The 266,578-nt window shown below is 55.3% G+C and overlaps 1 protein-coding gene and 1 long non-coding RNA gene across 5 annotated transcripts in view; one reads left to right on the top strand and one right to left on the bottom strand.

Moving 5' to 3' along the window:
• tgfb3 (transforming growth factor, beta 3) overlaps positions 1–36,419 on the bottom strand; it is a 288,773-nt gene extending 252,354 nt beyond the window's left edge. The window contains exons 1-2 of one of the 4 annotated variants that reach the window (XM_072494469.1): positions 36,177–36,419; positions 34,359–35,295 (exon numbers count right to left, since the gene is read on the bottom strand). In XM_072494469.1, the coding sequence (XP_072350570.1) occupies positions 34,359–34,704 (346 nt within the window). In that variant the 5' untranslated portion in view covers positions 34,705–35,295; positions 36,177–36,419. Of the gene's footprint in view, positions 1–34,358 lie in introns of all 4 variants that reach the window. The other 3 variants (XM_072494466.1, XM_072494459.1, XR_011939149.1) reach the window with 3 other exon arrangements.
• A 63,236-nt stretch (positions 36,420–99,655) lies between these two features.
• LOC140407938 (uncharacterized) lies at positions 99,656–226,316 on the top strand. Its single transcript, XR_011939905.1, has 4 exons — positions 99,656–99,729; positions 109,604–109,702; positions 201,503–201,567; positions 226,283–226,316. It is a non-coding gene; the product is annotated as an uncharacterized lncRNA (long non-coding RNA).
• Positions 226,317–266,578: the final 40,262 nt, after the last annotated feature.

Here is a 266,578-nt window from a genome sequence, read left to right on the forward strand (position 1 = left end):
CTGATCGAGGGGTTCAGGGTGGTTTATATATAGCATAACATACCCGGGAGTGAGTTACAGACTGGAATCTGATCGAGGGGTTTAGGGTGGTTTATATATAGAATAACAGATACCCGGGAGTGAGTTACAGACTGGAATCCAATCGAGGGGCTCGGGGTGGTTTATGTATAGAATAACATACCCGGGAGTGAGGGACAGACTGGAATCTAATCGAGGGGTTCGGGGTGGTTTATATATAGAATAACAGATACCCGGGAGTGAGTTACAGACTGGAATCTAATCGAGGGGTTCGGGTGGTTTATATATAGAATAACAGATACCCGGGAGTGAGTTACAGACTGAAATCTGATCGAGGTGTTTAGGGTGGTTTAAATATAGGATAACAGATACCCGGGAGTGAGGTACAGACTGGAATCTAATCGAGGGGTTCAGGGTGGTTTATATATAGAATAACAGATACCCGAGAGTGAGTTACAGACTGGAATCTAATCGAGGGGCTCGAGGTGGTTTTTCTATAGAATAACAGATACCCGTGTAAGGTTTTCGGGCAATTCGGCCCTTTTTGGAACTGCCCAAGAATAAAAACTCAGAGACTGTAAACTGACTTTTCAGCCAAGAGAACGGAACCAGTTTTCCCAGCAGGCTTGGTCCACTGAGCTGAGTAGGGACATATGTACATAAGTATTTACAAACCCCCCAGGCTTGGTCCACTGAGCTGAGTAGGGACATAAGTACATAAGTATTTACAAACCCCCCCTAGGAGCTACAAGGAAGAAGGAGCCAGACAACGAGATAACATCAAAACACAGACAAAGGGGCACGGGAATACACAGGAGGCTCGCCTGCAAGCAGGACAATGGGATGGTCATAGCCCCATGCAAATGTAAATGACCTGGCCTCCACCAGAGCAGAATTCAATTAACACCCCATCAACATAGCGAGGTGAAAATAGCAGCCATCTCCGGAGCAGCTGGAAGACACTGAAATTCTTCACAAGAGAGCTTAACCTCGTTATCCTAGAAAACAGACTGTCTGGGTTCAGTATATTGCGCTGGAAAAGCCCCTAGAAGATAAGCGGTAGAAAAAACCAAGTTGGAGGCGGACCTGGGGGAGGTACTCCAATCTTGACAGAAGCTACCGGCAGAAACTCACTGGAAGGAGGGGGCGGAGTCGGCGCCAAATTCAAATCGCGCAGGTCTGCCTAGCTGGAAGGAGCGGACCTGCGAGGAATACCCGGAAACATACAGCTCTGACCGGCTCAAAGGGGGCGGGACCAGCGGGAACTTTAAACCTTACCTTTTTCAATGCAAAAGGGGCTGGCCGAACACAGGACAAAGCCAGGTAAAACAATATAAAAGGGGCTGTGTTTTCGATTGGGGGTCTCTTCGTTCTTGGCTCGACCTCTGCACCCCTGACTTGACCTCTGCAGCCTGTGACCGTAAGTACCCTGCAGCAGCTTGCGAAACTCCCTTGACTTTAATAGTGGTTGAGGCTTTGGGGAAGGGAACTTGTTTTGTGTCTTGTGCTATTGCTAAAACTGTGTAATCATAAGAATTTTCGTTGTGTCCGTTATAGTGCTTTTTGAATAGACTTAGTTTGTGTTTAGAGTTTAAGATTTTATTATATTTTCTTCTGTTGATGATTTTGACCTGGGTTTTGCAATAAACCTTGATTTGCTGATAATTGGAGTTGTTTAAATTCTTCAATCTTTCACCAGCGATCTCTGACCAAGTCATTGTTAAAATATTCCTCACCTTAATTCCGGGTTCAAGAATCAAGGGTCATCTTGAGCGATTCACTCAGGACAGACTGCTGGTTAGGGAATAAACAGCAGTGTCCTATTCTCTCTCTTGGGAAAGCTACTCTAGCGAAGTAGGAACCGGGTGGGTGTTGCACCACCGGCAAGAGAGAGAATCACCTGGGTATTGGTAGGGGTCTGTAGATCTGTGATATAAGCCTCAGGCTGCCGGTTAGGGATAAACGGCAGGCTCGATTCAGTGCTCTCTTCAGAGGAAGTGTCCCAGTGCGGCATCCCCTGGCCTCTGAAGTTTCAGTGTCAGCTGGAGAGAGACACACACAGATATTCAAACCCCAGATATCGGCCCAGTAGTGGAGTAGCAGAGATGGCACCCTCTACACCCGGGAGTGAGTTACAGACTGGAATCCAATCGAGGGGTTCGGAGGGGGTTTATATATAGAATAACTGATACCCGGGAGTGAGTTACAGACTGGAATCTAATCGAGGGGTTTGGAGTGGTTTACATATAGAATAACTGATACCTGGGAGTGAGTTACAGACTGGAATCTAATCGAGGGATTTGGAGTCGTTTATATGTAGAATAACTGATACCCGGGAGTGAGTTACATACTGGAATCTAATCGAGGGGTTTGGAGTGGTTTATATATAGAATAACAGATACCCGGGAGTGAGTTACAGATTGGAATCTAATCGAGGGGTTGATGGTGGTTTATATACAGAATAACAGATACCCGGGAGTGAGTTACAGACTGGAATCTAATCGAGGGGTTCGGAGTGGTTTATATATAGAATAACTGATACCCGGGAGTGAGTTACAGACTGGAATCTAATCGAGGGGTTCGGAGTGGTTTACATAAAGAATAACTGATAACCGGGAGTGAGTTACAGACTGGAATCTAATCGATAATATTTCAGGTATTGCAATATCAACAGATTAGTATTTCAGGCGTTGCAATGTCAATACGAGTATGTCAGGTATTGCAATGTCAACAGATTAGTATTTCAGGTATTGCAATGTCAATAGACGAGTATTTTGCGTATTGCACTGTCAATAGACGAATATTTCAGGGTTTGTAATGTCAACCGATTAGTATTTCAGGGATTGCAATGTCAATAGACGAGTATTTCAGGTATTGCAATGTCAATAGACGAGTATTTCAGGGATTGCAATGTCAATAGACGAGTATTTTGGGTATTGCAATGTCAATAGCCGGGTATTTCAGGGATTGCAATGTCAATAGACGAGTATTTTGGGTATTGCACGGTCAGTAGACGAGTATTTCAGGTATTGCAATGTCAATCGACTAGTTTTTCTGGTATTGCGATGCCAATAGACTAGTTTTTCAGGTATTGCGATGTCAAGAGACTAGTTTTTCTGGTATTGCGATGTTAATAGACTCGTTTTTCAGGTATTGCGATGTCAATCGACTAGTATTTCAGGCATTGCAATGTCAATAGACACATTTTTCAGGTATTGCAATGTCAAGAGACTAGTTTTTCTGGTATTGCAATGTCAACAGATTAGTATTTCAGGTATTGCAATGTCAACAGATTAGTATTTCAGGTATTGCAATGTCAACAGATTAATATTTCAGGTATTGCAATATCAACAGATTAGTATTTCAGGTATTGCAATGTCAACAGATTAGTATTTCAGGTATTGCAATGTCAACAGGTTAATATTTCAGGTATTGCAATATCAACAGATTAGTATTTCAGGTATTGCAATGTCAATACGAGTACTTCAGGTATTGCAATATCAACAGATTAGTATTTCAGGTATTGCAATGTCAATACGAGTATTTTAGGTATTGCAATATCAACAGGTTAGTTTTTCAGGTATTGCAATATCAACAGATTAGTATTTCAGGTATTGCGATGTTAATAGACTCGTTTTTCAGGTATTGCGATGTCAATAGACACATTTTTCAGGTATTGCAATGTCAATAGACTAGATTTTCAGGTATTGCAATGTCAACAGATTAGTGTTTCAGGTATTGCAATGTCAACAGATTAGTATTTCAGGTATTGCAATGTCAACAGATTAATATTTCAGGTATTGCAATATCAACAGATTAGTATTTCAGGTATTGCAATGTCAACAGATTAGTATTTCAGGTATTGCAATGTCAACAGGTTAATATTTCAGGTATTGCAATATCAACAGATTAGTATTTCAGGTATTGCAATGTCAATACGAGTACTTCAGGTATTGCAATATCAACAGATTAGTATTTCAGGTATTGCAATGTCAATACGAGTATTTTAGGTATTGCAATATCAACAGGTTAGTTTTTCAGGTATTGCAATATCAACAGATTAGTATTTCAGGTATTGCAATGTCAACAGATTAGTTTTTCAGGTATTGCAATGTCAACAGATTAGTATTTCAGGTATTGCAATGTCAATACAAGTATTTCAGGTATTGCAATGTCAATAGATTAGTTTTTCAGGTATTGCAATGTCAATAGACGAGTATTTCAGGTATTGCAATGTCAATAGACTAGTTTTTGAGGTATTGCAATGTCAATAGATGAGTATTTCAGGCATTGCAATGTCAATAGGTTAGTTATTCTGGTATTGCGATGTCAATAGATTAGTTTTTGAGGTACTGCAATGTCAATAGACTAGTATTTCAGGTACTGCAATGTCAATAGACTCGTTTTTCAGGTATTGCGATGTCAACAGATTAGTTTTTCAGGTATTGCAATGTCAATAGACTAGTTTTTCAGGTACTGCAATGTCAATAGACTAGTTTTTCAGGTACTGCGATGTCAACAGATTAGTTTTTCAGGTATTGCAATGTCAATAGACTCGTTTTTCAGGTATTGCGATGTCAACAGATTAGTTTTTCAGGTATTGCAATGTCAATAGACTAGTTTTTCAGGTATTGCAATGTCAATAGACTCGTTTTTCAGGTATTGCAATGTCAATAGATTAGTATTTCAGGTATTGCGATGTCAACAGATTAGTATTTCAGGTATTGCGATGTCAACAGATTAGTATTTCAGGTATTGCAATGACAATAGACTCGTTTTTCAGGTATTGCGATGTCAACAGATTAGTATTTCAGGTATTGCAATGACAATAGACTCGTTTTTCAGGTATTGCGATGTCAACAGATTAGTATTTCAGGTATTGCAATGACAATAGACTCGTTTTTCAGGTATTGCGATGTCAACAGATTAGTTTTTCAGGTATTGCAATGTCAATAGACTAGTTTTTCAGGTATTGCAATGTCAATAGACTCGTTTTTCAGGTATTGCAATGTCAATAGATTAGTATTTCAGGTATTGCGATGTCAACAGATTAGTATTTCAGGTATTGCGATGTCAACAGATTAGTATTTCAGGTATTGCAATGACAATAGACTCGTTTTTCAGGTATTGCGATGTCAACAGATTAGTATTTCAGGTATTGCAATGACAATAGACTCGTTTTTCAGGTATTGCGATGTCAACAGATTAGTATTTCAGGTATTGCAATGACAATAGACTCGTTTTTCAGGTATTGCGATGTCAACAGATTAGTTTTTGAGGTATTGCAATGTCAATAGACGAGTATTTCAGGCATTGCAATGTCAATAGTCTAGTTTTTCAGGTATTGCAGTGTCAACAGATTAGTATTTCAGGTATTGCAATGTCAATAGACGAGTATTTCAGGCATTGCAATGTCAATAGACTAGTTTTTCAGGTATTGCAGTGTCAATAGACTAGTTTTTCAGGTACTGCGATGTCAATAGACCAGTATTTCAGGTACTGCAATGTCAATAGACTAGTTTTTCAGTTATTGCAGTGTCAACAGATTTGTATTTCAGGTATTGCAATGTCAATAGACTAGTTTTACAAGTATTGCAGTGTCAACAGATTTGTATTTCAGGTATTCCAATGTCAATAGACTAGTTTTACAAGTATTGCAGTGTCAACAGATTAGTATTTCAGGTATTGCAAACTCAACAGATTAGTATTTCAGGTATGGCAATGTCAACAGATTAGTATTTCAGGTATTGCAATGTCAATACATGTATTTCAGGTATTGCAATGTCAACAGGTTTATATTTCAGGTATTGCAATGTCAACAGGTTAGTATTTCAGGTATTGCAATTTCAATAGATTAGTAGTTTGGGTATTGCAATGTCAATAGACTAGTTTTTCAGGTATTGCAATGTCAATAGACTAGTTTTTCAGGTATTGCAATGTCAGCAGGTTATAATTTCAGGGATTGCAATGTCAACAGATTAGTATTTCAGGTATTGCAATGTCAACAGATTAACATTTCAGGTATTGCAATATCAACAGATTAGTATTTCAGGTATTGCAATGTCAACAGATTAGTTTTTGAGGTATTGCAATGTCAATAGACGAGTATTTCAGGCATTGCAATGTCAATAGATTAGTAATTCAGGTATTGCAAAGTCAACAGATTAGTTTTTCAGGTATTGCAATGTCAACAGATTAGTTTTTGAGATATTGCAATGTCAATAGACGAGTATTTCAGGCATTGCAATGTCAATAGACTAGTTTTACAAGTATTGCAGTGTCAACAGATTAGTATTTCAGGTATTGCAAAGTCAACAGATTAGTATTTCAGGTATTGCAATGTCAATACAAGTATTTCAGGTATTGCAATGTCAATAGACGAGTATTTCAGGCATTGCAATGTCAATAGACGAGTATTTCAGGTATTGCAATGTCAATAGACTAGTTTTAACAAGTATTGCAGTGTCAACAGATTAGTATTTCAGGTATTGCAAAGTCAACAGATTAGTATTTCAGGTATTGCAATGTCAATACAAGTATTTCAGGTATTGCAATGTCAATAGACGAGTATTTCAGGTATTGCAATGTCAACAGATTAGTATTTCAGGTATTGCAAAATCAACAGATTAGTATTTCAGGTATTGCAATGTCAATCCAAGTATTTCAGGTATTGCAATGTCAACAGGTTATAATTTCAGGGATTGCAATGTCAACAGATTAGTATTTCAGCTCTTGCAATGTCAACAGATTAATATTTCAGGTATTGCAATATCAACAGATTAGTATTTCAGGTATTGCAATGTTAAAAGAGTATTTCAGGTATTGCAATGTCAACAGGTTAGTTTTTCAGGTATTGCAATGTCAATAGATGAGTATTTCAGGTATTGCAATGTCAACAGATTAGTTTTTGAGGTATTGCAATGTCAATAGACGAGTATTTCAGGCATTGCAATGTCAATAGGTTAGTTATTCCGGTATTGCGATGTCAATAGACTAGTATTTCAGGTACTGCAATGTCAATAGACTCGTTTTTCAGGTATTGCGATGTCAACAGATTAGGATTTCAGGTGTTGCAATGTCAATAGACTAGTTTTTCAGGTACTGCGATGTCAATAGACCAGTATTTCAGGTATTCCAATGTCAATAGACTAGTTTTACAAGTATTGCAGTGTCAACAGATTAGTATTTCAGGTATTGCAAACTCAACAGATTAGTATTTCAGGTATTGCAATGTCAATACATGTATTTCAGGTATTGCAATGTCAACAGGTTAGTATTTCAGGTATTGCAATGTCAACAGGTTAGTATTTCAGGTATTGCAATGTCAATAGACTAGTTTTTCAGGTACTGCAATGTCAATAGACTAGTTTTTCAGGTACTGCAATGTCAATAGACTAGTTTTTCAGGTACTGCAATGTCAATAGACTCGTTTTTCAGGTATTGCGATGTCAACAGATTAGTTTTTCAGGTATTGCAATGTCAATAGACTAGTTTTTCAGGTATTGCAATGTCAACAGATTAGTTTTTCAGGTATTGCAATGTCAATAGACTAGTTTTTCAGGTATTGCAATGTCAATAGACTCGTTTTTCAGGTATTGCAATGTCAATAGATTAGTATTTCAGGTATTGCGATGTCAACAGATTAGTATTTCAGGTATTGCGATGTCAACAGATTAGTATTTCAGGTATTGCAATGACAATAGACTCGTTTTTCAGGTATTGCGATGTCAACAGATTAGTATTTCAGGTATTGCAATGACAATAGACTCGTTTTTCAGGTATTGCGATGTCAACAGATTAGTATTTCAGGTATTGCAATGACAATAGACTCGTTTTTCAGGTATTGCGATGTCAACAGATTAGTTTTTGAGGTATTGCAATGTCAATAGACGAGTATTTCAGGCATTGCAATGTCAATAGTCTAGTTTTTCAGGTATTGCAGTGTCAACAGATTAGTATTTCAGGTATTGCAATGTCAATAGACGAGTATTTCAGGCATTGCAATGTCAATAGTCTAGTTTTTCAGGTATTGCAGTGTCAACAGATTAGTATTTCAGGTATTGCAATGTCAATAGACGAGTATTTCAGGCATTGCAATGTCAATAGACTAGTTTTTCAGGTATTGCAGTGTCAATAGACTAGTTTTTCAGGTACTGCGATGTCAATAGACCAGTATTTCAGGTACTGCAATGTCAATAGACTAGTTTTTCAGTTATTGCAGTGTCAACAGATTTGTATTTCAGGTATTGCAATGTCAATAGACTAGTTTTACAAGTATTGCAGTGTCAACAGATTTGTATTTCAGGTATTCCAATGTCAATAGACTAGTTTTACAAGTATTGCAGTGTCAACAGATTAGTATTTCAGGTATTGCAAACTCAACAGATTAGTATTTCAGGTATGGCAATGTCAACAGATTAGTATTTCAGGTATTGCAATGTCAATACATGTATTTCAGGTATTGCAATGTCAACAGGTTTATATTTCAGGTATTGCAATGTCAACAGGTTAGTATTTCAGGTATTGCAATTTCAATAGATTAGTAGTTTGGGTATTGCAATGTCAATAGACTAGTTTTTCAGGTATTGCAATGTCAATAGACTAGTTTTTCAGGTATTGCAATGTCAGCAGGTTATAATTTCAGGGATTGCAATGTCAACAGATTAGTATTTCAGGTATTGCAATGTCAACAGATTAACATTTCAGGTATTGCAATATCAACAGATTAGTATTTCAGGTATTGCAATGTCAACAGATTAGTTTTTGAGGTATTGCAATGTCAATAGACGAGTATTTCAGGCATTGCAATGTCAATAGATTAGTAATTCAGGTATTGCAAAGTCAACAGATTAGTTTTTCAGGTATTGCAATGTCAACAGATTAGTTTTTGAGATATTGCAATGTCAATAGACGAGTATTTCAGGCATTGCAATGTCAATAGACTAGTTTTACAAGTATTGCAGTGTCAACAGATTAGTATTTCAGGTATTGCAAAGTCAACAGATTAGTATTTCAGGTATTGCAATGTCAATACAAGTATTTCAGGTATTGCAATGTCAATAGACGAGTATTTCAGGCATTGCAATGTCAATAGACGAGTATTTCAGGTATTGCAATGTCAATAGACTAGTTTTAACAAGTATTGCAGTGTCAACAGATTAGTATTTCAGGTATTGCAAAGTCAACAGATTAGTATTTCAGGTATTGCAATGTCAATACAAGTATTTCAGGTATTGCAATGTCAATAGACGAGTATTTCAGGTATTGCAATGTCAACAGATTAGTATTTCAGGTATTGCAAAATCAACAGATTAGTATTTCAGGTATTGCAATGTCAATCCAAGTATTTCAGGTATTGCAATGTCAACAGGTTATAATTTCAGGGATTGCAATGTCAACAGATTAGTATTTCAGCTCTTGCAATGTCAACAGATTAATATTTCAGGTATTGCAATATCAACAGATTAGTATTTCAGGTATTGCAATGTTAAAAGAGTATTTCAGGTATTGCAATGTCAACAGGTTAGTTTTTCAGGTATTGCAATGTCAATAGATGAGTATTTCAGGTATTGCAATGTCAACAGATTAGTTTTTGAGGTATTGCAATGTCAATAGACGAGTATTTCAGGCATTGCAATGTCAATAGGTTAGTTATTCCGGTATTGCGATGTCAATAGACTAGTATTTCAGGTACTGCAATGTCAATAGACTCGTTTTTCAGGTATTGCGATGTCAACAGATTAGGATTTCAGGTGTTGCAATGTCAATAGACTAGTTTTTCAGGTACTGCGATGTCAATAGACCAGTATTTCAGGTATTCCAATGTCAATAGACTAGTTTTACAAGTATTGCAGTGTCAACAGATTAGTATTTCAGGTATTGCAAACTCAACAGATTAGTATTTCAGGTATGGCAATGTCAACAGATTAGTATTTCAGGTATTGCAATGTCAATACATGTATTTCAGGTATTGCAATGTCAACAGGTTAGTATTTCAGGTATTGCAATGTCAACAGGTTAGTATTTCAGGTATTGCAATTTCAATAGATTAGTAGTTTGGGTATTGAAATGTCAATAGACTAGTTTTTCAGGTATTGCAATGTCAATAGACTAGTTTTTCAGGTATTGCAATGTCAGCAGGTTATAATTTCAGGGATTGCAATGTCAACAGATTAGTATTTCAGGTATTGCAATGTCAATAGATTAGTATTTCAGGTATTGCAAAGTCAACAGATTAGTTTTTCAGGTATTGCAATGTCAACAGATTAGTTTTTGAGATATTGCAATGTCAATAGACGAGTATTTCAGGTATTGCAATGTCAATAGACTAGTTTTACAAGTATTGCAGTGTCAACAGATTAGTATTTCAGGTATTGCAAAGTCAACAGATTAGTATTTCAGGTATTGCAATGTCAATACAAGTATTTCAGGTATTGCAATGTCAATAGATTAGTTTTTCAGGTATTGCAATGTCAACAGATTAGTCTTTGAGATATTGCAATGTCAATAGAAGAGTATTTCAGGCATTGCAATGTCAATAGACGAGTATTTCAGGTACTGCAATGTCAATAGACTAGTTTTTCAGGTATTGCAGTGTCAACAGATTTGTATTTCAGGTATTGCAATGTCAATAGACTAGTTTTAACAAGTATTGCAGTGTCAACAGATTAGTATTTCAGGTATTGCAAAGTCAACAGATTAGTATTTCAGGTATTGCAATGTCAACAGATTAGTATTTCAGGTATTGCAATGTCAACAGATTAGTTTTTGAGGTATTGCAATGTCAATAGACGAGTATTTCAGGCATTGCAATCTCAATAGGTTAGTTATTCTGGTATTGCGATGTCAATAGACTAGTATTTCAGGTACTGCAATGTCAATAGACTAGTTTTTCAGGTATTGCAATGTCAACAGATTAGTATTTCAGGTATTGCAAAATCAACAGCTTAGTATTTCAGGTATTGCAATGTCAATACAAGTATTTCAGGTATTGCAAAGTCAACAGATTAGTATTTCAGGTATTGCAATGTCAACAGATTAGTATTTCAGGTATTGCAATGTCAACAGATTAGTTTTTGAGGTATTGCAATGTCAATAGACAAGTATTTCAGGCATTGCAATCTCAATAGGTTAGTTATTCTGGTATTGCGATGTTAATAGACTAGTATTTCAGGTACTGCAATGTCAATAGACTAGTTTTTCAGGTATTGCAATGTCAACAGATTAGTATTTCAGGTATTGCAAAATCAACAGATTAGTATTTCAGGTATTGCAATGTCAACAGATTAGTATTTCAGGACTTGCAAAATCAACAGATTAGTATTTCAGGTATTGCAATGTCAATACAAGTATTTCAGGTATTGCAATGTCAACAGGTTAGTATTTCAGGTATTGCAATTTCAATAGATTAGTATTTTGGGTATTGCTATGTCAATAGACTAGTTTTTCAGGTATTGCAATGTCAATCGACTAGTTTTTCAGGTATTGCAATGTCAACAGGTTACAATTTCAGGGATTACAATGTCAACAGAGTAGTATTTCAGGTATTGCAATGTCAACAGATTAGTATTTCAGGTATTGCAATATCAACCGATTAGTATTTCAGGTATTGCAATGTTAAAAGAGTATTTCAGGTATTGCAATGTCAACAGACTAGTTTTTGAGGTATTGCAATGTCAATAGACGCGTATTTCAGGCATTGCAATGTCAATAGATTAGTATTTCAGGTATTGCAATGTCAACAGATTAGTTTTTCAGGTATTGCAATGTCAATAGACGAGTATTTCAGGCATTGCAATGTCAATAGGTTAGTTATTCTGGTATTGCGATGTCAATCGACTCGTTTTTCAGGTATTGCAAAGTCAACAGATTAGTATTTCAGGTATTGCAAAATCAACAGATTAGAATTTCAGGTATTGCAATGTCAATACAAGTATTTCAGCTATTGCAATGTCAATAGATTAGTTTTTCAGGTATTGCAATGTCAACAGATTAGTTTTTGAGATATTGCAATGTCAATAGACGAGTATTTCAGGCATTGCAATGTCAATAGACTAGTTTTTCAGGTATTGCAATGTCAATAGACTAGTTTTTCAGGTATTGCAATGTCAACAGATTAGTATTTCAGGTATTGCAAAATCAACAGATTAGTATTTCAGGTATTGCAATGTCAATACAAGTATTTCAGGTGTTGCAATGTCAACAGGTTAGTATTTCAGGTATTGCAATTTCAATAGATTAGTATTTTGGGTATTCCTATGTCAATAGACTAGTTTTTCAGGTATTGGAATGTAAATAGACTAGTTTTTCAGGTATTGCAATGTCAACAGGTTACAATTTCAGGTATTGCAATGTCAACAGATTAGTTTCTGAGGTATTGCAATGTCAATAGACGCGTATTTCAGGTATTGCGATGTCAACAGATTAGTTTTTCAGGTTTTGCAATGTCAATAGACAAGTTTTTCATGTATTGCAATGTCAATAGACTAGTTTTTCAGGTACTGCGATGTCAATAGATTAGTATTTCAGGTATTGCAAAATCAACAGATTAGTATTTCAGGTATTGCAATGTTAAAAGAGTATTTCAGGTATTGCAATGTCAACAGGTTAGTTTTTCAGGTATTGCAATGTCAACAGATTAGTTTTTGAGGTATTGCAATGTCAACAGACTAGTTTTTCAGGTATTGCAATGTCAATACAAGTATTTCAGGTATTGCAATGTCAACAGATTAGTATTTCAGGTATTGCAATGTCAATACAAGTATTTCAGGTATTGCAATGTCAACAGATTTGTATTTCAGGTATTGCAATGTCAACAGATTTGTATTTCAGGTATTGCAATGTCAATAGACTAGTTTTTCAGGTATTGCAATGTCAATAGACGAGTATTTCAGGTATTGCAATGTCAACAGATTAGTATTTCAGGTATTGCAAAATCAACAGATTAGTATTTCAGGTATTGCAATGTCAATACAAGTATTTCAGGTATTGCAATGTCAATAGATTAGTTTTTCAGGTATTGCAATGTCAACAGATTAGTTTTTGAGATATTGCAATGTCAATACAAGTATTTCAGGTATTGCAATTTCAATAGACTAGTTTTTCAGGTACTGCGATGTCAATAGATTAGTATTTCAGGTATTGCAAAATCAACAGATTAGTATTTCAGGTATTGTAATGTCAACAGATTAGTATTTCAGGTATTGCAATGTCAATACAAGTATTTCAGGTATTGCAATGTCAATAGACTTGTTTTTGAGATATTGCAATGTCAATAGACGAGTATTTCAGGCATTGCAATGTCAATAGACTAGTTTTTCAGGTATTGCAATGTCAATAGACGAGTATTTCAGGTATTGCAGTGTCAACAGATTTGTATTTCTGGTATTGCAATGTCAATAGACTAGTTTTAACAAGTATTGCAGTGTCAACAGATTAGTATTTCAGGTATTGTAAAGTCAACAGATTAGTATTTCAGGTATTGCAATGTCAACAGATTAGTATTTCAGGTATTGCAATGTCAACAGATTAGTATTTCAGGTATTGCAATGTCAACAGATTTGTATTTCTGGTATTGCAATGTCAACAGATTAGTATTTCAGGTATTGCAATGTCAACAGATTTGTATTTCTGGTATTGCAATGTCAATAGACTAGTTTTAACAAGTATTGCAGTGTCAACAGATTAGTATTTCAGGTATTGTAAAGTCAACAGATTAGTATTTCAGGTATTGCAATGTCAACAGATTAGTTTTTGAGGTATTGCAATGTCAATAGACGAGTATTTCAGGCATTGCAATCTCAATAGGTTAGTTATTCTGGTATTGCGATGTCAATAGACTAGTATTTCAGGTACTGCAATGTCAATAGACTAGTTTTTCAGGTATTGCAATGTCAACAGATTAGTATTTCAGGTATTGCAAAGTCAACAGATTAGTATTTCAGGTATTGCAATGTCAACAGGTTAGTTTTTCAGGTATTGCAATGTCAACAGATTAGTTTTTGAGGTATTGCAATGTCAATAGACGCGTATTTCAGGTATTGCGATGTCAACAGATTAGTTTTTCAGGTTTTGCAATGTCAATAGACTAGTTTTTCAGGTATTGCAATGTCAACAGATTAGTTTTTGAGGTATTGCAATGTCAATAGACTAGTTTTTCAGGTATTGCAATGTCAATACAAGTATTTCAGGTATTGCAATGTCAACAGATTAGTATTTCAGGTATTGCAAAATCAACAGATTTGTATTTCAGGTATTGCAATGTCAATAGACTAGTTTTTCAGGTATTGCAATGTCAATAGACGAGTATTTCAGGTATTGCAATGTCAACAGATTAGTATTTCAGGTATTGCAAAATCAACAGATTAGTATTTCAGGTATTGCAATGTCAATACAAGTATTTCAGGTATTGCAATGTCAACAGATTAGTATTTCAGGTATTGCAAAGTCAACAGATTAGTATTTCAGGTATTGCAATGTCAACAGATTAGTTTTTGAGGTATTGCAATGTCAATAGACAAGTATTTCAGGCATTGCAATCTCAATAGGTTAGTTATTCTGGTATTGCGATGTCAATAGACTAGTATTTCAGGTACTGCAATGTCAATAGACTAGTTTTTCAGGTATTGCAATGTCAACAGATTAGTATTTCAGGTATTGCAAAATCAACAGATTAGTATTTCAGGTATTGCAATGTCAACAGATTAGTATTTCAGGACTTGCAAAATCAACAGATTAGTATTTCAGGTATTGCAATGTCAATACAAGTATTTCAGGTATTGCAATGTCAACAGGTTAGTATTTCAGGTATTGCAATTTCAATAGATTAGTATTTTGGGTATTGCTATGTCAATAGACTAGTTTTTCAGGTATTGCAATGTCAATCGACTAGTTTTTCAGGTATTGCAATGTCAACAGGTTACAATTTCAGGGATTGCAATGTCAACAGAGTAGTATTTCAGGTATTGCAATGTCAACAGATTAGTATTTCAGGTATTGCAATATCAACCGATTAGTATTTCAGGTATTGCAATGTTAAAAGAGTATTTCAGGTATTGCAATGTCAACAGACTAGTTTTTGAGGTATTGCAATGTCAATAGACGCGTATTTCAGGCATTGCAATGTCAATAGATTAGTATTTCAGGTATTGCAATGTCAACAGATTAGTTTTTCAGGTATTGCAATGTCAATAGACGAGTATTTCAGGCATTGCAATGTCAATAGGTTAGTTATTCTGGTATTGCGATGTCAATAGACTCGTTTTTCAGGTATTGCGATGTCAACAGATTAGTATTTCAGGTATTGCAAAGTCAACAGATTAGTATTTCAGGTATTGCAAAATCAACAGATTAGAATTTCAGGTATTGCAATGTCAATACAAGTATTTCAGCTATTGCAATGTCAATAGATTAGTTTTTCAGGTATTGCAATGTCAACAGATTAGTTTTTGAGATATTGCAATGTCAATAGACGAGTATTTCAGGCATTGCAATGTCAATAGACTAGTTTTTCAGGTATTGCAATGTCAATAGACTAGTTTTTCAGGTATTGCAATGTCAACAGATTAGTATTTCAGGTATTGCAAAATCAACAGATTAGTATTTCAGGTATTGCAATGTCAATACAAGTATTTCAGGTGTTGCAATGTCAACAGGTTAGTATTTCAGGTATTGCAATTTCAATAGATTAGTATTTTGGGTATTCCTATGTCAATAGACTAGTTTTTCAGGTATTGGAATGTAAATAGACTAGTTTTTCAGGTATTGCAATGTCAACAGGTTACAATTTCAGGTATTGCAATGTCAACAGATTAGTTTCTGAGGTATTGCAATGTCAATAGACGCGTATTTGAGGTATTGCGATGTCAACAGATTAGTTTTTCAGGTTTTGCAATGTCAATAGACAAGTTTTTCATGTATTGCAATGTCAATAGACTAGTTTTTCAGGTACTGCGATGTCAATAGATTAGTATTTCAGGTATTGCAAAATCAACAGATTAGTATTTCAGGTATTGCAATGTTAAAAGAGTATTTCAGGTATTGCAATGTCAACAGGTTAGTTTTTCAGGTATTGCAATGTCAACAGATTAGTTTTTGAGGTATTGCAATGTCAACAGACTAGTTTTTCAGGTATTGCAATGTCAATACAAGTATTTCAGGTATTGCAATGTCAACAGATTTGTATTTCAGGTATTGCAAAATCAACAGATTAGTATTTCAGGTATTGCAATGTCAATACAAGTATTTCAGGTATTGCAATGTCAATAGATTAGTTTTTCAGGTATTGCAATGTCAACAGATTAGTTTTTGAGATATTGCAATGTCAATACAAGTATTTCAGGTATTGCAATTTCAATAGACTAGTTTTTCAGGTACTGCGATGTCAATAGATTAGTATTTCAGGTATTGCAAAATCAACAGATTAGTATTTCAGGTATTGCAATGTCAACAGATTAGTATTTCAGGTATTGCAATGTCAATACAAGTATTTCAGGTATTGCAATGTCAATAGACTTGTTTATGAGATATTGCAATGTCAATAGACGAGTATTTCAGGTATTGCAATGTCAATAGACTAGTTTTTCAGGTATTGCAATGTCAATAGACGAGTATTTCAGGTATTGCAGTGTCAACAGATTTGTATTTCTGGTATTGCAATGTCAATAGACTAGTTTTAACAAGAATTGCAGTGTCAACAGATTAGTATTTCAGGTATTGTAAAGTCAACAGATTAGTATTTCAGGTATTGCAATGTCAACAGATTAGTATTTCAGGTATTGCAATGTCAACAGATTAGTTTTTGAGGTATTGCAATGTCAATAGACGAGTATTTCAGGCATTGCAATCTCAATAGGTTAGTTATTCTGGTATTGCGATGTCAATAGACTAGTATTTCAGGTACTGCAATGTCAATAGACTAGTTTTTCAGGTATTGCAATGTCAACAGATTAGTATTTCAGGTATTGCAAAGTCAACAGATTAGTATTTCAGGTATTGCAATGTCAACAGGTTAGTTTTTCAGGTATTGCAATGTCAACAGATTAGTTTTTGAGGTATTGCAATGTCAATAGACGCGTATTTCAGGTATTGCGATGTCAACAGATTAGTTTTTCAGGTTTTGCAATGTCAATAGACTAGTTTTTCAGGTACTGCGATGTCAATAGATTAGTATTTCAGGTATTGCAAAATCAACAGATTAGTATTTCAGGTATTGCAATGTTAAAAGAGTATTTCAGGTATTGCAATGTCAACAGGTTCGTTTTTCAGGTATTGCAATGTCAACAGATTAGTTTTTGAGGTATTGCAATGTCAATAGACTAGTTTTTCAGGTATTGCAATGTCAATACAAGTATTTCAGGTATTGCAATGTCAACAGATTAGTATTTCAGGTATTGCAAAATCAACAGATTTGTATTTCAGGTATTGCAATGTCAATAGACTAGTTTTTCAGGTATTGCAATGTCAATAGACGAGTATTTCAGGTATTGCAATGTCAACAGATTAGTATTTCAGGTATTGCAAAATCAACAGATTAGTATTTCAGGTATTGCAATGTCAATACAAGTATTTCAGGTATTGCAATGTCAATAGATTAGTTTTTCAGGTATTGCAATGTCAACAGATTAGTTTTTGAGATATTGCAATGTCAATAGACGAGTATTTCAGGCATTGCAATGTCAATAGACTAGTTTTTCAGGTATTGCGATGTCAACAGACTAGTTTTTCAGGTATTGCAATGTCAATACAAGTATTTCAGGTATTGCAATGTCAATAGACTAGTTTATGAGATATTGCAATGTCAACAGATTAGTATTTCAGGTATTGCAAAGTCAACAGATTAGTATTTCAGGTATTGCAATGTCAACAGATTAGTATTTCAGGTATTGCAATGTCAACAGATTAGTTTTTGAGGTATTGCAATGTCAATAGACGAGTATTTCAGGCATTGCAATCTCAATAGGTTAGTTATTCTGGTATTGCGATGTCAATAGACTAGTATTTCAGGTACTGCAATGTCAATAGACTAGTTTTTCAGGTATTGCAAAGTCAACAGATTAGTATTTCAGGTATTGCAATGTCAACAGATTAGTATTTCAGGTATTGCAATGTCAATACAAGTATTTCAGGTATTGCAATGTCAACAGGTTAGTATTTCAGGTATTGCAATTTCAATAGATTAGTATTTTGGGTATTGCTATGTCAATAGACTAGTTTTTCAGGTATTGCAATGTCAATAGACTAGTTTTTCAGGTATTGCAATGTCAACAGGTTACAATTTCAGGTATTGCAATGTCAACAGATTAGTATTTCAGGTATTGCAATGTCAACAGATTAGTTTTTGAGGTATTGCGATGTCAATAGACGAGTATTTCAGGCACTGCAATGTCAATAGACTAGTTTTTCAGGTATTGCAGTGTCAACAGATTAGTATTTCAGGTATTGCAATGTCAACAGATTAGTATTTCAGGTATTGCAAAATCAACAGATTAGTATTTCGGGTATTGCAATGTCAACCGATTAGTTTTTGAGGTATTGCAATGTCAATAGACGAGTATTTCAGGCATTGCAATCTCAATAGGTTAGTTATTCTGGTATTGCGATGTCAATAGACTAGTATTTAGGTACTGCAATGTCAATGGACGCGTTTTTCAGGTATTGCAATGTCAATAGACTAGTTTTTCAGATACTGCGATGTCAATAGACGAGTATTTCAGGCACTGCAATGTCAATAGACTAGTTTTTCAGGTATTGCAGTGTCAACAGATTAGTATTTCAGGTATTGCAAAATCAACAGATTAGTATTTCGGGTATTGCAATGTCAACCGATTAGTTTTTGAGGTATTGCAATGTCAATAGATTAGTATTTCAGGTATTGCAATGTCAACAGGTTAGTTTTTCAGGTATTGCAATGTCAACAGCTTAGTTTTTGAGGTATTGCAATGTCAATAGACGCGTATTTCAGGTATTGCGATGTCAACAGATTAGTTTTTCAGGTTTTGCAATGTCAATAGACTAGTTTTTCAGGTATTGCAAAATCAACAGATTTGTATTTCTGGTATTGCAATGTCAATAGACTAGTTTTTCAGGTATTGCAAAATCAACAGATTTGTATTTCTGGTATTGCAATGTCAATAGACTAGTTTTAACAAGTATTGCAGTGTCAACAGATTAGTATTTCAGGTATTGCAAAGTCAACCGATTAGTTTTTGAGGTATTGCAATGTCAATAGACGAGTATTTCAGTCATTGCAATGTCAATAGATTAGTATTTCAGGTATTGCAATGTCAACAGGTTAGTTTTTCAGGTATTGCAATGTCAACAGATTAGTTTTTGAGGTATTGCAATGTGAATAGACGCGTATTTCGGGTATTGCAATGTCAACCGATTAGTTTTTGAGGTATTGCAATGTCAATAGACGAGTATTTCAGGCATTGCAATCTCAATAGGTTAGTTATTCTGGTATTGCAATGTCAATAGACTAGTATTTAGGTACTGCAATGTCAATAGACGCGTTTTTCAGGTATTGCAATGTCAACAGATTAGTTTTTCAGGTATTGCAATGTCAATAGACTAGTATTTAGGTACTGCAATGTCAATAGACGCGTTTTTCAGGTATTGCAATGTCAACAGATTAGTTTTTCAGGTATTGCAATGTCAATAGACTAGTTTTTCAGATACTGCGATGTCAATAGACGAGTATTTCAGGCACTGCAATGTCAATAGACTAGTTTTTCAGGTATTGCAGTGTCAACAGATTAGTATTTCAGGTATTGCAATGTCAACAGATTAGTATTTCAGGTATTGCAAAATCAACAGATTAGTATTTCGGGTATTGCAATGTCAACCGATTAGTTTTTGAGGTATTGCAATGTCAATAGACGAGTATTTCAGGCATTGCAATGTCAATAGATTAGTATTTCAGGTATTGCAATGTCAACAGGTTAGTTTTTCAGGTATTGCAATGTCAACAGATTAGTTTTTGAGGTATTGCAATGTCAATAGACGCGTATTTCAGGTATTGCGATGTCAACAGATTAGTTTTTCAGGTTTTGCAATGTCAATAGACTAGTTTTTCAGGTATTGCAAAATCAACAGATTTGTATTTCTGGTATTGCAATGTCAATAGACTAGTTTTTCAGGTATTGCAAAATCAACAGATTTGTATTTCTGGTATTGCAATGTCAATAGACTAGTTTTAACAAGTATTGCAGTGTCAACAGATTAGTATTTCAGGTATTGCAAAGTCAACCGATTAGTTTTTGAGGTATTGCAATGTCAATAGACGAGTATTTCAGGCATTGCAATGTCAATAGATTAGTATTTCAGGTATTGCAATGTCAACAGGTTAGTTTTTCAGGTATTGCAATGTCAACAGATTAATTTTTGAGGTATTGCAATGTCAATAGACGAGTATTTCAGGCATTGCAATGTCAATCGGTTAGTTATTCTGGTACTGCAATGTCAATAGACTCGTTTTTCAGGTATTGCGATGTCAACAGATTAGTTTTTCAGGTATTGCAATGTCAATAGGGAGTATTTCAGGTATTGCAATGTCAATAGACGAGTATTTCAGGTATTGCAATGTCAATAGATGAGTATTTCAGGTATTGCAATGTTTAAAAAAATATATATATTTATTAAAGTTTTTTAACACTATTTTTCCCGGACTTTCCCCCCCACCTCGTAACAAAAAAAACGAGAAATCGCGCAGAGCAAGATATATACATGGCAAAATGATATATTTACACAGCTTTGTACACTGGCCCTCACCCGTACGTGCCAGTTTCCCCAACCCTGACTGTTATCTCTTGCTCATCCACCCTCCCAGGCAGTCGCCCCTTCCCCCCCCCTCCCCCCCGCTCCTCCCCCCCCCCCCCACCCCTTCCCAGGACGTCCCCACCCCCCCCACCCCCAAAGTTGCTGCTGCTGCTGACCGACCTTCCTCTAACGCTCCGCGAGATAGTCTAGGAACGGTTGCCACCGCCTGTAGACCCCCTGCGCAGACCCTCTCAAGGCGAACTTAATCCTCTCCAACTTTATGAACCCAGCCATATCATTTATCCAGGCCTCCAGGCTGGGGGGCTTCACCTCCTTCCACGTTAGCAAGATCCTTCGCCGGGCTACTAGGGACGCAAAGGCCAGAATGCCGGCCTCTTTCGCCTCCTGCACTCCCGGCTCGTCCACTACTCCGAATATTGCTAGCCCCCAGCTTGGCTTGACCCGGACTTTCACCACCTGAGATATTGCTCCCGCCACTCCTCTCCAGAACCCCTCCAGTGCCAGGCATGACCAAAACATATGGACATGGTTCGCCGGGCTCCCTGAGCACCTCCCACATCTGTCCTCCACCCCAAAGAACCTACTCAACCTCGCCCCCGTCAAGTGCGCTCTGTGGACCACCTTAAATTGTATCAGGTTGAGCCTGGCACACGAGGAGGAGGAATTAACCCTACCTAGGGCATCAGCCCACAGACCTTCCTTGATCTCCTCCCCCAGCTCCTCCTCCCATTTACCCTTCAACTCTTCTACCAGCGCTTCCCCCTCTTCTTTCAACTCCTGGTGTATTTTCGACACCTTGCCCTCCCCGACCCATACACCCGAGATCACCCTGTCTTGAACTTCTTGTGCCGGGAGCAACGGGAATTCCCTCACCTGTCGCCTCACAAAAGCCCTCACCTGCATATATCTAAAGGCATTTCCCGGGGGTAACTCGAACTTCTCCTCCAGTGCCCCTAGGCTCGCAAACATCCCGTCGATGAACAGGTCCCCCATTCTTCCAATCCCCGCCCGATGCCAGCTCTGGAACCCCCCGTCCATCTTCCCCGGGACAAACCGGTGGTTACCCCTGATCGGGGACCACACCGATACTCCCATTGCACCCCGGTGCCGTCTCCACTGGCCCCAGATCCTTAGCGTTGCCGCCACCACCGGGCTCGTGGTATACTTTGTCGGCGAGAGCGGCAGTGGTGCCGTCACCAACGCCCCCAGGCTTGTTCCTTTACAGGACGCCATCTCCATCCTCTTCCATGCCGCCCCCTCTCCCTCCATAACCCACTTGCGGATCATCGCCACATTTGCTGCCCAGTAGTAGCTCCCCAGGTTTGGCAGCGCCAACCCTCCTCGGTCCCTACTGCGTTCCAGGAACCCTCTCCTTACTCTCGGGGTCTAATTCGCCCATACAAGCCCCATAATAACTCTCTTAAAAAGGCCTTAGTGATCACGATGGGAAGGCACTGAAACACAAACAGAAACCTCGGAAGGACCACCATTTTGACCGACTGCACTCTACCCACCAGCGAGAGCGGTAACATGTCCCATCTTTTGAAATCCTCCTCCATTTGCTCCACCAACCTCGTCAGATTCAGTTTATGTAGGGTCCCCCAACTTCTGGCTATCTGGATCCCCAGATACCGAAAGCTCCCCTCCGCCCTCCTCAGCGGTAGGTCCCCTATCCCTCTTACTTGGTCCCCCGCCTGTAATACAAAGAGCTCACTCTTCCCTACATTGAGCATATAGCCCAAAAACTCCCCAAACTCCCTTAGAGTCTGCATGACCTCCACCATCCCCTCCATTGGATCCACCACGTACAGCAACAGGTCATCCAAATATAGCGACACCCGATGCTCTTCTCCCCCTCGGACCACCCCCCTCCATTTATTAGACTCCCTCAATGACATGGCCAATGGTTCGATCACCAATGCGAACAACAGGGGGCACCCATGCCTCGTCCCTCGGTACAGTCGAAAGTACTCCGACCTCCGCCGGTTCGTCACTACACTCGCCATCGGGGCTCTGTAAAGGAGCTTAACCCAATTGATAAACCCTACCCCGAATCCAAACCTACGCAGCACCTCCCAGAGGTACTCCCACTCTACTCGGTCAAAGGCCTTCTCCGTGTCCATAGCTGCCACTATCTCCACCTCTCCCTCCTCCGATGGCATCATTATCACGTTTAAGAGCCGCCGCACATTGGTGTTTAGTTGCCTGCCCTTTACAAATCCCGTCTGGTCCTCGTGGATTACCCCCGGGACACAGTCCTCGATCCTCGTGGCCAGCACTTTTGCCAGCAACTTTGCATTCACATTGAGGAGCGAGATCGGCCTGTACGATCCACATTGCAGTGGGTCCTTGTCCCGCTTTAGGATCAAAGAAATTGTCGCTTCCGACAGGGTCCCCTCCTCTCTTGCCTCATTAAAGGTCCTCACCAGTAGCGGGGCGAACAGGTCTGCGTACTTCCTGTAGAACTCCACCGGGAATCCGTCCGTTTCCGGGGCCTTCCCCGCCTGCATGCTCCCCAAACCCTTGCTCAGCTCCTCCAACCCAATTGGTGCCCCCAAACCAGCCACCTCTTGCTCCTCCACCCTTGGGAATCTCAGTTGGTCTAGGAATCGTCTCATCCACTCTTCCCCCGCTGGGGGCTGGGATCTGTACAGCTCTTCATAAAAGGCCTTAAATACCTTGTTTATTTTCGTCGCACTCCGAACCGTGGCTCCCCTTCCATCTTTGACTCGCTGCCATCCTCTTACGGAGCTGGTGTGCCAGCATCCGACTAGCCTTTTCCCCATACTCATAGGTCGCCCTCTGCGCTTTCCTCCACTGTGCCTCCGCCTTCCCTGTGGTCAACAGGTCAAACTCAGTCTGGAGCCGTCATCTTTCCCCAAGTAATCTTTCCTCCGGGGCCTCTGCGTATCTCCTGCCCACTCTCAAAATCTCCCCCACTAACCTCTCCCTTTCCATACCCTCTGTCTTCTCCCTATGAGCCCTGATGGAGATTAGCTCTCCCCTGATCACCGCCTCCCATACCACCCCCACCCGCACCTCCCCGTTGTCGTTGGCCTCCAAGTACCTTTCGATACACCCCCTCACCTTCCCACACACCACCTCGTCCACCAGCAGTCCCACATCCAGCCGCCACAACGGGCATTGGTCCCTCTCCTCTCCCAGCTCCAGTTCCACCCAGTGCGGGGCATGGTCCGAAACGGCTATGGCCGAATACTCCGTCCCCTCCACCCTCGGGATGAACGCCCTACCCAGAACAAAGAAATCTATCCGGGACTAGGCTTTGTGTACATGGGAGAAGAAAGAAAATTCCATGGCCTGCGGCCTTGCAAACCGCCGTGGGTCCACTCCCCCCATCTGATCCATAAACCCCCTAAGTACCTTGGCCGCCGCCGGCCTCTTTCCAGTCCTTGATTTGGAGTGGTCCAGTGCTGGAGGTATTGCAATGTTAATAGACGAGTATTTCAGATATTGCAATTGCAATGTCAATAGACTAGTATTTCAGGTATTGCAATGTCAATAGACGAGTATTTCAGGTATTGCAATGTCAATAGACGAGTATTTCAGGTATTGCAATGTCAATAGACGAGTATTTCAGGTATTGCAATGTCAATAGACGAGTATTTCAGGTATTGCAATGACAATAGACGAGTTTTTCAGGTATTGCAATGTCAATAGACGAGTATTTCAGGTATTGCAATGTCAATAGACAAGTTTTTCAGGTATTGCAATGTCAATAGACGAGTATTTCAGATATTGCAATTGCAATGTCAATAGACGAGTTTTTCAGGTATTGCAATGTCAATAGACGAGTATTTCAGGTATTGCAATGTCAATAGACAAGTTTTTCAGGTATTGCAATGTCAATAGACGAGTATTTCAGATATTGCAATTGCAATGTCAATAGACGAGTTTTTCAGGTATTGCAATGTCAATAGACGGGTATTTCAGGTATTGCAATGTCAATATATGTTATTTCAGGTTTTGCAATGTCAATATATGTTATTTCAGGTATTGCAATGTCAATAGACGACTATTTCAGATTTTGCAATGTCAATAGACGATATTTCAGGTATTGCAATGTCAATAGACGAGTATTTCAGGCATTGCAATGTCATAGACGGGTTTTTCAGGTATTGCAATGTCAATAGACGAGTAATTCAGGTATTGCAATGTCAATAGACGAGTATTTCAGGTATTGCAATGTCAATAGACGAGTATTTCAGGTATTGCAATGACAATAGACGAGTTTTTCAGGTATTGCAATGTCAATAGACGAGTATTTCAGGTATTGCAATGTCAATAGACGAGTATTTCAGGTATTGCAATGTCAATAGACGAGTTTTTCAGGTATTGCAATGTCAATAGACGAGTATTTCAGATATTGCAATTGCAATGTCAATAGACGAGTTTTTCAGGTATTGCAATGTCAATAGACGAGTATTTCAGGTATTGCAATGTCAATAGACAAGTTTTTCAGGTATTGCAATGTCAATAGACGAGTATTTCAGATATTGCAATTGCAATGTCAATAGACGAGTTTTTCAGGTATTGCAATGTCAATAGACGGGTATTTCAGGTATTGCAATGTCAATATATGTTATTTCAGGTTTTGCAATGTCAATATATGTTATTTCAGGTATTGCAATGTCAATAGACGACTATTTCAGATTTTGCAATGTCAATAGACGATATTTCAGGTATTGCAATGTCAATAGACGAGTATTTCAGGCATTGCAATGTCATAGACGGGTTTTTCAGGTATTGCAATGTCAATAGACGAGTAATTCAGGTATTGCAATGTCAATAGACGAGTATTTCAGGTATTGCAATGTCAATAGACGAGTATTTCAGGTATTGCAATGACAATAGACGAGTTTTTCAGGTATTGCAATGTCAATAGACGAGTATTTCAGGTATTGCAATGTCAATAGACGAGTATTTCAGGTATTGCAATGTCAATAGACGAGTATTTCAGGTATTGCAATGTCAATAGACGAGTATTTCAGGTATTGCAATGACAATAGACGAGTTTTTCAGGTATTGCAATGTCAATAGACGAGTATTTCAGGTATTGCAATGTCAATAGACAAGTTTTTCAGGTATTGCAATGTCAATAGACGAGTATTTCAGATATTGCAATTGCAATGTCAATAGACGAGTTTTTCAGGTATTGCAATGTCAATAGACGAGTATTTCAGGTATTGCAATGTCAATATATGTTATTTCAGGTTTTGCAATGTCAATATATGTTATTTCAGGTATTGCAATGTCAATAGACGACTATTTCAGATTTTGCAATGTCAATAGACGATATTTCAGGTATTGCAATGTCAATAGACGAGTATTTCAGGCATTGCAATGTCATAGACGGGTTTTTCAGGTATTGCAATGTCAATAGACGAGTATTTCAGGTATTGCAATGTCAGTAGGCTAGTTTTTCGGGTATTGCAATGTCAATGGACGATATTTCAGGTATTGCAATGACAATAGACGAGTATTTCAGGTATTGCAATGTCAATAGACTGGTATTTCAGGGATTGCAATGTCATAGACTAGTTTTTCAGGTATTGCGATGTCAATAGACGATATTTGAGGTTTTGCAATGTCAATAGACGAGTATTTCAGGTATTGCAATGTCAATAGACGAGTATTTCAGGTATTGCAATGTCAATAGACTAGTTTTTCAGGTATTGCAATGTCAATAGACGAGTATTTCAGGTACTGCAATGTCAATAGACGAGTATTTCAGGTATTGCAATGTCAATAGACGATATTTCAGGTGCTCAGGCTATTGTTCTGGGGACATGAGTTCAAGACTATAGGAATTGAAAATAAGTTAACAAATCTGGAGTTGAAAGCTAGTCTCAGTAATGTTGACCATGAGCTGATTGCTTGTCATAAATTCTCACCTGGTTCACTAATGTCCTCACCCTGTCTGGCCTGTATGGGACTCCAGACCCACAGCAGTGTGGGTGAGTCTTACATGCCCCTCTGAAATGATCTAGGAAATCACTCAGTTCAGTTCAAGGTAATTAGGGACGGGTAACAAATATTGGTCCAGCCACACCCACAGTCCATGAAAGGACAAGAGAAAGGAAATGGAATTCAGTGTTGGCAAATGTGATAGCATCTGCTTTGGGCCTATAATGATTAGAACAGGGGATTTTCTATATGATGTGAAGCTAGAAGCTGCGGAGATTCAAAGAGACTGGTTTAGCTTCACAAATCAGTAAAATGTCACAGGTATAGACAATAGTCAGAAAGGCTACTGGAACGCAAGCCTTTATAATAAGAGGACCAGAGTATAATAATAACAATCGCTTATTGTCACAATGAAGTTACTGTGAAAAGCCCCTAGTCGCCACATTCCAGCACCTGTTCGGGGAGGCCGGTACAGGAATTGAACCCGCGCTGCTGGCATTGTTCTGCATTACAAGCCAGCTGTTTAGCCCACTGTGCTAAACAAGCCCCTACAAGAGGGTAGAAGTCATGCTTCATCTGTACAAAGCCCTGGGTAGACCACACCTGGAAGTTACTGTGAGCAGATCTGGGCACTGCACCTTACGAAAGCTATAGAATCATAGATTGGTTACAACGAACGAGGCCCTTCAGCCCATCATGTCTGTACTGGCTATCTGAAGAAGCAATTAACTGCGACCCCCCCCACCCCCGCTTTTTCTTGAAGACCTGTACATAAACCTGAAAGGTATGAACACTTCCCATCAACCTTTTCTGTTACAATTCCTATGTCAACATGTCTGATGGAAATTCCCATATCAACATGTCACGCTGTAACTCCTCCCCCAATGCGGGTGCTTCAGCGCCACCACTTGTGACAGGGTGTAATTACATCTTGTCAGTTTACGGAGGCACCATCCACAACCAAGATAGAGAGGGGATTCGTAATGGAAATGCAATAATTCTGAACAGAATTTAAGACTTTAAAATGGGGATTGAATGATGTCAGTACCTCTGATCTAATTATCCCCTCGGGGAGGTGGGGGGGGGGGGGGGTAGTTGGAACGTGGGGTTGAGGTTACAATAGGATCATTGATTATTCAATGGCAGAGCAGGTTCGAGGGGCCGAATGGCCTCCGCCTGCTCCCAATTCCGGTGCTTGTATGTTCTAACTGCACTCCATTTGAGGACCACACTGGCCCTAGACTGAGGGCAATGCTGCAAAAGATTGACTGGTGTTAACAAGGAGAAGGTGCTGTACAACACGGACTAATATTCCAGCCAGAGCTTCCTGAATCAGCTGAGTTAGAACATAGAACGATACAGCGCAGTACAGGCCCTTCGGCCCACGATGTTGCACCAAAACAAAAGCCATCTAACCTACACTATACCATTATCATCCATATGCTTATCCAATAAACTTTTAAATGCCCTCAATGTTGGCGAGTTCACTACTGTAGCAGGTAGGGCATTCCACGGCCTCACCACTCTTTGCGTAAAGAACCTACCTCTGACCTCTGTCCTATATCTATTACCCCTCAGTTTAAAGCTATGTCCCCTCGTGCCAGCCATTTCCATCCGCGGGAGAAGGCTCTCACTGTCCACCCTATCTAACCCCCTGATCATTTTGTATGCCTCTATTAAGTCTCCTCTTAACCTTCTTCTCTCCAATGAAAACAACCTCAAGTCCATCAGCCTTTCCTCATAAGATTTTCCCTCCATACCAGGCAACATCCTGGTAAATCTCCTCTGCACCCGCTCCAAAGCCTCCACGTCCTTCCTATAATGCGGTGACCAGAACTGTACGCAATACTCCAAATGCGGCCGTACCAGAGTTTTGTACAGCTGCAACAAGACCTCCTGACTCCGGAACTCAATCCCTCTACCAATAAAGGCCAACACTCCAAAAGCCTTCTTCACAACCCTATCAACCTGGGTGGCAACTTTCAGGGATCTATGTACATGGACACCTAGATCCACACCTAGATCCTAGTTAGCACAAACAACCTCACGTTGCAGAATTCGAGCCCAAAGACAGAGCAGAGCGTAACTCACCCCGGGGATAGGGAGCTAACAGTAATGGAATCCTGCATGGACCATGGACAGGAGCCCTGCTCAGGAATAATCAATCACTCGGTTATAGTAACGGAGACATTCCTCCTCAGTCCTGTGAAGATACACTGATCTAAACACCCGGACATTGCTTCAGCACACACTTTAACAGCTTCTCTCCAAATTAGTGGCCCAGCAGACCATTCCCTCTGCCCACTGAGCCAGGATACAGAAACTGCCATCACACCAGCCACCAGGGCTGAAGGAGTCCACAGAGAGGGTTGCTCTCAGGATGTGACACTGAACATTCTCCAACCCCACTCCCTGAAACTGGGAAGCGAGACTGGAGTCAGGAGCAGGCGGGTCAGGGGTGAAGCAAAATACTGAACCTGTGAGAAAATGATTGCCAAGAATTGTATTCAGTTGGCAATCGGAGAGATTGCTGCTAATTCTGTCACTGCCCTGGAGTGTTTGATGGGCTGTGTAAGAGGAATCTAGTGTCAGTGTGTAGAGGGCATGTCCCTGTATCCACGTGTAGACTCTCACTCCCGGATTCTCATGCCCGGGGCCAGTGAGCAGGTCCTCCCATCAGCCCAGGCTGGGTGGGAGAAAAGCTACACAATGGTTTATCAATAGGATGGAGCAGCTAAACACAGAAATGGCCAGCCTCATTCACACCACGTCTACTCTGGTGACAACGTGCTCCCTCTGCTGGCCCAGTGCAAGGCTCCCTCACCCAGGCGCTGGAGCGTAGGGGCCTCGGTGTTAAAAGAGGCCCAGGGTGACAGCTAGCGGAAAGATTACATTGTCTGTATGGGCTCGCGGCTGGGTTTGGGGTTAACATTCAATCTGTCCAAGGGTAGGAGGAGCTCTTGCGGAGGGCAGAGCGGATTACAAGCTTTTCACACTTGGAATTCAGTCTCACACTATGCACAATTTAAAAAAGATTACATTTAACGGGCTGATCTTCAGGCAAAAGACACGAGAAGGCCCAACATGGACTCAAATGCAGGATTTTCACTGAGAGCACACATTTTACATTATCGCCTATATTTACCCCTGCTGTACCTGTCCTGGGAGTGTTTGATGGGGACAGTGTAGAGGGAGCTTTACTCTGTATCTAACCCCGTGCTGTACCTGTCCTGGGAGTGTTTGATGGGGACAGTGTACAGGGAGCTTTACTCTGTATCTAACCCCGTGCTGTACCCGTCCTGGGAGTATTTGATGGGGACAGTGTAGAGGGAGCTTTACTGTGTATCTAACCCCGTACTGTACCTGGCCTGGGAGTGTTTGATGGGGACAGTGTAGACGGAGCTTTACTCTGTATCTAACCCAGTGCTGTACCTGTCCTGGGAGTGTTTGATGGGGACAGTGTAGAGGAAGCTTTACTCTGTATCTAACTCCGTGCTGTACCTGTCCTGGGAGTGTTTGATGGGGACAGTGCAGAGGAAGCTTTACTCTGTATCTAACCCCGTGTTGTACCTGTCCTGGGAGTGTTTGATGGGGACAGTGTAGAGCGAGCATTACTTTGTATCTAACCCTGTGCTGTACCTGTCCTGGGAGTGTTTGATGGGGACAGTGTAGAGGGAGCTTTACTCTGTATCTAACCCCGTGCTGTGCCTGTCCTGGGGTTTTTTGATGGGGACAGTGTAGAGGGAGCTTTAATCTGTATCTAACCCCGTGCAGTACCTGTCCTGGGAGTGTTTGATGGGGACAGTGTAAAGGGAGCTTTACTCTGTATCTAACGTATGCTGTACCTGTCCTGGGAGTGTTTGATGGGGACAGTGCAGAGGAAGCTTTACTCTGTATCTAACCCCGTGCTGTACCTGTCCTGGGACTGTGTGATGGGGACAGTGTAGAGGGAGCTTTACTCTGTATCTAACCCCGTGCTGTACCTGTCCTGGGAGTGTTTGATGGGGACAGTGTAGAGGGAGCTTTACTCTGTATCTAACCCAGTGCTGTACCTGTCCTGGGGGTGTTTGATGGGGACAGTGTAGAGGGAGCATTACTCTGTATCTAACCCCGTGCTGTACCTGTCCTGGGAGTGTTTGATGGGGACAGTGTAGAGGGAGCTTTACTCTGTATCTAACCCAGTGCTGTACCTCTCCTGGGAGTGTTTGATGGGGACAGTGTAGAGGGAGCATTACTCTGTATCTAACCCCGTGCTGTACCTGTCCTGGGAGTGTTTGATGGGGACAGTGTAGAGGGAGCTTTACTCTGTATCTAACCCCGTGCTGTACCTGTCCTGGGAGTGTTTGATGGGGAGAGTGTAGAGGGAGCTTTACTCTGTATCTAACCCAGTGCTGTACCTCTCCTGGGAGTGTTTGATGGGGACAGTGTAGGGAGATCTTTACTCTGTATCTAACCCCGTGCTGTACCTGTCCTGGGAGTGTTTGATGGGGACAGTGTAGAGGGAGCTTTACTCTGTATCTAACCCCATGCTGTACCTGTCCTGGGAGTGTTTGATGGGGACAGTGTAGAGGGAGCTTTACTCTGTATCTAACCCCGTGCTGTACCTGTCCTGGGAGTGTTTGATGGGGACAGTGTAGAGGGAGCTTTACTCTGTATCTAACCCCGTGCTGTACCTGTCCTGGGAGTGTTTGATGGGGACAGTGTAGAGGGAGCTTTACTCTGTATCTAACCCCGTGCTGTACCTGTCCTGGGAGTGTTTGATGGGGACAGTGTAGAGGGAGCTTTACTCTGTATCTAACCCCGTGCTGTACCTGTCCTGGGAGTGTTTGATGGGGACAGTGTAGAGGGAGCTTTACTCTGTATCTAACCCCGTGTTGTACCTGTCCTGGGAGTGTTTGATGGGGACAGTGTAGAGGGATCTTTACTCTGTATCTATCCCCGTGTTGTACCTGTCCTGGGAGTGTTTGATGGGGACAGTGTAGAGGTAGCTTTACTCTGTATCTAACCCCGTGCTGTACCTGTCCTGGGAGTGTTTGATGGGGACAGTGTAGAGGGAGCTTTACTCTGTATCAAACCCTGTGCTGTACCTGTCCTGGGAGTGTTTGATGGGGACAGTGTAGAGGGAGCTTTACTCTGTATCTAACCCCGTGCTGTACCTGTCCTGGGAGTGTTTGATGGGGACAGTGTAGAGGGAGCTTTACTCTGTATCTAACCCCGTGCTGTACCTGTCCTGGGAGTGTTTGATGGGGACAGTGTAGAGGGAGCTTTACTCTGTATCTAACCCCGTGCTGTACCTGTCCTGGGGGTGTTTGATGGGGACAGTGTAGAGGGAACTTTACTCTGTATCTAACCCCGTGCTGTACCTGTCCTGGGAGTGTTTGATGGGGACAGTGTGGAGGCAGCTTTACTCTGTATCTACTCTGTGCTGTACCTGTCCTGGGAGTGTTTGATAGGGACAGTGTAGAGGGAGCTTTACTCTGTATCTAACCCCGTGCTGTACCTGTCCTGGGGGTGTTTGATGGGGACAGTGTGGAGGCAGCTTTACTCTGTATCTACTCTGTGCTGTACCTGTCTTTCAACATTTTACCTTCAACCAACATCTGGTCATTATCAGAATGCTATTTGTGGGATCCTGCTGTGCACAATTTTGATTTTGCATTTCCTGTATAACAACAGTGAGTACATTTAAAGATATTTCATTGATTGAGAAGCATTGTGGGACATCGTGAGCTGGTGAAAGGCACTATAGAAATGCACATTATTTTCCTGCTGTCATTCTTCTGTGTGTGTGTGTGTGGGGGGGTGAGCTCCTGTGTGTGTGTGTGGGGGGGGGGTGACTCCTGTGTGTGTGTGTGGGGGGGGGGGGTGACTCCTGTGTGTGTGTGTGGGGGGGGGGTGACTCCTGTGTGTGTGTGTGGGGGGGGGGTGACTCCTGTGTGTGTGTGTGGGGGGGGGGGTGACTCCTGTGCGTGTGTGTGGGGGGGGGGGGTGACTCCTGTGTGTGTGTGTGGGTGGGGGGAGCGACTGTGTGTGTGAGTGGGGGAGCTCCTGGGTGTGTGTGTGTGGGTGGGTGGGTGATGGGGGGGAAACCGGCTTGCCCCCGCCTGTGTTGGGTGTGGGGGGGCGGGGTCTGACCCCACCCTCCTGTGTTGGGAGTGGGGGGTGGGGCTTGCCCCCGCCTGTGTTGGGTGTGGGGGGGCGGGGTCTGACCCCACCCTCCTGTGTTGGGAGTGGGGGGGCGGGGTCTGGCCCCACCCTCCTGTGTTGGGAGTGGGGGGGCGGGGTCTGGCCCCACCCTCCTGTGTTGGGAGTGGGGGGGCGGGGTCTGGCCCCACCCTCCTGTGTTGGGAGTGGGGGGTGGGGCCTGGCCCCACCCTCCTGTGTTGGGAGTGGGGGGTGGGGCCTGGCCCCACCCTCCTGTGTTGGGAATGGGGGGGCGGGTTCTGGCCCCACCCTCCTGTGTTGGGCGTGGGGGGGGGCAGGGTCTGGCCCCACCCTCCTGTGTTGGGAGTGGGGGGGTCTGGCCCCACCCTCCTCTGTTGGGAGTGGGGGGGTGGGGTCTGGCCCCACCCTCCTGTGTTGGGTGTGGGGGGGGGCGGGGTCTGACCCCACCCTCCTGTGTTGGGAGTGGGGGGGCGGGGTCTGGCCCCACCCTCCTGTGTTGGGAGTGGGGGGGCGGGGTCTGGCCCCACCCTCCTGTGTTGGGAGTGGGGGGGGTGGGGCTGGCCCCACCCTCCTGTGTTGGGAGTGGGGGGGCGGGGTCTGACCCCACCCTCCTGTGTTGGGAGTGGGGGGGCGGGGTCTGGCCCCACCCTCCTGTGTTGGGAGTGGGGGGGCGGGGTCTGGCCCCACCCTCCTGTGTTGGGAGTGGGGGGTGGGGCCTGGCCCCACCCTCCTGTGTTGGGAGTGGGGGGCGGGGTCTGGCCCCACCCTCCTGTGTTGGGAATGGGGGGGCGGGTTCTGGCCCCACCCTCCTGTGTTGGGCGTGGGGGGGGGCAGGGTCTGGCCCCACCCTCCTGTGTTGGGAGTGGGGGGGTCTGGCCCCACCCTCCTCTGTTGGGAGTGGGGGGGTGGGGTCTGGCCCCACCCTCCTGTGTTGGGCGTGGGGGGGGGCAGGGTCTGGCCCCACCCTCCTGTGTTGGGAGTGGGGGGGTCTGGCCCCACCCTCCTCTGTTGGGAGTGGGGGGGTGGGGTCTGGCCCCACCCTCCTGTGTTGGGAGTGGGGGGTGGGGTCTGGCCCCACCCTCCTGTGTTGGGAGTGGGTGGGGCAGGGTCTGGCCCCACCCTCCTGTGTTGGGAGTGGGGGGTGGGGTCTGGCCCCACCCTCCTGTGTTGGGAGTGGGGGGTGGGGTCTGGCCCCACCCTCCTGTGGTGGGAGTGGGTGGGGCAGGGTCTGGCCCCACCCTCCTGTGTTGGGAGTGGGGGGGCGGGGTCTGGCCCCACCCTCCTGTGTTGGGAGTGGGGGGCGGGGTCTGGCCCCACCCTCCTGTGTTGGGAGTGGGGGGGCGGGGTCTGGCCCCACCCTCCTGTGTTGGGAGTGTGATGAGGTGTGTTTGTCGCTGCTCCCTCACTTTGCCCCTGAATATGTTGATTCCTTTAGTGTGGAGGATGTTTCCCTCCGTGTGGGTCACACTTACTGTCCACGGACGTGCCCTGCATCATATCAAACTTGTACACCTCCTTGGCATAGTACTCGAGCTCGGTGTTGTGGGTGACACAGCCTTGCTCCCTCTCTCTGCCCAGCTCCTGCAGTAACTGGCGGCTGCTGTTGTACATGGCCATGACCTGGGCTGGAACCTCAGCTGGACTGCCTTCCTCCGGGGGGCTACTCAGCCGCAGTTTGCTCAGAATCTGACCCCTGATGGCTTCCACTCGTTTCCTCTTGATGTGCTCCGTATCCAGGGTGGTGCAGGTGGACAATGTCCGGGTTACAGCCACTACATCCAGCGCAGTGAGGACAAAGAGCAGCCTCTGGACACACATCGTCCCAAAACACACTCCCCAATGCGGAGGGTCCTTAAGACGCTGACCCCACCTTCAGGGTCTGGACACACTGACCCCACCTTCAGGGTTTGGAGATGCTGACCTCACCTTCAGGGTCTGGAGACGCTGACCCCACCTTCAGGGTGCTGGACACAGTGACCCCACCTTCAGGGTCTGGAGACGCTGACCCCACCTTCAGTGTGCTGGACACAGTGACCCCACCTTCAGGGTCTGGACACACTGACCCCACCTTCAGGGTGCTGGACACAGTGACCCCACCTTCAGGGTCTGGAGACGCTGACCCCACCTTCAGGGTGCTGGACACAGTGACCCCACCTTCAGGGTCTGGAGACGCTGACCCCACCTTCAGTGTGCTGGACACAGTGACCCCACCTTCAGGGTCTGGACTCACTGACCCCACCTTCAGGGTGCTGGACACAGTGACCCCACCTTCAGGGTCTGGACACACTGACCCCACCTTCAGGGTCTGGACACACTGACCCCACCTTCAGGGTGCTGGACACAGTGACCCCACCTTCAGGGTCTGGAGACGCTGACCCCACCTTCAGGGTCTGGACACACTGACCCCACCTTCAGGGTCTGGACACAGTGACCCCACCTTCAGGGTCTGGACACACTGACCCCACCTTCAGGGTCTGGACACACTGACCCCACCTTCAGGGTGCTGGACACACTGACCCCACCTTCAGGGTCTGGACACACTGACCCCACCTTCAGGGTGCTGGACACAGTGACCCCACCTTCAGGGTCTGGACACACTGACCCCACCTTCAGGGTCTGGACACACTGACCCCACCTTCAGGGTGCTGGACACAGTGACCCCACCTTCAGGGTCTGGACACACTGACCCCACCTTCAGGGTGCTGGACACACTGACCCCACCTTCAGGGTGCTGGACACACTGACCCCACCTTCAGGGTGCTGGACACACTGACCCCACCTTCAGGGTCTGGACACACTGACCCCACCTTCAGGGTGCTGGACACAGTGACCCCACCTTCAGGGTCTGGACACACTGACCCCACCTTCAGGGTCTGGACACACTGACCCCACCTTCAGGGTGCTGGACACAGTGACCCCACCTTCAGGGTCTGGACACACTGACCCCACCTTCAGGGTGCTGGACACACTGACCCCACCTTCAGGGTCTGGACACACTGACCCCACCTTCAGGGTCTGGACACACTGACCCCACCTTCAGGGTGCTGGACACAGTGACCCCACCTTCAGGGTCTGGACACACTGACCCCACCTTCAGGGTCTGGACACACTGACCCCACCTTCAGGGTGCTGGACACAGTGACCCCACCTTCAGGGTCTGGACACACTGACCCCACCTTCAGGGTGCTGGACACACTGACCCCACCTTCAGGGTCTGGACACACTGACCCCACCTTCAGGGTGCTGGACACAGTGACCCCACCTTCAGGGTCTGGAGACGCTGACCCCACCTTCAGGGTGCTGCAAACAGGCTGATTCCCCTCCGTCTGCACCGCCGCCAAACTCCGTCCAAACTTTTGTTTTTGTTGCAAAAACTTTCTGGATGTTGAAGCTCCGCTTCGCCCTCGCTCGCCTTTCCTCCGGAGTCCCACTTGTTTCAAAGCGAAAATGACGGAGCTCCTGGGAGTCTGCTGCACCCTCCCGGCTCCCCCTCGCTCTCTGTCTCTGTCTCGCTTTCTGCACTCTCACAGCCTCACTCCTGAGGTTTTTATATCCCGGCTCAGTGACGTTCAGGGAGGGCTGGATCCCTGATCTTAGCGTCATGTGTTAACAGAATAGTTTAGACAGCGAGAGGGGGGGGGGGGGGGGGAGGGGGAGAGAGAGAGATCAAGAGAGACACAGAGAAACGTCAGCACACTGAACCCACACTGACATTCACAGACACACACACCAGAGGAGGTGCAACATTCCCCCCATTTCCCCCCTGATCCCTCCCAGAATCAGGGCAGCATTCCCCTTGATCCACCTTCCACCCCACCAGCCTCCACATTCAATCCATCATTTCCCCTCCCACCAAACACATCTTCAGCAGCCCCCACCGCCAGCTTTCTGAGAGATGTTGAAAGTTTCTGACAGGGTGTCTCTCTCTCCCTGACCTGCTGTAGCTCTTTCTCTGCTCCAGGTCTTCGCAATACTCAACTGGATATTTTTGTTTTTACTTCACATTTCCAAATGAAATCCATTTAATTTACATTTAGATGTAAGGAGAGATAATCGGAGAGAGGGAAGAAAGGCATTTATGGAGACAGGGAGAAATGGGAAAAATAGGGAGAGGAATTTTGAACAAACGGAGATATGAATTCGGAGCAGGAATAGATCCATGAGCCTCTCGAGTTTGCTCCATCATCCAGTAAGATCATGGCTGATTGACCATCCAGATTGAAACATGAGCTCTGTTTTCCTCTCCACACTGTCACACCTGCTGGGTTTTTCCAGCATTTTCTGGTTTTATTTCACATTTCCAGGATCGGTCGTATTTTGCTTTTATTTATGGCTGACCTGATTGTGGTTTCAACTCCAATCTCCAAGGGGCCGCACAGTGGTTAGCACTGCTGCCTCACAGCTCCAGGGTCCCAGGTTCGATTCCGGCTTGGGTCACTGTCTGTGCGGAGTCTGCACGTCCTCCCCGTGTGTGCGTGGGTTTCCTCCGGGTGCTCCGGTTTCCTCCCACAGTCCAAAGATGTGCGGGTTAGGTGGATTGGCCATGATCGATGTGTGGGGTTATGGGGAAAGGCCGGGGGGGGGGGGGTGCGAGGTGGGGTGCTCTTTTGGAGGCTCGGAGCATGACCATGAACCCACCGCTGATTTGTTGCAAAAACCCACCTGGGTCACTAATGTCCTTGAGGGAAGGAAATCTGCCGTCCCTACCCGGTCTGGCCTTCACGTGACTCCAGACCCACAGCAATGGGGCTGACTGTTAACTGCCCCTCACTGAAATGCCCCGGTAAGCCACTCAGTTCAGTGGCAATTAGGGATGGGCAACAAATGCTGGCCCCGCCAGAGACACTTACACCCCAACAAATAAATAACCTCTCATTCTTCTAAACTCCAAGGGATACAGGCCGAGCTACCCAGCCTCTGCTCACCCCAGGAATCAGGCGTGAACCTTCTCTGAATTGCTTACAATGCACCTTTCTTAAACAAGGAGAACAAAACTGTACACAGCACGTGTGGCCTCACCAACATCCTGTGCCCACTCAGCAAACCATCCCTACCTTTACATCCCATCCCCTTTGCAACAAATGAGAGAATTCCATCTGCCTTCCTAATCACTTGCTGTACCTGCAGACTAACCTTTGGTGATTCATGTCCCCGGACAACCAGATCCCTCTGTACCTCAGAGTTCTGCAATCTCTCTCCATTTCAATCATTCGCTGCTTTTCTTTTTTTAACTAAATTTAGAGTACCCAATTCATTTTTCCAATTAAGGGGCAATTTAGCGTGGCCAATCCACCTGCCCTGCACATCTTTGGGTTGTGGGGGTGAGACCCACGCAGACACGGGGAGAATGTGCAAACTCCACACGGACAGTGACCCAGAGCCGGGATTGAACCCGGGACCTCGGTACCGTGAGGCAGCAGTGCTAACCACTGCGCCATCGTGCTGCCTCTATTTGCTGCTTTTCTATTCTTCTTGCCAAAGTCGACAAGTTCACATTTTCCCACATATACTCCATCTGCCAAATTTTTTTCCAATGTTCTTTTGCAGACTCCTTGAGCTGGGTTTTCCCTTCCTGCGGCGAAGAGCCGACTGAAACAGAGAATCAGCGGGTGATTCATGACAGGAAAGTCGGCGTGAACCCCTCACTGATTCCGGCACCGGTGAGGGGCTAGCACCGGCGCCGAGTGAAATACCTGCGGATCGCGTGGAAATTGGCTGTAGAATCGCCGGGTCCCGGTCCGCGCATGCGCAGGAGTGACAGCTGCACCGGTAACACCGGAAAACATGGCGCTGGTCGTGTCCAAACTCTAAGCCGCCAACCGTGTCCCCACAGCCCATTCCCTGGTCACATCCCACCAGTCCCCCCAGCCCTGGCAGAAGCCCCCTCGGCCAGCGGCATGGATCCCGGACGAGTGTGATGGTGCTGGACACTGTCCGCAGCCAGCACGCTGGGTTCCCAACCACACGTAGTCCGCACCATCGAGAACTCGGTCCATCGGGGGTGGAGCATCGTGGGTGGGCTGGCCAATGACGCGCCAACGGCGTTGCAAAGGCGTGTGGCGCGCGTTCCGATGATGCCGGTTAGGAGGGGGCGGAACATGGCAGACCAGCATCTAACCAGCGCCAGCACCCATTCCGCCGTCGGAAGCCATTCCCCGCCCGATCGCTGATCATGATTTCAGCATCGGGCTATGGAGAATCCCGCTCCTAATGTTCTCTTCACAACATACTTTCCTACCTATCTTTGTGTCATCAGCAAATTTAGCACCCATACATTTGACCCTTCATCCAAGTCACCAATATAGACTGTAAACAGTTGAGGCCCCAGCATCGATCCGTGTGGCACTCCACTTGTTACATCTTGCCAATCTGAAAATGACCTATTTGTCACTACTCACTCTTTTCTATAAGCCAGCAATCTCTATCCATGCTTAGATGTTACCCTCTAACACCAATATTTTGTGCGGTAACTTTTGCTGTGGCACCTTGCCAAATGCCTTCTAGAAATCTAAGTACATCCACAGATTCTCCTTTATTCATGTTGCTTGTTTCTTCCTCAAAGAGCTCAGGCAGCACGGTAGCCTTGTGGATAGCACAATTGCTTCACAGCTCCAGGGTCCCAGGTTCGATTCTGGCTTGGGTCACTGTCTGTGCGGAGTCTGCACATTCTCCCCGTGTGTGCGTGGGTTTCCTCCGGGTGCTCCGGTTTCCTCCCACAGTCCAAAGATGTGCAGGTTAGGTGGATTGGCCATGATAAATTGCCCTTAGTGTCCAAAATTGCCCTTAGTGTTGGGTGGGGTTACTGGGTTATGGGGATAGGGTGGCGGTGTTGACCTTGTGTAGGGTGCTCTTTCCAAGACTCGATGGGCGGAATGGCCTCCTTCTGCACTGTAAATTCTATGATAATCTATGAAATTAGTCAAACACTATTTTCCTTCCACAAAACCATGTTGTCTCTCTTGGATTGCACTGAGATTTTCCAAGTGTCCTGGTATAAACTCCGTAATAATAGATTCCAGGGAATTTCCGGTGACGTCCTGTAAGATCAAGAGGCACGTAAAGTGGCTCCTGGCTGGGTCTCTGATTTTCGTCCATTTACCCATTTTTTTGGAGGGAGGAGTTTGATGACCACACGCCTGGGCTTAGGGTACTGTCACTGGATGGAGTCATGTCAAAACCACCAACAAAGAACCCAAGTCAAAGGCAGCTCAGGAGGGTAGCCTGCCGAAGGAAGGAGAAGGGGGTGGGGAAGGTGACCACCATGTCTTTTAGTTTCGACATTTTGGCTGAAGTGATGGCGCAGGAGCTGAAGGAATTGAGCAAGGAAAAGGATCGGCAATTTGAGCGTCAAGGCAAGGACACAAGCGAATCCCTCAGAGTCGCTGTCTAGGAGTCGCTGAGCCCGGCTCAGGAGCCTCGGTGAAGATCTCGAACGAGGTTAAAATGCAGGGTGAGACTTTGAAAGGGGTGGAGGATGCCCTGTCGCAGCATGGCGATTGGCTTGCCTCGTTGGAGGCCGAGATTGTGATGGTGGTGGACAGCAACAAAGGCCTGATGCCTTTGGGTGGAGGTTCTGGTCAAGGCAGTTAAACCTCAGGCTGGTGGGGCTGCCGGAGGGAATGGGGGGCTCGAAGCCGACCGGTACTTTGAAGAGGTGTTTTCTCGGTTGGTGGGTGGGGCTGAGGTGTCCCCCCCACCAGAATTGGACAGAGCTCATCGAGCGATCCGGCAAAAGCCACGGCCGAATGAGCCACCGCGGGCGGCGATCATCCACTTCCAGAATTCCCAACAGAGGGAGCGGGTCTTGGAGTGGGCAAAGAGGATTCGGAATATCGACTGGGATGGGCATACGGTGCTAAACCATCCGGACATTGGGACTGAGCTGGCGAAGAAAGAGGTGGGCGGCCTTCAACAGGGCGAAAGCTGGTTTATACAATAAGGGCGTGCGATTTGGGGTGGTGTATCCAGTGAGGCTGCAGGACACCACGGCCCCCCAGGATCACTGCTTCAATACGCAGAAGCAGGCAGAGGCCTTCGTCAGAGAAAAGAAATTGGGGCTGCTGAGAATGGATGGATTGGGATTTGGGGTATGTTGGGGGGGGGTGCTTCTGTTCTGACTTTGTGGGTTAGTGTGTTTTTGGTCTTGTTTTGACGGGGGGGCAGTTTCAATAAAGATCAGGGGATGGTTTGGTGATTCTGGAGTGGAAAGAGGTTTGTTAATGATGGTGGGGTTTGGGCTGGAAGGGTTGGGGTGGTGGTTGTTTTTGAGAGGTATCAGAGCCTTGGCTGGAGACCACTTTGCTCGCGAAGAGTGGAGGGGAGGCTAATGAAGAGGAGAGGGGGGGGAGAGTCTGGATCTGTTGGGCCTGGTTGGGTGGGTCACAATGGGCCTCGCTGTGTGTTTATGTGGTGGGGGGTGGATTGTGATGCCAGGCAGTCTGAGGGCCGGGCCCGTGTTGGAGGGGTTGGAGTTTCCCCGGGTAGAAGAGGAGCTGCGGGAAGGGTTGGAGGCGCCTTTGGGGAGGCTCGCATGGCTTTGGGGAAGGTGGAGTCATAGAATCAGAGAAAGGTTAGAGCACAGAAGGAGCCCATTCGGCCCATCTTGTCCATGCCAGCCCGAGGGCACGCAGGCGCCCTCTCTAATCCCACCTTCCTGTGCCCGGTCCATCGCCCTGTAGCTCACAGCACTTAAGCTGCAGATCCAGGTACTTTTTACAAGAGTTTAGGGTCTCCGCCTCCCCCACCAACTCGGGCAGCGAATTCCAGACTCCCCACTACCCTCTGCGTAAAAACGTTCTTCTTCGTGTCCCCTCTACACCTTCTGCCACTTATCGTGAATCTGTGTTCCTGGTTCTAGAATTCTCCACCAAGGGAAACAATTTTATCCTGTCCACTTGATCTCTTCTTCAAAATTGTGTCAACCTGAATTAGGTCACCGCTCAACCTTCCTTGCTCCAAGGAACATTATCCCAACCCAACCGAAAACCGAACAAAAATATTGAGAAAAATAATAGATTGCAGTATTTTTCCGATGTTAAGCCAACTGGCCTGGAGTTTCTTGCTTTCTGTCTATCTCCTTTCTTGAAAAGAGGAGTCACATTTGCTGTTTTCCAATCTGATGGGACCTTTCCACAATCTCGGGAATTTTGTACAATTAAAACCAACAGCACGGTGGGTGCACCGACACCACACGGACTGCACTAGTTCACGAAGGCAGCTCACCACCACCTTCACAAAGGACAATTTGGGGTGGCCAACACATGCTGGCAGAGCCAGTGACACCCACTCAGAAAGACTGACCAAAAAAAGGTCCTGGGGACATTTCGGCTTTTAGTTCCAGTTATTTCCAGAGAAGGAACAGGAACAGAGAGAGGCGCAACCACAGAAATAAAATGCAAACACTGACAGAGAAAAAGGGAGAGAGAAAAGCAGCAAAAGAATCAGATAGAAAGTAATAGACAGAGGGAGAGAGATAATGGAAAAACAGGAGAGTGAGACTCACAAAGGAAAAAAAGGGAAAACACAGAATGTAATATTGAAAGAAAGCGGGATCTTTACCCTGTATCTAACCCCGTGCTGTACCTGTCCTGGGAGTGTTTGATGGGGACAGTGTAGAGGGATCTTTACTCTGTATCTAACCCCGTGCTGTACCTGTCCTGGGAGTGTTTGATGGGGACAGTGCAGAGGGAGCTTTACTCTGTATCTAACCCCACGCTGTACCTGTCCTGGGAGTGTTTGATGGGGACAGTGTAGAGGGAGCTTTACTCTGTATTTAACCCCGTGCTGTACCTGTCCTGGGAGTGTTTGATGGGGACAGTGTAGAGGGAGCTTTACTCTGTATCTAACCCGTGCTGTACCTGTCCTGGGAGTGTTTGATGGGGACAGTGTAGAGGGAGCTTTACTCTGTATCTAACCCCGTGTGTACCTGTCCTGGGAGTGTTTGATGGGGACAGTGTAAAGTTTTATTTTGTTCTTAATTCTGTCTCTCGCAGGAGGTGAGTTTAGCCGATGGACTGTGTCGGGTAGTAATGCTCCAGACTTCCTGTATATGGGACGGGCTTGATGACCATCTCATTGTCTCTTCCTGCCTTTCAGTCCCATCTGGTGAAAATATCATTGGTTAATCATTCAGCACTGAGTGCTGAATTTGGTGCATTTGAGGGCTATAGTGAGAGTTTGGTGACTGAGGGAGTATAAGGCTTCATTTTGATCTAAAGTCTAGTCTTTCTTTTATTTAGTTAATTAGCTTAAAAGTTGCTGTTTGGTTTCGAAGAAGGTGAATTTTCAATCAGCTTTAAACAAAGGTTCTACTTGTAGGCACTTGCAGCTGGAGCTTGTTAATTAGTTCATTGGATTAGGCCAGTTTTCAGAGGCTAGATTCACAGTATAAAAGTGATCCCCTACAGTGCAGACTTTGTTTGCACTGAGTGCTGAACTTGGTGCATTTGAGTGCTATAGTGAGAGTTTGGTGACTGAGGGAGTGCTGAATTTGAGTGCTATGGTGAGAGTTTGGTGACTGAGGGAGTGCTGAATTTGGTGCATTTGAGTGCTATAGTGAGAGTTTGGTGAGTGAGGGAGTGCTGAATTTTGTGCATTTGAGTGCTATAGTGAGAGTTTGGTGACTGAGGGAGTGCTGAATTTGGTGCATTTGAGTGCTATAGTAAGAGTTTGGTGACTGAGGGAGTTAGGTGAGGAGGGAGTAAGGTGCTCCTTTCATTTTGTTTCCTACATTTCCGCAAAGAGCGAGAAGGGAGCCAGGAGTTTACAGAGAGTGCAGCTGACTGGGAGCAGAGTCGGAGGGCGGAGGTTTAGTTGGTCCACAGGGCAGCTATATTCTGTCAGGTAAGAGGGGATGGAGGCTAGGCCAGTTGCATGCTCCTCCTGTAGGATGTGGGTGGTGAGGGATACCACTGGTGTCCCCGCTGACTATACCTGCGGGAAGTGCACCCAACTCCAGCTCCTCAGAGACCGTGTTAGGGAACTGGAGCTAAAGATGGATGAACTTCGGATCATCCGGGAGGCAGAGGGAGTAATAGAGAAGAGTTACAGGGAGGTAACCACACCCAAGGTACAGGACAAGAGTAGCTGGGTTACAGTCAGGGGAAAGGAAACGAACGGGCAGACAGTGCAGGGATCCCTCGTGGCCGTTCCCCTTCAAAACAAGTATACCGTTTTGGATGCTGTTGGGGGGGATGACCTACCGGGGGAAGGCCCTAGCGGCCAGGTCTCTGGCACTGAGTCTGGCTCTGGGGCTCAGAAGGGAAGGGGGGAGAATAGAAAAGCAATAGTAGTAGGAGATTCAATGGTTAGGGGAATAGATAGGAGATTCTGTGGTCGCGAGCGAGACTCCCGGAAGGTATGTTGCCTCCCGGGTGCCAGGGCCAGGGATGTCTCGGATCGTGTCTTCAAGATCCTTAAGGGGGAGGGGGAGCAGCCAGAAGTCGTGGTGCACATTGGTACCAACGACGTAGGTAGGAAAAGGGAGGTAATAAACGAGTTTAGGGAGTCAGGCTGGAAGTTAAAAGCCAGGACAGACAGAGTTGTCATCTCTGGTTTGTTGCCGGTGCCACGTGATAGCGAGGCTAGGAATAGGGAGAGAGTGCAGTTGAACACGTGGCTGCAGGAATGGTGTAGGAGGGAAGGGTTCAGGTATTTGGATAATTGGAGCGCATTCTGGGGAAGGTGGGACCTGTACAAGCAGGACGGGTTGCATCTGAACCAGAGGGGCACCAATACCCTGGGAGGGAGGTTTTCTAGTACTCTTCGAGAGGGTTTAAACTAATTTGGCAGGGGAATGGGAACCGGACTTGTAGTCCAGCAACTAAGCTAGCCGATATTCAGGACGCCAAAGCGTGTAGTGAGGCAGTGGGGAAGGGAACACTGACAAAGGAGAGTACTTGCAGGCACGGAGATGGGTTGAAGTGTGTATACTTCAACGCAAGAAGCATCAGGAATAAGGTGGGTGAACATAAGGCATGGATTGGTACTTGGGACTACGATGTGGTGGCCATCACGGAAACTTGGATAGAAGAGTGGCAGAAATGGTTTTTGGAGGTCCCTGGTTATAGATGTTTCAATAAGATTAGGGAGGGTGGTAAAAGAGGTGGGGGGGGTGGCATTATTAATTAGAGATAGTATAACAGCTGCAGAAAGGCAGTTCGAGGAGTATCTGCCTACTGAGGTAGAAGGGTTGAAGTCAGAAATAGGAAAGGAGCAGTCACCTTGTTAGGAGTTTTCTATAGGCCCCCCAATAGTAGCAGAGATGTGGAGGAACAGATTGGGAAACAGATTTTGGAAAGGTGCAGAAGTCACAGGGTAGTAGTCATGGGTGACTTCAACTTCCCAAGCACTGAGTGGAAACTCTTTAGATCAAATAGTTTGGATGGGGTGATGTTTGTGCAGTGTGTCCAGGAAGCTTTTCTAACACAGTATGTAGATTGTCCGACCAGTGGGGAGGCAATATTGGATTTGGTACTTGGTAATGAACCAGGGCAAGTGATAGATTTGTTAGTGGGTGAGCATTTTGGAGATAGTGACCACAATTCTGTGACTTTCACTTTAGTAATGGAGAGGGATAGGCACGTGCAACAGGGCAAGGTTTACAATTGGGGGAAGGGTAAATACAATGTTGTCAGACAAGAATTGAAGTGCATAAGTTGGGAACATAGGATGTCAGGGAAGGACACAAGTGAAATGTGGAACTTGTTCAAGGAACAGGTACTACGTGTCCTTGATATGTATGACCCTGTCAGACAGGGAAGAGATGGTCGAGTGAGGGAACCATGGTTGACAAGAGAGGTTGAATGTCTTGTTAAGAGGAAAAAGGAGACTTATGTAAGGCTGAGGAAACAAGGTTCAGACAGAGCGCTGGAGGGATACAAGATAGCCAGGAGGGAACTGAAGAAAGGGATTAGGAGAGCTAAGAGAGGGCATGAACAATCTTTGGCGGGTAGGATCAAGGAAAACCCCAAGGCCTTTTACACATATGTGAGAAATATGAGAATGACTCGAGCGAGGGTAGGTCCGATCAAGGACAGTAGCGGGAGATTGTGTATTGAGCCTGAAGAGATAGGAGAGGTCTTGAACGAGTACTTTTCTTCTGTATTTACAAATGAGAGGGGCCATATTGTTGGAGAGGACAGTGTGAAACAGACTGGTAAGCTCGAGGAAATACTTGTTAGGAAGGAAGATGTGTTGGGCATTTTGAAAAACTTGAGGATAGACAAGTCCCCCGGGCCTGACGGGATATATCCAAGGATTCTATGGGAAGCAAGAGATGAAATTGCAGAGCCGTTGGCAATGATCTTTTCGTCCTCACTGTCAACAGGGGTGGTACCAGGGGATTGGAGAGTGGCGAATGTCGTGCCCCTGTTCAAAAAAGGGACGAGGGATAACCCTGGGAATTACAGGCCAGTTAGTCTTACATCAGTGGTAGGCAAAGTAATGGAAAGGGTACTGAAGGATAGGATTTCTGAACATCTGGAAAGACACTGCTTGATTAGGGATAGTCAGCACGGATTTGTGAGGGGTAGGTCTTGCCTTACAAGTCTTATTGAATTCTTTGAGGAGGTGACCAAGCATGTGGATGAAGGTAAAGCAGTGGATGTAGTGTACATGGATTTTAGTAAGGCATTTGATAAGGTTCCCCATTGTAGGCTTATGCAGAAAGTAAGGAGGCATGGGATAGTGGGAAATTTGGCCAGTTGGATAACAAACTGGCTAACCGATAGAAGTCAGAGAGTGGTGGTGGATGGCAAATATTCAGCCTGGATCCCAGTTACCAGTGGCGTACTGCAGGGATCAGTTCTGGGTCCTCTGCTGTTTGTGATTTTCATTAATGACTTGGATGAGGGAGTTGAAGGGTGGGTCAGTAAATTTGCAGACGATACGAAGATTGGTGGAGTTGTGGATAGTGAGGAGGGCTGTTGTCGGCTGCAAAGAGACATAGATAGGATGCAGAGCTGGGCTGAGAAGTGGCAGATGGGGTTTAACCCTGAAAAGTGTGAGGTTGTCCATTTTGGAAGGACAAATATGAATGCGGAATACAGGGTTAACGGTAGAGTTCTTGGCAATGTGGAGGAGCAGAGAGATCTTGGGGTCTATGTTCATACATCTTTGAAAGTTGCCACTCAAGTGGATAGAGCTGTGAAGAAGGCCAATGGTGTGCTAGCGTTCATTAACAGAGGGATTGAATTTAAGAGCCGTGAGGTGATGATGCAGCTGTACAAAACTTTGGTAAGGCCACATTTGGAGTACTGTGTACAGTTCTGGTCACCTCGTTTTAGGAAGGATGTGGAAGCTTTGGAAAAGGTGCAAAGGAGATTTTCCAGGATGTTGCCTGGAATGGAGAATAGGTCTTACGAGGAAAGGTTGAGGGTGCTAGGCCTTTTCTCATTAGAACGGAGAAGGATGAGGGGCGACTTGATAGAGGTTCATAAGATGATCAGGGGAATAGATAGAGTAGACAGTCAGAGATTTTTTCCCCAGGTGGAACAAACCATTACAAGGGGACATAAATTTAAGGTGAATGGTGGAAGATATAGGGGGGATGTCAGAGGTAGGTTCGTTACCCAGAGAGCAGTGGGGGCATGGAATGCACTGCCTGTGGAAGTATTTGAGTCGGAAACATTAGGGACCTTCAAGCAGCTATTGGATAGGTATATGGATTACGGTAGAAGGATATAGTGTAGATTAATTTGTTCTTAAGGGCAGCACGGTAGCATTATGGTTAGCATAATTGCTTCACAGCTCCAGGGTCCCAGGTTCGATTCCCAGCTTGGGTCACTGTCTGTGCGGAGTCTGCACGTCCTCCCCGTGTCTGCGTGGGTTTCCTCCGGGTGCTCCGGTTTCCTCCCACAGTCCAAAGATGTGCAGGTTAGGTGAATTGGCCAATGATAAATTGCCCTTAGTGTCCAAAATTGCCCTTAGTGTTGGCTGGAGGTGTTGAGTTTGGGTAGGGTGCTCTTTCCAAGAGCCGGTGCAGACTCAATGGGCCGAATGGCCTACTTCTGCACTGTAAATTCAATGATAATCTATGATTAATCTAGGACAAAGGTTCGGCACAACATCGTGGGCCGAAGGGCCTGTTCTGTGCTGTATTTTTCTATGTTCTATGTTCTATGTTTAACGGGACAATTTGCTGAAATGCTTCATCTGCTGCAAGTACCCAGGGTGACTGTCCAATCCAGTCCTTTATCATAGAATTTACAGTGCAGAACGAGGCCATTCGGCCCATCGAGTCTGCACCTGCCCTTGGAAAGAGCACCCTACCCAAGGTCAACACCTCCACCCTATCCCCATAACCCAGTAACCCCACCTCACCTAACCTTTTTTTTTGGACTCTAAGGGCAATTTATCATGGCCAATCCACCTAACCTGCACGTCTTTGGACTGTGGGAGGAAACCGGAGCACCCGGAGGAAACCCACGCAGACACGGGGAGAACGTGCAGACTCCGCACAGACAGTGACCCAGCGGGGAATCGAACCTGTGCCTCTGGAACTGAGAAGCAACAGTACTAGCCACTGTGCTACCGTGCTGCCCACTGTCCAGGATCACTATACAGACCTTTACCCAAAGCGTTGCCCAATCCCAGGGCCACATTCAGGGAGAAACACTGACCAATCCCGGATCAGTGTCCAGGAACATTGCCCAATCCCAATCCCAGTCCAGTGTCCAGGAGCACTGACCAATCCCAGTCCAGATTCCAGGAGCACTGACCAATCCCAGATCAATGCCCAGGAGCACTGACCAAACCCGAATCAGTGTCCAGGAGCATTTACCAATCCCGGATCAGTGTGCAGACACACTGACCAATCCCGGATCAGTGTCCAGGAGCACTGACCAATCCCAGTCCAGTGTCCAGGAGCACTGACCAATCCCAGTCCAGTGTCCAGGAGCACTGAACAATCCCAGTCCAGTGTCCAGGAGCACTGACCAATCCCGGATCAGTATCCAGACACACTGACCAATCCGGGATCAGTGTCCAGACACACTGACCAATCCCGGATCAGTGTCCAACACACTGATCGATCCCGGATCAGTGTCCACGAGCACTGATCAATCCCGGATCAGTGTCCAGGAGCACTGACCAATCCGGGATCAGTGTCCAGACACACTGACCAATCCGGGATCAGTGTCCAGGAGCACTGACCAATCCAGGATCAGTGTCCAGGAGCACTGACCAATCCGAGATCAGTGTCCAGACACACTGACCAATCCGGGATCACTGTGCAGACACACTGACCAATCCTGGATCAGTGTGCAAACACACTGACCAATCCCGGATCAGTGTCCGGACACACTGACCAATCCCAATCCTGGATCAGTGTGCAAACACACTGACCAATCCCGGATCAGTGTTCAGACACACTGACCAATCCTGGATCAGTGTCCAGGAGCACTGACCAATCCCTGATCAGTGTCCAGACACATTGACCAATCCCGGATCAGTGTCCAGACACATTGACCAATCCCGGATCAGTGTCCAGGAGCACTGACCAATCCCAGTCCAGTGTCCAGGAGCACTGACCAATCCTGGATCAGTATCCAGACACACTGACCAATCCGGGATCAGTGTCCAGACACACTGACCAATCCCGGATCAGTGTCCATGAGCACTGACCTATCCCGGATCAGTGTCCAGACACACTGACCAATCCGGGATCAGTGTCCAGACACACTGACCAATCCGTGATCAGTGTCCTGGAGCACTGACCAATCCCGGATCAGTGTCCAGACACACTGACCAATCCGGGATCAGTGTCCAGACACACTGACCAATCCGGGATCACTGTGCAGACACACTGACCAATCCTGGATCAGTGTCCAGGAGCACTGACCAATCCCAATCCCAGTCCAGTGTCCACGAGCACTGACCAATCCCGGATCAGTGTCCAGGAGCACTGACCAATCCCAGTCCAGTGTCCAGGAGCACTGACCAATCCCGGATCAGTATCCAGACACACTGACCAATCTGGCATCAGTGTCCAGACACACTGACCAATCTGTGATCAGTGTCCAGGAGCACTGACCAATCCCGGATCAGTGTCCAACACACTGACCAATCCGGGATCAGTGTCCAGACACACTGACCAATCCGGGATCAGTGTCCAGGAGCACTGACCAATCCCAGATCAGTGTCCAGATGCACTGACCAATCCGGGATCAGTGTGCAGACACACTGACCAATCCCGGATCAGTGTCCGGACACACTGACCAATCCGGGATCAGTGTGCAGACACACTGACCAATCCCGGATCAGTGTCCAGACACACTGACCAATCCCAATCCGGGATCAGTGTGCAGACACACTGACCAATCCCGGATCAGTGTTCAGACACACTGACCAATCCCGGATCAGTGTCCGGACACACTGACCAATCCCAATCCGGGATCAGTGTGCAGACACACTGACCAATCCCGGATCAGTGTTCAGACAAATTGACCAATCCCGGATCAGTGTCCAGGAGCACTGACCAATCCCAGTCCAGTGTCCAGGAGCACTGACCAATCTCAGTCCAGTGTCCAGGAGCACTGACCAATCCCAGTCCAGTGTCCAGGAGCACTGACCAATCCTGGATCAGTATCCAGACACACTGACCAATCCTGGATCAGTATCCAGACACACTGATCAATCCCGGATCAGTGTCCAGGAGCACTGACCAATCCCGGATCAGTGTCCAGACACACTGACCAATCCGGGATCAGTGTCCAGACACACTGACCAATCTGGGATCAGTGTCCAGACACACTGACCAACCCGGGATCAGTGTCCAGACACACTGACCAATCCCGGATCAGTGTCCAGGAACATTGCCCAATCCCAATCCCAGTCCAGTGTCCAGGAACACTGACCAATCCCAGTCCAGGTTCCAGGAGCACTGACCAATCCCGGATCAGTGTCCAGGAGCACTGACCAATCCCGAATCAGTGTCCAGGAGCACTGACCAATCCTGGATCAGTGTGCAGACACACTGACCAATCCCAGATCAGTGTCCAGGAGCACTGACTAATCCGGGATCAGTGTCCAGACACACTGACCAATCCGGGATCAGTGTCCAGACACACTGACCAATCCTGGATCAGTATCCAGACACACTGACCAATCCGGGATCAGTGTCCAGACACACTGATCAATCCCGGATCAGTGTCCAGGAGCACTGACCTATCCCGGATCAGTGCCCAGAAACACTGACCAATCCGGGATCAGTGTCCAGACACACTGACCAATCCGGGTTCAGTGTCCTGGAGCACTGACCAATCCCGGATCAGTGTCCAGACACACTGACCAATCAGGGATCAGTGTCCAGACACACTGACCAATCCCGGATCAGTGTCCAGGAGCACTGACCATTCCCAGTCCAGATTCCAGGAGCACTGACCAATCCCAGCCCAGTGTCCAGGAGCACTGACCAATCCCAGTCCAGTGTCCAGGAGCACTGACCAATGCCGGATCAGTGTCCAGACACACTGACCAATCTGGGACCAGTGTCTTGGAGCACTGACCAATCCCGGATCAGTGTCCAGACACACTGATCAATCCCGGATCAGTGTCCAGGAACTCTGACCAATGCCGGATCAGTGTCAAGACACACTGACCAATCCGGGACCAGTGTCTTGGAGCACTGACCAATCCCGGATCAGTGTCCAGACACACTGACCAATCCCGGATCAGTGTCCAGGAACATTGCCCAATCCCAATCCCAGTCCAGTGTCCAGGAACACTGACCAATCCCAGTCCAGATTCCAGGAGCACTGACCAATCCCGGATCAGTGTCCAGGAGCACTGACCAATCCTGGATCAGTGTCCAGGAGCACTGACCAATCCCGGATCAGTATCCAGACACACTGACCAATCTGGCATCAGTGTCCAGACACACTGACCAATCCGGGATCAGTGTCCAGACACACTGACCAATCCCGGATCAGTGTCCAGACACACTGACCAATCCGGGATCAGTGTCCAGGAGCACTGACCAATCCCGGACCAGTGTCCAGATGCACTGACCAATCCGGGATCAGTGTGCAGACACACTGACCAATCCCGGATCAGTGTCCGGACACACTGACCAATCCCAATCCGGGATCAGTGTGCAGACACACTGACCAATCCCGGATCAGTGTTCAGACAAATTGACCAATCCCGGATCAGTGTCCAGGAGCACTGACCAATCCCAGTCCAGTGTCCAGGAGCACTGACCAATCTCAGTCCAGTGTCCAGGAGCACTGACCAATCCCAGTCCAGTGTCCAGGAGCACTGACCAATCCTGGATCAGTATCCAGACACACTGACCAATCCTGGATCAGTATCCAGACACACTGACCAATCCCGGATCAGTGTTCAGACAAATTGACCAATCCCGGATCAGTGTCCAGGAGCACTGACCAATCCCAGTCCAGTGTCCAGGAGCACTGACCAATCTCAGTCCAGTGTCCAGGAGCACTGACGAATCCCAGTCCAGTGTCCAGGAGCACTGACCAATCCTGGATCAGTATCCAGAAACACTGACCAATCCGGGATCAGTGTCCAGACACACTGATCAATCCCGGATCAGTGTCCACGAGCACTGACCAATCCGGGTTCAGTGTCCTGGAGCACTGACCAATCCCGGATCAGTGTCCAGACACACTGACCAATCCGGGATCAGTGTCCAGACACACTGACCAATCTGGGATCAGTGTCCAGACACACTGACCAATCCGGGATCAGTGTCCAGACACACTGACCAATCTGGGATCAGTGTCCAGGAACATTGCCCAATCCCAATCCCAGTCCAGTGTCCAGGAACACTGACCAATCCCAGTCCAGATTCCAGGAGCACTGACCAATCCGGGATCAGTGTCCAGGAGCACTGACCAATCCGGGATCAGTGTGCAGACACACTGACCAATCCGGGATCAGTGTCCAGGAGCGCTGAATAATCCGGGATCAGTGTCCAGACACACTGACCAATCCGCGATCAGTGTCCAGACACACTGACCAATCCGGGATCAGTGTCCAGACACACTGACCAATCCGGGATCAGTGTCCAGACACACTGACCAATCTGGGATCAGTGTCCAGACACACTGACCAATCCTGGATCAGTATCCAGACACACTGACCAATCCGGGATCAGTGTCCAGACACACTGACCAATCCGGGTTCAGTGTCCTGGAGCACTGACCAATCCCGGATCAGTGTCCAGACACACTGACCAATCCGGGTTCAGTGTCCTGGAGCACTGACCAATCCCGGATCAGTGTCCAGACACACTGACCAATCCGGGATCAGTGTCCAGACACACTGACCAATCCCGGATCAGTGTCCAGGAGCACTGACCATTCCCAGTCCAGATTCCAGGAGCACTGACCAATCCCAGTCCAGTGCCCAGGAGCACTGACCAATCCCAGTCCAGTGTCCAGGAGCACTGACCAATGCCGGATCAGTGTCCAGACACACTGACCAATCCGGGATCAGTGTCCAGACACACTGACCAATCCGGGACCAGTGTCTTGGAGCACTGACCAATCCCGGATCAGTGTCCAGACACACTGACCAATCCGGGATCAGTGTCCAGACACACTGACCAATCCGGGACCAGTGTCTTGGAGCACTGACCAATCCCGGATCAGTGTCCAGACACACTGACCAATCCCGGATCAGTGTCCAGGAACATTGCCCAATCCCAATCCCAGTCCAGTGTCCAGGAACACTGACCAATCCCAGTCCAGTGTCCAGGAGCACTGACCAATCCCGGATCAGTGTCCAGGAGCACTGACCAATCCTGGATCAGTGTGCAGACACACTGACCAATCCCAGATCAGTGTCCAGGAGCACTGACCAATCTGGGATCAGTGTCCAGACACACTGACCAATCTGGGATCAGTGTCCAGACACACTGACCAATCCGGGATTAATGTCCAGGAGCTCGGTCCAATCCGGGATTAGTGTCCAGGAGCACTGACCAATCCGAGGTCAGTGTCCAGGAGCACTGACCAATCCGGGATCAGTGTGCAGACACACTGACCAATCCGGGATCAGTGTCCAGGAGCACTGACCAATCCGGGATCAGTGTGCAGACACACTGACGAATCCGGGATCAGTGTCCAGGAGCACTGACCAATCCGGGATCAGTGTGCAGACACACTGACCAATCCGGGATCAGTGTCCAGGAGCACTGACCAATCCGGGATCAGTGTGCAGACACACTGACCAATCCGGGATCAGTGTCCAGGAGCACTGACCAATCCGGGATCAGTGTCCAGGAGCACTCACTGAGCCCCCAGCAGGAGAAAGATAGATGCTGCCCTCAGGTGGAAACAGAAGGAAATCTGGGAATCGCAGCCTTACTCCAACAATTAGATCCCGCTTTCAATCTGAGATTGGAATTTCCTGTGGGCTCAGGGATTATCCACAGCCTATAGAAACATAGAAAACAGGAGCAGGAGGAGAGCTTTCTGCCCTTCGAGCCTGCTCCACTATTGAATAATATCCATGGCTGAGCCTCGATCTCAACTCCACACTCCCGCCCTCTCCCCAAACTCCTTGGAGACCAGAAAGGTATATTCTTCTTAAATATGGTCAGTGACTTGGTCTCCACAACCTTCTGTGGTAGAGAATTCCACAGCTTCACCCCCGACCTCTGAGTGAAGACTGTCCTCATCTCAGTACGAAATGGTCTTCCCGATATCCTGACTCTGTGACTCCTTTGTCTATACCCCCCCCTCCCCCCCCCACCACCACCCCCGACAGAGGGGACAACACCCCTGCATCCAGTCAAGCCCTGTCAAATTTTATAATTTTCAATAAATCGGCCCAGTCTTTCCTCCTATGCCAATCCTGTGATCCCAGGAATCTGTCTGATCCCTCTGTGGGAAGTATCTCCTTTCTCAGGCCGAGTGACCCAGACTGAACACAATTCTCCAGATGTGGCTTTCTGAAGGCCCTCTATACCTGCAGAAAGATATCTCGACTTCTGAACTCCAATCCTCTTGCATTGGAGGCCCGACAGTCCATTTATCTTGTTAATCGCTTGCTGCATCTACCTGTCCACTTTCATTGACTGTTGAACAAGGACGGCCAGATCCCTTTGTACAGCAATATTTCCCAATCGATCACCATTTAAATAATACTCTATTTCTCCAACTGAAGTGGCTAGTTTCACATTTATCCGCGTTATACTGTATCTGCCATGTATTTGCCCGTTCACTCAACTAATAAATAGCTTCCTAACCTCTTAGCATCGTGCTCACGACTCACATTCCACCTGCTTTTATGTCATCAGCAACTTTGGAAATATTACCAAAGAGAAAATGCTGGAAAATCTCAGGTCTGGCATCTGTGTCGGGACAGAAAAGAAAATTTACAAATATTACATTTGGTTCCTTCATTCAAATCATTAATATTTATTATGAATAGTTGGGACCCTGTGGGCCCTCACGAGTCACTGCCTGCATCTTCGAAAAAGACTCATTTATTCCGACTCTCTGTTTCCAGTCCGTTAACAATTCTCAATCCATGCCAATATATTACCCCCAATCCCATGCGCTTTAATTTTGTACTTTATAAAAAACATTCTGAAAATCCAAATACACCACATTCACTGGTTCACCCTTATCTAGTCTGCGAGTTACATGCTCAAAAAACTCCAGTGGGTTGGTCTTTTAAAAAATATATATTTAGAGTACCCAATTCTTTTTTCCAATTAAGGGGCAATTTAGCGTTGCCAATGTACCCACCGTGCACATCTTTCTGTTGTGGGGGTGAGACCCACGCAGACATGGGGAGAATGTGCAAACTCCACACGGACAGTGACCCGGGGCCGGGATCGAACCTAGATCCTCACCGCCGTCACAGCAGTGCTAACTACCGTGCCGACCCAATATGTTTGTTAAGCATGATTTATCTTTCATAAATCCATGTTGACCTTGTCTAATTCCGTTGATATTTTCTAACTGTCCCGTTATCACATCCTTTATAATAGACTCGAGCATTTTCCCTTCTCCTGCTGTTTGGCTAAATGTCTGTAATTTTCTGTTATCTCCTACCTTCCATTTTTAAATAGGGGGGTTACATTTTCCCCCTTCTAATCTCCCTGGGATTGTTCCCGACTCTACAGAACTTTGGAAAATGAAAACCAAAACATCCACTATGAACATGGCACCAGTTTAATACCCTGGGGCCGAGATGATCAATCCTGCAGAGTTATTGGCTTTCAATCCCAATAATTTCTCCAGGACTATTTTTTTAAACTATTACCAATTCCCATTGATTCCGCCTTCTCACTAGACCCTGGACTCCCTGGTACATCTGGGAAGATATGCGTGTTTTCCTCTGTGAAGACAGAACTAAGGTAGTTGCAGAATTGCTCCGTCATTTCCTCGTTCTCTTTACAAAGCCTCGTGTTTTGGACAAGAAGGACGTCTATAAAAATACACTTATACAGGTTTTTACAGTCTGCATTCATCGTCCTTACAACATTAGTCTCATATTTTTCCATCTTAATCAACCTCTTGGTCCTCTTTTGCTGAATGATAAACTCGATCATCGACTTGTTACTTTTTCCATTACCTTTCTATGATTCATCTTTGGATCTAAAACTATCCTTAATACCGTTTCAACGCAGGGCAGCGTCACTTTACCAGCACGAGGATTGTGCCACAGAGGGTGTGCAGTGATCAGAATCAATCCATTCACGTCCTAAGGTGCATCGGTCTAGTTTCCAGCCTATAGTCTGGATCACTAGGAAGATTCTCTACAGCAGGTCATAGGTTCATGCAGAACACCGGAATTGGAGCACGATGTCCAGGGTGACAGTCCCAATACACAGTGGAGGGAGCACCGCACTGTCAGAGAGTCAGTACTGAGGGAGTGCTGCACTGTCAGAGGGTCAGTACTGAGGGAGTGCCGCACTGTCAGAGCGTCAGTACTGAGGGAGTGCCGCACTGTCAGAGGGTCAGTACTGAGGGAGTGCCACACTGTCAGAGAGTCAGTACTGAGGGAGTGCAGCACTGTCAGAGGGTCAGTAATGAGGGAGTGCTGCACTGTCAGAGGATCAGTACTGAGGGAGTGCTGCACTGTCAGAGGGTCAGTACTGAGGGAGTGCTGCACTGTCAGAGGGTCAGTACTGAGGGAGTGCCGCACTGTCAGAGCGTCAGTACTGAGGGAGTGCCGCACTGTCAGAGGGTCAGTACTGAGGGAGTGCCACACTGTCAGAGAGTCAGTACTGAGGGAGTGCCGCACTGTCAGAGGGTCAGTACTGAGGGAGTGCTGCACTGTCAGAGAGTCAGTACTGAGGGAAGCTGCCCTGTCAGAGGGTCAGTACTGAGGGAGTGCCGCACTGTCAGAGGGTCAGTACTGAGGGAGTGCTGCACTGTCAGAGAGTCAGTACTGAGGGAGTGCTGCACTGTCAGAGGGTCAGTACTGAGGGAGCACCGCACTGTCAGAGAGTCAGTACTGAGGGAGTGCTGCACTGTCAGAGGGTCAGTACTGAAGGAGTGCCGCACTGTCAGAGGGTCAGTACTGAGGGAGTGCTGCCATGTCAGAGGATCAGTACTGAGGGAGTGCCGCACTGTCAGAGGGTCAGTACTGAGGGAGTGCTGCACTGTCAGAGGGTCAGTACTGAGGGAGTGCTGCACTGTCAGAGGGTCAGTACTGAGGGAGTGCTGCACTGTCAGAGGGTCAGTACTGAAGGAGTGCCGCACTGTCAGAGCGTCAGTACTGAGGGAGTGCAGCACTGTCAGAGGGTCAGTACTGAGGGAGTGCCACACTGTCAGAGAGTCAGTACTGAGGGAGTGCTGCACTGTCAGAGGGTCAGTACTGAGGGAGTGCTGCACTGTCAGAGGGTCAGTACTGAGGGAGTGCCGCACTGTCAGAGGGTCAGTACTGAGGGAGTGCTGCACTGTCAGACGGTCAGTACTGAGGGAGTGCCGCACTGTCAGAGTGTCAGTACTGAGGGAGTGCTGCACTGTCAGAGGGTCAGTACTGAGGGATGCGGCACTGTCAGAGGGTCAGTACTGAGGGAGTGCAGCACTGTCAGAGGGTCAGTACTGAGGGAGTGCAGCACTGTCAGAGGGTCAGTAATGAGGGAGTGCTGCACTGTCAGAGGATCAGTACTGAGAGAGTGCCGCACTGTCAGTGGATCAGTACTGAGGGAGTGCTGCACTGTCAGAGGGTCAGTACTGAGGGAGTGCTGCACTGTCAGAGGGTCAGGACTGAGGGAGTGCTGCACTGTCAGTGGATCAGTACTGAGGGAGTGCTGCACTGTCAGAGGGTCAGTGCTGAGGGAGTGCTACACTGTCAGAGCGTGAGGACTGAGGGAGTGCCGCACTGTCAGAGGGTCAGGACTGAGGGAGCGCCGCACTGTCAGAGGGTCAGTAGTGAGGGAGTGCTGCACTGTCAGAGGGTCAGTACTGAGGCAGTGCCGCACTGTCAGAGGGTCAGTACTGAGGGAGTGCTGCACTGTCAGATGGTCGGTACTGAGGGAGTGCCGCACTGTCAGAGGGTCAGTACTGAGGGAGTGCCGCACTGTCAGAGGGTCAGTACTGAGGGAGTGCTGCACTGTCAGAGGGTCAGTACTGAGGGAGTGCCGCACTGTCAGAGGGTCAGTACTGAGGGAGTGCCACACTGTCAGAGGGTCAGTACCGAGTGAGTGCCGCACTGTCAGAGGGTCAGTACTGAGGGAGTGCTGCACTGTCAGAGGGTCGGTACTGAGGGAGTGCTGCACTGTCAGAGGGTCAGTACTGAGGGAGTCCGGCACTGTCAGAGGGTCAGTACTGAGGGAGTGCCGCACTGTCAGAGGGTCAGTTCTGAGGGAGTGCCGCACTGTCAGAGGGTCAGTACTGAGGGAAGCTGCCCTGTCAGAGGGTCGGTGCTGAGGGAGTGCGGCACTGTCAGAGGGTCAGTACTGAGGGAGTGCCGCACTGTCAGAGGGTCAGTACTGCGGGAGTGCTGCACTGTCAGAGGGTCAGTACTGAGGGAGTGCGGCACTGTCAGAGGGTCAGTACTGAGGGAGTGCCGCACTGTCAGAGGGTCAGTACTGCGGGAGTGCCGCACTGTCAGAGGGTCAGTACTGAGGGAGTGCCGCACTGTCAGAGGGTCAGTACTGAGGGAGTGCCGCACTGTCAGAGTGTCAGTACTGAGGGAGTGCTGCACTGTCAGAGGGTCAGTACTGAGGGAGCACCGCACTGTCAGAGAGTCAGTACTGAGCATGTGCTGCACTGTCAGAGAGTCAGTACTGAGGGAGTACCGCACTGTCAGAGGGTCAGTACTGAGGGAGTACTGAACTGGCAGAGTGTCAGTACTGAGGGAGTGCTGCACTGTCAGAGGGTCAGTACTGAGGGAGTGCTGCACTGTCAGAGGGTCAGTACTGAGGGAGTGCCGCACTGTGAGAGGGTCAGTACTGAGGGAGTGCTGCACTGTCAGAGAGTCAGTACTGAGGGAGTGCTGCACGGTCAGCGGGTCAGTACTGAAGGAGTGCTGCACTGTCAGAGGGTCAGTACTGAGGGAGTGCTGCACTGTCAGAGGGTCAGTACTGAGGGAGTCCGGCACTGTCAGAGGGTCAGTACTGAGGGAGTGCCGCACTGTCAGAGGGTCAGTTCTGAGGGAGTGCCGCACTGTCAGAGGGTCAGTACTGAGGGAAGCTGCCCTGTCAGAGGGTCAGTGCTGAGGGAGTGCGGCACTGTCTGAGGGTCAGTACTGAGGGAGTGCCGCACTGTCAGAGGGTCAGTACTGCGGGAGTGCTGCACTGTCAGAGGGTCAGTACTGAGGGAGTGCGGCACTGTCAGAGGGTCAGTACTGAGGGAGTGCCGCACTGTCAGAGGGTCAGTACTGCGGGAGTGCCGCACTGTCAGAGGGTCAGTACTGAGGGAGTGCCGCACTGTCAGAGGGTCAGTACTGAGGGAGTGCCGCACTGTCAGAGTGTCAGTACTGAGGGAGTGCTGCACTGTCAGAGGGTCAGTACTGAGGGAGCACCGCACTGTCAGAGAGTCAGTACTGAGGGAGTGCTGCACTGTCAGAGAGTCAGTACTGAGGGAGTACCGCACTGTCAGAGGGTCAGTACTGAGGGAGTGCTGCACTGGCAGAGTGTCAGTACTGAGGGAGTGCTGCACTGTCAGAGGGTCAGTACTGAGGGAGTGCTGCACTGTCAGAGGGTCAGTACTGAGGGAGTGCCGCACTGTGAGAGGGTCAGTACTGAGGGAGTGCTGCACTGTCAGAGAGTCAGTACTGAGGGAGTGCTGCACGGTCAGCGGGTCAGTACTGAGGGAGTGCTGCACTGTCAGAGGGTCAGTACTGAGGGAGTGCCGCACTGTCAGAGGGTCAGTACTGAGGGAGTGCTGCACTGTCAGAGGGTCAGTACTGAGGGAGCGCTGCACTGTCAGAGGGTCAGTACTGAGGGAGTGCTGCACTGTCAGAGGGTCAGTACTGAGGGAGTGCTACATGGTCAGCGGGTCAGTACTGAGGGAGTGCTGCACTGTCAGAGAGTCAGTACTGAGGGAGTGCTGCACGGTCAGCGGGTCAGTACTGAGGGAGTGCTGCACTGTCAGAGGGTCAGTACTGAGGGAGTGCCGCACTGTCAGAGGGTCAGTACTGAGGGAGTGCTGCACTGTCAGAGGGTCAGTACTGAGGGAGTGCTGCACTGTCAGAGCGTCAGTACTGAGGGAGTGCTGCACTGTCAGTGGATCAGTACTGAGGGAGTGCTGCACGGTCAGCGGGTCAGTACTGAGGGAGTGCCGCACTGTCAGAGGGTCAGTACTGAGGGAGTGCTGCACGGTCAGAGAGTCAGTGCTGAGGGAGTGCTGCACTGTCAGAGGGTCAGTACTGAGGGAGTGCCGCACTGTCAGAGAGTCAGTACTGAGGGAGTGCTGCACGGTCAGCGGGTCAGTACTGAGGGAGTGCTGCACTGTCAGAGGTTCAGTACAGAGGGAGCGCTGCACTGTCAGAGGGTCAGTACTGAGGGAGTGCTGCACTGTCAGAGGGTCAGTGCTGAGGGAGCGCTGCACTGTCAGAGGGTCAGTACTGAGGGAGTGCCGCACTGTCAGAGGGTCAGTACTGAGGGAGTGCTGCACTGTCAGAGGGTCAGTACTGAGGGAGCGCTGCACTGTCAGAGGGTCAGTACTGAGGGAGTGCTGCACTGTCAGAGGGTCAGTACTGAGGGAGTGCTACACGGTCAGCGGGTCAGTACTGAGGGAGTGCTGCACTGTCAGAGCGTCAGTACTGAGGGAGTGCTGCACTGTCAGTGGATCAGTGCTGAGTGAGTGCTGCACGGTCAGCGGGTCAGTACTGAGGGAGTGCCGCACTGTCAGAGGGTCAGTACTGAGGGAGTGCTGCACGGTCAGCGGGTCAGTACTGAGGGATTGCCGCACTGTCAGAGGGTCAGTACTGAGGGAGTGCTGCACTGTCAGAGGGTCAGTACTGAGGGAGTGCCGCACTGTCAGAGGGTCAGTACTGAGGGAGTGCTGCACTGTCAGAGGGTCAGTACTGAGGGAGTGCCGCACTGTCAGTGGATCAGTGCTGAGGGAGTGCTGCACTGTCAGAGGCTCAGTACTGAGGGAGTCCCGCACTGTCAGTGGGTCAGTGCTGAGGGAGTGCTGCACAATCAGAGCGTCAGTACTGAGGGAGTGCCACACTGTCAGTCGATCAGTACTGAGGGAGTCCCGCACTGTCAGTGGATCAGTGCTGAGGGAGTGCTGCACTGTCAGAGGGTCAGTACTGAGGGAGTGCCGCACTGTCAGTGGATCAGTACTGAGGGAGTGCTGCACTGTCAGAGGGTCAGTGCTGAGGGAGTGCTGCACTGTCAGAGTGTCAGTACTGAGGGAGTGCCGCACTGTCAGTGGATCAGTACTGAGGGAGTGCTGCACTGTCAGTGGATCAGGACTGAGGGAGTGCTGCACTGTCAGAGGGTCAGTACTGAGGGAGTGCTGCACTGTCAGAGCGTCAGTACTGAGTGAGTGCTGCACTGTCAGAGGGTCAGTACTGAGGGAGTGCTGCACTGTCAGAGGGTCAGTGCTGAGGGAGTGCTGCACTGTCAGAGCGTCAGTGCTGAGGGAGTGCTACAATGTCAGAGGGTCAGTACTGAGGGAGTGCTGCACTGTCAGAGAGTCAGTACTGAGGGAGTGCTGCACAGTCAGAGGGCCAGTACTGAGGGAGTGCCGCACTGTCAGAGGGTCAGGACTGAGGGAGTGCCGCACTGTCAGAGGGTCAGTACTGAGGGAGTGCCGCACTGTCAGAGGGTCAGTACTGAGGGAGTGCCGCACTGTCAGAGGGTCAGTACTGAGGGAGTGCCGCACTGTCAGAAGGTCAGTACTGAGGGAGTGCTGCACTGTCAGAGGGTCAGTACTGAGGGAGTGCTGCACTGTCAGAGGGTCAGTACTGAGGGAATGCCGCACTGTCAGAGGGTCAGTACTGAGGGAGTGCCGCACTGTCAGAGGGTCAGTACTGAGGGAGTGCTGCACTGTCAGAGGGTCAGTACTGAGGGAGTGCTGCACTGTCAGAGAGTCAGTACTGAGGGAGTGCCGCACTGTCAGAGGGTCAGTACTGAGGGAGTGCTGCACTGTCAGAGGGTCAGTACTGAGGGAGTGCCGCACTGTCAGAGGGTCAGTACTGAGGGAGTGCTGCTCTGTCAGAGGGTCAGTACTGAGGGAGTGCTGCACTGTCAGAGTGTCAGTACTGAGAGAGTGCCGCACTGTCAGAGGGTCAGTACTGAGGGAGTGCCGCACTGTCAGAGGTTCAGTACTGAGGGAGTGCTGCACTGTCAGAGGGTCAGTACTGAGGGAGTGCTGCACTGTCAGAGGGTCAGTACTGAGGGAGTGCCGCACTGTCAGAGGGTCAGTGCTGAGGGAGCGCCGCACTGTCAGAGGGTCAGTACTGAGGGAGTGCCGCACTGTCAGAGAGTCAGTACTGAGGGAGTGCAGCACTGTCAGAGGGTCAGTACTGAGGGAGTGCTTGCACTGTCAGAGGGTCAGTACAGGGAGTGTCGCACTGTCAGAGGGTCAGTACTGAGGGAGTGCGGCACTGTCAGAGGGTCAGTACTGAGGGAGTGCCGCACTGTCAGAGGGTCAGTACTGAGGGAGTGCTGCACTGTCAGATGCTCAGTACTGAGGGAGTGCTGCACTGTCAGACGGTCAGTACTGAGGGAGTGCTGCACTGTCAGAGGGTCAGTACTGAGGGAGCGCCGCACTGTGAGAGGGTCAGTACTGAGGGAGTGCTGCACTGTCAGAGAGTCAGTACTAAGGGAGTGCTGCACAGTCAGAGGGCCAGTACTGAGGGAGTGCCGCACTGTCAGAGGGTCAGGACTGAGGGAGTGCCGCACTGTCAGAGGGTCAGTACTGAGGGAGTGCCGCACTGTCAGAGGGTCAGTACTGAGGGAGTGCCGCACTGTCAGAGGGTCAGTACTGAGGGAGTGCCGCACTGTCAGAGGGTCAGTACTGAGGGAGTGCTGCACTGTCAGAGGGTCAGCACTGAGGGAGTGCTGCACTGTCAGAGGGTCAGTACTGAGGGAGTGCCGCACTGTCAGAGGGTCAGTACTGAGGGAGTGCTGCACTGTCAGAGGGTCAGTACTGAGGGAGTGCTGCACTGTCAGAGGGTCAGTACTGAGGGAGTGCTGCACTGTCAGAGGGTCAGTACTGAGGGAGTGCCGCACTGATTCAGGGTCAGTACTGAGGGAGTGCCGCACTGTCAGAGGGTCAGTACTGAGGGAGTGCTGCACTGTCAGAGGGTCAGCACTGAGGGAGTGCTGCACTGTCAGAGGGTCAGTACTGAGGGAGTGCCGCACTGTCAGAGGGTCAGTACTGAGGGAGTGCTGCACTGTCAGAGGGTCAGTACTGAGGGAGTGCTGCACTGTCAGAGGGTCAGTACTGAGGGAGTGCTGCACTGTCAGAGGGTCAGTACTGAGGGAGTGCCGCACTGATTCAGGGTCAGTACTGACGGAGTGCCGCACTGTCAGAGGGTCAGTACTGAGGGAGTGCTGCACTGTCAGAGGGTCAGTACTGAGGGAGTGCTGCACTGTCAGAGAGTCAGTACTGAGGGAGTGCCGCACTGTCAGAGGGTCAGTACTGAGGGAGTGCTGCACTGTCAGAGGGTCAGTACTGAGGGAGTGCCGCACTGTCAGAGGGTCAGTACTGAGGGAGTGCCGCACTGTCAGAGGGTCAGTACTGAGGGAGCGCTGCACTGTCAGAGTGTCAGTACTGAGAGAGTGCCGCACTGTCAGAGGGTCAGTACTGAGGGAGTGCCGCACTGTCAGAGGTTCAGTACTGAGGGAGTGCTGCACTGTCAGAGGGTCAACTGAGCGAGTGCTGCACTGTCAGAATGTCAGTACTGAGGGAGTGCCGCACTGTCAGAGGGTCAGTGCTGAGGGAGCGCCGCACTGTCAGAGGGTCAGTACTGAGGGAGTGCCGCACTGTCACAGAGTCAGTACTGAGGGAGTGCAGCACTGTCAGAGGGTCAGTACTGAGGGAGTGCTGCACTGTCAGAGGGTCAGTACAGGGAGTGCCGCACTGTCAGAGGGTCAGTACTGAGGGAGTGCGGCACTGTCAGAGGGTCAGTACTGAGGGAGTGCTGCACTGTCAGAGGGTCAGTACTGAGGGAGTGCTGCACTGTCAGATGGTCAGTACTGAGGGAGTGCTGCACTGTCAGACGGTCAGTACTGAGGGAGTGCTGCACTGTCAGAGGGTCAGTACTGAGGGAGCGCCGCACTGTGAGAGGGTCAGTACTGAGGGAGTGCCGCACTGTCAGAGGGTCAGTACTGAGGGAGTGCCGCACTGTCAGAGGGTCAGTACTGAGGTAGTGCTGCACTGTCAGAGGGTCAGTACTGAGGGATTGCCGCACCGTCAGAGGGTCAGTACTGAGGGAGTGCTGCACTGTCAGACGGTCAGTACTGAGGGAGTGCTGCACTGTCAGATGGTCAGTACTGAGGGAGTGCTGCACTGTCAGAGGGTCAGTACTGAGGGAGTGCTGCACTGTCAGAGGGTCAGTACTGAGGGAGCGCCGCACTGTCAGAGGGTCAATACTGAGGGAGTGCTGCACTGTCAGAGGTTTAGTACTGAGGGAGTGCCGCACTGTCAGAGGGTCAGTAATGAGGGAGTGCCGCACTGTCAGAGGGTCAGTACTGAGGGAGTGCTGCACTGTCAGAGGGTCAGTACTGAGGGAGTGCCGCACTGTCAGAGGGTCAGTACTGAGTGAGTGCCGCACTGTCAGAGGGTCAGTACTGAGGGAGTGCCGCACTGTCAGAGGGTCAGTACTGAGGGAGTGCTGCACTGTCAGAGGGTCAGTACTGAGGGAGTGCTGCACTGTCAGATGGTCAGTACTGAGGGAGTGCCGCACTGTCAGAGGGTCAGTACTGAGGGAGTGCCGCACTGTCAGAGGGTCAGTACTGAGGGAGTGCCGCACTGTCAGAGGGTCAGTACTGAGGGAGTGCCGCACTGTCAGAGCGTCAGTACTGAGGGAGTGCCGCACTGTCAGAGGGTCAGTACTGAGGGAGTGCTGCACTGTCAGAGGGTCAGTACTGAGGGAGTGCTGCACTGTCAGAGGGTCAGTACTGAGGGAGTGCCGCACTGTCAGAGGGTCAGTACTGAGGGAGTGCCGCACTGTCAGAGGGTCAGTACTGAGGGAGTGCCGCACTGTCAGAGGGTCAGTACTGAGGTAGTGCTGCACTGTCAGAGGGTCAGTACTGAGGGAGTGCCGCACCGTCAGAGGGTCAGTACTGAGGGAGTGCTGCACTGTCAGACGGTCAGTACTGAGGGAGTGCTGCACTGTCAGAGGGTCAGGACTGAGGGAGTGCCGCAATGTCAGAGGGTCAGTACTGAGGGAGTGCCGCACTGTCAGAGGGTCAGTACTGAGGGAGTGCCGCACTGTCAGAGGGTCAGTACTGAGGGAGTGCCGCACTGTCAGAGGGTCAGTACTGAGGGAGTGCTGCACTGTCAGAGGGTCAGCACTGAGGGAGTGCTGCACTGTCAGAGGGTCAGTACTGAGGGAGTGCCGCACTGTCAGAGGGTCAGTACTGAGGGAGTGCTGCACTGTCAGAGGGTCAGTACTGAGGGAGTGCTGCACTGTCAGAGGGTCAGTACTGAGGGAGTGCTGCACTGTCAGAGGGTCAGTACTGAGGGAGTGCCGCACTGATTCAGGGTCAGTACTGAGGGAGTGCCGCACTGTCAGAGGGTCAGTACTGAGGGAGTGCTGCACTGTCAGAGGGTCAGCACTGAGGGAGTGCTGCACTGTCAGAGGGTCAGTACTGAGGGAGTGCCGCACTGTCAGAGGGTCAGTACTGAGGGAGTGCTGCACTGTCAGAGGGTCAGTACTGAGGGAGTGCTGCACTGTCAGAGGGTCAGTACTGAGGGAGTGCTGCACTGTCAGAGGGTCAGTACTGAGGGAGTGCTGCACTGTCAGAGAGTCAGTACTGAGGGAGTGCCGCACTGTCAGAGGGTCAGTACTGAGGGAGTGCTGCACTGTCAGAGGGTCAGTACTGAGGGAGTGCCGCACTGTCAGAGGGTCAGTACTGAGGGAGTGCCGCACTGTCAGAGGGTCAGTACTGAGGGAGCGCTGCACTGTCAGAGTGTCAGTACTGAGAGAGTGCCGCACTGTCAGAGGGTCAGTACTGAGGGAGTGCCGCACTGTCAGAGGTTCAGTACTGAGGGAGTGCTGCACTGTCAGAGGGTCAGTACTGAGCGAGTGCTGCACTGTCAGAATGTCAGTACTGAGGGAGTGCCGCACTGTCAGAGGGTCAGTGCTGAGGGAGCGCCGCACTGTCAGAGGGTCAGTACTGAGGGAGTGCCGCACTGTCACAGAGTCAGTACTGAGGGAGTGCAGCACTGTCAGAGGGTCAGTACTGAGGGAGTGCTGCACTGTCAGAGGGTCAGTACAGGGAGTGCCGCACTGTCAGAGGGTCAGTACTGAGGGAGTGCGGCACTGTCAGAGGGTCAGTACTGAGGGAGTGCTGCACTGTCAGAGGGTCAGTACTGAGGGAGTGCTGCACTGTCAGATGGTCAGTACTGAGGGAGTGCTGCACTGTCAGACGGTCAGTACTGAGGGAGTGCTGCACTGTCAGAGGGTCAGTACTGAGGGAGCGCCGCACTGTGAGAGGGTCAGTACTGAGGGAGTGCCGCACTGTCAGAGGGTCAGTACTGAGGGAGTGCCGCACTGTCAGAGGGTCAGTACTGAGGTAGTGCTGCACTGTCAGAGGGTCAGTACTGAGGGATTGCCGCACCGTCAGAGGGTCAGTACTGAGGGAGTGCTGCACTGTCAGACGGTCAGTACTGAGGGAGTGCTGCACTGTCAGATGGTCAGTACTGAGGGAGTGCTGCACTGTCAGAGGGTCAGTACTGAGGGAGTGCTGCACTGTCAGAGGGTCAGTACTGAGGGAGCGCCGCACTGTCAGAGGGTCAATACTGAGGGAGTGCTGCACTGTCAGAGGTTTAGTACTGAGGGAGTGCCGCACTGTCAGAGGGTCAGTAATGAGGGAGTGCCGCACTGTCAGAGGGTCAGTACTGAGGGAGTGCTGCACTGTCAGAGGGTCAGTACTGAGGGAGTGCCGCACTGTCAGAGGGTCAGTACTGAGTGAGTGCCGCACTGTCAGAGGGTCAGTACTGAGGGAGTGCCGCACTGTCAGAGGGTCAGTACTGAGGGAGTGCTGCACTGTCAGAGGGTCAGTACTGAGGGAGTGCTGCACTGTCAGATGGTCAGTACTGAGGGAGTGCCGCACTGTCAGAGGGTCAGTACTGAGGGAGTGCCGCACTGTCAGAGGGTCAGTACTGAGGGAGTGCCGCACTGTCAGAGGGTCAGTACTGAGGGAGTGCCGCACTGTCAGAGCGTCAGTACTGAGGGAGTGCCGCACTGTCAGAGGGTCAGTACTGAGGGAGTGCTGCACTGTCAGAGGGTCAGTACTGAGGGAGTGCTGCACTGTCAGAGAGTCAGTACTGAGGGAGTGCCGCACTGTCAGAGGGTCAGTACTGAGGGAGTGCCGCACTGTCAGAGGGTCAGTAATGAGGGAGTGCCGCACTGTCAGAGGGTCAGTACTGAGGTAGTGCTGCACTGTCAGAGGGTCAGTACTGAGGGAGTGCCGCACCGTCAGAGGGTCAGTACTGAGGGAGTGCTGCACTGTCAGACGGTCAGTACTGAGGGAGTGCTGCACTGTCAGATGGTCAGTACTGAGGGAGTGCTGCACTGTCAGAGGGTCAGTACTGAGGGAGTGCTGCACTGGCAGAGGGTCAGTACTGAGGGAGCGCCGCACTGTCAGAGGGTCAATACTGAGGGAGTGCTGCACTGTCAGAGGTTTAGTACTGAGGGAGTGCCGCACTGTCAGAGGGTCAGTACTGAGGGAGTGCCGCACTGTCAGAGGGTCAGTACTGAGGGAGTGCTGCACTGTCAGAGGGTCAGTACTGAGGGAGTGCCGCACTGTCAGAGGGTCAGTACTGAGGGAGTGCCGCACTGTCAGAGGGTCAGTACTGAGGGAGTGCCGCACTGTCAGAGGGTCAGTACTGAGGGAGTGCTGCACTGTCAGAGGGTCAGTACTGAGGGAGTGCCGCACTGTCAGATGGTCAGTACTGAGGGAGTGCCGCACTGTCAGAGGGTCAGTACTGAGGGAGTGCCGCACTGTCAGAGGGTCAGTACTGAGGGAGTGCCGCACTGTCAGAGGGTCAGTACTGAGGGAGTGCCGCACTGTCAGAGGGTCAGTACTGAGGGAGTGCCGCACTGTCAGAGGGTCAGTACTGAGGGAGTGCTGCACTGTCAGAGGGTCAGTACTGAGGGAGTGCTGCACTGTCAGAGGGTCAGTACTGAGGGAGTGCCGCACTGTCAGAGGGTCAGTACTGAGGGAGTGCCGCACTGTCAGAGGGTCAGTACTGAGGGAGTGCCGCACTGTCAGAGGGTCAGTACTGAGGGAGTGCTGCACTGTCAGAGGGTCAGTACTGAGGGAGTGCCGCACTGTCAGAGGGTCAGTACTGAGGGAGTGCTGCACTGTCAGAGGGTCAGTACTGAGGGAGTGCCGCACTGTCAGAGGCTCAGTACTGAGGGAGTGCTGCACTGTCAGAGGGTCAGTACTGAGGGAGTGCTGCACTGTCAGAGTGTCAGTACTGAGGGAGTGCCGCACTGTCAGTGGATCAGTACTGAGGGAGTGCTGCACTGTCAGTGGATCAGGACTGAGGGAGTGCTGCACTGTCAGAGGGTCAGTACTGAGGGAGTGCTGCACTGTCAGAGCGTCAGTACTGAGTGAGTGCTGCACTGTCAGAGCGTCAGTGCTGAGGGAGTGCTACAATGTCAGAGGGTCAGTACTGAGGGAGTGCTACACTGTCAGAGGGTCAGTACTGAGGGAGTCCTGCACTGTCAGAGCGTCAGTACTGAGGGGGAGCTGCACAGTCAGAGGATCAGTACTGAGGGAGTGCTGCACTGTCAGAGAGTCAGTACTGAGGGAGTGCTGCACAGTCAGAGGGCCAGTACTGAGGGAGTGCCGCACTGTCAGAGGGTCAGTACTGAGGGAGTGCTGCACTGTCAGAGGGTCAGTACTGAGGGAGTGCTGCACTGTCAGATGGTCAGTACTGAGGGAGTGCCGCACTGTCAGAGGGTCAGTACTGAGGGAGTGCCGCACTGTCAGAGGGTCAGTACTGAGGGAGTGCCGCACTGTCAGAGGGTCAGTACTGAGGGAGTGCCGCACTGTCAGAGGGTCAGTACTGAGGGAGTGCCGCACTGTCAGAGGGTCAGTACTGAGGGAGTGCTGCACTGTCAGAGGGTCAGTACTGAGGGAGTGCTGCACTGTCAGAGGGTCAGTACTGAGGGAGTGCCGCACTGTCAGAGGGTCAGTACTGAGGGAGTGCCGCACTGTCAGAGGGTCAGTACTGAGGGAGTGCCGCACTGTCAGAGGGTCAGTACTGAGGGAGTGCTGCACTGTCAGAGGGTCAGTACTGAGGGAGTGCCGCACTGTCAGAGGGTCAGTACTGAGGGAGTGCTGCACTGTCAGAGGGTCAGTACTGAGGGAGTGCCGCACTGTCAGAGGCTCAGTACTGAGGGAGTGCTGCACTGTCAGAGGGTCAGTACTGAGGGAGTGCTGCACTGTCAGAGTGTCAGTACTGAGGGAGTGCCGCACTGTCAGTGGATCAGTACTGAGGGAGTGCTGCACTGTCAGTGGATCAGGACTGAGGGAGTGCTGCACTGTCAGAGGGTCAGTACTGAGGGAGTGCTGCACTGTCAGAGCGTCAGTACTGAGTGAGTGCTGCACTGTCAGAGCGTCAGTGCTGAGGGAGTGCTACAATGTCAGAGGGTCAGTACTGAGGGAGTGCTACACTGTCAGAGGGTCAGTACTGAGGGAGTCCTGCACTGTCAGAGCGTCAGTACTGAGGGGGAGCTGCACAGTCAGAGGATCAGTACTGAGGGAGTGCTGCACTGTCAGAGAGTCAGTACTGAGGGAGTGCTGCACAGTCAGAGGGCCAGTACTGAGGGACTGCCGCACTGTCAGAGGGTCAGGACTGAGGGAGTGCCGCACTGTCAGAGGGTCAGTACTGAGGGAGTGCCGCACTGTCAGAGGGTCAGTACTGAGGGAGTACCGCACTGTCAGAGGGTCAGTACTGAGGGAGTGCTGCACTGTCAGAGGGTCAGTACTGAGGGAGTGCTGCACTGTCAGAGGGTCAGTACTGAGGGAGTGCTGCACTGTCAGAGGGTCAGTACTGAGGGAGTGCCGCACTGTCAGAGGGTCAGTACTGAGGGAGTGCCGCACTGTCAGAGGGTCAGTACTGAGGGAGTGCTGCACTGTCAGAGGGTCAGTACTGAGGGAGTGCTGCACTGTCAGAGAGTCAGTACTGAGGGAGTGCCGCACTGTCAGAGGGTCAGTACTGAGGGAGTGCTGCACTGTCAGAGGGTCAGTACTGAGGGAGTGCCGCACTGTCAGAGGGTCAGTACTGAGGGAGTGCTGCTCTGTCAGAGGGTCAGTACTGAGGGAGTGCTGCACTGTCAGAGTGTCAGTACTGAGAGAGTGCCGCACTGTCAGAGGGTCAGTACTGAGGGAGTGCCGCACTGTCAGAGGTTCAGTACTGAGGGAGTGCTGCACTGTCAGAGGGTCAGTACTGAGGGAGTGCTGCACTGTCAGAGGGTGAGTACTGAGGGAGTGCTGCACTGTCAGAGGGTCAGTACAGGGAGTGCCGCACTGTCAGAGGGTCAGTACTGAGGGAGTGCGGCACTGTCAGAGGGTCAGTACTGAGGGAGTGCCGCACTGTCAGAGGGTCAGTACTGAGGGAGAGCTGCACTGTCAGAGGGTCAGTACTGAGGGAGTGCTACACTGTCAGAGGGTCAGTACTGAGGGAGTGCTGCACTGTCAGAGGGTCAGTACTGAGGGAGTGCCGCACTGTCAGAGAGTCAGTACTGAGGGAATGCTGCACTGTCAGAGGGTCAGTACTGAGGGAGTGCCGCACTGTCAGAGGGTCAGTACTGAGGGAGAGCTGCACTGTCAGAGGGTCAGTACTGAGGGAGTGCTACACTGTCAGAGGGTCAGTACTGAGGGAGTGCTGCACTGTCAGAGGGTCAGTACTGAGGGAGTGCCGCACTGTCAGAGAGTCAGTACTGAGGGAGTGCTGCACTGTCAGAGAGTCAGTACTGAGGGAGTGCTGCACTGTCAGAGAGTCAGTACTGAGGGAGAGCTGCACTGTCAGAGGGTCAGTACTGAGGGAGTGCTACACTGTCAGAGGGTCAGAACTGAGGGAGTGCCGCACTGTCAGACGGTCAGTACTGAGGGAGTGCTGCACTGTCAGACGGTCAGTACTGAGGGAGTGCTGCACTGTCAGAGAGTCAGTACTGAGGGAGTGCTGCACTGTCAGAGGGTCAGTACTGAGGGAGTGCCGCACTGTCAGAGTGTCAGTACTGAGGGAGTGCCGCACTGTCAGACGGTCAGTACTGAGGGAGTGCTGCACTGTCAGACGGTCAGTACTGAGGGAGTGCTGCACTGTCAGAGGGTCAGTACTGAGGGAGTGCCGCACTGTCAGAGGGTCTGTACTGAGGGAGTGCCGCACTGTCAGAGGGTCAGTACTGAGGGAGTGCCGCACTGACAGAGGGTCAGTACTGAGGGAGTGCTGCACTGTCAGAAGGTCAGTACTGATGAAGTGCCGCACTGTCAGAGGGTCAGTACTGAGGGAGCGCCGCACTGTCAGAGGGTCAGTACTGAGGGAGTGCCGCACTGTCAGAGGGTCAGTACTGAGGGAGCGCTGCACTGTCAGAGGGTCAGTACTGAGGGAGTGCCGCACTGTCAGAGGGTCAGTACTGAGGGAGTGCCGCACTGTCAGAGGGTCAGTACTGAGGGAGTGCCGCACTGTCAGAGGGTCAGTACTGAGGGAGTGCTGCACTGTCAGAGGGTCAGTACTGAGGGAGTGCTGCACTGTCAGAGGGTCAGTACTGAGGGAGTGCTGCACTGTCAGAGGGTCAGTACTGAGGGAGTGCCGCACTGTCAGAGGGTCAGTACTGAGGGAGTGCTACACTGTCAGAGGGTCAGTACTGAGGGAATGCCGCACTGTCAGAGGGTCAGTACTGAGGGAGTGCTGCACTGTCAGAGGGTCAGTACTGAGGGAGAGCTGCATTGTCAGAGGGTCAGTACTGAGGGAGAGCTGCACTGTCAGAGGGTCAGTACTGAGGGAGTGCTGCACTGTCAGAGGGTCAGTACTGAGGGAGCGCCGCACTGTCAGAGGGTCAGTACTGAGGGAGTGCCGCACTGTCAGAGGGTCAGTACTGAGGGAGTGCCGCACTGTCAGAGGGTCAGTACTGAGGGAATGCTGCACTGTCAGAGGGTCAGTACTGAGGGAGTGCCGCACTGTCAGAGGGTCAGTACTGAGGGAGTGCCGCACTGTCAGAGGGTCAGTACTGAGGGAGTGCCGCACTGTCAGAGGGTCAGTACTGAGGGAGTGCTGCACTGTCAGAGGGTCAGTACTGAGGGAGTGCCGCACTGTCAGAGGGTCAGTACTGAGGGAGTGCTGCACTGTCAGAGGGTCAGTACTGAGGGAGTGCTGCACTGTCAGAGGGTCAGTACTGAGGGAGTGCTGCATTGTCAGAGGGTCAGTACTGAGGGAGAGCTGCACTGTCAGAGGGTCAGTACTGAGGGAGTGCTGCACTGTCAGAGGGTCAGTACTGAGGGAGCGCCGCACTGTCAGAGGGTCAGTACTGAGGGAGTGCCGCACTGTCAGAGGGTCAGTACTGAGGGAGTGCCGCACTGTCAGAGGGTCAGTACTGAGGGAGTGCTGCGCTGTCAGATGGTCAGTACTGAGGGAGTGCGGCACTGTCAGAGGGTCAGTACTGAGGGAGCGCCGCACTGTCAGAGGGTCAGTACTGAGGGAGTGCTGCACTGTCAGAGGGTCAGTACTGAGGGAGCGCCGCACTGTCAGAGGGTCAGTACTGAGGGAGTGCCGCACTGTCAGAAGGTCAGTACTGAGGGAGTGCCGCACTGTCAGAGGGTCAGTACTGAGGGAGTGCTGCGCTGTCAGATGGTCAGTACTGAGGGAGTGCTGCACTGTCAGAGGGTCAGTACTGAGGGAGTGCTGCACTGTCAGAGGGTCAGTACTGAGGGAGTGCCGCACTGTCAGAGGGTCAGTACTGAGGGAGTGCTGCACTGTCAGAGGGTCAGTACTGAGGGAGTGCCGCACTGTCAGAGGGTCAGTACTGAGGGAGTGCCGCACTGTCAGAGGGTCAGTACTGAGGGAGTGCCGCACTGTCAGAGGGTCAGTACTGAGGGAGTGACGCACTGTCAGAGGGTCAGTACTGAGGGAGTGCTGCACTGTCAGAGGGTCAGTACTGAGGGAGTGCCGCGCTGTCAGAGGGTCAGTACTGAGGGAGTGCCGCGCTGTCAGAGGGTCAGTACTGAGGGAGTGCTGCGCTGTCAGAGGGTCAGTACTGAGGGAGTGCCGCACTGTCAGAGGGTCAGTACTGAGGGAGTGCTGCACTGTCAGAGGGTCAGTACTGAGGGAGCGCTGCACTGTCAAAGGGTCAGTACTGAGGGAGTGCCGCACTGTCAGAGGGTCAGTACTGAGGGAGTGCCGCACTGTCAGAGGGTCAGTACTGAGGGAGTGCTGCACTGTCAGAGGGTCAGTACTGAGGGAGTGCCGCACTGTCAGAGGGTCAGTACTGAGGGAGTGCTGCACTGTCAGAGGGTCAGTACTGAGGGAGTGCCGCACTGTCAGAGGGTCAGTACTGAGGGAGCGCCGCACTGTCAGAGGGTCAGTACTGAGGGAGTGCGGCACTGTCAGAGGGTCAGTACTGAGGGAGCGCCGCACTGTCAGAGGGTCAGTACTGAGGGAGTGCTGCACTGTCAGAGGGTCAGTACTGAGGGAGTGCTGCATTGTCAGAGGGTCAGTACTGAGGGAGTGCTGCACTGTCAGAAGGTCAGTACTGAGGGAGTGCTGCACTGTCAGAGCGTCAGTACTGAGGGAGTGCTGCACTGTCAGAGGGTCAGTACTGAGGGAGTGCCGCACTGTCAGAGGGTCAGTACTGAGGGAATGCCGCACTGTCAGAGGGTCAGTACTGAGGGAGTGCCGCACTGTCAGAGGGTCAGTACTGAGGGAGTGCTGCACTGTCAGAGGGTCAGTACTGAGGGAGTGCTGCACTGTCAGAGGGTCAGTACTGAGGGAGTGCCGCACTGTCAGAGGGTCAGTACTGAGGGAGTGCTACACTGTCAGAGGGTCAGTACTGAGGGAATGCCGCACTGTCAGAGGGTCAGTACTGAGGGAGTGCTGCACTGTCAGAGGGTCAGTACTGAGGGAGTGCTGCATTGTCAGAGGGTCAGTACTGAGGGAGAGCTGCACTGTCAGAGGGTCAGTACTGAGGGAGTGCTGCACTGTCAGAGGGTCAGTACTGAGGGAGCGCCGCACTGTCAGAGGGTCAGTACTGAGGGAGTGCCGCACTGTCAGAGGGTCAGTACTGAGGGAGTGCCGCACTGTCAGAGGGTCAGTACTGAGGGAGTGCTGCACTGTCAGAGGGTCAGTACTGAGGGAGTGCCGCACTGTCAGAGGGTCAGTACTGAGGGAGTGCTGCACTGTCAGAGGGTCAGTACTGAGGGAGTGCCGCACTGTCAGAGGGTCAGTACGGAGGGAGTGCTGCACTGTCAGAGGGTCAGTACTGAGGGAGTGCCGCACTGTCAGAGGGTCAGTACTGAGGGAGTGCTGCACTGTCAGAGGGTCAGTACTGAGGGAGTGCTGCACTGTCAGAGGGTCAGTACTGAGGGAGTGCTGCATTGTCAGAGGGTCAGTACTGAGGGAGTGCTGCACTGTCAGAGGGTCAGTACTGAGGGAGTGCTGCACTGTCAGAGGGTCAGTACTGAGGGAGCGCCGCACTGTCAGAGGGTCAGTACTGAGGGAGTGCCGCACTGTCAGAGGGTCAGTACTGAGGGAGTGCCGCACTGTCAGAGGGTCAGTACTGAGGGAGTGCTGCACTGTCAGAAGGTCAGTACTGAGGGAGTGCTGCACTGTCAGAGCGTCAGTACTGAGGGAGTGCCGCACTGTCAGAGGGTCAGTACTGAGGGAGTGCCGCACTGTCAGAGGGTCAGTACTGAGGGAATGCCGCACTGTCAGAGGGTCAGTACTGAGGGAGTGCCGCACTGTCAGAGGGTCAGTACTGAGGGAGTGCCGCACTGTCAGAGGGTCAGTACTGAGGGAATGCTGCACTGTTAGAGGGTCAGTACTGAGGGAGTGCCGCACTGTCAGAGGGTCAGTACTGAGGGAGTGCCGCACTGTCAGAGGGTCAGTACTGAGGGAGTGCCGCACTGTCAGAGGGTCAGTACTGAGGGAGTGCTGCACTGTCAGAGGGTCAGTACTGAGGGAGTGCCGCACTGTGAGAGGGTCAGCACTGAGGGAGTGCCGCACTGTCAGAGGGTCAGTACTGAGGGAGTGCTGCACTGCCAGAGGGTCAGCACTGAGGGAGTGCCGCACTGTCAGAGGGTCAGCACTGAGGGAGTGCCGCACTGTCAGAGGGTCAGTACTGAGGGAGTGCCGCACTGTCAGAGGGTCAGTACTGAGGGAGTGCCGCACTGTCAGAGGGTCAGCACTGAGGGAGTGCCGCACTGTCAGAGGGTCAGCACTGAGGGAGTGCCGCACTGTCAGAGGGTCAGTACTGAGGGAGTGCCGCACTGTCAGAGGGTCAGTACTGAGGGAGTGCTGCACTGTCAGAGGGTCAGTACTGAGGGAGTGCCGCACTGTCAGAGGGTCAGTACTGAGGGAGTGCCGCATTGTCAGAGGGTCAGTACTGAGGGAGTGCCGCACTGTCAGAGGGTCAGTACTGAGGGAGTGCTGCACTGTCAGAGGGTCAGTACTGAGGGAGTGCCGCACTGTCAGAGGGTCAGTACTGAGGGAGTGCTGCACTGTCAGAGGGTCAGTACTGAGGGAGTGCCGCACTGTCAGAGGGTCAGTACTGAGGGAGTGCCGCACTGTCAGAGGGTCAGTACTGAGGGAGTGCCGCACTGTCAGAGGGTCAGTACTGAGGGAGTGACGCACTGTCAGAGGGTCAGTACTGAGGGAGTGCTGCACTGTCAGAGGGTCAGTACTGAGGGAGTGCCGCGCTGTCAGAGGGTCAGTACTGAGGGAGTGCCGCGCTGTCAGAGGGTCAGTACTGAGGGAGTGCTGCGCTGTCAGAGGGTCAGTACTGAGGGAGTGCCGCACTGTCAGAGGGTCAGTACTGAGGGAGTGCTGCACTGTCAGAGGGTCAGTACTGAGGGAGCGCTGCACTGTCAAAGGGTCAGTACTGAGGGAGTGCCGCACTGTCAGAGGGTCAGTACTGAGGGAGTGCCGCACTGTCAGAGGGTCAGTACTGAGGGAGTGCTGCACTGTCAGAGGGTCAGTACTGAGGGAGTGCCGCACTGTCAGAGGGTCAGTACTGAGGGAGTGCTGCACTGTCAGAGGGTCAGTACTGAGGGAGTGCCGCACTGTCAGAGGGTCAGTACTGAGGGAGCGCCGCACTGTCAGAGGGTCAGTACTGAGGGAGTGCGGCACTGTCAGAGGGTCAGTACTGAGGGAGCGCCGCACTGTCAGAGGGTCAGTACTGAGGGAGTGCTGCACTGTCAGAGGGTCAGTACTGAGGGAGTGCTGCATTGTCAGAGGGTCAGTACTGAGGGAGTGCTGCACTGTCAGAAGGTCAGTACTGAGGGAGTGCTGCACTGTCAGAGCGTCAGTACTGAGGGAGTGCTGCACTGTCAGAGGGTCAGTACTGAGGGAGTGCCGCACTGTCAGAGGGTCAGTACTGAGGGAATGCCGCACTGTCAGAGGGTCAGTACTGAGGGAGTGCCGCACTGTCAGAGGGTCAGTACTGAGGGAGTGCTGCACTGTCAGAGGGTCAGTACTGAGGGAGTGCTGCACTGTCAGAGGGTCAGTACTGAGGGAGTGCCGCACTGTCAGAGGGTCAGTACTGAGGGAGTGCTACACTGTCAGAGGGTCAGTACTGAGGGAATGCCGCACTGTCAGAGGGTCAGTACTGAGGGAGTGCTGCACTGTCAGAGGGTCAGTACTGAGGGAGTGCTGCATTGTCAGAGGGTCAGTACTGAGGGAGAGCTGCACTGTCAGAGGGTCAGTACTGAGGGAGTGCTGCACTGTCAGAGGGTCAGTACTGAGGGAGCGCCGCACTGTCAGAGGGTCAGTACTGAGGGAGTGCCGCACTGTCAGAGGGTCAGTACTGAGGGAGTGCCGCACTGTCAGAGGGTCAGTACTGAGGGAGTGCTGCACTGTCAGAGGGTCAGTACTGAGGGAGTGCCGCACTGTCAGAGGGTCAGTACTGAGGGAGTGCTGCACTGTCAGAGGGTCAGTACTGAGGGAGTGCCGCACTGTCAGAGGGTCAGTACGGAGGGAGTGCTGCACTGTCAGAGGGTCAGTACTGAGGGAGTGCCGCACTGTCAGAGGCTCAGTACTGAGGGAGTGCTGCACTGTCAGAGGGTCAGTACTGAGGGAGTGCTGCACTGTCAGAGGGTCAGTACTGAGGGAGTGCTGCATTGTCAGAGGGTCAGTACTGAGGGAGTGCTGCACTGTCAGAGGGTCAGTACTGAGGGAGTGCTGCACTGTCAGAGGGTCAGTACTGAGGGAGCGCCGCACTGTCAGAGGGTCAGTACTGAGGGAGTGCCGCACTGTCAGAGGGTCAGTACTGAGGGAGTGCCGCACTGTCAGAGGGTCAGTACTGAGGGAGTGCTGCACTGTCAGAAGGTCAGTACTGAGGGAGTGCTGCACTGTCAGAGCGTCAGTACTGAGGGAGTGCCGCACTGTCAGAGGGTCAGTACTGAGGGAGTGCCGCACTGTCAGAGGGTCAGTACTGAGGGAATGCCGCACTGTCAGAGGGTCAGTACTGAGGGAGTGCCGCACTGTCAGAGGGTCAGTACTGAGGGAGTGCCGCACTGTCAGAGGGTCAGTACTGAGGGAATGCTGCACTGTTAGAGGGTCAGTACTGAGGGAGTGCCGCACTGTCAGAGGGTCAGTACTGAGGGAGTGCCGCACTGTCAGAGGGTCAGTACTGAGGGAGTGCCGCACTGTCAGAGGGTCAGTACTGAGGGAGTGCTGCACTGTCAGAGGGTCAGTACTGAGGGAGTGCCGCACTGTGAGAGGGTCAGCACTGAGGGAGTGCCGCACTGTCAGAGGGTCAGTACTGAGGGAGTGCTGCACTGCCAGAGGGTCAGCACTGAGGGAGTGCCGCACTGTCAGAGGGTCAGCACTGAGGGAGTGCCGCACTGTCAGAGGGTCAGTACTGAGGGAGTGCCGCACTGTCAGAGGGTCAGTACTGAGGGAGTGCCGCACTGTCAGAGGGTCAGCACTGAGGGAGTGCCGCACTGTCAGAGGGTCAGCACTGAGGGAGTGCCGCACTGTCAGAGGGTCAGTACTGAGGGAGTGCCGCACTGTCAGAGGGTCAGTACTGAGGGAGTGCTGCACTGTCAGAGGGTCAGTACTGAGGGAGTGCCGCACTGTCAGAGGGTCAGTACTGAGGGAGTGCCGCATTGTCAGAGGGTCAGTACTGAGGGAGTGCCGCACTGTCAGAGGGTCAGTACTGAGGGAGTGCTGCACTGTCAGAGGGTCAGTACTGAGGGAGTGCCGCACTGTCAGAGGGTCAGTACTGAGGGAGTGCCGCATTGTCAGAGGGTCAGTACTGAGGGAGTGCCGCACTGTCAGAGGGTCAGTACTGAGGGAGTGCCGCACTGTCAGAGGGTCAGTACTGAGGGAGTGCCGCATTGTCAGAGGGTCAGTACTGAGGGAGTGCCGCACTGTCAGAGGGTCAGTACTGAGGGAGTGCCGCATTGTCAGAGGGTCAGTACTGAGGGAGTGCCGCACTGTCAGAGGGTCAGTACTGAGGGAGTGCCGCATTGTCAGAGGGTCAGTACTGAGGGAGTGCCGCATTGTCAGAGGGTCAGTACTGAGGGAGTGCCGCATTGTCAGAGGGTCAGTACTGAGGGAGCGCCGCACTGTCAGAGGGTCAGTCCTGAGGGTGTGCTGGACTGTCAGAGGGTCAGTACTGAGGGAGTGCCGCATTGTCAGAGGGTCAGTACTGAGGGAGTGCCGCATTGTCAGAGGGTCAGTACTGAGGGAGCGCCGCATCTGTCAGAGGGTCAGTACTGAGGGAGTGCTGCACTGTCAGAGGGTCAGTACTGAGGGAGTGCCGCACTGTCAGAGAGTCAGTACTGAGGGAGCGCCGCACTGTCAGAGGGTCAGTACTGAGGGAGTGCTGCACTGTCAGAGGGTCAGTACTGAGGGAGTGCCGCATTGTCAGAGGGTCAGTACTGAGGGAGTGCCGCATTGTCAGAGGGTCAGTACTGAGGGAGTGCCGCACTGTCAGAGGGTCAGTACTGAGGGAGTGCCGCACTGTCAGAGGGTCAGTACTGAAGGAGTGCCGCACTGTCAGACAGTCAGTACTGAGGGAGTGCTGCACTGTCAGAGGGTCAGTACTGAGGGAGTGCCGCACTGTCAGAGGGTCAGTGCTGAGGGAATGCTGCACTCTCAGAGGGTCAGTACTGAGGGAGTGCCGCACTGTCAGAGGGTCAGTACTGAGGGAGTGCCGCACTGTCAGAGGGTCAGTACTGAGGGAGTGCTGCACTGTCAGAGGGTCAGTACTGAGGTAGTGCCGCACTGTCAGAGGGTCAGTACTGGGGGAGTGCTGCACTGTCAGAGGGTCAGTACTGAGGTAGTGCCGCACTGTCAGAGGGTCAGTACTGAGGGAGTGCTGCACTGTCAGAGGGTCAGTACTGAGGGAGTGCTGCACTGTCAGAGGGTCAGTACTGAGGGAGTGCTGCATTGTTAGAGGGTCAGTACTGAGGGAGCGCCGCACTGTCAGAGGGTCAGTACTGAGGGAGTGCCGCACTGTCAGAGGGTCAGTACTGAGGGAGTGCTGCACTATCAGAGGGTCAGTACTGAGGGAGTGCCGCACTGTCAGAGGGTCAGTACTGAGGGAGTGCCGCACTGTCAGAGGGTCAGTACTGAGGGAGTGCCGTACTGTCAGAGGGTCAGGACTGAGGGAGCTCCGCACTGTCAGAGGGTCAGTACTGAGGGAGCGCTGCACTCTCAGAGGGTCAGTACTGAGGGAGCGCTGCACTCTCAGAGGGACAGTACTGAGGGAGCGCCGCACTGTCAGAGGGTCAGTACTGAGGGAGCGCCGCACTGTCAGAGGGTCAGTACTGAGGGAGTGCTGCATTGTTAGAGGGTCAGTACTGAGGGAGTGCCGCACTGTCAGAGGGTCAGTACTGAGGGAGTGCCGCACTGTCAGAGGGTCAGTACTGAGGGAGTGCCGCACTGTCAGAGGGTCAGTACTGAGGGAGTGCTGCACTGTCAGAGAGTCAGTACTGAAGGAGTGCCGCACTGTCAGAGGGTCAGTACTGAGGGAGTGCTGCACTGTCAGAGGGTCAGTACTGAGGGAGTGCTGCACTGTCAGAGGGTCAGTACTGAGGGAGTGCTGCACTGTCAGAGGGTCAGTATTGAGGGAGTGCTGCACTGTCAGAGGGTCAGTACTGAGGGAGTGCTGCACTGTCAGAGGGTCAGTACTGAGGGAGTGCTGCACTGTCAGAGGGTCAGTACTGAGGGAGTGCCGCACTGTCAGAGGGTCAGTACTGAGGGAGTGCCGCACTGTCAGAGGGTCAGTACTGAGGGAATGCTGCACTGTTAGAGGGTCAGTACTGAGGGAGTGCCGCACTGTCAGAGGGTCAGTACTGAGGGAGTGCCGCACTGTCAGAGGGTCAGTACTGAGGGAGTGCCGCACTGTCAGAGGGTCAGTACTGAGGGAGTGCTGCACTGTCAGAGGGTCAGTACTGAGGGAGTGCCGCACTGTGAGAGGGTCAGCACTGAGGGAGTGCCGCACTGTCAGAGGGTCAGTACTGAGGGAGTGCTGCACTGCCAGAGGGTCAGCACTGAGGGAGTGCCGCACTGTCAGAGGGTCAGCACTGAGGGAGTGCCGCACTGTCAGAGGGTCAGTACTGAGGGAGTGCCGCACTGTCAGAGGGTCAGTACTGAGGGAGTGCCGTACTGTCAGAGGGTCAGGACTGAGGGAGCTCCGCACTGTCAGAGGGTCAGTACTGAGGGAGCGCTGCACTCTCAGAGGGTCAGTACTGAGGGAGCGCTGCACTCTCAGAGGGACAGTACTGAGGGAGCGCCGCACTGTCAGAGGGTCAGTACTGAGGGAGCGCCGCACTGTCAGAGGGTCAGTACTGAGGGAGTGCTGCATTGTTAGAGGGTCAGTACTGAGGGAGTGCCGCACTGTCAGAGGGTCAGTACTGAGGGAGTGCCGCACTGTCAGAGGGTCAGTACTGAGGGAGTGCCGCACTGTCAGAGGGTCAGTACTGAGGGAGTGCTGCACTGTCAGAGAGACAGTACTGAAGGAGTGCCGCACTGTCAGAGGGTCAGTACTGAGGGAGTGCTGCACTGTCAGAGGGTCAGTACTGAGGGAGTGCTGCACTGTCAGAGGGTCAGTACTGAGGGAGTGCTGCACTGTCAGAGGGTCAGTACTGAGGGAGTGCTGCACTGTCAGAGGGTCAGTACTGAGGGAGTGCCGCACTGTCAGAGGGTCAGTACTGAGGGAGTGCTGCACTGTCAGAGGGTCAGTACTGAGGGAGTGCCGCACTGTCAGAGGGTCAGTACTGAGGGAGTGCCGCACTGTCAGAGGGTCAGTACTGAGGGAGTGCCGCACTGTCAGAGGGTCAGTACTGAGGGAGCGCTGCACTGTCAGAGGGTCAGTACTGAGGGAGTGCTGCACTGTCAGAGGGTCAGTACTGAGGGAGTGCCGCACTGTCAGAGGGTCAGTACTGAGGGAGTGCCGCACTGTCAGAGGGTCAGTACTGAGGGAGTGCTGCACTGTCAGAGGGTCAGTACTGAGGGAGTGCCGCACTGTCAGAGGATCAGTACTGAGGGAGTGCCGCACTGTCAGAGGGTCAGTACTGAGGGAGTGCCGCACTGTCAGAGGGTCAGTACTGAGGGAGTGCCGCACTGTCAGAGGGTCAGTACTGAGGGAGTGCCGCACTGTCAGAGGGTCAGTACTGAGGGAGTGCCGCACTGTCAGAGGGTCAGTACTGAGGGAGTGCCGCACTGTCAGAGGGTCAGTACTGAGGGAGTGCCGCACTGTCAGAGGGTCAGTACTGAGGGAGTGCCGCACTGTCAGAGGGTCAGTACTGAGGGAGTGCCGCACTGTCAGTGTCAGTACTGAGGGAGTGCTGCACTGTCAGAGGGTCAGTACTGAGGGAGTGCCGCATTGTCAGAGGGTCAGTACTGAGGGAGTGCCGCATTGTCAGAGGGTCAGTACTGAGGGAGCGCCGCACTGTCAGAGGGTCAGTACTGAGGGTGTGCTGGACTGTCAGAGGGTCAGTACTGAGGGAGTGCCGCATTGTCAGAGGGTCAGTACTGAGGGAGTGCCGCATTGTCAGAGGGTCAGTACTGAGGGAGCGCCGCATCTGTCAGAGGGTCAGTACTGAGGGAGTGCTGCACTGTCAGAGGGTCAGTACTGAGGGAGTGCCGCACTGTCAGAGAGTCAGTACTGAGGGAGCGCCGCACTGTCAGAGGGTCAGTACTGAGGGAGTGCTGCACTGTCAGAGGGTCAGTACTGAGGGAGTGCCGCATTGTCAGAGGGTCAGTACTGAGGGAGTGCCGCATTGTCAGAGGGTCAGTACTGAGGGAGTGCCGCACTGTCAGAGGGTCAGTACTGAGGGAGTGCCGCACTGTCAGAGGGTCAGTACTGAAGGAGTGCCGCACTGTCAGACAGTCAGTACTGAGGGAGTGCTGCACTGTCAGAGGGTCAGTACTGAGGGAGTGCCGCACTGTCAGAGGGTCAGTGCTGAGGGAATGCTGCACTCTCAGAGGGTCAGTACTGAGGGAGTGCCGCACTGTCAGAGGGTCAGTACTGAGGGAGTGCCGCACTGTCAGAGGGTCAGTACTGAGGGAGTGCTGCACTGTCAGAGGGTCAGTACTGAGGTAGTGCCGCACTGTCAGAGGGTCAGTACTGGGGGAGTGCTGCACTGTCAGAGGGTCAGTACTGAGGTAGTGCCGCACTGTCAGAGGGTCAGTACTGAGGGAGTGCTGCACTGTCAGAGGGTCAGTACTGAGGGAGTGCTGCACTGTCAGAGGGTCAGTACTGAGGGAGTGCTGCATTGTTAGAGGGTCAGTACTGAGGGAGCGCCGCACTGTCAGAGGGTCAGTACTGAGGGAGTGCCGCACTGTCAGAGGGTCAGTACTGAGGGAGTGCTGCACTATCAGAGGGTCAGTACTGAGGGAGTGCCGCACTGTCAGAGGGTCAGTACTGAGGGAGTGCCGCACTGTCAGAGGGTCAGTACTGAGGGAGTGCCGTACTGTCAGAGGGTCAGGACTGAGGGAGCTCCGCACTGTCAGAGGGTCAGTACTGAGGGAGCGCTGCACTCTCAGAGGGTCAGTACTGAGGGAGCGCTGCACTCTCAGAGGGACAGTACTGAGGGAGCGCCGCACTGTCAGAGGGTCAGTACTGAGGGAGCGCCGCACTGTCAGAGGGTCAGTACTGAGGGAGTGCTGCATTGTTAGAGGGTCAGTACTGAGGGAGTGCCGCACTGTCAGAGGGTCAGTACTGAGGGAGTGCCGTACTGTCAGAGGGTCAGTACTGAGGGAGTGCCGCACTGTCAGAGGGTCAGTACTGAGGGAGTGCTGCACTGTCAGAGAGTCAGTACTGAAGGAGTGCCGCACTGTCAGAGGGTCAGTACTGAGGGAGTGCTGCACTGTCAGAGGGTCAGTACTGAGGGAGTGCTGCACTGTCAGAGGGTCAGTACTGAGGGAGTGCTGCACTGTCAGAGGGTCAGTATTGAGGGAGTGCTGCACTGTCAGAGGGTCAGTACTGAGGGAGTGCTGCACTGTCAGAGGGTCAGTACTGAGGGAGTGCTGCACTGTCAGAGGGTCAGTACTGAGGGAGTGCCGCACTGTCAGAGGGTCAGTACTGAGGGAGTGCCGCACTGTCAGAGGGTCAGTACTGAGGGAATGCTGCACTGTTAGAGGGTCAGTACTGAGGGAGTGCCGCACTGTCAGAGGGTCAGTACTGAGGGAGTGCCGCACTGTCAGAGGGTCAGTACTGAGGGAGTGCCGCACTGTCAGAGGGTCAGTACTGAGGGAGTGCTGCACTGTCAGAGGGTCAGTACTGAGGGAGTGCCGCACTGTGAGAGGGTCAGCACTGAGGGAGTGCCGCACTGTCAGAGGGTCAGTACTGAGGGAGTGCTGCACTGCCAGAGGGTCAGCACTGAGGGAGTGCCGCACTGTCAGAGGGTCAGCACTGAGGGAGTGCCGCACTGTCAGAGGGTCAGTACTGAGGGAGTGCCGCACTGTCAGAGGGTCAGTACTGAGGGAGTGCCGTACTGTCAGAGGGTCAGGACTGAGGGAGCTCCGCACTGTCAGAGGGTCAGTACTGAGGGAGCGCTGCACTCTCAGAGGGTCAGTACTGAGGGAGCGCTGCACTCTCAGAGGGACAGTACTGAGGGAGCGCCGCACTGTCAGAGGGTCAGTACTGAGGGAGCGCCGCACTGTCAGAGGGTCAGTACTGAGGGAGTGCTGCATTGTTAGAGGGTCAGTACTGAGGGAGTGCCGCACTGTCAGAGGGTCAGTACTGAGGGAGTGCCGCACTGTCAGAGGGTCAGTACTGAGGGAGTGCCGCACTGTCAGAGGGTCAGTACTGAGGGAGTGCTGCACTGTCAGAGAGACAGTACTGAAGGAGTGCCGCACTGTCAGAGGGTCAGTACTGAGGGAGTGCTGCACTGTCAGAGGGTCAGTACTGAGGGAGTGCTGCACTGTCAGAGGGTCAGTACTGAGGGAGTGCTGCACTGTCAGAGGGTCAGTACTGAGGGAGTGCTGCACTGTCAGAGGGTCAGTACTGAGGGAGTGCCGCACTGTCAGAGGGTCAGTACTGAGGGAGTGCTGCACTGTCAGAGGGTCAGTACTGAGGGAGTGCCGCACTGTCAGAGGGTCAGTACTGAGGGAGTGCCGCACTGTCAGAGGGTCAGTACTGAGGGAGTGCCGCACTGTCAGAGGGTCAGTACTGAGGGAGCGCTGCACTGTCAGAGGGTCAGTACTGAGGGAGTGCTGCACTGTCAGAGGGTCAGTACTGAGGGAGTGCCGCACTGTCAGAGGGTCAGTACTGAGGGAGTGCCGCACTGTCAGAGGGTCAGTACTGAGGGAGTGCTGCACTGTCAGAGGGTCAGTACTGAGGGAGTGCCGCACTGTCAGAGGATCAGTACTGAGGGAGTGCCGCACTGTCAGAGGGTCAGTACTGAGGGAGTGCCGCACTGTCAGAGGGTCAGTACTGAGGGAGTGCCGCACTGTCAGAGGGTCAGTACTGAGGGAGTGCCGCACTGTCAGAGGGTCAGTACTGAGGGAGTGCCGCACTGTCAGAGGGTCAGTACTGAGGGAGTGCCGCACTGTCAGAGGGTCAGTACTGAGGGAGTGCCGCACTGTCAGAGGGTCAGTACTGAGGGAGTGCCGCACTGTCAGAGGGTCAGTACTGAGGGAGTGCCGCACTGTCAGTGTCAGTACTGAGGGAGTGCTGCACTGTCAGAGGGTCAGTACTGAGGGAGTGCCGCACTGTCAGAGGGTCAGTACTGAGGGAGTGCCGCACTGTCAGAGGGTCAGTACTGAGGGAGTGCCGCACTGTCAGAGGGTCAGTACTGAGGGAGTGCCGCACTGTCAGAGGGTCAGTACTGAGGGAGTGCCGCACTGTCAGAGGGTCAGTACTGAGGGAGTGCCGCACTGTCAGAGGGTCAGTACTGAGGGAGTGCCGCACTGTCAGAGGGTCAGTACTGAGGGAGTGCTGCACTGTCAGAGGGTCAGTACGGAGGAAGCGCCGCTCTGTCAGAGGGTCAGTACGGAGGAAGCGCCGCTCTGTCAGAGGGTCAGTACTGAGGGAGTACCGCACTGTCAGAGGGTCAGTACTGAGCGAGTGCCGCACTGTCAGAGGGTCAGTACTGAGGGAGTGCCGCACTGTCAGAGGGTCAGTACTGAGGGAGTGCTGCACTGTCAGAGGGTCAGTACTGAGGGAGTGCCGCACTGTCAGAGGGTCAGTACTGAGCGAGTGCCGCACTGTCAGAGGGTCAGTACTGAGGGAGTGCCGCACTGTCAGAGGGTCAGTACTGAGGGAGTGCTGCACTGTCAGAGGGTCAGTACTGAGGGAGTGCCGCACTGTCAGAGGGACAGTACTGAGGGAGTGCTGCACTGTCAGAGGGTCAGTACTGAGGGAGTGCTGCACTGTCAGAGGGTCAGTACTGAGGGAGTGCCGCACTGTCAGAGGGTCAGTACTGAGGGAGTGCTGCACTGTCAGAGGGTCACTACGGAGGGAATGCTGCACTGTCAGAGGGTCAGTACTGAGGGAGTGCTGCACTGTCAGAGGGTCAGTACTGAGGGAGCGCCGCACTGTCAGAGGGTCAGTACTGAGAGAGTGCCGCACTGTCAGAGGGTCAGTACTGAGGGAGTGCCGCACTGTCAGAGGGTCAGTACTGAGGGAGTGCCGCACTGTCAGAGGGTCAGTACTGAGGGAGTGCCGCACTGTCATAGGGTCAGTACTGAGGGAGTGCTGCACTGTCAGAGAGTCAGTACTGAAGGAGTGCCGCACTGTCAGAGGGTCAGTACTGAGGGAGTGCCGCACTGTCAGAGGGTCAGCACTGAGGGAGTGCCGCACTCTCAGAGGGTCAGTACTGAGGGAGTGCCGCACTGTCAGAGGGTCAGTACTGAGGGAGTGCTGCACTGTCAGAGGGTCAGTACTGAGGGAGTGCCGCACTGTCAGAGGGTCAGTACTGAGGGAGTGCCGCATTGTCAGAGGGTCAGTACTGAGGGAGTGCCGCACTGTCAGAGGGTCAGTACTGAGGGAGTGCTGCACTGTCAGAGGGTCAGTACTGAGGGAGTGCCGCACTGTCAGAGGGTCAGTACTCAGGGAGTGCCGCATTGTCAGAGGGTCAGTACTGAGGGAGTGCCGCACTGTCAGAGGGTCAGTACTGAGGGAGTGCCGCACTGTCAGAGGGTCAGTACTGAGGGAGTGCCGCATTGTCAGAGGGTCAGTACTGAGGGAGTGCCGCACTGTCAGAGGGTCAGTACTGAGGGAGTGCCGCATTGTCAGAGGGTCAGTACTGAGGGAGTGCCGCACTGTCAGAGGGTCAGTACTGAGGGAGTGCCGCATTGTCAGAGGGTCAGTACTGAGGGAGTGCCGCATTGTCAGAGGGTCAGTACTGAGGGAGTGCCGCATTGTCAGAGGGTCAGTACTGAGGGAGCGCCGCACTGTCAGAGGGTCAGTACTGAGGGTGTGCTGCACTGTCAGAGGGTCAGTACTGAGGGAGTGCCGCATTGTCAGAGGGTCAGTACTGAGGGAGTGCCGCATTGTCAGAGGGTCAGTACTGAGGGAGCGCCGCATCTGTCAGAGGGTCAGTACTGAGGGAGTGCTGCACTGTCAGAGGGTCAGTACTGAGGGAGTGCCGCACTGTCAGAGAGTCAGTACTGAGGGAGCGCCGCACTGTCAGAGGGTCAGTACTGAGGGAGTGCTGCACTGTCAGAGGGTCAGTACTGAGGGAGTGCCGCATTGTCAGAGGGTCAGTACTGAGGGAGTGCCGCATTGTCAGAGGGTCAGTACTGAGGGAGTGCCGCACTGTCAGAGGGTCAGTACTGAGGGAGTGCCGCACTGTCAGAGGGTCAGTACTGAAGGAGTGCCGCACTGCCAGACAGTCAGTACTGAGGGAGTGCTGCACTGTCAGAGGGTCAGTACTGAGGGAGTGCCGCACTGTCAGAGGGTCAGTGCTGAGGGAATGCTGCACTCTCAGAGGGTCAGTACTGAGGGAGTGCCGCACTGTCAGAGGGTCAGTACTGAGGGAGTGCCGCACTGTCAGAGGGTCAGTACTGAGGGAGTGCTGCACTGTCAGAGGGTCAGTACTGAGGTAGTGCCGCACTGTCAGAGGGTCAGTACTGGGGGAGTGCTGCACTGTCAGAGGGTCAGTACTGAGGTAGTGCCGCACTGTCAGAGGGTCAGTACTGAGGGAGTGCTGCACTGTCAGAGGGTCAGTACTGAGGGAGTGCTGCACTGTCAGAGGGTCAGTACTGAGGGAGTGCTGCATTGTTAGAGGGTCAGTACTGAGGGAGCGCCGCACTGTCAGAGGGTCAGTACTGAGGGAGTGCCGCACTGTCAGAGGGTCAGTACTGAGGGAGTGCTGCACTATCAGAGGGTCAGTACTGAGGGAGTGCCGCACTGTCAGAGGGTCAGTACTGAGGGAGTGCCGCACTGTCAGAGGGTCAGTACTGAGGGAGTGCCGTACTGTCAGAGGGTCAGGACTGAGGGAGCTCCGCACTGTCAGAGGGTCAGTACTGAGGGAGCGCTGCACTCTCAGAGGGTCAGTACTGAGGGAGCGCTGCACTCTCAGAGGGACAGTACTGAGGGAGCGCCGCACTGTCAGAGGGTCAGTACTGAGGGAGCGCCGCACTGTCAGAGGGTCAGTACTGAGGGAGTGCTGCATTGTTAGAGGGTCAGTACTGAGGGAGTGCCGCACTGTCAGAGGGTCAGTACTGAGGGAGTGCCGCACTGTCAGAGGGTCAGTACTGAGGGAGTGCCGCACTGTCAGAGGGTCAGTACTGAGGGAGTGCTGCACTGTCAGAGAGTCAGTACTGAAGGAGTGCCGCACTGTCAGAGGGTCAGTACTGAGGGAGTGCTGCACTGTCAGAGGGTCAGTACTGAGGGAGTGCTGCACTGTCAGAGGGTCAGTACTGAGGGAGTGCTGCACTGTCAGAGGGTCAGTATTGAGGGAGTGCTGCACTGTCAGAGGGTCAGTACTGAGGGAGTGCTGCACTGTCAGAGGGTCAGTACTGAGGGAGTGCTGCACTGTCAGAGGGTCAGTACTGAGGGAGTGCCGCACTGTCAGAGGGTCAGTACTGAGGGAGTGCCGCACTGTCAGAGGGTCAGTACTGAGGGAATGCTGCACTGTTAGAGGGTCAGTACTGAGGGAGTGCCGCACTGTCAGAGGGTCAGTACTGAGGGAGTGCCGCACTGTCAGAGGGTCAGTACTGAGGGAGTGCCGCACTGTCAGAGGGTCAGTACTGAGGGAGTGCTGCACTGTCAGAGGGTCAGTACTGAGGGAGTGCCGCACTGTGAGAGGGTCAGCACTGAGGGAGTGCCGCACTGTCAGAGGGTCAGTACTGAGGGAGTGCTGCACTGCCAGAGGGTCAGCACTGAGGGAGTGCCGCACTGTCAGAGGGTCAGCACTGAGGGAGTGCCGCACTGTCAGAGGGTCAGTACTGAGGGAGTGCCGCACTGTCAGAGGGTCAGTACTGAGGGAGTGCCGCACTGTCAGAGGGTCAGCACTGAGGGAGTGCCGCACTGTCAGAGGGTCAGCACTGAGGGAGTGCCGCACTGTCAGAGGGTCAGTACTGAGGGAGTGCCGCACTGTCAGAGGGTCAGTACTGAGGGAGTGCTGCACTGTCAGAGGGTCAGTACTGAGGGAGTGCCGCACTGTCAGAGGGTCAGTACTGAGGGAGTGCCGCATTGTCAGAGGGTCAGTACTGAGGGAGTGCCGCACTGTCAGAGGGTCAGTACTGAGGGAGTGCTGCACTGTCAGAGGGTCAGTACTGAGGGAGTGCCGCACTGTCAGAGGGTCAGTACTGAGGGAGTGCCGCATTGTCAGAGGGTCAGTACTGAGGGAGTGCCGCACTGTCAGAGGGTCAGTACTGAGGGAGTGCCGCACTGTCAGAGGGTCAGTACTGAGGGAGTGCCGCATTGTCAGAGGGTCAGTACTGAGGGAGTGCCGCACTGTCAGAGGGTCAGTACTGAGGGAGTGCCGCATTGTCAGAGGGTCAGTACTGAGGGAGTGCCGCACTGTCAGAGGGTCAGTACTGAGGGAGTGCCGCATTGTCAGAGGGTCAGTACTGAGGGAGTGCCGCATTGTCAGAGGGTCAGTACTGAGGGAGTGCCGCATTGTCAGAGGGTCAGTACTGAGGGAGCGCCGCACTGTCAGAGGGTCAGTACTGAGGGTGTGCTGCACTGTCAGAGGGTCAGTACTGAGGGAGTGCCGCATTGTCAGAGGGTCAGTACTGAGGGAGTGCCGCATTGTCAGAGGGTCAGTACTGAGGGAGCGCCGCATCTGTCAGAGGGTCAGTACTGAGGGAGTGCTGCACTGTCAGAGGGTCAGTACTGAGGGAGTGCCGCACTGTCAGAGAGTCAGTACTGAGGGAGCGCCGCACTGTCAGAGGGTCAGTACTGAGGGAGTGCTGCACTGTCAGAGGGTCAGTACTGAGGGAGTGCCGCATTGTCAGAGGGTCAGTACTGAGGGAGTGCCGCATTGTCAGAGGGTCAGTACTGAGGGAGTGCCGCACTGTCAGAGGGTCAGTACTGAGGGAGTGCCGCACTGTCAGAGGGTCAGTACTGAAGGAGTGCCGCACTGTCAGACAGTCAGTACTGAGGGAGTGCTGCACTGTCAGAGGGTCAGTACTGAGGGAGTGCCGCACTGTCAGAGGGTCAGTGCTGAGGGAATGCTGCACTCTCAGAGGGTCAGTACTGAGGGAGTGCCGCACTGTCAGAGAGTCAGTACTGAGGGAGCGCCGCACTGTCAGAGGGTCAGTACTGAGGGAGTGCTGCACTGTCAGAGGGTCAGTACTGAGGGAGTGCCGCATTGTCAGAGGGTCAGTACTGAGGGAGTGCCGCATTGTCAGAGGGTCAGTACTGAGGGAGTGCCGCACTGTCAGAGGGTCAGTACTGAGGGAGTGCCGCACTGTCAGAGGGTCAGTACTGAAGGAGTGCCGCACTGCCAGACAGTCAGTACTGAGGGAGTGCTGCACTGTCAGAGGGTCAGTACTGAGGGAGTGCCGCACTGTCAGAGGGTCAGTGCTGAGGGAATGCTGCACTCTCAGAGGGTCAGTACTGAGGGAGTGCCGCACTGTCAGAGGGTCAGTACTGAGGGAGTGCCGCACTGTCAGAGGGTCAGTACTGAGGGAGTGCTGCACTGTCAGAGGGTCAGTACTGAGGTAGTGCCGCACTGTCAGAGGGTCAGTACTGGGGGAGTGCTGCACTGTCAGAGGGTCAGTACTGAGGTAGTGCCGCACTGTCAGAGGGTCAGTACTGAGGGAGTGCTGCACTGTCAGAGGGTCAGTACTGAGGGAGTGCTGCACTGTCAGAGGGTCAGTACTGAGGGAGTGCTGCATTGTTAGAGGGTCAGTACTGAGGGAGCGCCGCACTGTCAGAGGGTCAGTACTGAGGGAGTGCCGCACTGTCAGAGGGTCAGTACTGAGGGAGTGCTGCACTATCAGAGGGTCAGTACTGAGGGAGTGCCGCACTGTCAGAGGGTCAGTACTGAGGGAGTGCCGCACTGTCAGAGGGTCAGTACTGAGGGAGTGCCGTACTGTCAGAGGGTCAGGACTGAGGGAGCTCCGCACTGTCAGAGGGTCAGTACTGAGGGAGCGCTGCACTCTCAGAGGGTCAGTACTGAGGGAGCGCTGCACTCTCAGAGGGACAGTACTGAGGGAGCGCCGCACTGTCAGAGGGTCAGTACTGAGGGAGCGCCGCACTGTCAGAGGGTCAGTACTGAGGGAGTGCTGCATTGTTAGAGGGTCAGTACTGAGGGAGTGCCGCACTGTCAGAGGGTCAGTACTGAGGGAGTGCCGCACTGTCAGAGGGTCAGTACTGAGGGAGTGCCGCACTGTCAGAGGGTCAGTACTGAGGGAGTGCTGCACTGTCAGAGAGTCAGTACTGAAGGAGTGCCGCACTGTCAGAGGGTCAGTACTGAGGGAGTGCTGCACTGTCAGAGGGTCAGTACTGAGGGAGTGCTGCACTGTCAGAGGGTCAGTACTGAGGGAGTGCTGCACTGTCAGAGGGTCAGTATTGAGGGAGTGCTGCACTGTCAGAGGGTCAGTACTGAGGGAGTGCTGCACTGTCAGAGGGTCAGTACTGAGGGAGTGCTGCACTGTCAGAGGGTCAGTACTGAGGGAGTGCCGCACTGTCAGAGGGTCAGTACTGAGGGAGTGCCGCACTGTCAGAGGGTCAGTACTGAGGGAATGCTGCACTGTTAGAGGGTCAGTACTGAGGGAGTGCCGCACTGTCAGAGGGTCAGTACTGAGGGAGTGCCGCACTGTCAGAGGGTCAGTACTGAGGGAGTGCCGCACTGTCAGAGGGTCAGTACTGAGGGAGTGCTGCACTGTCAGAGGGTCAGTACTGAGGGAGTGCCGCACTGTGAGAGGGTCAGCACTGAGGGAGTGCCGCACTGTCAGAGGGTCAGTACTGAGGGAGTGCTGCACTGCCAGAGGGTCAGCACTGAGGGAGTGCCGCACTGTCAGAGGGTCAGCACTGAGGGAGTGCCGCACTGTCAGAGGGTCAGTACTGAGGGAGTGCCGCACTGTCAGAGGGTCAGTACTGAGGGAGTGCCGCACTGTCAGAGGGTCAGCACTGAGGGAGTGCCGCACTGTCAGAGGGTCAGCACTGAGGGAGTGCCGCACTGTCAGAGGGTCAGTACTGAGGGAGTGCCGCACTGTCAGAGGGTCAGTACTGAGGGAGTGCTGCACTGTCAGAGGGTCAGTACTGAGGGAGTGCCGCACTGTCAGAGGGTCAGTACTGAGGGAGTGCCGCATTGTCAGAGGGTCAGTACTGAGGGAGTGCCGCACTGTCAGAGGGTCAGTACTGAGGGAGTGCTGCACTGTCAGAGGGTCAGTACTGAGGGAGTGCCGCACTGTCAGAGGGTCAGTACTGAGGGAGTGCCGCATTGTCAGAGGGTCAGTACTGAGGGAGTGCCGCACTGTCAGAGGGTCAGTACTGAGGGAGTGCCGCACTGTCAGAGGGTCAGTACTGAGGGAGTGCCGCATTGTCAGAGGGTCAGTACTGAGGGAGTGCCGCACTGTCAGAGGGTCAGTACTGAGGGAGTGCCGCATTGTCAGAGGGTCAGTACTGAGGGAGTGCCGCACTGTCAGAGGGTCAGTACTGAGGGAGTGCCGCATTGTCAGAGGGTCAGTACTGAGGGAGTGCCGCATTGTCAGAGGGTCAGTACTGAGGGAGTGCCGCATTGTCAGAGGGTCAGTACTGAGGGAGCGCCGCACTGTCAGAGGGTCAGTACTGAGGGTGTGCTGCACTGTCAGAGGGTCAGTACTGAGGGAGTGCCGCATTGTCAGAGGGTCAGTACTGAGGGAGTGCCGCATTGTCAGAGGGTCAGTACTGAGGGAGCGCCGCATCTGTCAGAGGGTCAGTACTGAGGGAGTGCTGCACTGTCAGAGGGTCAGTACTGAGGGAGTGCCGCACTGTCAGAGAGTCAGTACTGAGGGAGCGCCGCACTGTCAGAGGGTCAGTACTGAGGGAGTGCTGCACTGTCAGAGGGTCAGTACTGAGGGAGTGCCGCATTGTCAGAGGGTCAGTACTGAGGGAGTGCCGCATTGTCAGAGGGTCAGTACTGAGGGAGTGCCGCACTGTCAGAGGGTCAGTACTGAGGGAGTGCCGCACTGTCAGAGGGTCAGTACTGAAGGAGTGCCGCACTGTCAGACAGTCAGTACTGAGGGAGTGCTGCACTGTCAGAGGGTCAGTACTGAGGGAGTGCCGCACTGTCAGAGGGTCAGTGCTGAGGGAATGCTGCACTCTCAGAGGGTCAGTACTGAGGGAGTGCCGCACTGTCAGAGGGTCAGTACTGAGGGAGTGCCGCACTGTCAGAGGGTCAGTACTGAGGGAGTGCTGCACTGTCAGAGGGTCAGTACTGAGGTAGTGCCGCACTGTCAGAGGGTCAGTACTGGGGGAGTGCTGCACTGTCAGAGGGTCAGTACTGAGGTAGTGCCGCACTGTCAGAGGGTCAGTACTGAGGGAGTGCTGCACTGTCAGAGGGTCAGTACTGAGGGAGTGCTGCACTGTCAGAGGGTCAGTACTGAGGGAGTGCTGCATTGTTAGAGGGTCAGTACTGAGGGAGCGCCGCACTGTCAGAGGGTCAGTACTGAGGGAGTGCCGCACTGTCAGAGGGTCAGTACTGAGGGAGTGCTGCACTATCAGAGGGTCAGTACTGAGGGAGTGCCGCACTGTCAGAGGGTCAGTACTGAGGGAGTGCCGCACTGTCAGAGGGTCAGTACTGAGGGAGTGCCGTACTGTCAGAGGGTCAGGACTGAGGGAGCTCCGCACTGTCAGAGGGTCAGTACTGAGGGAGCGCTGCACTCTCAGAGGGTCAGTACTGAGGGAGCGCTGCACTCTCAGAGGGACAGTACTGAGGGAGCGCCGCACTGTCAGAGGGTCAGTACTGAGGGAGCGCCGCACTGTCAGAGGGTCAGTACTGAGGGAGTGCTGCATTGTTAGAGGGTCAGTACTGAGGGAGTGCCGCACTGTCAGAGGGTCAGTACTGAGGGAGTGCCGCACTGTCAGAGGGTCAGTACTGAGGGAGTGCCGCACTGTCAGAGGGTCAGTACTGAGGGAGTGCTGCACTGTCAGAGAGTCAGTACTGAAGGAGTGCCGCACTGTCAGAGGGTCAGTACTGAGGGAGTGCTGCACTGTCAGAGGGTCAGTACTGAGGGAGTGCTGCACTGTCAGAGGGTCAGTACTGAGGGAGTGCTGCACTGTCAGAGGGTCAGTATTGAGGGAGTGCTGCACTGTCAGAGGGTCAGTACTGAGGGAGTGCTGCACTGTCAGAGGGTCAGTACTGAGGGAGTGCTGCACTGTCAGAGGGTCAGTACTGAGGGAGTGCCGCACTGTCAGAGGGTCAGTACTGAGGGAGTGCCGCACTGTCAGAGGGTCAGTACTGAGGGAGTGCCGCACTGTCAGAGGGTCAGTACTGAGGGAGCGCTGCACTGTCAGAGGGTCAGTACTGAGGGAGTGCTGCACTGTCAGAGGGTCAGTACTGAGGGAGTGCCGCACTGTCAGAGGGTCAGTACTGAGGGAGTGCCGCACTGTCAGAGGGTCAGTACTGAGGGAGTGCTGCACTGTCAGAGGGTCAGTACTGAGGGAGTGCCGCACTGTCAGAGGATCAGTACTGAGGGAGTGCCGCACTGTCAGAGGGTCAGTACTGAGGGAGTGCCGCACTGTCAGAGGGTCAGTACTGAGGGAGTGCCGCACTGTCAGAGGGTCAGTACTGAGGGAGTGCCGCACTGTCAGAGGGTCAGTACTGAGGGAGTGCCGCACTGTCAGAGGGTCAGTACTGAGGGAGTGCCGCACTGTCAGAGGGTCAGTACTGAGGGAGTGCCGCACTGTCAGAGGGTCAGTACTGAGGGAGTGCCGCACTGTCAGAGGGTCAGTACTGAGGGAGTGCCGCACTGTCAGTGTCAGTACTGAGGGAGTGCTGCACTGTCAGAGGGTCAGTACTGAGGGAGTGCCGCACTGTCAGAGGGTCAGTACTGAGGGAGTGCCGCACTGTCAGAGGGTCAGTACTGAGGGAGTGCCGCACTGTCAGAGGGTCAGTACTGAGGGAGTGCCGCACTGTCAGAGGGTCAGTACTGAGGGAGTGCCGCACTGTCAGAGGGTCAGTACTGAGGGAGTGCCGCACTGTCAGAGGGTCAGTACTGAGGGAGTGCCGCACTGTCAGAGGGTCAGTACTGAGGGAGTGCTGCACTGTCAGAGGGTCAGTACGGAGGAAGCGCCGCTCTGTCAGAGGGTCAGTACGGAGGAAGCGCCGCTCTGTCAGAGGGTCAGTACTGAGGGAGTACCGCACTGTCAGAGGGTCAGTACTGAGCGAGTGCCGCACTGTCAGAGGGTCAGTACTGAGGGAGTGCCGCACTGTCAGAGGGTCAGTACTGAGGGAGTGCTGCACTGTCAGAGGGTCAGTACTGAGGGAGTGCCGCACTGTCAGAGGGTCAGTACTGAGCGAGTGCCGCACTGTCAGAGGGTCAGTACTGAGGGAGTGCCGCACTGTCAGAGGGTCAGTACTGAGGGAGTGCTGCACTGTCAGAGGGTCAGTACTGAGGGAGTGCCGCACTGTCAGAGGGACAGTACTGAGGGAGTGCTGCACTGTCAGAGGGTCAGTACTGAGGGAGTGCTGCACTGTCAGAGGGTCAGTACTGAGGGAGTGCCGCACTGTCAGAGGGTCAGTACTGAGGGAGTGCTGCACTGTCAGAGGGTCACTACGGAGGGAATGCTGCACTGTCAGAGGGTCAGTACTGAGGGAGTGCTGCACTGTCAGAGGGTCAGTACTGAGGGAGCGCCGCACTGTCAGAGGGTCAGTACTGAGAGAGTGCCGCACTGTCAGAGGGTCAGTACTGAGGGAGTGCCGCACTGTCAGAGGGTCAGTACTGAGGGAGTGCCGCACTGTCAGAGGGTCAGTACTGAGGGAGTGCCGCACTGTCAGAGGGTCAGTACTGAGGGAGTGCTGCACTGTCAGAGAGTCAGTACTGAAGGAGTGCCGCACTGTCAGAGGGTCAGTACTGAGGGAGTGCTGCACTGTCAGAGGGTCAGTACTGAGGGAGTGCTGCACTGTCAGAGGGTCAGTACTGAGGGAGTGCTGCACTGTCAGAGGGTCAGTATTGAGGGAGTGCTGCACTGTCAGAGGGTCAGTACTGAGGGAGTGCTGCACTGTCAGAGGGTCAGTACTGAGGGAGTGCTGCACTGTCAGAGGGTCAGTACTGAGGGAGTGCCGCACTGTCAGAGGGTCAGTACTGAGGGAGTGCCGCACTGTCAGAGGGTCAGTACTGAGGGAGTGCCGCACTGTCAGAGGGTCAGTACTGAGGGAGCGCTGCACTGTCAGAGGGTCAGTACTGAGGGAGTGCTGCACTGTCAGAGGGTCAGTACTGAGGGAGTGCCGCACTGTCAGAGGGTCAGTGCTGAGGGAGTGCCGCACTGTCAGAGGGTCAGTACTGAGGGAGTGCCGCACTGTCAGAGGGTCAGTACTGAGGGAGTGCCGCACTGTCAGAGGATCAGTACTGAGGGAGTGCCGCACTGTCAGAGGGTCAGTACTGAGGGAGTGCCGCACTGTCAGAGGGTCAGTACTGAGGGAGTGCCGCACTGTCAGAGGGTCAGTACTGAGGGAGTGCCGCACTGTCAGAGGGTCAGTACTGAGGGAGTGCCGCACTGTCAGAGGGTCAGTACTGAGGGAGTGCCGCACTGTCAGAGGGTCAGTACTGAGGGAGTGCCGCACTGTCAGAGGGTCAGTACTGAGGGAGTGCCGCACTGTCAGAGGGTCAGTACTGAGGGAGTGCCGCACTGTCAGTGTCAGTACTGAGGGAGTGCTGCACTGTCAGAGGGTCAGTACTGAGGGAGTGCCGCACTGTCAGAGGGTCAGTACTGAGGGAGTGCCGCACTGTCAGAGGGTCAGTACTGAGGGAGTGCCGCACTGTCAGAGGGTCAGTACTGAGGGAGTGCCGCACTGTCAGAGGGTCAGTACTGAGGGAGTGCCGCACTGTCAGAGGGTCAGTACTGAGGGAGTGCCGCACTGTCAGAGGGTCAGTACTGAGGGAGTGCCGCACTGTCAGAGGGTCAGTACTGAGGGAGTGCTGCACTGTCAGAGGGTCAGTACGGAGGAAGCGCCGCTCTGTCAGAGGGTCAGTACGGAGGAAGCGCCGCTCTGTCAGAGGGTCAGTACTGAGGGAGTACCGCACTGTCAGAGGGTCAGTACTGAGCGAGTGCCGCACTGTCAGAGGGTCAGTACTGAGGGAGTGCCGCACTGTCAGAGGGTCAGTACTGAGGGAGTGCTGCACTGTCAGAGGGTCAGTACTGAGGGAGTGCCGCACTGTCAGAGGGTCAGTACTGAGCGAGTGCCGCACTGTCAGAGGGTCAGTACTGAGGGAGTGCCGCACTGTCAGAGGGTCAGTACTGAGGGAGTGCTGCACTGTCAGAGGGTCAGTACTGAGGGAGTGCCGCACTGTCAGAGGGACAGTACTGAGGGAGTGCTGCACTGTCAGAGGGTCAGTACTGAGGGAGTGCTGCACTGTCAGAGGGTCAGTACTGAGGGAGTGCCGCACTGTCAGAGGGTCAGTACTGAGGGAGTGCTGCACTGTCAGAGGGTCACTACGGAGGGAATGCTGCACTGTCAGAGGGTCAGTACTGAGGGAGTGCTGCACTGTCAGAGGGTCAGTACTGAGGGAGCGCCGCACTGTCAGAGGGTCAGTACTGAGAGAGTGCCGCACTGTCAGAGGGTCAGTACTGAGGGAGTGCTGCACTGTCAGAGGGTCAGTAATGAGGGAGTGCCGCACTGTCAGAGGGTCAGTACTGAGGGAGTTCTGCACTGTCAGAGCCTCAGTACTGAGGGAGTGCCGCACTGTCAGAGGGTCAGTACTGAGGGAGTGCCGCACTGTCAGAGGGTCAGTACTGAGGGAGTGCTGCACTGTCAGAGGGTCAGTAATGAGGGAGTGCCGCACTGTCAGAGGGTCAGTACTGAGGGAGTTCTGCACTGTCAGAGCCTCAGTACTGAGGGAGTGCTGCACTGTCAGAGGGTCAGTACTGAGGGAGTGCCGCACTGTCAGAGGGTCAGTACTGAGGGAGTTCTGCACTGTCAGAGCCTCAGTACTGAGGGAATGCTGCACTGTCAGAGGGTCAGTACTGAGGGAGTGCCGCACTGTCAGAGGGTCAGTACTGAGGGAGTGCCGCACTGTCAGAGGGTCAGTAATGAGGGAGTGCCGCACTGTCAGAGGGTCAGTACTGCGGGAGTGCCGCACTGTCAGAGGGTCAGTACTGAGGGAGTGCCGCACTGTCAGAGGGTCAGTAATGAGGGAGTGCCGCACTGTCAGAGGGTCAGTACTGAGGGAGTGCCGCACTGTCAGAGGGTCAGTACTGAGGGAGTGCCGCACTGTCAGAGGGTCAGTACTGAGGGGTCGCCGCACTGTCAGAGGGTCAGTACTGAGGGGTCGCCCCACTGTCAGAGGGTCAGTACTGAGGGAGTGCTGCACTGTCAGAGGGTCAGTACTGAGGGAGTGCCGCACTGTCAGAGGGTCAGTACTGAGGGAGTGCCGCACTGTCAGAGGGTCAGTACTGAGGGGTCGCCGCACTGTCAGAGGGTCAGTACTGAGGGGTCGCCGCACTGTCAGAGGGTCAGTACTGAGGGAGTGCCGCACTGTCAGAGGGTCAGTACTGAGGGGTCGCCGCACTGTCAGAGGGTCAGTACTGAGGGGTCGCCGCACTGTCAGAGGGTCAGTACTGAGGGAGTGCCGCACTGTCAGAGGGTCAGTACTGAGGGGTCGCCGCACTGTCAGAGGGTCAGTACTGAGGGAGTGCCGCACTGTCAGAGGGTCAGTACTGAGGGAGTGCCGCACTATCAGAGAGTCAGTACTGCGGGAGTGCTGCACTGTCAGAGGGTCAGTACTGAGGGAGTGCCGCACTGTCAGAGGGTCAGTACTGAGGGAGTGCTGCACTGTCAGAGGGTCAGTACTGAGGGTGTGCTGCACTGTCAGAGAGTCAGTACTGCGGGAGTGCTGCACTGTCAGAGGGTCAGTACTGCGGGAGTGCCGCACTGTCAGAGGGTCAGTACTGAGGGAAGCTGTATTCTGAGCCTGTCAGTTGTTGTTGCGGTTGCCATGGGGATCCCCGCGCATGCGCAGTGAGCCGGGGAAGATGGAGGATATTCTGGAGGAGAATCCGCGGGTGAGAAAAACCCGGATGGAGCCGGCCCCCCGGGGGTGGGGGGAACACTGTGGCCGGGGGGGGGGGGGTGGGGGGAACACTGTGGCCGGGGGGGGGGTGGGGGAACACTGTGGCCGGGGGGGGGGGTGGGGGACACACTGTGGCCGGGGGGGGGGGGGTGGGGGAACACTGTGGCCGGGGGGGGGGGTGGGGGACACACTGTGGCCGGGGGGGGGGGGTGGGGGACACACTGTGGCCGGGGGGGGTGGGGGAACACTGTGGCCGGGGGGGGGGGTGGGGGGAACACACTGTGGCTGGGGGGGGGTGGGGGGAACACACTGTGGCCGGGGGGGGGGGTGGGGGACACACTGTGGCCGGGGGGGGGGGTGGGGGACACACTGTGGCCGGGGGGGGGGGGTGGGGGACACACTGTGGCCGGGGGTGGTGGGGGAACACTGTGGCCGGGGGGGGGGGTGGGGGGAACACACTGTGGCCGGGGGGGGGGGGGAACACTGTGGCCGGGGGGGGGTGGGGGGAACACACTGTGGCCGGGGGGTGGGGGAACACTGTGGCCGGGGGGCGGGGGAACACTGTGGCCGGGGGGGGTGGGGGACACACTGTGGCCGGGGGGGGGTGGGGGGAACACACTGTGGCCGGGGGGGGGGGTGGGGGGAACACACTGTGGCCGGGGGGGGGGGGGTGGGGGGAACACTGTGGCCGGGGGGGGGGGGTGGGGGAACACACTGTGGCCGGGGGGGGTGTGGGGGGAACACACTGTGGCCGGGGGGGGTGTGGGGGGAACACACTGTGGCCGGGGGGGGGGGGGTGGGGGGAACACACTGTGGCCGGGGGGGGGGGGGTGGGGGGAACACTGTGGCCGGGGGGGGGGGTGGGGGGAACACTGTGGCCGGGGGGGGGGGGGGGGAAACACTGTGGCCGGGGGGGGGGGTGGGGGGAACACTGTGGCCGGGGGGGGGGGGGTGGGGGGGAACACTGTGGCCGGGGGGGGTGGTGGGGGGAACACTGTGGCCGGGGGGGGGTGGGGGAACACTGTGGCCGGGGGGGGGGTGGGGGGAACACTGTGGCCGGGGGGGGGGTGGGGGAACACTGTGGCCGGGGGGGGGGTGGGGGGAACACACTGTGGCCGGGGGGGGGTGGGGGAACACTGTGGCCGGGGGGGGGTGGGGGAACACTGTGGCCGGGGGGCGGGGGAACACTGTGGCCGGGGGGGGGGTGGGGGAACACTGTGGCCGGGGGGGGGTGGGGGACACACTGTGGCCGGGGGGGGGGGTGGGGGGAACACACTGTGGCCGGGGGGGGTGGTGGGGGGAACACACTGTGGCCGGGGGGGGGTGGGGGGAACACACTGTGGCCGGGGGGGGGGTGGGGGAACACTGTGGCCGGGGGGGGTGGGGGGAACACACTGTGGCCGGGGGGGGGTGGGGGGAACACACTGTGGCCGGGCGGGGGTGGGGGACACACTGTGGCCGGGCGGGGGTGGGGGACACACTGTGGCCGGGGGGGGGGGTGGGGGAACACTGTGGCCGGGGGGGGGGTGGGGGAACACTGTGGCCGGGGGGCGGGGGAACACTGTGGCCGGGGGGGGGGGTGGGGGAACACTGTGGCCGGGGGGGGGGGGGAACACTGTGGCCGGGGGGGGGGGGGTGGGGGAACACTGTGGCCGGGGGGGGGTGGGGGAACACTGTGGCCGGGGGGGGGGGTGGGGGAACACTGTGGCCGGGGGGGGGTGGGGGGAACACACTGTGGCCGGGCGGGGGTGGGGGGAACACACTGTGGCCGGGCGGGGGTGGGGGGGACACTGTGGCCGGGGGGGGGTGGGTGGGGGACACACTGTGGCCGGGGGGGGGTGGGGGAACACTGTGGCCGGGGGGGGGGGGAACACTGTGGCCGGGGGGGGGTGGGGGACACACTGTGGCCGGGGGGGGGTGGGGGACACACTGTGGCCGGGGGGGGGTGGGGGACACACTGTGGCCGGGGGGGGGGAACACTGTGGCCGGGGGGGGGTGGGGGACACACTGTGGCCGGGGGGGGTGGGGGACACACTGTGGCCGGGGGGGACACACACTGTGGCCGGGGGGGGGGGGGTGGAACACTGTGGCCGGGGGGGGGGGGTGGGGGGGACACTGTGGCCGGGGGGGGGGTGGGGGGGACACTGTGGCCGGGGGGGGGTGGGGGACACACTGTGGCCGGGGGGGGGTGGGGGACACACTGTGGCCGGGGGGGGGGTGGGGGACACACTGTGGCCGGGGGGGGGGTGGGGGACACACTGTGGCCGGGGGGGGGTGGGGGACACACTGTGGCCGGGGGGGGGTGGGGGACACACTGTGGCCGGGGGGGGGTGGGGGACACACTGTGGCCGGGGGGGGGGGTGGGGGACACACTGTGGCCGGGGGGGGGGGTGGGGGACACACTGTGGCCGGGGGGGGGGTGGGGGACACACTGTGGCCGGGGAGGGTGGGGGACACACTGTGGCCGGGGAGGGTGGGGGACACACTGTGGCCGGGGGGGGGGGACGACACACTGTGGCCGGGGGGGGGGACACACATTGTGGCCGGGGGGGGGGGGGGACACACTGTGGCCGGGGGGGGGGGGACACACTGTGGCCGGGGGGGGGGGGGGACACACTGTGGCCGGGGGGGGGGGGGGAACACTGTGGCCGGGGGGGTGGGGGGGACACTGAGGCCGGGGGGTGGGGGAACACTATGGCCGGGGGGTGGGGGAACACTATGGCCGGGGGGTGGGGGGGACACTGGGGCCGGGGGGTGGGGGGGACACTGAGGCCGGGGGGTGGGGGACACACTGTGGCCGGGGGGGGGGGGGGGAAACTGTGGCCGGGGGGTGGGGGTGACACTGAGGCCGGGGGGTGGGGGGGACACTGAGGCCGGGGGGTGGGGGGGACACTGAGGCCGGGGGGTGGGAGGGACACTGTGGCCGGGGGGGGGGGGGAACACTGTGGCCGGGGGGGTCGACACTGTGGCCGGGGGGTGGGGGGGACACTGAGGCCGGGGGGTGGGGGACACACTGTGGCCGGGGGGGGGGGGTGGGGGGAACACTATGGCCGGGGGGTGGGGGGGACACTGTGGCCGGGGGGTGGGGGACACACTGTGACCGGGGGGGGGGAACACTGTGGCCGGGGGGGTCGACACTGTGGCCGGGGGGTGGGGGGGACACCGTGGCCGGGGGGGTCGACACTGTGGCCGGGGGGTGGGAGGAACACTGTGGCCGGGGGGGTCGACACTGTGGCCGGGGGGTGGGGGGGACACTGTGGCCGGGGGGGTCGACACTGTGGCCGGGGGGTGGGGGGGACACTGAGGCCGGGGGGGTGGGGGGGACACTGTGGCCGGGGGTTGGGGGGAACACTGTGGCCGGGGGGTGGGGGGGACACTGTGGCCGGGGGGTGGGGGTACACTGTGGCCGGGGGGGGTCGACACTGTGGCCGGGGGGTGGGGGGGACACTGAGGCCGGGGGGTGGGGGACACACTGTGGCCGGGGGGGGTGGGGGGGACACTGTGGCCGGGGGGTGGGGGGGACACTGTGGCCGGGGGGTGGGGGGGACACTGAGGCCGGGGGGTGGGGGACACACTGTGGCCCGGGGGATGAGGGGGACACTGTGGCCGGGGGGGTGAGGGACACACTGAGTCCGTGGGATATTGATAGAGAGGGTCAGGGAGAGTATTGATAGAGAGGTTCAGAGAGAGTATTGATAGAGAGGTTCAGAGAGAGTATTGATAGAGAGGCTCAGAGAGAGTATTGATAGAGAGGTTCAGAGAGAGTATTGATCGAGAGGTTCAGGGAGAGTATTGATAGACAGGCTCAGAGAGAGTATTGATAGAGAGGCTCAGAGAGAGTATTGATAGAGAGGTTCAGAGAGAGTATTGATAGAGAGGTTCAGAGAGAGTATTGATAGAGAGGCTCAGAGAGAGTATTGATAGAGAGGCTCAGAGAGAGTATTGATAGAGAGGTTCAGAGAGAGTATTGATAGAGCGGTTCAGAGAGAGTATTGATAGAGAGGTTCAGAGAGAGTATTGATAGAGCGGTTCAGAGAGAGTATTGATAGAGAGGTTCAGAGAGAGTATTGAGAGAGAGGTTCAGAGAGAGTATTGATAGAGAGGTTCAGAGAGAGTATTGATAGAGAGGTTCAGAGAGAGTATTGATAGAGCGGTTCAGGGAGAGTATTGATAGAGCGGTTCAGAGAGAGTATTGAGAGAGAGGTTCAGAGAGAATATTGATAGAGAGGTTCAGAGAGAGTATTGATAGAGAGGTTCAGAGAGAGTATTGATAGAGAGGTTCAGAGAGAGTATTGAGAGAGAGGTTCAGAGAGAGTATTGATAGAGAGGTTCAGGGAGAGTATTGATAGAGAGGGTCAGGGAGAGTATTGATAGAGAGGTTCAGGGGGAGTATTGATAGAGATGTACAGAGAGAGTATTGATAGAGACGTTCAGAGAGAGTATTGATAGAGAGGTTCAGAGAGACTATTGATAGAGAGGTACAGAGAGTATTGATAGAGAGGGTCAGGGAGAGTATTGATAGAGAGGTTCAGGGGGAGTATTGATAGAGATGTACAGAGAGAGTATTGATAGAGAGGTTCAGGGAGAGTATTGATAGAGAGGTTCAGGGAGAGTATTGATCGAGAGGTTCAGGGAGAGTATTGATAGAAAGGTTCAGAGAGAGTATTGATAGAGAGGTTCAGAGAGAGTATTGATAGAGAGGTTCAGAGAGAGTATTGATAGAGAGGTACAGAGAGTATTGATAGAGAGGTTCAGAGAGAGTATTGATATAGAGGTTCAGAGAGAGTATTGATAGAGAGGTTCAGAGAGAGTATGGATAGAGAGGTACAGAGAGTATTGATAGAGAGGTTCAGAGAGACTATTGATAGAGAGGTTCAGGGAGAGTATTGATAGTGAGGTTCAGAGAGAGTATTGATATAGAGGTTCAGAGAGAGTATTGATAGAGAGGTTCAGAGAGAGTATTGATAGAGAGGTTCAGGGAGAGTATTGATAGAGATATGTTCAGGGAGAGTATTGATAGGTTCAGAGAGAGTATTGATCGAGAGGTTCAGAGAGAGTATTGATAGAGACGTTCAGAGAGACTATTGATAGAGAGGTACAGAGAGTATTGATAGAGAGGGTCAGGGAGAGTATTGATAGAGAGGTTCAGGGGGAGTATTGATAGAGATGTACAGAGAGAGTATTGATAGAGAGGTTCAGGGAGAGTATTGATAGAGAGGTTCAGGGAGAGTATTGATAGAGAGGTTCAGGGAGAGTTTTGATAGAGAGGTTCAGGGAGAGTATTGATAGAGAGGTTCAGGGAGAGTATTGATAGAGAGGTTCAGGGAGAGTTTTGATAGAGAGGTTCAGGGAGAGTATTGATAGAGATGTTCAGAGAGAGTATTGATAGGTTCAGAGAGAGTATTGATAGAGAGGTTCAGGGAGAGTATTGATAGAGAGGTTCAGAGAGAGTATTGATAGAGAGGTTCAGAGAGAGTATTGAGAGAGAGGTTCAGAGAGAGTATTGATAGAGAGGTTCAGGGAGAGTATTGATAGAGAGGGTCAGGGAGAGTATTGATAGAGAGGTTCAGGGGGAGTATTGATAGAGATGTACAGAGAGAGTATTGATAGAGAGGTTCAGGGAGAGTATTGATCGAGAGGTTCAGAGAGAGTATTGATAGAGAAGTTCAGGGAGAGTTTTGATAGAGAGGGTCAGGGAGAGTATTGATAGAGAGGTTCAGAGAGAGTATTGATAGAGAGGTTCAGAGAGAGTATTGATAGAGAGGGTCAGGGAGAGTATTGATAGAGAGGCTCAGAGAGAGTATTGATAGAGAGGTTCAGGGAGAGTATTGATAGAGGTATGTTCAGAGAGAGTATTGATATAGAGGTTCAGAGAGAGTATTGATAGAGAGGTTCAGAGAGAGTATTGATAGAGAGGTTCAGAGAGAGTATTGATAGAAAGGTTCAGAGAGAGTATTGATAGAGAGGTTCAGAGAGAGTATTGATAGAGAGGTTCAGGGAGAGTATTGATAGAGAGGTTCAGAGAGAGTATTGATAGAGAGGTTCAGGGAGAGTATTGATAGAGAGGTTCAGAGAGAGTATTGATAGAGAGGTTCAGGGAGAGTACTGATAGAGAGGTTCAGAGAGAGTATTGATAGGTTCAGGGAGAGTATTGATGGAGAGTTTCAGAGAGAGTATTGATAGAGAGGTTCAGGGAGAGTATTGATAGAGATATGTTCAGAGAGAGTATTGATAGAGAGGTTCAGGGAGAGTATTGATAGAGATGTTCAGAGAGAGTATTGAGAGAGATGTTCAGAGAGAGTATTGATAGAGAGGTTCAGAGAGAGTATTGATAGAGAGGTTCAGGGAGAGTATTGATCGAGAGGTTCAGAGAGAGTATTGAGAGAGAGGTTCAGAGAGAGTATTGATAGGTTCAGAGAGAGTATTGATAGAGAGGTTCAGAGAGAGTATTGATAGAGACGTTCAGAGAGAGTATTGATAGAGAGGTTCAGGGAGAGTATTGATAGACAGGTACAGGGAGAGTATTGATAGAGACGTTCAGAGAGAGTATTGATAGAGAGGTTCAGAGAGAGTATTGATAGAGAGGTTCAGAGAGAGTATTGATAGAGGTTCAGAGAGTATTGATAGAGAGGTTCAGGGAGAGTATTGATAGAGAGGTTCAGAGAGAGTATTGATAGAGAGGTTCAGAGAGAGTATTGATAGAGGTTCAGAGAGTATTGATAGAGAGGTTCAGGGAGAGTATTGATAGAGAGGTTCAGAGAGAGTATTGATAGAGAGGTTCAGGGAGAGTATTGATAGAGAGGGTCAGGGAGAGAATATATTGATAGAGAGGTTCAGCGAAAGTATCGATAGAGAGGTTCAGAGAGAGTGTTGATCGAGAGGTTCAGAGTGAGTATTGATAGAGAGGTTCAGGGAGAATATTGATAGAGAGGTTCAGAGAGAGTATTGATAGAGAGGTTCAGGGAGAGTTTTGATGGAGAGGGTCAGGGAGAGTATTGATAGAGAGGTTCAGGGAGAGTATTGATAGAGAGGGTCAGGGAGAGTATTGATAGAGAGGCTCAGAGAGAGTATTGATAGAGAGGTTCAGAGAGAGTATTGATAGAGAGGTTCAGGGAGAGTATTGATCGAGAGGTTCAGAGAGAGTATTGATAGAGAGGTTCAGGGAGAGTATTGATCGAGAGGTTCAGAGAGAGTATTGATAGCGATGTTCAGAGAGAGTCTTGATAGGCAGAGAGGTTTATACTAATAATCTTTATTAGTGTCACAAGTAGGCTTACATTTACACTGCAATGAAGTTACTGTGAAAAGCCCCTAGTCGCCACATTCCGGCGCCTGTTCGGGTACACAGAGGGAGAATTCAGAATGTCCAATTCATCTAACAAACACGTCTTTTTTTCGGAGCACCCGGAGGAAACCCACGCAGACACGGGGAGGACGTGCAGACTCCACAAAGACAGTGACCCAAGCCGGGAATCGTATCCGGGTCCCTGGCGCTGTGAAGCAACAGTGCTAACCACTGTGCTGACGTGCCGCCTACGGTTTAGAGAGTCTTGATAGGCTGAGAGGTTTAAATAGGGAATTGCAAAGCTTAGCTATGCGGGCTGCAAGAGAATAGAGAATTGGAGAGTTAGTGAGGGGCCAGCAGCAACATGAGAGAATTTGAAAATTGAGCGAATGTGGGTCAGTGAGTACAAGGATTACAGAGGAACGGAACTCAGTGCGAGTTAAGACACAGGCAGCAGAATTGTCTGGAGCGTCGAACTGAAGAGGATAGTCGAGTGTTTAGTGGGCTAGAGGTGACAGTAATATCCTCATCCTCAGGCCCTCTCTAACTCAATAGAATTCAAGGAATCAGCTTCCAAGAGCTTTCCATGCCAAATATTCAGCACGGTAGCACAGTGGTTAGCACAGTTCCTTCACAGCTCCAGGGTCCCAGGTTCGATTCCTGGCTTGGGTCACTGTCTGTGGGGAGTCTGCACGTTCCCCCCGTGTCTGAAGGTTTCCTCCGGGTGCTCTGGTTTCCTCCCACAGTCCAAAGATGTGCAGGTTAGGTGGATTGGCCATGATAAATTGCCCTTAGGTTAGGTAGGGTTACTGGGTTAAGGGGATAGGGTGGAGGTGTGGGCTTAAGTGGGGTGCTCTTTCCAAGAGCCGGTGCACACTCGATGGACCGAATGGCCTCCTTCTGCACTGTAAATTCAATTCAATGGAAACAACTCTCTTGAGTGAAAGCATCTCTCCTCATCTCCCCTCTCGATCACATTCCAATGATTTTAAACCTGTGATCAATGGTTATTGACCCTCTCCCAGAAGGAATAGTTTTTCTCTATCAAAACCTCTCATCACCTTTCAAACCTCTTTTTGCAAAAACAGTCCTAATGTCTCCAAATTCTCCTCATAACTGGAATCCCTCGCCCTGGAAACATCCTGGTAAATCTTATCTGTTCCTTTTCTAAGACTTTTACATCTTTCCTAAAGGGTGGGGCCCGTAATTGTCCACAAGATTCCAGCTGATTTATAATGTTCAGCAACATCTTTGCTTTTCGAGTCCAGTGCTCCCATTTCTAAACGCAAGTCACTCTGATGATCTTTAACCACCTTTACATCCTATCCTGCCATCTGTGCCCAAGGCCGCACGGGTCAGGAATGTAGCCCAGTCCATCACGCAAACCAGCCTCCCATCCATTGACTCTGCCTACAATTCCCGCTGCCTCAGAAAGGCAGGCAGCATAATTAAGGACCCCACGCACCCCGGACATTCTCTCTTCCACCTTCTCCCGCAGGAAAAAGATACCAAAGTTTGAGGTCACGTACCAACCGGCTCAAGAACAGCTTCTTCCCCACAGCCATCAGACTTTTGAATGGACCTACCTCGTGTTAAGTTGATCTTTTCTCTACACCCTAGCTATGATTGTAACATTATATTCTGCAGTCTCTCCTTCCTTCCCTATGTACGGTATGCATTGTTTGTACAGCATGCAAGAAACAACACTTTTCACTGTATACTAATACGTGAGACAATAATAAATTAAATCAAATCATCCATAAAGATTTATATATTCAGACACTGAGCTCCTCCTGCTCTTCTCCACTCTGAGTCTTTCTATATCAGGCCTCACAAAATTCCTCCCTTCACACTTTTGCCCCGTGAACTCATCTGTCAGGGTTCTATCCATTTCACTGTGCTGTCTGTTATCTCGAGGCCTCTAACTCTCAGCTCTCTCCACCACACTGCCAGGTTTTGTATCATCTGCAGGTTTTAGACTGCTGCTCCCTCCATCCAAACCGAGGTCGCTTATAAAAGTTAAAAAGAGTAGTTGATCCAAATTCAACCCCCTGGAGAACTTCAGCGCAAATCTTTCTCCATCCATCCCTGTGTCCTGTCACTGACTGAGCCAGTTTGAACTGCGATTGGAGACCGGCGTGACTCATTCTTTTTCATCCACCCGAGAGGGCAGATGGGTCCTTTGTTTAAAGATTCATCTGAAAGACAGCACCTCAGACAGTGCAGCACTCCCTCAGAACGGCACTGGGAAGGTCAACCAGAATTTTGTGCTGAAGTCTCTGGAGTAGGACTCAAACCCATGACCCTCTGACTCAGAGGCGAGGGTCCTCGGGCAGAAACCTGCTTTGACAATGACCTGAAAGTGTTCAGGGGAGGTGCAGGATGGGTCAACTGTGAATATTGCAGTCCGAGTGGAGCATAGACAAAGAAACACAGAGAGGGAGGAGAAGAGCATGTGGGACATCTGCGCACACCCACTACAGGTGAACATGCTGAGACCGTCCTGGGGCACTGAGCCAGCTGACTGGACTGTGATCTATTTCCTTTGTGTAAAACCTCTGTCCTTCATCCCCCTTTCCAGATCGTGAAGACTGGGCGACGGGCCCGCCAGTCCCTGGATACCTCGCAAGACGAGGGCCGCCTGAGCCACAAAGCATCTTCCAGCACCGTTGGAACTGAGGTGAGCGCCAACATGTGCCAGCAAAACTGCTTCCAATGCTCCTCCATCATTCTCTTTCCTCACAATATGTGGCCACTGAAAAGAGCAACAGATCCATAGAGTCATAGAACTTCACAGCATGAAAACAGGCCGTTCGGCCCATCATGTCCACGGCAGCCATCAAGCACCTATCTACTCTAATTCCATTTTCCAGTACTTATAATATAATAATAATCTTTATTAGTGTCACAAGTAGGTTTACATTAACACTGCATTGAAGTTACTGTGAAAAGCCCCTAGTCGCCACATTCCGGTGCCCGTTCGGGTACACAGAGGGAGAAGTCGAATGTCCAAATTACCTAACAGCACGTCTTTCGGGACTTGTGGGAGGAAACCGGAGCTCCCGGAGGAAACCCACGCAGACACGGAGAGAACATGCAGACTCGGCACAGCCAGGTGGGAATCGAACCTGGGACTCTGGCGCTGGGAGGCAACTGTGCTACCGTGCCACCCTCCGTTGCCTTGTAGGCTGTGGCATTTCACATTCTCATCTAAATATTTCTTAAATGTTGTGAGGGTTCCCACCTCGGCTACCATTTGAGGCAGTAGGTTCCAGATCCCAACCACCCTCTGATTGAAACGATTTTACTCACTCCTCACTAAACCTGCTGCCCCTTACCTTAAATCTATGCCTCTCAGATACTTCTCTGCTCCAAGGAAAACATCCCCAGCCTATCCAGTCTCTCTTGTAGCTGAAATGCTTCAGCCCAGGTAATATCCAGGTGAATCTCCTCTGCAACCCTCTCCAGTGTAATCACTCGTATGCTGCAATGACCAGAACTACACACAGTGCTCCAGCTGTGGCCTAACCAGAGTTTTAAAGCTGCATCATAACCCCCCCTACTCTTATATTCGATGCTCGGTTAATAAAGGCAAGTATCCCGTATACCTTCTTAACCATCTTATCTACCTGTCCTGCTGTCTTCAGAGGTCCATGGACATGCACAGCAAGGTCCCTCTGTACTCCCTAGGGTCTGACCTTTCATTGCATATTCCCTTGTCTTTTTAGCCCTCCCAAATGCACCACCTCACAATGTTCAGGATTAAATTCCATTTTGCCACTGTTCTGCCCATCTAACTAGCCCGTCTATCTCATCCTGTAATTTAAGGCTTTCCTCCTCACTATTTACACACCACCCATTTCTGGGTGGAGTCTGCCCCGCCGAGTATCCACCGCATTGGCTGAGGCCCGCTCCGCGATGCTCCGTGCCCGACCGGCCGAGTTCCCGACGGCGTGGCTTACGTGTGCTCACACCGCCCAGGATCCTCGCGTGGCGGTTGCGGACTCAGTCCAGGGCCACCAGAGTCAGGGGTCGGCCGATCGGCCGGTAGGGGGGGCTTTATTCGGGGCTGGGGGCAATGTGGGCGGGCGGTCCGGGGCTCGCGAGCGGCCGATGCGGGGCACTACTTTGGCAGTCCAGGCCCGCGGACTGAGTCCGCCATGGAGCACGACGCAGACCCTGCAGGCCGCTGTCGTGCGCATGCGCGGCCTCTGAAGCGGGAGTGCTGGGGGCCGTATCGGCAGCGAGAGCTGGGAGCTCCATGCCGGCTCCCTGCTAGCCCCAGTAAAACGGCAAATCGGTGGCCTTTTGACGCCAGTTTTCCTGGCGTGTAGGCCACAGCTTTCACGACGGCGTGGGGACTTACTCTCCAAAACGGAGACTCCGGCCCATGATCTCCTGTTGACAAAGCCATACTCCTGTGCCCTGATTAACCCTTGCCTCCCCATGTGGTGATTAATTCTGTCCCTCAGAATTGTTTCCAATATGTCCCTGCCACTGAAGTTAGACTCACTGATCTGTAATTAACTGTTGTTTCTCTACCACCCTTCTTGAATAATGCTACCACATTAGCTGTCCTCCCTCTGGCACCTCTCCTGTAAGAAGTTTTACAACACCAGGTTAAAGTCCAACAGGTTTGTTTCGATGTCACTAGCTTTCGGAGCGCTGCTCCTTCCTCAGGTGAATGAAGAGGTCTGTTCCAGAAACACATATATAGACAAATTCAAAGATGCCAGACAATGCTTGGAATGCGAGCATTAGCAGGTGATTAAATCTTTACAGATCCAGAGATGGGGTAACCCCAGGTTAAAGAGGTGTGAATTGTATCAAGCCAGGACAGTTGGTAGGATTTTGCAGGCCAGATGGTGGGGGATGAATGTAATGCGACATGAATCCCAGGTCCCGGTTGAGGCTGCACTCATGTGTGCGGAACTTGGCTATAAACTTCAGCTTGGCGATTCTGCGTTGTCGCGCGTCCTGAAGGCCGCCTTGGAGAACGCTTACCCGGAGATCAGAGGCTGAATGCCCTTGACTGCTGAAGTGTTCCCCGACTGGACCAGAGAGGAATTGAAAATTATTCTCAGAGCCTCTTCAATCTCCTCCCTCGCCTCCCACAGCCGCCTGGGATACATCTCACCTGGACCTGGGGACTTATTCACTCTTAATCCAGCTAAAACCGTTAATACCTCCTCCCTCTCAATCTTAATCTGTTCTCGTACATCGCAGTCCCCTCCCTGATTACTATACCTACATCGTCCCTCTTCATAGTGAACACAGATGCAAAATACTAATTTAAAACCTCACCTTGTCTTCAGGCTCCACACACATTGCCATGTTGGTCCCTAATGGGCCCTGACTCTTCTCCTGATCTACCACCTAAACATTCAGCTTCTAAATGACCGGTTTCTGACAGCTGCTAGAGAATTATTATAGCTCGCATTAATGTCAGTGTCACAGTTATCAGTTACAGAAATGGTCATGTTGACTCAAGACTTCATACCTTGTCACACCAAATTGATTTATTTTGTTCTATTTCCCTTGTGTTTTATTGACGTTTTAGCGATTGATGATGTTTAGGGCATGTGGAATTCTGCTAGTCGTCATTCTCCAAATCCATGACCTCAGTCTCTGACAACTTTGTATCTGAATTGTTCTCCAAGATGTCCACATATGAGAATACAAAACTGCACTGCACCACTGGGAAATCTCCTGAAAATGTACCTGGGATTGAACCTGGGACCCAGGTACTGTGAGGCAGCAGTGCTAACCACTGTGCCACCGTGCATCAGTCATCCCTGAAGGGGGGGGGTTCAGCGATGATATCTCTTAAAACTGAATAGTTAGCATGCCACTAGAGTAGTTTTACTTAAGTTGTTTTATTAAGGATTGAGATGAATTATAGGACTGAGTAATCATTATTAACCATTAAACATATATTTTTAGGACATAGCAGTAATAAGTAATCAAATGGGATTTAGGATAGCTAACTTGACCAAAAGGACATTACTTTTTATCATAGTATTTACAGTGCAGAAGGAGGCCATTCGGCCCATCGAGTCTGCACCGGCTCTTGGGAAGAGCACCCTACCCAAGGTCAACACCTCCACCCTATCCCCATAACCCAGTAACCCCACCCAACACTAAGGGCAATTTTGGACACTAAGGGGCAATTTATCATGGCCAATCCACCTAACCTGCACATCTTTGGACTGTGGGAGGAAACCGGAGCACCTGGAGGAAACCCACGCACACACGGGGAGGATGTGCAGACTCCGCACAGACAGTGACCCAAGCCGGAATTGAACCTGGGACCCTGGAGCTGTGAAGCAATTGTGCTAACCACTATGCTACCGTGCTGCCCTACTTCTTTGTGAAACAATTCAGGGTGCTGGTTCTGTTGTTCTGTTTCTCACAAACAGTCAGCACGGGCTGCTGGGATTGGACACAGCTGTCAGGATGAGGATCAATCATGCACTGCTTGCGATTCTATTGGATAAGTTTAAACACTGCTTGCGATTCTATTGGATAAGTTTAAACACTGCTTGCGATTCTATTGGATAAGTTTAAACACTGCTTGCGATTCTATTGGATAAGTTTAAACACTGCTTGCGATTCTATTGGATAAGTTTAAACACTGCTTGCGATTCTATTGGATAAGTTTAAACACTGCTTGCGATTCTATTGGATAAGTTTAAACACTGCTTGCGATTCTATTGGATAAGTTTAAACACTGCTTGCGATTCTATTGGATAAGTTTAAACACTGCTTGCGATTCTATTGGATAAGTTTACACACAGCAGCTTCAGGGTTTGGATCGCGCCCAACTGGGGTGGGCTATTGATTTTTGAACATTGTATAAGTACTGTGTTCTGGTCTTTGTTCAGCAGAACAGATCTTGGCCGATATCCAGTCTGTTCTCCGTGTACACGTAATAAGCTTGATTAAATAGCCACCTTGTCCAGGTTGTCATTGTGTTTGTTCCTCTCTGTACTGAGTTGAGCCACAGGGAATAACCCCACGTGGAAGCTGACTCAATACACAGGTCTTCAAATCGCTCCTACATCAATCCCTGTGCTTGCTGACGTGTATTGGTCCCTGGTTCAACAACCGCTCAATTTTAAATTAAAGCAGAATACTGCAGATGCTGGAAATCTGGAATAAAAACAGATGCTGGATGACCTGAGCCGCTCTGGCAGCTTCTGTGCAGAGAGAAGCAGAGTTCAAGTCCACATGACCCTACTACATTCTGTAAATGCTGCCACATCTGCTGAGTTATCCAGCATTTTCTGTTTTTTCCCCTCGATTTTAAATCGTTTTCAGATTCCTTCTTGTCCGAACCCCCCCTTCCTGACTCCGTATCATTATAACCTCGTTTATCGCCCTCTGTTATTTATGCACTTCTTCAATTATGCCTCTTATGCCACCCTGATTTTCACCAGCCCATTATTAGCGGCTGTACCTTAGCCCCAAGCTCTGAAATCCCCTTTCTAAAATACTCCATGTCTCTACCTCGCCATCCATTTTAGAGCTGACTGTAAAAACTCCGCCTCTGCTCTGAGGACAGGTTGCACAGGGCCTTTGCTGTTCGAGGTTTAGATATCAATGATTTAGACTTAAATGTAGGGGGCATGATTAAGAAACTTGGACGATATTAGGAATATTGTCTCTGCGGTTGATCACAAGGAAGAAGGACGCAAACTTTCCTTAGATAAGGGGACCAAAACTGTTCACGGTATTCCAGGTGTAGTCTCTTGTAGGCTGGTCACACGGAACATGAGGGCGGGTTGAATGGGCCAGTTAAACAGTCACGTGTGTTCACCAATCTGAGGAGTTTGAAGGCAGATGTGGCTTTATTGCAGGAGACGCACCTGAGGCTGGGGGACCTGACGAGGTTGAGGAAGGGATGGGTGGGGCAGCTGCTTCATTTGGGGCTGGATATGAAGCCGGGGGGGTGTTGGTTAATAAGTGGGTTGAGTTCGAGGTGGTGAATATTGTGGCTGATTCGGGGGGGGGGGGGGGGGGGGGGGGGGGGGGGGGGGGGGAGATATGAGATGGTGAGTGGGAAGTTGGAGGGAATGCCAGTGGTGCAGGTGAATGTTTCTGCCCCATATTGGGATGACCGGGACTTAGAGGGCGGTGATAGAGAAGATTCCGGACTTGCCGCATCGGCTGATCATGGGGGCAATTTTAAAACGGTCATAGATCCGAACTTGGATCGGTGAAGCCCCAACTCCTCGAGGGTGTCGTACTCCCGGATTGATTTCTTTGTGTTGGACAAGATGATGCTGCAGGTCTGGCCGATTCGGGCTATTCGGCGATTGTGGTTCCCGACCATGCGCCGCACTAGGTGGATTTGCGTGTGGCCCGGAGAGGGGGGGTGTGGGAGGTGGGCAACGCCCGCAGTGGAGGCTGGATGTGGGTTTGCTGGTGGATGAGGGGGTGCGTGAGTGGGTGTGGGCGGCCATTCAAGGCTATGTGGACCTGAACGACACGGGAGAGGTCACAGGGCCACGCTGTGGGAGGCTCTCAAGGCTGTAGTCAGAGGAGTTCATATCAATTTGGGCGCATAGGGAGAAAACGGAGCAGGAGGAGAGGGCACGACTGGTGGGCGAGATTTAGAGGGTGGACAGGAGATATTCGGAGGCAGGGTTGTTGAAGGAGCGACAGAGGCTCCAGATGGAGTTTGGGCTAGTTTCTATGGGGAAGGCAGTGGGGCAGCTGTGGAGGGCCAGAGGGGCAGAGTATGAGTACGGGGAGAAGGTGGCCAGGATGTTGACAACAGTTGAGAAAGCAAGAGGCGGCAAGGAAGATTGATAAGAGTTAGGGATGGTAAGGGTAAGGTGGTGATGGACCTGGAGGGGGTGAATGGGGTGTTCAAGGCGTTCTATAGGAGGCTCTATAACTCGGAGCCTCCAACTGGGAAGGAGGGGATGCGGCGGTTCCTGGATGGGTTAGAGTTTCCCAAGGGGGAGGAGGGGCTAGTTAGGTAATGGGGGAATGGGGGTCCCAATTGAGCTGAGGGAAGTGTTGGATAGTATGGGGATGATGCTGGCATGAAGGCACCGGGGCCAGACCGGTTCCGAGTTTTATAAAAGGTTTGGGTTGGACCTGGGCCCACTGCTGGCGAAGGTGTGCCGCAGGCTTCCACCTCCTTGACTTTAAAGAAGGTTAGGCATCCGGAGCAGTGTGGGTCATACCGCTCGATATCACTATTGAACGGGGATACCAAGTTATTGGCAAAGGTGTTGGCATTATGAAGTGAGGATTGTGTCCTGGGGGTGATCGGCGAGGATCAGACGGGTTTTGTGAAGGGGAGACAGTTGTTGGCGAATGTGAGGAGGCTGCTTAATGTAGTCATGATGCCTTCGGAGGGGCAGGAGGTGGAGGTAGTGGTGGCAATGGATGGGGAGAAGGAATTTAATCGGGTGGAGTGGGCGCAATTGCTGGAGGTGCTGGGTCGGTTCGGGCCCCGGCAGGGCTTTGTGGATTGGGCCCAGTTGCTGGACAAGGTGCCAGTCACGAGTGTGCGGATGAACAGTGTGAGTTTGAGGGCTGCATTGCGGGATGGGGCAGCAGTGCCCACTCTCCCTGTTGCTTTTTGCCTTGGCGATAGAGCCACTGGCAGTGGCGCTCAGAGTGTTGAGGGGCGAGAGAGATTGAGCACGGGGGCCTGTTGTATGAGGACGGCCTGTTATTAGACATTTTGGACCCGGTGGGCAGCATCGGATGCATCATGGAAATCCTGGGGGAATTTTGGCTGCTTTTCAGGATTGAATATGGGAAGGAGTGAGGTGTTCCTGATTGAGGCCACTGGGCAGGAATGGAGATTAGGGGAGTTGCCGTTAAGGGTGTTGGGGCGAGTTTTGTGTGTTTGGATATCCAGGTAGCGCGGGCCCTGGTGTAGGTACATAAACTGAGCTTGGTTTGGCTGCTGGAGCAGATGCTTTAAGAGGTGGGATGTGCTGTCGCTGGCGGGGTGGGTGCAGACAGCGAAGGTGGTGATGCTGCCGAGGTTCCTGTTTGTATTTCAGAACCTCCCAATCTTTGTTCCCAAGTCATTATTTAAGGAGGTCAGTGGGTTGATCTCCGGGTTTGTGTGGGGCGGGAAGACCCCGCGGGTGTGCCGGGTTTTCTTGGGGGTGGGGTGGGGGGACTGGCGTTGCCGAACATGATGAACTATTATTGGGCAGTGAACATTGCCATGGTAAGGAAATGGGCCGTGGGGGAGGGGTTGGTGTGGGGGTGGTTAGAGGCGGCATTGCGCAGGGGGGGCGTGTTGGAGGGCTTTGTTGTTGCCGCCTTTACCAGGTTCACCAGCCAGGTACTCCACCGACCCAGTGATGCTGTCGGCCCTAAGGGTGAGGGGGCAGTGGAGGCAGCACCTGGGGCTGGAGGGTCCCTCGGTGTGGCAGCCAATCTGTAATAACCAGAGGTTTGCGCCGGTGGGGCTGGATGTGAGACTTAGGGGGTGGGGCAGGCAGGGACTGAGCGCTTTGACGACTTGTTTATAGGGAGCAAATTCGCAGGGCTGGAGAAAGTGGATGAATTGCCCAGGGGGAATGGCTTTAGGTACCTGCAGTTTCGGGACATTGCAAGGGGACAGGTGCCGTCCTTACCTGGGCTGCCACCCCTGGGTTGCAGGACAAGGTGCTGTTGAAGATGACGGATATCTACAAGGAATTGATGGAGTGGAAGGGAGCCCTTTCAGAGAAATGGGAGGAGGAGCTGGGAGGGGAGGTGGGAGGTAGCCTTGCGGAGGGTGAATCCGTCCTTGTCATGTGCAAGGTTAAGCCTCATCTAGTTTAAAATTATACATAGGGCTCATACAACAGTGGGGAAGATGAGTGGGTTCTTTGATGGGTAGAGGATAGATGTGGGCGGTGAGGTAGAGGATAGATGTGGGCGGTGAGGTAGGGAATAGGTGTGGCCGGTGAGGTAAGGGATAGGTGTGGGCGGTGAGGTAGGGGATAGGTGTGGGCGGTGCGAGGGGAGGATAGGTGTGGGCGGTGAGGTAGGGGATAGGTGTGGGCGGTGAGGTTGGGGATACGTGTGGGCAGTGAGGTAGGGGATAGGTGTAGGCGGTGCGAGGGGAGGATAGGTGTGGGCGGTGCGAGGGGAGTATAGGTGTGGGCGGTGAGGTAGAGGATAGGTGTGGGTGGTGAGGTAGGGGATAGGTGTGGGCGGTGAGGTAGAGGATAGGTGTGGGCGGTGAGGTAGGGGATAGGTGTAGGCGGTGCGAGGGGAGGATAGGTGTGGGCGGTGCGAGGGGAGTATAGGTGTGGGCGGTGAGGTAGAGGATAGGTGTGGGCGGTGAGGTAGGGGATAGGTGTGGGCGGTGAGGTAGGGGATAGGTGTGGGCGGTGAGGTAGACGATAGGTGTGGGTGGTGAGGTAGGGGATAGGTGTGGGCGGTGAGGTAGAGGATAGGTGTGGGCGGTGAGGTAGGGGATAGGTGTGGGCGGTGAGGTAGGGGATAGGTGTGGGCGGTGCGAGGGGAGGATAGGTGTGGGCGGTGAGGTAGAGGATAGGTGTGGGCGGTGCGAGGGGAGGATAGGTGTGGGCGGTGCGAGGGGAGGATAGGTGTGGGCGGTGAGGTAGAGGATAGGTGTGGGCGGTGAGGTAGGGGATAGGAGTGGCCGGTGCGAGGGGAGGATAGGTGTGGGCGGTGAGGTAGGGGATAGGAGTGGCCGGTGCGAGGGGAGGATAGGTGTGGGCGGTGAGGTAGAGGATAGGTGTGGGCGGTGAGGTAGGGGATAGGTGTGGGCGGTGAGGTAGGGGATAGGTGTGGGCGGTGAGGTAGGGGATAGGTGTGGGCGGTGCGAGGGGAGGATAGGTGTGGGCGGTGAGGTAGAGGATAGGTGTGGGCGGTGAGGTAGAGGATAGGTGTGGGCGGTGAGGTAGAGGATAGGTGTGGGCGGTGCGAGGGGAGGATAGGTGTGGGCGGTGCGAGTGGAGGATAGGTGTGGGCGGTGCGAGGGGAGGATAGGTGTGGGCGGTGAGGTAGGGGATAGGTGTGGGCGGTGCGAGGGGAGGATAGGTGTGGGCGGTGCGAGTGGAGGATAGGTGTGGGCGGTGAGGTAGAGGATAGGTGTGGGCGGTGAGGTAGAGGATAGGTGTGGGCGGTGCGAGGGGAGGATAGGTGTGGGCGGTGCGAGTGGAGGATAGGTGTGGGCGGTGCGAGGGGAGGATAGGTGTGGGCGGTGAGGTAGAGGATAGGTGTGGGCGGTGCGAGGGGAGGATAGGTGTGGGCGGTGCGAGGGGAGGATAGATGTGGGCGGTGCGAGGGTAGGATAGGTGTGGGCGGTGAGGTAGGGGATAGGTGTGGGCGGTGCGAGGGGAGGATAGGTGTGGGCGGTGCGAGGGGAGGATAGGTGTGGGCGGTGCGAGGGGAGAATAGGTGAGGGCGGTGAGGTAGGGGATAGGTGTGGGCGGTGAGGTAGGGGATAGGTGTGGGCGGTGCGAGGGGAGGATAGGTGTGGGCGGTGAGGTAGAGGATAGGTGTGGGCGGTGCGAGGGGAGAATAGGTGAGGGCGGTGAGGTAGGGGATAGGTGTGGGCGGTGAGGTAGGGGATAGGTGTGGGCGGTGAGGTAGGGGATAGGTGTGGGCGGTGCGAGGGGAGGATAGGTGAGGGCGGTGAGGTAGGGGATAGGTGTGGGCGGTGAGGTAGGGAATAGGTGTGGGCGGTGAGGTAGAGGATAGGTGTGGGCGGTGCGAGGGGAGGATAGGTGAGGGCGGTGCGAAGGGAGGACAGGTGTGGGCGGTGAGGTAGGGGATAGGTGTGGGCGGTGAGGTAGGGGATAGGTGTGGGCGGTGACGTAGGGGATAGGTGTGGGCGGTGCGAGGGGAGGATAGGTGTGGGTGGTGAGGTAGGGGATAGGTGAGGGCGGTGAGGTAGAGGATAGGTGTGGGCGGTGAGGTAGGGGATAGGTGTGGGCGGTGAGGTAGGGGATAGGTGTGGGCGGTGACGTAGGGGATAGGTGTGGGCGGTGAGGTAGAGGATAGGTGTGGGCGGTGAGGTAGAGGATAGGTGTGGGCGGTGAGGTAGGGGATAGGTGTGGGCGGTGCGAGGGGAGGATAGGTGTGGGCGGTGAGGTAGGGGATAGGTGTGGGCGGTGAGGTTGGGGATAGGTGTGGGCGGTGCGAGGGGAGAATAGGTGTGGGCGGTGCGAGGGGAGGATAGGTGTGGGCGGTGAGGTAGAGGATAGGTGTGGGCGGTGAGGTAGGGGATAGGTGTGGGCGGTGCGAGGGGAGGATAGGTGTGGGCGGTGCGAGGGGAGGATAGGTGTGGGCGGTGAGGTAGGGGATAGGTGTGGGCGGTGCGAGGGGAGGATAGGTGTGGGCGGTGCGAGGGGAGGATAGGTGTGGGCGGTGAGGTAGAGGATAGGTGTGGGCGGTGAGGTAGAGGATAGGTGTAGGCGGTGCGAGGGGAGGATAGGTGTGGGCGGTGCGAGGGGAGGATAGGTGTGGGCGGTGAGGTAGAGGATAGGTGTGGGCGGTGAGGTAGAGGATAGGTGTGGGCGGTGAGGTTGGGGATAGGTGTGGGCGGTGAGGTAGAGGATAGGTGTGGGCGGTGAGGTAGTGGATAGGTGTGGGCGGTGAGGTAGGGGATAGGTGTGGGCGGTGAGGTAGGGGATAGGTGTGGGCGGTGCGAGGGGAGGATAGGTGTGGGCGGTGCGAGGGGAGGATAGGTGTGGGCGGTGCGAGGGGAGGATAGGTGTGGGCGGTGAGGTAGTGGATAGGTGTGGGCGGTGAGGTAGAGGATAGGTGAGGGCGGTGAGGTAGTGGATAGGTGTGGGCGGTGAGGTAGAGGATAGGTGTGGGCGGTGAGGTAGGGGATAGGTGTGGGCGGTGAGGTAGTGGATAGGTGTGGGCGGTGCGAGGGGAGGATAGGTGTGGGCGGTGAGGTAGGGGATAGGTGTGGGCGGTGCGAGGGAGGATAGGTGTGGGCGGTGCGAGGGGAGGATAGGTGTGGACGGTGAGGTAGAGGATAGGTGTGGGCGGTGAGGTAGAGGATAGGTGTGGGCGGCGCGAGGGGAGGATAGGTGTGGGCGGTGAGGTAGAGGATAGGTGTGGGCGGTGCGAGGGGAGGATAGGTGTGGGCGGTGAGGTAGGGGATAGCTGTGGGCGGTGAGGTAGGGGATAGGTGTGGGCGGTGCGAGGGGAGGATAGGTGTGGGCGGTGAGGTAGAGGATAGGTGTGGGCGGTGCGAGGGGAGGATAGGTGTGGGCGGTGCGAGGGGAGGATAGGTGTGGGCGGTGAGGTAGAGGATAGGTGTGGGCGGTGAGGTAGAGGATAGGTGTGGGCGGTGCGAGGGGAGGATAGGTGTGGGCGGTGAGGTAGGGGATAGGTGTGGGCGGTGCGAGGGGAGGATAGGTGTGGGCGGTGAGGTAGAGGATAGGTGTGGGCGGTGAGGTAGGGGATAGGTGTGGGCGGTGAGGTAGAGGATAGGTGTGGGCGGTGCGAGGGGAGGATAGGTGTGGGCGGTGCGAGGGGAGGATAGGTGTGGGCGGTGAGGTAGGGGATAGGTGTGGGCGGTGCGAGGGGAGGATAGGTGTGGGCGGTGAGGTAGAGGATAGGTGTGGGCGGTGAGGTAGAGGATAGGTGTGGGCGGAGAGGTAGGGGATAGGTGTGGGCGGTGAGGTAGAGGATAGGTGTGGGCGGTGCGAGGGGAGGATAGGTGTGGGCGGTGCGAGGGGAGGATAGGTGTGGGCGGTGCGAGGGGAGGATAGGTGTGGGCGGTGAGGTAGAGGATAGGTGTGGGCGGTGCGAGGGGAGGATAGGTGTGGGCGGTGCGAGGGGAGGATAGGTGTGGGCGGTGCGAGGGGAGGATAGGTGTGGGCGGTGAGGTAGAGGATAGGTGTGGGCGGAGAGGTAGGGGATAGGTGTGGGCGGTGAGGTAGAGGATAGGTGTGGGCGGTGCGAGGGGAGGATAGGTGTGGGCGGTGCGAGGGGAGGATAGGTGTGGGCGGTGAGGTAGAGGATAGGTGTGGGCGGTGCGAGGGGAGGATAGGTGTGGGCGGTGCGAGGGGAGGATAGGTGTGGGCGGTGAGGTAGGGGATAGGTGTGGGCAGTGCGAGGGGAGGATAGGTGTGGGCGGTGCGAGGGGAGGATAGGTGTGGGCGGTGAGGTAGGGGATAGGTGTGGGCGGTGAGGTAGGGGACAGGTGTGGGCGGTGCGAGGGGAGGATAGGTGTGGGCGGTGCGAGGGGAGGATAGGTGTGGGCGGTGAGGTAGAGGATAGGTGTGGGCGGTGCGAGGGGAGGATAGGTGTGGGCGGTGAGGTAGAGGATAGGTGAGGGCGGTGAGGTAGGGGATAGGTGTGGGCGGTGAGGTAGGGGATAGGTGTGGGCGGTGAGGTAGAGGATAGGTGTGGGCGGTGCGAGGGGAGGATAGGTATGGGCGGTGCGAGGGGAGGATAGGTGTGGGCGGTGAGGTAGAGGATAGGTGAGGGCGGTGAGGTAGGGGATAGGTGTGGGCGGTGAGGTAGGGGATAGGTGTGGGCGGTGAGGTAGAGGATAGGTGTGGGCGGTGAGGTAGGGGATAGGTGTGGGCGGTGAGGTAGAGGATAGGTGTGGGCGGTGAGGTAGAGGATAGGTGTGGGCGGTGCGAGGGGAGGATAGGTGTGGGCGGTGAGGTAGAGGATAGGTGAGGGCGGTGAGGTAGGGGATAGGTGTGGGCGGTGAGGTAGGGGATAGGTGTGGGCGGTGAGGTAGAGGATAGGTGTGGGCGGTGAGGTAGGGGATAGGTGTGGGCGGTGAGGTAGAGGATAGGTGTGGGCGGTGAGGTTGGGGATAGGTGTGGGCGGTGAGGTAGGGGATAGGTGTGGGCGGTGAGGTAGAGGATAGGTGTGGGCGGTGAGGTAGGGGATAGGTGTGGGCGGTGCGAGGGGAGGATAGGTGTGGGCGGTGAGGTAGGGGATAGGTGTGGGCGGTGAGGTAGGGGATAGGTGTGGGCGGTGAGGTAGAGGATAGGTGTGGGCGGTGCGAGGGGAGGATAGGTGTGGGCGGTGAGGTAGAGGATAGGTGTGGGCGGTGCGAGGGGAGGATAGGTGAGGGCGGTGAGGTAGAGGATAGGTGAGGGCGGTGAGGTAGAGGATAGGTGTGGGCGGTGAGGTAGAGGATAGGTGTGGGTGGTGAGGTAGAGGATAGGTGTGGGCGGTGAGGTAGGGGATAGGTGAGGGCGGTGAGGTAGAGGATAGGTGTGGGCGGTGAGGTAGAGGATAGGTGTGGGCGGTGCGAGGGGAGGATAGGTGAGGGCGGTGAGGTAGAGGATAGGTGAGGGCGGTGAGGTAGAGGATAGGTGTGGGCGGTGAGGTAGAGGATAGGTGTGGGTGGTGAGGTAGAGGATAGGTGTGGGCGGTGCGAGGGGAGGATAGGTGTGGGCGGTGAGGTAGAGGATAGGTGTGGGTGGTGCGAGGGGAGGATAGGTGTGGGCGGTGAGGTAGGTGATAGGTGTGGGCGGTGAGGTATGGGATAGGTGTGGGCGGTGAGGTAGAGGATAGGTGTAGGCGGTGCGAGGGGAGGATAGGTGTGCGCGGTGAGGTAGAGGATAGGTGTGGGCGGTGAGGTAGAGGATAGGTGTGGGCGGTGCGAGGGGAGGATAGGTGTGGGCGGTGCGGTAGAGGATAGGTGTGGGTGGTGAGGTAGAGGATAGGTGTGGGTGGTGAGGTAGAGGATAGGTGTGGGCGGTGAGGTAGAGGATAGGTGTGGGCGGTGCGAGGGGAGGATAGGTGTGGGCGTTGAGGTAGGGGATAGGTGTGGGCGGTGAGGTAGAGGATAGGTGTGGGCGGTGAGGTAGGGGATAGGTGTGGGCGGTGAGGTAGGGGATAGGTGTCGGCGGTGAGGTAGGGGATAGGTGTGGGCGGTGAGGTAGGGGATAGGTGTGGGCGGTGAGGTAGGGGATAGGTGTGGGCGGTGCGAGGGGAGGATAGGTGTGGGCGGTGAGGTAGGGGATAGGTGTGGGCGGTGAGGTGGGGGATAGGTGTGGGTGGTGAGGTAGAGGATAGGTGTGGGCGGTGAGGTAGAGGATAGGTGTGGGCGGTGCGAGGGGAGGATAGGTGTGGGCGGTGAGGTAGGGGATAGGTGTGGGCGGTAAGGTAGAGGATAGGTGTGGGCGGTGAGGTAGGGGATAGGTGTGGGCGGTGAGGTAGGGGATAGGTGTGGGCGGTGAGGTAGGGGATAGGTGTGGGCGGTGCGAGGGGAGGATAGGTGTGGGCGGTGAGGTAGGGGTAGGTGTGGGCGGTGAGGTGGGGGATAGGTGTGGGTGGTGAGGTAGAGGATAGGTGTGGGCGGTGAGGTAGAGGATAGGTGTGGGCGGTGCGAGGGGAGGATAGGTGTGGGCGGTGCGAGGGGAGGATAGGTGTGGGCGGTGAGGTAGGGGATAGGTGTGGGCGGTGAGGTAGGGGATAGGTGTGGGCGGTGAGGTAGGGGATAGGTGTGGGCGGTGCGAGGGGAGGATAGGTGTGGGCGGTGAGGTAGGGGATAGGTGTGGGCGGTGAGGTAGTGGATAGGTGTGGGCGGTGAGGTAGAGGATAGGTGTGGGCGGTGAGGTAGGGGATAGGTGTGGGCGGTGCGAGGGGAGGATAGGTGTGGGCGGTGCGAGGGGAGGATAGGTGTGGGCGGTGCGAGGGGAGGATAGGTGTGGGCGGTGAGGTAGAGGATAGGTGTGGGCGGTGAGGTAGAGGATAGGTGTGGGCGGTGAGGTAGGGGATAGGTGTGGGCGGTGAGGTAGGGGATAGGTGTGGGCGGTGAGGTAGGGGATAGGTGTGGGCGGTGCGAGGGGAGGATAGGTGTGGGCGGTGAGGTAGGGGATAGGTGTGGGCGGTGAGGTAGGGGATAGGTGTGGGCGGTGAGGTAGGGGATAGGTGTGGGCGGTGCGAGGGGAGGATAGGTGTGGGCGGTGAGGTAGGGGATAGGTGTGGGCGGTGAGGTAGGGGATAGGTGTGGGCGGTGAGGTAGGGGATAGGTGTGGGCAGTGCGAGGGGAGGATAGGTGTGGGCGGTAAGGTAGAGGATAGGTGTGGGTGGTGAGGTAGAGGATAGGTGTGGGCGGTGCGAGGGGAGGATAGGTGTGGGTGGTGAGGTAGAGGATAGGTGTGGGCGGTGAGGTAGAGGATAGGTGTGGGCGGTGAGGTAGAGGATAGGTGTGGGCGGTGCGAGAGGAGGATAGGTGTGGGCGGTGAGGTAGAGGATAGGTGTGCGCGGTGAGGTAGAGGATAGGTGTGGGCGGTGCGAGGGGAGGATAGGTTTGGGCGGTGAGGTAGAGGATAGGTGTGGGCGGTGAGGTAGAGGATAGGTGTGGGCGGTGAGGTAGAGGATAGGTGTGGGCGGTGAGGTAGAGGATAGGTGTGGGCAGTGAGGTAGAGGATAGGTTTGGGCGGTGAGGTAGAGGATAGGTGTGGGCGGTGCGAGGGGAGGATAGGTGTGGGCGGTGAGGTAGAGGATAGGTGTGGGCGGTGAGGTAGAGGATAGGTGTGGGCGGTGAGGTAGAGGATAGGTGTGGGCGGTGCGAGGGGAGGATAGGTGTGGGCGGTGAGGTAGGGGATAGGTGTGGGCGGTGAGGTAGAGGATAGGTGTGGGCGGTGCGAGGGGAGGATAGGTGTGGGCGGTGCAAGGGGAGGATAGGTGTGGGCGGTGAGGTAGGGGATAGGTGTGGGCGGTGAGGTAGAGGATAGGTGTGGGCGGTGCGAGGGGAGGATAGGTGTGGGCGGTGAGGTAGAGGATAGGTGTGGGCGGTGAGGTAGACGATAGGTGTGGGCGGTGAGGTAGAGGATAGGTGTGGGCGGTGAGGTAGGGGATAGGTGTGGGCGGTGAGGTAGAGGATAGGTGTGGGCGGTGAGGTAGGGGATAGGTGTGGGGGGTGCGAGGGGAGGATAGGTGTGGGCGGTGCGAGGGGAGGATAGGTGTGGGCGGTGAGGTAGGGGATAGGTGTGGGCGGTGAGGTAGGGGATAGGTGTGGGCGGTGAGGTCGGGGATAGGTGTGGGCGGTGAGGTAGGGGATAGGTGTGGGCGGTGAGGTAGGGGATAGGAGTGGGCGGTGAGGTAGAGGATAGGTGTGGGGGGTGCGAGGGGAGGATAGGTGTGGGCGGTGCGAGGGGAGGATAGGTGTGGGCGGTGAGGTAGGGGATAGGTGTGGGCGGTGAGGTAGGGGATAGGTGTGGGCGGTGAGGTAGGGGATAGGTGTGGGCAGTGCGAGGGGAGGATAGGTGTGGGCGGTAAGGTAGAGGATAGGTGTGGGTGGTGAGGTAGAGGATAGGTGTGGGCGGTGCGAGGGGAGGATAGGTGTGGGTGGTGAGGTAGAGGATAGGTGTGGGCGGTGAGGTAGAGGATAGGTGTGGGCGGTGAGGTAGAGGATAGGTGTGCGCGGTGAGGTAGAGGATAGGTGAAGGCGGTGCGAGGGGAGGATAGGTTTGGGCGGTGAGGTAGAGGATAGGTGTGGGCGGTGCGGTAGAGGATAGGTGTGGGCGGTGAGGTAGAGGATAGGTGTGGGCAGTGAGGTAGAGGATAGGTTTGGGCGGTGAGGTAGAGGATAGGTGTGGGCGGTGCGAGGGGAGGATAGGTGTGGGCGGTGAGGTAGAGGATAGGTGTGGGCGGTGCGAGGGGAGGATAGGTGTGGGCGGTGAGGTAGGGGATAGGTGTGGGCGGTGAGGTAGAGGATAGGTGTGGACGGTGCGAGGGGAGGATAGGTGTGGGCGGTGAGGTAGAGGATAGGTGTGGGCGGTGAGGTAGACGATAGGTGTGGGTGGTGAGGTAGGGGATAGGTGTGGGCGGTGAGGTAGAGGATAGGTGTGGGCGGTGAGGTAGAGGATAGGTGTGGGCGGTGCGAGGGGAGGATAGGTGTGGGCGGTGAGGTAGGGGATAGGTGTGGGCGGTGAGGTAGGGGATAGGTGTGGGCGGTGAGGTCGGGGATAGGTGTGGGCGGTGAGGTAGGGGATAGGTGTGGGCGGGGAGGTAGGGGATAGGTGTGGGCGGTGAGGTAGAGGATAGGTGTGGGGGGTGCGAGGGGAGGATAGGTGTGGGCGGTGCGAGGGGAGGATAGGTGTGGGCGGTGAGGTAGGGGATAGGTGTGGGCGGTGAGGTAGGGGATAGGTGTGGGCGGTGAGGTAGGGGATAGGTTGGGCGGTGCGAGGGGAGGATAGGTGTGGGCGGTGAGGTAGAGGATAGGTGTGGGCGGTGAGGTAGGGGATAGGTGTGGGCGGTGAGGTAGGGGATAGGTGTGGGCGGTGAGGTAGGGGATAGGTGTGGGCGGTGCGAGGGGAGGATAGGTGTGGGCGGTGAGGTAGGGGATAGGTGTGGGCGGTGAGGTAGGGGATAGGTGTGGGCGGTGAGGTAGGGGATAGGTGTGGGCAGTGCGAGGGGAGGATAGGTGTGGGCGGTAAGGTAGAGGATATGTGTGGGTGGTGAGGTAGAGGATAGGTGTGGGCGGTGCGAGGGGAGGATAGGTGTGGGTGGTGAGGTAGAGGATAGGTGTGGGCGGTGAGGTAGAGGATAGGTGTGGGCGGTGAGGTAGAGGATAGGTGTGCGCGGTGAGGTAGAGGATAGGTGTGGGCGGTGCGAGGGGAGGATAGGTTTGGGCGGTGAGGTAGAGGATAGGTGTGGGCGGTGAGGTAGAGGATAGGTGTGGGCGGTGAGGTAGTGGATAGGTGTGGGCGGTGAGGTAGGGGATAGGTGTGGGCGGTGAGGTAGGGGATAGGTGTGGGCGGTGCGAGGGGAGGATAGGTGTGGGCGGTGCGAGGGGAGGATAGGTGTGGGCGGTGCGAGGGGAGGATAGGTGTGGGCGGTGAGGTAGTGGATAGGTGTGGGCGGTGAGGTAGAGGATAGGTGAGGGCGGTGAGGTAGTGGATAGGTGTGGGCGGTGAGGTAGAGGATAGGTGTGGGCGGTGAGGTAGGGGATAGGTGTGGGCGGTGAGGTAGTGGATAGGTGTGGGCGGTGCGAGGGGAGGATAGGTGTGGGCGGTGAGGTAGGGGATAGGTGTGGGCGGTGCGAGGGAGGATAGGTGTGGGCGGTGCGAGGGGAGGATAGGTGTGGACGGTGAGGTAGAGGATAGGTGTGGGCGGTGAGGTAGAGGATAGGTGTGGGCGGCGCGAGGGGAGGATAGGTGTGGGCGGTGAGGTAGAGGATAGGTGTGGGCGGTGCGAGGGGAGGATAGGTGTGGGCGGTGAGGTAGGGGATAGCTGTGGGCGGTGAGGTAGGGGATAGGTGTGGGCGGTGCGAGGGGAGGATAGGTGTGGGCGGTGAGGTAGAGGATAGGTGTGGGCGGTGCGAGGGGAGGATAGGTGTGGGCGGTGCGAGGGGAGGATAGGTGTGGGCGGTGAGGTAGAGGATAGGTGTGGGCGGTGAGGTAGAGGATAGGTGTGGGCGGTGCGAGGGGAGGATAGGTGTGGGCGGTGAGGTAGGGGATAGGTGTGGGCGGTGCGAGGGGAGGATAGGTGTGGGCGGTGAGGTAGAGGATAGGTGTGGGCGGTGAGGTAGGGGATAGGTGTGGGCGGTGAGGTAGAGGATAGGTGTGGGCGGTGCGAGGGGAGGATAGGTGTGGGCGGTGCGAGGGGAGGATAGGTGTGGGCGGTGAGGTAGGGGATAGGTGTGGGCGGTGCGAGGGGAGGATAGGTGTGGGCGGTGAGGTAGAGGATAGGTGTGGGCGGTGAGGTAGAGGATAGGTGTGGGCGGAGAGGTAGGGGATAGGTGTGGGCGGTGAGGTAGAGGATAGGTGTGGGCGGTGCGAGGGGAGGATAGGTGTGGGCGGTGCGAGGGGAGGATAGGTGTGGGCGGTGCGAGGGGAGGATAGGTGTGGGCGGTGAGGTAGAGGATAGGTGTGGGCGGTGCGAGGGGAGGATAGGTGTGGGCGGTGCGAGGGGAGGATAGGTGTGGGCGGTGCGAGGGGAGGATAGGTGTGGGCGGTGAGGTAGAGGATAGGTGTGGGCGGAGAGGTAGGGGATAGGTGTGGGCGGTGAGGTAGAGGATAGGTGTGGGCGGTGCGAGGGGAGGATAGGTGTGGGCGGTGCGAGGGGAGGATAGGTGTGGGCGGTGAGGTAGAGGATAGGTGTGGGCGGTGCGAGGGGAGGATAGGTGTGGGCGGTGCGAGGGGAGGATAGGTGTGGGCGGTGAGGTAGGGGATAGGTGTGGGCAGTGCGAGGGGAGGATAGGTGTGGGCGGTGCGAGGGGAGGATAGGTGTGGGCGGTGAGGTAGGGGATAGGTGTGGGCGGTGAGGTAGGGGACAGGTGTGGGCGGTGCGAGGGGAGGATAGGTGTGGGCGGTGCGAGGGGAGGATAGGTGTGGGCGGTGAGGTAGAGGATAGGTGTGGGCGGTGCGAGGGGAGGATAGGTGTGGGCGGTGAGGTAGAGGATAGGTGAGGGCGGTGAGGTAGGGGATAGGTGTGGGCGGTGAGGTAGGGGATAGGTGTGGGCGGTGAGGTAGAGGATAGGTGTGGGCGGTGCGAGGGGAGGATAGGTATGGGCGGTGCGAGGGGAGGATAGGTGTGGGCGGTGAGGTAGAGGATAGGTGAGGGCGGTGAGGTAGGGGATAGGTGTGGGCGGTGAGGTAGGGGATAGGTGTGGGCGGTGAGGTAGAGGATAGGTGTGGGCGGTGAGGTAGGGGATAGGTGTGGGCGGTGAGGTAGAGGATAGGTGTGGGCGGTGAGGTAGAGGATAGGTGTGGGCGGTGCGAGGGGAGGATAGGTGTGGGCGGTGAGGTAGAGGATAGGTGAGGGCGGTGAGGTAGGGGATAGGTGTGGGCGGTGAGGTAGGGGATAGGTGTGGGCGGTGAGGTAGAGGATAGGTGTGGGCGGTGAGGTAGGGGATAGGTGTGGGCGGTGAGGTAGAGGATAGGTGTGGGCGGTGAGGTTGGGGATAGGTGTGGGCGGTGAGGTAGGGGATAGGTGTGGGCGGTGAGGTAGAGGATAGGTGTGGGCGGTGAGGTAGGGGATAGGTGTGGGCGGTGCGAGGGGAGGATAGGTGTGGGCGGTGAGGTAGGGGATAGGTGTGGGCGGTGAGGTAGGGGATAGGTGTGGGCGGTGAGGTAGAGGATAGGTGTGGGCGGTGCGAGGGGAGGATAGGCGTGGGCGGTGAGGTAGAGGATAGGTGTGGGCGGTGCGAGGGGAGGATAGGTGAGGGCGGTGAGGTAGAGGATAGGTGAGGGCGGTGAGGTAGAGGATAGGTGTGGGCGGTGAGGTAGAGGATAGGTGTGGGTGGTGAGGTAGAGGATAGGTGTGGGCGGTGAGGTAGGGGATAGGTGAGGGCGGTGAGGTAGAGGATAGGTGTGGGCGGTGAGGTAGAGGATAGGTGTGGGCGGTGCGAGGGGAGGATAGGTGAGGGCGGTGAGGTAGAGGATAGGTGAGGGCGGTGAGGTAGAGGATAGGTGTGGGCGGTGAGGTAGAGGATAGGTGTGGGTGGTGAGGTAGAGGATAGGTGTGGGCGGTGCGAGGGGAGGATAGGTGTGGGCGGTGAGGTAGAGGATAGGTGTGGGTGGTGCGAGGGGAGGATAGGTGTGGGCGGTGAGGTAGGTGATAGGTGTGGGCGGTGAGGTATGGGATAGGTGTGGGCGGTGAGGTAGAGGATAGGTGTAGGCGGTGCGAGGGGAGGATAGGTGTGCGCGGTGAGGTAGAGGATAGGTGTGGGCGGTGAGGTAGAGGATAGGTGTGGGCGGTGCGAGGGGAGGATAGGTGTGGGCGGTGCGGTAGAGGATAGGTGTGGGTGGTGAGGTAGAGGATAGGTGTGGGTGGTGAGGTAGAGGATAGGTGTGGGCGGTGAGGTAGAGGATAGGTGTGGGCGGTGCGAGGGGAGGATAGGTGTGGGCGTTGAGGTAGGGGATAGGTGTGGGCGGTGAGGTAGAGGATAGGTGTGGGCGGTGAGGTAGGGGATAGGTGTGGGCGGTGAGGTAGGGGATAGGTGTCGGCGGTGAGGTAGGGGATAGGTGTGGGCGGTGAGGTAGGGGATAGGTGTGGGCGGTGAGGTAGGGGATAGGTGTGGGCGGTGCGAGGGGAGGATAGGTGTGGGCGGTGAGGTAGGGGATAGGTGTGGGCGGTGAGGTGGGGGATAGGTGTGGGTGGTGAGGTAGAGGATAGGTGTGGGCGGTGAGGTAGAGGATAGGTGTGGGCGGTGCGAGGGGAGGATAGGTGTGGGCGGTGAGGTAGGGGATAGGTGTGGGCGGTAAGGTAGAGGATAGGTGTGGGCGGTGAGGTAGGGGATAGGTGTGGGCGGTGAGGTAGGGGATAGGTGTGGGCGGTGAGGTAGGGGATAGGTGTGGGCGGTGCGAGGGGAGGATAGGTGTGGGCGGTGAGGTAGGGGTAGGTGTGGGCGGTGAGGTGGGGGATAGGTGTGGGTGGTGAGGTAGAGGATAGGTGTGGGCGGTGAGGTAGAGGATAGGTGTGGGCGGTGCGAGGGGAGGATAGGTGTGGGCGGTGCGAGGGGAGGATAGGTGTGGGCGGTGAGGTAGGGGATAGGTGTGGGCGGTGAGGTAGGGGATAGGTGTGGGCGGTGAGGTAGGGGATAGGTGTGGGCGGTGCGAGGGGAGGATAGGTGTGGGCGGTGAGGTAGGGGATAGGTGTGGGCGGTGAGGTAGTGGATAGGTGTGGGCGGTGAGGTAGAGGATAGGTGTGGGCGGTGAGGTAGGGGATAGGTGTGGGCGGTGCGAGGGGAGGATAGGTGTGGGCGGTGCGAGGGGAGGATAGGTGTGGGCGGTGCGAGGGGAGGATAGGTGTGGGCGGTGAGGTAGAGGATAGGTGTGGGCGGTGAGGTAGAGGATAGGTGTGGGCGGTGAGGTAGGGGATAGGTGTGGGCGGTGAGGTAGGGGATAGGTGTGGGCGGTGAGGTAGGGGATAGGTGTGGGCGGTGCGAGGGGAGGATAGGTGTGGGCGGTGAGGTAGGGGATAGGTGTGGGCGGTGAGGTAGGGGATAGGTGTGGGCGGTGAGGTAGGGGATAGGTGTGGGCGGTGCGAGGGGAGGATAGGTGTGGGCGGTGAGGTAGGGGATAGGTGTGGGCGGTGAGGTAGGGGATAGGTGTGGGCGGTGAGGTAGGGGATAGGTGTGGGCAGTGCGAGGGGAGGATAGGTGTGGGCGGTAAGGTAGAGGATAGGTGTGGGTGGTGAGGTAGAGGATAGGTGTGGGCGGTGCGAGGGGAGGATAGGTGTGGGTGGTGAGGTAGAGGATAGGTGTGGGCGGTGAGGTAGAGGATAGGTGTGGGCGGTGAGGTAGAGGATAGGTGTGGGCGGTGCGAGAGGAGGATAGGTGTGGGCGGTGAGGTAGAGGATAGGTGTGCGCGGTGAGGTAGAGGATAGGTGTGGGCGGTGCGAGGGGAGGATAGGTTTGGGCGGTGAGGTAGAGGATAGGTGTGGGCGGTGAGGTAGAGGATAGGTGTGGGCGGTGAGGTAGAGGATAGGTGTGGGCGGTGAGGTAGAGGATAGGTGTGGGCAGTGAGGTAGAGGATAGGTTTGGGCGGTGAGGTAGAGGATAGGTGTGGGCGGTGCGAGGGGAGGATAGGTGTGGGCGGTGAGGTAGAGGATAGGTGTGGGCGGTGAGGTAGAGGATAGGTGTGGGCGGTGAGGTAGAGGATAGGTGTGGGCGGTGCGAGGGGAGGATAGGTGTGGGCGGTGAGGTAGGGGATAGGTGTGGGCGGTGAGGTAGAGGATAGGTGTGGGCGGTGCGAGGGGAGGATAGGTGTGGGCGGTGCAAGGGGAGGATAGGTGTGGGCGGTGAGGTAGGGGATAGGTGTGGGCGGTGAGGTAGAGGATAGGTGTGGGCGGTGCGAGGGGAGGATAGGTGTGGGCGGTGAGGTAGAGGATAGGTGTGGGCGGTGAGGTAGACGATAGGTGTGGGCGGTGAGGTAGAGGATAGGTGTGGGCGGTGAGGTAGGGGATAGGTGTGGGCGGTGAGGTAGAGGATAGGTGTGGGCGGTGAGGTAGGGGATAGGTGTGGGGGGTGCGAGGGGAGGATAGGTGTGGGCGGTGCGAGGGGAGGATAGGTGTGGGCGGTGAGGTAGAGGATAGGTGAGGGCGGTGAGGTAGGGGATAGGTGTGGGCGGTGAGGTAGGGGATAGGTGTGGGCGGTGAGGTAGAGGATAGGTGTGGGCGGTGAGGTAGGGGATAGGTGTGGGCGGTGAGGTAGAGGATAGGTGTGGGCGGTGAGGTTGGGGATAGGTGTGGGCGGTGAGGTAGGGGATAGGTGTGGGCGGTGAGGTAGAGGATAGGTGTGGGCGGTGAGGTAGGGGATAGGTGTGGGCGGTGCGAGGGGAGGATAGGTGTGGGCGGTGAGGTAGGGGATAGGTGTGGGCGGTGAGGTAGGGGATAGGTGTGGGCGGTGAGGTAGAGGATAGGTGTGGGCGGTGCGAGGGGAGGATAGGCGTGGGCGGTGAGGTAGAGGATAGGTGTGGGCGGTGCGAGGGGAGGATAGGTGAGGGCGGTGAGGTAGAGGATAGGTGAGGGCGGTGAGGTAGAGGATAGGTGTGGGCGGTGAGGTAGAGGATAGGTGTGGGTGGTGAGGTAGAGGATAGGTGTGGGCGGTGAGGTAGGGGATAGGTGAGGGCGGTGAGGTAGAGGATAGGTGTGGGCGGTGAGGTAGAGGATAGGTGTGGGCGGTGCGAGGGGAGGATAGGTGAGGGCGGTGAGGTAGAGGATAGGTGAGGGCGGTGAGGTAGAGGATAGGTGTGGGCGGTGAGGTAGAGGATAGGTGTGGGTGGTGAGGTAGAGGATAGGTGTGGGCGGTGCGAGGGGAGGATAGGTGTGGGCGGTGAGGTAGAGGATAGGTGTGGGTGGTGCGAGGGGAGGATAGGTGTGGGCGGTGAGGTAGGTGATAGGTGTGGGCGGTGAGGTATGGGATAGGTGTGGGCGGTGAGGTAGAGGATAGGTGTAGGCGGTGCGAGGGGAGGATAGGTGTGCGCGGTGAGGTAGAGGATAGGTGTGGGCGGTGAGGTAGAGGATAGGTGTGGGCGGTGCGAGGGGAGGATAGGTGTGGGCGGTGCGGTAGAGGATAGGTGTGGGTGGTGAGGTAGAGGATAGGTGTGGGTGGTGAGGTAGAGGATAGGTGTGGGCGGTGAGGTAGAGGATAGGTGTGGGCGGTGCGAGGGGAGGATAGGTGTGGGCGTTGAGGTAGGGGATAGGTGTGGGCGGTGAGGTAGAGGATAGGTGTGGGCGGTGAGGTAGGGGATAGGTGTGGGCGGTGAGGTAGGGGATAGGTGTCGGCGGTGAGGTAGGGGATAGGTGTGGGCGGTGAGGTAGGGGATAGGTGTGGGCGGTGAGGTAGGGGATAGGTGTGGGCGGTGCGAGGGGAGGATAGGTGTGGGCGGTGAGGTAGGGGATAGGTGTGGGCGGTGAGGTGGGGGATAGGTGTGGGTGGTGAGGTAGAGGATAGGTGTGGGCGGTGAGGTAGAGGATAGGTGTGGGCGGTGCGAGGGGAGGATAGGTGTGGGCGGTGAGGTAGGGGATAGGTGTGGGCGGTAAGGTAGAGGATAGGTGTGGGCGGTGAGGTAGGGGATAGGTGTGGGCGGTGAGGTAGGGGATAGGTGTGGGCGGTGAGGTAGGGGATAGGTGTGGGCGGTGCGAGGGGAGGATAGGTGTGGGCGGTGAGGTAGGGGTAGGTGTGGGCGGTGAGGTGGGGGATAGGTGTGGGTGGTGAGGTAGAGGATAGGTGTGGGCGGTGAGGTAGAGGATAGGTGTGGGCGGTGCGAGGGGAGGATAGGTGTGGGCGGTGCGAGGGGAGGATAGGTGTGGGCGGTGAGGTAGGGGATAGGTGTGGGCGGTGAGGTAGGGGATAGGTGTGGGCGGTGAGGTAGGGGATAGGTGTGGGCGGTGCGAGGGGAGGATAGGTGTGGGCGGTGAGGTAGGGGATAGGTGTGGGCGGTGAGGTAGTGGATAGGTGTGGGCGGTGAGGTAGAGGATAGGTGTGGGCGGTGAGGTAGGGGATAGGTGTGGGCGGTGCGAGGGGAGGATAGGTGTGGGCGGTGCGAGGGGAGGATAGGTGTGGGCGGTGCGAGGGGAGGATAGGTGTGGGCGGTGAGGTAGAGGATAGGTGTGGGCGGTGAGGTAGAGGATAGGTGTGGGCGGTGAGGTAGGGGATAGGTGTGGGCGGTGAGGTAGGGGATAGGTGTGGGCGGTGAGGTAGGGGATAGGTGTGGGCGGTGCGAGGGGAGGATAGGTGTGGGCGGTGAGGTAGGGGATAGGTGTGGGCGGTGAGGTAGGGGATAGGTGTGGGCGGTGAGGTAGGGGATAGGTGTGGGCGGTGCGAGGGGAGGATAGGTGTGGGCGGTGAGGTAGGGGATAGGTGTGGGCGGTGAGGTAGGGGATAGGTGTGGGCGGTGAGGTAGGGGATAGGTGTGGGCAGTGCGAGGGGAGGATAGGTGTGGGCGGTAAGGTAGAGGATAGGTGTGGGTGGTGAGGTAGAGGATAGGTGTGGGCGGTGCGAGGGGAGGATAGGTGTGGGTGGTGAGGTAGAGGATAGGTGTGGGCGGTGAGGTAGAGGATAGGTGTGGGCGGTGAGGTAGAGGATAGGTGTGGGCGGTGCGAGAGGAGGATAGGTGTGGGCGGTGAGGTAGAGGATAGGTGTGCGCGGTGAGGTAGAGGATAGGTGTGGGCGGTGCGAGGGGAGGATAGGTTTGGGCGGTGAGGTAGAGGATAGGTGTGGGCGGTGAGGTAGAGGATAGGTGTGGGCGGTGAGGTAGAGGATAGGTGTGGGCGGTGAGGTAGAGGATAGGTGTGGGCAGTGAGGTAGAGGATAGGTTTGGGCGGTGAGGTAGAGGATAGGTGTGGGCGGTGCGAGGGGAGGATAGGTGTGGGCGGTGAGGTAGAGGATAGGTGTGGGCGGTGAGGTAGAGGATAGGTGTGGGCGGTGAGGTAGAGGATAGGTGTGGGCGGTGCGAGGGGAGGATAGGTGTGGGCGGTGAGGTAGGGGATAGGTGTGGGCGGTGAGGTAGAGGATAGGTGTGGGCGGTGCGAGGGGAGGATAGGTGTGGGCGGTGCAAGGGGAGGATAGGTGTGGGCGGTGAGGTAGGGGATAGGTGTGGGCGGTGAGGTAGAGGATAGGTGTGGGCGGTGCGAGGGGAGGATAGGTGTGGGCGGTGAGGTAGAGGATAGGTGTGGGCGGTGAGGTAGACGATAGGTGTGGGCGGTGAGGTAGAGGATAGGTGTGGGCGGTGAGGTAGGGGATAGGTGTGGGCGGTGAGGTAGAGGATAGGTGTGGGCGGTGAGGTAGGGGATAGGTGTGGGGGGTGCGAGGGGAGGATAGGTGTGGGCGGTGCGAGGGGAGGATAGGTGTGGGCGGTGAGGTAGGGGATAGGTGTGGGCGGTGAGGTAGGGGATAGGTGTGGGCGGTGAGGTCGGGGATAGGTGTGGGCGGTGAGGTAGGGGATAGGTGTGGGCGGTGAGGTAGGGGATAGGAGTGGGCGGTGAGGTAGAGGATAGGTGTGGGGGGTGCGAGGGGAGGATAGGTGTGGGCGGTGCGAGGGGAGGATAGGTGTGGGCGGTGAGGTAGGGGATAGGTGTGGGCGGTGAGGTAGGGGATAGGTGTGGGCGGTGAGGTAGGGGATAGGTGTGGGCAGTGCGAGGGGAGGATAGGTGTGGGCGGTAAGGTAGAGGATAGGTGTGGGTGGTGAGGTAGAGGATAGGTGTGGGCGGTGCGAGGGGAGGATAGGTGTGGGTGGTGAGGTAGAGGATAGGTGTGGGCGGTGAGGTAGAGGATAGGTGTGGGCGGTGAGGTAGAGGATAGGTGTGCGCGGTGAGGTAGAGGATAGGTGAAGGCGGTGCGAGGGGAGGATAGGTTTGGGCGGTGAGGTAGAGGATAGGTGTGGGCGGTGCGGTAGAGGATAGGTGTGGGCGGTGAGGTAGAGGATAGGTGTGGGCAGTGAGGTAGAGGATAGGTTTGGGCGGTGAGGTAGAGGATAGGTGTGGGCGGTGCGAGGGGAGGATAGGTGTGGGCGGTGAGGTAGAGGATAGGTGTGGGCGGTGCGAGGGGAGGATAGGTGTGGGCGGTGAGGTAGGGGATAGGTGTGGGCGGTGAGGTAGAGGATAGGTGTGGACGGTGCGAGGGGAGGATAGGTGTGGGCGGTGAGGTAGAGGATAGGTGTGGGCGGTGAGGTAGACGATAGGTGTGGGTGGTGAGGTAGGGGATAGGTGTGGGCGGTGAGGTAGAGGATAGGTGTGGGCGGTGAGGTAGAGGATAGGTGTGGGCGGTGCGAGGGGAGGATAGGTGTGGGCGGTGAGGTAGGGGATAGGTGTGGGCGGTGAGGTAGGGGATAGGTGTGGGCGGTGAGGTCGGGGATAGGTGTGGGCGGTGAGGTAGGGGATAGGTGTGGGCGGGGAGGTAGGGGATAGGTGTGGGCGGTGAGGTAGAGGATAGGTGTGGGGGGTGCGAGGGGAGGATAGGTGTGGGCGGTGCGAGGGGAGGATAGGTGTGGGCGGTGAGGTAGGGGATAGGTGTGGGCGGTGAGGTAGGGGATAGGTGTGGGCGGTGAGGTAGGGGATAGGTTGGGCGGTGCGAGGGGAGGATAGGTGTGGGCGGTGAGGTAGAGGATAGGTGTGGGCGGTGAGGTAGGGGATAGGTGTGGGCGGTGCGAGGGGAGGATAGGTGTGGGCGGTGAGGTAGGGGATAGGTGTGGGCGGTGAGGTAGGGGATAGGTGTGGGCGGTGAGGTAGGGGATAGGTGTGGGCAGTGCGAGGGGAGGATAGGTGTGGGCGGTAAGGTAGAGGATATGTGTGGGTGGTGAGGTAGAGGATAGGTGTGGGCGGTGCGAGGGGAGGATAGGTGTGGGTGGTGAGGTAGAGGATAGGTGTGGGCGGTGAGGTAGAGGATAGGTGTGGGCGGTGAGGTAGAGGATAGGTGTGCGCGGTGAGGTAGAGGATAGGTGTGGGCGGTGCGAGGGGAGGATAGGTTTGGGCGGTGAGGTAGAGGATAGGTGTGGGCGGTGAGGTAGAGGATAGGTGTGGGCGGTGAGGTAGAGGATAGGTGTGGGCAGTGAGGTAGAGGATAGGTTTGGGCGGTGAGGTAGAGGATAGGTGTGGGCGGTGCGAGGGGAGGATAGGTGTGGGCGGTGAGGTAGAGGATAGGTGTGGGCGGTGCGAGGGGAGGATAGGTGTGGGCGGTGAGGTAGGGGATAGGTGTGGGCGGTGAGGTAGAGGATAGGTGTGGGCGGTGCGAGGGGAGGATAGGTGTGGGCGGTGCGAGGGGAGGATAGGTGTGGGCGGTGAGGTAGGGGATAGGTGTGGGCGGTGAGGTAGAGGATAGGTGTGGGCGGTGCGAGGGGAGGATAGGTGTGGGCGGTGCGAGGGGAGGATAGGTGTGGGCGGTGAGGTAGGGGATAGGTGTGGGCGGTGAGGTAGGGGATAGGTGTGGGCGGTGAGGTCGGGGATAGGTGTGGGCGGTGAGGTAGGGGATAGGTGTGGGCGGTGAGGTAGGGGATAGGTGTGGGCGGTGAGGTAGAGGATAGGTGTGGGGGGTGCGAGGGGAGGATAGGTGTGGGCGGTGCGAGGGGAGGATAGGTGTGGGCGGTGAGGTAGGGGATAGGTGTGGGCGGTGAGGTAGGGGATAGGTGTGGGCGGTGAGGTAGGGGATAGGTTGGGCGGTGCGAGGGGAGGATAGGTGTGGGCGGTGAGGTAGAGGATAGGTGTGGGCGGTGAGGTAGGGGATAGGTGTGGGCGGTGAGGTAGGGGATAGGTGTGGGCGGTGAGGTAGAGGATAGGTGAGGGCGGTGAGGTAGAGGATAGGTGTGGCTGGTGAGGTAGAGGATAGGTGTGGGCGGTGCGAGAGGAGGATAGGTGTGGGCGGTGAGGTAGAGGATAGGTGTGGGCGGTGAGGTAGGGGATAGGTGTGGGCGGTGCGAGGGGAGGATAGGTGTGGGCGGTGAGGTAGATTATAGGTGTGGGCGGTGAGGTAGGGGATAGGTGTGGGCGGTGAGGTAGGGGATAGGTGTGGGCGGTGAGGTAGAGGATAGGTGAGGGCGGTGAGGTAGAGGATAGGTGTGGGCGGTGAGGTAGGGGATAGGTGTGGGCGGTGAGGTAGGGGATAGGTGTGGGCGGTGAGGTAGGGGATAGGTGTGGGCGGTGCGAGGGGAGGATAGGTGTGGGCGGTGAGGTAGAGGATAGGTGTGGGCGGTGCGAGGGGAGGATAGGTTTGGGCGGTGCGAGGGGAGGATAGGTGTGGGCGGTGAGGTAGGGGATAGGTGTGGGCGGTGAGGTAGGGGATAGGTGTGGGCGGTGAGGTAGGGGATAGGTGTGGGCGGTGAGGTAGGGGATAGGTGTGGGCGGTGAGGTAGGGGATAGGTGTGGGCGGTGAGGTAGAGGATAGGTGTGGGCGGTGAGGTAGAGGATAGGTGAGGGCGGTGAGGTAGAGGATAGGTGTGGGCGGTGAGGTAGAGGATAGGTGTGGGCGGTGCGAGGGGAGGATAGGTGTGGGCGGTGCGAGGGGAGGATAGGTTTGGGCGGTGAGGTAGGGGATAGGTGTGGGCGGTGAGGTAGGGGATAGGTTGGGCGGTGCGAGGGGAGGATAGGTGTGGGCGGTGAGGTAGAGGATAGGTGTGGGCGGTGAGGTAGGGGATAGGTGTGGGCGGTGAGGTAGAGGATAGGTGTGGGCGGTGAGGTAGGGGATAGGTGTGGGCGGTGAGGTAGGGGATAGGTGTGGGCGGTGAGGTAGAGGATAGGTGAGGGCGGTGAGGTAGAGGATAGGTGTGGCTGGTGAGGTAGAGGATAGGTGTGGGCGGTGCGAGAGGAGGATAGGTGTGGGCGGTGAGGTAGAGGATAGGTGTGGGCGGTGAGGTAGGGGATAGGTGTGGGCGGTGCGAGGGGAGGATAGGTGTGGGCGGTGAGGTAGAGGATAGGTGTGGGCGGTGAGGTAGGGGATAGGTGTGGGCGGTGAGGTAGGGGATAGGTGTGGGCGGTGAGGTAGAGGATAGGTGAGGGCGGTGAGGTAGAGGATAGGTGTGGGCGGTGAGGTAGGGGATAGGTGTGGGCGGTGAGGTAGGGGATAGGTGTGGGCGGTGAGGTAGGGGATAGGTGTGGGTGGTGCGAGGGGAGGATAGGTGTGGGCGGTGAGGTAGGGGATAGGTGTGGGCGGTGAGGTAGAGGATAGGTGTGGGCGGTGCGAGGGGAGGATAGGTTTGGGCGGTGCGAGGGGAGGATAGGTGTGGGCGGTGAGGTAGGGGATAGGTGTGGGCGGTGAGGTAGGGGATAGGTGTGGGCGGTGAGGTAGGGGATAGGTGTGGGCGGTGAGGTAGGGGATAGGTGTGGGCGGTGAGGTAGGGGATAGGTGTGGGCGGTGAGGTAGAGGATAGGTGTGGGCGGTGAGGTAGAGGATAGGTGAGGGCGGTGAGGTAGAGGATAGGTGTGGGCGGTGAGGTAGAGGATAGGTGTGGGCGGTGCGAGGGGAGGATAGGTGTGGGCGGTGCGAGGGGAGGATAGGTTTGGGCGGTGAGGTAGAGGATTGGTGTGGGCGGTGAGGTAGAGGATAGGTTTGGGCGGTGAGGTAGAGGATAGGTGTGGGCGGTGCGAGGGGAGGATAGGTGTGGGCGGTGAGGTAGAGGATAGGTGTGGGCGGTGAGGTAGAGGATAGGTGTGGGCGGTGCGAGGGGAGGATAGGTGTGGGCGGTGAGGTAGGGGATAGGTGTGGGCGATGCGAGGGGAGGATAGGTGTGGGCGGTGAGGTAGGGGATAGGTGTGGGCGGTGAGGTAGGGGATAGGTGTGGGCGGTGCGAGGGGAGGATAGGTGTGGGCGGTGAGGTAGGGGATAGGTGTGGGCGGTGAGGTAGAGGATAGGTGTGGGCGGTGAGGTAGGGGATAGGTGTGGGCGGTGAGGTAGAGGATAGGTGTGGGCGGTGAGGTAGAGGATAGGTGTGGGCGGTGAGGTAGAGGATAGGTGTGGGCGGTGAGGTAGAGGATAGGTGTGGGCGGTGAGGTAGAGGATAGGTGTGGGCGGTGAGGTAGTGGATAGGTGTGGGCGGTGCGAGGGGAGGATAGGTGTGGGCGGTGCGAGGGGAGGATAGGTGTGGGTGGTGAGGTAGGGGATAGGTGTGGGCGGTGTGGTAGGGGATAGGTGTGGGCGGTGCGAAGGGAGGATAGGTGTGGGCGGTGAGGTAGAGGATAGGTGTGGGCGGTGAGGTAGAGGATAGGTGTGGGCGGTGCGAGGGGAGGATAGGTGTGGGCGGTGCGAGGGGAGGATAGGTGTGGGCGGTGCGAGGGGAGGATAGGTGTGGGCGGTGAGGTAGAGGATAGGTGTGGGCGGTGAGGTAGGGGATAGGTGTGGGCGGTGAGGTAGGGGATAGGTGAGGGCGGTGAGGTAGGGGATAGGTGTGGGCGGTGAGGTAGGGGATAGGTGTGGGCGGTGAGGTAGAGGATAGGTGTGGGCGGTGAGGTAGGGGATAGGTGTGGGCGGTGCGAGGGGAGGATAGGTGTGGGTGGTGAGGTAGAGGATAGGTGTGGGCGGTGCGAGGGGAGGATAGGTGTGGGCGGTGCGAGGGGAGGATAGGTGTGGGCGGTGAGGTAGGGGATAGGTGTGGGCGGTGCGAGGGGAGGATAGGTGTGGGCGGTGAGGTAGGGGATAGGTGTGGGCGGTGAGGTAGGGGATAGGTGTGGGCGGTGAGGTAGGGGATAGGTGTGGGCGGTGAGGTAGGGGATAGGTGTGGGCGGTGCGAGGGGAGGATAGGTGTGGGCGGTGCGAGGGGAGGATAGGTGTGGGCGGTGCGAGGGGAGGATAGGTGTGGGCGGTGAGGTAGAGGATAGGTGTGGGCGGTGAGGTAGGGGATAGGTGTGGGCGGTGCGAGTGGAGGATAGGTGTGGGCGGTGAGGTAGAGGATAGGTGTGGGCGGTGAGGTAGAGGATAGGTGTGGGCGGTGAGGTAGGGGATAGGTGTGGGCGGTGAGGTAGGGGATAGGTGTGGGCGGTGAGGTAGGGGATAGGTGTGGGCGGTGCGAGGGGAGGATAGGTGTGGGCGGTGCGAGGGGAGGATAGGTGTGGGCGGTGCGAGGGGAGGATAGGTGTGGGCGGTGAGGTAGAGGATAGGTGTGGGCGGTGCGAGTGGAGGATAGGTGTGGGCGGTGAGGTAGAGGATAGGTGTGGGCGGTGAGGTAGAGGATAGGTGTGGGCGGTGAGGTAGAGGATAGGTGTGGGCGGTGCGAGGGGACGATAGGTGTGGGCGGTGAGGTAGGGGATAGGTGTGGGCGGTGAGGTAGAGGATAGGTGTGGGTGGTGCGAGGGGACGATAGGTGTGGGCGGTGAGGTAGGGGATAGGTGTGGGCGGTGAGGTAGAGGATAGGTGTGGGCGGTGCGAGGGGACGATAGGTGTGGGCGGTGAGGTAGGGGATAGGTGTGGGCGGTGAGGTAGAGGATAGGTGTGGGCGGTGCGAGGGGAGGATAGGTGTGGGCGGTGAGGTAGGGGATAGGTGTGGGCGGTGAGGTAGGGGATAGGTGTGGGCGGTGAGGTAGAGGATAGGTGTGGGCGGTGAGGTAGAGGATAGGTGTGGGCGGTGCGAGGGGAGGATAGGTGTGGGCGGTGCGAGGGGAGGATAGGTGTGGGCGGTGCGAGTGGAGGATAGGTGTGGGCGGTGAGGTAGGGGATAGGTGTGGGCGGTGCGAGGGGAGGATAGGTGTGGGCGGTGCGAGGGGAGGATAGGTGTGGGCGGTGCGAGGGGAGGATAGGTGTGGGCGGTGCGAGGGGAGGATAGGTGTGGGCGGTGAGGTAGGGGATAGGTGTGGGCGGTGAGGTAGGGGATAGGTGTGGGCGGTGAGGTAGAGGATAGGTGTGGGCGGTGAGGTAGAGGATGCCCGCGAACCACGTCTATATGTCCTGTGCGTGCCCAGGTTCTGGCAGGGCTTCTCGTTAGTGATCTCCGAGGTGCTGGATGTGGTGGTGGTTCTGAGTACAGAGGTGGCGATATTCGGGGTCTCGGAAGACCTGGAGTCCAGGCGGTGAGGGGGCTCTGCTGTTTTGGCCTTTGCTTCCCTGAAAGCCCGGAGATGGATCTTGCCCGGCTGGCGATGGGGTGCTGACTCTCACTGGGGTACGTGTCCCCCTCCTGAAGGTGCTAACTCTCACTGGGGTACAGACTCTCCCTCCTCTCCTGAAGGTGCTGACTCTCACTGGGGTACAGACTCCCCCTCCTCTCCTGAAGGTGCTGACACTCAATGGGGTACAGACTCCCCCTCCTCTCCTGAAGGTGCTGTCTCTCACTGGGGTACAGACTCCCCCTCCTCTCCTGAAGGTGCTGTCTCTCACTGGGGTACGGGGCCCCCTCCTCTCCTGAAGGTGCTGACTCTCACTGGGGTACAGGGTCCCCTCCTCTCCTGAAGGTGCTGTCTCTCACTGGGGTATGGGGCCCCCTCCTCTCCTGAAGGTGCTGACTCTCACTGGGGTACAGGGTCCCCTCCTCTCCTGAAGGTGCTGACTCTCACTGGGATATGGGGTCCCCCTCTCCTGAAGGCGCTGTCTCTCACTGGGGTACGGGGCCCCCTCCTCTCCTGAAGGTGCTGACTCTCACTGGGGTACAGGGTCCCCTCCGCTCCTGAAGGTGCTGACTCTCACTGGGGTACAGACTCCCCCTCCTCTCCTGAAGGTGCTGACTCTCACTGGGGTATGGGGTCCCCCTCTCCTGAAGGTGCTGTCTCTCACTGGGGTACGGGGTCCTCCTCCACTCCTGAAGGTGCTGACTCTCACTGGGGTACGGGGTCCTCCTCCTCTCCTGAAGGTGCTGACTCTCACTGGGGTACATGGTCCCCCTCTTCTCCTGAAGGTGCTGACTCTCACTGGGGTACAGGGTCCCCTCCTCCTCTCCTGAAGGTGCTGACTCTCACTGAGGTACAGGGTCCCCTCCTCTCCTGAAGGTGCTGACTCTCACTGTGGTACAGACTCCCCCTCCTCTCCTGAAGGTGCTGACTCTCACTGGGGTACGGGGTCCCCCTCCTCTCCTGAAGGTGCTGGCTCTCACTGGGGTACATGGTCCCCCTCCTCCCCTGAAGGTGCTGACTCTCACTGGGGTACAGGGTCCCCTCCTCCTCTCCTGAAGGTGCTGACTCTCACTGGGGTATAGGGTCCCACTCCTCTCCTGATGGGCTGACTATCACTGGGGTACAGGGTCCCCTCCTCCTCTCCTGAAGGTGCTGACTCCCACTGGGGTACGGGGTCCTCCTCCCCTCCTGAAATAGAACATAGAACGATACTGCGCAGTACAGGCCCTTCGGCCCACGATGTTGCACCGAAACAAAAGCCATCTAACCTACACTATGCCATTATCATCCATATGCTTATCCAATAAACTTTTAAATGCCCTCAATGTTGGCGAGTTCACTACTGTTGCATGTAGGGCATTCCACGGCCTCACTACTCTTTGCGTAAAGAACCAACCTCTGACCTCTGTCCTATATCTATTACCCCTCAGTTTAAAGCTATGTCCCCTCGTCCCAGCCATTTTCATCCACGGGAGAAGGCTCTCACTGTCCACCCTATCCAACCCCCTGATCATTTTGTATGCCTCTCTTAAGTCTCCTCTTAACCTTCTTCTCTCTAACGAAAACAACCACAAGTCCATCAGCCTTTCCTCATAAGATTTTCCCTCCATACCAGGCAACATCCTGGTAAATCTCCTCTGCACCCGCTCCAAAGCCTCCACGTCCTTCCTATAATGCGGTGACCAGAACTGTACGCAATATTCCAAATGCGGCCGTACCAGAGTTTTGTACAGCTGCAACATGACCTCATGACTCCGGAACTCAATCCCTCTACCAATAAAGGCCAACACTCCATAGGCCTTCTTCACAACCCTATCAACCTGGGTGGCAACTTTCAGGGATCTATGTACATGGACACCGAGATCCCTCTGCTCATCCACACTTCCAAGAACTTTACCATTAGCCAAATATTCCGCATTCCTGTTATTCCTTCCAAAGTGAATCACCTCACACTTCTCTACATTAAACTCCATTTGCCACCTCTCAGCCCAGCTCTGCAGCTTATTTATGTCCCTCTGTAACCTGCTACATCCTTCCGCACTGTCGACAACACCACCAACTTTAGTATCGTCTGCAAATTTACTCACCCATCCTTCTGCGCCCTCCTCTAGGTCGTTGATAAAAATGACAAACAGCAACGGCCCCAGAACAGATCCTTGTGGTACGCCACTTGTAACTGAACTCCATTCTGAACATTTCCCATCAACCACCACCCTCTGTCTTCTTTCAGCTAGCCAATTTCTGATCCACATCTCTAAATCATCCTCAATCCCCAGCCTCTGTATTTTCTGCAATATCCTACCGTGGGGAACCTTATCAAACGCTTTACTGAAATCCATATACACCACATCAACTGCTCTACCCTCGTCTACCTGTTCAGTCACCTTCTCAAAGAACTCGATAAGGTTTGTGAGGCATGACCTACCCTTCACAAAGCCATGCTGACTATCCCTGATCATATTATTCCTATCTAGATGATTATAAATCTTGTCTCTTATAATCCCCTCCAAGACTTTACCCACAACAGACGTGAGGCTCACCGGTCTATAGTTGCCGGGGTTGTCTCTACTCCCCTTTTTGAACAAAGGGACCACATTTGCTATCCTCCAGTCCTCTGGCACTATTCCTGTAGCCAATGATGACATAAAAATCAAAGCCAAAGGCCCAGCAATCTCTTCCCTGGCTTCCCAGAGAATCCTAGAATGAATCCCATCAGGCCCCGGGGACTTATCTATTTTCAGCCTGTCCAGAATTGCCAACACCTCTTCCCTACGTACCTCAATGCCATCTATTCTAATAGCCTGGGTCTCAGCATTCTCCTCCACAACATTCTCTTTTTCCTGAGTGAATACTGACGAAAAATATTCATTTAGTATCTCGCCTATCTCTTCAGACTCCACACACAACTTCCCATCCCTGTCCTTGACAGGCCCTACTCTTACCCGAGTCATTCTTTTATTCCTGACATACATATAGAAAGCTTTTGGGTTTTCCTTGATCCTACCTGCCAAATACTTCTCATGTCCCCTCCTTGCTCGTCTTAGCTCTCTCTTTAGATCCTTCCTCGCTACCTTGTAACTATCAATCGCCCCAACTGAAACTTCACACCTCATCTTCACATAGGCCTCCTTCTTCCTCTTAACAAGAGATTGCACTTCTTTGGTAAACCACGGTTCCCTCGCTCGGCGCCTTCCTCCCTGCCTGACCGGTACGTACTTATCAAGAACACGCAGTAGCTGTTCCTTGAACAAGCTCCACTTATCCAGTGTGCCCAACACTTGCAGCCTACTTCTCCAACCTATGCCCCCCAAGTCATGTCTAATGGCATCATAATTGCCCTTCCCCCAGCTATAACTCTTGCCCTGCGGTGTATACTTATCCCTTTCCATCACTAGCGTAAACATCACCGAATTGTGGTCACTGTCCCCAAAGTGCTCTCCGACCTCCAAATCCAACACCTGGCCTGGTTCATTACCCAAAACCAAATCCAAAGTGGCCTCGCCTCTTGTTGGCCTGTCAACATATTGTGTCAGGAAACCCTCCTGCGCATATTGTACAAAAAACGACCCATCTAATGTACTCGAACTATATCTTTTCCAGTCAATATTTGGAAAGTTAAAGTCTCCCATAATAACTACCCTGTTACTTTCGCTCTCATCCAGAATCATCTTCGCCATCCTTTCCTCTACATCCCTAGAACTATTTGGAGGCCTATAGAAGACTCCCAACAGGGTGACCTCTCCTTTCCTGTTTCTAACCTCAGCCCATACTACCTCGGAAGATGACTCCCCATCTAGCATCCTCTCCGCCACCGTAATACTGCTCTTGACTAGCAGCACCACACCTCCCCCTCTTTTGCCTCCTTCTCTGAGCTTACTAAAACACCTAAACCCTGGAACCTGCAACATCCATTCCTGTCCCTGCTCTATCCATGTCTCCGAAATGGCCACAACATCGAATAGCTGACTCTCACTGAGGTACAGACTCCCCCTCCTCTCCTGAAGGTGCTGACTGTCACTGGGGTACAGGGTCTCCCTCCTCTCCTGAAGGTGCTGATTCTCACTGGGGTACGGGGTCCTCCTCCCTTCCTGAAGGTGCTGACTCTCACTGGGGTACAGGGCCTCCTCCTCTCCTGAAGCTGCTGACTCTCACTGAGGTACAGGGTCCCCTCCTCTCCTGAAGGTGCTGACTCTCACTGGGGTACGTGTCCCCCTCCTCTCCTGAAGGTGCTGACTCTCACTGGCGTACGGGGTCCTCCTCCCTTCCTGAAGGTGCTGGCTCTCACTGAGGTACGGCTCCCCCTCCTCTCCAGAAGGTGCTGACTCTTGCTGGGGTACAGGGTCCCTCCTCTCCTGAAGGTGCTGACTCTCACTGGGGTACAGGGTCCCTCCTCTCCTGAAGGTGCTGCCCCTCACTGGGATACAGGGCCCCCCTCCTCTCCTGAAGGTGCTGACTCTCACTGGGGTACAGGGTCCCCTCCTCTCCTGAAGGTGCTGACTCTCACTGGGGAACAGTATTCCCTCCTCTCCTGAAGGTGCTGACTCTCAGTGGGGTACGGGGTCCCCCTCCACTCCTGAAGGTTCTGACTCTCACTGGCGTACGGGGTCCTCCTCCCTTCCTGAAGGTGCTGACTCTCACTGAGGTACGGCTCTCCCTCCTCTCCTGAAGGTGCTGACTCTCACTGGGGTACAGGGTCCCTCCTCTCCTGAAGGTGCTGACTCTCACTGGGGTACAGGGTCCCTCCTCTCCTGAAGGTGCTGACTCTCACTGGGGTAAGGGGTCCTCCTCCTCTCCTGAAGGTGCTGACTCTCACTGGGGTACAGGGTTCCCCTCCTCTCCTGAAGGTGCTGCCCCTCACTGGGATACAGGGTCCCCCTCCTCTCCTGAAGGTGCTGCCTCTCACTGGGGTACGGGGTCCCCTCCTCTCCTGAAGGTGCTGACTCTCACTGGGGTACAGGGTCCCCTCCTCTCCTGAAGGTGCTGACTCTCACTGGGGTACAGTATTCCCTCCTCTCCTGAAGGTGCTGACTCTCAGTGGGGTACAGGGTCCTCCTCCTCTCCTGAAGGTGCTGACTCTCACTGGGGTACGGGGTCCTCCTCTTCTCCTGAAGGTGCTGACTCTCAGTGGGGTACGGGGTCCCCCTCCTCTCCTGAAGGTGCTGACTCTCACTGGCGTACGGGGTCCTCCTCCCTTCCTGAAGGTGCTGACTCTCACTGAGGTACGGCTCTCCCTCCTCTCCTGAAGGTGCTGACTCTCACTGGGGTACAGGGTCCCTCCTCTCCTGAAGGTGCTGACTCTCACTGGCGTACGGGGTCCTCCTCCCTTCCTGAAGGTGCTGCCCCTCACTGGGATACAGGGTCCCCCTCCTCTCCTGAAGGTGCTGACTCTCACTGGGGTACAGGTCCCCTCCTCGCCTGAAGGTGCTGACTCTCACTGGGGTACAGGGTCCCCCTCCTCTCCTGAAGGTGCTGCCCCTCACTGGGATACAGGGTCCCCCTCCTCTCCTGAAGGTGCTGACTCTCACTGGGGTACAGTATTCCCTCCTCTCCTGAAGGTGCTGACTCTCAGTGGGGTACAGGGTCCTCCTCCTCTCCTGAAGGTGCTGACTCTCACTGGGGTACAGGGTCCCTCCTCTCCTGAAGGTGCTGACTCTCACTGGGGTACAGGGTCCCTCCTCTCCTGAAGGTGCTGACTCTCACTGGGGTACAGACTCTCCCTCCTCTCCTGAAGGTGCTGACTCTCACTGGTGTACGGGGTCCCCCTCTCCTGAAGGTGCTGATTCTCACTGGGGTACAGGGTCCCCTCCTCTCCTGAAGTGATGAAGGGATGTTTCAGATCAGAGTCTGTGTGCCTCTTTCATTATGTGTTGTGAATAGGGACTTTATTGTTGTTTTACATTGCACCCTATATAGGGTAAAAATGGGTGCATTGTGGCCTTAAATAACAAAATAAGTGATCTCTCTTGCTGAGCTTGCCTCTGGTCAGCTAGTTTGAGTCATTGGCTGCTGAAGAATGCCAGATATGTTGTTGGATAGACGATGCCAAATTAGGCTTCGGGCCCGGGTAAAGTCGGGTGTCTGAAGGCCCTGGTGACCCCACCTCCAATAAAATGCATTTCTTTTCTCCCAGAAGCATTACATAAATGTTTGACTCTGCTCTGAACTGGCAGTGCACCATTGGGAAGGCCCAGTCCCTCACTGTCTGCTCTGAACTGGCAGTGCACCATTGGGAAGGCCCAGTCCCTCACTGTCTGCTCTGAACTGGCAGTGCACCATTGGGAAGGCCCAGTCCCTCTCACTGTCTGCTCTGAACTGGCAGTGCACCATTGGGAAGGCCCAGTCCCTCACTGTCTGCTCTGAACTGGCAGTGCACCATTGGGAAGGCCCAGTCCCTCACTGTCTGCTCTGAACTGGCAGTGCACCATTGGGAAGGCCCAGTCCCTCACTGTCTGCTCTGAACTGGCAGTGCACCATTGGGAAGGCCCAGTCCCTCACTGTCTGCTCTGAGCTGGCAGTGCACCATTGGGAAGGCCCAGTCCCTCACTGTCTGCTCTGAGCTGGCAGTGCACCATTGGGAAGGCCCAGTCCCTCACTGTCTGGCTGAGGAGGAATCTTTTCAACCTGACTGTGATCAATGGTGGATGGTTCAGGATCCATCGAAGGAGAGTGTAGTCGGCAACATTTAACAGCTGTCCTGGGGCCCAGGGTACGACTGAGTCCATATCATCTGGAAAAACTGCCACACACTAGGAAGGATGGCAGCGTTTTGACGGGTTGGGGCAATTTTGAAGGGCTTGCAGGAACTGGGAGTCATGGATGTCTGACTGCAGCTGTACAGGACTTTGCTGAGACCACACCTGGAGTATTGTGTGTTTTGGTCTCCTTATCCAAGAAAGTATGTACTTTATACGAGGGCGTGCCGCAAAGGTTCACGAGACTGATTCCTGGGCTGTCAGGATTTTTGTTTGAGGGGGGTCAGATTGACTAGGCCTGTATGTGGTAGTCTATGTAGAGGTATTACGGTACCTGGTAATGCTGGAACACCATTGGTAGATATTGTATGTTCCTATTGGTCAAGCTATATGGTAGCTCCGCCCTGCAAGGCGGGGTATAAGAGCCCGTACCGCCCCAGCAGCCTTCTTTCTGTACCTGAGCTGCTGGGGGAAACATCTAGCTTATTAAAGCCTTCAGTTGGACTACAATCTCGCTTTAGTGATCATTGATCGTGCATCAATTTACTAAGCTAGATTTAAAAGGATGGAGCTCCGAATCAAGCCGGAGTGTCTGCAACTCAGCCCCCACGCGGCGAACTCAGCGGCAATCTTCAAGCACTGGCTGGCTTGTTTTAAAGGATATCTCGGAACTGCCGAAAACACACCCATGGGAGAACAGAAATTGCAAGTCCTGCACTCGAGGGTGAACCCGGAGGTTTGCACCATCATCGAGGACGCGGATGACTTTGATGCAGCAATGGAGCTGCTAAAAGGACATTATATTCGCCCGGTAAACCAGCTCTACGCCCGACATCTGTTAGCAACGAGACGACAAATCCCTGGGGAATCGCTGGAAGAATTCTACCGTGCGCCCCTGGTGTTGGGGAGAAACTGCAGCTGCCCGCAAGTTTTGGGTTGGTGAGGAGAGTGAATCTCCTCCCGGATGCCCTCCACGCAAACCCCCAGTAGGCCCTGAAGCGCTGCCTAGGGTTTTTCTCTTACTATGCCCAGTGGGTCCCCAACTATGCGGACAAGGCCCGTCCCCTGATTCAATCCACAGTTTTTCCCCTGTCGATAGAGGCCCGCCAGGCCTTCAGCTGCATCAAAGCAGACATTGCAAAGGCCACGATGCACGCCATCGACGAGTCCCTCCCCTTCCAGGTCGAGAGCGACGCGTCTGACGTAGCTCTGGCGGCCACCCTCAACCAAGCAGACAGACCTGTAGCCTTTTCACGTACCCTCCATGCTTCCGAAATCCGCCACTCCTCAGTTGAAAAGGAGGCCCAGGCCATAGTGGAAGCTGTGCGACATTGGAGGCATTACCTGGCCGGCAGGAGATTCACTCTCCTCTCTGACCAACGGTCGGTGGCGTTCATGTTCGATAATGCACAGTGGGGCAAGATAAAAAATGACAAGAACTTGCGGTGGAGGATCGAACTCTCCACCTACAACTACGAGATCTTGTATCGTCCCGAGAAGCTAAACGAGCCTCCTGATGCCCTTTCCCGCGGCACATGTGCCAACGCACAAGTAGACCGCCTCCGAGCCCTCCACGAGGACCTCTGCCACCCGGGGGTCACTCGCTTTTTCCACTTTCTCAAGACCCGCAACCTGCCCTACTCCATCGAGGAGGTCAGGACAGCCACCAGGGACTGCCAAATCTGCGCAGAGTGCAAACCGCACTTCTACCGGGCAGAGAAAGCGCACCTGGTAAAGGTTTCCCGTCCCTTTGAACGCCTCAGCATGGACTTCAACGGCCCCCTCCCCTCCACCGACCGCAACACGTACTTCCTGAACGTGATTGACGAGTACTCCCGGTTCCCATTCGCCATCCCCTGCCCCGACGTGACCCCAGCCACCGTCATCAAGGCCCTCCATAGCATCTTTGCACTGTTCGGGTTCCCCGCTTATATACATAGTGATAGGGGATCCTCCTTTATGAGCGACGAACTGCGTCAATTCCTGCTCAGCAAAGGCATCGCCTTGAGCAGGACGACCAGTTACAACCCCCGGGGTAACAGACAGGTAGAGAGGGAGAACGGAACGGTCTGGAAGACCGTCCTACTGGCCCTACGGTCCAGGAATCTCCCAATCTCCTGCTGGCAGGAAGTCCTCCCGGATGCCCTCCACTCCATCCAGTCACTGCTTTGTACCACGACCAACCAAACATCTCACAAATGTCTCCTTGTCTTCCCCAGGAAGTCCTCCTCTGGGACCTCGCTCCCGACCTGGCTGGCAGCTCCCAGACCCATCCTGCTCCGAAAACACATGCGGGCACACAAGTCAGACCCGTTGGTCGAGAGGCTTCATCTTCTCCACACGAACCCCCGTACCCAGACGGCCGACAAGATACGGTCTCCCTACGAGACCTGGCGCCTGCTGGATCCCCACACACACCCTTGCCACCAATCACACCCTCCCTCCCACCAGTGCACCTTACAGGAGGATCGGTCCTTCTGTTGATTCCCAAATTTCTTTCTCCGTCAGTCTGGCCTCAATAAAAGTGGAGATGGATTTGCACGTAAAAAGAAGTTATTTATTTAGCTTGCAAGCTTGATTCATCTTACAGAAACATAAGAGACATCCAGTCTCCTACACTCCAGAAAGCGAATGAACAAAGAAACAAAGGGATCTCTGCAAATCAATTCAAATGGTATCAAGTTTCACATACTCGACGCCCATAGGTCAGCCTATATCCCTCCTGACCTGTTTGATCTATTCTGATTGGCTCACTTCCAATCCCTTTCTCTGGCCCCTATCAATGCAGCATCACTCTCATAGACACACCTCTTCCTGCTTTTTCCATGCGGTCTCAATCCCTTTGGCTCTATCTGCCAGAATCAAAGTGGCTTATTTCTACATTACATTAACTAGTATCTCTAAAGTAACTATTTTATATCACATTCGTCATTCCCTCCTTTTATCATTCCATGATAACCGAACTACCCAATCCATAGCTACGGTTCCTCATCTAAAAAGATCCGTCGCTGCATTTCCAATTCCTGTCTTAGCCCCCCTTCATCTGCCTCACCCTCATGGATTTTAACAGTTAAATTTTTTTTTTCGGTGATTGGGGCGGTGATCTGATCCAGTGCACTCCGCATTCTACCCATCACACATTTAAGGATGGCCAGGCCCACAAAGATGCAGCCGATAGCTACCACTAGATACATGGCCATATTTATCAACCAGTCCTTCCATCCTCCAAATCCCCATTTACCCCAAGAGCCAGGATCCTGCATCCCGTCCAAGTGATCCCGTATGCGATCCATAAATTTAGTGATGTTAGCGGTCAAGTCCTGAACTCCCATGATACACTTGCCCTGTACTATGGCGCATATCCCACCCTCACGGGCCAGAAGATAGTCAAGAGCATACCGGTTCTGCATTGCAAACAACCGTAGCTGAGACAACTCCTTAGTTATTGCCCCGAGGGCTCCCAAGGTTTCATTTCCCAAGATGGTAAGGCCGCAAATAAAATAATTCCGATCACTGACTATTACCCGGGTTTTCCTCAGTTTGGCCTTTAATTAACTTAAGTGCATCTCCCGGTAACCTACGTTCTAGCTGTACTTCCCTTCTCATACGCCCCATCCTCTCTCTAGTCCCTTTCTCTTTCTCATAGCCTCTTCCTACACTCTTCTGACAGCCTGATGTTACCTTTATTGTACCACTTTTAACACATCCAAAATCAAATTTACATGTATTCCAAAAACAAGGCAATGTCCATATAATGTTCCCTTCCCATCGCCGGGACCGGTGCAACTGCTTCATGACTCCTGCATTCTCCTTAACTTTGATGACCTTCCATGAGTCGATACCATGTCCTCGTATATGGGGGCAGCGAAGAACATCACCTTTGCATAGGTGATGTATCCTTGTAGATTGGTTGGGGCTACACAGATACATAATATTCCCCTTTTCCATGTCCATCGCCAATAACACGCCAAGCGAAGTGAGGCCAAATATCAGACAGACGATGCGTAGCCACTCCATCATGCTCCACACCTGTAAAATAGCACTGGAGAAGGGAGGCAGGTTAGTATCCGACCTTTTACAGTAATGGAGATGGACTCAATTTACAGTGATGTAGGTGGACCCAAGCACTTCGCCCCTCCACTTTAACTGCTGTGGGGGTGGTAAGGAGAACTTGGAAGGGCCCGTCCCATCGCGGCTCCGACCCCTTCCTAGTCCAATTTTTGACCATGACACAACTACCGGGCTGGACTGAAAGTGAGCTAGGTACTGGGGGCAATGGCTGGTGAGCCGCGCGGACTTGGCCATGGAGTTCCTTGAGCACTTGCGTGAGGGCTAGAACATAGGTGGTCATTTCTTCAGTCATCTGATGAAACTGAACCAGTCTGGGAACCTGCAGGCTCCAAGGAATTCTAAGAGGCCTGCCATAAAGAATCTCGGCGGGAGAGAGCCGGGCCGGTCCCGCAGGTGTAACCCGCAGCTGGAAGAGGGCAACGGGGAGCAACTTAAGCCATGTCAGTCCCGTGTCTGCTCTTAATTTAGCCAATTTAGTTTTGAGGGTCTGATTGTGTCTCTCAACCAACCCGGCCGCCTGCGGTCTGTAAGCACAGTGTAACTGCTGGCGTATGCCCAACTGGGAGCAAAACTCCTTGTTAATTTGTCCAATAAAATGAGGCCCATTATCAGAACTTAACTGAGCTGGTCTACCGTACCGGGGAATGATTTCCCTCATCAAGACTTTAACCACAGTAGCAGCTTTATTATCGATAGTCGGATACACCTCAACCCATCTGCTGAACACATCCACAATGACCAAAACATATTTGTAACATTGACACCTTTCCAACTCAATGTAATCCATTTGGAGCGTCTCAAAGGGACCACTGGGCAACGGGGTTTGCCCCTTCCCACAAGGGATACCTTTTCCGGTGTTATATTGCTGACAAATCAAACACCGATTACTGATACTTTGGGCCAACCCCTGCATTTTAGGGTGCCACCAAGTGTCCAGCAACAAATCACTAGTCCCTCGAGCCCCACAATGAGTTGCAAAGTGTACACATTCAATGACCCATAAAGCCAGCACATCAGACATACAAGTCTGATGTGCAGGCGTGGTCCATAAAGAGGAAACAGAATCATATGTACAACCTAACCGTTTCCACATTTGTTTATCACTCTCAGGAGCGTCCTCCTGTAACCTTATGACGTCTTGGATGGTTGGCATTGACTTGTCAAAAGCAGACATATTTATAGTAGATCGTTTAGTCTGAACTTGCTGAATTTGCGCGGCTGTTCGCGCTGCACGATCTGCTCGTTCATTGTCAACGTCAACTGGGGTTGTACCATTCGTATGGGCAGCACATTTAATAACGGAAATCTGCGCTGGCATAAGGAGGGCCTGCAGTAAGTCATTAACTAAACCCCGGTTGGATATTTCTGTGCCTGCCGAGGTAAGGAATCCCCTATTCCTCCAGAGTTGTCCGAAGTCATGAACTACCCCGAAAGCATATCGGGAGTCAGTGTAGATATTTACCCGGCGATCTCCCCCAAGTATACATGCACGGGTGAGGGCAAAAAGTTCGGCTTGTTGTGCTGAGTAAGGGGTCTGGAAAGCTGCCGCTTCTAGAATCAGACCATCCTGATCTATGATTGTATAACCGGACAGTCTCCGGCCAGTGGGGCTTACTAATGCACGGCCATCAACATACATAATCATGTCAGGTTGTTCTAACGGAATATCACTCAGATCGTCCCTTATTGTGGTAGTTTCCTGAATCAAGGCTAAACAGTCGTGACCAGGCGCGTCTTCATGGACAGGGGGACCGCTAAGAAAACAGGCTGGATTGATAGTGGTACAGTATTTAAATGTCAGACGTGGATTGTTCAAAAGGTATATCTCATACCTATTCTGACGAGCTGCGGTAAGATGCTGAGTCTGCAGTTGCCTCAGTAGTGCGATGACCGAGTGGGAGCTATACACCGTAATATCCTGTTGGAGGGTGAGAGCATGTAATGGCTATGCGATGGCATTGATTGAACGTAAATCCTGTACTAATCGGTACTGGTCTGGTTTGGCTGGTTTAGGCACAGCAAGTATGGGGGTGTTACATTCTGATTGGCAAGGGACCAAAATACCCTGTTTCAACAGCTCTTGAATTAATTTATCTATTGATAGAGCAGCTTGAGATTTCAGGTTGAGATTGTCGAATGGAAGGTAGCTTTACATGATCCTTAATCATCACCTTAATAGGTGTAACATTCATCTTTCCCACTTGTGATGGGTATTCCGCCCAGACCTGTGGATTGACATATTCCAACACATCATGTCCCCTGTGATGCTGCAGTCAAGTGTTAATCGTTTCAGGGACCTCAAAATATTTTATGGTAGTGCCGTCCGGCATGACTTGAAGTGCGTAGTCTGTTGGATCTGAATGATCCACTGCCCTCCTGACCATTCGCCCCATATCCCTGGCATGGTACTGGTCATGGACCTGACGTGTAATATGAGGGCTTACCGAAGCTGACTGTGGCCATAAATGTGGTGATATTGTAACAATATCAAAGAAGGCTGTACCTTCTTTTCCCGTGACTGTGGCTGTAACCTTGACTGGCCATTCGGTCTCAAGTAATGGCCGGTATTTGTCCTCCAACTCCCTGTTTCGTCCAGTTCTGTCATAGGCCAGGGTAACGTGATGCAGTGACTGTTCAACGTCTAACGTCCACCACTGGGGGGTGATAGAAATATAGCACTGTTGTCTCATCCTCCTCTTCGCTGATCCACCCACCCAAAGTCACTATATTGGGGCTCCTGCTGGTAAACTACCATTTCTGCCGCTTGTTGGGGTCGCAGATCATCCTTTTTCATTACATACTCAGTCTTAACCTTTGTAACTGAGCCTCCTTCTTGGCCTACACCCTCCTTCCAGTAAAATCTGACTGCCCTTGCCATCTGGGAAGGGTCGTTCTCTGTCCAATTCATGTTATTACATTTCACAGCAGTAACCACAGAAGGTGGTAGGCAATGCATTAACATAGCACCGTATTGAGGGGAATTCTGACCATTTTGATACAGCAAATCGCCTGACTGCCCCCGGTAGATTTCATTAAAACGCTCCAGAAATTCCTCTGGCTCTTCAGTCTTCCTAGGTTTTAGGTCTAAGATAACAGAAAGATTTATGGGCCTTTGAAATGTGCTATTCAACGCATTCAAGATCTGTGTCCTTCTTTTCTCTATTTGCTCCTTTTTTTTTAAACTTAAAAATGTTTGAAAATTCAAATTGAATTACTGCAACTTGCAAGCTTAGCTCTGATCTCAACTCAGAACTAAATTTACAATTTGCTTAACACAAACTTGTATAACATTTACAACTTAATTATTTCTTTATCTTAACAATTTTTCTTTTAACAAGTTTTTTTTCTTTTACATACACATAAGTATTAGCAAAATCAACTATCATCTCCAGATTGACACTTTTTAAAATGGTGTCCATGATCTTCTTTAAGTTTCTATTAATCTCCAGATAAAATGAGATAAACCTTATTTCAAGTAAGTAAAACTTAAGATTCTGGCAATTTCAATCAATTGCTTTCGAAAATAATAACTTTTATCAAAGAGGTGGAGAAACCCACTGGTTTCCTTTAATTAATTCAAAACGTAACTTTGCTGGAGTTCACTGACTCAAAGGAAAGGTATCCGATTACACTAGCGACTGGCGCTGTTATCTCAAGGCCTGAGTGAGAAGCACTGTCTGGCATGACTTTGCCTGCTGCAGTTAACCCTTTGAGAGACTTCTGCTTCAACCAATCTGCAGCATTCCCCACAATCTCAACTAGCCCTCGGAACTGCGTTTTTCGCCAATACAGTCCAAGGAGACAATTTTAGCTTAATCAACTATATTTTTAACACACAGACATATAGAGGTGAACCATTTTCAATTTCAAATGTTACATCTACCTCTCATAACGTAACCCAACCGAATTAACTCACAAATAAAGTTGAACCATTTATATTTTAAATGTTACATCAACAATACAGCCTACCCCAGCCGAATTAACTCACAAATAAAGTTGAGCCATTTATATTTTAAATGTTACATCAACAATACAGCCTACCCCAGCCGAATTAACTCACAAATAAAGTTGAACCATTTATATTTTAAATGTTACATCAACAATACAGCCTACCCCAGCCGAATTAACTCACAAATAAAGTCCCATCAATTAAAATGCTAATCCCCAGACTGACCTGTGATTTCGTCGAGGCGGTCTTTCTGTGCCAACCGCGAGTGACCAGACTAATCAGACGATAAGAAGAGGGGAACAATCAATGCGCGGTCGTTTTCCAGTTCTACATTGAGGGCCCTTTGTTCCCCATCCTCCTGTTCATAATCAGTCTAATTCTGATTTCGCAGTTGGATCAGGATCGCCCTGAGAAATCCCGGTTTTCGGCACCAAATGTTGATTCCCAAATTTCTTTCTCCGTCAGTCTGGCCTCAATAAAAGTTGAGATGGATTTGCACGTAAAAAGAAGTTATTTATTTAGCTTGCAAGCTTGATTCATCTTACAGAAACATAAGAGACATCCAGTCTCCTACACTCCAGAAAGCGAATGAACAAAGAAACAAAGGGATCTCTGCAAATCAATTCAAATGGTATCAAGTTTCACATACTCGACGCCCATAGGTCAGCCTATATCCCTCCTGACCTGTTTGATCTATTCTGATTGGCTCACTTCCAATCCCTTTCTCTGGCCCCTATCAATGCAGCATCACTCTCATAGACACACCTCTTCCTGCTTTTTCCATGCGGTCTCAATCCCTTTGGCTCTATCTGCCAGAATCAAAGTGGCTTATTTCTACATTACATTAACTAGTATCTCTAAAGTAACTATTTTATATCACATTCGTCACTTCCGCCGGCCCCGTCTAGGCCCCCCCACCGACGCACCCCGCAGACGCTCCCTTCCCAGGTCAACCGTTTTCCCCACCAGCGCCCCCCACCCCACTAGGGGTGTTGAAGCTGCCACAGAAATCGAGGCCATGCTCCCGGAGTCACAGACGCCCGAGCCTCCAGCGGAGTCACCACCGAAGCTTCGACGATCACAGAGGACAACCAGTGCCCCTGATCGACTGATTGCTTCATTTTAAAGTGTATAGTTAATTATGAATCTGTAAATAGTTACAAAACGCTGTACGGAGGTATTACGGTACCTCCATAACTATAATTTCTACCACGTTACCATGTTGTAATATCAAGCCACCACCCCCGCCGGACTCTTTTTTAACAGGGGGTGAATGTGATAGTCTGTGTAGAGGTATTACGGTACCTGGTAATGCTGGAACACCATTGGTAGATATTGTATGTTTCCTATTGGTCAAGCTGTATGGTAGCTCCGCCCTGCAAGGCAGGGTATAAGAGCCCGTGCCACCCCAGCAGCCTTATTTTTGTACCTGAGCTGCTGGGGGAAACATCTAGCTTATTAAAGCCTTCAGTTGGACTACAACCTCGCTTTAGTGGTCACTGATCGTGCATCACTGTATTCACTGAATTTAGAAGAATGAGAGGGGATCTCATTAACTGTGTCAAATTCCGTTTGGGCTGGACTGACTGAATGCAGAGATGCTGTTTCCTATGGCTGGGGGGAGGGTCCAGAAACATTACTACAATTAAATGTAATGTATATGGGCAGCACGGTAGCATAGTGATTAGCACTGTTGCTTTACAGCTCCAGGGTCCCAGGTTCGATTCCCGGCTGGGTCACTGTCTGTGCGGAGTCTGCACGTCCTCCCCATGTCTGCGTGGGTTTCCTCCGGGTGCTCCGGTTTCCTCCCACAGTCCAAAGACGTGCAGGTTAGGTGGATTGGCTGTGATAAATTGCCCTTAGTGTCCATAAAGGTTAAGTGGGGTAATGCGGATAGGGTTAATACGTGGGCTGGAGTGGGGTGCTGTTTGCAAGAGCCGGTGCAGACTCGATGGGCCAAATGGCCTCCTTCTGCACTGTAAATTCTATCATCTATGATCTATAACAATTGCCTACTTTCATCACACTAGCCAATGCATAGAACATAGAACAGTACAGCGCAGTCCAGGCCCTTCGGCCCACGATGTTGTGCCGACCATTTATCCTAATCTAAGATCAACCTAACCTGCACCCCTTCAATTTACTGCCGTCCATGTGTCTGTCTAAGAGTCGCTTAAATGTCCCCGGTTGCTGCTGCTGTTGACCTCCACCTAACGTTCTGCAAGGAAGTCAAGGAACGGTTGCCACTGCCTGGAGAACCCCTGCAAGGACCCTCGCAAGGCAAACTTTATCCTCTCCAGCCTGAGAAACCCCGCCACGTCACTGACCCAAGCCTCTACGCTTGGGGGCTTCGCGTCCCTCCACATTAACAAGAGCCACCTCCGGGCTACCAAGGAGGCAAAGGCCAGGACTCCGGCCTCTTTCGACTCCTGCACTCCCGGATCGTCTGATACCCCAAATAACGCTATCCCCCAGCTCGGTTTTACCCGAGTATCCAAGACCTTGGACATAGCCTCTGCGAAGCCGCCTTTGCGAAGCCTTTCCAAAATTCCGTAAGCGCCGGTCATGCCCAGAACATATGGATATGATTTGCTGGGCTCCCTGAGCACCTCACACACCTGTCCTCCACCCCAAAGAACTTCCTCATTCTCGCCTCTGTCATATGCCCCCTGTGCACCACCTTAAACTGAATCAGGCTCAGCCTGGCGCAAGGTGAGGAGGCTCGGCCCTTCTTTTAAATAGTGCTGTGGAACTGTTCCACAGTATACATAAAATAGTTTAAAAAAACAAGAGGAGGCCATTGTGCCCATTGGATGTATGCCATCCCTCTGGCTAAAGTAAGTTTGCGTGTCCCATTCCCCTGCCCTTTCCCTGGAGCCCTGCAAATCATTTATCTTCTGATAACTAACTAATTCTCTTTTGAAAGCCACAATTGAACTGGTCTCCACCACACTGCTAGGCAGTGCATTCGAGATCCTAACCATTCAGTGCAAAATACAGGTTTTTCCTCACTTCTTTCTCAATACCCTTCAATTAATGTCCTCTGGTTCTCGACTCTTGCTAATGGGAATACTTTCTTCCAATAGACTCTGCCCAGACCCTCGTGATCTTAAACACTCCTATCAAAGCTCCTCTCAACCTTCTCCTTAAGGAGGACGATCCAAGTTTAAGAAGATAAGGCGTCGGAGCCGGAGGCCATTTGGCCTCTCATACCTGCTCCGTCATTCAATAAGATCAAGGCTCATCTGATTGTGGCTTTACCTCCACTTTCCTGCACTTTACTGCTCTTTGGGAGAGAACTCCAAAGATGAATGACCCTGTTGCGAGAAGCAATTCCTCCTCATCTCCATCTTTAATGCGAGACTGTTTATTTTGAAACTGTGACCCCAGTTCTAGATTTCCACCAGAAGGGGAAGCACCCTCTCAACATCTACCTTCAGGTCCCCTCAGAGTCTTATATGTTCCAGTAAGATCACCTCTCATTCTTCTAAACCCTAAAGGCCCAACTTGCTCAATGATTCCTCAGGAGACAACTCCTTTATCCCAGACATCAGCCTTGCAAACCTTCTCCAATATCCCTCCTTAATAAGGAGACTAAAACTATACTCTGTATTCTAGGTATGGTGTCACCAATGCTCTGTACAGCTGCAGCAAGAATTTCCTATGTTTATAATCCACCCCCCTCCCAGTAAAAGCCAACATTCCATTTGCCTTCTTAACCACTTGCTGTACCTGCTCGTTGACATTCTGTGACATCCTGATCGCCGATACTGCAGCATTCTGCCGTCTCGCTTCATTTAAATCATATCTTGCATTTCTATTCTTCCCACCAAAGTAGACAACCTTACATCTTCCCACAATTCACTCCACCTGCCAGCACGCTCACATCTCGAAAAATGAATTTAAAAAACACTTTCGCGACCTGTCATGCCACCTTCAATGATTTATACACAGATAGCCCCAGGTCCCTCTGATCCTGCTCCCCTTTAGAATTACCCCCTTTATTTTATATCACCTGTCATGTGAGAGTATCTTTCAGAAATGGGTGTTTAGAAATGGGTGTGTATATAAATATCTGTAGTGAGAGTACCTTTAAGAAATGGGTGTTTACTACTGCAGTGATGTCAGAGAGTGGGCTGTCTGTCAGCTTTTTACTTTCATTTTAGGCTGTTTGCTGCAGGGTGTGTTTTAGTTTTGTTTTCAGTGTTGGAGCTGAAGCCAGACAGAGCGGGTGTACTGTTGATCTCTCTGCCATGAAAAGACTATCTCCTGATCATTTGGTGAATTCAGAATTATAAATGTTCTCAGTAGTGAATGTAAACCTAATGTGCTTCTGTTAAAAGGTATTTCTTTTGTCTTCTGGATGTTGTTTGGAAAGTTATTAAGGATTACTTAGTGTTGTATTCTTTGGGGGTTGTATTTGAATTGATGGTTGCTAAGATGTTCACTGTGTGTTTTAAAAAGGTTAACTTGAGTTCATAGAGTAAACATTGTTTTGCTTCAAAAAATACGTTTCCATTTCTGCTGTACCACACCTGTAGAGTGGGCCGTGTGCTCCCCATACCACAATCTATTAAAAGTTGTGGGTCAGGTGAACTCCATGATACACTTTGGGGATCTCTAAACCCTGGCCCATAACACACCCCTCCTCATTCTTCCTATTTCACACTTTTCTGCATTGCATTTTATCTGCCACTTGTTTGTCCATTCCACCTGCACAAGTCCTCTTGACGTTTATCACTGTAATCGGCACAGTTCACAATACTTCCGAGTTTTGTGTTAGCTGCAGATTTTGAAATTGTGCCTGTACATGCAAGTCAAGGAAATTAATATCGATCAAAAAAGCAGTATACTTTTATCCCAATATATACCTGAATACCAAAACCGACCGAGATGGAAGTGTAATTGTGGTTTCTGACAGTGCATAGCTGCCTCAATAATGCGCTGGTGTGAGAAATATGGGGTTTACTGGAAGAGGGATTGAATCCATTACTTGAATTTTGCTGAAAAGAGAAACACGTTGCCAAAGTCTTTTGTATTTTGCCCAGCTGTGAATCTATTATTATGGATGTTGTGGGACACTTAGAAAATCTCAGTGTAATCAGGCAGAGACAACATGGTTTTGTGAAAGGGAAATCATGTTTGACTAATATATAAGAGTTTTTGAGGACGTAACAAGCAATGTGGATAGAATGGAACCGGGGAGGTGGTGTACAGGTTAAGCATCCCTTATTCAAAATGCTTGCGGCTCAAAGTGCCTGGGATTCTGGTATTTTTCGTATTTCGGAATACCTGTAAAATGATACAATGTGGTAACTCCCCAGCTGCCTCGTATGATCAGAAGTACGATAATCAAAGTGAGAAATGCACTAATGTCTGGCTATTATCACTGCTGAAAACAAACTGACGTTTTGGCACCAAAACAGCCCCCCACCCCTCGGGCTTGTAACCGTCCGTGGTGCATTGGGACCTGTACATCACCCGGGAACCTTCCCAGAGCCATGTGCAGCTTTCCACTCGTGTCAGTGCTCGAAAGAAGGTGTGGATTTCAGAGCTTTTCGAATAAGGAGGTCTCAACCTGTACTTAGATTTCCAGAAGACATTTGACAAGGTGCACATCAAAGGTTTATACGCAAAACAATAGCTTATAGTATGAGCTGTAACATATTATTATGGATGGAGGATTGGTTAACTGACAGGAAACAAAGAGTAAGGATAAGTGGGTCTTTTTCAGATTGGCAAGATGTGACAAGTGGAGTTCCACAGAGCTGGGGCCTCGACTCTTTACAATTTAAATCAATGACTTGACTGTAAGGTTGCTAAATTTGCTGATGACACAAAGATAGGTAGGAAAGTATGTTGTGAAGGGGACATAAGGCATCTGCAAAGGCATAGATAGGTTCAGTGAGTGGGTGAAATTATTGCCAGATGGACTATAATGTGAGAAAACGTGAACTTGTCCACTTTGGCAGGAAGAATAGAAAAACAGCAAATTATTAAATGGAGAGAGATTGCAGAACTCTGAGGTACAGAGGGATCTGGGCACCCTGGTCCATGAATCAGGAAATGTTAAGATGCAGGTACAGCAAGTGATTAGGAAGACAAATGGAGAGACTTCCGGTTGCGGCTATGCGGAGCTAAGTCGCACATTCGGCGGCTCTCGCAAAAACAGACTTTTGGGCTCTTTTCAAGGCCCCCAACGGCACTTTTTCGACGTTTCCCGGTGTGGGAAGGAGTCTATAACAATTCCCCGTCAGTATATGGCTTCAACTAGGAGCGGGGCGACAAAAAAGGTGGTGGTGGACCCGAAGAAGGTGCGAGGGAGGAAGGACAAAATGGCGGCGGGCGGAGACCAGGCAGCGTGGATGCAGTGGGCGGAGGAGCAACAGGAGGGTATCCAGCGCTGCTTCAGAGAGATTAAAACGGACCTGCTAGAGCCGATGAAGGCTTCTATTGATAAGCTGCTGGAGACACAGACGGCCCAGGGGGTGGCGATCCGAGAGGCTCAACAAAAGATCTCTGACAATGAGGACGAGATCTCAGCCCTGGCGGTAAAGGTGGAGGCGCACGAGGCGCTCCACAAGAAATGGCAGGAGCGGTTCGAGGAGATGGAGAATCGGTCGAGGCGGAAGAATCTGCGGATTCTGGGCCTCCCGGAGGGGCTGGAGGGGCCGGACGTGGGGGCCTATGTGGTCACCATGTTAAACTCGCTGATGGGAGCGGGGTCCTTCCAGGGGCCCCTGGCGCTGGAAGGGGCCCATAGAGTGCTGGCGAGGAGGCCCAAGGCTAACGAGCCTCCGCGGGCGGTGCTGGTGCGGTTCCATCGGTTCGTCGATCGGGAATGTGTGCTCAGGTGGGCCAAGAAGGAGAGGAGCAGCAGGTGGGAGAACGCGGAGGTTTGGATATACCAGGACTGGAGTGCGGAGGTGGCGAAGATGAGGGCCGGGTACAACCGAGCGAAGGCGGTGCTGCACAGGAAGGGGGTGAAGTTTGGCATGCTGCAGCCGGCGCGACTGTGGGTTACCTACAAGAACCGGCACCATTATTTTGAGTCTCCAGAGGAGGCGTGGGCCTTTGTTCAGGCCGAGAAGCTGGACACAGACTGAGGGTCGGGATGGGCGATTGGGGACTGCGGTTGATATGTTATGTTTATTTTTGTTTCGGGGGGGGGGGCCTTTGTATTGTTTTGGGTTTCTTTTTTTCTGTGTTTTTCTCTTTCGGGTCGGTGAGGGTGGATGGGGCGGGTTGGGCACTGTTTTGGTTGGGTTGGTCGGGGGGGGCTCTTGGAGGGGGGTAGGTAAACGGAGCAGGGGGGTGGACGGCGGTGAGATGGGGCCCCGTGGGGGAGGGGGAGGCCCGAGTCGGGGGTGAGGGGACTGGGCCTGTAAAAGGAGCTGCGTCAGAGGTGACGGGGCCTGGTAGGTGGAAAGCGCGGGCTTTTTCCCGCGCTGAAGACTGGAGGGGGCGGGGCCGGGGCGGGGAAGCGAGGGTTGTTTCCCACGCTTAGAACGGAAGGGGGAGGGGGAGAGTTGTCGCTGCTATGGTCGAGGAGCTGGAGCGAGTGGGGGGGGGGGGGGGCGTTGGGACAGGAGTATGCCGCTGTGGGGAACGGGCCGGGTGTGGGATGCGGGCGCGTGGCTGGCCGAGGAGGGGTCATGGCTAGTCGGCAGGGGAGGGGGGCGGTAGCCCCCTAATCCGGCTGATAACCTGGAATGTAAAGGGACTGAATGGGCCGGTTAAGTGGGCCCGGGTGTTCGCACACCTGAAGGGACTCAAGGCGGTTGTGGTTATGCTTCAGGAGACACACTTGAAGGTGGCAGACCAGGTAAGACTGAGGAAAGGGTGGGTAGGTCAGGTGTTTCACTCGGGGCTAGATGCCAAAAATCGAGGGGTGGCGATCTTGGTGGGAAAGAAGGTGTTATTCGAGGCGTCGAGCATTGTGGCAGGTAATGGCGGTAGGTACATAATGGTAAGTGGTAAGTTGCAGGGAGAGAGGGTGGTACTGGTCACTGTGTACGCTCCGAACTGGGACGATGCGGGTTTTATGCGGCGTATGTTGGGTCGGATCCCAGACTTGGAAGTGGGGGGCCTGATAATGGGGGGAGACTTTAACACGGTGCTGGATCGCTCCAGGTCTAGGACGGGTAGGAAGCCGGCGGCGGCTAGAGTGTTGAGGGGGTTTATGGACCAGATGGGAGGGGTGGACCCTTGGAGATTTGCAAGGCTGGGGGCTAGGGAATTTTCATTCTTCTCACATGTCCATAAGGCTTATTCCCGAATCGACTTTTTCATTTTGAGTAGGGCGCTGATAGCGAGAGTAGAGGATACTGAGTATTCGGCAATAGCCATTTCGGACACGCCCCGCATTGGGTGGACTTGGAGATGGGGGAGGAGAGGGACCAGCGCCCGCTGTGGCGCTTGGAGGTGGGGCTGTTGGCGGACGAGGAGGTGAGCGAGCGGGTCCGAGGAAGTATAGAGAGGCACTTGGAGACCAACGACAACGGGGAGGTCCGAGTGGGGATGGTATGGGAGGCACTGAAGGCGGTGGTGAGGGGAGAGCTGATCTCCATTAGGGCCCGGAGGGAGCGGAGGGAGAGGCTGGTGGGGGAGATGGTGAGGGTAGACAGGAGGTATGCGGAGGAGCCCGAGGAAGGATTGTTGAGGAAGAGGCGTAGCCTCCAGGCCAAATTCGACCTGGTGACCACCAGGAAGGCGGAGCTGCAGTGGAGGAAGGCCCAGGGGGCGATTTATGAGTATGGGGAAAAGGCAAGTCGGATGCTGGCGCATCAGCTTCGGAAGCGAGTCGCAGCTAGGGAGATTGGGGGAGTTAAGGACAGGGGAGGGAGTGTGGTGCGGAGTGGGGTTGGCATCAATGGGGTCTTCAGGGACTTCTACGAGGAATTGTACCGATCCGAGCCCCCACGGGAGGAGGGAGGGATGGGCCGCTTCCTGGACCAATTGAGGTTTCCAAAGGTGGAAGAGGGACAGGTGGCGGGATTGGGGGCCCCGATTGGGCTGGAGGAGCTGATCAAAGGGATAGGAAACATGCAGGTGGGGAAGGCACCGGGGCCGGACGGTTTCCCGGTCGAATTCTATAAAAAATATATGGACCTGTTGGGCCCGCTGTTAGTCAGGACCTTTAATGAGGCAAGGGAGGGGGGGGCTTTGCCCCCGACGATGTCCCGGGCACTGATCTCTTTGATCCTGAAACGGGACAAGGATCCCCTGCAATGTGGGTCTTACAGACCGATTTCCTTGCTAAATGTAGATGCCAAGGTGCTGGCGAAGGTCTTAGCCACGAGGATTGAGGATTGTGTGCCGCAGATCATCCATGAAGACCAGACGGGATTTGTGAAGGGGAGGCAGTTGAACGCGAATGTGCGGAGGCTTTTGAACGTTATCATGATGCCGGCGAGGGAGGGGGAGGCGGAGATAGTGGTGGCGATGGACGCTGAGAAAGCCTTCGATAGGGTAGAGTGGGGGTACCTGTGGGAGGTGCTGAAGAGGTCCGGGTTTGGGGAGGAGTTTGTCAGGTGGGTTAGGCTGTTGTATGAGGTCCCGATGGCGAGTGTGGCCACAAACAGGAGGAGGTCCGAGTACTTCCGGTACTCGGGGGACGAGACAGGGGTGTCCCCTGTCCCCCCTGCTCTTCGCACTGGCGATTGAACCCCTGGCTATGGCACTGAGAGAGTCGAGGAACTGGAGGGGGTTGATGCGGGGTGGGGAGGAGCATAGGGTGTCACTTTATGCGGACGACTTGCTGCTGTATGTGGCGGACCCGGTGGAAGGAATGCCGGAGGTAATGAGGATTCTTAGGGAATTCGGGGACTTTTCGGGGTACAAGCTCAATATGGGGAAGAGCGAGCTGTTCGAAGTTCATCCAGGGGACCAGGAGAGGGGGATTGGCGAGCTCCCACTAAAAAAGGCGGAGAGGAGCTTCAGGTATTTGGGGGTCCAGGTGGCCAGGAGCTGGGGGGCCCTGCATAGGCTTAATTTTACAAGGCTGGTGGAGCAAATGGAGGAGGAGTTCAAGGGGTGGGACGCGTTACCGCTGTCCTTGGTGGGTAGGGTGCAGTCAATCAAAATGACGGTGCTCCCAAGGATTTTGTTCCTGTTCCAGTGCCTCCCCGTGTTTATCCCGAAGGCTTTTTTCAGGCGGGTTAACAGGAGTATAATGGGGTTTGTGTGGGCGCGAGGGACTCCGAGGGTGAGAAGGGTGTTCCTGGAGCGGAGTAGAGATAGGGGGGGACTAGCGCTGCCCAACCTCTGTGGGTACTACTGGGCCGCCAATGCGACGATGGTGCGCAAGTGGGTGATGGAGGGGGAGGGGGCTGCATGGAAGAGGCTGGAGACGACGTCTTGTGTGGGTATGAGTCTGGGGGCGCTGGCAACGGCGCTGGTCCCGCTCCCTCCAATGAGGTATACCACGAGCCCGGTGGTGGTGGCTGCCCTCAAAATTTGGGGGCAGTGGAGGCGGCACAGGGGGGAAGTTAGGGCCTCGGTGTGGACCCCATTATGGGGGAACCACCGGTTCGCCCCAGGAAGAACAGGTGGAGGGTTTTCGGGGTGGCACAGGGCAGGGATACGAAGGTTGGGAGACCTGTTTGTGGACGGGAAGTTCGCGAGCTTGGGTGAGCTGGAGGAGAAGTATGGGCTCCCCCCGGGGAACACCTTCAGGTACTTACAGGTAAGGGCGTTTGCCAGACGTCAGGTGGTGGAATTCCCGCGGCTGCTGCCACACACAGTACAGGACAGGGTGCTCTCGGGGGGGGTGGGTGGGAGTGGGGAAGATCTCGGAAACTTACCAGGTGATGCAGGAGGAGGAGGAGGCCTCGGTGGTGGAGGTAAAAGGTAAGTGGGAGGAGGAGTTGGGAGAGGAGATTGAGGAAGGGACGTGGGCAGATGCCCTAGGGAGGGTGAACTCTTCCTCTTCGTGCGCGAGGCTCAGCCTCATACAGTTTAAGGTGCTGCACAGGGCACACATGACCGGGACAAGGATGAGCAGGTTCTTTGGGGGTGAGGACAGGTGTGTTAGGTGCTCAGGGAGCCCAGCAAATCACACCCATATGTTCTGGGCATACCCATCACTGGAGGAATTTTGGAAGGGCGTAGCGAGGACGGTGTCGAGGGTGGTAGGATCCAGGGTCAGACCGGGCTGGGGGCTCACAATATTTGGGGTGGCAGAGGAGCCGGGAGTGCAGGAGGCGAAAGAGGCCGGAATTCTGGCCTTTGCGTCCCTGGTAGCCCGGCGAAGGATTCTCCTTCAGTGGAAAGATGCGAGGCCCCCAAGCGTGGAATCCTGGATCAGCGATACGGCGGGGTTAATTAAGTTGGAGAGGGTGAAATTCGCCTTGAGAGGGTCGGTACAAGGGTTCTTTAGGCGGTGGCAACTGTTCTTAGACTTTCTGGCAGAACACTAGACATTGGTCAATGGCAGCAGCAGCTCGGGGGGTGGGGTTTACTTTATTTTTGTTTATGTTATTTACACTGGAGGGTCTGAGGGGGTGTATACACCTGTGGTGTTAAGTCGGGGTGTTAATGTTAATTTATTATTTATGTACAGGGGGGGAGGGGTTTGGGGGGTTTGGGGGGTTGCTGTTTTAGATTGTGTTTTGTACTTAACCCTGTTGGGTTCCTTTTTTCTTTCTCATTTTGTTATTGATATTTTATGAAAACCTTTAATAAAAATTATTTTTTAAGAAAGGAAGACAAATGGAATATTGTAGTTTATTGCAAGGGGAATGGAATGTAAAGGTAAGGATGGTTTGCCACAGTTATACGGGGCGTTGGTGAGATCACATCTGGAATACGGCGAACACTTTTAGTCTCCTTATTTAAGAAGGACTGTAAATGTATTGGAAGCAGTTCAGAGAAGGTTCACTTGACTGATACCTGGGCTGGGGATTATATTACGAGGAAAGATTGGACATGCTGGTCCTATATGGATTGGAGTTTGGAAGATTGAGAGGTGATTTTTTTGAAACATATAAAATCCTGAGGGGATTCGACAGGGTGGATGGGGAAAGGATGTGTCACCTTGTGGGAGAGACTAGAACTGGGGACAGAGTTTCAAAATAAGGGGTCTCCTATTTCAAATGGCGATGAGGAGAAACCCTTTCTCTCAGAGGCGTGAGAATCTTTAGAACTCTCTTACCCTTAGGGGACGGTTTAGCACAGTGGGCTAAACAGCTGGCTTGTAATGCAGAACAAGGCCAGCAGCGTGGGTTCAATTCCCGTACCGGCCTCCCCGAACAGGCGCCAGAATGTGGCAACTAGGGGCTTTTCACAGTAACTTCATTGAAGCCTACTCGTGAAAATAAGCGATTATTATTATTATACCCGGTGAGCGGTGGGGGCAGAAGCTTTGAATATTTTTAATGTAGAGACAGATTCTTGACTAATGAAGGGTTAAAGGTTTTTGGGGGGAGGTGGGAATATGACCTTCCTGAATGATGGGCCAGGCACTGAGTCACAGCTGACAGCTGTTTACTTGCAATATAAAGGATAACTGAGTGTGTCTTGCACTATAATTTACTCTGGTGACAAGGGAAATAAGTGTAATGACAAATAATATGTGCGACTATATAGATGTGAGTGCATAGAACCGGCACCCAAACCCATGCACACAAATGACTGTTGCTATATGTATCTGCCCTGTGGCCTCTGCGTTCGAGCAGAATTGCCTTCTCTCTCTCACTGAATCGTGTATGATGCTGCACTTGGCTCCTATTGGTGGAGAACCGATCTTTGGACAGGCTAAGGGTGGAATGGCACTTGCTGAATCTGTGCCAGGGTCACAGATTCCCGGGAAGAGAATGTGTCCTCTGCCTCCACTCAGCTTCTTTCCCACACTCCAATTAGTCATCTCTTATTTTAAGCAACGTGATCTCTGAGCATTCCTCACAAGTTTGTTTTTGAAAATTAAGTAGAAGAAAATCAAAGTTTATTGAACCAAGAGTGTCCCCTTCTGAAAAACCAAAATATTAAATCCTTACCTCACCAGCATTTTATTTCAACGTAGACATTTCAACTTTATTTACTGGGATGCAGTTCCACACACACTGAGTCTCACTGGGGTACGGGTCCCACACACTGAGTCTCACTGGGGTACGGGTCCCACACACACTGACTCTCACTGGGGTACGGGTCCCACACACTGAGTCTCACTGGGGTACGGGTCCCACACACACTGACTCTCACTGGGGTACGGAACCCACACACACTGACTCTCACTGGGGTACGGGTCCCACACACACTGACTCTCACTGGGGTACGGGTTCCACACACACTGACTCTCACTGGGGTACGGGTCCCACACACACTGACTCTCACTGGGGTACGGGTCCCACACACACTGACTCTCACTGGGGTACGGGTTCCACACACACTGACTCTCACTGGGGTACGGGTCCCACACACACTGACTCTCACTGGGGTACGGGTCCAACACACACTGACTCTCACTGGGGTACGGGTCCCACACACACTGACTCTCACTGGGGTACGGGCCCCACACACACTTACTCTCACTAGGGTATGGGTTCCACACACACTGACTCTCACTGGGGTACGGAACCCACACACACTGACTCTCACTGGGGTACGGGTTCCACACACACTGACTCTCACTGTGGTACGGGTCCCACACACACTGACTCTCACTGGGGTACGGGTTCCACACACACTGACTCTCACTGGGGTACAGGTCCCACACACACTGACTCTCACTGGGCTACAGGTCCAACACACACGACTCTCACTGGGGTACGGGTCCCACACATACTGACTCTCACTGCGGTACGGGTCCCACACACACAGACTCTCACTGGGGTACGGGTCCCACACACACTGACTCTCACTGGGGTACGGGCCCCACACACACTGACTCTCACTGGGGTACGGGTCCCACACACACTGACTCTCACTGGGGTACGGGTCCCCCACACACTGACTCTCACTGGGGTACGGGTTCCACACACACTGACTCTCACTGGGGTACGGGTCCCACACACTGACTCTCACTGGGGTACGGGTCCCACACACTGACTCTCACTGGGGAAGGTCCCACACACACTGACTCTCACTGGGGTATGGGTCCCCACACACACTGACTCTCACTGGGGTACGGGCCCCACACACACTGAGTCTCACTGGGGTACGGGTCCCACACACACTGACTCTCACTGGGGTACGGAACCCACACACACTGACTCTCACTGGGGTACGGGTCCCACACACACTGACTCTCACTGGGGTACGGGTTCCACACACACTGACTCTCACTGGGGTACGGGTCCCACACACACTGACTCTCACTGGGGTACGGGTCCCACACACACTGACTCTCACTGGGGTACGGGTTCCACACACACTGACTCTCACTGGGGTACGGGTCCCACACACACTGACTCTCACTGGGGTACGGGTCCAACACACACTGACTCTCACTGGGGTACGGGTCCCACACACACTGACTCTCACTGGGGTACGGGCCCCACACACACTTACTCTCACTAGGGTATGGGTTCCACACACACTGACTCTCACTGGGGTACGGAACCCACACACACTGACTCTCACTGGGGTACGGGTCCCACACACACTGACTCTCACTGGGGTACGGGTTCCACACACACTGACTCTCACTGGGGTACAGGTCCCACACACACTGACTCTCACTGGGCTACAGGTCCAACACACACGACTCTCACTGGGGTACGGGTCCCACACATACTGACTCTCACTGCGGTACGGGTCCCACACACACAGACTCTCACTGGGGTACGGGTCCCACACACACTGACTCTCACTGGGGTACGGGCCCCACACACACTGACTCTCACTGGGGTACGGGTCCCACACACACTGACTCTCACTGGGGTACGGGTCCCCCACACACTGACTCTCACTGGGGTACGGGTTCCACACACACTGACTCTCACTGGGGTACGGGTCCCACACACTGACTCTCACTGGGGAAGGTCCCACACACACTGACTCTCACTGGGGTACGGGTCCCCACACACACTGACTCTCACTGGGGTACGGGCCCCACACACACTGACTCTCACTGGGGTACGGGTCCCACACACACTGACTCCCACTGGGGTACGTGTCCCACACACACTGACTCTCACTGGGGTATGGATCCCCCACACACTGACTCTCACTGGGGTATGGGTTCCACACACACTGACTCTCACTGTGGTACGGGCCCCACACACACTGACTCTCACTGGGGTACGGGTCCCACACACACTGACTCTCACTGGGGTACGAGTCCCACACACACTGACTCTCACTGGGGTACGGGCCCCACACACACTGACTCTCACTGGGGTACGGGTCCCACACACACTGACACTCACTGGGGTACGGGTCCCCCACACACTGACTCTCACTCGGGTACGGGTTCCACACACACTGACTCTCACTGGGGTACGGGTCCCACACACTGACTCTCACTGGGGAAGGGTCCCACACACACTGACTCTCACTGGGGTACGGGTCCCCACACACACTGACTCTCACTGGGGTACGGGCCCCACACACACTGACTCTCACTGGGGTACGGGTCCCCACACACACTGACTCTCACTGGGGTACAGGTCCCACACACACTGACTCTCACTGGGGTACGGGTCCCACACACTGACTCTCACTGGGGTACGGGCCCCACACACACTGACTCTCACTGGGGTACGGGTCCCCACACACATTGACCCTCACTGGGGTACGGGTCCCACACACACTGACTCTCACTGGGGTACGGGTCCCCACACACACTGACTCTCACTGGGGAAGGGTCCCACACACTGACTCTCACTGGGGTACGGGTCCCACACACACTGACTCTCACTGGGGTACGGGTCCCACACACACTGACTCTCACTGGGGTACGGGCCCCACACACACTTACTCTCACTAGGGTATGGGTTCCACACACACTGACTCTCACTGGGGTACGGAACCCACACACACTGACTCTCACTGGGGTACGGGTTCCACACACACTGACTCTCACTGCGGTACGGGTCCCACACACACTGACTCTCGCTGGGGTACGGGTTCCACACACACTGACTCTCACTGGGGTACAGGTCCCACACACACTGACTCTCACTGGGCTACAGGTCCAACACACACGACTCTCACTGGGGTACGGGTCCCACACATACTGACTCTCACTGCGGTACGGGTCCCACACACACTGACTCTCACTGGGGTACGGGTCCCACACACACTGACTCTCACTGGGGTACGGGACCCACACACACTGACTCTCACTGGGGTACGGGTCCCACACACACTGACTCTCACTGGGGTACGGGTCCCCCACACACTGACTCTCACTGGGGTACGGGTTCCACACACACTGACTCTCACTGGGGTACGGGTCCCACACACTGACTCTCACTGGGGAAGGTCCCACACACACTGACTCTCACTGGGGTACGGGTCCCCACACACACTGACTCTCACTGGGGTACGGGCCCCACACACACTGACTGTCACTGGGGTACGGGTCCCACACACACTGACTCCCACTGGGGTACGTGTCCCACACACACTGACTCTCATTGGGGTATGGATCCCCCACACACTGACTCTCACTGGGGTATGGGTTCCACACACACTGACTCTCACTGTGGTACGGGCCCCACACACACTGACTCTCACTGGGGTACGGGTCCCACACACACTGACTCTCACTGGGGTACGGGTCCCACACACACTGACTCTCACTGGGGTACGGGCCCCACACACACTGACTCTCACTGGGGTACGGGTCCCACACACACTGACTCTCACTGGGGTACGGGTCCCCCACACACTGACTCTCACTGGGGTACGGGTTCCACACACACTGACTCTCACTGGGGTACGGGTCCCACACACTGACTCTCACTGGGGAAGGGTCCCACACACACTGACTCTCACTGGGGTACGGGTCCCCACACACACTGACTGTCACTGGGGTATGGGCCCCACACACACTGACTCTCACTGGGGTACGGGTCCCCACACACACTGACTCTCACTGGGGTACAGGTCCCACACACACTGACTCTCACTGGGGTACGGGTCCCACACACTGACTCTCACTGGGGTACGGGCCCCACACACACTGACTCTCACTGGGGTACGGGTCCCCACACACACTGACCCTCACTGGGGTACGGGTCCCACACACACTGACTCTCACTGGGGTACGGGTCCCCACACACACTGACTCTCACTGGGGAAGGGTCCCACACACTAACTCTCACTGGGGTACGGGTCCCACACACACTGACTCTCAGTGGGGTACGGGTCCCACACACACTGACTCTCACTGGGGTACGGGTCCCACACACACTGACTCTCACTGGGGTACGGGTCCCACACACACTGACTCTCACTGGCGTACGGGTGCCACACACACTGACTCTCACTGGGGTACGGGTCCCACACACACTGACTCTCACTGGGGTACGGGTCCCCACACACACTGACTCTCACTGGGGAAGGGTCCCACACACTAACTCTCACTGGGGTGCGGGCCCCACACACACTGACTCTCACTGGGGTACGGGTCCCCACACACACTGACTCTCACTGGGGTACGGGTCCCCCACACACTGACTCTCACTGGGGTACGGGTTCCACACACAATGACTCTCACTGGGGTACGGGTCCCACACACTGACTCTCACTGGGGAAGGGTCCCACACACACTGACTCTCACTGGGGTACGGGTCCCCACACACACTGACTCTCACTGGGGTACGGGCCCCACACACACTGACTCTCACTGGGGTACGGGTCCCCACACACACTGACTCTCACTGGGGTACGGGTCCCACACACACTGACTCTCACTGGGGTACGGGTCCCACACACTGACTCTCACTGGGGTACGGGCCCCACACACACTGACTCTCACTGGGGTACGGGTCCCCACACACACTGACTTTCACTGGGGTACGGGTCCCACACACACTGACTCTCACTGGGGTACGGGTCCCCACACACACTGACTCTCACTGGGGAAGGGTCCCACACACACTGACTCTCACTGGGGTACGGGTTCCACACACACTGACTCTCACTGCGGTACGGGTCCCACACACACTGACTCTCGCTGGGGTACGGGTTCCACACACACTGACTCTCACTGGGGTACAGGTCCCACACACACTGACTCTCACTGGGCTACAGGTCCAACACACACGACTCTCACTGGGGTACGGGTCCCACACATACTGACTCTCACTGCGGTACGGGTCCCACACACACTGACTCTCACTGGGGTACGGGTCCCACACACACTGACTCTCACTGGGGTACGGGCCCCACACACACTGACTCTCACTGGGGTACGGGTCCCACACACACTGACTCTCACTGGGGTACGGGTCCCCCACACACTGACTCTCACTGGGGTACGGGTTCCACACACACTGACTCTCACTGGGGTACGGGTCCCACACACTGACTCTCACTGGGGAAGGTCCCACACACACTGACTCTCACTGGGGTACGGGTCCCCACACACACTGACTCTCACTGGGGTACGGGCCCCACACACACTGACTCTCACTGGGGTACGGGTCCCACACACACTGTCTCCCACTGGGGTACGTGTCCCACACACACTGACTCTCACTGGGGTATGGATCCCCCACACACTGACTCTCACTGGGGTATGGGTTCCACACACACTGACTCTCACTGTGGTACGGGCCCCACACACACTGACTCTCACTGGGGTACGGGTCCCACACACACTGACTCTCACTGGGGTACGGGTCCCACACACACTGACTCTCACTGGGGTACGGGCCCCACACACACTGACTCTCACTGGGGTAAGGGTCCCACACACACTGACTCTCACTGGGGTACGGGTCCCCCACACACTGACTCTCACTGGGGTACGGGTTCCACACACACTGACTCTCACTGGGGTACGGGTCCCACACACTGACTCTCACTGGGGAAGGGTCCCACACACACTGACTCTCACTGGGGTACGGGTCCCCACACACACTGACTGTCACTGGGGTATGGGCCCCACACACACTGACTCTCACTGGGGTACGGGTCCCCACACACACTGACTCTCACTGGGGTACAGGTCCCACACACACTGACTCTCACTGGGGTACGGGTCCCACACACTGACTCTCACTGGGGTACGGGCCCCACACACACTGACTCTCACTGGGGTACGGGTCCCCACACACACTGACCCTCACTGGGGTACGGGTCCCACACACACTGACTCTCACTGGGGTACGGGTCCCCACACACACTGACTCTCACTGGGGAAGGGTCCCACACACTAACTCTCACTGGGGTACGGGTTCCACACACACTGACTCTCAGTGGGGTACGGGTCCCACACACACTGACTCTCACTGGGGTACGGGTCCCACACACATGACGCTCACTGGGGTACGGGTCCCACACACACTGACTCTCACTGGGGTACGGGTTCCACACCCACTGACTCTCACTGGGGTACGGGTCCCACACACACTGACTCTCACTGGGGTACGGGTCCCCACACACACTGACTCTCACTGGGGAAGGGTCCCACACACTAACTCTCACTGGGGTGCGGGCCCCACACACACTGACTCTCACTGGGGTACGGGTCCCCACACACACTGACTCTCACTGGGGTACGGGTCCCCCACACACTGACTCTCACTGGGGTACGGGTTCCACACACACTGACTCTCACTGGGGTACGGGTCCCACACACTGACTCTCACTGGGGAAGGGTCCCACACACACTGACTCTCACTGGGGTACGGGTCCCCACACACACTGACTCTCACTGGGGTACGGGCCCCACACACACTGACTCTCACTGGGGTACGGGTCCCCACACACACTGACTCTCACTGGGGTACGGGTCCCACACACACTGACTCTCACTGGGGTACGGGTCCCACACACTGACTCTCACTGGGGTACGGGCCCCACACACACTGACTCTCACTGGGGTACGGGTCCCCACACACACTGACTTTCACTGGGGTACGGGTCCCACACACACTGACTCTCACTGGGGTACGGGTCCCCACACACACTGACTCTCACTGGGGAAGGGTCCCACACACACTGACTCTCACTGGGGTACAGATCCCACACACTGACTCTCACTGGGGTACGGGCCCCACACACACTGACTCTCACTGGGGTACGGGTCCCACACACACTGACTCGCACTGGGGTACGGGTCCCACACACACTGACTGTCACTGGGATACGGGTCCCACACACACTGACTCTCACTGGGGTACGGGTCCCACACACACTGACTCTCACTGGGATACGGGTTCCACACACACTGACTCTCACTGGGGTACGGGTTCCACACACACTGACTCTCACTGGGGTACGGGTTCCACACACACTGACTCTCACTGGGGTACGGGTTCCACACACACTGACTCTCACTGGGGTACGGGTTCCACACACACTGGCTCTCAGTGGGGTACGGGTCCCACACACACTGACTCTCACTGGGGTATGGGTCCCACACACACTGACTCTCACTGGGATACGGGTTCCACACACACTGACTCTCACTGGGGTACGGGTCCAACACACACTGACTCTCACTGGGGTACGGGTCCCACACACACTGACTCTCACTGGGGTACGGGTCCCACACACACTGACTCTTACTGGGGTACGGGCCCCACACACACTGACTCTCACTGGGGTACGGGTCCCACACACACTGACTCTCACTGGGGTACGGGTCCCCCACACACTGACTCTCACTGGGGTACGGGTTCCACACACACTGACTCTCACTGGGGTACGGGTCCCACACACTGACTCTCACTGGGAAAGGGTCCCACACACACTGACTCTCACTGGGGTACGGGTCCCCACACACACTGACTCTCACTGGGGTACGGGCCCCACACACACTGACTCTCACTGGGGTACGGGCCCCCACACACACTGACTCTCACTGGGGTACAGGTCCCACACACACTGACTCTCACTGGGGTACGGGTCCCACACACTGACTCTCACTGGGGTACGGGCCCCACACACACTGACTCTCACTGGGGTACGGGTCCCCACACACACTGACCCTCACTGGGGTACGGGTCCCACACACACTGACTCTCACTGGGGTACGTGTCCCCACACACACTGACTCTCACTGGGGAAGGGTCCCACACACTGAATCTCACTGGGGTACGGGTCCCCCACACACTGACTCTCACTGGGGTACGGGTCCCACACACACTGACTCTCACTGGGGTACGGGTCCCACACACACTGACTCTCACTGGGGTACGGGTCCCCACACACACTGACTCTCACTGGGGTACGGGTTCCACACACACTGGCTCTCACTGGGGTACGGGTCCCACACACTGACTCTCACTGGGGAAGGGTCCCACACACACTGACTCTCACTGGGGTACGGGTCCCCACACACACTGACTCTCACTGGGGTACGGGCCCCACACACACTGACTCTCACTGGGGTACGGGTCCCCACACACACTGACTCTCACTGGGGTACGGGTCCCACACACACTGACTCTCACTGGGGTACGGGTCCCACACACTGACTCTCACTGGGGTACGGGCCCCACACACACTGACTCTCACTGGGGTACGGGTCCCCACACACACTGACTTTCACTGGGGTACGGGTCCCACACACACTGACTCTCACTGGGGTACGGGTCCCCACACACACTGACTCTCACTGGGGAAGGGTCCCACACACACTGACTCCCACTGGGGTACGTGTCCCACACACACTGACTCTCACTGGGGTATGGATCCCCCACACACTGACTCTCACTGGGGTATGGGTTCCACACACACTGACTCTCACTGTGGTACGGGCCCCACACACACTGACTCTCACTGGGGTACGGGTCCCACACACACTGACTCTCACTGGGGTACGGGTCCCACACACACTGACTCTCACTGGGGTATGGGTCCCACACACACTGACTCTCACTGGGATACGGGTTCCACACACACTGACTCTCACTGGGGTACGGGTTCCACACACACTGACTCTCACTGGGGTACGGGTTCCACACACACTGACTCTCACTGGGGTACGGGTTCCACACACACTGACTCTCACTGGGGTACGGGTTCCACACACACTGGCTCTCAGTGGGGTACGGGTCCCACACACACTGACACTCACTGGGGTATGGGTCCCACACACACTGACTCTCACTGGGATACGGGTTCCACACACACTGACTCTCACTGGGGTACGGGTCCAACACACACTGACTCTCACTGGGGTACGGGTCCCACACACACTGACTCTCACTGGGGTACGGGTCCCACACACACTGACTCTCACTGGGGTACGTGTCCCACACACACTGACTCTCACTGGGGTACGGGTCCCACACACACTGACTCTCACTGGGGTACGGGTCCCACACACACTGACTCTCACTGGGGTACGGGTCCCACACACACTGACTCTCACTGGGGTACGGGTCCCCACACACACTGACTCTCACTGGGGTACGGGTCCCACACACACTGACTCTCACTGGGGTACGGGTCCCACACACACTGACTCTCACTGGGGTACGGGCCCCACACACACTGACTCTCACTGGGGTACGGGTCCCACACACACTGACTCTCACTGGGGTACGGGTCCCCCACACACTGACTCTCACTGGGGTACGGGTTCCACACACACTGACTCTCACTGGGGTACGGGTCCCACACACTGACTCTCACTGGGGAAGGGTCCCACACACACTGACTCTCACTGGGGTACGGGTCCCCACACACACTGACTCTCACTGGGGTACGGGCCCCACACACACTGACTCTCACTGGGGTACGGGTCCCCACACACACTGACTTTCACTGGGGTACAGGTCCCACACACACTGACTCTCACTGGGGTACGGTTCCCACACACTGACTCTCACTGGGGTACGGGCCCCACACACACTGACTCTCACTGGGGTACGGGTCCCCACACACACTGACCCTCACTGGGGTACGGGTCCCACACACACTGACTCTCACTGGGGTACGGGTCCCCACACACACTGACTCTCACTGGGGAAGGGTCCCACACACTGACTCTCACTGGGGTACGGGTTCCACACACACTGACTCTCACTGGGGTACGGGTCCCCACACACACTGACTCTCACTGGGGAAGGGTCCCACACACTGACTCTCACTGGGGTGCGGGCCCCACACACACTGACTCTCACTGGGGTACGGGTCCCACACACACTGACTCTCACTGGGGTACGGATCCCCCACACACTGACTCTCACTGGGGTACGGGTTCCACACACACTGACTCTCACTGGGGTACGGGTCCCACACACTGACTCTCACTGGGGAAGGGTCCCACACACACTGACTCTCACTGGGGTACGGGTCCCCACACACACTGACTCTCACTGGGGTACGGGCCCCACACACACTGACTCTCACTGGGGTACGGGTCCCACACACTGACTCTCACTGGGGAAGGGTCCCACACACACTGACTCTCACTGGGGTACGGGTCCCCACACACACTGACTCTCACTGGGGTACGGGTCCCACACACACTGACTCTCACTGGGGTACGGGTCCCACACACTGACTCTCACTGGGGTACGGGCCCCACACACACTGACTCTCACTGTGGTACGGGTCCCCACACACACTGACTTTCATTGGGGTATGGCTCCCACACACACTGACTCTAACTGGGGTACGGGTCCCCACACACACTGACTCTCACTGGGGAAGGGTCCCACACACACTGACTCTCACTGGGGTACGGGCCCCACACACACTGACTCTCACTGGGGTACGGGTCCCACACACACTGACTCGCACTGGGGTACGGGTCCCACACACACTGACTGTCACTGGGATACGGGTCCCACACACACTGACTCTCACTGGCGTATGGGTCCCACACACACTGACTCTCACTGGGATACGGGTTCCACACACACTGACTCTCACTGGGGTACGGGTTCCAAACACACTGACTCTCACTGGGGTACGGGTTCCACACACACTGACTCTCACTGGGGTACGGGTTCCACACACACTGACTCTCACTGGGGTACGGGTTCCACACACACTGGCTCTCAGTGGGGTACGGGTCCCACACACACTGACTCTCACTGGGGTATGGGTCCCACACACACTGACTCTCACTGGGATACGGGTTCCACACACACTGACTCTCACTGGGGTACGGGTCCAACACACACTGACTCTCACTGGGGTACGGGTCCCACACACACTGACTCTCACTGGGGTACGGGTCCCCACACACACTGACTCTCACTGGGGAAGGGTCCCACACACACTGACTCTCACTGGGGTACGGGCCCCACACACACTGACTCTCACTGGGGTACGGGTCCCACACACACTGACTCGCACTGGGGTACGGGTCCCACACACACTGACTGTCACTGGGATACGGGTCCCACACACACTGACTCTCACTGGCGTATGGGTCCCACACACACTGACTCTCACTGGGATACGGGTTCCACACACACTGACTCTCACTGGGGTACGGGTTCCACACACACTGACTCTCACTGGGGTACGGGTTCCACACACACTGACTCTCACTGGGGTACGGGTTCCACACACACTGACTCTCACTGGGGTACGGGTTCCACACACACTGGCTCTCAGTGGGGTACGGGTCCCACACACACTGACTCTCACTGGGGTATGGGTCCCACACACACTGACTCTCACTGGGATACGGGTTCCACACACACTGACTCTCACTGGGGTACGGGTCCAACACACACTGACTCTCACTGGAGTACGGGTCCCACACACACTGACTCTCACTGGGGTACGGGTCCCACACACACTGACTCTCACTGAGGTACGTGTCCCACACACACTGACTCTCACTGGGGTACGGGTCCCACACACACTGACTCTCACTGGGGTACGGGTCCCACACACACTGACTCTCACTGGGGTACGGGTCCCACACACACTGACTGTCACTGGGGTACGGGTCCCCACACACACTGACTCTCACTGGGGTACGGGTCCCACACACACTGACTCTCACTGGGGTACGGGTCCCACACACACTGACTCTCACTGGGGTACGGGCCCCACACACACTGACTCTCACTGGGGTACGGGTCCCACACACACTGACTCTCACTGGTGTACGGGTCCCCCACACACTGACTCTCACTGGGGTACGGGTTCCACACACACTGACTCTCACTGGGGTACGGGTCCCACACACTGACTCTCACTGGGGAAGGGTCCCACACACACTGACTCTCACTTGGGTACGGGTCCCCACACACACTGACTCTCACTGGGGTACGGGCCCCACACACACTGACTCTCACTGGGGTACGGGTCCCCACACACACTGACTCTCACTGGGGTACAGGTCCCACACACACTGACTCTCACTGGGGTACGGGTCCCACACACACTGACTCTCACTGGTGACGGGTCCCACACACACTGACTCTCACTGGGGACGGGTCCCACACACACTGACTCTCACTGGGGTACGGGTCCCACACACTGACTCTCACTGGGGTACGGGCCCCACACACACTGACTCTCACTGGGGTACGGGTCCCCACACACACTGACCCTCACTGGGGTACGGGTCCCACACACACTGACTCTCACTGGGGTACGGGTCCCCACACACACTGACTCTCACTGGGGAAGGGTCCCACACACTGACTCTCACTGGGGTACGGGTCCCCCACACACTGACTCTCACTGGGGTACGGGTCCCACACACACTGACTCTCACTGGGGTACGGGTCTCCCACACAATGACTCTCACTGGGGTACGGGTTCCACACACACTGACTCTCACTGGGGTACGGGTCCCCACACACACTGACTCTCACTGGGGAAGGGTCCCACACACTGACTCTCACTGGGGTGCGGACCCCACACACACTGACTCTCACTGGGGTACGGGTTCCACACACACTGACTCTCACTGGGGTACGGGTCCCACACACTGACTCTAACTGGGGAAGGGTCCCACACACACTGACTCTCACTGGGGTACGGGTCCCCACACACACTGACTCTCACTGGGGTCCGGGCCCCACACACACTGACTCTCACTGGGGTACGGGTCCCCACACACACTGACTCTCACTGGGGTACGGGTCCCACACACACTGACTCTCACTGGGGTACGGGTCCCACACACTGACTCTCACTGGGGTACGGGCCCCACACACACTGACTCTCACTGGGGTACGGGTCCCCACACACACTGACTTTCACTGGCGTACGGGTCCCACACACACTGACTCTCACTGGGGTACGGGTCCCCACACACACTGACTCTCACTGGGGAAGGGTCCCACACACACTGACTCTCACTGGGGTACGGGTCCCACACACTGACTCTCACTGGGGTACGGGCCCCACACACACTGACTCTCACTGGGGTACGGGTCCCACACACACTGACTCGCACTGGGGTACGGGTCCCACACACACTGACTGTCACTGGGATACGGGTCCCACACACACTGACTCTCACTGGGGTATGGGTCCCACACACACTGACTCTCACTGGGATACGGGTTCCACACACACTGACTCTCACTGGGGTACGGGTTCCACACACACTGACCTCACTGGGGTACGGGTTCCACACACACTGACTCTCACTGGGGTACGGGTTCCACACACACTGACTCTCACTGGGGTACGGGTTCCACACACACTGGCTCTCAGTGGGGTACGGGTCCCACACACACTGACTCTCACTGGGGTATGGGTCCCACACACACTGACTCTCACTGGGATACGGGTTCCACACACACTGACTCTCACTGGGGTACGGGTTCCACACACACTGACTCTCACTGGGGTACGGGTTCCACAAACACTGACTCTCACTCGGGTACGGGTCCCACACACACTGACTCTCACTGGGGTACGTGTCCCACACACACTGACTCTCACTGGGGTACGGGTCCCACACACACTGACTCTCACTGGGGTACGGGTCCCACACACACTGACTCTCACTGGGGTACGGGCCCCACACACACTGACTCTCACTGGGGTACGGGTTCCACACACACTGGCTCTCAGTGGGGTACGGGTCCCACACATACTGACTCTCACTGGGGTACGGGTTCCACACACACTGACTCTCACTGGGGTAGGGGTCCCACACACACTGACTCTCACTGGGGTACGGGTCCCACACACACTGACTCTCACTGGCGTACGGGTCCCACACACACTGACTCTCACTGTGGTACGGGCCCCACACACACTGACTCTCACTGGGGTACGGGTCCCCACACACACTGACTCTCAGTGGGTGAAGCAAAATTGTGGGCATGCAAGGTTAAGGATGTGCGGAGTGCCCTTGGATCTCCGAGGGGAATGATGGGGCCTCTCTCCTGACCTGCTGGCTGTCACTGCCAGTGAAGTGTAGCTGTTTGGAGAAAATAGTGCTCTTAGTATTTGGATCCATGTCACTGTGAAAGGTCAGTTCTCTGTCCCTCACGGGCCTGGTGCAGCTTAAAATATCCAAATACCTGACCGACATGGAACACTCAGCAGAGAAACGCAGGACAAGGGTCACGTTAAACTAATAACATCCACATTTCATTTCATTTTCAATGAAGCTTCTTAAGCATTTAAAAAATCTTATTTACTTTACATAAACAATATTCAATTCTATCTCAAGTCCTTTATAAACATTAAAATGGCAAAACAAAATCTTCAGTGACTGTGCTGAAATGCAGACACAACTTCTGTCACAGCGCCCTGATCGTGTGTATAATAGACCAGGCCGTCCATCCTGTTTGTGTGGCGGGGGTTGGGGGTGGGGGTTTGGGGAGGGGGGGCACATTTCCTTGTAGTTTTCACTGAACAAACCAGTGAGCTCATTTCCGAAAGACAATAAATTGGGATTTTAAATAAAAGAGCAATTAGTAAAAATAACCATGAGTCTGTCAGAGAGCAGTGAGAGTGTGTGCAAGTCCGGCTCACTCCCAGTCTCCCTGCTGTCATGCACACTTTGATCACAGAAAATTATTCACCATCAAGGCCGAAGAACATTCTGGAAGAATTTGCGTTTTATAAGATTAAGTTCCCGTTAAAGGGTGAATGATTACCGCTGTTCCTGGGAAAGACAGCACCTTAGAGGAAAAGATAATTTCGCAGTTTGAAAGGAGCTGGAATAATCTTGACCCTGGTGACTAAGGGGGTCACGTAGTGGTTTATGGTTCTGCCAAAGTGTGTTTAAAAGCTGCTTTGGAAAAATATAAGGATCAACTGCTTGCAAGAGCAGAGCGTTTCAAAGTTGGAAGTGACTACAAGCTGCTCCTAAGTTGCCCTACGTTCAGCAATTGAGTGGCGACAGGTTTCCCTCGGAACCCAGTGAGAAAGTGTATTGATTGTGAGAGACCAACTGTGTAACCCCCAACACCATGTCAAGGACCCCCCCATCCATCCCTGTGGCTTTGTTAGAGGGAGGGCCCTCTGGCCCCCTCTTTTCCCATGTCCCCTCCTGATATTTCCCTGGGTCCCTCCTTTCCTGCCCCCCCCACTTGTTCCTGTCTGCCCCCCTCCCTTCCTGTCCGCTATTGGCCTCAAACAGGCTGATGAATGGCCCCCAGGCTGTGTGGAAACCGTCATCCAAACCTCAGATGGTCTATTTGATCTTCTCCAGGTGGAAAAATTCCGACAGGTCTGCCGGCCAGTCTGCAGCTGTGGCTGGTGCAGCTGTGGGTGGTGCAGCTGTGGGTGGTGCAGCTGTGGCTGGTGCAGCTGTGGGTGGTGCAGCTGTGGGTGGTGCAGCTGTGGGTGGTGCAGCTGTGGGTGGTGCAGCTGTGGGTGGTGCAGCTGTGGGTGGTGCAGCTGCGGGTGGTGCAGCTGCGGCTGGTGCAGCTGCGGGTGGTGCAGCTGCGGGTGGTGCAGCTGCAGGTGGTGCAGCTGCGGGTGGTGCAGCTGCGGGTGGTGCAGCTGCGGGTGGTGCAGCTGCGGGTGGTGCAGCTGCGGGTGGTGCAGCTGTGGGTGGTGCAGCTGCGGGTGGTGCAGCTGCGGGTGGTGCAGCTGCGGGTGGTGCAGCTGCAGGTGGTGCAGCTGTGGGTGGTGCAGCTGTGGGTGGTGCTGTGGCTGGAATTTTTCCACCTGGAGAAGATCAAATACACCATCTGAGGGTTGGCTGACGGTGGCTGTTACCACGGGTAAGCCATGGGGTACGGGTCTCTGGCACAGAGTCTGTCCCTGTTGCTCAGAAGGGAAGGGGGGAGAGGAGTAGAGTATTAGTCATTGGAAACTCCATAGTTAGGGGGATAGATAGGAGATTCTGTGGGAACGAGAGAGATTCGCGGTTGGTGTGTTGCCTCCCAGGTGCCAGAGTCCGTGATGTCTCGGATCGTGTTTTCCGGGTCCTTAAGGGGGAGGGGGAGCAGCCCCAAGTCGTGGTCCACATAGGTACCAACAACATAGGTAGGGATAGGGATGGGGATGTAAGGCAGGAATTCAGGGAGCTAGGGTGGAAACTTAGATCTAGGACAAACAGAGTTATTATCTCTGGGTTGTTACCCGTGCCACATGATAGCGAGGCGAGGAATAGGGAGAGAGAGGAGTTGAACACGTGGCTACAGGGATGGTGCAGGAGGGAGGGTTTCAGATTTCTGGATAATTGGGGCTCATTCTGGGGTCGGTGGGAAGTCTACAAATGGGATGGTCTACACCTGGACCAGAGGGGTACCAATATCATAGATTACCATAGAATTTACAGTGCAGAAGGAGGCCATTTGGCCCATCGAGTCTGCACCGGCTCTTAGAAAGAGCACCCTACCCATGGTCAACACCTCCACCCTATCCCCATAACCCAGTAACCCCACCAAACACTAAGGGCAATTTTGGACACTAAGGGCAATTTATCATGGCCAATCCACCTAACCTACACATCTTTGGATTGTGGGAGGAAACCGGAGCACCCGGAGGAAACCCACGCACACACGGGGAGGATGTGCAGACTCCGCACAGACAGTGACCCAAGCCGGAATCGAACCTGGGACCTTGGAGCTGTGAAGCAATTGTGCTATCCACAATGCTACCGTGCTGCCCCCAATATCCTGGCGGGGGGGGGGGAATTTGCTAATGCTCTTTGGGAGGGTTTAAACTAGTTCAGCAGGGGTTTGGGAACCTGAATTGTAGCTCCAGTATACAGGAGGTTGAGAGTAGTGAGGTCATGAGTAAGGTTTTAAAGTTGCAGGAGTGTACCGGCAGGCAGGAAGGTGGTTTAAAGTGTGCCTTCTTCAATGCCAGGAGCATCCGGAATAAGGTGGGTGAACTTGTGGCATGGGTTGGTACCTGGGACTTCGATGTTGTGGCCATTTCGGAGACATGGATAGAGCAAGGACAGGAATGGTTGTTGCGGGTGCCGGGATTTAGATATTTCAGTAAGCTCAGGGAAGGTGAAAAAGAGGGGGAGGGGTGGCATTGTTAGTCAAGGACAGTATTACAGTGGCAGAAAGGACGTTTGATGAGGACTCGTCTACTGAGGTAGTATGGGCTGAGGTTAGAAACAGGAAAGGATTGGTCACCCTGTTAGGGGTTTTCTATAGGCCTCTGAAAAGTTCCAGAGATGTAGAGGAAAAGATTGCAAAGATGATTCTGGACAGGAGCGAAAGCAGCAGGGTAGTTGTTATGGGGGACTTTAACTTTCCAAATATTGACTGGAAACGCTATAGTTCGAGTACTTTAGATGGGTCCGTTTTTGTCCAATGTGTGAAGGAGGGTTTCCTGACACAGTATGTAGATAGGCCAACGAGAGGCGAGGCCGTATTGGATTTGGTACTGGGTAATGAACCAGAACAGGTGTTAGATTTGGAGGTAGGTGAGCACTTTGGTGATAGTGACCACAATTCGATTACGTTTACTTTAGTGATGGAAAGGGATAGGTATATACCGCAGGGCAAGAGTTATGTCTGGGGGAAAGGCAATTATGATGCGATGAGGCAAGACTTAGGATGCATCGGATGGAGAGAAAAACTGCAGGGGTTGGGCACAATGGAAATGTGGAACTTGTTCAAGGAACAGCTACTGCGTGTCCTTGGTAAGTATGTACCTGTCAGGCAGGGAGGAAGTGGTCGAGCAAGGGAACCGTGGTTTACTAAGGCAGTCGAAACACTTGTCAAGAAGAAGAAGGAGGCTTATGTAAAGATGAGACATGAATGTTCAGTAAGGGCACTCGAGAGTTACAAGTTAGCTAGGAAGGACCTAAAGAGAGAGCTAAGAAGAACCAGGAGGGGACATGAGAAGTCTTTGGCAGGTAGGATCAAGGATAACCCTAAAGCTTTCTATAGGTATGTCAAGAATAAAAGAATGACTAGGGTAAGAGTAGGGCCAGTCAAGGACAGTAGTGGGAAGTTGTGCTTGGAGTCCGAGGAGATCGGAGAGGTGCTAAATGAATATATTTCGTCAGTATTCACACAGGAAAAAGACAATGTTGTCGAGGAGACTACTGAGATTCAGGCTACTAGACTAGAAGGGCTTGAGGTTCATAAGGAGGAGGTGTTAACAATTCTGGAAAAGGTGAAAATAGATAAGTCCCCTGGGCCGGATGGGATTTATCCTAGGATTCTCTGGGAAGCTAGGGAGGAGATTGCTGAGCCTTTGGCTTTGATCATTAAGTCATCTTTGTCAACAGGAATAGTGCCAGAAGACTGGAGGATAGCAAATGTTGTCCCCTTGTTCAAGAAGGGGAGTCGAGATAACCCCAGTAACTATAGACCAGTGAGCCTTACTTCTGTTGTGGGCAAAATCTTGGAAAGGTTTATAAGAGATAGGGTGTATAATCATCTGGAAAGGAATAATTTGATTAGACATAGTCAACACGGTTTTGTGAAGGGTAGGTCGTGCCTCACAAACCTTATTGAGTTCTTTGAGAAGGTGACCAAACAGGTGGATGAGGGTAAAGCAGTTGATGTGGTGTACATGGATTTCAGTAAAGCGTTTGATAAGGTTCCCCATGGTAGGCTACTGCAGAAAATACGGAAGCATGGGATTCAGGGAGATTTAGGAGTTTGGATCAGAAATTGGCTAGCTGGAAGAAGACAAAGGGTGGTGGTTGATGGGAAGTGTTCAGACTGGAGTCCAGTTACTAGTGGTGTACCACAAGGATCTGTTTTGGGGCCACTGCTGTTTGTCATTTTTATAAATGACCTGGAGGAGGGTGTAGAAGGATGGGTGAGTAAATTTGCAGATGACACTAAAGTCGGTGGAGTTGTGGACAGTGCGGAAGGATGTTACATGTTAAAGAGGGACATAGATAAGCTGCAGCGCTGGGCTGAGAGGTGGCAAATGGAGTTTAATGCAGAAAAGTGTGAAGTGATTCATTTTGGAAGGAATAACAGGAAGACAGAGTACTGGGCTAATGGTAAGATTCTTGGCAGTGTGGATGAGCAGAGAGGTCTCGGTGTCCATATACATAGATCCCTGAAAGTTGCCACCCAGGTTGAGAGGGTTGTGAAGAAGGCCTATGGTGTGTTAGCTTTTATTGGTAGAGGGATTGAATTTCGGAGCCATGAGGTCATGTTGCAGCTGTACAAAACTCTGGTGCGGCCGCATTTGGAGTATTGCGTACAGTTCTGGTCACCGCATTATAGGAAGGATGTGGAAGCATTGGAAAGGGTGCAGAGGAGATTTACCAGAATGTTGCCTGGTATGGAGGGAAGATCTTATGAGGAAAGGCTGAGGGACTTGAGGCTGTTTTCGTTAGAGAGAAGAAGATTAAGAGGTGACTTAATTGAGGCGTACAAGATGATCAGAGGATTGGACAGGGTGGACAGTGAGAGCCTTTTTTCTCGGATGGTGATGTCTAGCACGAGGGGACATAGCTTTAAATTGAGGGGAGATAAATATAAGACAGATGCCAGAGGTAGGTTCTTTACTCAGAGAGTAGTAAGGGCGTGGAATGCCCTGCCTGCAACAGTAGTGGACTCACCAACACTAAGGGCATTCAAATGGTCATTGGATAGACATATGGACGATAAGGGAATAGTGTAGATGGGCTTTAGAGTGGTTTCACAGGTCGGCGCAACATCGAGGGCCGAAGGGCCTGTACTGCGCTGTAACGTTCTATGTTCTATGGTGCAGCTGCGGGTGGTGCAGCCGCGGGTGGTGCAGCTGTGGCTGGCGCAGCTGTGGGTGGTGCAGCTGTGGGTGGTGCAGCTGTGGGTGGTGCAGCTGTGGGTGGTGCAGCTGCGGGTGGTGCAGCTGCGGGTGGTGCAGCCACGGGTGGTGCAGCTGTGGCTGGCGCAGCTGTGGGTGGCGCAGCTGTGGGTGGCGCAGCTGTGGGTGGCGCAGCTGTGGGTGGTGCAGCTGTGGGTGGTGCAGCTGCAGGTGGTGCAGCTGCGGGTGGTGCAGCTGCGGGTGGTGCAGCTGTGGCTGGTGCAGCTGTGGCTGGTGCAGCTGTGGGTGGTGCAGCTGCGGGTGGTGCAGCTGCGGGTGGTGCAGCTGCGGGTGGTGCAGCTGCGGGTGGTGCAGCCGCGGGTGGTGCAGCCGTGGCTGGGGCAGCTGTGGGTGGCGCAGCTGTGGGTGGTGCAGCTGTGGGTGGTGCAGCTGTGGGTGGTGCAGCTGTGGGTGGTGCAGCTGTGGGTGGTGCAGCTGCGGGTGGTGCAGCTGCGGGTGGTGCAGCTGCGGGTGGTGCAGCTGCGGGTGGTGCAGCTGCGGGTGGTGCAGCTGCGGGTGGTGCAGCTGCGGGTGGTGCAGCTGCGGGTGGTGCAGCTGCGGGTGGTGCAGCTGCGGGTGGTGCAGCTGTGGGTGGTGCAGCTGTGGGTGGTGCTGCTGATCGCCAGCCAAACAGGATTCTCCGGCGTGCTATTAAGGAAGCAAAAACCAGGGCGTCGGTCAGCCCTCTTCCAGTAGTTCTGGCTGGCCCAACAACCCTGAAGATTGCCACTCTCGGGCAAGGTCCACCCTCACCCCCACAACCTTGGACATCGCCTCGAAGAAAGCTGTCCAGAACCCGACAAGTCTGGGGCCTGTCCAGAACATGTGGGTGTAATTAGCCGAGCCTTCCTGGCACTGTTCACCCTTGTCCTCCACCTCCGGGAAGAACCTGTTCATTCGGGTTTGTCAGGTGTGCTCTGTGCACCACTTTGACCTGCATGAGGCTGAGCCTTGCCCAGGAGGAGGTGGAGTTGGCCCTACTTAGTGCTTCGCTCCAGAGTCCCCAACCCACTGCAGTCCCTAGTCCGTCTTCCTATTTCTGTATCGCTCCATCTAGTGGTGTTCTCGCCCTTTATAAAAGTCATCCGTCTTTGTCCCCACAGTTCCCCTTCTCTATACTGTCCGCGTCCAGCTGTTCCTCCAACATTGTGTATCCTGGGTCCCTGGGGCACATCGTCGTCTCCTTGCGGAGAAAGTTTTTGATTTGCCAATGTCGGAGCTCCTGTCTGTTCAGTAGTTCCAGGCTCTCCGTCAGCTCGTCCAGGATTGCAAGTCTGTCCCCCATGTAGCAGACCCTAATCGCGAGCGTCCCCCCATCTTGTCTCCACTTCTTAAAAGTAGCGTCTAGCTGGGTGGGAACCTGTGGTTACCGCAATTGGGGGCCATGGAGGACACCTCGGTCAGACCACCACACATACAAACGTCACAATCATTTTATCTATTCTTGGAAAGGTGGGCTTGTGGATATAGATTGGAATGGATCTAAACAGGAAGAGGGACCTGGGCAGTACGTTCATCTTGATCGTCTGCACCCTCCCCGCCAGGAAGAACCACAGTGCGTCCCATCTCTGTAGGTCCTTTTCGACTTCCTCCGCCAGACTGGCCAGACTCCACTTGTGGGCTATCTGGATTCCCAGGTAGCGGAATTTGCTTGGGGTTAGTTTGAATGGTAGTCCCTCCAGCTCCGTCACTCCCCCATTCGGGTTCACCAGGAATGCCTCGCTCTTGCCCAGGTAGAGTTTGTATCCCGAGAAAGCCTCAAACTCTTCCAGGGACGTCATCTGTGGGTCCAAGGCATAGAGGAGCACGTCATCCACATAGAGCGAAACTCTGTGCTCTCTGCCTCCGCTTCGGATACCCTTCCAGCCTCTCGTGTCTCAGAGAGCGATCGTGAAGGGTTCGATTGCCAGTGTGAACAGGAGCGGGGTCAGTAGGCATCCTCTGTGCAGCTGGAAGTATTCAGAGCTGGTGGTGTTGGTCCGTACGCTCGCCTTGGGGGCGTTGTACAGGAGTTTCACCCACGCGGTGAACCCTGACCCCAGCTCAAACCACTCCAGTACCTCGATGCGGTATTTTCAGTTGACTCTGTCGAAGGCCTTTCCTGCGTCCAGGGAGACAATCACCTCTGGTGTTCTCTCCCCGGATGGGGTGAGCATCACATTCAGCAACTGATGTTCTCAGTTAGCAGTCTACTCTTAACGAAGCCCGCCTGGACCTCTGTGATCATCTCTGGTACAATTTCCAAGAGCCGGTGCAGACTCGATGGGCCGAATGGTCTCCTTCTGCACTGTAAATTCTATGATTCTACGATCTATGATGTCCCAGTCTCTTGACCACGACTATCGTGAGTATTTTCGCATCTACGTTAAGCAGCAAAATGGGTCTGTATGATCCACATTCCATCAGGTCTTTGTCTTTCTTGGGTATCAGCAATATGGTGGCTTGTGTTAGCATAGGAGGCAAAGTGCTGCTTGTGAGCGAGTCTGCAAACATCTCCCACAGGGTGCCAGAACCGGTGCAAATTCGTTTATAGATGCCTGCTGGGAATCCATCGGGTCCTGGCACCTTTCCCGTCCGCATGGAGTCGATGCTCTCCATCACCTCTCCCAGTCATATTGGGGCTTTCAGCTCCCTCCATCTAGCATCCCCTATGACTGGCATGTCCAGTACATCGAGGAACTGTTTCATCCCTGAGTCCCCGTCGGGGGTCTCTGAGGTGTACAGCCCCCAAGAGAAGATCTTAAATGCTTGTTTGACCTTTTTTGGTTTGGCTACCAGTCCGCCTCTGCTGTCCGTCACCTGGGCTATTTTCCTCGTGGCTGCCTGCTCTCTCAGCTGGTGAGCCAGGAGGCGGCCAGCCTTCGCCACGTGTTCGTAAAAGATCCTCCATGCCTGGCAGAGTTGGTGCACTGCTTTCCTGGTGGATATCAGGTTAAAGTCCGTTTGTAGCTCTTTCCTCTCCGCCAGAAGCTCTACGGTCAGGGTCTTGTCGACTTCTAGAATGGAGTTGATCAGTTGCTGCCTGGCCGCCCTCGCTTCCCTGTCTCTACAAGCCTTATAGGCGAGAATCTCTCCTCTGATCACTGCTTTCAGTGCCTCCAGAACGTGGAAGGTGAGACTTCCCTGTTCCGGTTGTTAGTAACATACTCACCTATGGCCTGCGATGTTTTCTGGCAGAAGACCTTGTCGGCCAAGAGGTCCGTGTCCAGCCTCCATGTGGGGTGCTGGGTACGGCCCGTCTCCAACCTCACAGCCATGTAGTGTGGAGCGTGGTCGGTGATGACTATCGCGGAATATTCCACTCTTACTATTTCTGGAAGCATTGATTTCCCCACTGCAAAGAGGTCGAAACGGGTGTATACCGTGTGCAACGGTGAAAAGAACGAGAATTCCTTCTCCCGGGGTGCATGAACCACCATCTGCTCCAGAAACGGCCCAGTTCCCTAACCATGCCTGTGGGAAGTGCTTCCTGACGTTAGCTTTCCCTGTTAGTGTGGTTGCCCCTCTCCCGGGGGGCTGATCTCACGCCCTCACTATGCCCACTAGATAGCTATTCCCTCTGTCTCCTCTTCACCCCCTGCTGCTTTCCTCTGCCCTCGCCTTTCCCTGTGGTCTGACATGCCCCTGACGGGGCAGCACGGTAGCATTGTGGATAGCACAATTGCTTCACAGCTCCAGGGTCCCAGGTTCGATTCCGGCTTGGGTCACTGTCTGTGCGGAGTCTGCACATCCTCCCCGTGTCTGCGTGGGTTTCCTCCGGGTGCTCCGGTTTCCTCCCACAGTCCAAAGATGTGCAGGGTAGGTGGATTGGCCGTGATAAATTGCCCCTTAGTGTCCAAAATTGCCCTTAGTGTTGGGTGGGGTTACTGGGTTATGGGGATGGGGTGGAGGTGTTGACCTTGGGTAGGGTGCTCTTTCCAAGAGCCGGTGCAGACTCGATGGGCCGAATGGCCTCCTTCTGCACTGTAAATTCTATGATGTCTGTTCAAAGCGAGGCAGTACTGTTCCACACAAACATTGTATACGTCCATCATAGTTCTTTTTCCCTCTTTCCTCCTGTGCTTTGTTCATAGGGCTGCCTCGCCTGCCCCTGGTCCAGGCTGTTCATCCACTCGCACCCATCTGCCTCTGCCAGGGTGTTGAAATAATGTTCCTTGCATTGGAACGTGACCCAGAGCCTGACTGGGAACAGCATTGCAGATTTCACTCTGCTTTTCTACAGGGTCGATTTCGCCTGCTTTAATTCTGATCTGCGCTTTGCCAGGTCAGCCCCAATGTCCTGGTTCACCTGGACTCCGTGTCCTTCCCACCTGCTCACCATCGTCTACATGGCCACCAACACCTCCGTCACCGTCACCTCGACCGCCTCCTGGAACGCCATTTTTATCGCCTCCCTCATCGCCATCACTTCCTCCGTCAGTTACACACACACAGTTACACACACACTGACTCTCCCTGGGGTACAGTGACACACACATTGACTCCCCCTGGGGTACAGTTACACACACACTGACTCTCCCTGGGGTACAGTTACACACACACTGACACCCCCTGGGGTACAGTTAGACACACACTGACTCTCACTGGGGTATAGTTACGCACACACTGCTCTCCCTGGGTACAGTTACACATACACTGACACCCCCGGGGTACAGTTACACACACACTGACTCTCCCTGGGGTACAGTTACACACACATTGACTCCCCCTGGGGTACAGTTACACACACAGTGTCTCATCCTGGGGAAAAGTTACACACACACTGACTCTCCCTGGGGTACAGTTACACACACACTGACTCCCCCTGGGGTACAGTCACACACACACTGACTCTCCCTGGGGGACAGTTACACACACACTGACTCCACCTGGGGTACGGGACCCACATACATTGACACCCCCTGGGGTACAGTTACACACACACTGACTCTCACTGGGGTATAGTTACACACACACTGACTCTCCCCTGGGGTACAGTTACACACACACTGACTCTCACTGGGGTACAGTTACACACACTGACTCCCCCTGGGGTACAGTTACACACACAGTGACTCTCCCTGGGGTATAGTTACAAACACTTGACTCTCCCTGGGGTACAGTTACACACACACACTGACTCTCCCTGGGGGATAGTTACACATACACTGACACCCCCTGGGGTACAGTTACACACACACTGACTCCCCCTGGGGAACAGTTACACACACACTGACTCTCCCTGGGGTACAGTTAGACACACACTGACTCTCACTGGGGTATAGTTACACACACACTGACTCTCCCTGGGGTACAGTTAGACACACACTGACTCTCCCTGGGGTACAGTTAGACACACACTGACTCTCCCTGGGGTACAGTTAGACACACACTGACTCTCACTGGGGTATAGTTACACACACACTGACTCTCCCTGGGGTACAGTTAGACACACACTGACTCCCCCTGGGGTACAGTTGCACACACATTGACTCTCCCTGGGGTACAGTTACACACACACTGTCTCCCCCTGGGGTATAGTTACACACACACTGACTCCCCCTGGGGTACAGTTACACACACACTGTCTCATCCTGGGGAAAAGTTAGACACACACTGACTCTCCCTGGGGTATAGTTACACACACACTGACTCCCCCTGGGGTACAGTTACACACACACTGTCTCATCCTGGGGAAAAGTTACACACCCACTGACTCTCCCTGGGTTATAGTTACACACACACTGACTCTCCCTGGGGTACAGTTACACACACACTGACTCTCCCTGGGGTATAGTTACACACACACTGACTCCCCCAAGGGTATAGTTACACACACACTGACTCTCCCTGGGGTACAGTTAGACACACACTGACTCTCACTGGGATATAGTTACACACACACACTGACTCTCCCTGGGGTACAGTTACACACACACTGACTCCCCCTGGGGTACAGTTACACACACACTGACTCCCCCTGGGGTACAGTTGCACACACACTGACTCTCCCTGGGGTACAGTTACACACACACTGTCTCCCCCTGGGGTATAGTTACACACACACTGACTCCCCCTGGGGTACAGTTACACACACACTGTCTCATCCTGGGGAAAAGTTACACACACACTGACTCTCCCTGGGGTATAGTTACACACTCACTGACTCTCCCTGGGGTATAGTTGCACACACACTGACTCCCCCAAGGGTATAGTTACACACACACTGACTCTCACCGGGGTATAGTTACACACACACTGACTCTCCCTGGGGTATAGTTACACACACACTGACTCCCACTGGGGTACAGTTACACACACACTGACTCTCCCTGGGGGACAGTTACACACACACTGACTCCACCTGGGGTACGGGACCCACACACACTGACTCTCACTGGGGTATAGTTAACCATACACTGACACCCCCTGGGGTACAGTTACACACACACTGACTCTCACTGGGGTATAGTTACACACACACTGACTCTCCCGGGGGTACAGTTACACACACACTGACTCCCCCTGGGGTACAGTTGCACACACACTGACTCTCCCTGGGGTACAGTTACACACACACTGTCTCCCCCTGGGGTATAGTTATACACACACTGACTCCCCCTGGGGTACAGTTACACACACAGTGACTCTCCCTGGGGTATAGTTACAAACACTTGACTCTCCCTGGGGTACAGTTACACACACACACTGACTCTCCCTGGGGGATAGTTACACATACACTGACACCCCCTGGGGTACAGTTACACACACACTGACTCCCCCTGGGGAACAGTTACACACACACTGACTCTCCCTGGGGTACAGTTAGACACACACTGACTCTCACTGGGGTATAGTTACACACTCACTGACTCTCCCTGGGGTACAGTTAGACACACACTGACTCTCCCTGGGGTACAGTTAGACACACACTGACTCTCCCTGGGGTACAGTTAGACACACACTGACTCTCACTGGGGTATAGTTACACACACACTGACTCTCCCTGGGGTACAGTTAGACACACACTGACTCCCCCTGGGGTACAGTTGCACACACATTGACTCTCCCTGGGGTACAGTTACACACACACTGTCTCCCCCTGGGGTATAGTTACACACACACTGACTCCCCCTGGGGTACAGTTACACACACACTGTCTCATCCTGGGGAAAAGTTAGACACACACTGACTCTCCCTGGGGTATAGTTACACACACACTGACTCCCCCTGGGGTACAGTTACACACACACTGTCTCATCCTGGGGAAAAGTTACACACCCACTGACTCTCCCTGGGTTATAGTTACACACACACTGACTCTCCCTGGGGTACAGTTACACACACACTGACTCTCCCTGGGGTATAGTTACACACACACTGACTCCCCCAAGGATATAGTTACACACACACTGACTCTCCCTGGGGTACAGTTAGACACACACTGACTCTCACTGGGATATAGTTACACACACACACTGACTCTCCCTGGGGTACGGTTACACACACACTGACTCCCCCTGGGGTACAGTTACACACACACTGACTCCCCCTGGGGTACAGTTGCACACACACTGACTCTCCCTGGGGTACAGTTACACACACACTGTCTCCCCCTGGGGTATAGTTACACACACACTGACTCCCCCTGGGGTACAGTTACCACACACTGTCTCATCCTGGGGAAAAGTTACACACACACTGACTCTCCCTGGGGTATAGTTACACACTCACTGACTCTCCCTGGGGTATAGTTGCACACACACTGACTCCCCCAAGGGTATAGTTACACACACACTGACTCTCACCGGGGTATAGTTACACACACACTGACTCTCCCTGGGGTATAGTTACACACACACTGACTCCCCCTGGGGTACAGTTACACACACACTGACTCTCCCTGGGGGACAGTTACACACACACTGACTCCACCTGGGGTACGGGACCCACACACACTGACTCTCACTGGGGTATAGTTAACCAAACACTGACACCCCCTGGGGTACAGTTACACACACACTGACTCTCACTGGGGTATAGTTACACACACACTGACTCTCCCGGGGGTACAGTTACACACACACTGACTCCCCCTGGGGTACAGTTGCACACACACTGACTCTCCCTGGGGTACAGTTACACACACACTGTCTCCCCCTGGGGTATAGTTATACACACACTGACTCCCCTTGGGGTACAGTTACACACACACTGTCTCATCCTGGGGAAAAATTACACACACACTGACTCTCCCTGGGGTATAGTTACACACACACTGACTCCCCCTGGGGTATAGTTACACACACACTGACTCCCCCATGGGTATAGTTACACACACACTGACTCTCACTGGGGTATAGTTACACACACACTGACTCTCCCTGGGGTACAGTTACACACACACTGACTCCCCCTGGGGTACAGTTACACACACACTGACTCTCCCTGGGGGACAGTTACACACACACTGACTCCACCTGGGGTACGGGACCCACATACACTGACACCCCCTGGGGTACAGTTACACACACACTGACTCTCACTGGGGTACAGTTACTCACACACTGACTCTCCCTGGGGTACAGTTACACACACACTGACTCTCCCTGGGGTATAGTTACACACACACTGACTCCCCCAAGGGTATAGTTACACACACACTGACTCTCGCTGGGGTACAGTTACACACACACTGACTCCCCCTGGGGTACAGTTACACACACACTGACTCTCCCTGGGGGACAGTTACACACACACTGACTCCACCTGGGGTACGGGACCCACATACACTGACACCCCCTGGGGTACAGTTACACACACACTGACTCTCACTGGGGTACAGTTACACACACACTGACTCTCACTGGGGTACGGGTTCCACACACACTGACTCTCACTGGGGTACGGGTCCCACACACACTGACTCTCACTGGGGTACAGTTACACACACACTGACTCTCACTGGGGTACAGTTACACACATACTGACTCTCCCTGGGGTATAGTTACACACACACTGACTCCCCTGGGGTACAGTTACACACACACGTTGACTCTCACTGGGGTACAGTTACACACACACTGACTCCCGCTGGGGTACAGTTACTAACACACTGACTCCCCCTGGGGTACAGTTACACACATTGACTCCCCCTGGGCTACAGTTACACACACACTGTCTCCCCCTGGGGTACAGTTACACACACATTGACTCCCTGGGGTATAGTTACACACACACTGTCCTCCCCTGGGGTCCAGTCACACAGACACTGACTCTCCCTGGGGTATAGTCACACACACACTGTCTCCCCCTGGGGTACAGTTACTCACACACTGACTCTCCTGGGGTATAGTTACACACACACTGACTCTCCTGGGGTACAGTTACACACACACTCACTCCCCCTTTGGTACAGTTACACACACACTGACTCTCCCTGGGGAACAGTTACACACACACTGACTGTCCCTGGGGTACAGTTACACACACACTGACTCCCCTGGGGTACAGTTACACACACACTGACTCTCCCTGGGGCACAGTTACACACACACTGACTCCCCTGGGATACAGTTACACACACACTGACTCTCACTGGGGTACAGTTACACACACACTGACTCTCACTGGGGTACAGTTACACACACACTGACTGTCCCTGGGGTACAGTTACACACACACTGACTCCCCCTGGGGTACAGTTACACACACACTGACTCCCCCTGGGGTACAGTTACACACACACTGACTCCCCCTGGGGTGTAGTTACACACACACTGACACCCCCTGGGGTACAGTTACACACACACTGACTCCCCCTGGGGTACAGTTACACACACACTGACTCCCCTGGGGTACAGTTACACACACACTGACTCCCCCTGGGGTACAGTTACACACACACTGACTCCCCCTGGGGTACAGTTACACACACACTGACTCCCCCTGGGGTGTAGTTACACACACACTGACACCCCCTGGGGTACAGTTACACACACACTGACTCCCCCTGGGGTACAGTTACACACACACTGACTCCCCCTGGGGTGTAGTTACACACACACTGACTCCCCCTGGGGTGTAGTTACACACACACTGACACCCCCTGGGGTGTAGTTACACACACACTGACTCCCCCTGGGGTACAGTTACACACACACTGACTCCCCCTGGGGTACAGTTACACACACACTGACTCCCCCTGGGGTGTAGTTACACACACACTGACTCCCCCTGGGGTGTAGTTACACACACACTGACACCCCCTGGGGTGTAGTTACACACACACTGACACCCCCTGGGGTGTAGTTACACACACACTGACACCCCCTGGGGTGTAGTTACACACACACTGACTCCCCCTGGGGTGTAGTTACACACACACTGACTCCCCCTGGGGTGTAGTTACACACACACTGACACCCCCTGGGGTGTAGTTACACACACACTGACACCCCCTGGGGTGTAGTTACACACACACTGACTCCCCCTGGGGTGTAGTTACACACACACTGACTCCCCCTGGGGTGTAGTTACACACACACTGACTCCCCCTGGGGTGTAGTTACACACACACTGATTCTTGCTGCACTGTGCTCTGGTGAGGAACTCAGCTTGTGAAATCGCTTTGTGTTTGTTGCAGGGTTCCTCGAGCAAACCTGCCCGCCGGCAGGGAGGATGGGCAGACGACACGCCTCGCTCATCCAAGTAAGTGTCAAACACACCAGGATTTTAAAGAGCCCACCCGCGGTGTGGATAGGATAGCTGAACTTACAGATCTCGCTTGACTCCTAACATCAGTATGCTCTGACAAAATCAACATGGTTTTATGATGGGAAACCATTCTATCGAGTTTATTAAAGTTTCTGGAGGATGTAACTAGTTGGGTAGTTAAAGGGTAGCCAGTAGATGTTGTATACCAGGATATCCCTGGAATGAAGAGCTTGTTGTATGAGGAACGGTTGAGGACTCTGGGTCTGTACCCGTTGGAGTTCAGAAGGATGAGGGGGGTTCTTATTGAAACTTACAGGATACTGCGAGGCCTGGATAAAGTGGACGTGGAGAGGGTGTTTCCACTTGTAGGAAAAACTAGAACCAGAGGACACAATCTCAGACTGAAGGGACGATCCTTTAAAACAGAGATGAGGAGGAATTTCTTCAGCCAGAGGGTGGTGAATCTGTGGAACACTTTGCCGCAGAAGGCTGTGGAGGCCAAATCACTGAGTGTCTTTAAGACAGAGGTAGATAGGTTTTTGATTAATAAGGGGATCGGGGTTATGGGGATCAGGGGTTCTGGGGATGAGAAAATATCAGCCAGGATTGAATGGCGGAGCAGACTCGATGGGCCGAGTGGCCTAATTCTGCTGCTATGTCTTATAGCCTCCACCACCCTCAACAGCTCCTCACTCATCAAGGAAACTGGTCACTATGTTGCGACAGAGCCTCCTCCACCCCCTTCAGCTTCTCTCCTTGCTCCAGTACCTCGGACAATGTCTTCAACACCGCCGCCATCGCCGGGGCCGCCATCGCCGGGGCCACCATCGCCGGGGCCGCTGCCGCCATCACCGAGGTGACCGGGGCCGCTGCCGCCATCACCGGGGTGACCGGGGCCACTGCCGCCATCACCAGGGCCGCCCCCGCCATCACCGAGGTGACCGGGGCCACCGCCGCCAGCACCTTACGCATCAGCTGCACCTGCTTGGGAAGCTGCCTCTCAAACTCTGCAGCCATCCCCTCAGTGACAGTCTGCCCTGTGAGAGTGTCCGGCCTCCACCATCCTTCCTGCTGCGGCGCTGAGCCGGGCACTCAATGGCCACGCTCACCCCCTTCTCCCCAGTGTTTCTGAGTCTTGGACATTCCCCTCCTTCCTTACCTGGTCTGGCCTACGTGTGACTCTAGACCCACAGCAATGTGGTTGACTCTTAACTGCCCGTCAAGGGCAACTAGGGGTGGGCAATAAATACTGGGACAGCCTGCGACCCACAGGTCCCTAGAACAAATAATAGAAAGAAATTGCATCAACCTGAAACCCCAGTGTAAAGCTCCATCTGGTGGACGAAGGATTGAATTGCACCGACCTGAATCTCCTGTTTAAATCAATTCCGCCGAGGGTTCATCGGCCCCTCCAGAGACCACAACCTCAGCAGCGGAGAGTCATCGCAAACCTCTGCCTTCAATTCCCGTTACTCTAATCCTTTTCCTACCCCCACCCTTTGTTTCTTCCATAATTTCCATTGTATGTTCACCTCTTACTCTTGTTATAAATAAACAGTCTGTTAATGTTTTACTTATAAATCTGGTGCCTGCAACTTACTGAAGCAGTCGAGGGTTAAAGATCTCAGGAGAATACGCAAATTATTGGTTAATTGTGTTGGGCCTCTGGGGTCTGTGGGGCTGGAAGGAACCGCACACTCGCCCAGGGTGTGGTAACAGCTCTGCAGTATAGAGACCCAACACTTTGAGCTGAAGGTGGTAACTATCCTGCTGGGTACAGTACACCACAATGAGAGTTAACAGATTTGGGAGAGGAGCTCTTTTAGCATCGTGCGATACAGGAATAATACAATGTCCCTGTGCGAGACACCGCTCTGCTCACTGAGCTGCAGCATGTCCCTGTGCGAGACACCGCTCTGCTCACTGAGCTGCAGCATGTCCCTGTGCGAGACACCGCTCTGCTCACTGGGCTGCAGCATGTCCCTGTGCGAGACACCGCTCTGCTCACTGGGCTGCAGCATGTCCCTGTGCGAGACACCGCTCTGCTCACTGAGCTGCAGCATGTCCCTGTGCGAGACACCGCTCTGCTCACTGGGCTGCAGCATGTCCCCATGCGAGACACCGCTCTGCTCAGTGAGCTGCAGCATGTCCCTGTGCGAGACACCGCTCTGCTCACTGGGCTGCAGCATGTCCCCGTGCGAGACACCGCTCTGCTCACTGAGCTGCAGCATGTCCCTGTGCGAGACACCGCTCTGCTCACTGAGCTGCAGCATGTCCCCGTGCGAGACACCGCTCTGCTCACTGAGCTGCAGCATGTCCCTGTGCGAGACACCGCTCTGCTCACTGAGCTGCAGCATGTCCCTGTGCGAGACACCGCTCTGCTCACTGAGCTGCAGCATGTCCCTGTGCGAGACACCGCTCTGCTCACTGAGCTGCAGCATGTCCCCGTGCGAGACACCGCTCTGCTCACTGAGCTGCAGTCCCTGTGCGAGACACCGCTCTGCTCACTGGGCTGCAGCATGTCCCTGTGCGAGACACCGCTCTGCTCACTGGGCTGCATCATGTCCCTGTGCGAGACACCGCTCTGCTCACTGGGCTGCAGCATGTCCCTGTGCGAGACACCGCTCTGCTCACTGAGCTGCAGCATGTCCCTGTGCGAGACACCGCTCTGCTCAGTGAGCTGCAGCATGTCCCCGTGCGAGACACCGCTCTGCTCACTGGGCTGCAGCATGTCCCTGTGCGAGACACCGCTCTGCTCACTGAGCTGCAGCATGTCCCCATGCGAGACACCGCTCTGCTCACTGAGCTGCAGCATGTCCCCGTGCGAGACACCGCTCTGCTCACTGAGCTGCAGCATGTCCCTGTGCGAGACACCGCTCTGCTCACTGGGCTGCAGTCCCTGTGCGAGACACTGCTCTGCTCACTTAGCTGCAGCATGTCCCTGTGCGAGACACCGCTCTGCTCAGTGAGCTGCAGCATGTCCCCGTGCGAGACACCGCTCTGCTCACTGAGCTGCAGCATGTCCCTGTGCGAGACACCGCTCTGCTCACTGGGCTGCAGCATGTCCCTGTGCGAGACACCGCTCTGCTCACTGAGCTGCAGCATGTCCCTGTGCGAGACACCGCTCTGCTCACTGAGCTGCAGCATGTCCCTGTGCGAGACACCGCTCTGCTCACTGAGCTGCAGTCCCTGTGCGAGACACCGCTCTGCTCACTGGGCTGCAGCATGTCCCTGTGCGAGACACCGCTCTGCTCACTGGGCTGCAGCATGTCCCTGTGCGAGACACCGCTCTGCTCACTGAGCTGCAGCATGTCCCTGTGCGAGACACCGCTCTGCTCACTGAGCTGCAGCATGTCCCCGTGCGAGACACCGCTCTGCTCACTGGGCTGCAGCATGTCCCTGTGCGAGACACCGCTCTGCTCACTGAGCTGCAGCATGTCCCCGTGCGAGACACCGCTCTGCTCACTGAGCTGCAGCATGTCCCCGTGCGAGACACCGCTCTGCTCACTGAGCTGCAGCATGTCCCTGTGCGAGACACCGCTGTGCTCACTGGGCTGCAGTCCCTGTGCGAGACACCGCTCTGCTCACTGGGCTGCAGCATGTCCCCGTGCGAGACACCGCTCTGCTCACTGAGCTGCAGCATGTCCCTGTGCTCACACCGCTCTGCTCAGTGAGCTGCAGCATGTCCCTGTGCGAGACACCGCTCTGCTCAGTGAGCTGCAGCATGTCCCTGTGCGAGACACCGCTCTGCTCACAGGGCTGCAGCATGTCCCTGTGCGAGACACCGCTCTGCTCACTGAGCTGCAGCATGTCCCTGTGCGAGACACCGCTCTGCTCACTGAGCTGCAGCATGTCCCTGTGCGAGACACCGCTCTGCTCAGTGAGCTGCAGCATGTCCCTGTGCGAGACACCGCTCTGCTCACTGAGCTGCAGCATGTCCCCGTGCGAGACACCGCTCTGCTCACTGAGCTGCAGCATGTCCCTGTGCGAGACACCGCTCTGCTCACTGAGCTGCAGCATGTCCCCGTGCGAGACACCGCTCTGCTCACTGAGCTGCAGCATGTCCCCGTGCGAGACACCGCTCTGCTCACTGAGCTGCAGCATGTCCCTGTGCGAGACACCGCTCTGCTCACTGAGCTGCAGCATGTCCCTGTGCGAGACACCGCTCTGCTCAGTGAGCTGCAGCATGTCCCTGTGCGAGACACCGCTCTGCTCACTGAGCTGCAGCATGTCCCCGTGCGAGACACCGCTCTGCTCACTGAGCTGCAGCATGTCCCCGTGCGAGACACCGCTCTGCTCTCTGAGCTGCAGCATGTCCCCGTGCGAGACACCGCTCTGCTCACTGAGCTGCAGCATGTCCCCGTGCGAGACACCGCTCTGCTCACTGAGCTGCAGCATGTCCCCGTGCGAGACACCGCTCTGCTCACTGAGCTGCAGCATGTCCCCGTGCGAGACACCGCTCTGCTCACTGGGCTGCAGCATGTCCCCGTGCGAGACACCGCTCTGCTCACTGAGCTGCAGCATGTCCCCGTGCGAGACACCGCTCTGCTCACTGAGCTGCAGCATGTCCCCGTGCGAGACACCGCTCTGCTCACTGGGCTGCAGCATGTCCCTGTGCGAGACACCGCTCTGCTCACTGAGCTGCAGCATGTCCCCGTGCGAGACACCGCTCTGCTCACTGAGCTGCAGCATGTCCCCGTGCGAGACACCGCTCTGCTCACTGGGCTGCAGCATGTCCCTGTGCGAGACACCGCTCTGCTCACTGAGCTGCAGCATGTCCCCGTGCGAGACACCGCTCTGCTCACTGAGCTGCAGCATGTCCCCGTGCGAGACACCGCTCTGCTCACTGAGCTGCAGCATGTCCCTGTGCGAGACACCGCTGTGCTCACTGGGCTGCAGTCCCGGTGCGAGACACCGCACTGCTCACTGAGCTGCAGCATGTCCCCGTGCGAGACACCGCTCTGCTCACTGAGCTGCAGCATGTCCCCGTGCGAGACACCGCTCTGCTCACTGAGCTGCAGCATGTCCCCGTGCGAGACACCGCTCTGCTCACTGGGCTGCAGCATGTCCCCGTGCGAGACACCGCTCTGCTCACTGAGCTGCAGCATGTCCCTGTGCGAGACACCGCTCTGCTCACTGGGCTGCAGCATGTCCCCGTGCGAGACACCGCTCTGCTCACTGAGCTGCAGCATGTCCCTGTGCGAGACACCGCTCTGCTCACTGAGCTGCAGCATGTCCCTGTGCGAGACACCGCTCTGCTCACTGGGCTGCAGCATGTCCCCGTGCGAGACACCGCTCTGCTCACTGGGCTGCAGTCCCTGTGCGAGACACCGCTCTGCTCACTGAGCTGCAGCATGTCCCTGTGCGAGACACCGCTCTGCTCACTGAGCTGCAGCATGTCCCTGTGCGAGACACCGCTCTGCTCACTGAGCTGCAGCATGTCCCTGTGCGAGACACCGCTCTGCTCTCTGGGCTGCAGCATGTCCCCGTGCGAGACACCGCTCTGCTCACTGAGCTGCAGCATGTCCCTGTGCGAGACACCGCTCTGCTCACTGAGCTGCAGCATGTCCCTGTGCGAGACACCGCTCTGCTCACTGAGCTGCAGCATGTCCCTGTGCGAGACACCGCTCTGCTCTCTGGGCTGCAGCATGTCCCCGTGCAAGACACCGCTCTGCTCACTGGGCTGCAGTCCCTGTGCGAGACACCGCTCTGCTCACTGAGCTGCAGCATGTCCCTGTGCGAGACACCGCTCTGCTCACTGAGCTGCAGTCCCTGTGCGAGACACCGCTATGCTCACTGAGCTGCAGCATGTCCCTGTGCGAGACACCGCTCTGCTCACTGAGCTGCAGTCCCTGTGCGAGACACCGCTCTGCTCACTGGGCTGCAGCATGTCCCTGTGCGAGACACCGCTCTGCTCACTGGGCTGCAGTCCCCGTGCGAGACACCGCTCTGCTCACTGAGCTGCAGCATGTCCCTGTGCGAGACACCGCTGTGCTCACTGAGCTGCAGCATGTCCCCGTGCGAGACACCGCTCTGCTCACTGAGCTGCAGCATGTCCCTGTGCGAGACACCGCTCTGCTCACTGAGCTGCAGCATGTCCCTGTGCGAGACACAGCTCTGCTCACTGGGCTGCAGCATGTCCCTGTGCGAGACACCGCTCTGCTCACTGAGCTGCAGTCCCTGTGCGAGACACCGCTCTGCTCACTGAGCTGCAGCATGTCCCTGTGCGAGACACCGCTCTGCTCACTGGGCTGCAGCATGTCCCTGTGCGAGACACCGCTGTGCTCACTGAGCTGCAGCATGTCCCCGTGCGAGACACCGCTCTGCTCACTGAGCTGCAGCATGTCCCTGTGCGAGACACCGCTCTGCTCACTGAGCTGCAGCATGTCCCTGTGCGAGACACAGCTCTGCTCACTGGGCTGCAGCATGTCCCTGTGCGAGACACCGCTCTGCTCACTGAGCTGCAGTCCCTGTGCGAGACACCGCTCTGCTCACTGGGCTGCAGCATGTCCCCGTGCGAGACACCGCTCTGCTCACTGAGCTGCAGCATGTCCCTGTGCGAGACACAGCTCTGCTCACTGAGCTGCAGCATGTCCCTGTGCGAGACACCGCTCTGCTCACTGAGCTGCAGCATGTCCCCGTGCGAGACACCGCTCTGCTCACTGAGCTGCAGCATGTCCCTGTGCGAGACACCGCTCTGCTCACTGAGCTGCAGCATGTCCCTGTGCGAGACACCGCTCTGCTCACTGAGCTGCAGCATGTCCCTGTGCGAGACACCGCTCTGCTCACTGAGCTGCAGCATGTCCCTGTGCGAGACACAGCTCTGCTCACTGAGCTGCAGCATGTCCCTGTGCGAGACACCGCTCTGCTCACTGGGCTGCAGCATGTCCCCGTGCGAGACACCGCTCTGCTCACTGGGCTGCAGCATGTCCCCATGCGAGACACCGCTCTGCTCACTGAGCTGCAGTCCCTGTGCGAGACACCGCTCTGCTCACTGAGCTGCAGCATGTCCCCGTGCGAGACACCGCTCTGCTCACTGAGCTGCAGCATGTCCCTGTGCGAGACACCGCTCTGCTCACTGAGCTGCAGTCCCTGTGCGAGACACCGCTCTGCTCACTGAGCTGCAGCATGTCCCTGTGCGAGACACCGCTCTGCTCACTGAGCTGCAGCATGTCCCCGTGCGAGACACCGCTCTGCTCACTGAGCTGCAGCATGTCCCTGTGCGAGACACCGCTCTGCTCACTGAGCTGCAGCATGTCCCCGTGCGAGACACCGCTCTGCTCACTGAGCTGCAGCATGTCCCTGTGCGAGACACCGCTCTGCTCACTGAGCTGCAGCATGTCCCTGTGCGAGACACCGCTCTGCTCACTGAGCTGCAGTCCCTGTGCGAGACACCGCTCTGCTCACTGGGCTGCAGCATGTCCCCGTGCGAGACACCGCTCTGCTCACTGAGCTGCAGCATGTCCCTGTGCGAGACACCGCTCTGCTCACTGAGCTGCAGCATGTCCCCGTGCGAGACACCGCTCTGCTCACTGAGCTGCAGCATGTCCCTGTGCGAGACACCGCTCTGCTCACTGAGCTGCAGCATGTCCCCGTGCGAGACACCGCTCTGCTCACTGAGCTGCAGCATGTCCCTGTGCGAGACACCGCTCTGCTCACTGAGCTGCAGCATGTCCCTGTGCGAGACACCGCTCTGCTCACTGGGCTGCAGCATGTCCCTGTGCGAGACACCGCTCTGCTCACTGGGCTGCAGCATGTCCCCGTGCGAGACACCGCTATGCTCACTGAGCTGCAGCATGTCCCCGTGCGAGACACCGCTCTGCTCACTGAGCTGCAGCATGTCCCTGTGCGAGACACCGCTCTGCTCACTGAGCTGCAGCATGTCCCTGTGCGAGACACCGCTCTGCTCACTGAGCTGCAGCATGTCCCTGTGCGAGACACCGCTCTGCTCACTGGGCTGCAGCATGTCCCCGTGCGAGACACCGCTATGCTCAGTGAGCTGCAGCATGTCCCCGTGCGAGACACCGCTCTGCTCACTGGGCTGCAGCGTGTCCCCGTGCGAGACACCGCTATGCTCAGTGAGCTGCAGCATGTCCCCGTGCGAGACACCGCTCTGCTCACTGAGCTGCAGCATGTCCCTGTGCGAGACACCGCTCTGCTCACTGAGCTGCAGCATGTCCCCGTGCGATACACCGCTCTGCTCACAGGGCTGCAGCATGTCCCTGTGCGAGACACCGCTCTGCTCACTGAGCTGCAGCATGTCCCTGTGCGAGACACCGCTCTGCTCACTGGGCTGCAGCATGTCCCTGTGCGAGACACCGCTCTGCTCACTGAGCTGCAGCATGTCCCTGTGCGAGACACCGCTCTGCTCACTGGGCTGCAGCATGTCCCTGTGCGAGACACCGCTCTGCTCACTGGGCTGCAGTGTGAGGGAGGCAGGGTGCAGAGTGTGAGGGAGGCAGGATTCCCGAGTGTAAGGGAGGCAGGATTGCAGAGTGTGAGGGAGGCAGGGTGCAGAGTGTGAGGGAGGCAGGATTCCCTAGTGTGAGGGAGGCTGGTTTGCAGAGTGTGAGGGAGGCAGGGTGCAGAGTGTGAGGGTGGCAGGGTGCAGAGCGTGAGGGAGGCAGGGTGCAGAGTATGAGGGAGGCAGGGTGCAGAGTGTGAGGGAGGCAGGGTGCAGAGTGTGAGGGAGGCAGGGTGCAGAGTGTGAGGGAGGCAGAGTGCAGAGTGTGAGGGAGGCAGGGTGCAGAGTGTGAGGGAGGCAGGATTCCCGAGTGTGAGGGAGGCAGGGTGCAGAGTGTGAGGGAGGCAGGATTCCCGAGTGTGAGGGAGTCAGGGTGCAGAGTGTGAAGGAGGCAGGGTGGAGAGTGTGAGGGAGGCAGGGTGCAGAGTGTGAGGGAGGCAGGTTTGCAGAGTGTTGGGGAGGCAGGATTCCCGAGTGTGAGGGAGGCAGGGTGCAGAGTGTTGGGGAGGCAGGATTCCCTAGTGTGAGGGAGGCAGGATTCCCGAGTGTAAGGGAGGCAGGATTGCAGAGTGTGAGGGAGGCAGGGTGCAGAGTTTTGGGGAGGCAAGGTGCAGAGTGAGGGAGGCAGGGTGCAGAGTGTGAGGGAGGCAGGATTCCCGAGTGTGTGTGAGGCAGGTTGCAGAGTGTTGGGGAGGCAGGATTCCCGAGTGTGAGGGAGGCAGGGTGCAGAGTGTGAAGGAGGCAGGGTGCAGACTGTGAGGGAGGCAGGATTCCCGAGTGTAAGGGAGGCAGGATTGCAGAGTGTGAGGGAGGCAGGATTCCCGAGTGTAAGGGAGGCAGGGTGCAGAGTGTGAGGGAGGCAGGGTGCAGAGTGTGAGGGAGGCAGGGTGCAGAGTGTGAGGGAGGCAGGATTCCCGAGTGTGAGGGAGGCAGGGTGCAGAGTGTGAGGGAGGCAGGATTCCCGAGTGTGAGGGAGGCTGGTTTGCAGAGTGTGAGGGAGGCAGGGTGCAGAGTGTGAGGGTGGCAGGGTGCAGAGCGTGAGGGAGGCAGGGTGCAGAGTGTGAGGGAGGCAGAGTGCAGAGTGTGAGGGGGGCAGGGTGCAGAGTATGAGGGAGGCAGGGTGCAGAGTGTGAGGAAGGCAGAGTGCAGAGTGTGCGGGAGGCACGGTGCAGATTGTGAGGGAGGCAGGGTGCAGAGTGTGAGGGAGGCAGGGTGCAGAGTGTGAGGGAGGCAGGATTCCCGAGTGTGAGGGAGTCAGGGTGCAGAGTGTGAAGGAGGCAGGGTGCAGAGTTTTGGGGAGGCAGGGTGCAGAGTGAGGGAGGCAGGGTGCAGAGTGTTGGGGAGGCAGGATTCCCGAGTGTGAGGGAGGCAGGGTGCAGAGTGTGAGGGAGGCAGGGTGCAGACTGTGAGGGAGGCAGGATTCCCGAGTGTAAGGGAGGCAGGGTGCAGAGTGTGAGGGAGGCAGGATTGCAGAGTGTGAGGGAGGCAGGATTCCCGAGTGTAAGGGAGGCAGGGTGCAGAGTGTGAGGGAGGCAGGATTGCAGAGTGTGAGGGAGGCAGGATTCCCGAGTGTAAGGGAGGCAGGGTGCAGAGTGTGAGGGAGGCAGGGTGCAGAGTGTGAGGGAGGCAGGGTGCAGAGTGTGAGGGAGGCAGGATTCCCGAGTGTGAGGGAGGCAGGGTGCAGAGTGTGAGGGAGGCAGGATTCCCTAGTGTGAGGGAGGCTGGTTTGCAGAGAGTGAGGGAGGCAGGGTGCAGAGTGTGAGGGTGGCAGGGTGCAGAGCGTGAGGGAGGCAGGGTGCAGAGTGTGAGGGAGGCAGAGTGCAGAGTGTGAGGGGGGCAGGGTGCAGAGTATGAGGGAGGCAGGGTGCAGAGTGTGAGGAAGGCAGAGTGCAGAGTGTGCGGGAGGCAGGGTGCAGAGTGTGAGGGAGTCAGGGTGCAGAGTGTGAGGGAGGCAGGGTGCAGAGTGTGAGGGAGGCAGGATTCCCGAGTGTGAGGGAGTCAGGGTGCAGAGTGTGAAGGAGGCAGGGTGCAGAGTGTGAGGGAGGCAGGGTGCAGAGTGTGAGGGAGGCAGAGTGCAGAGTGTTGGGGAGGCAGGATTCCCGAGTGTGAGGGAGGCAGGGTGCAGAGTGTGAGGGAGGCAGGATTCCCGAGTGTAAGGGAGGCAGGGTGCAGAGTGTGAGGGAGGCAGGATTGCAGAGTGTGAGGGAGGCAGGGTGCAGAGTGTGAGGGAGGCAGGGTTCAGAGTGTGAGGGAGGCAGGATTCCCGAGTGTGAGGGAGGCAGGGTGCAGAGTGTGAGGGAGGCAGGATTCCCGAGTGTAAGGGACGCAGGATTGCAGAGTGTGAGGGAGGCAGGATTCCCTAGTGTGAGGGAGGCTGGTTTGCAGAGTGTGAGGGAGGCAGGGTGCAGAGTGTGAGGGTGGCAGGGTGCAGAGCGTGAGGGAGGCAGGGTGCAGAGTGTGAGGGAGGCAGAGTGCAGAGTGTGAGGGGGGCAGGGTGCAGAGTATGAGGGAGGCAGGGTGCAGAGTGTGAGGGAGGCAGGGTGCAGAGTGTGAGGGGGCAGGGTGCAGAGTGTGAGGGAGGCAGAGTGCAGAGTGTGCGGGAGGCAGGGTGCAGAGTGTGAGGGAGGCAGGATTCCCGAGTGTAAGGGAGGCAGGATTGCAGAGTGTGAGGGAGGCAGGGTGCAGAGTGTGAGGGAGGAGGGTGCAGAGTGTGCGGGAGGCAGGGTGCAGAGTGTGAGGGAGGCAGGGTGCAGAGTGTTGGGGAGGCAGGATTCCCGAGTGTGAGGGAGGCAGGATTGCAGAGTGTGAGGGAGGCAGGGTGCAGAGTGTGAGGGAGGCAGGATTCCCGAGTGTGAGGGAGGCAGGGTGCAGAGTGTGAGGGAGGCAGGATTCCCGAGTGTGAGGGAGTCAGGGTGCAGAGTGTGAAGGAGGCAGGGTGCAGAGTGTGAGGGAGGCAGGGTGCAGAGTGTGAGGGAGGCAGGGTGCAGAGTGTGAGGGAGGCAGGGTGCAGAGTGTGAGGGAGGCAGGGTGCAGAGTGTGAGGGAGGCAGAGTGCAGAGTGTGGGGGAGGCAGGGTGCAGAGTGTGAGGGAGGCAGGGTGCAGAGTGTGAGGGAGGCAGTGTGCAGAGTGTGAGGGAGGCAGGGTGCAGAGTGTGAGGGACGCAGGGTGCAGAGTGTGAGGGAGGCAGGATTCCCGAGTGTGAGGGAGGCAGGTTTGCAGAGTGTTGGGGAGGCAGGATTCCCGAGTGTGAGGGAGGCAGGGTGCAGAGTGCGAGGGAGGCAGGATTGCAGAGTGTGAGGGAGGCAGGATTCCCGAGTGTGAGGGAGGCAGGGTGCAGAGTGCGAGGGAGGCAGGATTGCAGAGTGTGAGGGAGGCAGGATTCCCGAGTGTGAGGGAGGCAGGTTTGCAGAGTGTTGGGGAGGCAGGATTCCCGAGTGTGAGGGAGGTAGGATTCCCGAGTGTGGGGGAGGCAGGGTGCAGAGTGTGAGGGAGGCAGGGTGTGAGGGAGGCAGGGTGCAGAGTGTGAGGGAGGCAGGGTGCAGAGTGTGAGGGAGGCAGGATTCCCGAGTGTGAGGGAGGCAGGGTGCAGAGTGTGAGGGAGGCAGGATTCCCTAGTGTGAGGGAGGCTGGTTTGCAGAGAGTGAGGGAGGCAGGGTGCAGAGTGTGAGGGTGGCAGGGTGCAGAGCGTGAGGGAGGCAGGGTGCAGAGTGTGAGGGAGGCAGAGTGCAGAGTGTGAGGGGGGCAGGGTGCAGAGTATGAGGGAGGCAGGGTGCAGAGTGTGAGGAAGGCAGAGTGCAGAGTGTGCGGGAGGCAGGGTGCAGAGTGTGAGGGAGGCAGGGTGCAGAGTGTGAGGGAGGCAGGGTGCAGAGTGTGAGGGAGGCAGGATTCCCGAGTGTGAGGGAGTCAGGGTGCAGAGTGTGAAGGAGGCAGGGTGCAGAGTGTGAGGGAGGCAGGGTGCAGAGTGTGAGGGAGGCAGAGTGCAGAGTGTTGGGGAGGCAGGATTCCCGAGTGTGAGGGAGGCAGGGTGCAGAGTGTGAGGGAGGCAGGATTCCCGAGTGTAAGGGAGGCAGGGTGCAGAGTGTGAGGGAGGCAGGATTGCAGAGTGTGAGGGAGGCAGGGTGCAGAGTGTGAGGGAGGCAGGGTTCAGAGTGTGAGGGAGGCAGGATTCCCGAGTGTGAGGGAGGCAGGGTGCAGAGTGTGAGGGAGGCAGGATTCCCGAGTGTAAGGGACGCAGGATTGCAGAGTGTGAGGGAGGCAGGATTCCCTAGTGTGAGGGAGGCTGGTTTGCAGAGTGTGAGGGAGGCAGGGTGCAGAGTGTGAGGGTGGCAGGGTGCAGAGCGTGAGGGAGGCAGGGTGCAGAGTGTGAGGGAGGCAGAGTGCAGAGTGTGAGGGGGGCAGGGTGCAGAGTATGAGGGAGGCAGGGTGCAGAGTGTGAGGGAGGCAGGGTGCAGAGTGTGAGGGGGCAGGGTGCAGAGTGTGAGGGAGGCAGAGTGCAGAGTGTGCGGGAGGCAGGGTGCAGAGTGTGAGGGAGGCAGGATTCCCGAGTGTAAGGGAGGCAGGATTGCAGAGTGTGAGGGAGGCAGGGTGCAGAGTGTGAGGGAGGAGGGTGCAGAGTGTGCGGGAGGCAGGGTGCAGAGTGTGAGGGAGGCAGGGTGCAGAGTGTGAGGGAGGCAGGATTCCCGAGTGTGAGGGAGGCAGGGTGCAGAGTGTGAGGGAGGCAGGATTCCCGAGTGTGAGGGAGTCAGGGTGCAGAGTGTGAAGGAGGCAGGGTGCAGAGTGTGAGGGAGGCAGGGTGCAGAGTGTGAGGGAGGCAGGGTGCAGAGTGTGAGGGAGGCAGGGTGCAGAGTGTGAGGGAGGCAGGGTGCAGAGTGTGAGGGAGGCAGAGTGCAGAGTGTGGGGGAGGCAGGGTGCAGAGTGTGAGGGAGGCAGGGTGCAGAGTGTGAGGGAGGCAGTGTGCAGAGTGTGAGGGAGGCAGGGTGCAGAGTGTGAGGGACGCAGGGTGCAGAGTGTGAGGGAGGCAGGATTCCCGAGTGTGAGGGAGGCAGGTTTGCAGAGTGTTGGGGAGGCAGGATTCCCGAGTGTGAGGGAGGCAGGGTGCAGAGTGCGAGGGAGGCAGGATTGCAGAGTGTGAGGGAGGCAGGATTCCCGAGTGTGAGGGAGGCAGGTTTGCAGAGTGTTGGGGAGGCAGGATTCCCGAGTGTGAGGGAGGTAGGATTCCCGAGTGTGGGGGAGGCAGGGTGCAGAGTGTGAGGGAGGCAGGGTGTGAGGGAGGCAGGGTGCAGAGTGTGAGGGAGGCAGGGTGCAGAGTGTGAAGGAGGCAGGGTGCAGAGTGTGAGGGAGGCAGGGTGCAGAGTGTGAGGGAGGCAGGTTTGCAGAGTGTTGGGGAGGCAGGATTCCCGAGTGTGAGGGGGGCAGGATTCCCGAGTGTAAGGGAGGCAGGGTGCAGAGTGTGAGGGAGGCAGGGTGCAGAGTGTGAGGGAGGCAGGATTCCCGAGTGTGAGGGCGGCAGGATTCCCGAGTGTGAGGGAGGCAGGGTGCAGAGTGTGATGGAGGCAAGTTTGCAGAGTGTTGGGGAGGCAGGATTCCCGAGTGTGAGGGAGGCAGGATTCCCGAGCGTGAGGGAGGCAGGGTGCAGAGTTTTGGGGAGGCAAGGTGCAGAGTGAGGGAGACAGGGTGCAGAGTGTGAGGGAGGCAGGATTCCCGAGTGTGAGGGAGGCAGGGTGCAGAGTGCGAGGGAGGCAGGATTGCAGAGTGTGAGGGAGGCAGGATTCCCGAGTGTGAGGGAGGCAGGTTTGCAGAGTGTTGGGGAGGCAGGATTCCCGAGTGTGAGGGAGGTAGGATTCCCGAGTGTGGGGGAGGCAGGGTGCAGAGTGTGAGGGAGGCAGGGTGTGAGGGAGGCAGGGTGCAGAGTGTGAGGGAGGCAGGGTGCTGAGTGTGAAGGAGGCAGGGTGCAGAGTGTGAGGGAGGCAGGGTGCAGAGTGTGAGGGAGGCAGGTTTGCAGAGTGTTGGGGAGGCAGGATTCCCGAGTGTGAGGGGGGCAGGATTCCCGAGTGTAAGGGAGGCAGGGTGCAGAGTGTGAGGGAGGCAGGGTGCAGAGTGTGAGGGAGGCAGGATTCCCGAGTGTGAGGGCGGCAGGATTCCCGAGTGTGAGGGAGGCAGGGTGCAGAGTGTGATGGAGGCAGGTTTGCAGAGTGTTGGGGAGGCAGGATTCCCGAGTGTGAGGGAGGCAGGATTCCCGAGCGTGAGGGAGGCAGGGTGCAGAGTTTTGGGGAGGCAAGGTGCAGAGTGAGGGAGGCAGGGTGCAGAGTGTGAGGGAGGCAGGATTCCCGAGTGTGTGTGAGGCAGGTTGCAGAGTGTTGGGGAGGCAGGATTCCCGAGTGTGAGGGAGGCAGGGTGCAGAGTGTGAAGGAGGCAGGGTGCAGACTGTGAGGGAGGCAGGATTCCCGAGTGTAAGGGAGGCAGGATTGCAGAGTGTGAGGGAGGCAGAGTGCAGAGTGTGAGGGAGGCAGGGTGCAGAGTGTGAGGGAGGCAGGGTGCAGAGTGTGAGGGAGGCAGGGTGCAGAGTGTGAGGGAGGCAGGATTCCCGAGTGTGAGGGAGGCAGGGTACAGAGTGTGAAGGAGGCAGGATTCCCGAGTGTAAGGGAGGCAGGATTGCAGAGTGTGAGGGAGGCAGGATTCCCGAGTGTAAGGGAGGCAGGATTGCAGAGTGTGAGGGAGGCAGGGTGCAGAGTGTGAGGGAGGCAGAGTGCAGAGTGTGAGGGAGGCAGGATTGCAGAGTGTGAGGGAGGCAGGGTGCAGAGTGTGAGGGAGGCAGGATTCCCGAGTGTGAGGGAGGCAGGATTCCCGAGTGTGAGGGAGGCAGGGTACAGAGTGTGAAGGAGGCAGGATTCCCGAGTGTAAGGGAGGCAGGATTGCAGAGTGTGAGGGAGGCAGGATTCCCGAGTGTAAGGGAGGCAGGATTCCCGAGTGTGAGGGAGGCAGGGTACAGAGTGTGAAGGAGGCAGGATTCCCGAGTGTAAGGGAGGCAGGATTCCCGAGTGTGAGGGAGGCAGGATTCCCGAGTGTGAGGGAGGCAGGGTGCAGAGCGAGGGAGGCAGGATTGCAGAGTGTGAGGGAGGCAGGATTGCAGAGTGTGAGGGAGGCAGGATTGCAGAGTGTGAGGGAGGCAGGGTGCAGAGTGTGAGGGAGGCAGGATTCCCGAGTGTAAGGGAGGCAGGATTGCAGAGTGTGAGGGAGGCAGGATTCCCTAGTGTGAGGGAGGCTGGTTTGCAGAGTGTGAGGGAGGCAGGGTGCAGAGTGTGAGGGTGGCAGGGTGCAGAGCGTGAGGGAGGCAGGGTGCAGAGTGTGAGGGGGGCAGGGTGCAGAGTATGAGGGAGGCAGGGTGCAGAGTGTGAGGGAGGCAGGATTCCTGAGTGTGAGGGAGTCAGGGTGCAGAGTATGAGGGAGGCAGGGTGCAGAGTGTGAGGGAGGCAGAGTGCAGAGTGTGAGGGAGGCAGGATTCCCGAGTGTGAGGGAGTCCGGGTGCAGAGTGTGAAGGAGGCAGGGTGCAGAGTGTGAGGGAGGCAGGGTGCAGAGTGTGAGGGAGGCAGGATTGCAGAGTGTAAGGGAGGCAGGATTCCCGAGTGTGAGGGAGGCAGAGTGCAGAGTGTGAGGGAGGCAGGGTGCAGAGTGTGAGGGAGGCAGGATTGCAGAGTGTAAGGGAGGCAGGATTCCCGAGTGTGAGGGAGGCAGAGTGCAGAGTGTGAGGGAGGCAGGATTGCAGAGTGTGAGGGAGGCAGGATTGCAGAGTGTAAGGGAGGCAGGATTGCAGAGTGTGAGGGAGGCAGGATTCCCGAGTGTGAGGGAGGCAGGGTGCAGAGTGTGAGGGAGGCAGGGTGCAGAGTGTGAGGGAGGCAGGATTGCAGAGTGTAAGGGAGGCAGGATTGCAGAGTGTGAGGGAGGCAGGATTCCCGAGTGTGAGGGAGGCAGGGTGCAGAGTGAGGGAGGCAGGTTCAATCGAGGCGTTATGTGGAGTAACTGGGATTTGCCTACTTGGAGCAGAGAAGGCTAATGGAAGATTTAATTGAAGTGTCCAGAACCATAAGGGCCGTTCAGGGGGTAAATCAATAGAACTGCTTCCAGTGGGAGAGGACTGGCAGAGGGCTGCAGAGGGACACGCATTGAAGGAGATAGCAGTGTTGTTTTTTGCAGTGCTGAAGACGTGCAGATTCTGGGGAAAGTGCACGACATTAGGCCGAACGGGATATTTCTGCCAAACACAGACCTAATCGACAGAATGGCTCCTTCCTGTTCTGTATGGTTGCATGGTTCTTTCACAATGAGAGTAATTGGTTTGGTTTCTGCCTGATGCTTCCAGCATATAACTGCTCAAATGTGAAAGTAAAAAGTGAAAAGGTTTCCTTGCTAACGGACAAACTATTGGAACTGTGCAGCAGAGGGCACTATTGGCTTAGCCCTGGCACATTGTGATGTCCGAGCAAGGATATTCTGGCTCCCAGTGTCGGAGTAGCAGCCTCCTGTCACAGGCAGTCACCAGTCATTTTCCAGAATAGGAACACATTATTGTTCAAAGGGGCAGCTATCTGTGTCCAGTGCTCACCAAGGTACAATTACGTGTCGGAACTGTGTGACGCCTCTATGAACCTGCACCCTCACTCATGTCCTTTGCATCTCACTCTCCGTCTTTCTCTTTCTGCCTCTCTCCATATCTTACTCACTCCCTGTCTCGTTCTCTCTCTTTTTCCCTTGTTTCTCTGGATGCCACACTTTAGGAAGGATGTGCGCTCCGCTCCCTCTCTCTCTCGCTCTCTCTCTAATCTCCCCCTCGCTCTCTTTTCCCCTCATATCTCTCTGTCTCTCTTTTTCTCTCTCAATCTCTCTCTTTCTCTCTCTCTCTCTCTTTCTCTCTCTGTCTCTCTTTCTCTTTCTCTCTCTCAATCTCTCTCTCTCTCTCTCTCTCTGTCTCTCTCTCTTCTCTCTCTCTCTGTCTGCCTCTCTCTCTGTCTGTCTCTCTGTCTGTCTCTCTCTTTCTCTCTGTGTCTGCCTGTCTCTCTCAATCTCTCTCTCTGTCTCTCTCTCAATCTTTCTCTCTCTTTGTCTCTCCCTCTGTCTCTCCCCCGGTCTCCCTTTGTCTATCTCACTCTCCCTCCCTTATTTGATGCCACCATGATCAGTGTTTGTCAACATTCATCTCTCCCTGCACACTCCTCATGCTCCCATTAACTGACTTGGTTTTTTTTATTCAAAAAAATATACTTTATTCATAAAATCTATCATAAACATTACAGAACATTTTGAGTTGTCTTGACTGTACATTTCCATCAGAGCTACACATTGCCTTGACTTTCTTCCATTCAGTTTTGATAATATTACAAACATATCACTCTTTACATTACAATTCCGTCTTAAACATTTACATTGTCATGTTTCTTTTATACATTGGAGTGTTGGTGGCCCAGACCGAGGGGGGTTTACACTGTTACGCGCCCCTCAGTGTACATTTGCTGGAAAGACCTTACACAGTGGTCTTTCCCCATTGCGCCTTGGCGGCAGCTGCCCCCAAGCTTGAGTGCGTCCCTCAGCACGTAGTCCTGGACCTTGGAATGTGCCAGTCTGCAACACTCGGTCGAGGACAATTCTTTGCACTGGAAGATCAGCAAGTTTCGGGCAGACCAAAGAGCGTCTTTCACCGAGTTGATGACCTCCCAGCAGCAGTTGATGTTTGTCTCGGTGTGTGTCCCTGGAAACAGTCCATAGAGCACAGAGTCCTGTGTCACAGAGCTGCTCGGGATGAACCTTGACAAGTACCACTGCATCTCTCTCCACACCTTTGCCACTAACTGACTTGTTATTGGAACTCACAGGGGCATCTCTTACTCTGACTCACTCTATCCCACGAGTTCTAACTCTCTCAGCCTCTCTATTACTCAGCTTTGTCAATCTAAGTACCAGTCCTTCAGAAAGGAAGATGTGAAAGACTTGTATTTATATGGGGCTTTTCATGTTCCACAGGGCGAAACAGCAAAAAAAGCACTTTTCAACTGTCGTTGCTATTGGAATGTCGAAAAGCACGGAGGGCAATTTATTCACAGCAAACTCCACAAACAACAATGTGGCAATGATTGGACAATTAGTTATTGATGTTGAGTGAATGCTAACCAGCAAACCAGGGATAATTTCCCTTCCCTGCTTTGAAACAGAGGACAGGGGATCTGTTACACCCATCAGAAAGGGCCTCGATAGACAGCACTCCCTCAGTACTGACCCTCTGACAGTGCAGCACTCCCTCAGTACTGACCCTCTGACAGAGCAACACTCCCTCAGTACTGACCCTCTGACAGTGCAGCACTCCCTCAGTACTGACCCTCTGACAGTGCAGCACTCCCTCAGTACTGACCCTCTGACAGTGCAGCACTCCCTCAGTACTGACCCTCTGACAGTGCGGCACTCCCTCAGTACTGACCCTCTGACAGTGCAGCACTCCCTCAGTACTGACCCTCTGACAGTGCAGCACTCCCTCAGTACTGACCCTCTGACAGTGCGGCACTCCCTCAGTACTGACCCTCTGACAGAGCAACACTCCCTCAGTACTGACCCTCTGACAGTGCAGCACTCCCTCAGTACTGACCCTCTGACAGAGCAACACTCCCTCAGTACTGACCCTCTGACAGTGCAGCACTCCCTCAGTACTGACCCTCTGACAGTGCAGCACTCCCTCAGTACTGACCCTCTGACAGTGCAGCACTCCCTCAGTACTGACCCTCTGACAGTGCGGCACTCCCTCAGTACTGACCCTCTGACAGTGCAGCACTCCCTCAGTACTGACCCTCTGACAGTGCAGCACTCCCTCAGTACTGACCCTCTGACAGTGCGGCACTCCCTCAGTACTGACCCTCTGACAGAGCAACACTCCCTCAGTACTGACCCTCTGACAGTGCAGCACTCCCTCAGTACTGACCCTCTGACAGTGCAGCACTCCCTCAGTACTGACCCTCTGACAGTGCAGCACTCCCTCAGTACTGACCCTCTGACAGAGCGACACTCCCTCAGTACTGACCCTCTGATAGTGCGGCACTCCCTCAGTACTGACCCTCTGACAGTGCAGCATTCCCTCAGTACTGACCCTCTGACAGTGCGGCACTCCGTCAGTACTGACCCTCTGACAGAGCAACACTCCCTCAGTACTGACCCTCTGATAGTGCGGCACTCCCTCAGTACTGACCCTCTGACAGTGCAGCACTCGCTCAGTACTGACCCTCTGACAGTGCGGCACTCCGTCAGTACTGACCCTCTGACAGAGCAACACTCCCTCAGTACTGACCCTCTGACAGTGCAGCACTCCCTCAGTACTGACCCTCTGACAGTGCAGCACTCCCTCAGTACTGACCCTCTGACAGAGCAACACTCCCTCAGTACTGACCCTCTGACAGTGCAGCACTCCCTCAGTACTGACCCTCTGACAGTGCAGCACTCCCTCAGTACTGACCCTCTGACAGTGCAGCACTCCCTCAGTACTGACCCTCTGACAGTGCGGCACTCCCTCAGTACTGACCCTCTGACAGTGCAGCACTCCCTCAGTACTGACCCTCTGACAGTGCAGCACTCCCTCAGTACTGACCCTCTGACAGTGCGGCACTCCCTCAGTACTGACCCTCTGACAGAGCAACACTCCCTCAGTACTGACCCTCTGACAGTGCAGCACTCCCTCAGTACTGACCCTCTGACAGAGCAACACTCCCTCAGTACTGACCCTCTGACAGTGCAGCACTCCCTCAGTACTGACCCTCTGACAGTGCAGCACTCCCTCAGTACTGACCCTCTGACAGTGCAGCACTCCCTCAGTACTGACCCTCTGACAGTGCGGCACTCCCTCAGTACTGACCCTCTGACAGTGCAGCACTCCCTCAGTACTGACCCTCTGACAGTGCAGCACTCCCTCAGTACTGACCCTCTGACAGTGCGGCACTCCCTCAGTACTGACCCTCTGACAGAGCAACACTCCCTCAGTACTGACCCTCTGACAGTGCAGCACTCCCTCAGTACTGACCCTCTGACAGTGCAGCACTCCCTCAGTACTGACCCTCTGACAGTGCAGCACTCCCTCAGTACTGACCCTCTGACAGAGCGACACTCCCTCAGTACTGACCCTCTGATAGTGCGGCACTCCCTCAGTACTGACCCTCTGACAGTGCAGCATTCCCTCAGTACTGACCCTCTGACAGTGCGGCACTCCGTCAGTACTGACCCTCTGACAGAGCAACACTCCCTCAGTACTGACCCTCTGATAGTGCGGCACTCCCTCAGTACTGACCCTCTGACAGTGCAGCACTCGCTCAGTACTGACCCTCTGACAGTGCGGCACTCCGTCAGTACTGACCCTCTGACAGAGCAACACTCCCTCAGTACTGACCCTCTGATAGTGCGGCACTCCCTCAGTACTGACCCTCTGACAGTGCGGCCCTCCCTCAGTACTGACCCTCTGACAGTGCAGCACTCCCTCAGTACTGACCCTCTGACAGTGCGGCACTCCCTCAGTACTGACCCTCTGACAGTGCAGCACTCCCTCAGTACTGACCCTCTGACAGTGCAACACTCCCTCAGTACTGACCCTCTGACAGTACAGCGCTCCCTCAGTACTGACCCTCTGACAGTGCAGCACTCCCTCAGTACTGACCCTCTGACAGTGCAGCACTCCCTCAGTACTGACCCTCTGACAGTACAGCGCTCCCTCAGTACTGACCCTCTGACAGTGCAGCACTCCCTCAGTACTGACCCTCTGACAGTGTGGCGCTCCCTCAGTACTGACCCCCTGACAGTGCAGCACTCCCTCAGTACTGACCCTCTGACAGTGCAGCACTCCCTCAGTACTGACCCTCTGACAGTGCAGCACTCCCTCAGTACTGACCCTCTGACAGTGCAGCACTCCCTCAGTACTGACCCTCTGACAGTGCAGCACTCCCTCAGTACTGACCCTCTGACAGTGCGGCACTCCCTCAGTACTGACCCTCTGACAGTGCAGCACTCCCTCAGTACTGTCCCTCTGACAGTGCGGCACTCCCTCAGTACTGACCCTTTGACAGTGCAGCACTCCCTCAGTACTGACCCTCTGACAGTGCGGCACTCCCTCAGTACTGACCCTCTGACAGTGCGGCACTCCCTCAGTACTGACCCTTTGACAGTGCAGCACTCCCTCAGTACTGACCCTCTGACAGTGCGGCACTCCCTCAGTACTGACCCTCTGACAGTGCAGCACTCCCTCAGTACTGACCCTCTGACAGTGCGGCACTCCCTCAGTACTGACCCTCTGACAGTGCAGCACTCCCTCAGTACTGTCCCTCTGACAGTGCGGCACTCCCTCAGTACTGACCCTCTGACAGTGCAGCACTCCCTCAGTACTGACCCTCTGACAGTGCAGCACTCCCTCAGTACTGACCCTCTGACAGTGCAGCACTCCCTCAGTACTGACCCTCTGACAGTGCGGCACTCCCTCAGTACTGACCCTCTGACAGTGCAGCACTCCCTCAGTACTGACCCTCTGACAGTGCAACACTCCCTCAGTACTGACCCTCTGACAGTACAGCGCTCCCTCAGTACTGACCCTCTGACAGTGCAGCACTCCCTCAGTACTGACCCTCTGACAGTGCAGCACTCCCTCAGTACTGACCCTCTGACAGTACAGCGCTCCCTCAGTACTGACCCTCTGACAGTGCAGCACTCCCTCAGTACTGACCCTCTGACAGTGTGGCGCTCCCTCAGTACTGACCCTCTGACAGTGCAGCACTCCCTCAGTACTGACCCTCTGACAGTGCAGCACTCCCTCAGTACTGACCCTCTGACAGTGCGGCACTCCCTCAGTACTGACCCTCTGACAGTGCAGCACTCCCTCAGTACTGACCCTCTGACAGTGCAGCACTCCCTCAGTACTGACCCTCTGACAGTGCGGCACTCCCTCAGTACTGACCCTCTTGACAGTGCAGCACTCCCTCAGTACTGTCCCTCTGACAGTGCGGCACTCCCTCAGTACTGACCCTCTGACAGTGCAGCACTCCCTCAGGACTGTCCCTCTGACAGTGCGGCACTCCCTCAGTACTGACCCTCTGACAGTGCAACACTCCCTCAGTACTGACCCTCTGACAGTGTGGCACTCCCTCAGCACTGACCCTCTGACAGTGCGGCACTCCCTCAGTACTGACCCTCTGACAGTGCGGCACTCCCTCAGTACTGACCCTCTGACAGTGCAGCACTCCCTCAGTACTGTCCCTCTGACAGTGCGGCACTCCCTCAGCACTGACCCTCTGACAGTGCGGCACTCCCTCAGTACTGACCCTCTGACAGTGCGGCACTCCCTCAGTACTGACCCTCTGACAGTGCAACACTCCCTCAGTACTGACCCTCTGACAGTGTGGCACTCCCTCAGTACTGACCCTCTGACAGTGCGGCACTCCCTCAGTACTGACCCTCTGACAGTGCGGCGCTCCCTCAGGACTGACCCCCATATACTTTGACCCCATTCGCTCCAGGTGCTATACCTAATTCCTTCTTGAAAACATAATATGTTTTGACCTCAACTACTTCCTGTGGTAGCGAATTCCACAGATTCACCATTCTCTGGGTGAACAGATTTCTCCTCATCTGTGTCCTAAATGGCCCACGCCGAATCCCCGACTGTGACCCTCTGGTTCTGGGCACACCCACCATCGGGAATATCCTTCTTGTATCTACCCTGTCCAATCCTGTTCGAATTTTATCGATTTCTCTGAGATCGCCCCCATTCCTCTGATCACCTGCAAAAACAATCCCAACCAAATCAGTGTCCGTTCATACGGCACTCCTGCCTCCCAGCAATCAGTATTGCAAACCATCGCTGCCCTCCCACTTGTACAAGAACATCCTCCCCCCGGTAAGGAGACCTAAATTGCGCGCAATATTCTCAGTGCCGCAGAAATTGTGGCCAGTTCCACAATTTTGTCCAGTTTTTTTCGAGCTCTCAGTTCTACCCTTCCAGGCACAGAAACATTAACTGAAACTTATACCTGATTTCTAATGTTTGCTGATGCAAATATAAATCTCTTAGAACTACCTTTGTTTTCCGAACAACATTGTTGAACTGGCAAAGTATATTTCAAACAAGGAGGTAAATTTCATTTTAAATTATCAACACAACAAAGATATGCCTCATGTATTAGGGACAGCACGGTAGCATTGTGGATAGCACAATTGCTTCACAGCTCCAAGGTCCCAGGTTCGATTCCGGCTTGGGTCACTGTCTGTGCGGAGTCTGCACGTTCTCCCCGTGTCTGCGTGGGTTTCCTCCGGGTGCTCCGGTTTCCTCCCACAGTCCAAAGATGTGCAGGTTAGGTGGATTGGCCATGATAAATTGCCCTTAGTGTCCAAAATTGCCCTTAGTGTTGGGTGGGGTTACTGGGATATGGGGATAGGGTGGAGATATGGGCTTGGGTAGGGCGCTCTTTCTAAGAGCCGGTGCAGACTCGATGGGCTGAATGGCTTCCTCTACTGTAAATTCTATGATTCTATGTGTCACCCTATGTAATCTCACAATCAGTCAAACTCGGCTCATCATTTCCCATCCAATTAGTTTATCTCTTGACTTTTGTTCCCCAGTGGATGTGTTCCATCTGAAGTCCCCAGATATGGTTATCACCGACAAGGCGCATGTCTACCAACCTTCTCTTACTTCTGCCCTGATAGCACAGAACCCCCAGAGACTCCCTTCTCCGATCCCTTGACATGGTCTGGGGGGTGCAGCAACACTGAAATAGCAGTCTCACCCAATCCAAATTACCTTTCTTTCCTGTCTCCTGCTTTTCTCCCTCTTTCCGACTATGTAATACGAACAGTAAGACAATCTGTGCTCTCTTATCAGAGACCTGCTTCAACACCAGGATCTGTTCAAGACTTGCCAAACAGCAAACTGTCCCATTTGGAGAGACCCGTGCTTGTTTTCTCTCACTTCAAATGTCAGTATTCTGAACTGTCAGCCCCAAAGACAAGCCGCTAGATCCCAATATTACCACAATGAGCTTTCTGCTGATCTATTTACCCGAGTATTGTGTGGGTTAATGTGGCGCCCTGCCAATCCTGTTTTGTGTTATTGTGACCACAATCCTGTTTGTGTTAATTTGTCCCCCCCACCCCCACCCCCCCAAACCTGCTGATCCTGTTTGTGTTATTGTGACCCTAGTCCTGTTGCAGTTAATGACACCGAATTCTGTCTTCTGATTGCAGGTCGGGACGTAAAGTGACGGAGGAGGTCGAGGAGTAAGTTTTCCATCTTATCATTTTGTATTATCTCCATCTCCTGAGCTGGGCACACGCCAGCTTGCAGCCACTGAAAACAGCTGTGCTCCATCTCCGCGGATAATCACCCCTCGAACACGCAAGGTTCCAGAGGGAAACTCTTCATCAATTCTACACTCTTCCCATCATCCACACATTCTGCCTGGCTCACTCTCTTTTTCTCTCGCCCTCCCCTTTCTCTTTGTCTCTCTCTTCTCTCGCACTTCCTCACCCTCTATCTGAATCTTTCTGCCTTTCTGATTGCCTCATTGTCTCTGCTTCTCTCTGCTCTCTCACACTCTGTTTTTCTCTTGCTTGCTGTCTCGCCTTATACCTCTAATTCTGTTGTTCTCTGTCCCTCTCACACTGTCTCTACCTGCCTACCTCTCTCGTTCTGTCTTTCTCTTTGTCTCTGTTTCTCTCACTCTCTCACTGTCACTGTACTGTCTATCTTCTGTCCCTCTCTCTCTCTCTCTGCCCCTCTCTCTCTTTTTCTCTGTCTCTCTCTCTCCCTTTCTGTCTCAGCCTCTCTCTCCCCCCTCTCTCTCTGTCTCTCTCTCTGCCCCTCTCTCTCTGCCCCTCTCTCTCTCTTTGTCTCTGTCTCTCTCTCTCACCCTCTCTCCCTCTCTATCTCAGTCTCTCTCTCTCCCCCCCTCTCTCGCTCTCCTCTCTCTCTCTTTCTCTCTTTGTCTCTGTCTCCCCCTCTATCTCAGACTCTCTCTCCCCCTCGGTCTCCCTTTGTCTCTGTCTCCCTCTCTCCCCGTCTTCCTCTCTATCTCAGTCTCTCTCTCTCTCTCTCCCCCCCCCCCCTCTCTGTCTCGCTCTCTCTCTCCCTCTCTCTCTCTCCCTTTGTCTCTGTCTCCCTCTCTCCCCCTGTCTTCCTCTCTATCTCAGTCTCTCTCTCTCTCTCCCCCCTCTCTGTCTCTCTCTCTCTCCCTCTCTCTCTCTCTTTCTCTCTTTGTCTCTGTCTCCCCCTCTATCTCAGACTCTCTCTCTCTCTGTCTATCTCTCTCTCCCCCTCGGTCTCCCTTTGTCTCTCTCTCCCCCTGTCTGCCTCTCTATCTCAGTCTCTCTTTCTCCCCCCCTCTCCGTCTATCTCGCTCTCTGCCACTGTCAGTTCCAGGGTGGCTCAGCAGGTGGCGCTCTCATCTCTACGTTGGAAGGTCATGAATTCAAGGTCCACTCCTTGAGCACAAAAACAAATTCTCACACTCCTGTGCATGCAGAGGACATGCTGCCTATCAGTGCGAGAGTGACCGACAGGGAGTGAGTGCGAGAGTGACCGACAGGGTGTCCGTGCGAGAGTGACCGACAGGGTGTCAGTGCGAGAGTGACCGACAGGGAGTCAGTGCGAGAGTGACAGACAGGGAGTCAGTGCGAGAGTGACCGTCAGGGTGTCAGTGCGAGAGTGACCGACAGGGTGTCAGTGCGAGAGTGACCGACAGGGTGTCCGTGCGAGAGTGACCGACAGGGAGTCAGTGCGAGAGTGACCGACAGGGAGTCAGTGCGAGAGTGACCGACAGGGTGTCAGTGCGAGAGTGACCGACAGGGAGTCAGTGCGAGAGTGACAGACAGGGAGTCAGTGCGAGAGTGACCGTCAGGGTGTCAGTGCGAGAGTGACCGACAGGGAGTCAGTGCGAGAGTGACAGACAGGGAGTCAGTGCGAGAGTGACCGTCAGGGTGTCAGTGCGAGACTGACCGACAGGGTGTCAGTGCGAGAGTGACCGACAAGGTGTCGGTGCGAGGGTGACCGACAGGGAGTCAGTGCGAGAGTGACCGTCAGGGTGTCCGTGCGAGAGTCACCGTCAGGGAGTCAGTGCGAGAGTGACTGACTGGGAGTCAGTGCGAGAGTGACCGACAGGGTGTCCGTGCAAGAGTGACCGACAGGGAGTCAGTGTGAGAGTGACCGACAGGATGGCAGTGCGAGAGTGACCGACAGGGAGTCAGTGCGAGAGTGACCGACAGGACGTCAGTGCGAGAGTGACCGACAGGGAGTTAGTGCAAGAGTGACCGACAGGGAGTCAGTGCGAGAGTGACCGACAGGGAGTCAGTGCGAGAGTGACCGACAGGGAGTCAATGCGAGAGTGACCGACAGGGAGTCAGTGCGAGAGTGACCGACAGGGTGTCAGTGCGAGAGTGACCGACAGGATGTCAGTGCGAGAGTGACCGACAGGGTGTCAGTGCGAGAGTGACCGACAGCGTGTCAGTGCGAGAGTGACCGACAGGGTGTCACTGCGAGAGTGACCGACACAGGTGTCAGTGCGAGAGTGACCGACAGGGAGTCAGTGCGAGAGTGACCGACAGGGTGTCACTGCGAGAGTGACCGACAGGGTGTCAGTGCGAGAGTGACCGACAGGGAGTCAGTGCGAGAGTGACCGACAGGACGTCAGTGCGAGAGTGACCGACAGGGTGTCAGTGCGAGAGTGACCGACAGGGTGTCAGTGCGAGAGTGACCGACAGGGAGTCAGTGCGAGAGTGACCGACAGGGTGTCAGTGCGAGAGTGACCGACAGGGAGTCAGTGCGAGAGTGACCGACAGGGAGTCAGTGCGAGAGTGACCGACAGGGTGTCAGTGCGAGAGTGTCCGTTAGGGTGTCAGTGCGAGAGTGACCGACAGGGAGTCAGTGCGAGAGTGACCGACAGGGAGTCAGTGCGAGAGTGACCGACAGGGAGTCAGTGCGAGAGTGACCGACAGGGTGTCAGTGCGAGAGTGACCGACAGGGAGTCAGTGCGAGAGTGACCGACAGGGAGTCAGTGCGAGAGTGACCGACAGGGAGTCAGTGCGAGAGTGACCGACAGGGAGTCAGTGCGAGAGTGACCGACAGGGTGTCAGTGCGAGAGTGACCGACAGGGAGTCAGTGCGAGAGTGACCGACAGGGTGTCAGTGCGAGAGTGACCGACAGGGAGTCAGTGCGAGAGTGACCGACAGGGAGTCAGTGCGAGAGTGACCGACAGGATGTCAGTGCGAGAGTGACCGACAGGGTGTCAGTGCGAGAGTGACCGACAGGGAGTCAGTGCGAGAGTGACCGACAGGGAGTCAGTGCGAGAGTGACCGACAGGGTGTCAGTGCGAGAGTGACCGACAGGGAGTCAGTGCGAGAGTGACCGACAGGGAGTCAGTGCGAGAGTGACCGACAGGGAGTCAGTGCGAGAGTGACCGACAGGGAGTCAGTACGAGAGTGACCGACAGGGAGTCAGTGCGAGAGTGACCGACAGGGTGTCAGTGCGAGAGTGACCGACAGAGTGTCACTGCGAGAGTGACCGACAGGGAGTCAGTGCGAGAGTGACCGACAGGGAGTCAGTGCGAGAGTGACCGACAGGGTGTCAGTGCGAGAGTGACCGACAGGGAGTCAGTGCGAGAGTGACCGACAGGGAGTCAGTGCGAGAGTGACCGACAGGGAGTCAGTGCGAGAGTGACCGACAGGGAGTCAGTGCGAGAGTGACCGACAGGGAGTCAGTGCGAGAGTGACCGACAGGGAGTCAGTGCGAGAGTGACCGACAGGGAGTCAGTGCGAGAGTGACCGACAGGGAGTCAGTGCGAGAGTGACCGACAGGGAGTCAGTGCGAGAGTGACCGACAGGGAGTCAGTGCGAGAGTGACCGACAGGGAGTCAGTACGAGAGTGACCGACAGGGAGTCAGTGCGAGAGTGACCGACAGGGTGTCAGTGCGAGAGTGACCGACAGAGTGTCACTGCGAGAGTGACCGACAGGGAGTCAGTGCGAGAGTGACCGACAGGGAGTCAGTGCGAGAGTGACCGACAGGGTGTCAGTGCGAGAGTGACCGACAGGGTGTCAGTGCGAGAGTGACCGACAGGGAGTCAGTGCGAGAGTGACCGACAGGGAGTCAGTGCGAGAGTGACCGACAGGGAGTCAGTGCGAGAGTGACCGACAGGGTGTCAGTGCGAGAGTGACCGACAGGGAGTCAGTGCGAGAGTGACCGACAGGGAGTCAGTGCGAGAGTGACCGACAGGGTGTCAGTGCGAGAGTGACCGACAGGGAGTCAGTACGAGAGTGACCGACAGGGAGTCAGTGCGAGAGTGACCGACAGGGAGTCAGTGCGAGAGTGACCGACAGGGTGTCAGTGCGAGAGTGACCGACAGAGTGTCACTGCGAGAGTGACCGACAGGGAGTCAGTGCGAGAGTGACCGACAGGATGTCAGTGCGAGAGTGACCGACAGGGTGTCAGTGCGAGAGTGACCGACAGGGAGTCAGTGCGAGAGTGACCGACAGGGAGTCAGTGCGAGAGTGACCGACAGGGAGTCAGTGCGAGAGTGACCGACAGGGAGTCAGTGCGAGAGTGACCGACAGGGTGTCAGTGCGAGAGTGACCGACAGGGAGTCAGTGCGAGAGTGACCGACAGGGAGTCAGTGCGAGAGTGACCGACAGGGAGTCAGTGCGAGAGTGACCGACAGGGAGTCAGTGCGAGAGTGACCGACAGGGAGTCAGTGCGAGAGTGACCGACAGGACGTCAGTGCGAGAGTGACAGACAGGGTGTCAGTGCGAGAGTGACCGACAGGGAGTCAGTGCGAGAGTGACCGACAGGGAGTCAGTGCGAGAGTGACCGACAGGGAGTCAGTGCGAGAGTGACCGACAGGGAGTCAGTACGAGAGTGACCGACAGGGAGTCAGTGCGAGAGTGACCGACAGGGTGTCAGTGCGAGAGTGACCGACAGAGTGTCACTGCGAGAGTGACCGACAGGGAGTCAGTGCGAGAGTGACCGACAGGGAGTCAGTGCGAGAGTGACCGACAGGGTGTCAGTGCGAGAGTGACCGACAGGGTGTCAGAGCGAGAGTGACCGACAGGGAGTCAGTGCGAGAGTGACCGACAGGGTGTCAGTGCGAGAGTGACCGACAGGGAGTCAGTGCGAGAGTGACCGACAGGGAGTCAGTGCGAGAGTGACCGACAGGGTGTCAGTGCGAGAGTGACCGACAGGGAGTCAGTGCGAGAGTGACCGACAGGGAGTCAGTGCGAGAGTGACCGACAGGGAGTCAGTGCGAGAGTGACCGACAGGGTGTCAGTGCGAGAGTGACCGACAGGGAGTCAGTGCGAGAGTGACCGACAGGGTGTCAGTGCGAGAGTGACCGACAGGGAGTCAGTGCGAGAGTGACCGACAGGACATCAGTGCGAGAGTGACCGACAGGGAGTCAGTGCGAGAGTGACCGACAGGGTGTCAGTGCGAGAGTGACCGACAGGGAGTCAGTGCGAGAGTGACCGACAGGGAGTCAGTGCGAGAGTGACCGACAGGGAGTCAGTGCGAGAGTGACCGACAGGGAGTCAGTGCGAGAGTGACCGACAGGGAGTCAGTGCGAGAGTGACCGACAGGGAGTCAGTGCGAGAGTGACCGACAGGGAGTCAGTGCGAGAGTGACCGACAGGGTGTCAGTGCGAGAGTGACCGACAGGGAGTCAGTGCGAGAGTGACCGACAGGGAGTCAGTGCGAGAGTGACCGACAGGGAGTCAGTGCGAGAGTGACCGACAGGGAGTCAGTGCGAGAGTGACCGACAGGGTGTCAGTGCGAGAGTGACCGACAGGGAGTCAGTGCGAGAGTGACCGACAGGGAGTCAGTGCGAGAGTGACCGACAGGGAGTCAGTGCGAGAGTGACCGACAGGGAGTCAGTGCGAGAGTGACCGACAGGGAGTCAGTACGAGAGTGACCGACAGGGAGTCAGTGCGAGAGTGACCGACAGGGAGTCAGTGCGAGAGTGACCGACAGGGAGTCAGTGCGAGAGTGACCGACAGGGAGTCAGTGCGCGAGTGACCGACAGGGTGTCAGTGCGAGAGTGACCGACAGGGTGTCAGTGCGAGAGTGACCGACAGGGAGTCAGTGCGAGAGTGACCGACAGGGAGTCAGTGCGAGAGTGACCGACAGGGAGTCAGTGCGAGAGTGACCGACGGGGAGTCAGTGCGAGAGTGACCGACAGGGAGTCAGTGCGAGAGTGACCGACAGGGTGTCAGTGCGAGAGTGACCGACAGGGAGTCAGTGTGAGAGTGACCGACAGGGAGTCAGTGCGAGAGTGACCGACAGGGAGTCAGTGCGAGAGTGACCGACAGGGAGTCAGTGCGAGAGTGACCGACAGGGAGTCAGTGCGAGAGTGACCGACAGGGTGTCAGAGCGAGAGTGACCGACAGGGTGTCAGTGCGAGAGTGACCGACAGGGAGTCAGTGCGAGAGTGACCGACAGGGAGTCAGTGCGAGAGTGACCGACAGGGTGTCAGAGCGAGAGTGACCGACAGGGTGTCAGTGCGAGAGTGACCGACAGGGAGTCAGTGCGAGAGTGACCGACAGGGAGTCAGTGCGAGAGTGACCGACAGGGAGTCAGTGCGAGAGTGACCGACAGGGTGTCAGTGCGAGAGTGACCGACAGGGAGTCAGTGTGAGAGTGACCGACAGGGAGTCAGTGCGAGAGTGACCGACAGGGAGTCAGTGCGAGAGTGACCGATAGGGAGTCAGTGCGAGAGTGACCGACAGGGTGTCAGAGCGAGAGTGACCGACAGGGTGTCAGTGCGAGAGTGACCGACAGGGAGTCAGTGCGAGAGTGACCGACAGGGAGTCAGTGCGAGAGTGACCGACAGGGTGTCAGAGCGTGAGTGACCGACAGGGTGTCAGTGCGAGAGTGACCGACAGGGAGTCAGTGCGAGAGTGACCGACAGGGAGTCAGTGCGAGAGTGACCGACAGGGAGTCAGTGCGAGAGTGACCGACAGGGAGTCAGTGCGAGAGTGACCGACAGGGTGTCAGTGCGAGAGTGACCGACAGGGAGTCAGTGCGAGAGTGACCGACAGGGAGTCAGTGCGAGAGTGACCGACAGGGAGTCAGTACGAGAGTGACCGACAGGGAGTCAGTGCGAGAGTGACCGACAGGGTGTCAGTGCGAGAGTGACCGACAGAGTGTCACTGCGAGAGTGACCGACAGGGAGTCAGTGCGAGAGTGACCGACAGGGAGTCAGTGCGAGAGTGACCGACAGGGTGTCAGTGCGAGAGTGACCGACAGGGAGTCAGTGCGAGAGTGACCGACAGGGAGTCAGTGCGAGAGTGACCGACAGGGAGTCAGTGCGAGAGTGACCGACAGGGAGTCAGTGCGAGAGTGACCGACAGGGTGTCAGTGCGAGAGTGACCGACAGGGAGTCAGTGCGAGAGTGACCGACAGGGTGTCAGTGCGAGAGTGACCGACAGGGAGTCAGTGCGAGAGTGACCGACAGGGTGTCAGTGCGAGAGTGACCGACAGGGAGTCAGTACGAGAGTGACCGACAGGGAGTCAGTGCGAGAGTGACCGACAGGGAGTCAGTGCGAGAGTGACCGACAGGGTGTCAGTGCGAGAGTGACCGACAGAGTGTCACTGCGAGAGTGACCGACAGGGAGTCAGTGCGAGAGTGACCGACAGGATGTCAGTGCGAGAGTGACCGACAGGGTGTCAGTGCGAGAGTGACCGACAGGGAGTCAGTGCGAGAGTGACCGACAGGGAGTCAGTGCGAGAGTGACCGACAGGGAGTCAGTGCGAGAGTGACCGACAGGGAGTCAGTGCGAGAGTGACCGACAGGGTGTCAGTGCGAGAGTGACCGACAGGGAGTCAGTGCGAGAGTGACCGACAGGGAGTCAGTGCGAGAGTGACCGACAGGGAGTCAGTGCGAGAGTGACCGACAGGGAGTCAGTGCGAGAGTGACCGACAGGGTGTCAGTGCGAGAGTGACCGACAGGGAGTCAGTGCGAGAGTGACCGACAGGGTGTCAGTGCGAGAGTGACCGACAGGGAGTCAGTGCGAGAGTGACCGACAGGGAGTCAGTGCGAGAGTGACCGACAGGGAGTCAGTACGAGAGTGACCGACAGGGAGTCAGTGCGAGAGTGACCGACAGGGTGTCAGTGCGAGAGTGACCGACAGAGTGTCACTGCGAGAGTGACCGACAGGGAGTCAGTGCGAGAGTGACCGACAGGGAGTCAGTGCGAGAGTGACCGACAGGGTGTCAGTGCGAGAGTGACCGACAGGGTGTCAGTGCGAGAGTGACCGACAGGGAGTCAGTGCGAGAGTGACCGACAGGGAGTCAGTGCGAGAGTGACCGACAGGGAGTCAGTGCGAGAGTGACCGACAGGGAGTCAGTGCGAGAGTGACCGACAGGGAGTCAGTGCGAGAGTGACCGACAGGGAGTCAGTGCGAGAGTGACCGACAGGGTGTCAGTGCGAGAGTGACCGACAGAGAGTCAGTACGAGAGTGACCGACAGGGTGTCAGTGCGAGAGTGACCGACAGGGAGTCAGTGCGAGAGTGACCGACAGGGAGTCAGTGCGAGAGTGACCGACAGGGAGTCAGTGCGAGAGTGACCGACAGGGAGTCAGTGCGAGAGTGACCGACAGGGAGTCAGTGCGAGAGTGACCGACGGGGAGTCAGTGCGAGAGTGACCGACAGGGAGTCAGTGCGAGAGTGACCGACAGGGTGTCAGTGCGAGAGTGACCGACAGGGAGTCAGTGCGAGAGTGACCGACAGGGAGTCAGTGCGAGAGTGACCGACAGGGAGTCAGTGCGAGAGTGACCGACAGGGTGTCAGAGCGAGAGTGACCGACAGGGTGTCAGTGCGAGAGTGACCGACAGGGAGTCAGTGCGAGAGTGACCGACAGGGAGTCAGTGCGAGAGTGACCGACAGGGTGTCAGAGCGAGAGTGACCGACAGGGTGTCAGTGCGAGAGTGACCGACAGGGAGTCAGTGCGAGAGTGACCGACAGGGAGTCAGTGCGAGAGTGACCGACAGGGAGTCAGTGCGAGAGTGACCGACAGGGTGTCAGTGCGAGAGTGACCGACAGGGAGTCAGTGCGAGAGTGACCGACAGGGAGTCAGTGCGAGAGTGACCGACAGGGAGTCAGTGCGAGAGTGACCGACAGGGAGTCAGTGCGAGAGTGACCGACAGGGTGTCAGTGTGAGAGTGACCGACAGGGAGTCAATGCGAGAGTGACCGACAGGGAGTCAGTGCGAGAGTGACCGACAGGGTGTCAGTGCGAGAGTGACCGACAGGGAGTCAGTGCGAGAGTGACCGACAGGGAGTCAGTGCGAGAGTGACCGACAGGGTGTCAGTGCGAGAGTGACCGACAGGGTGTCAGTGCGAGAGTGACCGACAGGGAGTCAGTGCGAGAGTGACCGACAGGGAGTCAGTGCGAGAGTGACCGACAGGGAGTCAGTGCGAGAGTGACCGACAGGGAGTCAGAGTGAGAGTGACCGACAGGGAGTCAGTGTGAGAGTGACCGACAGGGAGTCAATGCGAGAGTGACCGACAGGGAGTCAGTGCGAGAGTGACCGACAGGGTGTCAGTGCGAGAGTGACCGACAGGGAGTCAGTGCGAGAGTGACCGACAGGGAGTCAGTGCGAGAGTGACCGACAGGGTGTCAGTGCGAGAGTGACCGACAGGGTGTCAGTGCGAGAGTGACCGACAGGGAGTCAGTGCGAGAGTGACCGACAGGGAGTCAGTGCGAGAGTGACCGACAGGACGTCAGTGCGAGAGTGACCGACAGGGAGTCAGTGCGAGAGTTACCGACAGGGAGTCAGTGCGAGAGTGACCGACAGGGAGTCAATGCGAGAGTGACCGACAGGGAGTCAGTGCGAGAGTGACCGACAGGGAGTCAGTGCGAGAGTGACCGACAGGACGTCAGTGCGAGAGTGACCGACAGGGTGTCAGTGCGAGAGTGACCGACAGGGAGTCAGTGCGAGAGTGACCGACAGGGAGTCAGTGCGAGAGTGACCGACAGGGAGTCAGTGCGAGAGTCACCGACAGGGAGTCAGTGCGAGAGTGACCGACAGGGTGTCAGTGCGAGAGTGACCGACAGGGAGTCAGTGCGAGAGTGACCGACAGGGTGTCAGTGCGAGAGTGACCGACAGGGAGTCAGTGCGAGAGTGACCGACAGGGTGTCAGTGCGAGAGTGACCGACAGGGAGTCAGTGCGAGAGTGACCGACAGCGAGTCAGTGCGAGAGTGACCGACAGGGAGTCAGTGCGAGAGTGACCGACAGGGAGTCAGTGCGAGAGTGACCGACAGGGTGTCAGTGCGAGAGTGACCGACAGGGAGTCAGTGCGAGAGTGACCGACAGGGTGTCAGTGCGAGAGTGACCGACAGGGAGTCAGTGCGAGAGTGACCGACAGGGTGTCAGTGCGAGAGTGACCGACAGGGAGTCAGTGCGAGAGTGACCGACAGGGAGTCAGTGCGAGAGTGACCGACAGGGTGTCAGTGCGAGAGTGACCGACAGGGAGTCAGTGCGAGAGTGACCGACAGGGTGTCAGTGCGAGAGTGACCGACAGGGAGTCAGTGCGAGAGTGACCGACAGGGAGTCAGTGCGAGAGTGACCGACAGGGTGTCAGTGCGAGAGTGACCGACAGGGAGTCAGTGCGAGAGTGACCGACAGGGAGTCAGTGCGAGAGTGACCGACAGGGAGTCAGTGCGAGAGTGACCGACAGGGAGTCAGTGCGAGAGTGACCGACAGGGTGTCAGTGCGAGAGTGACCGACAGGGAGTCAGTGCGAGAGTGACCGACAGGGTGTCAGTGCGAGAGTGACCGACAGGGTGTCACTGCGAGAGTGACCGACAGGGTGTCAGTGCGAGAGTGACCGACAGGGAGTCAGTGCGAGAGTGACCGACAGGGAGTCAGTGCGAGAGTGACCGACAGGGTGTCAGTGCGAGAGTGACCGACAGGGTGTCAGTGCGAGAGTGACCGACAGGGAGTCAGTGCGAGAGTGACCGACAGGGTGTCAGAGCGAGAGTGACCGACAGGGAGTCAGTGCGAGAGTGACCGACAGGGAGTCAGTGCGAGAGTGACCGACAGGGTGTCAGAGCGAGAGTGACCGACAGGGAGTCAGTGCGAGAGTGACCGACAGGGAGTTAGTGCGAGAGTGACCGACAGGGTGTCAGTGCGAGAGTGACCGACATGGAGTCAGTGCGAGAGTGACCGACAGGGTGTCAGTGCGAGAGTGACCGACAGGGAGTCAGTGCGAGAGTGACCGACAGGGAGTCAGTGCGAGAGTGACCGACAGGGAGTCAGTGCGAGAGTGACCGACAGGGTGTCAGTGCGAGAGTGACCGACAGGGAGTCAGTGCGAGAGTGACCGACAGGGAGTCAGTGCGAGAGTGACCGACAGGGAGTCAGTGCGAGAGTGACCGACAGGGAGTCAGTGCGAGAGTGACCGACAGGGAGTCAGTGCGAGAGTGACCGACAGGGTGTCAGTGCGAGAGTGACCGACAGGGAGTCAGTGCGAGAGTGACCGACAGTGAGTCAGTGCGAGAGTGACCGACAGGGAGTCAGAGCGAGAGTGACCGACAGGGAGTCAGTGCGAGAGTGACCGACAGGGAGTCAGTGCGAGAGTGACCGACAGGGAGTCAGTGCGAGAGTGACCGACAGGGAGTCAGTGCGAGAGTGACCGACAGGGAGTCAGTGCGAGAGTGACCAACAGGGAGTCAGTGCGAGAGTGACCGACAGGGAGTCAGTGTGAGAGTGACCGACAGGGAGTCAGTGCGAGAGTGACCGACAGGGAGTCAGAGCGAGAGTGACCGACAGGGAGTCAGTGCGAGAGTGACCGACAGGGAGTCAGTGCGAGAGTGACCGACAGGGAGTCAGTGCGAGAGTGACCGACAGGGAGTCAGTGCGAGAGTGACCGACAGGGAGTTAGTGCGAGAGTGACCGACAGGACGTCAGTGCGAGAGTGACCGACAGGGTGTCAGAGCGAGAGTGACCGACAGGGAGTTAGTGCGAGAGTGACCGACAGGGAGTCAGTGCGAGAGTGACCGACAGGGAGTCAGTGCGAGAGTGACCGACAGGACGTCAGTGCGAGAGTGACCGACAGGGAGTCAGTGCGAGAGTGACCGACAGGGAGTTAGTGCGAGAGTGACCGACAGGGTGTCAGTGCGAGAGTGACCGACAGGGAGTCAGTGCGAGAGTGACCGACAGGGAGTCAGTGCGAGAGTGACCGACAGGGTGTCAGTGCGACAGTGACCGACAGGGAGTCAATGCGAGAGTGACCGACAGGACGTCAGTGCGAGAGTGACCGACAGGGTGTCAGTGCGAGAGTGACCGACAGGGTGTCAGTGCGAGAGTGACCGACAGGGTGTCAGAGCGAGAGTGACCGACAGGGAGTCAATGCGAGAGTGACCGACAGGGTGTCAGTGCGAGAGTGACCGACAGGGAGTCAGTGCGAGAGTGACCGACAGGGAGTCAGTGCGAGAGTGACCGACAGGGAGTCAGTGCGAGAGTGACCGACAGGGAGTCAGTGCGAGAGTGACCGACAGGGAGTCAGTGCGAGAGTGACCGACAGGGAGTCAGAGCGAGAGTGACCGACAGGGAGTCAGTGCGAGAGTGACCGACAGGGAGTCAGTGCGAGAGTGACCGACAGGGAGTTAGTGCGAGAGTGACCGACAGGACGTCAGTGCGAGAGTGACCGACAGGGTGTCAGAGCGAGAGTGACCGACAGGGAGTTAGTGCGAGAGTGACCGACAGGGAGTCAGTGCGAGAGTGACCGACAGGGAGTCAGTGCGAGAGTGACCGACAGGGAGTCAGTGCGAGAGTGACCGACAGGGAGTTAGTGCGAGAGTGACCGACAGGGTGTCAGTGCGAGAGTGACCGACAGGGAGTCAGTGCGAGAGTGACCGACAGGGTGTCAGTGCGAGAGTGACCGACAGGGTGTCAGTGCGACAGTGACCGACAGGGAGTCAATGCGAGAGTGACCGACAGGACGTCAGTGCGAGAGTGACCGACAGGGTGTCAGTGCGAGAGTGACCGACAGGGTGTCAGTGCGAGAGTGACCGACAGGGTGTCAGAGCGAGAGTGACCGACAGGGAGTCAATGCGAGAGTGACCGACAGGACGTCAGTGCGAGAGTGACCGACAGGGTGTCAGTGCGAGAGTGACCGACAGGGAGTCAGTGCGAGAGTGACCGACAGGGAGTCAGTGCGAGAGTGACCGACAGGACGTCAGTGCGAGAGTGACCGACAGGGAGTCAGTGCGAGAGTGACCGACAGGGAGTCAGTGCGAGAGTGACCGACAGGGAGTCAGTGCGAGAGTGACCGACAGGGAGTCAGTGCGAGAGTGACCGACAGGGAGTCAGTGCGAGAGTGACCGACAGGGTGTCAGTGCGAGAGTGACCGACAGGGAGTCAGTGCGAGAGTGACCGACAGGGAGTCAGTGCGAGAGTGACCGACAGGGTGTCAGTGCGAGAGTGACCGACAGGGAGTCAGTGCGAGAGTGACCGACAGGGTGTCAGTGCGAGAGTGACCGACAGGGAGTCAGTGCGAGAGTGACCGACAGGGAGTCAGTGCGAGAGTGACCGACTGGGAGTCAGTGCGAGAGTGACCGACAGGGTGTCAGTGCGAGAGTGACCGACAGGGAGTCAGTGCGAGAGTGACCGACAGGGAGTCAGTGCGAGAGTGACCGACAGGGAGTCAGTGCGAGAGTGACCGACAGGGTGTCAGTGCGAGAGTGACCGACAGGGAGTCAGTGCGAGAGTGACCGACATGGTGTCAGTGCGAGAGTGACCGACAGGGTGTCAGTGCGAGAGTGACCAACATGGTGTCAGTGCGAGAGTGACCGACAGGGTGTCAGTGCGAGAGTGACCGACAGGGAGTCCGTGCGAGAGTGACCGACAGGGTGTCAGTGCGAGAGTGACCGACAGGGAGTCAGTGCGAGAGTGACCGACAGGGAGTCAATGCGAGAGTGACCGACAGGGTGTCAGTGCGAGAGTGACCGACAGGGAGTCAGTGCGAGAGTGACCGACAGGGAGTCAATGCGAGAGTGACCGACAGGGTGTCAGTGCGAGAGTGACCGACAGGGAGTCAGTGCGAGAGTGACCGACAGGGAGTCATTGCGAGAGTGACCGACAGGGTGTCAGTGCGAGAGTGACCGACAGGGAGTCAGTGCGAGAGTGACCGACAGGGAGTCAGTGCGAGAGTGACCGACAGGATGTCAGTGCGAGAGTGACCGACAGGGAGTCAGTGCGAGAGTGACCGACTGGGAGTCAGTGCGAGAGTGACCGACAGGGAGTCAGTGCGAGAGTGACCAACATGGTGTCAGTGCGAGAGTGACCGACAGGGTGTCAGTGCGAGAGTGACCGACAGGGTGTCAGTGCGAGAGTGACCGACAGGGAGTCAGTGCGAGAGTGACCGACAGGGTGTCAGTGCGAGAGTGATCGACAGGGAGTCAGTGCGAGAGTGACCGACAGGGAGTTAGTGCGAGAGTGACCGACAGGGTGTCAGTGCGAGAGTGACCGACTGGGAGTCAGTGCGAGAGTGACCGACAGGGTGTCAGTGCGAGAGTGACCGACAGGGAGTCAGTGCGAGAGTGACCGACTGGGAGTCAGTGCGAGAGTGACCGACAGGGTGTCAGTGCGAGAGTGACCGACAGGGAGTCAGTGCGAGAGTGACCGACAGGGAGTCAGTGCGAGAGTGACCGACAGGGTGTCAGTGCGAGAGTGACCGACAGGGAGTCAATGCGAGAGTGACCGACAGGGAGTCAGTGCGAGAGTGACCGACAGGGAGTCAGTGCGAGAGTGACCGACAGGGAGTCAGTGCGAGAGTGACCGACAGGGAGTCAGTGCGAGAGTGACCGACAGGGTGTCAGTGCGAGAGTGACCGACAGAGTGTCAGTGCGAGAGTGACCGACAGGGAGTCAGTGCGAGAGTGACCGACAGGGAGTCAGTGCGAGAGTGACCGACAGGGAGTCAGTGCGAGAGTGACCGACAGGATGTCAGTGCGAGAGTGACCGACAGGGAGTCAGTGCGAGAGTGACCGACAGGGAGTCAGTGCGAGAGTGACCGACAGGGTGTCAGTGCGAGAGTGACCGACAGGGTGTCAGTGCGAGAGTGACCGACAGGGTGTCAGTGCGAGAGTGACCGACAGGGAGTCAGTGCGAGAGTGACCGACAGGGAGTCAGTGCGAGAGTGACCGACAGGGAGTCAGTGCGAGAGTGACCGACAGGGTGTCAGTGCGAGAGTGACCGACAGGGAGTCAGTGCGAGAGTGACCGACAGGGAGTCAGTGCGAGAGTGACCGACAGGGAGTCAGTGCGAGAGTGACCGACAGGGAGTCAGTGCGAGAGTGACCGACAGGGTGTCAGTGCGAGAGTGACCGACAGGGAGTCAGTGCGAGAGTGACCGACAGGGTGTCAGTGCGAGAGTGACCGACAGGGAGTCAGTGCGAGAGTGACCGACAGGGAGTCAGTGCGAGAGTGACCGACAGGGTGTCAGTGCGAGAGTGACCGACAGGGAGTCAGTGCGAGAGTGACCGACAGAGTGTCAGTGCGAGAGTGACCGACAGGGAGTCAGTGCGAGAGTGACCGACAGGGAGTCAGTGCGAGAGTGACCGACAGGGAGTCAGTGCGAGAGTGACCGACAGGGAGTCAGTGCGAGAGTGACCGACAGGGTGTCAGTGCGAGAGTGACCGACAGAGTGTCACTGCGAGAGTGACCGACAGGGAGTCAGTGCGAGAGTGACCGACAGGGTGTCAGTGCGAGAGTGACCGACAGGGAGTCAGTGCGAGAGTGACCGACAGGGAGTCAGTGCGAGAGTGACCGACAGGGTGTCAGTGCGAGAGTGACCGACAGGGAGTCAGTGCGAGAGTGACCGACAGAGTGTCAGTGCGAGAGTGACCGACAGGGAGTCAGTGCGAGAGTGACCGACAGGGAGTCAGTGCGAGAGTGACCGACAGGGAGTCAGTGCGAGAGTGACCGACAGGGAGTCAGTGCGAGAGTGACCGACAGGACGTCAGTGCTCGAGTGACCGACAGGGAGTCAGTGCGAGAGTGACCGACAGGGAGTCAGTGCGAGAGTGACCGACAGGGTGTCAGTGCGAGAGTGACCGACAGGGTGTCAGTGCGAGAGTGACCGACAGGGAGTCAGTGCGAGAGTGACCGACAGGGAGTCAGTGCGAGAGTGACCGACAGGGTGTCAGTGCGAGAGTGACCGACAGGGAGTCAGTGCGAGAGTGACCGACAGGGAGTCAGTGCGAGAGTGACCGACAGGGAGTCAGTGCGAGAGTGACCGACAGGGAGTCAGAGCGAGAGTGACCGACAGGGTGTCAGTGCGAGAGTGACCGACAGGGTGTCAGTGCGAGAGTGACCGACAGGTTGTCAGTGCGAGAGTGACCGACAGGGTGTCAGTGCGAGAGTGACCGACAGGGTGTCAGAGCGAGAGTGACCGACAGGGAGTCAATGCGAGAGTGACCGACAGGGAGTCAGTGCGAGAGTGACCGACAGGACGTCAGTGCGAGAGTGACCGACAGGGTGTCAGAGCGAGAGTGACCGACAGGGAGTCAATGCGAGAGTGACCGACAGGGTGTCAGTGCGAGAGTGACCGACAGGGTGTCAGTGCGCGAGTGACCGACAGGGAGTCAGTGCGAGAGTGACCGACAGGGAGTCAATGCGAGAGTGACCGACAGGGTGTCAGTGCGAGAGTGACCGACAGGGAGTCAATGCGAGAGTGACCGAGAGGGTGTCAGTGCGAGAGTGACCGACAGGGTGTCAGAGCGAGAGTGACCGACAGGGAGTCAATGCGAGAGTGACCGACAGGGTGTCAGTGCGAGAGTGACCGACAGGGAGTCAGTGCGAGAGTGACCGACAGGGAGTCAGTGCGAGAGTGACCGACAGGGAGTCAGTGCGAGAGTGACCGACAGGGTGTCAGTGCGAGAGTGACCGACAGGGTGTCAGTGCGAGAGTGACCGACAGGGTGTCAGAGCGAGAGTGACCGACAGGGAGTCAATGCGAGAGTGACCGACAGGACGTCAGTGCGAGAGTGACCAACAGGGAGTCAGTGCGAGAGTGACCGACAGGGTGTCAGTGCGAGAGTGACCGACAGGGAGTCAGTGCGTGAGTGACCGACAGGGAGTCAGTGCGAGAGTGACCGACAGGGAGTCAGAGCGAGAGTGACCGACAGGGAGTCAGTGCGAGAGTGACCGACAGGGAGTCAGTGCGAGAGTGACCGACAGGGAGTCAGTGCGAGAGTGACCGACAGGGAGTCAGTGCGAGAGTGACCGACAGGGTGTCAGTGCGAGAGTGACCGACAGGGTGTCAGTGCGAGAGTGACCGACAGGGAGTCAGTGCGAGAGTGACCGACAGGGTGTCAGTGCGAGAGTGACCGACAGGGAGTCAGTGCGAGAGTGACCGACAGGGAGTCAGTGCGAGAGTGACCGACAGGGAGTCAGTGCGAGAGTGACCGACAGGGTGTCAGTGCGATAGTGACCGACAGGACGTCAGTGCGAGAGTGACCGACAGGACGTCAGTGCGAGAGTGACCGACAGGGTGTCACTGCGAGAGTGACCGACAGGGAGTCAGTGCGAGAGTGACCGACAGGATGTCCGTGCGAGAGTGACCGACAGGGAGTCAGTGCGAGAGTGACCGACAGGGAGTCAGTACGAGAGTGACCGACAGGACGTCAGTGCGAGAGTGACCGACAGGGTGTCACTGCGAGAGTGACCGACAGGGAGTCAGTGCGAGAGTGACCGACAGGGAGTCAGTGCGAGAGTGACCGACAGGGAGTCAGTGCGAGAGTGACCGACAGGGAGTCAGTGCGAGAGTGACCGACAGGGAGTCAGTGCGAGAGTGACCGACAGGGAGTCAGTGCGAGAGTGACCGACAGGGAGTCAGTGCGAGAGTGACCGACAGGGAGTCAGTGCGAGAGTGACCGACAGGGAGTCAGTGCGAGAGTGACCGACAGGGAGTCAGTGCGAGAGTGACCGACAGGGAGTCAGTGCGAGAGTGACCGACAGGGAGTCAGTGCGAGAGTGACCGACAGGGAGTCAGTGCGAGAGTGACCGACAGGGAGTCAGTGCGAGAGTGACCGACAGGGAGTCAGTGCGAGAGTGACCGACAGGGTGTCAGTGCGAGAGTGACCGACAGGGTGTCAGTGCGAGAGTGACCGACAGGACGTCAGTGCGAGAGTGCCCGACAGGGAGTCAGTGCGAGAGTGACCGACAGGGTGTCAGTGCGAGAGTGACCGACAGGGTGTCAGTGCGAGAGTGACCGACAGGGAGTCAGTGCGAGAGTGACCGACAGGGAGTCAGTGCGAGAGTGACCGACAGGACGTCAGTGCGAGAGTGACCGACGGAGTCAGTGCGAGAGTGACCGACAGGGAGTCAGTGCGAGAGTGACCGACAGGGAGTCAGTGCGAGAGTGACCGACAGGGTGTCAGTGCGAGAGTGACCGACAGGGAGTCAGTGCGAGAGTGACCGACAGGGTGTCAGTGCGAGAGTGACCGACAGGACGTCAGTGCGAGAGTGACCGGCAGGACGTCAGTGCGAGAGTGACCGACAGGGTGTCAGTGCGAGAGTGACCGACAGGGTGTCAGTGCGAGAGTGACCGACAGGGAGTCAGTGCGAGAGTGACCGACAGGGAGTCAGTGCGAGAGTGACCGACAGGGAGTCAGTGCGAGAGTGACCGACAGGGTGTCAGTGCGAGAGTGACCGACAGGGTGTCAGTGCGAGAGTGACCGACAGGGTGTCAGTGCGAGAGTGACCGACAGGGAGTCAGTGCGAGAGTGACCGACAGGGAGTCAGTGCGAGAGTGACCGACAGGGAGTCAGTGCGAGAGTGACCGACAGGGAGTCAGTGCGAGAGTGACCGACAGGGTGTCAGTGCGAGAGTGACCGACAGGGAGTCAGTGCGAGAGTGACCGACAGGGAGTCAGTGCGAGAGTGACCGACAGGGTGTCAGTGCGAGAGTGACCGACAGGGAGTCAGTGCGAGAGTGACCGACAGGGAGTCAGTGCGAGAGTGACCGACAGGGTGTCACTGCGAGAGTGACCGACAGGGAGTCAGTGCGAGAGTGACCGACAGGGAGTCAGTACGAGAGTGACCGACAGGGAGTCAGTACGAGAGTGACCGACAGGACGTCAGTGCGAGAGTGACCGACAGGGTGTCACTGCGAGAGTGACCGACAGGGAGTCAGTGCGAGAGTGACCGACAGGGAGTCAGTACGAGAGTGACCGACAGGACGTCAGTGCGAGAGTGACCGACAGGGTGTCACTGCGAGAGTGACCGACAGGGAGTCAGTGCGAGAGTGACCGACAGGGAGTCAGTGCGAGAGTGACCGACAGGGTGTCAGTGCGAGAGTGACCGACAGGGAGTCTGTGCGAGAGTGACCGACAGGGAGTCAGTGCGAGAGTGACCGACAGGGTGTCACTGCGAGAGTGACCAACAGGGAGTCAGTGCGAGAGTGACCGACAGGGTGTCAGTGCGAGAGTGACCGACAGGACGTCAGTGCGAGAGTGACCGACAGGGTGTCAGTGCGAGAGTGACCGACAGGGTGTCAGTGCGAGAGTGACCGACAGGGAGTCAGTGCGAGAGTGACCGACAGGGCGTCAGTGCGAGAGTGACCGACAGGGTGTCAGTGCGAGAGTGACCGACGGTGTCAGTGCGAGAGTGACCGACAGGGAGTCAGTGCGAGAGTGACCGACAGGGAGTCAGTGCGAGAGTGACCGACGGTGTCAGTGCGAGAGTGACCGACAGGGTGTCACTGCGAGAGTGACCGACAGGGAGTCAGTGCGAGAGTGACCGACAGGGAGTCAGTACGAGAGTGACCGACAGGACGTCAGTGCGAGAGTGACCGACAGGGAGTCAGTGCGAGAGTGACCGACAGGGTGTCAGTGCGAGAGTGACCGACAGGGAGTCAGTGCGAGAGTGACCGACAGGGTGTCAGTGCGAGAGTGACCGACAGGGTGTCAGTGCGAGAGTGACCGACAGGGAGTCTGTGCGAGAGTGACCGACAGGGAGTCAGTGCGAGAGTGACCGACAGGGAGTCAGTGCGAGAGTGACCAACATGGTGTCAGTGCGAGAGTGACCGACAGGGAGTCAGTGCGAGAGTGACCGACAGGGTGTCAGTGCGAGAGTGACCGACAGGGTGTCAGTGCGAGAGTGACCGACAGGGTGTCAGTGCGAGAGTGACCGACAGGGTGTCAGTGCGAGAGTGACCGACAGGGAGTCTGTGCGAGAGTGACCGACAGGGAGTCAGTGCGAGAGTGACCGACAGGGTGTCAGTGCGAGAGTGACCGACAGGGAGTCAGTGCGAGAGTGACCGACAGGGAGTCAGTGCGAGAGTGACCGACAGGGAGTCAGTGCGAGAGTGACCGACAGGGAGTCAGTGCGAGAGTGACCGACAGGGAGTCTGTGCGAGAGTGACCGACAGGACGTCAGTGCGAGAGTGACCGACAGGGAGTCAGTGCGAGAGTGACCGACAGGGAGTCAGTGCGAGAGTGACCGACAGGGAGTCAGTGCGAGAGTGACCGACAGGGAGTCAGTGCGAGAGTGACCGACAGGGAGTCTGTGCGAGAGTGACCGACAGGGAGTCAGTGCGAGAGTGACCGACAGGGAGTCAGTGCGAGAGTGACCGACAGGGAGTCAGTGCGAGAGTGACCGACAGGGAGTCAGTGCGAGAGTGACCGACAGGGTGTCAGTGCGAGAGTGACCGACAGGGAGTCAGTGCGAGAGTGACCGACAGGGAGTCAGTGCGAGAGTGACCGACAGGGAGTCAGTGCGAGAGTGACCGACAGGGTGTCACTGCGAGAGTGACCTACAGGGAGTCAGTGCGAGAGTGACCGACAGGGTGTCAGTGCGAGAGTGACCGACAGGACGTCAGTGCGAGAGTGACCGACAGGGTGTCAGTGCGAGAGTGACCGACAGGGTGTCAGTGCGAGAGTGACCGACAGGACGTCAGTGCGAGAGTGACCGACAGGGTGTCAGTGCGAGAGTGACCGACAGGGTGTCAGTGCGAGAGTGACCGACAGGGAGTCAGTGCGAGAGTGACCGACAGGGTGTCAGTGCGAGAGTGACCGACGGTGTCAGTGCGAGAGTGACCGACAGGGAGTCAGTGCGAGAGTGACCGACAGGGTGTCAGTGCGAGAGTGACCGACAGGGAGTCAGTGCGAGAGTGACCGACAGGACGTTAGTGCGAGAGTGACCGACAGGGAGTCAGAGCGAGAGTGACCGACTGGGAGTCAGTGCGAGAGTGACCGACAGGGAGTCAGTGCGAGAGTGACCGACAGGGAGTCAGTGCGAGAGTGACCGACAGGGTGTCAGTGCGAGAGTGACCGACAGGGAGTCAGTGCGAGAGTGACCGACAGGGAGTCAGAGCGAGAGTGACCGACTGGGAGTCAGTGCGAGAGTGACTGACAGGGAGTCAGTGCGAGAGTGACCGACAGGGAGTCAGTGCGAGAGTGACCGACAGGGAGTCAGTGCGAGAGTGACTGACAGGGAGTCAGTGCGAGAGTGACCGACAGGGAGTCAGAGCGAGAGTGACCGACTGGGAGTCAGTGCGAGAGTGACCGACAGGGAGTCAGTGCGAGAGTGACCGACAGGGAGTCAGTGCGAGAGTGACCGACAGGGTGTCAGTGCGAGAGTGACCGACAGGGAGTCAGTGCGAGAGTGACCGACAGGGAGTCAGTGCGAGAGTGACCGACAGGGAGTCAGTGCGAGAGTGACCGACAGGGAGTCAGTGCGAGAGTGACCGACAGGGTGTCAGTGCGAGAGTGACCGACAGGGAGTCAGTGCGAGAGTGACCGACAGGGAGTCAGTGCGAGAGTGACCGACAGGGAGTCAGTGCGAGAGTGACCGACAGGGAGTCAGTGCGAGAGTGACCGACAGGGAGTCAGTGCGAGAGTGACCGACAGGGTGTCAGTGCGAGAGTGACCGACAGGGAGTCAGTGCGAGAGTGACCGACAGGGTGTCAGTGCGAGAGTGACCGACAGGGAGTCAGTGCGAGAGTGACCGACAGGGAGTCAGTGCGAGAGTGACCGACAGGGAGTCAGTGCGAGAGTGACCGACAGGACGTCAGTGCGAGAGTGACCGACAGGGTGTCACTGCGAGAGTGACCGACAGGGAGTCAGTGCGAGAGTGACCGACAGGGAGTCAGTACGAGAGTGACCGACAGGACGTCAGTGCGAGAGTGACCGACAGGGTGTCACTGCGAGAGTGACCGACAGGGAGTCAGTGCGAGAGTGACCGACAGGGAGTCAGTGCGAGAGTGACCGACAGGGAGTCAGTGCGAGAGTGACCGACAGGGAGTCAGTGCGAGAGTGACCGACAGGGAGTCAGTGCGAGAGTGACCGACAGGGTGTCAGTGCGAGAGTGACCGACAGGGTGTCAGTGCGAGAGTGACCGACAGGGAGTGAGTGCGAGAGTGACCGACAGGGAGTCAGTGCGAGAGTGACCGACAGGGAGTCAGTGCGAGAGTGACCGACAGGGAGTCAGTGCGAGAGTGACCGACAGGGAGTCAGTGCGAGAGTGACCGACAGGGTGTCAGTGCGAGAGTGACCGACAGGGAGTCAGTGCGAGAGTGACCGACAGGGTGTCAGTGCGAGAGTGACCGACAGGGTGTCAGTGCGAGAGTGACCGACAGGACGTCAGTGCGAGAGTAACCGACAGGGTGTCAGTGCGAGAGTGACCGACAGGGAGTCTGTGCGAGAGTGACCGACAGGGAGTCAGTGCGAGAGTGACCGACAGGGTGTCACTGCGAGAGTGACCGACAGGACGTCAGTGCGAGAGTGACCGACAGGACGTCAGTGCGAGAGTGACCGACAGGGTGTCAGTGCGAGAGTGACCGACAGGGTGTCAGTGCGAGAGTGACCGACAGGGAGTCAGTGCGAGAGTGACCGACAGGGTGTCACTGCGAGAGTGACCGACAGGACGTCAGTGCGAGAGTGACCGACAGGACGTCAGTGCGAGAGTGACCGACAGGGTGTCAGTGCGAGAGTGACCGACAGGGTGTCAGTGCGAGAGTGACCGACAGGGAGTCAGTGCGAGCGTGACCGACAGGGAGTCAGTGCGAGAGTGACCGACAGGACGTCAGTGCGAGAGTGACCGACAGGGTGTCAGTGCGAGAGTGACCGACAGGGAGTCAGTGCGAGAGTGACCGACAGGGAGTCAGTGCGAGAGTGACCGACAGGGAGTCAGTGCGAGAGTGACCGACAGGGTGTCAGTGCGAGAGTGACCGACAGGGTGTCAGTGCGAGAGTGACCGACAGGGAGTCAGTGCGAGAGTGACCGACAGGGTGTCAGTGCGAGAGTGACCGACGGTGTCAGTGCGAGAGTGACCGACAGGGAGTCAGTGCGAGAGTGACCGACAGGGAGTCAGTGCGAGAGTGACAGACAGGGTGTCAGTGCGAGAGTGACCGACAGGGAGTCAGTGCGAGAGTGACCGACAGGGAGTCAGTGCGAGAGTGACAGACAGGGTGTCAGTGCGAGAGTGACCGACTGGGAGTCAGTGCGAGAGTGACCGACAGGGAGTCAGTGCGAGAGTGACCGACTGGGAGTCAGTACGAGAGTGACCGACAGGGAGTCAGTGCGAGAGTGACCGACAGGGAGTCAGAGCGAGAGTGACCGACTGGGAGTCAGTGCGAGAGTGACCGACAGGGAGTCAATGCGAGAGTGACCGACAGGGAGTCAGTGCGAGAGTGACCGACAGGGAGTCAGTGCGAGAGTGACCGACAGGGTGTCAGTGCGAGAGTGACCGACTGGGAGTCAGTGCGAGAGTGACCGACAGGGAGTCAGAGCGAGAGTGACCGACTGGGAGTCAGTGCGAGAGTGACCGACAGGGAGTCAGTGCGAGAGTGACCGACAGGGAGTCAGTGCGAGAGTGACCGACAGGGTGTCAGTGCGAGAGTGACCGACAGGGAGTCAGTGCGAGAGTGACCGACAGGGAGTCAGTGCGAGAGTGACCGACAGGGAGTCAGTGCGAGAGTGACCGACAGGGAGTCAGTGCGAGAGTGACCGACAGGGAGTCAGTGCGAGAGTGACCGACAGGGAGTCAGTGCGAGAGTGACCGACAGGGTGTCAGTGCGAGAGTGACCGACAGGGAGTCAGTGCGAGAGTGACCGACAGGGAGTCAGTGCGAGAGTGACCGACAGGGAGTCAGTGCGAGAGTGACCGACAGGGAGTCAGTGCGAGAGTGACCGACAGGGTGTCAGAGCGAGAGTGACCGACAGGGAGTCAGTGCGAGAGTGACCGACAGGGAGTCAGTGCGAGAGTGACCGACAGGGAGTCAGTGCGAGAGTGACCGACAGGGAGTCAGTGCGAGAGTGACCGACAGGGAGTCAGTGCGAGAGTGACCGACAGGGAGTCAGTGCGAGAGTGACCGACAGGGAGTCAGTGCGAGAGTGACCGACAGGGAGTCAGTGCGAGAGTGACCGACAGGGAGTCAGTGCGAGAGTGACCGACAGGGAGTCAGTGCGAGAGTGACCGACAGGGAGTCAGTGCGAGAGTGACCGACAGGGAGTCAGTGCGAGAGTGACCGACAGGGTGTCAGTGCGAGAGTGACCGACAGGGAGTCAGTGCGAGAGTGACCGACAGGGTGTCAGTGCGAGAGTGACCGACAGGGTGTCAGTGCGAGAGTGACCGACAGGACGTCAGTGCGAGAGTGACCGACAGGGTGTCACTGCGAGAGTGACCGACAGGGAGTCAGTGCGAGAGTGACCGACAGGGAGTCAGTACGAGAGTGACCGACAGGGAGTCAGTGCGAGAGTGACCGACAGGACGTCAGTGCGAGAGTGACCGACAGGGTGTCACTGCGAGAGTGACCGACAGGGAGTCAGTGCGAGAGTGACCGACAGGGAGTCAGTGCGAGAGTGACCGACAGGGTGTCAGTGCGAGAGTGACCGACAGGGAGTCAGTGCGAGAGTGACCGACAGGGTGTCACTGCGAGAGTGACCAACAGGGAGTCAGTGCGAGAGTGACCGACAGGGTGTCAGTGCGAGAGTGACCGACAGGACGTCAGTGCGAGAGTGACCGACAGGGTGTCAGTGCGAGAGTGACCGACAGGGTGTCACTGCGAGAGTGACCGACAGGGAGTCAGTGCGAGAGTGACCGACAGGGTGTCAGTGCGAGAGTGACCGACAGGACGTCAGTGCGAGAGTGACCGACAGGGTGTCAGTGCGAGAGTGACCGACAGGGAGTCAGTGCGAGAGTGACCGACAGGGTGTCAGTGCGAGAGTGACCGACAGGGAGTCAGTGCGAGAGTGACCGACAGGGTGTCAGTGCGAGAGTGACCGACAGGGTGTCAGTGCGAGAGTGACCGACAGGGTGTCACTGCGAGAGTGACCGACAGGGAGTCAGTGCGAGAGTGACCGACAGGGTGTCAGTGCGAGAGTGACCGACAGGACGTCAGTGCGAGAGTGACCGACAGGGTGTCAGTGCGAGAGTGACCGACAGGGAGTCAGTGCGAGAGTGACCGACAGGGTGTCAGTGCGAGAGTGACCGACAGGGAGTCAGTGCGAGAGTGACCGACAGGGTGTCAGTGCGAGAGTGACCGACAGGGTGTCAGTGCGAGAGTGACCGACAGGGAGTCAGTGCGAGAGTGACCGACAGGGAGTCAGTGCGAGAGTGACCGACAGGGAGTCAGTGCGAGAGTGACCGACAGGGAGTCAGTGCGAGAGTGACCGACAGGGAGTCAGTGCGAGAGTGACCGACAGGGAGTCAGTGCGAGAGTGACCGACAGGGAGTCAGTGCGAGAGTGACCGACAGGGAGTCAGTGCGAGAGTGACCGACAGGGTGTCAGTGCGAGAGTGACCGACAGGGAGTCAGTGCGAGAGTGACCGACAGGGAGTCAGTGCGAGAGTGACCGACAGGGTGTCAGTGCGAGAGTGACCGACAGGGAGTCAGTGCGAGAGTGACCGACAGGGTGTCAGTGCGAGAGTGACCGACAGGGAGTCAGTGCGAGAGTGACCGACAGGGAGTCAGTGCGAGAGTGACCGACAGGGTGTCAGTGCGAGAGTGACCGACAGGGAGTCAGTGCGAGAGTGACCGACAGGGAGTCAGTGCGAGAGTGACCGACATGGAGTCAGTACGAGAGTGACCGACAGGACGTCAGTGCGAGAGTGACCGACAGGGTGTCACTGCGAGAGTGACCGACAGGGAGTCAGTGCGAGAGTGACCGACAGGGAGTCAGTGCGAGAGTGACCGACAGGGAGTCAGTGCGAGAGTGACCGACAGGGTGTCAGTGCGAGAGTGACCGACAGCGTGTCAGTGCGAGAGTGACCGACAGGGAGTCAGTGCGAGAGTGACCGACAGGGAGTCAGTGCGAGAGTGACCGACAGGGAGTCAGTGCGAGAGTGACCGACAGGGAGTCAGTACGAGAGTGACCGACAGGACGTCAGTGCGAGAGTGACCGACAGGGTGTCACTGCGAGAGTGACCGACAGGGAGTCAGTGCGAGAGTGACCGACAGGGTGTCAGTGCGAGAGTGACCGACAGGGAGTCAGTGCGAGAGTGACCGACAGGGAGTCAGTGCGAGAGTGACCGACAGGGTGTCAGTGCGAGAGTGACCGACAGGGAGTCAGTGCGAGAGTGACCGACAGGGAGTCAGTGCGAGAATGACCGACAGGGAGTCAGTGCGAGAGTGACCGACAGGGTGTCAGTGCGAGAGTGACCGACAGGGAGTCAGTGCGAGAGTGACCGACAGGGTGTCAGTGCGAGAGTGACCGACAGGGAGTCAGTGCGAGAGTGACCGACAGGGAGTCAGTGCGAGAGTGACCGACAGGGTGTCAGTGCGAGAGTGACCGACAGGGAGTCAGTACGAGAGTGACCGACAGGGTGTCAGTGCGAGAGTGACCGTCAGGGTGTCAGTGCGAGAGTGACCGACAGGGTGTCAGTGCGAGAGTGACCGACAGGGAGTCAGTACGAGAGTGACCGACAGGACGTCAGTGCGAGAGTGACCGACAGGGAGTCAGTGCGAGAGTGACCGACAGGGAGTCAGTGCGAGAGTGACCGACAGGGTGTCAGTGCGAGAGTGACCGACAGGGAGTCAGTGCGAGAGTGACCGACAGGGAGTCAGTGCGAGAGTGACCGACAGGGTGTCAGTGCGAGAGTGACCGACATGGTGTCAGTGCGAGAGTGACCGACAGGACGTCAGTGCGAGAGTGACCGACAGGGTGTCAGTGCGAGAGTGACCGACAGGACGTCAGTGCGAGAGTGACCGACAGGGAGTCAGTGCGAGAGTGACCGACAGGGAGTCAGTGCGAGAGTGACCGACAGGGAGTCAGTACGAGAGTGACTGACAGGACGTCAGTGCGAGAGTGACCGACAGGGAGTCAGTGCGAGAGTGACCGACAGGACGTCAGTGCGAGAGTGACCGACAGGGAGTCAGTGCGAGAGTGACTGACAGGGAGTCAGTGCGAGAGTGACTGACAGGGTGTCAGTGCGAGAGTGACCGACATGGTGTCAGTGCGAGAGTGACCGACAGGACGTCAGTGCGAGAGTGACCGACAGGGTGTCAGTGCGAGAGTGACCGACAGGACGTCAGTGCGAGAGTGACCGACAGGGAGTCAGTGCGAGAGTGACCGACAGGGAGTCAGTGCGAGAGTGACCGACAGGGAGTCAGTACGAGAGTGACTGACAGGACGTCAGTGCGAGAGTGACCGACAGGGAGTCAGTGCGAGAGTGACCGACAGGACGTCAGTGCGAGAGTGACCGACAGGGAGTCAGTGCGAGAGTGACCGACAGGGAGTCAGTGCGAGAGTGACCGACAGGGAGTCAGTGCGAGAGTGACCGACAGGGTGTCAGTGCGAGAGTGACCGACAGGGAGTCAGTGCGAGAGTGACCGACAGGGTGTCAGTGCGAGAGTGACCGACAGGGTGTCAGTGCGAGAGTGACCGACAGGGAGTCAGTGCGAGAGTGACCGACAGGGAGTCAGTGCGAGAGTGACCGACAGGGAGTCAGTGCGAGAGTGACCGACAGGGTGTCAGTGCGAGAGTGACCGACAGGGAGTCAGTGCGAGAGTGACCGACAGGGCGTCAGTGCGAGAGTGACCGACAGGGAGTCAGTGCGAGAGTGACCGACAGGGAGTCAGTGCGAGAGTGACCGACAGGGAGTCAGTGCGAGACTGACCGACAGGGTGTCAGTGCGAGAGTGACCGACAGGGTGTCAGTGCGAGAGTGACCGACAGGGAGTCAGTGCGAGAGTGACCGACAGGGTGTCAGTGCGAGAGTGACCGACAGGGAGTCAGTGCGAGAGTGACCGACAGGGAGTCAGTGCGAGAGTGACCGACAGGGTGTCAGTGCGAGAGTGACCGACAGGGAGTCAGTGCGAGAGTGACCGACAGGGAGTCAGTGCGAGAGTGACCGACAGGGAGTCAGTGCGAGAGTGACCGACAGGGCGTCAGTGCGAGAGTGACCGACAGGGAGTCAGTGCGAGAGTGACCGACAGGGAGTCAGTGCGAGACTGACCGACAGGGTGTCAGTGCGAGAGTGACCGACAGGGTGTCAGTGCGAGAGTGACCGACAGGGAGTCAGTGCGAGAGTGACCGACAGGGTGTCAGTGCGAGAGTGACCGACAGGGAGTCAGTGCGAGAGTGACCGACAGGGAGTCAGTGCGAGAGTGACCGACAGGGTGTCAGTGCGAGAGTGACCGACAGGGAGTCAGTGCGAGAGTGACCGACAGGGAGTCAGTGCGAGAGTGACCGACAGGGAGTCAGTGCGAGAGTGACCAACAGGGTGTCAGTGCGAGAGTGACCGACAGGGAGTCAGTGCGAGAGTGACCGACAGGGAGTCAGTGCGAGAGTGACCGACAGGGAGTCAGTGCGAGAGTGACCGACAGGGAGTCAGTACGAGAGTGACCAACAGGGTGTCAGTGCGAGAGTGACCGACAGGGAGTCAGTGCGAGAGTGACCGACAGGGAGTCAGTGCGAGAGTGACCGACAGGGAGTCAGTGCGAGAGTGACCGACAGGGAGTCAGTGCGAGAGTGACCGACAGGGAGTCAGTGCGAGAGTGACCGACAGGGTGTCAGTGCGAGAGTGACCGACAGGGTGTCAGTGCGAGAGTGACCGACAGGGAGTCAGTGCGAGAGTGACCGACAGGGTGTCAGTGCGAGAGTGACCGACAGGGAGTCAGTGCGAGAGTGACCGACAGGGTGTCAGTGCGAGAGTGACCGACAGGGAGTCAGTGCGAGAGTGACCGACAGGGTGTCAGTGCGAGAGTGACCGACAGGGAGTCAGTGCGAGAGTGACCGACAGGGCGTCAGTGCGAGAGTGACCGACAGGGAGTCAGTGCGAGAGTGACCGACAGGGAGTCAGTGCGAGAGTGACCGACAGGGTGTCAGTGCGAGAGTGACCGACAGGGTGTCAGTGCGAGAGTGACCGACAGGGAGTCAGTGCGAGAGTGACCGACAGGGAGTCAGTGCGAGAGTGACCGACAGGGAGTCAGTGCGAGAGTGACCGACAGGGAGTCAGTGCGAGAGTGACCGACAGGGAGTCAGTGCGAGAGTGACCGACAGGGTGTCAGTGCGAGAGTGACCGACAGGGAGTCAGTGCGAGAGTGACCGACAGGGTGTCAGTGCGAGAGTGACCGACAGGGAGTCAGTGCGAGAGTGACCGACAGGGCGTCAGTGCGAGAGTGACCGACAGGGAGTCAGTGCGAGAGTGACCGACAGGGAGTCAGTGCGAGAGTGACCGACAGGGTGTCAGTGCGAGAGTGACCGACAGGGTGTCAGTGCGAGAGTGACCGACAGGGAGTCAGTGCGAGAGTGACCGACAGGGAGTCAGTGCGAGAGTGACCGACAGGGAGTCAGTGCGAGAGTGACCGACAGGGAGTCAGTGCGAGAGTGACCGACAGGGTGTCAGTGCGAGAGTGACCGACAGGGAGTCAGTGCGAGAGTGACCGACAGGGAGTCAGTGCGAGAGTGACCGACAGGGTGTCAGTGCGAGAGTGACCGACAGAGTGTCACTGCGAGAGTGACCGACAGGGAGTCAGTGCGAGAGTGACCGACAGGGAGTCAGTGCGAGAGTGACCGACAGGGAGTCAGTGCGAGAGTGACCGACAGAGTGTCACTGCGAGAGTGACCGACAGGGTGTCAGTGCCAGAGTGACCGACAGGGAGTCAGTGCGAGAGTGACCGACAGGGTGTCAGTGCGAGAGTGACCGACAGGACGTCAGTGCGAGAGTGACCGACAGGGAGTCAGTGCGAGAGTGACCGACAGGGAGTCAGTGCGAGAGTGACCGACAGGGAGTCAGTGCGAGAGTGACCGACAGGGAGTCAGTACGAGAGTGACTGACAGGGAGTCAGTGCGAGAGTGACCGACAGGACGTCAGTGCGAGAGTGACCGACAGGGAGTCAGTGCGAGAGTGACAGACAGGGAGTCAGTGCGAGAGTGACCGACAGGGAGTCAGTGCGAGAGTGACCGACAGGGTGTCAGTGCGAGAGTGACCGACAGGGAGTCAGTGCGAGAGTGACCGACAGGGAGTCAGTGCGAGAGTGACCGACAGGACGTCAGTGCGAGAGTGACCGACAGGGAGTCAGTGCGAGAGTGACCGACAGGGAGTCAGTGCGAGAGTGACCGACAGGGAGTCAGTGCGAGAGTGACCGACAGGGAGTCAGTGCGAGAGTGACCGACAGGGAGTCAGTGCGAGAGTGACCGACAGGGAGTCAGTGCGAGAGTGACCGACAGGGTGTCAGTGCGAGAGTGACCGACAGGGAGTCAGTGCGAGAGTGACCGACAGGGAGTCAGTGCGAGAGTGACCGACAGGGTGTCAGTGCGAGAGTGACCGACAGGGTGTCAGTGCGAGAGTGACCGACAGGGAGTCAGTGCGAGAGTGACCGACAGGGAGTCAGTGCGAGAGTGACCGACAGGGAGTCAGTGCGAGAGTTACCGACAGGGAGTCAGTGCGAGAGTGACCGACAGGGAGTCAGTGCGAGAGTGACCGACAGGGTGTCAGTGCGAGAGTGACCGACAGTGTGTCAGTGCGAGAGTGACCGACAGGGAGTCAGTGCGAGAGTGACCGACAGGGTGTCAGTGCGAGAGTGACCGACAGGGTGTCAGTGCGAGAGTGACCGACAGGGAGTCAGTGCGAGAGTGACCGACAGGGAGTCAGTGCGAGAGTGACCGACAGGACGTCAGTGCGAGAGTGACCGACAGGGAGTCAGTGCGAGAGTGACCGACAGGGTGTCAGTGCGAGAGTGACCGACAGGGTGTCAGTGCGAGAGTGACCGACAGGACGTCAGTGCGAGAGTGACCGACAGGGTGTCAGTGCGAGAGTGACCGACAGGGAGTCAGTGCGAGAGTGACCGACAGGGAGTCAGTGCGAGAGTGACCGACAGGGTGTCAGTGCGAGAGTGACCGACAGGGTGTCAGTGCGAGAGTGACCGACAGGGAGTCAGTGCGAGAGTGACCGACAGGGAGTCAGTGCGAGAGTGACCGACAGGGAGTCAGTGCGAGAGTGACCGACAGGGTGTCAGTGCGAGGGTGACCGACAGGGTGTCAGTGCGAGTGTGACCGACAGGGAGTCAGTGCGAGAGTGACCGACAGGGAGTCAGTGCGAGAGTGACCGACAGGGAGTCAGTGCGAGAGTGACGGACAGGGTGTCAGTGCGAGAGTGACCGACAGGGTGTCAGTGCGAGAGTGACCGACAGGGAGTCAGTGCGAGAGTGACCGACAGGGAGTCAGTGCGAGAGTGACCGACAGGGTGTCAGTGCGAGAGTGACCGACAGGGAGTCAGTGCGAGAGTGACCGACAGGGTGTCAGTGCGAGAGTGACCGACAGGGAGTCAGTGCGAGAGTGACCGACAGGGAGTCAGTGCGAGAGTGACCGACAGGGTGTCAGTGCGAGAGTGACCGACAGGGAGTCAGTGCGAGAGTGACCGACAGGGTGTCAGTGCGAGAGTGACCGACAGGGTGTCAGTGCGAGAGTGACCGACATGGTGTCAGTGCGAGAGTGACCGACAGGGAGTCAGTGCGAGAGTGACCGACAGGGAGTCAGTGCGAGAGTGACCGACAGGGAGTCAGTGCGAGAGTGACCGACAGGGTGTCAGTGCGAGAGTGACCAACAGGGTGTCAGTGCGAGAGTGACCGACAGGGAGTCAGTGCGAGAGTGACCGACAGGGAGTCAGTGCGAGAGTGACCGACAGGGTGTCAGTGCGAGAGTGACCGACAGGGTGTCAGTGCGAGAGTGACCGACAGGGTGTCAGTGCGAGAGTGACCGACAGGGAGTCAGTGCGAGAGTGACCGACAGGGAGTCAGTGCGAGAGTGACCGACAGGGTGTCAGTGCGAGAGTGACCGACAGGGTGTCAGTGCGAGAGTGACCGACAGGGAGTCAGTGCGAGAGTGACCGACAGGGAGTCAGTGCGAGAGTGACCGACAGGGTGTCAGTGCGAGAGTGACCGACAGGGTGTCAGTGCGAGAGTGACCGACAGGGAGTCAGTGCGAGAGTGACCGACAGGGAGTCAGTGCGAGAGTGACCGACAGGGAGTCAGTGCGAGAGTGACCGACAGGGTGTCAGTGCGAGAGTGACCGACAGGGAGTCAGTGCGAGAGTGACCGACAGGGAGTCAGTGCGAGAGTGACCGACAGGGTGTCAGTGCGAGAGTGACCGACAGGGTGTCAGTGCGAGAGTGACCGACAGGGAGTCAGTGCGAGAGTGACCGACAGGGAGTCAGTGCGAGAGTGACCGACAGGGAGTCAGTGCGAGAGTGACCGACAGGGTGTCAGTGCGAGAGTGACCGACAGGGTGTCAGTGCGAGAGTGACCGACAGGGAGTCAGTGCGAGAGTGACCGACAGGGAGTCAGTGCGAGAGTGACCGACAGGGAGTCAGTGCGAGAGTGACCGACAGGGAGTCAGTGCGAGAGTGACCGACAGGGAGTCAGTGCGAGAGTGACCGACAGGGTGTCAGTGCGAGAGTGACCGACAGGGTGTCAGTGCGAGAGTGACCGACAGGGTGTCAGTGCGAGAGTGACCGACAGGGAGTCAGTGCGAGAGTGACCGACAGGGTGTCAGTGCGAGAGTGACCGACAGGGAGTCAGTGCGAGAGTGACCGACAGGGAGTCAGTGCGAGAGTGACCGACAGGGAGTCAGTGCGAGAGTGACCGACAGGTTGTCAGTGCGAGAGTGACCGACAGGGAGTCAGTGCGAGAGTGACCGACAGGGAGTCAGTGCGAGAGTGACCGACAGGGTGTCAGTGCGAGAGTGACCGACAGGGAGTCAGTGCGAGAGTGACCGACAGGTTGTCAGTGCGAGAGTGACCGACAGGGTGTCAGTGCGAGAGTGACCAACAGGGAGTCAGTGCGAGAGTGACCGACAGGGAGTCAGTGCGAGAGTGACCGACAGGGAGTCAGTGCGAGAGTGACCGACAGGTTGTCAGTGCGAGAGTGACCGACAGGGTGTCAGTGCGAGAGTGACCGACAGGGAGTCAGTGCGAGAGTGACCGACAGGGAGTCAGTGCGAGAGTGACCGACAGGGAGTCAGTGCGAGAGTGACCGACAGGATGTCAGTGCTAGAGTGACCGACAGGGAGTCAGTGCGAGAGTGACCGACAGGGTGTCAGTGCGAGAGTGACCGACAGGGTGTCAGTGCGAGAGTGACCGACAGGGTGTCAGTGCGAGAGTGACCGACAGGGAGTCAGTGCGAGAGTGACCGACAGGGAGTCAGTGCGAGAGTGACCGACAGGGAGTCAGTGCGAGAGTGACCGACAGGACGTCAGTGCGAGAGTGACCGACAGGGTGTCAGTGCGAGAGTGACCGACAGGGAGTCAGTGCGAGAGTGACCGACAGGGAGTCAGTGCGAGAGTGACCGACAGGGAGTCAGTGCGAGAGTGACCGACAGGGTGTCAGTGCGAGAGTGACCGACAGGGAGTCAGTGCGAGAGTGACCGACAGGGTGTCAGTGCGAGAGTGACCGACAGGGAGTCAGTGCGAGAGTGACCGACAGGGTGTCAGTGCGAGAGTGACCGACAGGGAGTCAGTGCGAGAGTGACCGACAGGGTGTCAGTGCGAGAGTGACCGACAGAGAGTCAGTGCGAGAGTGACCGACAGGGAGTCAGTGCGAGAGTGACCGACAGGGAGTCAGTGCGAGAGTGACCGACAGGGCGTCAGTGCGAGAGTGACCGACAGGGAGTCAGTGCGAGAGTGACCGACAGGGAGTCAGTGCAAGAGTGACCGACAGGGAGTCAGTTCGAGACTGACCGACAGGGTGTCAGTGCGAGAGTGACCGACAGGGTGTCAGTGCGAGAGTGACCGACAGGGAGTCAGTGCGAGAGTGACCGACTGGGAGTCAGTGCGAGAGTGACCGACAGGGAGTCAGTGCGAGAGTGACCGACAGGGTGTCAGTGCGAGAGTGACCGACAGGGAGTCAGTGCGAGAGTGACCGACAGGGAGTCAGTGCGAGAGTGACCGACAGGGTGTCAGTGCGAGAGTGACCGACAGGGAGTCAGTGCGAGAGTGACCGACAGGGTGTCAGTGCGAGAGTGACCGACAGGGAGTCAGTGCGAGAGTGACCGACAGGGTGTCAGTGCGAGAGTGACCGACAGGGAGTCAGTGCGAGAGTGACCGACAGGGAGTCAGTGCGAGAGTGACCGACAGGGTGTCAGTGCGAGAGTGACCGACAGGGAGTCAGTGCGAGAGTGACCGACAGGGAGTCACTGCGAGAGTGACCGACAGGGTGTCAGTGCGAGAGTGACCGACAGAGTGTCACTGCGAGAGTGACCGACAGGGAGTCAGTGCGAGAGTGACCGACAGGGAGTCAGTGCGAGAGTGACCGACAGGGAGTCAGTGCGAGAGTGACCGACAGGGAGTCAGTGCGAGAGTGACCGACAGGGAGTCAGTACGAGAGTGACCGACAGAGAGTCAGTACGAGAGTGACCGACAGGGAGTCAGTGCGAGAGTGACGGACAGGGAGTCAGTGCGAGAGTGACCGACAGAGAGTCAGTACGAGAGTGACCGACAGGGAGTCAGTGCGAGAGTGACCGACAGAGAGTCAGTACGAGAGTGACCGACAGGGAGTCAGTGCGAGAGTGACCGACAGGGAGTCAGTGCGAGAGTGACCGACAGGGAGTCAGTGCGCGAGTGACTGACAGGGAGTCAGTGCGAGAGTGACCGACAGGGAGTCAGTGCGAGAGTGACCGACAGGGAGTCAGTGCGAGAGTGACCGACAGGGTGTCAGTGCGAGAGTGACCGACAGGGTGTCAGTGCGAGAGTGACCGACAGGGAGTCAGTGCGAGAGTGACCGACAGGGAGTCAGTGCGAGAGTGACCGACAGGGTGTCAGTGCGAGAGTGACCGACAGGGTGTCAGTGCGAGAGTGACCGACAGGGAGTGAGTGCGAGAGTGACCGACAGGGAGTCAGTGCGAGAGTGACCGACAGGACGTCAGTGCGAGAGTGACGGACAGGGAGTCAGTGCGAGAGTGACCGACAGAGAGTCAGTACGAGAGTGACCGACAGGGAGTCAGTGCGAGAGTGACCGACAGGGAGTCAGTGCGAGAGTGACCGACAGGGAGTCAGTGCGCGAGTGACTGACAGGGAGTCAGTGCGAGAGTGACCGACAGAGAGTCAGTACGAGAGTGACCGACAGGGAGTCAGTGCGAGAGTGACCGACAGGGAGTCAGTGCGAGAGTGACCGACAGGGTGTCAGTGCGAGAGTGACCGACAGGGAGTCAGTGCGAGAGTGACCGTTAGGGTGTCAGTGCGAGAGTGACCGACAGGGTGTCAGTGCGAGAGTGACCGACAGGGAGTCAGTACGAGAGTGACCGACAGGGAGTCAGTGCGAGAGTGACCGACAGGACGTCAGTGCGAGAGTGACCGACAGGGTGTCAGTGCGAGAGTGACCGACAGGGAGTCACTGCGAGGGTGACCAACAGGGAGTCAGTGCGAGAGTGACCGACAGGGTGTCAGTGCGAGAGTGACCGACAGGGTGTCAGTGCGAGAGTGACCGACAGGGAGTCACTGCGAGGGTGACCAACAGGGAGTCAGTGCGAGAGTGACCGACAGGGTGTCAGTGCGAGAGTGACCGACAGGGAGTCAGTGCGAGAGTGACCGACAGGGTGTCAGTGCGAGAGTGACCGACAGGACGTCAGTGCGAGAGTGACCGACATGGTGTCAGTGCGAGAGTGACCGACAGGGAGTCAGTGCGAGAGTGACCGACAGGGAGTCAGTGCGAGAGTGACCGACAGGGAGTCAGTGCGAGAGTGACCGACAGGGTGTCAGTGCGAGAGTGACCGACAGGGAGTCAGTGCGAGAGTGACCGACAGGGAGTCAGTGCGAGAGTGACCGACAGTGAGTCAGTGCGAGAGTGACCGACAGGGAGTCAGTGCGAGAGTGACCGACAGGGTGTCAGTGCGAGAGTGACCGACATGGTGTCAGTGCGAGAGTGACCGACAGGACGTCAGTGCGAGAGTGACCGACAGGGTGTCAGTGCGAGAGTGACCGACAGGACGTCAGTGCGAGAGTGACCGACAGGGAGTCAGTGCGAGAGTGACCGACAGGGAGTCAGTGCGAGAGTGACCGACAGGGAGTCAGTACGAGAGTGACTGACAGGACGTCAGTGCGAGAGTGACCGACAGGGAGTCAGTGCGAGAGTGACCGACAGGACGTCAGTGCGAGAGTGACCGACAGGGAGTCAGTGCGAGAGTGACTGACAGGGAGTCAGTGCGAGAGTGACCGACAGGGAGTCAGTGCGAGAGTGACCGACAGGGAGTCAGTGCGAGAGTGACCGACAGGGAGTCAGTGCGAGAGTGACCGACAGGGAGTCAGTGCGAGAGTGACCGACAGGGTATCAGTGCGAGAGTGACCGACAGGGAGTCAGTGCGAGAGTGACCGACAGGGAGTCAGTGCGAGAGTGACCGACAGGGAGTCAGTGCGAGAGTGACGGACAGGGAGTCAGTGCGAGAGTGACCGACAGGGAGTCAGTGCGAGAGTGACCGACAGGGAGTCAGTGCGAGAGTGACCGACAGGGAGTCAGTGCGAGAGTGACCGACAGGGAGTCAGTGCGAGAGTGACCGACAGGGAGTCAGTGCGAGAGTGACCGACAGGGAGTCAGTGCGAGAGTGACCGACAGGGTGTCAGTGCGAGAGTGACCGACAGGGTGTCAGTGCGAGAGTGACCGACAGGGAGTCAGTGCGAGAGTGACCGACAGGGTGTCAGTGCGAGAGTGACCGACAGGGAGTCAGTGCGAGAGTGACCGACAGGGAGTCAGTGCGAGAGTGACCGACAGGACGTCAGTGCGAGAGTGACCGACAGGGAGTCAGTGCGAGAGTGACCGACAGGGTGTCAGGGCGAGAGTGACCGACTGGGAGTCAGTGCGAGAGTGACCGACAGGGTGTCAGTGCGAGAGTGACCGACAGGGAGTCAGTGCGAGAGTGACCGACAGGGAGTCAGTGCGAGAGTGACCGACAGGGAGTCAGTGCGAGAGTGACCGACAGGGAGTCAGTGCGAGAGTGACCGACAGGGTGTCAGTGCGAGAGTGACCGACAGGGTGTCAGTGCGAGAGTGACCGACAGGGAGTCAGTGCGAGAGTGACCGACAGGGAGTCAGTGCGAGAGTGACCGACAGGGTGTCAGTGCGAGAGTGACCGACAGGGAGTCAGTGCGAGAGTGACCGACAGGGTGTCAGTGCGAGAGTGACCGACAGGGAGTCAGTGCGAGAGTGACCGACAGGGAGTCAGTGCGAGAGTGACCGACAGGGTGTCAGTGCGAGAGTGACCGACAGGGAGTCAGTGCGAGAGTGACCGACAGGGTGTCAGTGCGAGAGTGACCGACAGGGAGTCAGTGCGAGAGTGACCGACAGGGTGTCAGTGCGAGAGTGACCGACAGGGAGTCAGTGCGAGAGTGACCGACAGGGAGTCAGTGCGAGAGTGACCGACAGGGTGTCAGTGCGAGAGTGACCGACAGGGAGTCAGTGCGAGAGTGACCGACAGGGTGTCAGTGCGAGAGTGACCGACAGGGAGTCAGTGCGAGAGTGACCGACAGGGAGTCAGTGCGAGAGTGACCGACAGGGTGTCAGTGCGAGAGTGACCGACAGGGAGTCAGTGCGAGAGTGACCGACAGGGAGTCAGTGCGAGAGTGACCGACAGGGTGTCAGTGCGAGAGTGACCGACAGGGAGTCAGTGCGAGAGTGACCGACAGGGAGTCAGTGCGAGAGTGACCGACAGGGTGTCAGTGCGAGAGTGTCCGACAGAGTGTCAGAGCGAGAGTGACCGACAGGGAGTCAGTGCGAGAGTGACCGACAGGGAGTCAGTGCGAGAGTGACCGACAGGGAGTTAGTGCGAGAGTGACCGACAGGGAGTCAGTGCGAGAGTGACCGACAGGGTGTCAGTGCGAGAGTGACCGACAGGGTGTCAGTGCGAGAGTGACCGACAGGGTGTCAGTGCGAGAGTGACCGACAGGGAGTCAGTGCGAGAGTGACCGACAGGGTGTCAGTGCGAGAGTGACCGACAGGGAGTCAGTGCGAGAGTGACCGACAGGGAGTCAGTGCGAGAGTGACCGACAGGTTGTCAGTGCGAGAGTGACCGACAGGGTGTCAGTGCGAGAGTGACCGACAGGGTGTCAGTGCGAGAGTGACCGACAGGGTGTCAGTGCTAGAGTGACCGACAGGGAGTCAGTGCGAGAGTGACCGACAGGGTGTCAGTGCGAGAGTGACCGACAGGGTGTCAGTGCGAGAGTGACCGACAGGGAGTCAGTGCGAGAGTGACCGACAGGGAGTCAGTGCGAGAGTGACCGACAGGGTGTCAGTGCGAGAGTGACCGACAGGGAGTCAGTGCGAGAGTGACCGACAGGGAGTCAGTGCGAGAGTGACCGACAGGGTGTCAGTGCGAGAGTGACCGACAGGGTGTCAGTGCGAGAGTGACCGACAGGGAGTCAGTGCGAGAGTGACCGACAGGGTGTCAGTGCGAGAGTGACCGACAGGGAGTCAGTGCGAGAGTGACCGACAGGGCGTCAGTGCGAGAGTGACCGACAGGGAGTCAGTGCGAGAGTGACCGACAGGGTGTCAGTGCGAGAGTGACCGACAGGGAGTCAGTGCGAGAGTGACCGACAGGGAGTCAGTGCGAGAGTGACCGACAGGGAGTCACTGCGAGAGTGACCGACAGGGTGTCAGTGCGAGAGTGACCGACAGAGTGTCACTGCGAGAGTGACCGACAGGGAGTCAGTGCGAGAGTGACCGACAGGGAGTCAGTGCGAGAGTGACCGACAGGGAGTCAGTGCGAGAGTGACCGACAGGGTGTCAGTGCGAGAGTGACCGACAGGGTGTCAGGGCGAGAGTGACCGACAGGGTGTCAGTGCGAGAGTGACCGACAGGGAGTCAGTGCGAGAGTGACCGACAGGGAGTCAGTGCGAGAGTGACCGACAGGGTGTCACTGCGAGAGTGACCGACAGGGAGTCAGTGCGAGAGTGACCGACAGAGTGTCACTGCGAGAGTGACCGACAGGGTGTCAGTGCGAGAGTGACCGACAGGACGTCAGTGCGAGAGTGACGGACAGGGAGTCAGTGCGAGAGTGACCGACAGAGAGTCAGTACGAGAGTGACCGACAGGGAGTCAGTGCGAGAGTGACCGACAGGGAGTCAGTGCGAGAGTGACCGACAGGGAGTCAGTGCGCGAGTGACTGACAGGGAGTCAGTGCGAGAGTGACCGACAGAGAGTCAGTACGAGAGTGACCGACAGGGAGTCAGTGCGAGAGTGACCGACAGGGAGTCAGTGCGAGAGTGACCGACAGGGTGTCAGTGCGAGAGTGACCGACAGGGAGTCAGTGCGAGAGTGACCGTCAGGGTGTCAGTGCGAGAGTGACCGACAGGGTGTCAGTGCGAGAGTGACCGACAGGGAGTCAGTACGAGAGTGACCGACAGGGAGTCAGTGCGAGAGTGACCGACAGGACGTCAGTGCGAGAGTGACCGACAGGGTGTCAGTGCGAGAGTGACCGACAGGGAGTCACTGCGAGGGTGACCAACAGGGAGTCAGTGCGAGAGTGACCGACAGGGTGTCAGTGCGAGAGTGACCGACAGGGAGTCACTGCGAGGGTGACCAACAGGGAGTCAGTGCGAGAGTGACCGACAGGGTGTCAGTGCGAGAGTGACCGACAGGGAGTCAGTGCGAGAGTGACCGACAGGGTGTCAGTGCGAGAGTGACCGACAGGACGTCAGTGCGAGAGTGACCGACATGGTGTCAGTGCGAGAGTGACCGACAGGGAGTCAGTGCGAGAGTGACCGACAGGGAGTCAGTGCGAGAGTGACCGACAGGGTGTCAGTGCGAGAGTGACCGACAGGGAGTCAGTGCGAGAGTGACCGACAGGGAGTCAGTGCGAGAGTGACCGACAGGGAGTCAGTGCGAGAGTGACCGACAGGACGTCAGTGCGAGAGTGACCGACAGGACGTCAGTGCGAGAGTGACCGACAGGGTGTCAGTGCGAGAGTGACCGACAGGACGTCAGTGCGAGAGTGACCGACAGGGAGTCAGTGCGAGAGTGACCGACAGGGTGTCAGTGCGAGAGTGACCGACAGGACGTCAGTGCGAGAGTGACCGACAGGGAGTCAGTGCGAGAGTGACCGACAGGGAGTCAGTGCGAGAGTGACCGACAGGACGTCAGTGCGAGAGT

Source organism: Scyliorhinus torazame, chromosome 2 (assembly GCF_047496885.1).
Source record: "Scyliorhinus torazame isolate Kashiwa2021f chromosome 2, sScyTor2.1, whole genome shotgun sequence".
NCBI lineage: Eukaryota > Metazoa > Chordata > Chondrichthyes > Carcharhiniformes > Scyliorhinidae > Scyliorhinus > Scyliorhinus torazame.